This window comes from Daucus carota, chromosome 3 (genome assembly GCF_001625215.2).
Source record: "Daucus carota subsp. sativus chromosome 3, DH1 v3.0, whole genome shotgun sequence".
NCBI classification, from domain to species: domain Eukaryota; kingdom Viridiplantae; phylum Streptophyta; class Magnoliopsida; order Apiales; family Apiaceae; genus Daucus; species Daucus carota.
Window position 1 is genome coordinate 680,634 of NC_030383.2, and position 279,533 is coordinate 960,166.

General features: G+C 34.9%; 24 protein-coding genes, 1 long non-coding RNA gene and 2 pseudogenes across 31 annotated transcripts; 15 read left to right on the forward strand and 12 right to left on the reverse strand.

Annotated features, from left to right (window-relative positions):
* Positions 1–611: 611 nt before the first annotated feature.
* On the reverse strand, positions 612–14,102 carry LOC108194776 (uncharacterized). Its single transcript, XM_064090924.1, has 2 exons — positions 14,075–14,102; positions 612–8,186 (listed from the first exon to the last, which is right to left on the reverse strand). The coding sequence occupies exons 1-2, from the start codon at positions 14,100–14,102 to the stop codon at positions 2,386–2,388; spliced, it is 5,829 nt and encodes a 1,942-aa protein (XP_063946994.1). The 3' UTR covers positions 612–2,385.
* Positions 14,103–18,548: 4,446 nt separating this feature from the next.
* Positions 18,549–21,325, forward strand: LOC108210761 (uncharacterized). Its single transcript, XM_017382161.2, has 5 exons — positions 18,549–18,870; positions 18,956–19,029; positions 20,028–20,157; positions 20,267–20,551; positions 20,756–21,325. The coding sequence occupies exons 1-5, from the start codon at positions 18,745–18,747 to the stop codon at positions 21,017–21,019; spliced, it is 879 nt and encodes a 292-aa protein (XP_017237650.1). The 5' UTR covers positions 18,549–18,744; the 3' UTR covers positions 21,020–21,325.
* Positions 21,326–22,976: 1,651 nt separating this feature from the next.
* On the reverse strand, positions 22,977–27,682 carry LOC108213479 (pumilio homology domain family member 4). The gene is made up of 5 exons (XM_017385278.2): positions 25,961–27,682; positions 25,703–25,865; positions 24,943–25,106; positions 23,835–24,090; positions 22,977–23,423 (listed from the first exon to the last, which is right to left on the reverse strand). Exons 1-5 carry the CDS (start codon positions 27,535–27,537, stop codon positions 23,319–23,321), a joined length of 2,265 nt encoding a protein of 754 aa, XP_017240767.1. The 5' UTR covers positions 27,538–27,682; the 3' UTR covers positions 22,977–23,318.
* A 4,583-nt stretch (positions 27,683–32,265) lies between these two features.
* On the forward strand, positions 32,266–57,235 carry LOC108214203 (transcription initiation factor TFIID subunit 1). Of its 2 annotated transcripts, none has more exons than XM_017386051.2 (22): positions 32,266–32,489; positions 32,606–32,673; positions 33,653–33,759; positions 34,776–34,838; positions 35,040–35,085; positions 39,142–39,393; positions 39,996–40,108; positions 40,844–41,012; positions 41,273–42,365; positions 43,681–43,883; positions 44,055–44,292; positions 44,485–44,821; positions 45,470–45,679; positions 45,898–45,987; positions 48,169–48,375; positions 49,073–49,279; positions 52,522–53,008; positions 54,278–54,468; positions 54,548–54,667; positions 54,796–54,852; positions 54,941–55,960; positions 56,369–57,235. In XM_017386051.2, exons 2-22 carry the CDS (start codon positions 32,622–32,624, stop codon positions 56,723–56,725), a joined length of 5,619 nt encoding a protein of 1,872 aa, XP_017241540.1. In that variant the 5' UTR covers positions 32,266–32,489; positions 32,606–32,621; the 3' UTR covers positions 56,726–57,235. The 2 variants fall into 2 exon arrangements, with proteins under 2 accessions (XP_017241540.1, XP_017241541.1); XM_017386052.2 differs by having other exon boundaries at positions 32,267–32,489; positions 54,551–54,667.
* A 317-nt stretch (positions 57,236–57,552) lies between these two features.
* On the reverse strand, positions 57,553–60,466 carry LOC108215281 (annexin Gh1). The gene is made up of 5 exons (XM_017387707.2): positions 60,273–60,466; positions 59,256–59,401; positions 58,760–58,978; positions 58,335–58,547; positions 57,553–58,086 (listed from the first exon to the last, which is right to left on the reverse strand). Exons 1-5 carry the CDS (start codon positions 60,346–60,348, stop codon positions 57,790–57,792), a joined length of 951 nt encoding a protein of 316 aa, XP_017243196.1. The 5' UTR covers positions 60,349–60,466; the 3' UTR covers positions 57,553–57,789.
* Positions 60,467–63,607: 3,141 nt separating this feature from the next.
* Positions 63,608–66,991, reverse strand: LOC108211103 (MDIS1-interacting receptor like kinase 2). The gene is made up of 2 exons (XM_017382611.2): positions 64,176–66,991; positions 63,608–63,971 (listed from the first exon to the last, which is right to left on the reverse strand). The coding sequence occupies exons 1-2, from the start codon at positions 66,952–66,954 to the stop codon at positions 63,661–63,663; spliced, it is 3,090 nt and encodes a 1,029-aa protein (XP_017238100.1). The 5' UTR covers positions 66,955–66,991; the 3' UTR covers positions 63,608–63,660.
* A 2,474-nt stretch (positions 66,992–69,465) lies between these two features.
* Positions 69,466–73,728, reverse strand: LOC108215345 (MDIS1-interacting receptor like kinase 2). The gene is made up of 2 exons (XM_017387806.2): positions 70,054–73,728; positions 69,466–69,978 (listed from the first exon to the last, which is right to left on the reverse strand). Exons 1-2 carry the CDS (start codon positions 72,833–72,835, stop codon positions 69,641–69,643), a joined length of 3,120 nt encoding a protein of 1,039 aa, XP_017243295.1. The 5' UTR covers positions 72,836–73,728; the 3' UTR covers positions 69,466–69,640.
* A 2,202-nt stretch (positions 73,729–75,930) lies between these two features.
* LOC108215346 (esculetin O-methyltransferase-like) lies at positions 75,931–77,699 on the reverse strand. The gene is made up of 4 exons (XM_017387808.2): positions 77,158–77,699; positions 76,736–77,046; positions 76,551–76,615; positions 75,931–76,433 (listed from the first exon to the last, which is right to left on the reverse strand). Exons 1-4 carry the CDS (start codon positions 77,577–77,579, stop codon positions 76,137–76,139), a joined length of 1,095 nt encoding a protein of 364 aa, XP_017243297.2. The 5' UTR covers positions 77,580–77,699; the 3' UTR covers positions 75,931–76,136.
* Positions 77,700–78,623: 924 nt separating this feature from the next.
* LOC108215347 (esculetin O-methyltransferase-like) lies at positions 78,624–80,967 on the forward strand. Its single transcript, XM_017387809.2, has 4 exons — positions 78,624–79,234; positions 79,409–79,719; positions 79,921–79,985; positions 80,564–80,967. Exons 1-4 carry the CDS (start codon positions 78,813–78,815, stop codon positions 80,855–80,857), a joined length of 1,092 nt encoding a protein of 363 aa, XP_017243298.1. The 5' UTR covers positions 78,624–78,812; the 3' UTR covers positions 80,858–80,967.
* Positions 80,968–81,375: 408 nt separating this feature from the next.
* Positions 81,376–83,324, reverse strand: LOC108213313 (esculetin O-methyltransferase-like; annotated as a pseudogene).
* Positions 83,325–85,124: 1,800 nt separating this feature from the next.
* Positions 85,125–86,326, forward strand: LOC108211987 (G-type lectin S-receptor-like serine/threonine-protein kinase At4g27290). Its single transcript, XM_064090926.1, has 2 exons — positions 85,125–86,200; positions 86,320–86,326. The coding sequence occupies exons 1-2, from the start codon at positions 85,125–85,127 to the stop codon at positions 86,324–86,326; spliced, it is 1,083 nt and encodes a 360-aa protein (XP_063946996.1).
* Positions 86,327–97,683: 11,357 nt separating this feature from the next.
* Positions 97,684–101,684, forward strand: LOC108211835 (G-type lectin S-receptor-like serine/threonine-protein kinase SD1-1). The gene is made up of 7 exons (XM_017383532.2): positions 97,684–99,723; positions 99,828–99,956; positions 100,041–100,171; positions 100,257–100,467; positions 100,574–100,811; positions 100,896–101,046; positions 101,294–101,684. The coding sequence occupies exons 1-7, from the start codon at positions 99,537–99,539 to the stop codon at positions 101,591–101,593; spliced, it is 1,347 nt and encodes a 448-aa protein (XP_017239021.1). The 5' UTR covers positions 97,684–99,536; the 3' UTR covers positions 101,594–101,684.
* Positions 101,685–102,559: 875 nt separating this feature from the next.
* On the forward strand, positions 102,560–105,193 carry LOC108211988 (receptor-like protein 35). The gene has a single exon (XM_017383722.2). The coding sequence runs from the start codon at positions 102,628–102,630 to the stop codon at positions 104,875–104,877; it is 2,250 nt and encodes a 749-aa protein (XP_017239211.2). The 5' UTR covers positions 102,560–102,627; the 3' UTR covers positions 104,878–105,193.
* Positions 105,194–107,041: 1,848 nt separating this feature from the next.
* Positions 107,042–111,812, reverse strand: LOC108214908 (serine/arginine-rich splicing factor SC35). Of its 4 annotated transcripts, XR_010290142.1 has the most exons (11): positions 111,620–111,812; positions 111,448–111,526; positions 111,160–111,239; positions 110,998–111,064; positions 109,790–109,858; positions 108,802–109,002; positions 108,543–108,723; positions 108,292–108,419; positions 107,878–108,044; positions 107,430–107,718; positions 107,042–107,340 (listed from the first exon to the last, which is right to left on the reverse strand). XR_010290142.1 is itself a non-coding variant. In XM_064089635.1 (8 exons), the coding sequence occupies exons 1-8, from the start codon at positions 111,693–111,695 to the stop codon at positions 108,414–108,416; spliced, it is 759 nt and encodes a 252-aa protein (XP_063945705.1). In that variant the 5' UTR covers positions 111,696–111,812; the 3' UTR covers positions 108,172–108,413. The 4 variants fall into 4 exon arrangements, 1 of the variants encoding a protein (XP_063945705.1); XR_010290143.1 differs by having other exon boundaries at positions 107,042–107,702; XR_010290141.1 differs by having other exon boundaries at positions 107,042–107,718.
* A 5,059-nt stretch (positions 111,813–116,871) lies between these two features.
* Positions 116,872–124,280, forward strand: LOC108214646 (disease resistance protein RPV1-like). The gene is made up of 5 exons (XM_017386770.2): positions 116,872–117,511; positions 120,302–121,403; positions 121,702–121,980; positions 122,216–123,616; positions 123,714–124,280. Exons 1-5 carry the CDS (start codon positions 117,000–117,002, stop codon positions 124,173–124,175), a joined length of 3,756 nt encoding a protein of 1,251 aa, XP_017242259.1. The 5' UTR covers positions 116,872–116,999; the 3' UTR covers positions 124,176–124,280.
* Positions 124,281–124,797: 517 nt separating this feature from the next.
* LOC108215120 (disease resistance protein RPV1-like) lies at positions 124,798–131,636 on the forward strand (annotated as a pseudogene).
* Positions 131,637–132,403: 767 nt separating this feature from the next.
* On the forward strand, positions 132,404–141,885 carry LOC108210550 (uncharacterized). Of its 2 annotated transcripts, none has more exons than XM_017381880.2 (8): positions 132,404–132,943; positions 133,283–133,423; positions 135,217–135,444; positions 136,602–136,809; positions 137,474–137,610; positions 139,087–139,167; positions 140,844–140,910; positions 141,197–141,885. In XM_017381880.2, exons 1-8 carry the CDS (start codon positions 132,642–132,644, stop codon positions 141,497–141,499), a joined length of 1,467 nt encoding a protein of 488 aa, XP_017237369.1. In that variant the 5' UTR covers positions 132,404–132,641; the 3' UTR covers positions 141,500–141,885. The 2 variants fall into 2 exon arrangements, with proteins under 2 accessions (XP_017237369.1, XP_063944984.1); XM_064088914.1 differs by having other exon boundaries at positions 132,408–132,943; positions 135,222–135,444.
* A 2,652-nt stretch (positions 141,886–144,537) lies between these two features.
* On the reverse strand, positions 144,538–145,149 carry LOC108213185 (multifunctional methyltransferase subunit TRM112 homolog A). Its single transcript, XM_017384956.2, has one exon. It carries the CDS (start codon positions 145,031–145,033, stop codon positions 144,662–144,664), a length of 372 nt encoding a protein of 123 aa, XP_017240445.1. The 5' UTR covers positions 145,034–145,149; the 3' UTR covers positions 144,538–144,661.
* Positions 145,150–147,238: 2,089 nt separating this feature from the next.
* On the forward strand, positions 147,239–152,101 carry LOC108214390 (cryptochrome-1). 2 transcript variants are annotated; one of them, XM_017386371.1, is made up of 5 exons: positions 147,239–148,046; positions 148,700–148,918; positions 149,501–150,207; positions 150,440–151,197; positions 151,610–152,101. In XM_017386371.1, the coding sequence occupies exons 1-5, from the start codon at positions 147,731–147,733 to the stop codon at positions 151,611–151,613; spliced, it is 2,004 nt and encodes a 667-aa protein (XP_017241860.1). In that variant the 5' UTR covers positions 147,239–147,730; the 3' UTR covers positions 151,614–152,101. The 2 variants fall into 2 exon arrangements, with proteins under 2 accessions (XP_017241860.1, XP_063944983.1); XM_064088913.1 differs by lacking the exon at positions 151,610–152,101 and having other exon boundaries at positions 147,262–148,046; positions 150,440–151,201.
* Positions 151,635–153,687, reverse strand: LOC108211989 (nodulin-26). Its single transcript, XM_017383723.2, has 5 exons — positions 153,490–153,687; positions 153,012–153,230; positions 152,711–152,917; positions 152,557–152,618; positions 151,635–152,469 (listed from the first exon to the last, which is right to left on the reverse strand). Exons 1-5 carry the CDS (start codon positions 153,640–153,642, stop codon positions 152,250–152,252), a joined length of 861 nt encoding a protein of 286 aa, XP_017239212.1. The 5' UTR covers positions 153,643–153,687; the 3' UTR covers positions 151,635–152,249.
* Positions 153,688–155,371: 1,684 nt separating this feature from the next.
* LOC108210435 (probable protein phosphatase 2C 9) lies at positions 155,372–160,250 on the forward strand. The gene is made up of 6 exons (XM_017381717.2): positions 155,372–155,673; positions 155,778–155,925; positions 156,733–156,972; positions 157,060–157,336; positions 159,626–159,780; positions 159,909–160,250. The coding sequence occupies exons 2-6, from the start codon at positions 155,911–155,913 to the stop codon at positions 160,044–160,046; spliced, it is 825 nt and encodes a 274-aa protein (XP_017237206.1). The 5' UTR covers positions 155,372–155,673; positions 155,778–155,910; the 3' UTR covers positions 160,047–160,250.
* A 9,360-nt stretch (positions 160,251–169,610) lies between these two features.
* LOC108211992 (disease resistance protein RPV1-like) lies at positions 169,611–177,676 on the forward strand. Its single transcript, XM_017383725.2, has 7 exons — positions 169,611–171,031; positions 171,157–172,243; positions 172,455–172,739; positions 172,910–174,190; positions 174,266–174,500; positions 175,925–176,519; positions 176,614–177,676. The coding sequence occupies exons 1-7, from the start codon at positions 170,517–170,519 to the stop codon at positions 177,572–177,574; spliced, it is 4,959 nt and encodes a 1,652-aa protein (XP_017239214.2). The 5' UTR covers positions 169,611–170,516; the 3' UTR covers positions 177,575–177,676.
* A 24,633-nt stretch (positions 177,677–202,309) lies between these two features.
* On the forward strand, positions 202,310–203,873 carry LOC108213650 (uncharacterized). Its single transcript, XR_010289777.1, has 2 exons — positions 202,310–203,094; positions 203,476–203,873. It is a non-coding gene; the product is annotated as an uncharacterized LOC108213650 (long non-coding RNA).
* A 16,323-nt stretch (positions 203,874–220,196) lies between these two features.
* LOC108211994 (methyl-CpG-binding domain-containing protein 8-like) lies at positions 220,197–221,036 on the forward strand. The gene has a single exon (XM_017383728.1). It carries the CDS (start codon positions 220,197–220,199, stop codon positions 221,034–221,036), a length of 840 nt encoding a protein of 279 aa, XP_017239217.1.
* A 17,816-nt stretch (positions 221,037–238,852) lies between these two features.
* LOC135151751 (methyl-CpG-binding domain-containing protein 8-like) lies at positions 238,853–239,692 on the forward strand. The gene has a single exon (XM_064090937.1). The coding sequence runs from the start codon at positions 238,853–238,855 to the stop codon at positions 239,690–239,692; it is 840 nt and encodes a 279-aa protein (XP_063947007.1).
* Positions 239,693–249,317: 9,625 nt separating this feature from the next.
* LOC108214275 (uncharacterized) lies at positions 249,318–256,707 on the reverse strand. Its single transcript, XM_017386196.2, has 5 exons — positions 255,407–256,707; positions 253,592–253,715; positions 251,375–253,510; positions 250,128–250,574; positions 249,318–249,673 (listed from the first exon to the last, which is right to left on the reverse strand). Exons 1-4 carry the CDS (start codon positions 256,582–256,584, stop codon positions 250,206–250,208), a joined length of 3,807 nt encoding a protein of 1,268 aa, XP_017241685.1. The 5' UTR covers positions 256,585–256,707; the 3' UTR covers positions 249,318–249,673; positions 250,128–250,205.
* A 17,053-nt stretch (positions 256,708–273,760) lies between these two features.
* Positions 273,761–279,004, reverse strand: LOC108211861 (long chain acyl-CoA synthetase 8). The gene is made up of 12 exons (XM_017383570.2): positions 278,873–279,004; positions 277,974–278,528; positions 277,817–277,897; positions 277,369–277,641; positions 277,088–277,219; positions 276,841–277,014; positions 276,514–276,743; positions 275,996–276,113; positions 275,514–275,645; positions 275,289–275,423; positions 274,790–274,996; positions 273,761–274,181 (listed from the first exon to the last, which is right to left on the reverse strand). The coding sequence occupies exons 2-12, from the start codon at positions 278,517–278,519 to the stop codon at positions 274,017–274,019; spliced, it is 2,193 nt and encodes a 730-aa protein (XP_017239059.1). The 5' UTR covers positions 278,520–278,528; positions 278,873–279,004; the 3' UTR covers positions 273,761–274,016.
* Between the last annotated feature and the right edge of the window lie 529 nt (positions 279,005–279,533).

The window sequence follows — 279,533 nt, forward strand, 5'->3', positions numbered from 1 at the left end:
GAACGGCGAAGTCATCATGCTCAAGGGTCTAGACTTGGCTTTCATGCCCTATATAGAGGCGGATGACAAGAAAGTGAGAACGGATTCTGGAGCGCCCGGAGCTACTGGTGAGTTCCGGGCTCAGTTGGTTGAGTTCTGCAATTGTCTCGGGTTTCAGTTGACCCGGGATACATTTATGCAGCACAACAAGTTGCACGAGGGCGGCTGTGAGTTGCATTTTTTCCTTAGTCTTTTATTTTACTTTTGTAGTCTTGTCCGGGTCTTCTTGTATTATGTCTGCTCCTGTTTTGTCCGGGTCTTCTAGTTGATAGTCTCGTGTTGCTATATCGCCCGGGTTTCCTTGCTTATGATATGTATGTCCCTTAGGAGAATCTTGTTGCGACATTCCTCTGTATTTACCCGGGTTCTCTTGATTGTTGACAGGTCTTCCATATTTTGATCCGGCTCTTTGGGGAGATATGTCTGCCGACGACTCTTTTGCTGCCGCTTTGAGGAACTTGGGGGGAGTTCATACCCTTCCCAAGCCACAGCCGAAGGATAAGTCGGCAAAAAAGAAGAGGGTTGTGAAGAGGGGGGAGTCCGGGTCTTCTCGTCAGGAGACGGAGGGGACCGGTAACTCGAGTGCACCCCCTGATCCAGAACTGCAGGCGAGGGATCCGGAGTTGGGTTCTGAAGCCCTCGAGGTGGAGAGTCCGGTCCTGGAGCCAAAGAGGAAGAAGACGAAGACTGCTTCTTCTCAGAAGCAAGTGATTGATATGACGGACGAAGATCCGGCTAAATCTGCGATGGAGGTTGTGGACGTCGAGGGTGGTTCCCGACCGGCGCACAAGTTTGGGAAATACCCGGTCAAGAAGGTGATCGGGTTGATGGCGGAGCTCCCGTCTGACCAGGATTGGGAGGTGATGGAGGACCAGGGTCTTGAAGAGAATTTCAAAGACATAGGGGACCTGTGGGGTCAGGTGGTTTTCTAACCCGGAATCGATCTTCTTTTGTTTCTTACTTTGTTTTCCTTGCTTTATGATTCTGGTTTTGCTGATCGAGTTTTAATGTTTCTTTGTCAGCTTGGTGGTCGGTTGGCCGGGTTCAACACCCATGCTCTGAACAGCCTGAAGAAGGAAAGGGAATTTTCTGCTGAGACTCTTGCCCGGGTCAGGAAGCTGGACAAGGATCTAGATCGTGAGAGATCGGCTCGGGAGGCTTTGGAGGCTAGCGTTAGTTCCAAGATTAAGGAAGCTGAGATCCGGAAGGAATCCGAGTTAGCTCAGAAGATCAAGGATGTTGAGGCCCGGGCTGATGATGCGGAGAAAAAGGCATCCGGGTTGGAGAAAGAAGTGGCTGACTTGAAGAAGGAATTGGAGACCCGGAAAGCTCCGGAGAAAGTCGTAGCCGAGTTCCAGAAGTCCCGGGCCTATGCAGATGCTCTAGCAAAGGCTGCAGCCGCTGAAGTCATGCGCTGCTGGACTGTGGCCGAGAAGCATATTAAAACCGACCCGGGTGCCAATGCTCAGAGCTTTACTGAACTCTATATTGCTGCCAAGAACAAGATTGCCGCCGGTGGAGGGGAGCCTGAACCTTATGTCGCCCCGGGTCAGGATGTGGACTCGGATTCTTCTTCTGAATCTGAACCCTTGGACGAAGAGATTCCTGTCACTGATCCCCCTGCTGATGATCCTCCTGCTTAATTAGTCTTTGTCTTCTTCGATTCTGATCATGTTCTCTAAAACGATCTTTTGTAATTCTGAATTTGCTTTTGTTGGATTTGGATGTTTATCCGGGGTCAATGTAGGCCCGGGGTTGCGGATGGTTGTTTTTATTGCTTTCTATCGGATATCGTACTTGCTTGTAAATGCTTTTGTCTGCTTTGTATATTTCCATTCTTGTGATTGCTTAGGATAGTTTCTTACTGAAAATTTTCCCAAGTGAATGAAATGGATGGACCCGGGCAACTTCTACCCGGGTTGATTGCTTTAATACGTTTGTACTTAGAAAATATTTCAAAGTAAATGAAATGGATGGACCCGGGCAACGTCTACCCGGGTTGATTGCTTTAATAAGTTTGTACTTAGAAAATTTTCCAAGTGAATGAACAGATGGATCCGGGCAACCTTTGCTCGGGTTGGGTGCTTTTGTTTGCTTTTATACTTAGAAATTTTCCAAGTTAGATGATTGCATGGATGGGCCCGGGTAGATCCTTCCCGGGTTGGTTGTTGATATTGCTTGGTTGCCTTAGAAATTTTCTAAGTAAATAATAACACAGATTCATTGGCAGCAAAAGACTTCATTGATATTTAAAACTATTACACAGCTTTGAGAACGATCAAAAGTACATGATTGTTTTTAGGGATATGTAGCTGTCTTCTAGGATCCTTGTCCTTCTTTCTCATTCTACTGGTAGAATTTCCTTAACCTGAGTCCGTGCCAGGTGTTAGACACTTCAGACCCGTCCATATGCTCTAATTTGTAGGTGCCCGGTCTTAGGACTTCTTTCACCTTGTATGGGCCTTCCCACTTAGGCATCAACTTGCCAGTGTTGGTTGGATCAGAGGCTTCGGTGTCCCGTAGGACCAGGTCTCCTGCTTGAAAATTTCTAACCCGGGACTTTTTGCTGAAATGATCCCGGGTCCTTTCCTTGTATTTTTCCATTCGTGCAATTGCCTGATCTCGTACTTCATCTACCAAGTCCAGGTTGACCCGGAGCCCCTCCTCGTTCGCAATTTCATCAAAGTTGATTGTTCTGTGGGAGGGTGACCCGACCTCGATTGGGAGCATTGCCTCGGTTCCATAAGCTAACTTGAATGGGGTTTCTCCGGTGCTTGTCCGGGGACTGGTTCGGTATGACCAGAGAACATGTGGTAGTTCTTCTGGCCACTTGCTCTTGCTTTCTTCCAACCTCTTCTCAATTCCTCTTAGAAGGATCCGGTTGGTAACCTCGACCTGGCCATTCCCTTGAGGGTAGGCGACTGAAGACTTCTTGTGCTTGATGCCTCTTTCAGCCAGGTAGCTTTCGAAGTCCGAACCTATGAACTGGGGTCCGTTGTCTGAGACCAGGACCCTTGGTAGCCCGAATCTCATCAGAATGTTATCCATGAATCGGATGACATCTTGCTGATTGATTGTCCGCATTGCTTTAGCTTCGACCCACTTGGTCATATAGTCGATGGAGACTAGCAAGTATCTGAGGTCTCCTTTAGCCCGGGGAAAGGGTCCCATGATGTCTATTCCCCATACAGCAAAGGGGATCGGGGATAAAACTGAGTAAGGTAGGACAGGGCTTACCCAGGGCACGTTGCTGAACAACTGACAGTTCTTGCATCTTTTCACAAATTCCATAGCATCTTGGTGTATAGTTGGCCAGTAGTAGCCTTGCCGGATGATTTTATATGCCAGGCCTTTTGCCGACATGTGATCTCCACAGATCCCTTCGTGGACTTCCCTCAAGCAGTACTCAGATTCTTCCGGGCCGATGCATTTTAGGATCGGGGCTGAGTAAGTTCTACGGAATAGGATCCCGTTTTCTACGAAAAACTTGGCCGCCTTAGCTTTCAGTCTTTGGGCTTTTCCTTTGTCTTCGGGTAGCTCTCCCTTCTCTATGTAGTTGATCACGGGAGTCATCCAGGTAGGGTTGTCATTGATTTCAAAAACTTCTTCGTGCTCGATTGTTGGTTTATGCAGCTCTTCAAAATAAACCGAGCTTTCCAAGTCAGCTGAGTTCTGGACAAGTCTGGAGAGGTTATCTGCTTCCGAATTTTCTTCTCTGTTGATTTGTAGAATTTTGTACCCGGGGATCAGGGTAAGGTAACTTTTTACCAGGGCTTGATACTTTGTCAGGATCGGGTCTTTGGCGAGATACTCTCCGTTAGTTTGTCTGACTACAATCTGGGAGTCACTGTAGATGGTGAGGTTCCGGATTGACAGGGTCCGGACCAACCTTAATCCTGCTAACAGGGCTTCATACTCTGCTTGATTGTTGGTTGCTGCAAAGTTGAAAGAGATTGCTGTTTTAATGGTGAATCCATCCGGGCTCTTTAGGATGAGTCCGGCTCCTGACCTTTCGGTTGTTGAGGATCCATCAACGTGGAGTATCCAAGACTCCGGGTTAGGCTTTTCCGGGGCTTCCGGTTCAGTTTCCATAGGAGTTGTCTGGTTTTCTGGGAAGTTGCATTCTACCACGAAATCTGCCAGGACCTGGGCTTTGACTGCTGTCCGGGGTAGGAATGTTAGGCTGAACTGGCTAAGTTCGATTGCCCAGTTCACCAGTCTCCCGGAGATGTCAGGTTTGTGAATGATTTTCCTCAAAGGTTGGTCTGTGACAATCCTGATTTCTCTTCCTTGAAAGTAGTGCCTGAGTTTCCTGGATGCGGTGATTAGTGCAAATGCGAATTTTTCTAAGTTGGGATATCTGGTCTCCGCATCCTTCAAGACTTGGCTAACATAGTAGACGGGCTTCTGTTGCCCGGCTTCCTCCCGGATCAAGGCTGCCCCGACGGCCAAGGGACCGGCAGACAGGTATAGGTAGAGAGGTTCTCCGGGTAAGGCTTTTGTCAGGATTGGGGGTTTGGACAGATAAGCTTTGATTTCATCAAGGGCTCTTTGGCAGTCCGGGTTCCATTCTACTAATTTCTGATTTTTTGCCCCTTTTAGCAATTCAAAGAATGGTAGACATCTTTCAGCAAGTTTGGAGACAAACCTTCGGAGTGCCGCTAAGGACCCTGCTAGCTTTTGGACCTCCCTCTGAGTCCGAGGTGGTTGCATCTCTTGCACAGCTTTGATCTTCTCCGGGTTGGCTTCGATACCCCGGTTGCTTACCATAAAACCCAAAAATTTTCCAGCTTCTACTCCAAAGGTACACTTGTCTGGGTTGAGCTTTAGCTTAGTCCTTCTCATGTTCTCAAAACATTCTTTGAGATCTGAAATGTGCCCCGGGACTGATGTGGATTTGGAGATGATGTCGTCGACGTAGCATTCCAAATTTCTTCCAAGTTGATCTTTGAAAATTTCATTCATTGCTTTCTGGTATGTGGACCCGGCGTTTCTTAACCCGAAAGGCATAAGTTTGTAGGCATAGACTGCCCGATGGGTTATGAAAGCTGTTTTGGCTATGTCTGCTGGGTTCATCTTAACCTGGTTGTACCCGGAGAAGGCGTCCATAAAGCTTAACATCAGGTGTCCTGATGTAGCATCAATCAGCTGATCAATGCTTGGCAGAGGATAAGGGTCCTTGGGGCACGCTGCGTTCAGATCTGTGTAGTCGACGCACATTCTCCATTTGCCGTTTGCTTTCTTAACCATGACTACGTTGGAGAGCCATTCCGGGTATTTGATCTCACATATGATATCCGCCTTCATTAATTTGCCCACTTCCTCATCTATTGCCCTCTGCCTCTCCGGGGCGAAATTTCTTCGTTTTTGTTTAACAGGCTTTTTCTTGGGATCGACGTCAAGGCTGTGTATTGCTAGTGACTCATCCAACCCGGGCATGTCGTCCGGGCTCCAGGCAAAAACATCTGCATAGCTCCGGAGTAGTTGGATGAGTTCCTCCTTAAAAACAGTATCCAGGCCTTTTCCAATTTTAACTTTCCTTGTCGGGCTGTCTTTTTCGATCAGGACCGACTCGGTCTCGACCGCGGCTTCGACCTTGGTTAGTTCTTGCGCCGAGATCATTTGCTGGATCCGGGCGTCAGTGTTCTTTTCCACAAAATCTTGCGCTGAGCTCATGTTTGCTTTCTGGTTGCTTTGTCCAGGACCAGGATTGGCTGCTCCCAGGCTTTGACTGCCCGGGTCTAGGTCGATGACCTGGACTTCACCTTTGGGGTTTGCTTTCTGGTAAGGCCGATGCTTCTTGTTGCTTTTCTGCTTTTGGAAGACCGTTGTCTTTCTTTTGTTGTCCAAGTGTGTTTCCGCCATGACTAAGGCTTGGCTGTAACACACCCCGGCTGTTGCCGAATCTCCTCTGACTTCTCCTACCCCGAACGGGGTTGGGAATTTGAACTTTAGGTGCGGGATGGAAGTAATAGCTTCGATCTTGTTCAAACCTGGGCGGCCGATGATCACGTTGTAAGGGGAGGGTGTATCCGTCACATAGAATTTGATGGTGTGGGTGACTTGGTTCGGGAGAGTTCCGAATCGGACCGGGAGATAAAGTGTGCCAAGGACCGGGACAATGCTGTTCCCGAATCCATATAAAGGATCCTCCCTGTAGTCGTTCATCCGGATGCTTCCTAGTTCCATCCGATCCATGGTGTGTTTGAACAGAATGTTGGCTGAAGAGCCGTTGTCTACCAGGATCCTCCTCACTTCATTTTCGGCCATGTCAAGGGTTACCACTAAGGCTTGATTGTGACCCCGGGTAACACCCTCGAAGTCCTTGCTGCTGAAGGAAATGACTTGTTCAGGGAAGGCCTGGATGGACATGACTTCTTGACAGGAGTCCGGGCTGGGGGGAGGGGAACAGGATCCGCCCAGTACCACGTTGACAATGTTCTTTTGTTTCCCCGATCCCTCTCCCTTGTTTGCTGTGTTCCGGGCTATGTATTGCCCCATGTTGCCTTTGCTGATTTGCTCTTCAATGAAATATTTGAGGGATATGCAGTTTTCTGTTTTGTGACCGTGGGTGCCATGATAGTCACAATGTCTGTTAGCAGGTCTGCTCTCTGGAGGAGTCTGCATAGGTTTTGGTGGGTAGTAGAAGGGTTTGTCTCTGATTTCTTTGAGTATGTCCTCTCGGGATCTGTTTAGGGGGGTCCATTCGGGCTCTGGTTTTGGTTCCCTGGTTGCTTTGTTTGGACCGGGGTCACTCCTGGACCCGGATCCCTGTTGGCTGGTCCTCTTGGAACCTGATTGCTGGATGAAGTTTGTCTGTCTGTCGGGTTTGAATTTTTTGTCCTGGTGATATTCTTTCCGGGGTCTATCTTCGACTTGTTTTCCTTTCGAACTGCCCTGTCGGGTCATCCTCATTGCTTGGAGTACATCGGTCTCCTTAATGAATTTTGCGGCCATGGCATAGGCAGCTGCCAGGCTTTGGGGCTCTTTGTTGATCAATTCGACCACGTATCTCTCATTTTGTTCCGGGTCCAGGTTCCTCCGGAATATGCTCAGAGCCTCACGCTCATCCAGGTTGGAAATTTTGTTGATTGCTTCCTGGAAACGTTTCATGTAGTCCGAGAGTGCCTCATTGTCATATTGGCGAACCGTTTCCAGGTGACACATATGGAGTTCGTGTGTCTTGTTTGCTCGAAACCTTCTGAGGAAGGCTTCCCTGAAATCTCTCCAGGACCCGATGCTCCGGGAGGGGATCCGGCTGAACCATCTCTGTGCCCCTCCCTTGAATGTGGAAGCGAAGAAACGGCACTTGGTCAGATCATTGTAGTAGTAGATCTGGGCTATCTGTTCGAAGTAGTGCAGGTGTTCTTCCGGGTCTCCCAGTCCATTGAAGGATTCAAAGTTGTAGTGTTTCATGCCCTTTTGTCGGGGTATGGATTCCAAGGAGTGGCTGAAGGGAGTTAGGGTTCCCCCAATTTCAAGCCCGGCATCATTTCCGATTTTCCGGTTGAGTTCATTGATCATGTCTCTGAGGTTGGTTTGCCCCGGTCTCTCATCCTCGTCATCAGAGATGAGCTCGGGTGTTGTTTCCTTCCGGTAGCGCTTGGACCGGGATCCTTTTATCAATTTCTCTTCTTCGAGTTGCATCCGGATGGCAATTTTTTGTTCAAGTTTTTCCTCTTCCTCTTTTCGGATCTGTTCTTTTCTTTCAGCTAAGATTCTTAGCCGGGTTTCCTCACTATCCTTCTGTTTCTTTTTCTTGGCTTTGTCTCCGATCCGGTCGAAGACGGAACCCCGGGATTGACGGCTGTTCCCGGAGTCCTCGGATTCGCCGATGTCCTCAAGTCTGCGGTTGCTTTCCCGGCGATCATGGTACTGCCGGATGGCTTCAGCCAACTCTACATTGGTGAGTTGGGACAGGTGGAGGGTGGTGACCGGGACATCGGTGTACTTGTACTGGTTTGCTTCGATCGTGACTCGTGCATCATTGGGGTTGATTGTTTGGTTCTCTTCCGGGTTCACATGTGTGAAAAGAGGTCCTGAGGCATGATCCTGGTTCGGGTTGTCCTGGTCTGTCTGAGGGTTGTCCGGGTTCTGGGGAAGACCCAGGTGGGAGCGTGTTCTTTTAATATGTAATTTTCTATTTTCTATAATAATAAATAAATATTTTTTTAATAGTTGGTCAAAAATTAGTCAATTTGACTTCTCAAAAAGCAAAAGGGACATGTAAATTGAGACGGATGAGTATTTTAACGGAAGGTAACGGAATTCAACGGAGAGGGTGCGTATCGTTCCTGAGATGTAAAAATAGGTGGTGCGATTCGAGTTTTCAAAAATATGGGTATAATATCGTTTTTGAACGTAAGTTAGGGGGTCCGAATTGCAATTATATATATAGTGACTTAACGGAGTGCACTGAGTTAACGGAAGTTAACGGCAGGGGGTGCATCTCGGTTTTGAGAAGTAAAGATAAGGGGTGCGAGTTGAGTTTCTTAAAGTATCGGTACTCTATCGTTTTTGAACGATACTTAGGGGGTGCGATATGCAATTACCTCCTATATATATAATTGCAATTTCTACCCCCTAACTTACGTTCAAAAATGATATTGTACTCGTACTTTTGGAAACCCAAATCGCACCACCTATCTTTACATTTCAAGAACGATACGCACCCCCTCCGTTGAATTCCGTTACCTTCCGTTAAAATACTCCCCGTCTCAATTTACATGTCCCTTTTGTTTTTTGAGAAGTCAGATTGACTAATTTTTGACCAACTATTAAAAAAATATTTATTTATTATTTTAGAAAATAGAAAGTTACATATTAAAATATACTAAATTTTGTTTAAAAAAAATATCATCAAAAAGTAAATCTAGCCTATTTTAATAGAGGTAAATAATAGGGAGTCCGAATTGCAGTTACCTCTATTATTTGCGAAATTCGGACCCTCTATTATTTGCGAAAACAAATAGACTAGATTTACTTTTTTGATGATATTTTTTATAACTTTTTATTTAATTAAGTTATGCCCAAGTCAAAATGATTTTACGTATTGAATGATTTTAAATTTTTAGTGACATATGTATTAGGTACTTAAAATATACACTAATTTAAACGTAAAAAATAAATATTATGTGATATTTATTATAAATAATACATAACTTTATCAATTGATTAAAATATATAAATTTTAATTATTTTGTTTGGAAAAATTGATCAAAGAAATTTTTTAAAAATATCATCAAAAATTAAATCTAATCTATTTTAATAAATACATATTTTCAAATAGTTGGTCAAAAATTAGTCAATTTAACTCCTCAAAAAGCAAAAGGGACATGTAAATTGAGACGGAGGAGTATTTTAACGGAAAGTAACGGAATTCAACGAAGGGGGTGCGTATCGATCCTGAGATGTAAAAATAGGTGGTGCGATTCGAGTTTTCAAAAATATGGGTACAATATCGTTTTTGAACGTAAGTTAGGGGGTCCGAATTGCAATTATATATATAGTGACTTAACGGAGTGCATTAAGTTAACGGGAGTTAACGGCATGGGGTGCATCTCGGTTTTGAGAAGTAAAGATAAGGGGTGCGAGTTGAGTTTCTTAAAGTATAGGTACTCTATCGTTTTTGAACAATACTTAGGGGGTGCGATATGCAATTACTTCTTAATAATTGATTGATCAACAATCTATTCAGAATTTACGAGGAATAGGTCAACAATCAGAATTTATGGGTTCTGCATTTCGTCCCAAAATAAGTGTCAATTTTCTGGACGTAATTTAAGATGCAAGAAAAACATTCTTGTATATATTATTTTCGATATTTTCTTTTTTTAAATAAAAATATATATTTATTAAACTTTTATTCAAGAAAAAAAACTTATTTACGCTAATTTCACGGAACTACGGATTGCTCGTTCTTTCCGGTGCTTTTATCCTCAAAAGTGGTCCGAGTTATCTTGTTTTTGTGGATTTGTTCCTCAGATTTAAGGATTGCGTTGGTTTAGCCAATATTTCATTTACGCATTTGATTGTTAGGTTGTCACGTTTGTTTTTAGTTTTTTTGTTGTCTCACCGTTTGTGTGAGTTTTGTTATTTCTCACCGTTTGTGTGAGTATGGTGCTTGATTTAGTAATTGAAATTGTCAGGGGATTGCATTCTCAGTCGATAGCTCAAACTGGTTGTGGCGGAAGCGAAAGTGGCGAAGTATGTGTATATATCATCTTCAACAAATCACGTGATTTTATCTCCAAGATGAATGGATTAATCAGTGATTGTTTCTGTATTTTGTTTGTTCGACGCGACTGTTTATGTAGATGCCGTATGGCTTTTCATTATTGAATTAACTCATTTATCAAAAAAGAAAAAAAACTTTGAAAAATAATACGTAGAAGCATGACTTTTTTACAGCTCAAATTACGTGAAAAAAACCAAAACGAGACTTATTTTGGGACAGAGTGAGTAATACAGATTTTTTTAGTTAAAATTTTTGGTCAAATCAGAATATGATTAAAAATTTGTAATATATTTCAAAAATTAATCAAAAAATTTAAACAAATTAAACTTAGAACATTTCATGTAAATGCGATTTATATTTACCCAAATTAGGGATTAATTGATTCCATTCATTTTTTTTGAAAAATTGTGTGTTTGGTAAGTGTTTATGTGCATTTATTCCGCTTTATTGGCATATTAAATTTTTAATTTATTAATATTTATAAATATTTATTGGGTGCCATTATTGATGGCTTTTATTAGGTCTTGATAACGTTCAAGGAGTTTGTACCAATTTTGGTGGTCATAATTGGTGGCATATAATTTTGGACCAATATTGGTTGGCATGATTATCGTCCTATTGTCCTAAATGAATATTTTGCGGTTAATTTTGTTCTTGGATTAATAATTTGAATTTATTTACTTTGTGATGTTATGATAACCTTTTATTGACTTATTGGATTATTAAATTATTAATTTACGTTGATTGAGATATAAATATGATTTAATTTTTAATTTCCTTCTTTTCCTAACAAAAAACTTAAGTTTTTGTTTATGTATTTTTGGTCCCACAAGATTATATTAATATGTATTACGATTTCTTTATTTTGCGTGTCTAACCAAAGTTCTTACTTTGGTTAGACATTATCTCTTTTCATAATTGTATCGTATTTTTATTAGTTCTAAAAATTTTATTTTTGAATAAGATGTTATTTTATTATATTTATTTTTGTCAGGATTTATATGTCATTATTGGGTTTATTTTCCCCAAAATACTTTTTTTCCTTAAATTATCATTCTTATGTTTGTTTTTGCTTGGTTTGTTTTTCAGGATCTTGGAGAGAGATCTTACGGGTTTTCTTATCAGACTTTAAAGTCTTATTATCTAAACGTCCGGAGATATCTTTGCGTATCTTTCGGTTAGATGATAAACTTTATTGGATGAAAGTAATCCCTGATGCGGCTATTGTATCTATGATACAAATCATCTGCGAGTATGTAGATCCTGACAAAAAAAAAAAAAATGATATTCTTACCTGGGTCTTGGGAAAACACGTTGTATTAGTGTTCAAAGAGGGTAACCAAATTTTGTATTTTAAAAAAAATCAGGTTTTGTGTGGATTGATTTTTGTGAGGAATCGGAGCATTTATCGATCAAAATTCGAAACTTCAGTTAAATATGGGAAAGAAAGAAATATTTTACAAAAAAATTTAGAAGAAGGGAGGCTTTCACATGGAAAAAAAGAAAGAAATATTTTGCAAATTTAGAAGAGAAACTTTCACTCAACTAGCCATTATTCTTCTCTAGAATTTAGTCACTATCGTTTTGATTATATTTACGAATTTTTACGAAATTAGTGAAATTTCACAACATTTATAAGAAGAACTGTTACTCTCTGTCCCTCTCATTTTTTTACCCTTTTTTGCATTGCTCGGCACACATTTTAAAGCGCATATAAAATATAATTTCATAACTCTTTTTTGAAATTTTTCATTTTCGTTTAAAAGTTTAGATAGTAATTTTTTTTTAATAGAAAAAAATTCAAAATAATTTATCAAACTATATTTTTATGAGAGTATTAAAATGTGTACCGAGCGTCCGTACTTCAATGTAAACAATTGAGAGGTGCGGAGAGAGTATTATTTTATAATAACCTGAACCCATTGTCCTAAAACAAAATTACGTAATTAATGGTTTGTATTATTTGGATCCAGGGGTATGAGGTGGCATTGGCCTTTATATATAATCAATTTATATGATTGATATTCATAATTTGTTGTATTTAATCTCCCAAAACTCATAATTTTGTAGTATTTTATCCTTAAAAATTTTTTAGTAATATTTCATCCCCAGAAAAAAATTTCTAGTTCCGTCGTTGTATAAATTGATCCTGTTTTCAATATTGAAAATCAAACGAATGAAATATTTGATCCACACACAAGTTTTTTTGTTTTTTTTCTTGAGTAATGATCCATACACAAGTTAATCACTTAATCTCATCATAGTTATCGAATTTAGCAATATTTTCCAGGAAGGATTCAATAATGTACGTCACTGATAAATCTTACGTTTCAAATACAACTATTTCCATATAAACATATTTTTTTTTCGCTGCTACAAGCCTACAACGGTAACAAGGCCCAAAATCCATCATTGTAGATTTGTAGTGGCCGAGCGGGAATCTTCGACCAATAAGTACTTGGGCTCCTAAATAGTGAATTTATATAATAAATAAATAATCTTTTTACGGAAGAATTATTAAAATTTAATTCAATATGTTTGCCGAACTTGTTCAAGTTCTTCTGAAATTTTGATATTTTAATTGGTGAAAGAGATTTATTTCAGAAAATATCTTAATTTTTGAGCAAGTCCGGTGAGCAAAGAGAATGGAGCAATGGATCCACACAAATCGTGGGCGATGAGGAATGATAATGATGAATTATTTATTCACAAAGTTACTTTTACACATTTGAACCTTTAGCTGTTTAGCAGTTTAGCTTCAATCCCAAGCGAAGTATATATGTTCCTTAAATAGAAAATTTTTAAATAACGCCAAGTTTAAGGATGTTAAGTAACTACTGTGTTTAAACCTAATACTTGAATTATAACCTTTTTGATTGTTAAACATGCTAATCTTAGAGCATCTCCAGCAGCATCTTAGCCTATTCTTTAAATATAATATAAAATATTGGATCCTAGTGACTTAAGATAATAATAGCTATTCTCACCTCCAACAATATTCCTTATATTCATTCCTTATATACTATTTTATTATTAAAAGTTACCATTATTGCAATAGGTGAAGAGAGAGAAAATGTTTGTTTTCAAAATTTATTATAAAATAAGATTTAGGAGAGGAGAGAGGTTACCTAAAGATAAGGCATGGCTAGTGGATCTTAGTGATTTAGGGAATCATTAAGATACTGTTGGAGTGAATTATTTTCTCATATTCCTCATATTTTGGTTTAAGACTCTAAATAGGGAAGCTACTGGAGTTGCTCTTAGAGCATCTCCAACGGCGTTGGTTATAATCGTTGGCTAAATTGGACCTGTAAGACATTAAGTAAAATTTGCTGAATCTGTAAGACATTTTGCTTCAATGGTATTGGCTATATTGGTTGGCTATAATTTAAAAATAGTATGTTATTAATATTTTAAATTGTTAAAATAGAATATATCAGTTCAATATGGTAATATATGATGTACAATCTTCCTACAGATTTTCTTACAGACCTGTAGAGGTTCGACAAATTTAGCCATCCATAGGAGGTTGGTTAAATTTATAGACAACAGGTGAGCATGGTTGGAGTTGAGTTTTTAGAGCTTTTGGCTAAATTTTTTTATTTTAAGTAAGCCAACTCATCTTTTAGCCAAGAATTTTAAATGGTTGGAGATGCTCTTATACACCAACACAGGGGATTTACCTACTTATCTCTCGCTTTTGAATTTCACCATCATTAGCCTATTTTCACTATTCTTTTTGACCATTCAGCATTATTCCTGCGGACCAATTCCATCATGGGGGCACTGACTTCTAACCTTTTGATCCATTGAAAAGTGCAGTCATTTTGGCAAACAAACTCTTTGTCCCAACTTAGATTTCTTAAATATGAACAATTTAAATTTTAAAAAATAGGGATCCCGTACTGATAGACACTTCAACAATAATCTTTTAAATTCAAATTCTTTCAACAAAAAGATATTAAGAAAAGTATGGGAAAGAGTGTCGAACAAGTGAGAGTTGAATATTCAATGATTAAAAATAAATGAGGAATGAGTTAGGGATTACCTATTTATGAGGAATGAAAAATGGATCCTAAAATATAGGGAATGAGCATGACTCTCCTTGAGTGAGTTTTTGTCCATATTCCTCAAAATTTTAACTTAGGACATGGTATAACTAATCTGCTGGAGATGCTCTTAGTAAATCAATTCCATCAAAAAATTGAGAAATATTGAGTTTGGAGAAGATTTTATAATTAAAAGATATTTGCTTTTAATTTTAACAATAACAAACATATGTGAATCCACTCATTATCATGGACACAAATATTATATCAAGGAATATGTTGATTTGCTAACAATATCCGATTGGTTCATAGTTATCTTTTTGCCAAATAATAAATATTAAACACACGTTTAATATTTATATTTAAAAAATTATAAACACGTATATTTTTTTTAAGAAAAATAAGCTCTTAAGTTTTTTTTAAGAAAGAGCTTGTCCAAACTGCCCTTCCAGGTCGAGAAATTCGAACTTCTATTGTAATCCTGTCCAGAATGTTCCGAGGAGTAAAAAGGAGAGGAGGTTGAGGAATTCAAACGTTATGTTATGTTATCCGTTATAGTAGCCGAAACGCTACCTTCTCCATCCGTTAATCTGTCCCAGATGTTTGACTTTTAAACACGTATATTGAGGTGTAAAAAAATAATATCTACACTCAATAAAAAATTTCAATTCTTATCTCAAATAAAAGTTTAGATTCTAAACTTTTATTTGATATAAATTTTATAAAAAATAATTATGTTTAGCTGTGATTTTTTTAACATCTTAAAATACGTGTAAAAAAGTCAAAAGCAATTAAAATGGGACGGAGGGAATATATTTTTAAAGATAATATTTAACATTTAATCTTTTGTTAAAAAACAAATTAAAAAAACATTATAAATTTATTATTTATAGAATTATCAAAATATATAAACCTACGTAATACGGACCGGGGTATGCGACTATGCGTATAAGTTGGCGTACAACAAAGCAATCCACCCGCATGCTTCTCAATGACGTTAATGGCCCTTTATTGTATGTTTGTTGTACATGGAGATGGAGTACTATATTTTTCAAAGTGAAGTGGAGTGGAATGTACTCAAATTTCAAATTTTATACTCACACCTCATTAAATATGAAAGAGTAATATAAACAAACTCGGTTAAAAATACTTAAAATTGAAATCTATTCTTCCCATTAAAATTGAAACCTTTTATTTTATATCCTTTTCGTGTTTTCTTCATTCTTTCAATAAAACTTTTAACATTAGTTTGTTTTTCCAGATCTAAGGATTCAAAACTTTTTCTGATTTAGCCTTTTTTCTTAGATCTCAATTCTACGGAGCTACAGATTTCTCGTTCTTCCCTGTGTTTTTATCCTCAAAAATCGTCTGAGTTATCTTTGTGGGTTTGTTCCCCAGATCTAAGGATTGCGTTGGTTTAGCTAATTTTTCATTTATGTATTTGGTTGTTAGGTTGTCACTGATTTTGGTCATTTTGTTGTCTCATCGTTTGTGTGAGTTTTGTTATTTTCTCACAATTTGTGTGAGCATGGTGCTTGATTTAGTAATAGAAATTGTCGGGGATTGCATTCTCAGTCGATAGCTCAAACTGTTTGTAGCGGAAGCGAAAGTGGCGAAATATGTGTATATATCATCTTCAACAAATCACGTTATTTTATTTCCAAGAAGAATGGATTGATCAGTGATTGTTTGTGTAATTTGGTTGTTCGACGCGACTGTTTATGTAGATGTCGTATGGTTTTTTATTATTAAATTAACTTATTTATCAAAAAAAAAAGGAAGAAAGAGAACTGTATAAATTGAAATTTTTTAATTTTAGAATAAATAATAAAATATATTTGATTTTTATGGGACGATTTACATTTATACGTGCGATTTCATTATTATTGACATAGGTAAAATAAATTGAACACTGTTATTTAAAATCTGGAATATAATTTTTGAGATACTAAGCATTTTTGAAAAAAAAAATGATATTGCTATCTATACTATACTATTAAAGCCGAAACATTAAAAGTTTGGTCAGTCGGTACTTGGGCCAAAATACGGGCCTATCTATATAACCAATTATTCTGGGCCTATTTATATATAAAATTATTCTTTTTAATTTGGGTCAAAGTACGGGCCTATCTATATAACCAATTAATAATCCTTTTAAAGTTTGGTAGGTCAGTACTTGGGTCAAAATACGTGCCTATCTGTATAACCAATTATTCTGGGTCTATCTATATAAGGGCCATAGTACGGGCCTATCTATATAACCAGATAATCCTTTTAATTGAAATATATTACTTTTTTTATATTTTTGACTAAAAAACTCAATCTTCTAAAATAACATTGAGAAACATGGTAATTACTTTTTAACTAAAATATATTATCTTTTTATAAATTTTCCAACTAAAAAATTAATCTTTTACAATTAATACGGACATGGGCGACATATTTATACGTAAAGATGTGTGCCAAAAGTCTAAAAATCATATAATAAAAAATAGAGGGAGTATTATTATATTGGTTGGGCGGTTGGTACTTGGGCCGAAGTACGGGTCTATCTATATATATAACCAATTATTCTTTTTAACTAAAATAAATTATCTTTTATATATTTTTTAGATAAAAAAACTCAATCTTTTAAAATAATATCGAGCAACATAGTAATTGTCTTTTTAATCAAAACGCTTTATCTTTTTTAGATTTTCTAACTAAAAAACCGAGTTTTTACAATTAACACGGGCACCATATATATAAAAATATAATATCATTAAATATAATTATTAATAAATAACATGTGATATTATTCAACCAAAATACATTAATAACATTATTTTTAAATACTCTAATGATCTCATATTAAAAAAAATATTACAAATCTGTCATATACTATATATTATTACACTATTAAAGCCGAAAATAAAAATTAGCTTGGTTGGTCAGTTAGTTGAGTTTGGTGAATCGTTTGGTATTCGACCACGGAGCTCTTGAATTTATAACATGTTATAGTATATTTTTTATTATCAATTAAACCAAAACGTTAAATTTAGGTTAGTATGATGGGGAGGTATTTGGTTTCATGCGTATGTTTTATATTATATTATTAATTATTAATAACGAAATATCAAAGGTTAATTGGTTAGTTTATATCTGAGTTTATAAGCCACCTTAAATTATAACATGTAAAAGAAAATATTTTAACATTCTCATTAAAATATATATGTTCGACCAAATTTTCAATTAGCCATTTGACGGACTTAACTATGAAGAATTTATCCAACTGTTAAATAAAACATTTATTAAACCACGTTATTCTATCATAATTTTATTTTTACAATAAAATTAGGTAACTTTAAAATATATATAATAAAATAACAAATATGTTAACCGCCCGTGCATTGCACGGGTTATAAGCTAGTGATTTCTTAAATCCGTACAGAATAAAAAAACACCAGTTAAGCAGATAACATCTCAAAAAAATCCAAAATATTAAGGGGTCGTTTGGTTCGCGGGTTTCTGGAATGAGGTATGGGGTTTGTCCATTCCAAACCCATACCTGATGTTTGGTTGAGAAAAACAAAATCTGAAACCCATACCTTAAACCCCCAAGGTATGGGTTTTTGATACCTAAATGGGGAGGTGGGTATGAGATGGAGGTATGAGCTATATTCATTTTTTATTTTTTTCCCCTCTCTTTAAGTAATGAAATATTAATATTTGATACAAAATTAAATCAATGATGTAAAAATATATGACAATAATAATTTTATTAATATTTTTAATTAATACATATTAATAACTTATCATTTATAAAAATTGTACATATTGATTCCAGCACTTAACCAAACACATGATATCAGATATGATACCTCAAACCCATACCAGCTTAATTCGATTCCTCATTCCAACCCGATACCACTCCTTGAACCAAACGACCCTTAAGATAATTTTGAGATCCCTGACATTTTAAAAATATATATAAAATGATATTCATTTCAAATCTATACGTAAATCTTGCAACTAAACTTCTATATCATTTATCTATCTCTAACTTATCATTCCGATTCTCACTCCATCGATAATTATCCGGAAGGGATATAATATATCGAAAAAAATACAGAGGGGCGAAAGAAAGGGGTGGTGAAAGCTCACTGTCACCGACACGTGCCGGACGAATGGGAGGCACATGCTTGCCACAAAAGCACCCTACACTTTACCAATACTCCTCCTCTATATTTTATTTCAAATTCTAGATTTTGCTCTCACACATCACTCTTTTTCTCGCTTTTTTATATCTCTCTCATCTCTATCTTATTCATTTTTCAAATTTCACTTGTCCTGTTTTGTTGTGTTGTGTTGTTTCAGAGAGAGAGAGAGTTTAGAGAGAGAGAGAGAGTGATCTACAGCAGCGAGAGAGATTTGAGAGAGATGGACAGAAACACTACTACTCCGGTTAGAAAGCCACACACTTCCACCGCAGATCTGCTCACCTGGTCGGAGGTTCCTCCCGTCGCCGCTTCTCCCGCCACCGCTCCTCGCTCCACTTCTCATCAGGTCTCTCTCTCTCATCCCTCTCCCTCTCTCTCTCTCTCTCTCTCGTTTTCAGCTGATTTTAACATTATGAATTTATTAATTACAGCCGTCGGATGGGATAAGCAAGGTAGTGTTCGGAGGACAAGTGACTGATGAAGAAGTTGAGAGCTTGATGAAAAGGTTTGAGATCTATGTATAAAATTAATTTATTAAATTTTAAAATGTTTTTTTTATAAAAAAAATGAATGAATTTGAATGTGCTTTGTGATTGAGGTGATCTGTTCAGTATGATTTGATGATTGCTAGCTGATAAAGTGATTTAGTCATTCGTGTTTTTTGTTTGTGATTCTAAAAATTTAAAGTGTTTTTAATCATCATTTTTTTTAAAAATTGATTTGTGATTGGATTGATCTGCTCAATTTGATTTGTTGATTTCGAGTTGGTAAAATCATTCTCACACGTACGGTATGTTTGATTTTTAGTGTCTTGTTATTTGTACGTTTTCGGAACTGATTTGTGATGGGAACGATCTCTACTTAATTTGGTGAGTGGGTTACGGCTTTGATTAGGTAACTTTTGTTATTGGTGTTGGGTGTCTGATTGTTTATAGTGTTATTTAATATCGTTTTGAATTCGATTTGTGATTGATATGATCTTTATGATTTGATCAGTAGCTTACAACTTACAAGTTGGTGAAGTAATTTGCTATATATGTTCAAATTTTCAATTTTGGAATTCTTGAGATAATTATTGCTACTGTTCTAGATTAGGAAAAACCATCTCTTCTGCTTTTTAGTTTTTCCCCTCTTCCTTTAAATGCTTGGTGTAATGTTTATATGCTTTTTGTAGTCCATTTCAATTATATTTTACGGAATTAAGGTTAGGTGGATAGATCTGTAAAGAATATTATAGCTGAGAGGCTTGTGTATATACTTCTTCAACAATTTGGTGTATCGAAGTCAATACATACATTCGTTTCAGTGGGTTGTGCTTAAAAGTTATATACGCCTGTCTGCAGAAATGGCTTTGTGGTATTTTTCTTCTTCATATCTGTTGCCTGTGATCAGATATTTGTTGTAAATGCACAGTTTTAGTGGGTTTGCCAAGTCTGATGCAACACAGCACAGAGAATACTAAAATTTTTGTGTTTGCTGAAACATTTGACCTTATTACTACAGGAAGCCATGTTCTGGTTATAAATTGAAGGAGATTACAGGCAACAACATCTTTGCAGCTGATGCAGAGAATGATACAGCAGAACCAGATAGTGCTGACCCAAATAACAAAACTGGATTACGCATGTACCAGGTAATAATTGAACAATCGCTATAGTAAATTTGTTTGCAGACTGAAAGTTTACTGATGTTTATTGTCCAATTTGAAAATAACATCACAATTCTTTATTTGATCTTATCAGCAAGCAGTTGCTGGAATCAGCCACATTTCATTTGGTGAAGATGGAACTGTTTCTCCTAAGAAGCCTGCTTCTCTTCCTGAGGTGGCAAAGCAACGAGAGCTGAGTGGGACATTAGACAGTGAAGCTGAGGCAAAGCTGAAGAAGCAGCTTTCTGAAGCCAAGTGCAAGGAGCTTAGCGGCCATAACATCTTTGCACCTCCTCCAGAAATTCAACCTCGCCCTTTGGCTGCTCGTGCATTGGCATTGAGGGAAAGCATCACCATTGGTGAACTTGCACCCAACCAAGTAAGCCCTTCTTTCTCTACATAGAGGCATAATATGGTTCTATATAGTACTGGTGTGTATATTCTAGTATTTACTGCAGCAAACCCAAGGTGGCTACAGGTTTCATGTCTTGTGTTTAATATTGTCCGGTTTTTGCGATTGTTCGGTATTATTCCATTTGTTCTGTAAACGAGAACTAATTAGTTTTTTCTTTTAAACATGTAGCCAAATGGAGGTCCCAGCAGTGATAATAATTCAGAACATGTTGTAAAGACCTCCAAGAAGATTCCTGACAAGAAATTTGCGGAGCTGTCTGGAAATGACATTTTCAAAGGGGATACTCCTCCAGCATCTGACAAACCACTAAGTTCAGCTAAGTTGCGAGAAATGAGTGGTAGCAACATCTTCGCAGATGGAAAAGTAGAGTCTCGGGTCTGCCTAGGTGCCCGCAAACCCCCAGGTGGTGATAGCAGCATCGCATTGGTGTAAAGTAGGGCTAACCCAATCATTTCACATGATTATAATTATAATCGCTATTCTTGTGTATTTTCATAATTATGGCTGATGGGGGAGTATGTTCCATCCGATTTGACTCTGTTTGTGGATTTTGTTATGTTTTAGATTTTTAGTAACATGTTGATGGGACCTATGGAATACTATCTAATTGGATTGGTATGCCCATATTGCTTCTCATGGTGTGTAGTATTGAAGTTCTTGGCTGTTCTCTGAACTAATTTGTGTTCGATATCTTTTTTCGCTGAATCAACATTCCGATACATTACTTGGTTCTCTGAACTAATTTGTGTTTTATCCCTTCTCTTTTTTCGCTGAATCAACATTCTGATACATTACTCGGACAGATACTAGAAAATTGTAAGTTCTTTAATATGGGTACCAGATTCCCTAATTTTTTCCATGTGGATATAAGGGTTACATCATTTACCACCTATCAGGCTATCACCCGTTTAGTTACTCACGCTAGTATATTTGTCTTCTAAGAAAAAATGCCTGTTAGAGCCTAGAAGATGGTTGCTCGTATTTTTGTCTAATGTCTCTTCTGATGGCATATGGTTAAGAACGAAAGATTTTGTTAGGAGATGGTTATGATTAAACAATGAAAATGCTAGAAGTTGGTTATAATTTTGAACAACGAAAAGTACGTCTCTCATGAGAAAGATGATTACAAAAAAATACTCCCTCCGTTTCAATTTATATCTCCATTTTTAAGAATTTTTTTGTTTCAAATTATTTGTCCACTTCAACTCTCAATGCAAAATCATATTTCCAAAGTCAATTCTACTTCACATATCTATCATTTATATTTCCTAGATCAATCTCACTCCACATATTTTGATCATTTAATGCAATTAATTTGTGAACATCCACTTTTATTAAACTGTGTGATTTTTTTAAAGTGGATATCTAATTTGAAACGGAGGAAGTAATTATGAACAATGAAAACTGAAAATTACATCTTTTGCGAGAAAGATGATTACGGAAGATTTCTTCTGCTAGAAGATGGTTCCCAACAATTGACAGAAAATGTGCCCTACAATACATGTACACACACAGCTGATCCCAACAGTGGGATGTTGGTGGTCCAGGGATCAAAAGTGTACTGCTCTGCTGCACGCAGCAGCTTCATGGGCAATTTTCAAATTGTCTCTGGCCTGAACAAATACGTTACTATCCTGCCTAATAAATGCAATATTGAATTTCTAGACACCTTCCAAAGGGCATCTATTTTAGGGCTGTACAATATATGTTGCTTTTCTGCATTTCATACCAAAATTCACAAAAGAAATAGACAGTTCTGCACTTCTGCTCTTCTTTTTTCTGGATCAAGTTGACCAATTCTGAACCCTGAAAAATTCACTTAATGTGTGGTGTTGATATGTTTTAGCACTTAAGTCCCATGTGATGATTTTGTAGAGGGTCCTTGCTCCTTCGGGTTCTAATTTTACCTAGGCTGGGGTAAAAGTCCCGTCATGAAAATGACTGTTAGATGTGAAAATTTAAGTTTTTACGGCCTAAGAGGTTGACGGTATAATTGGATATTTAGGTAAAAATTTGTAAAGGAAAGCAACTTCAGTGACCAAAGTATCAACAAGGTTTTCAAGAAACAAGAAAGGCATCTGATCATATCAATTATAAGTCTGCAACTGTTTCCTGAGCTATATGTATTAGCACAACAAAATCTTGGTGCAAAACCGATACAACTAATATTCTTCCGGATTATACGTTCTAGAGCCTGTGGCTGAGTTTAAAATTGTGACTTATGACTTAACTTGACTTAATGTGATAATTTGGTATCTTAATGTTTGGTAATTTTGAATGATTAATGCCTTACGAGTTATTAAAAATATGATGATAAAAATAAAAGTGACTTATGACTTATGGGTAAATTTTATCTCAAAAAAGTCTAAAAAATTAAGTCACCGAAAAATATCTCAAACTAATTTCTAGCTTTGAGTGAGTTTCTAATTATTACAAAAACATACATTTTTCTATCTTAAAGTCATAAACAGCTTTAAGCACCGACATAAAACCCACACAAACGAACTCCTAGACTTATAAGCTACAGCTTATTGGCACAAACAAAACCATACAAATGTTGATGGATAGGTAAGAAGCTCCTAATATAAGTACTGCACCTGTGCACAACAAACTTGTTTGGCCCAAAAAAAAGAGACTGGCAGATCTAAAATTGTCACAGACATCCACAAGGTTAAGTAATTAACATAGTTACGGTCTGAGGAACAACAACACGTCACCATAAACAACTACATCACTTCTTCAGGAGGTTGCGGGAAAATATCTTCTTGCAATATGGACTGGTGCGAAGGAGGGAATGTGCTCCAACAGCTTCGACTAGTGCAGCACGAAGAGGGCCCTGGTTCAAGGCCAAAAAAAAAAAGCCAAACACAGACATCAATAATACAAACTATAGAAGGAATAGGGTACAAGGATAACAGATTTTTCTTCTATGCAGTATCTATTCTGTTTTGACTATAGCATATAAATTTTTTATAGTTACCAAAATTGTGAAATTTTTTGCAGACTAAAATTCTGATTAAGATGACTGGTCGCATACTTGGATGAAGTATATGAAGAATGCTTCATTATTATTTCATGATGGCGGCGTAAAGCAGTACCAAGATAGCGTTCAATATTTTAACATCATTTAAGTAAGCTTCTGAATTCGCAGTAAATAGAACCAGATTATTTTAACCAAACTTGAACCCTTGCACATCAAAAAATTTATATCAGGAACTTAAGAAGGGTGTTATTCATAGTTTCATACCTTGGAAAATTCTAATGCAGATTGAACAACATAATTGGCGAATGGATCTTGAAGCAACTGGTTAAAGTAAGGTACAGACAGAAATTCAGCTATGATCTTTGGACGGCTCTCTTCAGAAAATTTTAGACATTTTTCAACTACATGGCTGCTGAACTTCTGCATTGAGAGGTACACAAAATGCCCTTCTAACTGTGAAAGCATAGTCGCAGCAGCTGCTGGGATCTTAAGCTCTACCACATACTGAACGACATAATTTCTGCAGAGTCGAACAGATCAGAGTGTTTAATGATGTGCAACTTATAAATCAAGTTTAATTAGTTGCATCACTTCAAACAATAGCAGTGGGGCAGGAAAACATATTGCAGGATCAATATTAATGTGGAAATTTTAGAACAAAGTGTTGGTTGAAACCAACAGATACACAAATTCATCAGATGACACCAGTTAGGCAGTTACTGCAACTTCATATCATTTTGATATCCCTGACTGATCCACTAATGCTGCTATTGCACTAGAACTTAGAAGGTTTCTACTGATTTGGTTTCTGAGGCTGCCTGAGGGTCCAATTAGTACAACTATAATTCCCCTTGCGCTTTTATTAACACTGTACATAATGCACTAAGTACTAAAGAAAGGCAAAGTAAAATACATTATATTTCGTGCTTGAACTTCATCAATTTCCCTCCCTCTGTATTATGTTAAGAATGTCCTTCAATTTATTATCTCAATCTTTAAACTAAATAAAAAGGAAGCACATGGGGACTATAATAAATTTGAAGTCTGAGCATTAAATATATGGTACAAGGAACTCTTGAAAAAGAACTGTGAAGCACTAATTCAAATTTTACTAATTTGAGACATTAAAACAAGTACATTTATTTATATCAGGAGCGACTTACAGTGTTTTGTGTAAGTGCAGATCATGAATATATCTTGCTAATGCAATTGTTTGAAGGTAGGTTGCAGAAAACAGAAGCTTCTGAATATTGTTAAGTGTTAATAGTTTGGTTCAGATGTTCATGAACTAAAAAAACAGGACTGACCAGAAAATATTTCTAAGTGTCTACTAGATTACCCAAATCAGTAATGTTAAACAAGTAATAATTACCCGAAGGAATCTTGAGCAAGCATAAGTGCATTTAAACAAACTTCTGCAATTAGCTTTTCTCTATGCTTCCCAGTTGAGTGAGCAATGCACTGATTCAAAACACAGCATCCATGGCGGTGGGTTGCAATCTCAACACAATACTTAGTAGCAGCAACAAAAAGGAACTGTATATCAAATACATCAGCAAAGTCAGGACCAGAGATGGTCTGAAAAGTTAGAGGTTGACAGCATAACATAATAGCTTTATCGACAGAATGGAGAGTAAATCAGTTTGACGTTAAGTAGGGTCAATGAAGGATGTACATGACACATGGTGTTGATCATTCCCATACAAATTCACTTAAACAATAAATTGGTGACCACTAGAAAGAGTGGACGCCGTTGATTATCAGGCTTAATGTAAACTATTTTATTCCTATATCATTGTCATGCTGTGACTTGACAAAATTACAGATGAGATAAACATAGATGTTATATGATATCTGTGGTTATCGCCATCAACATAAAAATTTTGTATCATATATTATTAGGACGGGTCAAAGAAAACTACATAGATAGTCATTAAAACAAGTAACATGTCATTTTGTTTTTAACAGAGACAAATTTTGCTGGCCTGGAGTGCATAAAGGTTGGCAAACACAAATTGCTCTACGAGAACTAAACAAACTTAAGTTATGTACATTGCATTTACCTCCAAAGACATGCAGTGATGAAGTGCAACAAACATATTCTGCAGTTGATCAGTAGAGCACACACTTACCTTATTGTAGTTGTGCCCAAGGCACTTCAAGCAACACTGCAGCACATGATTTCCGTTGACATCTTTTATAAGATCAAGGAAACCTGGTTCAAGTGCCAGTGTAAGTGCCGTAATTTGCTGCTTTGTTTTGAGATTCTTTATCAGTTTCTGCATCGAGCATGTACTGGCACCAGAAAGAGCAGTCAGCAATAAAAAAAATTGGGACAATAAGGTTTTTTATTAAATAGATAGGTGAACAAAGAAATCAAAGGATCATACCCATGTCTGTCCGAACAAATTCTAACAAGCACTCGAGGATCATCAGTTACCATGTGAACAATTTGCATTTTCTGATCTTCACTGCAGACATCTATCAATTTCTGAATGAGGTAATTACCAAACGGATTTATCATAAGTTCAACAACATGATCAATTATTTCATTAAATATCAACTGCACGTCTTGAGGACTGCCCTCTTCTATTTGTTTTTGTAAAAAGCGGCAACCTAACTGATCCTTGGCCATGTGGTATATACCCCCTCTAAGTTCTGAAAGTGAGCCATATGATGGTACTATAGGCATTGGGTTAGAAAACAGCCTCGAATCCTTGTCATGAACTTCTTCAGAATGGTTTTGATTACGTAACTCCTTTCTGCTTTCTTGCTGGTTCTCAAATGAGTTCCCATTGGAGGAACTCTTCTTCAGACCCCTCAAGTAATCACAGTGCTTGTCAGCAACATATTTCATTCCATTTCCTTCTAAAACTAAGCTGTTCTCATAACCAAAACCCCCTATACCACCTGCATTCTGCATCGACAAGATCATTGGATCAACATTACAGCCGGGCACACCTCTAGTAGTTCTTCCATTCACATACATTGGATTTTCACTAAAAACCAACTGAGGATTTTCAACCCCATAAGGACCCTGTGACTTCAAGAAACTTCCTCCTTGTAAATAATACAGAGGATCATTATAGTGAGGTTTATTGAAACACGGGTTTTGCAACTGAATCCCCCCATTACAAATACCTATACCACCTGCATTAGGCATTGACAACACCACAGGATTGCTTGTAAAGCTCGGAACACCTCCAACCTCTTGCCTCCTAACACATGTTGGATTTTCAGCACCAAAAACCACTCTACCATCCTCAAAACCACAAACATCTTGTGGCCTCAAGAATCTCATCCCATCCACATCACACAAAGGATCATTAAAACGAGGCCTGTTCAAAGAAGTGTCCTGCAAACAAATCCCCCCATTAAAAAACCCTCTACCTTGCTCATTTCTTAGCTCCAAACCATAACCCCTTGCCCCATGGCCATGACCCTGACTCCCCATGCTATATCCTTGCGGAAACTCAACCAATGCACCCTTGTTCTGCTCATAAGAACCCTGAGAACACCCACCAACAAAAGACTGAAAACACCCTTCACTTGGGACAGACTGATCAACACTATAAGCACTACCACCAACATTGAAATCACCATTTTTATAAAAATGCTGATTACTCAACCCAAAACCATCTGGCCTAAACCCCAAAATCTTGCTACCACCAATATGCATTTTTGCAAGATTATCAGACAAGCCAGAATCATCATCCAAAACAAGCCCATTTGGGATATTGCCTATAGGGCTTTGAATCCCAAATGGAGCCTCAGTCTCAGATGATGATGATGATGGCGACGATCCAGAAACAAAAAACCCACCAGGAAAACAACCATTAAAACCATTCTGATGAAAGTTTTGATCAAGAACATGATAACTTTCATTCAAAAACATCCCAAAATTTTGCTCACCACCCTCCACATTACCCACAGTCATCTTTTCTTTCTTATCTATAAGCTTAAACATCACACACACACATACAATATAAAGAGACAAAGAAACCAAGAAAGCTTGCCACTTTACAGACCCTGATCAAGAAACTTAACACAAAGATGCAAATGATAAAGATGGTTTGGTCTGGTTTAGTCTGATCACATTTTGTGTGTTGTTTTATAGAGAATAAAATAATAATAATATGGGATTTTACTGCTTTATAAGCTAAAAAAAGAAAAGGGGTATTCTTATTTTGATCTTGATGTTTGATGAAACAGTAGTAGTAGTATTGTACGGGGAGGTTATGCTCAGTCAGTAAAAACGGAAAATACTGAGAAAAAGCAGGAGAGAGAGAGAGAGTAAAGGACAATCAATGTGTGTAGTGATGTTTTTGAGTATCATTGTGTAGCAAAACAACCTTTGATTTCTTGATTTTTTACGTTAGAATGTGTTGTGTAACAACTTCACTGGACTTTCTCTGCGAGATTCATGTGGTGCATATCGTCAGTCACCATTCACCAATTAGGCTCGTGAGCCATGTGAGATCGAATTTGTAGCAGAATTATTTGATTAATAACATGTTTATGAAATTATTTGACTAAATAATCATTTTAAAATTTCAATATAATATGTATATATATAAGACAAATAATTAGTTGAATTTCTATTATATTACTAGGGTCGAGTTTAAAAGAGAACGAACCCTTCAAATAGAATATTAGTGGTTCTGCTGCAGAACCTTAAATTTTAAATAGATTTTCAGGATATGTATCTAAATACATGTTTTTACATCGTTAGTGTTCAGAAATAATTGCAAAATATAATACATAAATACAGCATTTTTTGCATGTGCAATTCTGCTGCAAAACCTAATAAATCCTATAAATAAAGCTAAGGGCTGTAAGAGTTCTTAGGCGAAGGTTTCTAAAAGGAACACGACCCTATATTACTATTATTTCGATGATTACTATAAGAGATTATTAAACGTATTTTAATGAGGCAATGTTAATGAGATTGATGTTGTGCTGTAAGACCACCATCTCCGATAGACTATTTAAACATGCTCTAACATTTAGTTTGAAGAGGATGTGAAAAATTAGAGTTCCGATAAACTCTTGATGACTTTTTGAAATTCCAAGAGTTTCATCACTCTCCAATCTTTTAAGAAGTATTTAGGTGCTCCTAACTTATTATCATTGAATATAATATTCACTTCTATCTCATTCTCTCCCCAATTTTTCTATCATATAATAATTAAATATGAATAAAGAGCAAATATTAAAAGTAGGAAAATGCTAGGTATCCTAAAAATGTGTCCCAATTTTTTTTCCCAAATGATGTGTCGAAATTTGATTGGTTGCATTAACTTCAACACAATTTTCCACCTGGCTACCACATCATTTGGAAAAAAAATTGATAATTTTTTTTGGTGTACGTAGCATTACCCTAAAAGGTATGATTGGAGTTAACACAATATTCAATGTATTAACTTGTTAGGACTCATGTATTATATTATTTTTTAAATAATAATTTAGGAGCAACATTAGAGATGTTCTAGGAGAACTTAAAAGAAAAGACTTACCCCACATATTTAGTAAAATGGCTACATGTATTGTCACATCAATCTTAAATAAAAAAAAACGTCTTGAAAGTGTAAATGTTGCAGACTTCTTGTGTGAGCTTCATGTAACCCATATCATAATTAAATGTACCATCTATGTTCACGCATGATCGAAGTTACGGTAATCTGTTTGGAATTGATATGCATATAACTTTTAATATTTTCATATATTTAAATTAAATAATCATACAATAAACATAATTAGATTGAAAATTAATAATAATTTCATAAAGTAATATCTACAAGTGATATTATTCACTTTTCATGTAAGTTGAAAGATCGTGTGTGTCTTCTTGGCAGGGTTACGTTATAAGTCGTTATACGATTTGGTAGTGTTCATGCTAGTTGTTATTGTTTTTTTTAAGTTTAATAATTTTTTAGATTTGTCCAAAATTTTTAAACTTTTTGAAACTTGAATTATTATTCTTAAATTTTTTAAACATCGTGATTGAATACTTACAAATTTGTTATTTAAAAAAATAATCTTAATTAGCAATTTCAATTTTCAATAACATGTTCAAGATCGAAATTAATAATTGATAATAAGTATTATTTTTTCATCTACTAAATAAGTATATATAAGTAATCATATTAAACGACACATGTCATTGTTTAATCCCATTCTGAACTTATCTCATAAGAGTGATAATAACTTTGGCACATGTTATCATTATTATGGCATACATGAATTGTCATTTCATGACTCTTATACCAATGGTTGATAACCATATTAATACTCAAGACACATGAATATTGATGCTTAAGATTGATCACGAATTTTACGATATTACACACACACACACGCGCGCGTTATTTTTTAATAAGAACTTAATGAGAATTTTTTATTTAACAAGTAATAGACGATGAGTGATTATTGACAAATTATATAAATTTTCCTAACAAGAAATAAAATAGTCAAAGATTTACCGTTACTTAATTAATTATCATGATGAACATTATCCATAATATTATAGTTACAATCTTCAATTGTCGGTAGGATGTATTTAATATTTATAAAACGCATAGTCAATGAATATGGAAAGAAAAAGAAAATCATAGTTTTCGAGTTAAGGTACTAAAATGATTTATATGTTTAAGTATCCAAAGGTTGTTGTGAATTCCCAGTCATAGTAGTGTCAATATTGACAGTTACTGATTTATTATAATTTGTGATATTCATGTAGCTCAAGTTCTTAGTAATATAATTTTATATCAAACAATTTGATAAGAATTATATTGAATAAATTTAATTTGTTCTTTTACTTATAATTGAGTGTAACATATAGTATAAATGATTCTAATTCTACGGTGCTAGTCAATATCGGTCTATGAATCGTATGCTCTTATATATTTTGCATGTTTTTCAAATTCATATAGAGATAATTATGAAAATTTTAGGCGCTTGAACTTTTTTAGCATCTCCGGTGCAAAACTTGTTTACACATAGTCGGGACCACCCACAACATGTAGGAAAATAGATATTGTCTTTTGAAATAAAAAATTTGGTTCTTCAAGTATGAAACTGCAAAATACAACATGTAAGAATGTTATGAATACAAGTGATTACATCTTTAATAAAAAATCTAATATAGCTAAAAAAAGATAACAAGATAAGTAGATAAGTAGTTTTAAGATTGTTTGTAAAATTGTTATTAAAAGTTGTCCGAGTTGAACAACAATTGTCTAGAATTGTTTAGTATTAGAAATTTGGCCCACGTTCATTCTACAACCTTCTTTGCAAACTCATATTAACCAAGATCTGAGTTAAAATTCTCAACCAAACATAAAGTAACAACGTGTAGTTAATATCATGTGGTTAGAGGTGGAGTAGTACCAAAACATAACAATACCATACGATTACACTCAAGGATGTCATGTACATTGTTCTTATTATATTTTAGAGATGCTTAATGAATGGAGTTGATAATAATTATTCTATTTATATTAACAATTTTTAAAATTTTGATTTTTGGTTAGTTCGTTTTGGTATATGGATCGACCGGATGTCAATTTCAACGATATTCAACAAATATAAATATTATCATTATATCATAAAAATTTATAAATATTAAATCAATTTGAATGTTTTTAAATATATACACAATATATTTAACATCCATTATATTTGTTATTGTCATAATATTTATTGATATTATGTCATAATATTTAAAATTATTAAAAATTAATTTTATAATATAAATACACACAACTTATATGTCAAATCTTAATCACATATATAAATATGGATAGGATCAAATAATTTTTTTTAAAGTTATAAACTTACAATTTTTTTTTTGTTTTCCCATCGTGTTAATCCTTAGTTATAGAAAGTATCCATGTTGAAAATTCTTGAAAAAACATCACAATTTTTAAAAATAACACATAAATAAATCACGCGTTCAACACATTTATAACCAGGGTTCAACATTGGGTGTTGAACCCTAATTATTATTATGTTGAATATATCTATAAAGATGCTTAAACCATACCTCTGGGTTTGGGTAGGGTCTGGAAACATAAATATTAGTTATATAATACGTTTAATTTAGTTTTTACATTGAAAAATTAGTTTATGTACTTCTCTAACACAATTTTAATCGATGTTCAATAAAATATGTTAAAAAAATGTTGAATTCAAAATATATATGTGTTGAACGTATAAAGTTTGCAGGTTTGTATTAGAACCCACCCCTATATGAATATTATATTTGTTATGTTCAAATTGACATATATAACATTGAACTGATGAAATTAAAAGATGTGTTTATAATTTTATAACACACACTAGACTGTATTAATATATCAAAATTATTTATTTTTAAATCAAAAATATTTATATTATTTTAAAAAAAATATGATGATATTGAGTTCATATTAATATAATATCTTAACTTTTTAACAATTTCAATAAATATTATTTTTCATAAAATAATTTAACTTAATAGAATCTAAAATTTTCACCTTTTAAATGATATAATCCCAAAAATATAAATCCAACAAAATATCCCAATTTCCCCATTTTCCATTTTAAAGAAATATATATTTATTTAATAATAACAAATAATAAAATAAAACGCCCGTTATTTATTTCTCCACAAAGAAATTGTGATTGCATTGCTCCGACGATCTCTATATATACCGCTACACATATACTCCAGTTTCTTCAATAATCTCTCTCCCCCCTCTCCATCTCTCTCGTGTATAAATCTCTCCCGCTGGCCCCATATCTCTCTGCTCTCCAAGATTTCGCTCCAGTAAGAAATTCCCAGCTTCTTCATTCTCCTCGAGGTTTTCAAAAACCCATCAATTCTTGAATTCTCGTGTTTAAATTAGGGCAATTCATCACAATTCCTGCAATATCCAGGTTTGTGCCCCCAAGATTTGACTTCTTTTGTATGTTGTGTGTGTGTGTATACATATAATTGTATAGAAATTAGCTAGTTAATTCAAAAAATTATTTAATTTTTTCATGAATTGCAGAGTTGATTTGGAAAAGATGGGGCTAGAGCAAGGTAGTTGTAGTACATCTCAGGATGCTCGTGATGAAGGTAATTCACTTTTAATTGACTTAAATTGGGGTCTTTTCCGATGAAAGTATACTTTTTCATATGTTGTGAAGAAGTGTTTGTCGGAGGGTTAGTTATTTTTGGAACAGTTTCGAAATAATTGTGCAATGTGTTGTGGAAAGAACTGGAATTGGTGATTTATGTGACATTGTACGAATGGAATGTATGACTAGATGGAAACTTTTGAAACACTGTAGTTCTTTCCCTCAAGTGGGGTGATAGGTTTGGGATCTTCGGGTTCAATATCAGCAAATTTTGCTAAAAGCATGCTTTTTTCTGTTAACTTCTTTTGTTTTTTGGGTATTGGGGAAGAAAAGGGATGAAATGTGCGTAGCTGGAAATTGGTTAGAGTGGAATCAGGAATTGCAGATGTTTGATAATTAATTACAAGTCGGAGATTTAAGTTGAATGTAGTTAATGTAATTAATATGTGCATAAAGTTGTTAGTTTGGTGGGCTCAGATACTCAGACTGGCTCAGAGGTGGCTCTCTGTTGGTAAGACTTGTTTCTTTGTGTCTGACCACAGTATTGATGCATAACTATAATTTTGGTCTTCAACTAGTATTACTATAACTACATATTCAATTTGACGATTGGACGGACATGCAAGAACATGTTAAATGCTTGTCTGTGTATAGGATTGATCTTCCCTAATATTATCCTGTGAATATTTACTGCTTTTAGGAGGGTGTTGCGATGCTCAATAATATTACATGGTGATGGTCTTGTCTTAGAACTTGGTTATGACAATTGTTTGATCATTAGTAGCATGTTTATGCCGTTTTAGTGGAGTTGTAAATACGAGGAACTGGCTCTTAGTAATTTTTCAATGCATAGAGATTGGTTATATGTTCCCTTGGATTTACCTTATATGATAAAACGTGTGTACCAGTACTACAGTCATAGAATATGCCTACGATTCATACTATCCTATTGAGGCTCCTGAATTTTTATTCTGCAGATGATGAAGATGAATATGAAGAGGCTGAAGGCGGTAACCGTCTTTTAGGATTCATGTTTGGAAATGTTGATGGTGCTGGTGATCTTGATATTGATTACCTTGATGAGGTGAACTTTCTTTAATTGATGTATCCCAACCTCATTTTAGGTCTTCCTACTGCACCAAGTTCCTTAGGCTCAAATTAAACATGCTATATATACATGCATCACGACCATACTTTAATTAAATGTTGATAAAATTAATAAGGCATATCTTCAGCCAAATTTTTTCTTTTCTATGAGCAGTAGAATTTGACTTAGATGCAGGCGTCAGTTTATGTTGATACTTCACTTTAGATGATTTCGAAATCTCGGGTTGACCTAGTGTATGTTTTGTGCTATTATAGAAATCGGGGTGATCCATGGTCTGCTTCGTGTTGTCTGTCATCAGTACCATATTGTAATGGTACTCACATTGTAAACTGCTCCACTTGAAAATAATAGATACGTGATTTGCTGATGCTTTGGAAAAGAATTCCAGAATCAACTTTTGAAGTAATTAACCTCGACTAAGTTTTCACCGGGGATTGAAAATTCAGAACTTTTGAGGGGAAAAAAAAAATTCCTCATGTTATTTTAATAATGCATGGGCATCTAAGAAACTAATCTCCTGGATAATATTGTTGATAAGCATATTAATTTTGTTAGTGTGTCTAGGTAACTAGTCTTAGGATTTATCTACCTTTATGTTAAACTTTTCTGATTGAGTTTAAGCTTTGACAGTTGATGGTTTCCCTCTTTGTTGAGATTAATTTTTAATACATTAGTAGCTGAGAGAACTTAACTCTATTAATCTTTTGTATTTGTATCACCATAGCTTATACTTTTACTGTTCTGGTTGCTACTCCTAGTTCATGGAAATTCAACATTCTATTGTTCTGGTTGCTACTCTTAGTTCATAGCTTATTGTTCTTTACAATTAAGTGCTCTATTATTAGTTTCTTTAATTGAATATTCCTCATTTTCTGAAGTTCCCTGTAGATTATATAGGTATCTTTCGGAAATTATTGTTCATATTCAATTTAATAATTAGCTTGGTGAAGTTGATTAAGTGGACATGCTAATGCTGTGGTACTGCTTATCAGGAGGCAAAGGAGCATCTGGGCGCATTGGCTGACAAGCTTGGTTCATCATTGACGGATATAAATGTATGGTAGTTCAGTTTGAATATCTTCACCTACAGTTTGTTGATAAATTAGCGACGCTGTTTGAGGTGCAACCAGCCCATAGTTCTGTGATTCACTTCATAATTCTCTATCAATATTAGTAGTAATGGTGTTTCAGTTTATGACAGAATGTCTTGTTCCCTCTTTTTAGTTTCTCATACATTTTCTTTTGTTATCTTTTAGTTGTCAGTACGATCTGTACAAACATCTGCAGATGCAATTGAACAAGGTAAATGCTCTTTGAGAGGAACAATCTTAAGTATGTTGCAACTTACTATTGTTTATTTATTGGCATCTTTTTGTGTCTAATATGGTAATCATCAGTCTTCATATGTTTTTTCCTTGTGTTGACACTTTATATTATTAAAACTTGTTGTGCCACAATTTAATGGGATAACTACGATTGATAAAAAAAATTGAATTAGTAGAACTAAAATTGTGCCAAAGAAGCACTTTCATTTTTAGCAGTGATATCAAATTATCAGCAATTAGATAGTAGATTTAATCTACTTGCATTCTTACACTCTATAAGGATTTTCTGTGCATATTTATTATCAAAATGTCCAGTGTGCATTAAATATTCTATAATGCACGAGAAAGATACACTGTTGGTTGGTCCAGTTTTGTGACTACTAGTTCGTGTGTGTAGTTGCTGGAATTATAAGACTGGTAATTGTGCAATTTTAAGGATTCTTTCGTTGAGAATCAAAGATGTTACAAGAAATTAAAATCGAATGCTTGTTGTAATAAACTGGACCTTATGAGGGACAGATCATGTAAGATCATGATGGCACGCCCACCAAATCACACAACTTTATCTCTAAAAAGAAGTATTATTCTATCATAAAGTAGTCTCCCATTGGTATGCAAGTGTATAATCTTTAACTGATGCAGGGCATGATATGCTTTTTTTTTTTTTATAGAATATGAAACCTAACTGACTTAAAATGTGAAACACCAACTATTCATTGGATGGCAAAAATTGCTTCACATCAATACCAATTAAAGTAAAATTATCTATCTTCAATTCACACTATCAATCAATATACTTATATAAAGGAGAAGCGAGGGGCGTGTAGGTGGCGCCTCTCACATCGCTCCGTTCTATTTTTCTAATTTTTTGGAATTTTTGGATGAAAAATATCAAAAATTAGAACTACCTTTTTTAGTTTCGGGTATATTAGAAGTAAGTTTTAGAATCTGATTTTGTTTCAAATTATTTATGGAATATAGTAGTTTGAAAGTTTTAATCTAATTTTGTTTCAGATTATTTAATTATGGAAAAGACAGATTATTTATGGAATATAGTAGCTTGAAAATTTTAATCTGATTTTGTTCTATAGTAGCTTGAAAATTTTAATCTAATTTTGTTCTGATTATTTAATTATGGAAAAGAGTAGCAAACAAGTCTCTCTGCACCTATAAATACCCGTATAGATCGTAGGATTTTGAATCATCTAAACACAATCTCCTCTCTCAATACCACAAACCTACCTCTTTCTGGTGATAGTTTTCTTACTCGATTTTTAAAGGAGAAGCGAGGGGCGTGTAGGTGGCGCCTCTCACATCGCTCCGTTCTATTTTTTAAATTTTCTGAAATTTTTGGATGAAAAATATCAAAAATTAGAACTACCTTTCTCTTGCTCGATTTCTAACTCGGATGTGTCGTTCTTCTGCAACAATAAGTGAAGGCTGTTTATACAGTATTAAAAAAATAAAGGTTGTTGCAAGCAAAGGTAGTTATAGACCGTTATATTGGATTCGACAAATCCAATATGATATTGATGGTTGATATCAATAAATTAATTATTAGTGATGTATGTTTGTTGGTTATTCTTTTATAATATTTGTTTTGTTCATCGGACATGTTTGTTGTTGTTAATTTTTATATGATTTACTTTGTATAGAGGAAAAAATTATTCATGCATTATCCGTTTGCTCCGTTTAAGCAACTTTTAAGAGGGTAGTTACAGACCGCTATCTCATAGATTTAAGTTAGATGTTTTTGTGCACCATCAATCCAAAAAAATTGGAGGAAGGTGTCAATGTAAGAACATGATACTTTTCATAAAAAAAACAAATAAAATTAAGATTCGTCATGCTTTAAATTGTTAATTACGTGTATAAATTTATTTTCATTTTTTCACCATGACTTATAGTCCAATTTTGCAATTTTATATATTAGTATTGGTATTACATCAAGATTTTTATAATATAAATTTATTTTATCCTACAAATATTAACTTTGAAACATTAATATACTTTTTATAAACAGCCACAATATTATTTTATTCTAGAATTATTAATATTAAATCATTAATATAATTTTTATAGGCCGCCGCAACGCGCGGTTTCTGAACTAGTTCTTTAAATAACAGATTACATCAAATCTTTCTACACAAATACGATAAATTCTTTTTATAAACATATAAAATAATGATATATATAGAGAGTCTTATTCTACTACAAACCCTGCAACAATATCACTAATTTCTAAAGCGAATCTCACTAATTTTTCCACCACTCCTTCCACCTCCGCCCCCGCCACCTCCACCTGCATCTTCGCCTCTGGCACGTGAAACCCCGCCCCCGCCCCCACCCACGCCCCACGCCCCACTACACCAGCAGCTAACACCAGCCGCCCGCAACCACCGGCGGTTTCATTGCCGCCGTCCCACAACTCAGCCAACAACACTACCTTCAATCTCTCTCATGTCTTCTTTGTTATCGACCACACAAACAGCCACCGACCCACCGCCCCTCTGCCTTCAACAACCCCAACTATCACCTGCTACCACAACCACAACACACACATCTATACACACACAGATGCATATACGCGTACAACTAAACACATGAATTAAAACTCACCTTCGATTTTGATGATTTTTTAATTCAATCCTCAAAATATTCACTAATTATTACTAATTTTTAAAAGAAATAACTAATTTTTGCAACACAAATCACTACTCCCTCCGTCCCTTTCAATTCTTAACATTGGGGGACGGGGGCGTGGCACGCATTTTAATGCTCCTATAAATTATGGTTCTTTAACTTTGTTAAATTTTTTTTTTTTTCCCAAATAAAAATTTAGTGTTTAAATTTTTATTCATAAAAAGAAAATTTTAGAAAAAAGTTAGAGAGCTATGTTTTATAGGCGCATTAAATTGCGTGTCGTGCAGTGAAAAAAAATGTTAAGAAATGAAAGGGACAGAGGGAGTATTTTCTAAAGTGAATATCACTAAATTGTACAGATTTTTAGTTTTTATTTAAGGGTTGGTTTGTATTTGATTTTGATCACTAGCGTATACACCCACACACACACACATGGAAGTGATTGGTGTTCTTTATCAACAGTGCCAGGTCAATTTGTGTAATGTACTCGTCTTTATATCTGGACTCACGAAGTTTGCATACAAAATTTACAATCGATGTTTAGACTCCTCAACACATCTGGAGTCTAAATTAACTGCTGAGACACAAACATAAATAGTTCCTCCACTATTAATTATTTCATTTAATTACTAAAGAAATGAAAGCATGCATATTGTAAAAACTTGTACAATCCTTCTCAGGAGATTTTCTACATTAATAAGGAAGATATTTCCACGAGATTGGCCAACCCAAGTTGACATAGTAATTGAACTGACAAAATAATGGATAAACACTTTCTCAGCTATATTTACATTTTAATGGGCAGAATAGTTTTCCTCTTAAATGAAACCATTTAGAATTCTAATTCTCCTTCGAGTGAAGGCTCTCTCATTTTGCAGTGAGTAAACAAATAAAATAATATATGCTTTTGTATCAGTTGTGACTGTTCTGAGTCGGTTAGGTGCATGCAATTATTTTGTTATTCTCTAGGAACCTTGGCTCAGTGACTCCATATGACAACTGATATACAAGTTCCATCGTATAATACAGAAGTGGGTACAAGTTTTTTTAAATGTCAGTGACACTTTCAGAAAAAATAACAATTAAGAAAATGGCATTCTATGAGCTTGTTGATTTGGATTGGTTGGTGAAAAAACACATAACTAGTTGCAAGCAGGAATCAATTTCTGGGAGGTTGGACAATAGATTTGTTTGGATACTTGTGATGTTTACTTATTTTCTCCTCTATTTCTTTAATCAGAGGTTCAAAACATTTTATTGCCTCTATTCATTGTGGCTTTGCTCACTGTTCAAATGGTTTCAACTTAATTGCTAGCAGAAATCTTAGAAACTCTATTCTTATATAGCAAGTAATTTGTTAATTTATTGCCTTGTGTTTGCTCTTGACTAGATTACGATGAGAAGGCAGAAGATGCTGTAGATTATGAAGACATTGAGGAACAGTACGAAGGACCTGAGGTCCAAGCTATAACAGAAGAGGACTATTTATTGCCAAAGAAAGATTATATATCTTCCCAAGCATCAGCACCTGTTAAGGGCACAACTTCTCTGTTTGATGATGAGAATTATGATGAGGAGGAATCTGAGAAGGAAACCGAGGCTGATGAAAACAATGCTGAAGTTCAAACTACTAACTTATCAGGTTTTATCATTATGATCTAAAAAGTTTGTTCAATAGTAGATTAGAAGATTCCAAAATGTAAAAAAGTACACTTATTGGAACATATGGGCAAACAATTATCTTTATCGTTATATATGTGGATTGGCTAATTGACTACACATTAATTATGTCATTCCTCTTTGAATTTATCTTCCCTTCCTCCTTATAATTGGTCAGTAATGTAAAACTATTTTACTAATGGTAGATTTGTGAAGTTACTAAGTTACTGCCAGCCGAGTGTCAGGTGCACCGTGCACTAGATTTTATAATGATCCTGATAGCCATTAGATATTTGTAATTTATAATTAAGTGTTATGCATAAGATTAGTCCCCGTATTTTTTTTGTTTTGTTATATGGTCTGCAACATACAGTGATCGGGCTTTTGCATGTTTTGAATATCTCGTTTGTGCCTTAATTTGTTGTATAATTGTGTCGTGAACTTACTGGTTCTATGTGTATGTTTGGGTGCTGGCTTGCCACATTAGCAATCAGTTTTCTGCTTTGACTTGGGATCAATAAGAAGTAATATATGATGTTTTGCTTTTGAAATTCATATTTTAACTTGTAAAATTATCAATATTAGGTGATAGTGATAACCATGCAGTGCTTTCGCAAGTGGAAGATCTCCGGGGTGATATAGTCAATGGTGCTTCTGAAACTGAAGAACCAACTCCGTCCTTGGAAGATTTTCTAAAGGTTGGTAAATAAGTGTAAGCTGTATATTAGGTCTAGTTATTCTACTTTGTCAAGGTCTTTCTTGTTGCTATGTTGAGTTTCTATATTGGCTTCGCATCTGTCTGTTGCATGCCAACTTTCATGTTTGGATATGTTACCACATAGATCTTGTGAATCTACTTGATAAGCCACACATAATAAATATTCAGAGGAGATACTTAGATTTTTATGAGGGAGGCTATATTTAAGTTGGACTATTCACTTTCTATTGTGTAAAGATTGATTAATTGCACATCCTGATCAATTTTATTTTTTCCCCGTGTATTGATATCTGATTTACGTGGTTTCACTTAATTTTTTCTGATTTATGAAGATAGAATACATGAAGTATCCTTGTTAAATTCAGTTTTGTTTGTCAAACGACTAAACACCTAATTTTGCTTTACATGGTTAGACTAACTGTATTTACACTTTCAAGTGTTAATTGGTTTATTCCATGTGGCTACCACCAAGTGTCAACAGAATATAAGGAGAGATTGTAGTCTTTTCCTGAACGTGTTGCAGAATCCTCCTGAAAATTGTGTTCATATATATGGCTCGTTCTGTGATTAACTATGTAGTTTTATTGATCTTGTTATCTAGTTTTATCTCTGGATGTAATTTTTACCCATGCTGATACGGCATTCATTATTTGTCAGTTAAAAATCGTATGCTTTCTCCATCTTTAAAGTGCCATGCTGTTCCGGTTATTTTCAGGAGGAAGATGATATCCTAGAAGAGCTAGTTGATAATCAGAATATGACTCCACTTCCGATCTTATACACAGAGGATGGAGCAGTAATTTTACGTTTTTCTGAAATTTTTGGTATCCACAAGTCTTCGAAGAAATCAGAAAAGAGGGAGTGTAGGTACTCTGTTCCTAAAGGTAATATTTTTCTCCTGTCTGAATTTCAAATGTCTGCATGGCTTTCTTCTGAGGCGCACAGTATGTTTTGGTTGTTTTTTTAATCTTTGCTTGCTGCCTCAATTTGTGCTCAGTAAGAATTTAAATGGTAGAAGAGCCTTTTTTTTTTTTCAATCTGTACTTATTTGATCTTATCACTGTTGGATTAGTCTGAAGAAAGATATCAGTCATGTTTTTATATGATTTCAGTGTGATAATCTGGATTTTTTTCTGTCTTCTAGACAAGTACATGTCCATGGGTACTGCTGATGTCCTTGAAGATGATGATGAGACATTTTTCAAAGGATTATGCCAAGGCTTTACTTGGAAGTGTCGGACTCATGTAAATGATGATATTTTACCCATTAAAGATAATGAATCAGATCTAGAAACATTACAATATGTACAGCATCCTGGAATAGTAGCTTCTGTAGTTGATGAGGACCGGAGGGACACTTGTCTTAGTGATGAACCGATGAAGAAAGATATAGCAATAGATCCATTTTTAGAGAAGATTACACCTCTCTCCCCTGAACTTTACCTTCTTGAACAGCAGGACTGGGAAGATCGAATCATTTGGGACAATTCCCCGGAATTAAGTGACCGTTTTGCAGAGACTTTAGAGATCTCTGGACATGACTCTGGTGCTTCATTTGTTGAAAATTTAGAGTCTAATATAGAGGAGCAACATAATCATCAAGAGCTGCGGATGGAAACTGATGAGACAAGCAATGCAATTTTCCAGCGTAGCTATCCTGTATCTGTGGAGCCCTTTGGCTCTAGAAAAATTTCAGATTTAGTTTCATCAGCAAGACAATTCCATCCCCAACTTCTGAGGTTAGAGTCTCGGCTTGAAAACGGTTTGGATAATGGAAAGGATAGTAGCACTACTGAAGAGGTCGGGCATCGTGATGCAATAAGGTCTTATAACAAGGTGTCTCTGCTTAACAAAGACTTACTGGAAGGGTCTTGGTTAGACAATGTAATTTGGGAACCACATCAATCAATGACAAAGCCAAAACTAATACTTGATCTTCAGGATGAGCAAATGCTTTTTGAGATTTTGAATGACAAGGACGGCAAGCATCTGAAGCGCCACGCAGGAGCTATGATCATAACCCGCTCTGTGAAGTTCAACGGTGATTTGGTAGAGACAAATGGTCACGGTACATTACTGGGGGAGTCATTCAATATAGCTAATGATAAATTTTACTCGAATAGGAAATCTTCGCAGCAGCTAAAATCACATTCTAAGAAGCGAACTGCTCATGGTGTCAAAGTTTTGCATTCAATACCTGGACTTAAGCTGCAAACGATGAAAGCAAAGCTAAGCAAGTAAGATAAAGGACAACATATTCCAGTGCTTTTGCTCAACAGGTTTTAATGGCTATATGACTTGGTAGTAGACTAGTAGTCAATTTGATAGCGGGACTTTATTTTTTCTACTGGCATATTTTCTAAATTATAGTATTCCTACATGCTAGAGTAGCATTGCCAAAACGAAAAAAAGTATTAGACATCTTATAGAGTAGATTTAGTATATTGTGATCTGCTAAGTATCTTCTTCAAGCTAAACGAGTCTACACTGATTTATAGTAACTGTTTAGTTGTTGAATTTCCATTCTTATTTCTTACCTTTTAACTAAATTGTGTCCTAATTTGAACAATTTTCTGATTTTCTTCTTATTATCTTTCCATCCCCGATAGTATGGAATCTACATTCTCTGCATCCACAGTCATTCTTCTTGTCACAACTATAGTTTTAAGATGTGTATTCCTGCAACCCTTTGTTGCCAATTTTTGACAAATTTTCCCTGCTTTTTTCCTCTTAAAGCCACCATTTTAGAGATCTCATTGTTGTTCACTAGAAGTAGCTTTTAGATATATGCGTAGTTTCATTAAGGCTAAAGGTTACAAAATATCTTATGTGGGGCATGCTTTTATTTATTATCCTGGTGGTATCATGATTTTTAGAGCTGGCAATATGTTTATTTTAAGGTTGTGACATATATGTTTGGGGAAAGTCACGATGTTATATGTAGAGTTGGTGGTTTGTTCCTTCTTGCTAGTATAACTCTGGAAGTACTGGAATGTCATCAATACAGACTAAATGCTTATATCTTAATTTATTAAATTTATCAGGCAACTTTGAGATCTTCAGAGTATTACTGTTTTTTTTTTATTCTCTCGTCATACATTATACATTGACACTTGTGAAGTTTCCATTAATTTTTGCAATTAAAGATCAATTTTCTCATAATTTGTATTGTATTTCACCAAAGGAAAATCCCTCGGTTAATTTTAATAAAAGGGGGTTAAGTCACTGGACAACAATGAAAAGACAAAACTTTTATACCGTTGATATTCTGCTTCTCTTCTAAATATACTTGTTATATAGGCTTGAGTCTAGACATAATTCCCTGTTTTCACCAACAAATCGTTATTGGGAGGAATATCAGACCTGATTGTCACAAAACCTTGCTTATTGTAACACATATCAGTTCTGCCCTCGGTGGGTTGCTTTCAATGTTAGCGAAGTTCATTTCTGCACAATAGTAAATAAAACTTGATATGTGCTCTATTATCGGAATATACTTGGTGTGTCCTTGACTTCTCCCTTTATTGACTTGTAGTCTTGCCTGTTTTGCAGTAAGGATATTGCCAATTTTCATCGGCCAAAAGCTTTATGGTATCCGCATGACAATGAGGTTGTACTCAAAGAACAAGGAAAATTACCTACACAAGGATCAATGAAAATTATACTGAAGAGCCTGGGTGGTAAAGGCAGTAAACTTCATGTGGATGCCGAGGAGACCATTGCTTCTGTCAAGGCAAAAGCCTCCAAAAAGCTGGGTTGGTGATCCTTCATGTACTTTATTGTCCACAGCATATATTATTCTGTTGATATAGGCTGCATATGCATTTAGCTTATTCACTTTTGCTTCAAAATTTTGAATTTAAACTTGAACCAAGTACTTTGAACTGCTCAATTTATCAGTCTGCTCTTCATGTTTGTTTCTTCAGATTTTAAGCCATCAGAGGCAGTGAAGATATTTTATTGTGGAGTGGAACTTGATGACGATAAATCTCTTGCCCTGCAAAATGTTAGGCCCAACTCTTTGCTGCATCTTGTTCGTACTAAAATACATATGTTGCCAAGGGCACAAAAGGTTCCTGGTGAGAATAAGTCGTTGCGTCCTCCTGGAGCATTCAAGAGAAAAGCTGATCTTTCAGTAAAAGATGGCCATGTTTTCTTAATGGAGTAAGTACCTAAACCTCTTATGGCGATTCACCAAATATTGACTGCATTTACTATCCGCCATATGTGATTGCAGTTAGTATCTAGTTAATGAACATCTCATGAGAAAATCTAATTTTATTCTTTTAATTCATGAGACTAATTTTTTGGGATGAACATCTCATGAGAAAATCTAATTTTATTCTTTTAATTCAGGTACTGTGAAGAAAGACCTTTACTAATTGGAAATGTTGGAATGGGTGCTAGATTATGCACCTACTACCAGAAATCATCCACGGGTGACCAAACTGGAACTTCCTTGAGGAGTGGAAGTTCTGGTTTAGGAAACCTTCTCACCCTTGATCCATCTGATAAATCTCCTTTTCTTGGTGATATAAGAGCTAGTTGCAGCCAGTCATGCATAGAAACTAATATGTATAGAGCTCCTATTTTTCAACATAAAGTATCGTCAACCGACTTTCTATTGGTTCGCTCTCCAAAGGGGAAGCTTTCCATAAGGCGAATTGACAGAATTGATGTTGTTGGGCAACAGGTTATACTGATACTTCTGAAGTTGCTTTGGTTGTATACAATATACCTATTTTAGAGTGCATATATTTATACTATGAATAGTGGTCTCTGTGACCATGAATGTTTATGAATTTAAGTTGTTCCCTATTGGGACCATTGGTCTTGTTAGATATTTTTGAATTTCTTTTGTTCCTTGAATTTATTGAGAAGTTTATATTGAGTTGGATGATATTCTAAGATTATCTTATTCTTGCTGGGATTAGAATCATATTCGGCATTCCTGAACATCATTTATGCTATCCGGGTAACTGGGATGTTATTTTTAGGGTGGTTTGTCTTCAAAGTTAGCTTGTGTGCAAAAAATTTATACAGCTGATTTCTGTAGTCAACTTGACATGTGTTAAGCATACATGTATGCTGCATAGTCTTCAATGCTTTACACAAGTACATAACTTACATGCAGGTATCCATTAGTCTTTAATTCTAATGTTTTAGCAAGATACACCTCACCTCCTAACAGGGAAAGCCCTGCATCTTTACTTTTACATTATAATGTGATTCTCCACGTATCTTATTAGAGCCTCTGTCAGATATTAAATGTGTAAATTGCCAAACCTGAGTTGCATGTAAACCCTGTAGTTTTAAAATGTTTGAGGATTTTTCTCTGTAGGAACCACATATTGAGGTAATGTCCCCTTCATCCAAGGGTGTTCAGATGTATACAATGAACAGGTTATTGGTTTATCTCTATCGTGAATTTCGTGCTGCTGAAAAACGTGGTTTGCGCCCTTCGATCCGAGTGGATGAGCTCTCTGCCCAATTCCCTAATATGAATGAAGCTTTTCTTCGCAAAAGGTTAAAGCATTGTGCTGACTTTCAGGTAATGATGCGTGCACTTTCCATATTGGATTTCTATCTTGCTCACTCATACTTATATAGTTATTTGGTTATTTAGTTAATCCATGAGAGAACCAGGATATGAGAATGTCAAACTTTTTTACTGTTGGAATGGATTGTTGTATTGCTATTGTTTCATATATTACTATGTTTGTCTTTGAAATTTTCCTGGACGCTCAGTGTGCGTATGAATATTTGCAGAAGCAATCAAATGGTCTGTTTTGGGTGATGAGACGCAATTTTCGCATTCCGCTGGAGGAGCAGCTGAGAAGGATGGTAACACCAGAAGATGTAAGGTTTATTGATCAATGTTACCTTTGTTTCTTCTTGGGGTATAATTTGTCTATTTGAGTGTGCCTCTCCCTCTTACTGCCGAACTAGAACTTAGGTCTCTGTATCGACTATCTTTTGATTTATTAAGTGCCCCACCTGAGGGCAAGTTCAATGGTGTGCTATATTTTGTTCTATCTCTATATTATGAAAAAAATACTAAAAAATTACCACTGCAATGTTGTTCGATATCTTGTGCTAAAATAGAAGAATGCTATAGTTTGTTCTAAATTTAGAACAAAAGATAGATGGAGCTATAATTGCCAACTCACGAAAAAATGAAAATAGTGGGGTCCTTGATATAAAGTTGGGTTAAAATATTAAAATTCATTTAAAGTACTGGGGTACTTGGAGAATGAGTTAAATACGGAACATGTAGAACCAACCATCAGAGACATGTTGTTATTTTAGCACCAAAAATCACTTTTTGGTGCTAAATTATAGCAATAGCTCCATCCATTTTAGCACAACCATTGGACTTGCTCTTATACTGTCAAACCAGAGCTTATGCATCTCCATTGACTGTCTTCTGATTTCGCTTGTAATTTTTAATATTATCTGTGTAATTCAAGAGGTATTATGTGATGGACATTTTACAAGAATTGAAAAGCTCTTAAATTGCACTTGAGATGGAAAAAAGGAAAGAACAAAACCGGAAGTCAGTATGTCATGACTAAATAGGCAGAAAGATAGATGATAAGGCCTAAGAAATCAGAAAAAATTAGAGAATATAGGAAAGAGAGAAGATGTCATCTGAAAAGTGTCTCCATGGGAACAATGATTGCATTTTTTACCATATCAAGTGAAGTAATTGAAATGGCGCTACTAGAAGTGTAGAACACTGTATTAAAAAAAGATTGAAATTTATGTTAGAAACTAATATGGAGATGCTTCTTATAATAGTACTGCAGTTCAAAAAATATCCATGCTCTCTTGGATTACGTAGTTCATTAAGTACACCTTGTAGAGGTCCTCGTCTTCCCAAGCTCCGTGCTTACTTCAATACTTAAAACACAGTTGTTTGTGCATGTAATGCATTATTTAAGGCTGGTTTTCCATAAAGGTTCATAGTGCAGGTATTGTTTGAGCCATCCCTAATTTTCCCTTCAGCCATGTTGTCCCAACTATAATGGATTTAGGTACTCCAAACACTGGTTTTCCTCTCGGGTGTTGCCGTCACTTTAAGCATCATTGTGTTGCATTAATCACTTTGGTCTTTGGTTATGTAAGTTTCTATATACATCAAAAATCACCAGGGCTAGATATTGCTGTTACTGGTAGCTTTGTTGTTTGTATATATTCTTAAAGAAAATTGAAGCTCAGCGCATCACTATTATAGTTAGTGTGATCATCAAGAAGTAAATATACCTGTTGTAATATGTACTGTATGTGACTACAAACTGATTTCTTCCACCCTTGAGCGAGGTTCAAATCCAGTGATCCCTTTGACTTCTTGCTTTCGGAGTATAAGGTAAATGGCGATCAACTGATGACATCTATGACTTTGCTTCCTTGACAATTAGTGGTCTTCCTCTATATAAATCATGTTATAGAACTAAATTCCCAGAAGTTGTAACCTCATTAGCTCAAAAATAGGCTTTGCCTTTTGCCTTGTTATTCCATTATTCCTTGTAATATTGGGGAAGGTGGCCCACCATTAAGTTCCAGACGCTGTGTTAGCTGAAATATTAGGTTTGAACCATGATGTATATAGTAACAGTTAATGATAAAGCTTGGAAAAAAGGTCGGCTGCATAGTGCATAATAAAATGGATTAATGCAAGTCTACTGTTTTTATATTAATGAAAGTTTCTCCTACTTAACGTTTGTATGATAGGCAACATACCTTGATCCATGTAGTTACTAACCACTTGGGCCTCTGGTATGCCTGTTATGCCCCTAACTTATTAATTATTATTGTCCAATTCAGAACATAGTCTCAAGAAAGAGATTATCTGGAAGGTAAACACGTTTTTGTTGATGTTACTGCGGTACTATTTGACCTTCGGTCATCTTGTTCACTATCTACACAACTTAAATTCATTAATGCATCTGAAGTGGAAATGTTGTTTTGTTTTTAACCTTTAAATCTTCATTCCTATCTTTTTACTAATATTATAGTAATCACTTCATTGTGTCTTAGGTATGTTCCTACGAAAGCATGCAAGCTGGCTTGTACAGGCTCAAACGATTAGGAATCACAAGGCTGACATCTCCTACAGGCCTTTCTTCAGCAATGAATCAACTTCCAGATGAAGCTATTGCTTTGGCCGCTGCATCTCATATTGAGAGAGAACTACAGATAACTCCATGGAACTTGAGTAGCAATTTCGTTGCTTGTACGAATCAGGTAAATCTTGACACATAGTGTTGGACATTACTTTCTATCATCAGCTATATTGCTCAAATGCTGATTTTGCAACTAAACAATGTGTTCAAAAATGTGTGATTGGTATTGCATTATTTTGAAGAGCTTTCTTGTCGGGAACCAGGCAGTTCAGTTGCATGTGCTTGGAATTTTTTCACCTCATGTTTATTGTTATATGTTGTAGTACAGTGACACCCGTCTATCTCGCATAGAGGGTAAAACCTTAGTTTATAGGGGCGTAATTGTGTAACCTGAACTATCTTTCTTTAGTAAGAAATTGTTAAAATGAAGACAGTTGTTACATAGTTACCATGGTGATTATCTGAACTGTAGCCTCTAAGTATCTTACATCATTCATATAATGTCATCTATGACAAAGGTTACTGTAGCAAGAGAAGCCACCAAGTCTTCTTTTTCGATATCAGAGGTTTTGCCCATTTGTTGTAATATTAAGCAAGAGAGAGTATTAGTGCAGTTGTAGAGCACTTGCAGGCTGCAGCATACATTTTGCATTGTTGTTACATTGTACTAGCAGTAGAAATATTAATAATACGGAGTATACATTTCAGTTTCTCTGCCTCCTCCTTTCTCTCCTCTGTACTATGATCCCTTCAATATATTCTTAGTATTCATGTTTATCTGTGAGGAATCAATTCTTTTTGTTCTTATTATTCTGCAGGACAGAGAAAATATAGAGCGCCTGGAAATCACTGGTGTTGGTGATCCTTCTGGACGGGGCCTAGGTTTTAGTTATGTTCGTACTGCTCCAAAGGCACCGATTTCAAATGCAGTTGTAAAGAAAAAAGCAGCTGTCAGTAGAGTAAGCTCTACTGTCACAGGAACTGATGCAGATTTACGCAGGTTGAGCATGGAGGCTGCTAGGGAGGTACACAAGCTTTATTGACAATTTATCATCATGAATAACTTGTGATTTAACTTCTTTAGAGTTTACATTTAAATCTCTTACAAATTTATTTCTTGTTAAAATGTTTATTTGTTACATAATTGGGTTACAAAATGCTAGGGTCCCAACCTCTAGAATCTTACATGGTATTATTTCAATGCTTCAAAAGGTTTGTATGCTATAAATATATGATAAAAGGCTAAACAGGTATTTGCTTTAATTATAAAAATTTTGTGCGACAAATCTGTTTTAGTGGGCTGGAAATGTTTCTTAGTTATTTATTATACTGGAAATAGTTTTTTCATGCTACTGAGCTCTGTTAAGTCTAAAACAATTTATTCTCTTTTGTGTTAATTCCCAAATCATTTACAGTAAAATCTCTATATATTAATAACATTGTGACCGTTAGATTTTATTAATTTATCGAGATTATTAATTGATCAAGGATAAATATGTATTATCGCTATTATGTTGGGACCAAAAAAATCTGTAATTCAAATATTAATTTATCACGGGTTATTAATTAGTTGAGGTTTTACTGTATTCTGTGTTTTGCTGTTGCCTATCATTGTTGGACTGTCCTGGATTGATCATGTATCTACTCCATGCAGCTAAATGATGTGTTGCATGTTTCTTATGCCTACTTTATCTCGATAGCACATGATACAAGTACTTTAATATTAGGTAGTACCTATTAACCTATGTTAGTCCGAGTCTTTGTTTCGGTGACACTTGGACAACTGGACACGACACTTATACTATCAGAATCTTTTGACTAGATCCTTTCACTGAAATGTGGACACTTTTTCCAACTTAAAGACCACATATAAGTCAAACTAATGATTTAAAATAAACATATGAGAAGGAAGAAAGAAGCAACAACGAGATATAAGTAGACAAGCACTTAATTTCATAGCACTTCACAAAATAATGTTTAATTTTAGTTCAAATTTTTCTTTTTGTCAAGGTGTCTTACTTACCATACTTATCTATCATTTATTAGTATATTGTATTGTGTCCCCGTACCCATATTCCAAATATATTAAATCCGACATCTAGATGTTTTGTATCAAAGACTCCGTACTGAGTCGGAGTAACATAAGATAACACACGTTAGCGTCACTAAAAAAAGTTATAGTATGATAGGTATGAGCATTTTATCCCCATGGAAGGACTAATATCAGTATAATGTCAAGTTATTATTTCTTACTCTTTAGTAGTGTAAAAAGATAATTTTTCATTTTGACTGTTAACAAAATTAAACTAATAGGCAAATAATATTTCTAATAAGAATTATGAAATTTACGTCTCGTCCTTTGCTGAAAACAATTCTTGTAGTGTTTATACTGTTGTCTCTCGATATATTATGACACAGTGCATAGTACCTATATCTACAAGTGTATCTCCGAGGTTGCTCACATGATCAATCAAAATAAAAAAGCTAATGAGACCCAAGAATTTTTTTTGGGGGGGGGGGGGGGTGTATTCAACTGGGATTTTAATGGATTGTTTATAATCTATAGATTTTAATGGGTTGTATCTGATTTGATTTGTGCGGATTTTTGATAAAATGTCGTAGAGTTGATATAGATTTTTTACGATTTAAGCACAATGCTTCAAAATCCCATGGATTTTGGTGGAATTCCCTAAAACTTAAAATACACCGAACAATCCCACAAAATCCATCATTTTATGAAGTCCAGAAAAATCCATCAGCATCTGAATTTCATCAATATTTGAATGGATTTTAAACAATCCAAATTGCATACCATCGGATTTTAAGCATAATTTAAAATCCTTATTAAATTGCACCCGATTTTGAAGCATTATTTAAAATCCCAATCGAATACCTCAAGAGTCTGATACATTTTTTAAAATCCTGAGTTGAATACCCCCGAATTTCATGAATGATAAAAAATTCATTTAAATCCTAACTGAATACACCCCGCTTAGTTTCATAGTTTTGTGATCCACACAAAACCGAACAATCCCACAAAATCCATCATTTTATGAAGTCCAGAAAAATCCATCAGCATCTGAATTTCATCAATATTTGAATGGATTTTAAACAATCCAAATTGCATACCATCGGATTTTAAGCATAATTTAAAATCCTTATTAAATTGCACCCGATTTTGAAGCATTATTTAAAATCCCAATCGAATACCTCAAGAGTCTGATACATTTTTTAAAATCCTGAGTTGAATACCCCCGAATTTCATGAATGATAAAAAATTCATTTAAATCCTAACTGAATACACCCCGCTTAGTTTCATAGTTTTGTGATCACATATTAATCTTTTATCTCTCAATTAAATAATTGAATTAAATTTTGTCTATTATTAAGCAACTTCTCCTCTCCCAGTTCATATTCCTGTAGATGCAATTAAAGGGGAGTGATTTTGCTAAGCTCTCATTGATAGATTACTGGAAAATCACAACATATTTAAATATAGATAAACAAACGTGATAAATTAATGACTACATACTCCCCAGATTGAGGTGGAAGAAATTAAACATGTATTAATAGTTGAAACCATTATTACAAGAGTATAGAGTTAGAAGAATAGAATTAATGAATCTCTTGAAGCTTGAAGCAAATCTTTGTAATCCTCTCAATATATGTATGTGTGTGTGTGTGTGTATCTTTAAAATATGGCTTTCCTCTATCGAAAGCTAATAATATTGTTTAGGTGTACCTCGGTGTGCTTTTTAGAGTCTTACAAAGGTATATAAGAGAAATTTAAGTAAACAATAAAGTTCTAAGGTTGTATCTTTCGTCAGGTTCAAGGCCTTGAACTTCAACTTCAGGGTCTCGAATGTCAGATTAAGAGCCTTGAATTTCAGGTTCAAACTCTCAATTTTTCACTACTCATACTCTTTCGTCTTAGCTCCAATTGGCCTTTGCTCTTTCCATATCTTCCTACAAACATAGAACCCAAGTTAACTACTAATAAACTATAATAACCTAATGCTGGACTTATACATCACAAAATAAGGATAATTAAGGTAGAATATGATGTGGAGTGTATATATATTAGCATGTATTACGTCACTCTTGCCCTATTTGCTTATTTATAAATTGTGAGAATCTATGCTTGATTTAATGCATCCAAAGACTGATTTGTTTAGCCAAGTACATTAGATTCTCATTTCAGATATTATGTGCATCATCCTTCTATAAGCCATCTTTGTTGATTCGTAATTAGTTTGTTGTTATCTAGGTTCTTCTTAAGTTCAATATCCCCGAGGAACAGATAGCAAAACTGACTAGGTGGCATCGGATTGCTATGATTCGCAAGCTTTCAAGTGAGCAAGCTGCCGCAGGTGTCAAGGTTGACCCAACTACAATCAGTAAATATGCACGCGGGCAGCGAATGTCATTTTTGCAGCTTCAGCAGCAGACGAGGGAGAAGTGTCAGGAAATTTGGGATAGACAAGTTGAAAGTCTTGCTGCTGTTGATGGTGAAGAAAATGAGAGTGATGTTGAAGCAAATAGTGATCTTGATTCTTTCGCTGGGGACCTGGAAAATCTTTTGGATGCAGAAGAATTCGAAGAAGGAGAGGAGCGTAATTACGAGTCCAAGCAAAATAATGCTGATGGTGTTAAGGGGCTAAAAATGAGAAGGCATCCTTCCCAAGCTCAAGCAGAAGAGGAGTTTGAAGATGAGGCTGCTGAAGCAGCAGAATTATGTAGAATGCTTATGGATGGTATGTATCATTAAGTTGTTTGGTTTTTGGCTATTTGATGCATATTTGTTGTCATTATATACTTACCACATATGGATACTGCTTAAATATGAATATGATTATACATATAAAATACACACACACATATATGATATATATTTGTGTGTGTGTGTGTGTGTGTGTTCTGTTAGGTTGTCCCAATAATAGGTGATTTATTTGTTTTACTTTGCAGAATTCTCCCTTAGTTTGACCGATCTTGTAGTCTCTGTGCTTATGTTTTCTACTTATCCGTATGTTGTTTTTGGTCCCCATCTGCCTGTAATTAATGATAGGAATGTGATATAATGATGGTCGATGGATGTGCGGACTTGATTTAAATCACTCAGGTGTCTATAATATTTTGGCACTGATTCTATTCTGGTTTGCTTTCTAATATTTCTTTTACTGATATAGGCTCCAGTTTAGTTCAATATTGTCGTCGGTCTGGTGTTCATCTCTTGATGCAGTATAATAGTTTTCCAGTATTAGTACTGTATCTTATTCCAGAAATTAACTAATAAATTATGAACTATTTAAAATATACTTTGTATATGGAAAGTCATTTAGCGCTTTTGAAGCCATTTGTGGTCCCATTTACTGTACTTTGCCGTCATGTAGGATTATATATCTTCACAACTATTGCATACATCTGTACTTAGTCCTCATGTCTCATCATTGTAATCTATTTTGATTATTTATGTTCATCTGTTATGTTAACATATTTTTGTCTGCTTAGCTGCAAGTCAGTAGCGAGTACACCACTCTGAGAGCCCAGAAACAAAGATCTAAACTGCACTATGAATACTCTAATGACTGTTTTGTGGTATTCTGATGCCTTATAAGTTTTTTTTAGGAACTGAGACTCTGTTTCTTTCTGATGCTCTGTCCTTCTTTATCATATTATTTCATTCCTACTGAGTATATAGTTCTGTATTGGGAAGGCTTCTGACCATGCAAAGAACAGACCTTATGTATCACTCTATAATGAGTTGATTATGAAATAAGTTTCTTTGCAAGTATAAAAGTCAACAATATAATGGAAAAGGGTTAGCTTGGGAGCTGTTACACTATGCCTGTTGCAATCTTCCAGGATCCCAGTAACGGGAACCAAATGGTTGACTGAATTTAAATTCTCGTCTGCTAGTATGTTTATTAAAAACAAATGCTATTCCATGTTAGTTTACTCTTCTTGGAAAATTAAGTTCACTAGAAGTATCAACTCGGGGTATCTTAATCAAAGTTTTTCTGCAGATGAGGAGGCTGAGCGGAAGAAGAAAAAAAAGATACGAATGGTTGGGCAGCAATTGAGACAGGCTCAGGGGTCACACGGTTTTGATAGTGTGGAGAGAGTAAAGAAGACCAATGCAGGTTTTAAACAACATACCCCTGCTATTCAGCCTCGAATCACACCAAAGGATAGTTTTAATATGGATATGAAGCAGGTATACATTTGAGTTCGCTTGTCTGTATACTTGTAAGGAGTTTGAACTTATGAAGAGAAATTAATTACTGTTTTTTTAGCAGGATGAAAGGTTTCCTGATAGAAAGAACTTCTCCACCAAGTTAAAGGCAAAGAAAAAAAATGAAATCGAACACTTAGGGTTTTTAAAGAAGGTGAAAATATTAGGAGAAGGAATCAAGGTATAGTTTTCTTTTTACTTTATGCATACTCTTCAGCTTGTGTGCTTTCTTGTACAAATAAAGACAATATAATGTGATATAGTATTTTATACCTACCTCAACAAAACTTATGTTCTTGTCTTCACCAGACTCTGAAGGAAAAGAAATCAGCAAGAGATAGTTTTGTATGTGGAGCTTGCGGTCAGGTGTTTTTTCTTGCACGGAACTTCAGTATATTTCAGCAAACATTCAGCACAAAATATTGATTTTATTATTAAACTTGTTATCTTCCAGCTTGGTCACATGAGGACCAACAAGAATTGCCCCAAATATGGGGAAGATCCAGAAACTCAGCCTGAAACTAGAGATACAGAAAAGGCGTCAGGAAAACTTAATTCTCTGGATAAGACAGCTGTTTCGCAGCAGAGACCTCTACTGAAAAAGAATACACCCAAAAGCATGGCAAAAATTCTTTTGGCAGAAACTCCTGAAGAAGACAAGTCTAGTTCAAAGGCAAAAATTTTGAAGGTCAAATGTAGCTCCACTGACAAGCTTCTAGATAAAGCAACTCCAGCCACCTCCCAGATTTCTGATATGCCTTTAACATCAGATACAGATACCGCAAGTAGACCTACAGTTAAAGTTAATAAAATAATTTTTGCTAATAAGACCAGACCTGAAGACACCCAGGTCGAACAGCACAAGCCATCAATTGTGATAAAACCACCTGTGGAGACGGATAGAGAGCAGCCCCGTAAGAAGCTTATTATAAAACGACCAAAAGAACACATTGATAATGATCAGATCAGCCAGGAAGAAAGCACTGACCTAGATTCTCGAAAGACCAAAAAAATAATTGAGCTGTCGAGTTTCGAGGATTATAGAGAGCAGGATAGCAGTGTCCATTTTGCTGAAGCATCCAGAAGAAGAAATAGAGATAACAATCGAATGTGGGAAGAGGAGCAGAAGATGAGGGATGCGGAGAGAAAGAGAGAAGAAAGGATAAGAAGGTTTCAAGAGGAGCAGGCAATCAAGCTAGAAGAACAAGAAAGAGTAGCTAATATTAGAAGATATGAGGAAGTCATCAGAATAGAGAGGGAGGAAGAAGAACTACAGAAGGCAAATAAGAAGAAACAGAAGAGTAAAAGAACTGACCTCAGAGATGACTATATGGATGACTTTCCCCCTCGAAGAATTGATAGGAGGATTCCTGGAAGGGAGCGAACTGCAAAGAGGCAGTCTGTGTTTGAGTCAGCAAGATATGGTGCCGAACATGCCCCCCCTACAAAGCGTCGTAGAGGGGGAGGGGGAGAGGTAATTGTTGTTTATCCTTATTTTATTTCTTTTTTCTGTTAAGTATGAGTGTTAGTTGCACCACAGGGACTATTGCAGACTTGCAAGTTAATCCTTCCGAGTGCGTGAAGTTGAGAAAGGATATTGGTTTATTGAAAATGTATTGGTTGGAAAAAATATAGCAAGCTTAAAACCAGAATTCCTAAGCATCGTATAAATTAAAATTCTCATAAGTCTTTGTGTTGCATGCCTTTACTATCCTCTTGTTTTTGTGTGTGGTTTATAGATCACCTGCAACAGCTTATAATATACATATTATGTAAAATAGAGGAATAGTATGCCGTAATTTTATATTTTTTCTGTCTAGATGTATATCAAAGTTACGTGAGAATTCACCAAGTACATAACTCCTTATTGCATTATTTATAGGTTGGCTTGGCAAATATCTTAGAGAATATTGTAGAGATTCTCAAGGAGAAGATAGAAATTTCGTACCTGTTTCTAAAACCAGTACTGAGAAAGGAAGCCCCTGACTACCATAGAATTGTGAAGAGACCTATGGATCTTTCTACAATCAAGGAGAAAGTCAGAAACTTGGAATACAAGAGCCGCAGGGATTTCAGGCATGATATGTGGCAAATCACGTACAACGCTCACCTTTACAATGATAGGCGGAACCCTGGCATTCCACCACTTGCAGATCAGCTTTTGGAGCTTTGTGACTACTTATTGGCTGAAAATGATGCAAGCTTGACCGATGCTGAAGCTGGCATTGAAAGTGGTTAGGGTCATAAACCCTTGGTAGACAAGTTGAAAGAAAGCGGCAAAAAAGTAGATCAAGAAATGGAGGTAAAAGATGCCTTGGTGTGCATTGGTTTGCTAAATCATTTGCAGCCCCCACCATTGCCTACAAAAGTATCTTGAAGTTGGGTTGCTTGACTGCATTCGTTAACAAACCTACCGCAGGTAAATTACCAGATCAGTTGTTTCCTGAACTTGATACCTCCCTAGGCCCAGCTTCTCTGTTTGTATAGATTATGTTTTAGAACTGGGAAACTATGCCTTCGGCTCTGCAGCTGGTATTTTCAGACTCTGTAATTATGTAGGAGTTCGATATTAGATTCTTCAGTACTTTAGTCTTGATATACACCCTCTGATTTCTTATACCATTGTATAAGTGACTATAGCCTTTTATCTTCGTTCAGAGGATATCCTGTAATTTGTCCTGTTGGTACTTTTTTTTTTTTAAAGGTGATTTAGTTGAGACTTGAGAGAGAACAAGAAAGTTTTACATAATGACTTTAGGGTCTTACTACCCCTAAGTGTACTGTCATGCTCAGTAGGTATGTAGTTCTCCGGATTAATCGAAAATGCTCAGTAGGTACACAGTTCTCCTGATTAAAAGCTGGTCCAGATACCGGATTATATAAAAAAAAAAGAGTTAGACATAATGCTTTTAAAGTTTGGAATGAATGAAATCTTTGTTAAACGATTGATATATACGGTTAAAATTTACCCAGATTTATGCATGAATCATTTCTCATTGTCAAATAACACCAGGAAAATAGTGATTATTTTCTTTCTGAAATTGTGGTTGCTTTTGAAATGCAATATCAAAGCGAAAAGCATTTGCTCTCAAGAAGGGCAAATTATTTATTTATAGGATAGCAGAGTTATTATAGTATTCCGCTATGTCATGGATACAGAAGATCACTCAAGGAAAATAGACTTTGCCAAAAACGCACAAAGTTTGTAAATGGCAAGAACACAGAAGAAAAACAAACTCAGCCAAGAGAAAGCACTGGCATTGCTTCGCACAACCAATCCACAGCCGGAAACAAGCGCTTGGTTTAGGAATCTCCATGACCGATCAGAGTTAGGAGCATTTTTTCATAATCTCCGGTTGTATCTTTGACAATGGCACGATCGAGGGGGGTAGTGTTCCTTTTCTCAAAACATTCTTTTATGATCTTCATGTCGACTTCGGCCCTTGTTGCAACAACTCTAGTGAGAGCTCCTTCGTCTGTGCCAGTCTTGTTGATTGCCAGGCGTAGAGACTTCTCAAAGTACTTCTCAGGGAAGTTCAAACACTTGATTGTGGATCTCAGAAGTGCAAGGAATTCGTCCTTTGGGTCCGCCTTGAGATCCTGAATTCAAAAACAGAGTATGATATAAGGTAAAAGAACCAGAAACTAGAGCAATGGGTATATTCTAGGTATAAGACTGAGAGTCTATATGGTGTACAATCATCTTTGACAACAGATAGGCACTGATAAGTGTTATAAAGATGCAGCAAAACCGATTATAAACGATGCTTAAAATGAAAAGGTCAGATTACAGCTTGTGAGAGAACCGACAAAAACATATGCAGGTACAACACATTTAAAATGCATACCTTGTTTATGTCTTTTCCGAATTCATTTTTGTAGTGATTTAAAGTTGCATTAATCTGGGTTTTGCTCCTTGTTGCGAGTATCCTAATCAGGTCGTCATCAGCGTAAGCCTTTCCACTAATTTTCTCATGGAGTATCTTCGCCTCGGCTTTTGCAACAGTCATGTTGACCTCTTCTCCTTCATATCTGTAAGTACTTACCAGCGGCAACAGAAGCTGGAAGCAAAACAAATGAAATGTTTTAGTTAACTAGAAACAACTGACAAAGTTGAACACATTATTTTAATAACTAAATAAAAAAAAAAGTTGGCATATCGATAATATGACTAACAAGAAAGACCCATGTGGTACTGTGTGTCAACCTGTCTATTCAGGATTAAAATAAACTCGATAAAGTATTTTTTTCTTTCTCATGTTTTACGAAGTACCTTGCGGAAGTCTCCAGTGGTGTGATAACCAACATCTTCTTCAAGCGATTTTTTGTAAAGTGCATGATAAGCTTGCTTTGCATGAAGCAAGTCCTGTGTAGACCTTGTACAAGCTATTTCGACAAGAACCTGATTGCTTTTAGTCCACCTTTTTGTAGCTTCATTAGCCAAGTGTGCATCACGCTCAGGGGGATCAAGTGCCCAGAGCTTAACAATTCTCTATTATGTATAAGTAGAAAACGCAAAGGCATTAGTTCATTCTCTACTATCAGTGTGTTTAGTACTTTATCTGAACTAAATGCGACCAAATTGTACAATAGTATAAGCTTTGCAATTTATAATCAATATATCTACTACGGATATAAAGCATTTTAGTCGTACTCTTAACACTAAAAATGATCAATGGTATCTTGGTGTCATATATTTATATAAATTTGGTTAAAATGAGAACCATCTTAGAGTGAGAAAAGTATGTTAGGATATGCGATAAACGAACCTCGAAATCACTTGAGAGTTCCTTATCCAACACTTTGAGAAGATCTTCACCATAAGTTTCAGCATATGTCTTCTGAATTACCTTGCGCTGAGCAGCATTCCTATGACCCAAAATCGAAATGATCAATCCCTCATTCGTTCCCCAGCCTGCAAAAGCAACAACCCAAAATTAGTCAATTCTGCTCATGAATAGCCCCAAATCACAACATTAACAATTTACTATTTAATTAGAAAAAAAATCACAATCACCCCCACTGAAACAAATAAGTAAATAGCAAATCAATACAGTAAATGAGTAAACTATGACCACAAAGTAAACTCTTTATACAGATCTCACATTGAAATTAAATTTCTTACGACAAGGAGTTCTTTTCAATAACAAAGAAAAAACCAAACCCGATGATGTACAAGGCTGGCCAAAAGAAACACACGGGTCACGTTACACTACAAACCATTCTCATGCACAAACTCTACAAAAATAAGGTCAAATCATCGACCATGATTCTATAATTCTATAAATCACCATCACTCACAAATAAATCGCCATTTTATAGCTAAATTAGCTTAAACATAAACACACACATTCAAATAATATAACAAATTAAATAAAGAAATCAGGCAAGACCATACACCTATGACATAACGCACACCATCCAATAATGCCATCACTTCAAAAATTCGTAATCCCATAATTGTGATTCATATAATAAATACAAAATCATATAAATCAACCAACAGCCTCTTCGTTCAATAATAATATAATATCTCTCCCTGTTTTTTCATGGGATGTCAAAGGTTCGAATCTTGTCGGAAATAATCCACTCCATGTACAAGCGAGTGTAAACAGTGATCAAGATCACAAGACTTATGGGATCCTCAGATCTAACCAAACAAAACCCATTTTACATACCAGATTCAAGATCCACCAAATGCATGAATGATCAAAGATCATCACAATCAGAGAGGGGGGGGGGGGGGGGGGGGGCGAGAGAGAGGGAGAGAGAGAGAGAGAGAGGACCTTTGAAGGCCTTGTGGAGCTGCTCACAGTCATCGGAGACAGGAGGAACTTGAGATGGAACGCAGAGTGTTGACATTTTCTTGATCTGTTGGTGAAAAATCGAAAACGAGATGCAGAGAGACAGAGAATTATATTACAGGGAGTGTATGTGTACGTGTGATTGTTCTATTTATAGCCATACGATTATGTAGGAAACCGACAGGCCCTTCATGGCCTATTTTTCGTTTTTGCACATTATAGATTCTTTTTTGTTTAGCTTTTTAATATGATAATGTATTACATAAATTAGTATTTTATAATCTTTTAATTTGATAGTATATTCTTTTAATCTCAATATCTCAATATTATTCAAAGATCATATTAGATATTCGTAATGTGAGAGATAATTTTGTAATTTAATAAATTAGAATTGTTTTTGATTGTACGGATTCAGCGTATTAGAAACAAATATATGTAGAATTGTGTAGATTCGTTAGAATTTAACTACACTTTTCAAAAAAAATATTATGAATTGCAAATAAGTATTATTATGAAATGAGTTCGAAGAATTATCAATCTTAATGTTTATAAGTTTGATTTATATTACCAAAAGTTCAAGAATAATTCAGAAAATCTAAAATTCAAGATTCGGATATACGATCCATACACCATTGATATAGCAATATATTATTAATTTATGAAATTGGGGCGGCATGAATTTGACAAAATGATGGATCTCTGACACGTTCATATGATAGATCATAGATGTATGGATATGCATTGGATCGGCCCCATGCTAGGACCGGCCATTCCAAAGTAATGTCCTGATTTGATTAATAATAGAAAGAGATATTATTTATTTCAAAAAAAAAATCTGATTAATCATTATAAGTTTTTTGAATAATATTTATATAAATAAATTAAATTAATACATATATTATTATTATAATATAATATATCTAATTTTTAATTTGATTAATTCTCGACCATTTAATTATTCATAACTCAACGTCTTCATCGACTAATCACAGTTCTCATTTTTATAACTATGAGTATCCTCAACAACTAATTTGGACTAATTACATAATTTGTGTTGAGATTTTTTAAAATTTTTTTTTTTAACTCTTCTTGATTTTGGATGATTGCACTCGATTGCATGTGCAAATTTTATAATAGAAAACGCGTGGGATATTGGAGGTTTATCCTGAATTTTGAATCCTAATCGCTCATTCTTTGTTATGTTGTGTTTGGTTGGGGTGAATGATTCCGGAAGGAATGGAATGAAAAATTAACTATCTCATGCATAATTTTTAAAAAAATTCATTCTTTCCTCCATTCCATTCCTTACATCATAGGCTAGATACCACACCTCCAATTTGAGATGGAATGCTCAATTCTCTACTATCCTCAATTTCTTCACAAATCTCATCATAGCAATTTTGCACTCTCTCAATTTTTTCTCAAAACTTTCTACCTATCTCTATTAGTTTCAAGTATTTTTACTCATTCTATTACATTCTCCCCAACCAAACACAACATAGTGTTTTTAGTCAAGATACGTTTTGATTGTTGTTAAAGAAAACCTGGTTTCGTATTAAAAAAAAAAGATTTTGTAACCCCTAAGTTTGCTCCAAACGCAGTTTAGTACGTGAACTTTAAAACGTGACAATATGCACAAATTTGCCGTTAAGTTTAGCTGTTTGAGAGGTACAATGTGTATAATAGTTGTATATTAGTTTCTAACAACTACTTTAGCCCTTGTGACTCCTCAAAATTTATGTATTATATTTTGAAATTATTTCAGAACACACACAACGATGTAAAAAAAATTAAAATAAATTTTAAAATATGTACATATTTTAATTTAAAATTAAAATATCAATTAATACAAAAAAATTTAAAATTTACCCGGGGTTCAAATTTTTTTTTTTTATATCATCTTTAGAGAACATCTGGGGCTGACAAAAAAACTTCTTACTGTTTTTTTTTCTGACCGCGGCTCTAGCCCCCCTTCGGCCCCCGTTCCGCCCTTGAATTAAAAAAACAACAACTTATTTTGAGTTTTTGCAAAACCTATTTTAGATTTCCAGTCCATGATTTAGTAAAATCATTATCTTGAAATATGTAAATATTCAAAATATTATCTTTATTAAATTTTTTATGACTAAATTTTTTCACCGACGTGTTCTCCCTAGGCATGTCAACGGGTCGGGTTTGGACCGGATAGCGTAAATCCATATACATATCTATTTATTTTATTGAATTCGGATTCGGATCGGATTAGGACCGGATTTTTTATAGACCAATCCATATCCAGATCCATTCGAAACACGGATCACGGATCGGATATTCGAATCCATTTAACTTTTTTTTTGTTTTTTTATTCACTTAGATTAAAAAGTATTTTTAAAAAATTCATGTAAGTGATTCTTCGAGTTCAAGAAAGACGAGATTAAACGAGATACCATGAGGTAAGTAGCTTGATATGTTTTCATTCTATGAAAAAAATCACAAATTAAGCTAGAAAAAGTACACAAAATAATATAATTTTCGAGATACTAGTACTAGCTGCTTTAACTTTACAAATACATACTAATTAATTAAATTATTGATCAAACACGGTTACAATCGAGGACTCACATAAATGGTGTCTAGTGACTACTACAATTTAAAATATTTATAATATATATGATTTATAATATACACACACATATACACACATATATATTCCATCGGATCAGGTCATTAACAAATCAGATCAACTTAAATCCATATCCGCTCCATTTATTATCGGATTTTTCTTTCGGATCAGATTTTGAATCGGATTTGTTTTTGACGAATCTATATCCGCTAAAAAAGCCACAGATCGGCTCGGATGGGACCGGAGCTCCGGTCTATTGACAAGCCTGGTTCTCCCAATAACACTCAAATATCGAGGACAGTCACAAGCCGACCAAACTTAACGACCTACAATATGAAATGGACCTACTATTCATCATACATGGTCTTATTCATTATTTGGGCATTTCGTAAACCCAATGGACAATTGTAAAGCCGTGAAATAAATCAACAAACTTTATGGAAAGTGCCCCAATTTTTTAATCGAGTTAAAGAGCTCTTAAAGATCCGTCAAAATAAAATAAAATAAAGAGTTAAATCTTTGACGAGGCCTCTGATTTACTCCATTAATCTTGTTTTATCCGGTGATTTTCTAGACCATTTTTCAAGTTTCTCTGGTTAGAATATCCATCGAGCCTAGCTTATATCAATGCAATGTTTGATGCTCGCACAAGATTTGAATAATAGAAAGTCATAGAGATGACAATTTACAAAGGAATGAAGGAGAAGAGAACCAGTAACAACTAACAAGTATATGCATTGAACAGATTGATTTCCTTGAGTCACTGACTCAAGAGTCTTGTTGATGATATTTTTTTTTGGTCTCAAATTGACTAACAGTATACATTGTTGGCCTTGCGTGTGGATTTGAATGCAAACATTCGTTTGCCAATTTTATCGTCTGAAGCAGAACCTCTTCCATATCTTTTGAGGGAGGTGAAATTCTTTCGTCGACATAATCTTTTAGCTCTATGGTCTGTCTTGATGGAGTAAATGGTGATGCAGAAGCACCCGGATGCTTTCCTTTGATCACTTCTAATGTTAATACTCCAAAGCTATAAACGTCGCATTTCTCAGTTACCTTCATCGTGTAAGCGTATTCTGCAACCAATTTAAACAAACAAGATATGTTATATATCCTTACCCTTATAGCCTAGTGGATACTTTCAATGCTTGTTCTTTATGTATGATACTAAGTTTATGAGCTGTCTGTCTACTTTGAAAAACTAAAAGTAAATAATGATGATATTTCAGGGCTGCTTCTCAAAACTCAAAACGGCCACTAAGAATAGAAAGGAATGGTACCTGGTGCAATGTATCCATATGTGCCTGCAACTGCACTCCAATTCGACGAGTCTGTCTTCAACAATTTAGCAGTGCCAAAATCAGAAATACAAGCTTCATACTCTGAGTTGAGAAGAATGTTCTTGCTAGAAATGTCACGATGAACAATTGGAGGTGAACAGTCATGGTGCATGTAAGACAATGCATGAGCCACACCTTTGATAATATTTACCCTCATATGCCAGTTCAATTCTTTAGCTAACACTTCATTACTCAGCGCTGCTTCCAAGCTGCCATTTTCAAGGTACTCATAAACCAAGAATGAATGTGGAGGTTGTGAACAGTATCCCAGAAGCTTAACAATGTTCCGATGCCTTATCTCAGTCAATGCCCTCACCTCGTTAAAGAAACCTGAAGGATCAGCTAGTTCAGATGATGGGTAAAGCTTCTTTACAGCTACAGTATCAGTTGAGTGTAGCGTTGCTTTATAAACACTTCCAAATCCTCCCTTTCCGATGCAATAAAAATCATCAAATTCCTTTGTGGAAGTCAAAATTTCACTATACAGTTCTTTTCCATTTAAACTTGACACCGTAATCAGCTCATGAATTTCCTGATCATTTTGCTGGATTTCTGCAGATCTTTTCTTCCGTATATAGATCACTAGGACCCAAATAGCCATCCACAGAAGTAGAGATGCTCCGAGACAAGGAAGTATTATAAGAAGGATGATTTTGTGATCTTTTTTCGTAGTGTTTCTGTCCACTAATGAAGGATCTGTGCAAGGTTGCAAGCCAGTAATGTTGCCACAAAGACCATCATTTCCTTGTACACTTAGGATGGAAGCATTTATGAAAGCTTTGCTAATGGGGATAGGACCTTGAAGCTTATTGAACGATATGTCAATAATCAAAAGACCAGGCATATTATCAAAAGCTTTTGGGAGGAAACCAGAGAGTTCATTGTGAGAAATATTCAGCAGCTCCAGACTTCCCAAGCTGTTTATTTGTGATGGTATCTTCCCCATAAGCGCGTTATTGCTAAGATCAAGTGAAGATAGATGAGATAACTTTGTTATCCCAGGGGGGATTTCCTGCCTAAAACCATTGTTGCTGAGGTTCAAGTAATGCAATTGCTGAGAGCTCCCTATGGTTCCTGGAATTGAACCGTTAAATCCGTTTCTTGACAGATCAAGATACTCAAGTTTTGGAATTAGTCCGAGTTCTGGAGGTAGATTACCTGAGAGTTGGTTGTTGGATAAACGCAGATCCAGAAGATTACTCAAATTTCCTATATCTTTTGGAATCATCCCAGCAAGATGATTTTTTGAAAGATCAAGCTTTTGTAGATTAGCAATATTACTGATTTCTCGGGGTATGCTTCCAGTTATGCTGTTCCCGGAAATGAGCAATGATTTTAGTTTCTTGCACTTTGACCAATTTTCAGAGATCTCCCCATATAACTTGTTATTGTTAAGATTTATGAAATCCAAGTCAGGATATACACCGAAAGCTTCAGATATATTTCCATTCAGCTGGTTATTATCAAGGCGGAGTCTCACTAAGCTTGAGCAATTTCTTAAGCTTCTCGGGATTGAGCCATTGAGCATGTTGTCATTCACAGTTAAGTTGGTAAGTTTCCCACCAGCACAAATATTTTCTGGTAAAGATCCAGATAGTTGATTTGCGCCCATCTCAAACATAATCAAGTTCAAATTCCCCAACTCTTGTGGAACAGGACCCGAGAGTTGATTATCACGAACATATAAGTATTCCAAGTTGCTTAAATTACCTAATGAAGCCGGAATTGAACCAGTGAGCCTATTCTCACTCAATTCTAGATCTTTCATCGACTGCAAGCTCCCTAATGCATCAGGAATCAGGCCAGAAAGTCTATTATCATAGAGATGCAATCGACGTAATGACTGAAGATTACCTAATGATGATGGGATTGAGCCAGTAAGATTATTTGAGTAAAGGCTTAGACTCTTGAGGAACTTCAAGTTTCCTAGTTCAGAAGGAATAGAACCAGAGAGATAGTTGTCGAAGAGATTCAAGTAAGTTAAGTTTGTGAAGTTTCCAAAAAAGGATGGAACAGGACCCATCAAATAATTGGTGTCCATGAAAAGCTTGACAAGATTGAGAAGAGAACTGAGTTCAGCAGGGATGGAACCAGACAGCTGGTTTTCAAAAAGATAAAGATTATTCAGGTTGGTTAATCTTCCGAAAGAAGCAGGAATGGGACCTTCAAGATTGTTTGTGTATAATGCAAGTTCAACAAGAGAGCTTAAGTTTCCAATCTCTTGAGGAATCGAGCCATTCAACTGATTCTCAACTAGGTGGAGAACTTCAAGATTTTTCAGCATTCCAATTTCCTCAGGAATTTTCCCAGAAAATTGATTGGTCGACAAGTCCAGATAAATCAGCTTGGAAAGGCCACCTATTTGTGGTGGAATGTTGCCATAAAAATCATTCACTGCAAAATCAATGTGTGTGAGATTCGGAAGAGATGAGAAGGGGAAGCTATCGAGAGTTCCCTCAATAGAAGCCGTGAGATTTAAGCGAGTGACACTGCCAAAACTGTTGCATGAAACTCCATACCAGGTGGAGCATGGAGAATTTGCACCGGAAGAAAGTCTCCATGTACTCAATGCTGAATTTTTCGGAGTTCGAAGGGTGGCTTTCCATTCAAGAAGAGAAGTAGCTTCTTGAGAAGCAGCTGCTGCAGCAAAAGCAGAAATTATTGAAAATGCAGTTATGATGTACAAAATGAATGGCTCAAGAGATAGATGCTTTGACATGTTCAAAGTAGTATTGGTGTATTATTTGGTTTGATAGATTATAGAACCACATGTGTGTCCATTAAATGTTTCGACAAATCTAGCTACAGTTTGTTTTCTTTTGTTTTTTCTTCCAACATGTTGAGGTATATTAAATTGATTCTCTTTTGAATCATTTCTTCCTTATCCAGCCCCCAGGACCATTTAACTATACTTCTATCCCAATCTGTTGGCTGAAAGTCAGAAAACAATTCATACAAAATGTAGTAATTTTGTGAAATTGAGGGCATTTCGCACCTAACACAAAATAGTACTCGTAGAGTTAATAGGCATGTAATTCTTCGAGAGATGCAATAGGAACATATATTTTAGTTATTATCTGTTTGTGTATTATCTGTTTGTGTCCGGTGTTTGTTTTGGGTGCAATAAGAACATATATTTTAGTATATAGTATTATCTATTTGTGTTCGTTGCAAAATATCTCCAATTTGATTTTTTGAAAATCAAAAGACACGTAATTTGATACGGGAAATATCTTGTACAGTTAATAGACATGTGTTATGTGTAGCCAATAAAAATTTATCTATTGAAAACACAATCCGAATAGTGCAAGTGAACGAGTAAATAAAAGGTTTACCGATCATTTACAATAAATACTTCATTTCCTCTCTAGCTCTCTTTTTACATCTCAAATTATGTATTCAAAATGAAAATGATTATTATTTCGAAATGAAGAAAATATTTATATATGTTTTAAAATATAAATATAACGTTATATTTAATAATAAAGAAACGGGAGCATGAAAATAAAATTTTTGTCGGATTCAGATTTTACGGGATCTCTAGACACATAACCAAGAGTCCAAGACACTAGTTTAACAAGTTGAGCCGTTGAGGTACACAACCCCACTCCCGTCAGGCCTTCAAAGTTGACTGGTGCCTGTAACATTCAATGTCTTTATAATCCCATCTCGAATTTTTTATTTGGCGATCTGGAAAAACCTTGAGCTAGTGGGGGAGTTCATTACTGGGAAAGTGACATGGGTCGACAATATTAACTCTGCGCCACAAAATATAGAAAATACTAATCGGAACTTTCTTCTGCTTTAGGAAATTTCCTCTTGCTAACATATAGTATCAAAAATCCTTCGACCCCAGTGGCGGACCCAGAAATTAATTTTATTGGGGGCACATTAATCAATAATTCTTTTTAAAAAAATAGGATATAATGAAAACTTTTTTTGAGCAAATGATATAATGAAAAGAATACATTATTTCACCTTGTTATAAACTAATCCAACTTTAATGTTGATGGGTTTTGATAGACTGGGCTTGATAAAATACTTACATAATGAATCTCAGTATTAATATTAGCATGACAGTTGTTTTTCACCGGACACTAACTAATCCATACAGTAGTATATATAAGCATGGGCTGAGAATTGACTGGGGGCCCATGCCCCCATAACCTACACCGTAGGTCCGCCCCTGTTCGACCCCAATCACATCATAAAATACAATTGTTTGTAATATATAATTTATAAGATGAAGTTGAATGCTATACAACATTAAATCGAAGAATATTTGTCTTGCATTTCCAAATTGTTTTGTATTTAACGGTTCATAATCTTTGATTTTGCAGAATAATAATAATAATAATAATAACAACAACAACAACAACAACAACAACAATAATAATAATAATAATAATAATAATATTACACTATATTTTGTAATTATTGAGATATCCACTCCTTTCTCCTATATTTAAAACAGATATTTGTAATCTATGTTTTTATTATGAATTTTTAATTGTGTTGTGCAATTGTCACCGTTCAACGCGAAAAATATATTTTTATGTATATATACAACAAGCACAATAAAAATGTAATACCCCATTATTGCAAAATATATATTATGCTTACGCATGTTTTAGTTTATAGATATTTTTTTTAAATTTGAAAATTATGGTTTGACGTCCCAAAATTTATTGTGAGTGGATTTAGGCCGCAACGGCTCACATGATCATCCATATGTAAGCTGTTCATTGCAAGAACAGTTTCTACTGATAGCAATATATAACATGTAAATTCACTCTTCGTGTAAATCCGAGAAGATTGGAGTTTCTTCATCAATATTATTTTGAGATTTTAATAAAATATAATTTCATAAATTTTTTATAAATTTTTTATTTTTAGAATAAAAGTTTAAATATCAAATTTATGAATAGGTTACTTGTATCAATTGATCACCTAAATTTGTCAACTAGTTGATAGAAAATTTGTAAAAAGCAAATAAACGAAAAAAGGTAGTATAGTGTTCAAACACAAATTTTGAAATTGGTAAAAAGCAAATACGCTGATTGTTGAAACTCGAGTTTCTTCGAGAAAATTTATTAAAGTTTTCTTAGATTAGAAAAATCTACTTTGAAAATTTTAAATTGTCTATTAATACTTTAACTTTCAGTTTGCCCTTTAAATCATTTATATTCAAGTATAAACAAATTTTATAGTAATTAGAAAGAGTTTTAAATTTTCAACCTTGCCCTCTTCAATTTACCATAAATTTTTAGGAATGTGTTTTCTTGCAAGGACTAAAATCACATTGCGCCCTGGTACATTTATGTTTACATATCTCCGGTGCTAACTCACAACTACACAAGGCAATGAAGCAAAAGAGAACAAGTAACAAGTATATACAATCTGAATCAGCTATTTACTTGAGTCTCCGACTTAAAAGGCTTGTTGATGATATTTGTTTTGGCCTCAAATAGCTGACTAACAATATACATTGTTGGCCTTGCTTTTGGATTTGAATGCAAACATGCATTTGCCACTTTTATCATCTGGAGCAGAACCTCTACCATATCTTCTGAGGGAGGTGGAATTCTGTCGTCGACATAATCTTTTAGCTCTATGGTCTGTCTTGATGGAGTAAATGGTGATGCAGAAGCACCCGGATGCTTTCCTTTGATCACTTCTAATGTTAATACTCCAAAGCTATAAACGTCGCATTTTTCAGTTACCTTCATTGTGTAGGCATATTCTGCAACCATTTAAAACAAACAAAATTGAACATTAGAAGATTAAAAAGGCCTATAAGAATGGAATGGATTGGTACCTGGTGCAACATATCCATATGTGCCTGCAACTGCACTCCAATTCGACGAGTCTGTCTTCAACAATTTAGCAGTGCCAAAATCAGAAATACAAGCTTCATACTCTGAGTTGAGAAGAATGTTCTTGCTTGAAATGTCACGATGAACAATTGGAGGTGAGCAATCATGGTGCATATAAGACAATGCATGAGCCACACCTTTGATAATATTTACCCTCATTTGCCAGTTCAATTCTTTAGCTTGCACTTCATTCCTCAGCATTGCTTCCAAGCTGCCATTTTCAAGGTACTCGTAAACCAAGAAAGAATGTGGAGGTTGTGAACAATATCCTAGAAGTTTAACAATGTTCCGATGCCTTATCTCAGTCAATGTCTTCACCTCGTTAATGAAACCTGAATGATCAGCTACTTCAGATGATGGGTGAAGCTTCTTTACTGCAACAGTGTCGGCTGATTGCAGTATTGCTTTATAAACACTTCCAAATCCACCCTTACCAATGCAATAAAAATCATCAAATTCCTTCGTGGAAATTATGATCTCATTATACAGTTCTTTTCCATTGAAACTTGACACTGTGAACAGCTCTTCAATTTGCTGATCATTTAGTTTGATTTCTGCAGATCTTTTCTTCCTTATATAGATCACTAGGAGCCAGAGAGCCGTCCACAGAAGTAGAGATGCTCCAAGACAAGGGAGTATTATAAGAAGGATGGTTCTGAGACCTTTTTTCGATGTGTTTCTGTTCACAAATGAAGGCTTTGTGCAAGGTTGCAAGCCAGTGATGTTGCCACAAAGACCATCATTCCCTTGTACACTTACGATTGAAGCATTCATGAAGGCTTTGCTAATGGGGATCGGACCTTGAAGCTTATTGAAAGATATGTCAATTTCTAAAAGACCGGGCATATTTTCAAAAGCTTTTGGGAGAAAACCAGAGAGTTCATTATGGGAAATGTTCAGCAACTCCAGACTTTCCATACTGTTAATTTGTGATGGTATCTTCCCTGTAAGCGTGTTATAGCTAAGATCAAGAGTAGATAGATGAGATAATTTAACTATCCCAGTGGGGATTCCCTGGCTCAAACTATTGATGCTGAGGTTCAAGTAATGCAATTGCTGAGAGCTCCCTAAGTTTCCTGGAATTGAGCCGTTCAATCTGTTTCTTGACAGATCAAGATACTCAAGTGTTGGAATTAGTCCGAGTTCTGGAGGTAAATTGCCTGAGAGTTGGTTGTTGGATAAACGCAGATCCAGAAGATTACTCAACTTTCCAAAATCACTTGGAATTTTCCCAACAAGGTGATTTGTTGAGAGATCAAGCTTTTGCAGATGAGTAATATCACTAATTTCTGGGGGTATGCTGCCAGTAATACTGTTCCCAGAAATGAGCAATGTTGTTAATTTCTTGCACTTTGACCAGTTTTCGGAGATCTCCCCATATAACTTGTTATTGTTGAGATTTATGAAATCCAAGTCAGGATATACACCGAAAGCTTCAGATATGTTTCCATCCAGCTGGTTATTATCAAGGCGGAGTCTCACTAAGCTTGAGCAATCTTTTAAACTTCTTGGGATTGAGCCATTGAACATGTTGTCATTCACTGTTAAGTTTTTAAGTTTCCCACCATGACAAATCTTTTCTGGCAAAGATCCAGATAATTGATTTGTGTCCATCTCGAAGACAATCAAGTTCAAATTTCCCAACTCTTGTGGTATAGGGCCAGAGAGTTGATTCTCGCGAACATAGAAGTATTCCAAGTTGCTTAGATTACCAAATGAAGCCGGAATTGAACCAATGAGCCTATTCTCACTCAATTCGAGATCAATAATAGACTGCAAGCTTCCTAATTCTTTAGGGATCGGGCCAGAAAGTCTATTATCATAGAGATGTAATAGACTTAGTGAGTGAAGATCACCTAATGACGCGGGGATTGAGCCAGTAAGATTATTTGAGTAAAGGCTTAGACTCTCAAGGAACTTCAAGTTTCCTAGTTCAGCAGGAACAGAACCAGATATCTGATTGTTGAAGAGATGCAAATAAGTTAAGTTTGTGAAGTCTCCGAAAAAGGATGGAATTGGACCAGTCAGGTGGTTGGTGTCCATGTAAAGCTCGACAAGATTGAGAAGAGAACTGAATTCAGGAGGGATTGAACCTGACAGTTGGTTTTCATAGAGATAAAGATTTTTCAAGTTGGTTAATCTTCCCAAAGAAGCTGGAATGGGACCTTCAAGATTGTTTGTGTATAATGCAAGTTCGACAAGAGAGCTTAAGTTTCCCATCTCTTGAGGAATCGAGCCATTCAACTGATTCTCAACTAGGTGGAGAACCTCAAGATTTGTCAATTTTCCAATTTCCTGTGGAATTTTCCCAGAAAATTGATTGATTGACAAATCAAGATAAATTAGCTTGGAAAGGCCACCTATTTGTGATGGAATGTTGCCATAAAATTTATTTACTGCAAAATCCATGTGTGTGAGATTCGGAAGAGAGGAGAAGGGGAAGCGGTAGAGTGTTCCATGCACATTTGAAACAGTGAGATTCAAGCGAGTTACACTTCCAAAACTGTTGCATGAAACTCCATACCAGGCAGAGCATGGAGAAGTTTTAGCGGAAGAAAGAGTCCATGTACTTAATGCTGAATTGTTTCGGGTTTGTAGAGTGGCTTTCCATTCAAGAAGAGAAGTAGCTTCTACAGAAGCTGCTGATGCAGGAAATGCATAGAAGAAGAGAAATGCAACTATAAGCAGCAAAATGGAGGACTCAAGAGATAGATGCTTTGCCATGGTTTTTGTTTGGTTTGATAGAAAGGCCTAATGCAGTGATGATTGTTATTTATAGCCAGGTAAATTGATAGGTACATAAACATTGATGTGCATAAGTTGTTTCACAAAGTCCACTACCGTCTACTTTACGCGGCATGCTTGAGTTTGTTTAGCATCTTGTGATATATTTAAAATTGGGTGCTGGTCCTCAACAAGTGACTGCTCAGATTTTACACGTCTAGCAATTTTTAAGTGATAGATGCTACATGTCTAGCGGTTAAAAAGCATTAGACGGTTAGAGATTTTTTAACCGCCAGACATGTAGCGTCTACTGCTTAAAAACCGCTAGACGTGGCAAATCCAACTTCTAATCCCAGTCATTCTAACACTGAAAAAATTGAATGTTGGATACTAGCTGTCACTTGCCGGGGACCAGAACCCTTTAAAATTAAGGATCCCCAAGTATTTTTCAAAACTGATGTATTATCAAAAAAATATTATTACAGTATTAAGGTAACTGATTGGTATTAATCGAATCTAACATAGCATATGAAAATGATAGGTATCGTGTGACCTTTTTATCAACTAGCCCAAAACAAATAAATAATTCATGAATTTATGATTTTTCATTGATTCAATTGAAAACGGACAATATCATAATAACACTAAATTAAAAATATTAGTGCAAACAACAATTTACTCCATTACCTTGAAGCATATACCCAATACACTATTGATTGCATAGTGGAAGACTTGAGGTACACTTAAACACCACTCCTGTGAAGGACTTTATTGTTCTGTTCGGTGTTTTTTTCCAAATGGCCGATCCAGAAAGACTTGACTCGGGTGGCAACTTAAAATTTCTATGATGATAGCCGTAGACTCATAGCAGTAACTATTGGAGTATTATTGAAAAGCTGAGCTAATGGGGGAAAATTGGCAGGGAAAGTGATATAAAGTCAAGTGGAGGAGGTCCAAACAACATTAGCCCTGCGCTTCATATTTTAGACTTCTAATATTTATGATAATATATTTAGATTTTATCAAGTTTATTTATTATTTATTTTTAATTAAAAATAAGAAATAGTTATATAATAAAATATAAATAATAAATAAACTTGATAAAATTTAAATATATTATTTAAAATACTAGAAATCATAATCTTTTACTTGGTTTTGGAAACATTCAAAAATAATGTGTAAAACTTTATAAATAATATTTTTACTGTTTGAACTCATATTTCAAGTACTTGTTTGATATTTATGGCCACTTCAGTGACCATCTTGATACTGTTTTGGGTTCAGTGATCAACTTGATACATTAAGCCCACTTCAGTGACCAACTTGATAATTAACCCTATTTTAGAAAAAACTAAATAAGGCACTAATTTCTTCTGCTTTGCAAAGTCAGCATTATCTTTTAAAATTTAAACCGCTTTAGGACTCTTTCCTCTGGCTAAGAAGCAGAAAAAATTCTTTCCACCCCACTCACACCCTAGAATACTTATCATTTTTTTTTCTTAATTAAATTGGTTTATGTGTAGATAATGCAAATAATCACTATCAATTAATACATGAAAGCAGAGATTTTTAAAAAGGGTTTGTCGTGTGCCCATGTGCACATGCTAGGTGCTAAAATTTATGGATTTGGAGGTGTTAATTTATGGATTTGGAGGTGTTTGATTAGTGTGGTTGTTGTAAATATAGGGGATCCACCATTATTAGATAGTGTAAGCCAATAAAAAAATTATAAATCCATAGATTTTAGCACTTAATATGTGCCCATGGGCACACCATAGAAAAATCATTTTAAATATTTTTGGGTTCTTAACATTTTTTCCATATCATTATGGGATGAGGTTGAACGCTAACACAAGATATTTTGGAATCGTGGATCCAGAAATTTGACTTATTTTTCGACTTGAATTGAATTTAACGATCTATAATATTTTTTCTGAGTAAATATTAATATAACAAATATAAGATAATTATATAAATTATTTTTCGATTGTGTTGATGGTCCTTTGGTTCACGGATTTGTACGAAGTTAGAATGAGAAATCAGGTTAACTTTCCATGAGTTTAAGGTATCATATCATGTGTTTAGTTGAATTCTAGATTCTATATATTCAATTTAAAAAATATTATTAATTTGTATTATTAAAAATATTAATAAAATTATATATTTTTACATCATTGATTATTCTTTTGTTAAATATTAATTTTTAATTACTTGAATAAAAGACAAAAAATCAAAAATAAAATTAATTCACATGTCTCCGCTTAAACACTTAAACACCACTGCTATTAAGCCTGCAAAGTTGAAGACTGAAGAGTAATTTTCAAAAGTTTTAGGATTTTGTTTGGATTGTTTTCTAATTGGACCGCCGATCTGGAAAGACTCTGTAAAGATAGTCCTACGAAAATTATAGTAACTATTATTGAAAAGCCGAGTTAATGGGAGAAATTTGCCAGGGACGGGGGGCTTGGTTCCACTATGATGTCAAGTCTATGGAGGTCCAACAACATCAACTCAGTGCTAGAAAATTCACAAAATATCGATAGAGGCACTCACTTTCTTCTACTTTGCAAAGTCAGCATCATCTTTCAAACTGCTTTAGGCCTGTTTTCTCCGAGGTGCAATACCTCGAAGATACTTGTTGTGTCACGTTCTCCACAATATCTTTGACAGCTCCGCGATCTTCTCTAAAACCTAAGGTGTGTCTTTGGGGCAGAGCTCTGATACCATGTCGAGAATCAGTCCATCTAAAACCTCAATGTGTTGGATAAATGTCTCAAATGGATCTCATGCTATATTTCAACAGCTTTCCAAAACTCTCCTCCCAGAGAGCAACATCCAATGAATTGACATAGTAAAAAACAGGACCAGCCTGGTCCTCTGCTTTTCTGCAACTAAGGATCTCTACGAGCTCATTGAGGCACCATAGAGAACGAGCATAGTAGTTCTGGGAGATAACTACGACAAACATATTTGACTCATTTATTGCATTGAGAAGTCCGGATTTGCAATAACGAGTTGCAAACTGAATCGTATTATACAAATAAGGCCTTACAAAATGGACTAGAAAGCAACGTCAATCCAAGTACCAAATCGAGGAATCAACAAGTATTTATTGTCTGGAATATAAAAAGGCTTGTTGTCTGTTTCAAAAACAAACAATATTACACTAACACGGTGGAAATGGCACGTTTGAAGGCCCGACAGAATCAATAAAGAGTCTATTACAAGAAGTTTATGCAATTTCTTGCCATAAATTACACAAGAAAACAAAATAAAATCATAAGCGTAATCAATAAAGAGTCTATTTGTATAATTCCATGACCGAGATGTTATAACCACATGAGGCTTTGCTATAACCTGTGAATCCAGCATCTTTGATCAAGGCCGCGAACTCGTTCTCAGTTCTCTCTTTTCCACTAGGAGTTCGTGTCAGCATTGCAACATCGATATCATACACATGTTTTGTTGCAATGTCAGAGTCCGGTACCTCCTGCGAAATTGATTCTACAATTATCACTTTCCCTTTCTTCGTAAGTGCTTGATAGCAATTCTTCAACAACTTCAAGCATCGTTCATCGCTCCAGTTATGACATACGTACTGTAAGAATACAAGCAGATCTAGTTAACAGCTGAATTGAAGATAGTATTGTACTTTGGATAGAAATTTCAGACAATTTCTCAAATTTCGGTATCAGGAAAAATAAATAAATGTCACCTTCATGAAAATAGCATCCCCTCTCGGCACACTAACAAACATGTCACCCCCGACATGCTCCACACCTGCATAATATCTTGCTAGTGTCAGCAGGGGCGAAACCAGGATTTCAAGAAAGTCGGGACTAGCTAAGAATAGTGAAATTAATTTTTGAATGTCAGTCGGGCTTAATATTATATATGTACCTGGATAAGGTGGAGCATCTTTGACAACATTGGGGAGATCAAAGTTAATCCCTTTGATAGCAGGGTAACTAGAGATGATCATACTTAGGGTGGCCCCCGTGCCTCCGCCGACATCCACCAAAGTTGTCAGGCCTTCGAAACCGTTATAGGTTTGCAAGATTTTCTTCATGGTAAGGGTAGAATGGCTAGACATTGCCTGGTTGAAGACTTGGCTAAATCTGGGGTCTTTGCGGTTGTACTCAAATACATTCATTCCGTGAGCTTTCTCAAAAGCTATTCCGCCATCAAGTACCGCGTCTTTCAAATGGTACCTGTATTAATACAAAAATGATAATTATGTTTGGCAATGTACATCTGACGGTCTCATGGTCTAATGATATCAAAAACAAGATGTTTAAATGAGTTGTTATATATTTGATTACCAGGTCTCCATAAAGATTTTGTCATGATTCATGAGCAAATACGGAGCCATGGACACACCATCGGAGCTTTTAACAAAAAACTTGCACACCGGGGCCAAGCCGTAAAGGCGCTCAATATGACCATCCGTCGACTCACGAATTCTACACTCGAGCACAGAGTAACTAGCTAGGAACCGGAGGATACGGTCTAGCATGACTGGTGTGCCTTGTTGGCTGGACGGAAGCTGATCCGCTAGCTCGGAAGGCGATACATAAGCGCCTGGACCAGCCTTAGAAATGGCTTCCAGAAGGTCCAATTCAATTGCTGACATTAGTACCATGGGCAGAAAGGAAGCACCTACTAACTGCATGGCAAACATGTAAGCTCCTTCTTCCTCTCCCTCTGTTTGTACTTTCGGGTTCATTTCAGTCGTTAAAGTCATAATTTCTACAGATAGAAATTGCTGGAAAATTGTATCTGATATTTTCGTATGCTGAAGAATCAGACCAAGAGGATGTGTATCATTGAGTACCCCTGTGCTCGACTTTATATAGAGTCCAATACTAATGTGCGCACAATTTTTTCATCTATCCAGTAAGATTTCAGTTGTGATAGTATGATTTCTACCAACAATAATAGTGTAAAATTTTGCTAATTCAACTATAATTGCAGGGATTCAAAGAATATCAAGTTCCAGGAAAGAAATTAACGCGATCCTTGTCATTCCACATCCACATCCTAGCAAGGATATTACAATTTACAGGAGCATGACTTCATTCGTGACAGCATAATTTCTGCGAAAATGACACTGAGGAATCTGACAGAGTATTTACTATAGAAATCTAATATTTTTCAAGACCGAGTTCTAACATTATGTTATGTTCCCGATTCTTCAGAAACCTTAAGGTATCAGAAAGATTGATTTAACCGGATCATAATATTGGCTTTCGAGAAAGTAAGTGTTAAGATACCATATATAATCATGTTAATGAGTTAATCCCTTCCCCAAAGTATTCCTGGATGGGGGCACATTATACTAATTAATTAGCAAAATTAAAGAACTCGACATCTAGGAACCATTTCGGGTTCCTTGTTCAAATTATTTTGCGTCTTCTGAAATTTTCGATGAAATTCTACCGTCCCAAAATATCGGTTTATTGATATGTGATGTTAACTCCCAGTTGTGTTTAAAAAGATGAACAAATTTCAGCATTTGACCTTTCTTTTTTGGGTAACCCTGCATTTGACCTTTTTTGCTTGTTCACATCTTTGAATAATCCAGTGCAAGCCACTCCACACAAAACTTCAAAGGTTCATTAATGTTGTACATAGTCCTGGAGATTACCGCATCAAGACCACCATTTTTCTAAACTGTGGATCAGACTTTCGGACTTTTCAGCACTATTTCATCGACTTCGTGCCCACTTACATTCAAAATTTTTTAAAATCAAACTTTGCTCCATGAGTCAATTTATACTGCAGGCTTTTTGCGGATCCTAATTGTTTGAACCGGCGGTATGATGTAATGTGAGTGATTAGTACTTGTAATAATTACCCTGTCACGAAGGTAATCATGCGTATGTAATAATCTCAGGCATCGCACTGGCTATATATAGTCCGGCTCACTGGGACTCGATGCTATCAATTCCATCACTGATCTCGATCCGTAAAAATTATGAATTCAACCACCGAGATGAATCTGAAAGTAGAAGCACAAGGAGAGGAAGAAGGAGAATACATGTTTGCCATGCACATCCTAGGTGGTTCTTTTCTTCCCATGGTACTCATGTCAGCAGTACAACTAGACCTTCTGGAAACCATGGCTAGAGCAGGTCCAGGCACTTACGTCTCCCCTTCCGAGCTCGCGAAGCAGCTTCCGTCTAGCCACCAGCACACGCCGGTTATGCTTGACCGCATTCTTCGCTTCCTAGCTACTTATTCTGTGCTCAGCTGTAGAATCTGTGAGTCTGCGCATGGGCAGATCGAGCGGCTTTACGCCTTGAACCCAGTGTGCAAGTTTTTTACTAAAAGCTCCCAAGGGGCGTCACTCGTCCCGTATTTGCTCATGAATTGTGACAAAATCTTTAACGAGCCCTGGTAATATTTCATCCAATTCTTTATATTTCATCAACTACTCTCGCTACTTTTCCCACTGTACCTACTTTATATACTACTAAATATCAACCAATCTCACCACTATCCTCATTTTTCTTCCTTTTTCATTCTTATTACAAATATACAAATACAAATATCAAGTTAGTATTATTGCAGGTACCATTTAAAAGATGCGGTGCTTGATGGCGGAATACCTTTTCAGAAGGCTCACGACATGACATTATATGAGTACAACGGCAAAGACCTCAGATTCAGCCAACTCTTCAACCATGCAATGTCTACTCACTCTACTCTTAACATGAAGAGAATCTTACAAACCTATAATGGTTTTCAAGGCCTGAAAACTTTGGTGGATGTCGGTGGAGGCACCGGGGCCACCCTAAGTATGATCATCTCTAGTTACCCTGCTATCAGAGGGATTAACTTTGATCTCCCCGATGTTGTCAAAGATGCTCCATCTTATCCTGGTAGATTGATTAATCACCAACGCAAACATCTTAATAATTAGAGAACGATATGTGATACAGTGAAAAAAATATTTTAATCCCAACTGACCTTCAAAAATCAATCAACAATTTTTCAGTATTAATACTAAGATATATCAGTGTTGCCACATCTCAGTGTTGATATATCGTTAATTTTGGTTCGACTGAAATTTGGTTATGCAGGTGTGGAGCATGTCGGGGGTGACATGTTTGATAGTGTGCCGAGAGGAGATGCTATTTTCATGAAGGTGACAATTTTTTTGATCTGAAATTGAATTTTTGGGGTAGGGTGAGGCAGATAATAAGATATCTAAATCATGAAGCAAAAAATTATTGTGCCTAACAATTATATTGGAAAAAAAAAAAGAAATGACATTAATAATATTTTATGAAATCAAGATATTAACAGCTATTTTTTTAATTAGATGACATATTTTTATCGGTGGAGATTTTTGTGTTAAGAGGGATCATTTATGAGATTAGGGTCGACCTAACTGAAAAGTAGCTGTTAGTGTGCGCTCGTGAAAACACAATAAAAAATTCGAAATTTTATATGTAAAGTACATTAATAGCACATATACTTCCTCTGTTTTATTATTGACACTTCGACTTTTGACACATATTATACGTGTTTTGACCGGGTAGTTAAAAATATTGTTTTTGATCGATTTTTTTATAAATTTTTGAGTATATATTTTTATAAGAAAATGAAAATTTTAAAAATAATATTTTTACTACTATGCCAAAAGTCAAGTCGTCAATAATAAAAAACAGACGGGGTAATAAATTCAGCTGTTAACTGATCAATCTACTTGTATACTTGCAGTATATATGTCATAACTGGAGTGATGAATATTGCTCGAAGTTGTTGAAGAATTGCTATCAAGCACTTGCAGAAAACGGTAAAGTGATAATTGCAGAATCGATTTTGGAGGCACCAGACTCTAGTATTGAAACCAAGAACGTGTACGATTACGATATAGCAATGCTGACACGAACTACAGGCGGAAAAGTGAGGTCTGAGAACGAGTTTGCTGCCTTGATTAAAGATGCCGGATTCAGAAGTTACAACAGAGCATGTCGTGCTTATAGCATTTGGGTCATGGAATTATATAAATAACTCTCTGTTAAATACCGGGATTGGAAATTTGGTTTATGTTATATTATATAGCTTATAACCGGAATTATGAGGTGGTTTATTATATTTGTTATATATGTTTTAATATTTAATTTTGTTTTGAAGATAAGATTTTATCAGAATAATATGTGCTTTTTAGTTAAAATAAATTTTAAATAAAATCAAACATGATTTTGTTGGATGTGACATTTTATATAAATAAGTTAAACCCGTCAAAAATCTAATTAACTATAATTTTGTTGGGTCGAATTTAAAACCGTCATGAAGGGATATTTTTCCGTTTAAACGATGAATGTTGGATATCAAAATTCAAATGACTAAAATAACAAATTATATCAGATAAAATTGCCCTAGTTCAAATTGATGTTTAATTACAAATTCGACCAAATTTAATCGAGTAATTATATTTGATTAATCTGATTCTATGGATGTGAAGATCGTGGAAATCGAAGAATATACACAAAAAATTAATAAATTTCAATAATTCATATCTTTGGTACTAGTGTAATAAATATAAATATACGATGTTTATCTCAAATTTGATCCCAACTCCTAAAATCGAATATAAGATAAAGCAATCGAACAACAATAGAAACAATCACTTTTACAAGAGGTCAAAAGTTCTTCTCTTGAATTCTCAAAACACAATATGCGTGAAATTTGTAAAAAAAACCTATTAATATGGGAAGGAGGGGATAAAAACAAAATATAATCATATGAATTTCCAATCACAGCCAGCGTAATTAATAAGTTTGTACGCAAATACAATACCATATTTTGATTTATTCAAAATAAAAATTCCATTTCCATAAAGATTATTTGTATAATTCCATGACCCAGATGTTATAACCACAGCAGGCTTTGCTATAACCTGTGAATCCAGCATCCTTAATTAAGGCCGCGAACTCATTCTCAGTCCTCTCTTTTCCACTAGGAGTTCGTGTCAGCATTGCAACATCGACATCGTACACATGTTTTGTTGCAATGTCAGAGTCCGGTACCTCCTGCGAAATTGATTCTACAATGATCACTTTCCCTTTCTTCGTAAGTGCTTGATAGCAATTCTTCAACAACTTCAAGCATCGTTCATCACTCCAGTTATGACATACGTACTGTAAGAATACAAGTAGATTTAGTAATTAACAGCTGAATTGAAGATGGTATTGTGCTTTGGATAGAAATTTCACACAATTTCTTAAATTCCGATATCTGGAAATAAATAAATTTCACCTTCATGAAAATAGCATCCCCTCTCGGCACACTAACAAACATGTCACCCCCGACATGCTCCACACCTGCATAATATCTTGCTAGTGTCAGCAGGCGGGGCGGAACCAGGATTTCAAAATAGTCGGGACTAGCTAAGAATAGTTAAATTAATTTTTGAATGTCAGCCGGGCTTAATATCTATATATGTACCTGGATAAGGTGGAGCATCTTTGACAACATTGGGGAGATCAAAGTTAATCCCTTTGATAGCAGGGTAACTAGAGATGATCATACTAAGGGTGGCCCCCGTGCCTCCTCCGACATCCACCAAAGTTGTCAGGCCTTCGAAACCATTATAGGTTTGCAGGATTTTCTTCATCGTAAGGGTAGAATGACTAGACATTGCCTGGTTGAAGACTTGGCTAAATCTCGGGTCTTTGCGGTTGTACTCAAATACATTCATGCCGTGAGCTTTCTCAAAAGCTATTCCACCATCAAGCACCGCGTCTTTCAAATGGTACCTGTATTAATACAAAAATGATAATTATGTTTGGCAATGTACATCTGACGGTCTCTTGGTCCAATGATATCAAAGACAAGATGTTTGAGCGAGTTATTATATAATAAAGGACAAACAAATATTTGTATAGATTACCAGGTGTCCATAAAGATTTTGTCATGATTCATGAGCAAATACGGAGCCATGGACACACCATCCGAGCCTTTAACAAAAAACTTGCACACAGGGGCCAAGCCATAAAACCGCTCGATATGACCATCCATCGACTCACGAGTTCTGCACTCGAGCACAGAGTAACTAGCTAGGAACCGGAGGATACGGTCGAGCATGACTGGTGCGCCTTGTTGGCTGGACGGAAGCTGATCCGCTAGCTCGGAAGGCGATACATAAGCGCCTGGACCAGCCTTAGATATGGCTTCCAGAAGGTCCAGTTCTATTGCTGACATTAGTACCATGGGCAAAAAGGAAGCACCTACTAACTGCATGGCAAACATGTAAGCTCCTTCTTCCTCTCCCTCTGCTTGTACTTTCGGGTTCATCTCGGAAGTTAAAGTCATAATTTCTACAGATAGAGATTGCTGCAAAATTGTATCTGATATGATCGAATGCTGAAGTATCAGATCAAGAGGATGTGTAGCATTGAGTAACCATGCTCGACTTTATATAGAATTTTGCTAATTCAACTATAATTACAAGAATTCAAAGAATATCAAGTTCCTGAATAGCAATTAACGCGATCCTTGTCATTCCACATCCACATCCACATCCTAACAAGGAGATTACAATTTGCAGGAGCATGACTTCATTCGTGACAGCATAATTTGCACGAAAATGACATTGAGGAATCTGACAGAGTATTTATTATAGAAATCTGATATTTTTCAAGATGAGTTCTAACATTATGTTCTGTTCCTGATTATTTAAAAACCTTAAGATGTTAGAAATAAGGATTTAACCCGATCATAATATTGTCATAACAAATGGCTTTCGAGAAAGTAAGCGTTAAGATAACATATATAATCATGTTAATCCCTTCCCCAAAGTATTCCTAGACGGGGGCACATTACACTAATTAATTAGCAAAATTTGATAGGCTGTGTATGTTAAAATTGAAGAGAGCTGTATAACACGAATTAAATTACGCCACTCGACATCTAGGAACCATTATATAGAAGTAGGAGCCAATCAAAATCTATCAAACTTATAGAATTTGGTGCTTAGTGTGTGCCCATGGGCCATGGACACTAGAAAAACCGTCAAATTATTTTGCGTCTTTTGAAATTTTCGATGAAATTCTACCGTCCCAAAATATCGGTTTCTTGATATGTGATGTTAACTCCCAGTTGTGTTTAAAAAGATGAACAAAATTCAGCATTTGACCTTTCTTTTTTGGGTAACCCAGCATTTGACCTTTTTTGCTTGTTCACATCTTTGAATAATCCAGTGCAAGCCACTCCACACAAAACTTCAAAGGTTCATTAATGTTGTACATAGTCCTGGAGATTACCGTATCAAGACTACCATTTTTCTGAACTATGGATCAGACTTTCGGACTTTTCAGCACTATTTCATCGACTTCGTGCTCACTTACATTCAAATTTTTTTAAAATCAAACTTTGCTCCATGAGTCAATTTATACTGCAGGCTTTTTGTGGATCCTAATTGTTTGAACCGGTGGTATGATGTAATGTGAGTGATTAGTACTTGTAAACATTGACATAAGGAGGATCTCCAGAAGCCTGGTACAGTTAATACAGGCTCTGCAAAAATATGAACTTGTTGATACTAGAATAGTAGAATACTAACATGAATCACTCAACTATGGAATGTAACTATTTGGTACATGCAGATGCCGAAAAAGGCAATTTGACTAACAAACAGCCTAAAATTCACAACCTCATCCGGCCCCAACTAGCCGTCAGAGTTTGAGACTGACAGATTTGGTCTCACAGCCATCCTGTACCGAGGGCAGGGAGGCAATCGACTAGGAGTCTGAACACAGAATTATAAGAAAACTCATAAAATTGGGTATAAAATCTTTCACATAACAAGTGTTAAGTTTTGAGTGGAATGAGTCCCTGTATATACATAAATAGCACCAGTTAAAACATCTTACCTCAATTACCATTAAATTTTTTGCAAAATTTTGTACCCAATTTTATGCATGCTGCGTGCAGCATTACTCAAACTACAAAGGGTCCATTTTTTAGAAATGAAAATACAAATATAAAACTATGTTTGAGTCCAGAAAAGTATGTGCCGTGTTATTTGCAAACATGCACCTTAAACTTCAGGGAATCGTGACATTTTGATTTGCCAAGTATGAAACCAATTTTGAACATGAACGACATGAATCGCGGGCCCGTTGCTGTGAATAAGCATGCAGGGTGGCTCCATACTATTCCTGTTTCTTGATACGATAACCTGGTGTAAAGGTTTATCCTCAGTCGTCCCATCTGCTGGTTCGTTCTCGCCTAAAAATCTTACATATTCAAAAGCTCAACATTTAGCTAGGCATCAATGGAAGGCACTACTATCAATTTGTTCTCCTCTTGTCTATTGTTAATCTTGATGTCATCCTCTGCAGCCGACACCATAACTGCAAACCAGACCATTACTGATGGACAAAAAATTGTTTCAGCTCGCGGAGAGTTTGAAATGGGATTTTTCAGCTACGAACACAGTCCACAGAATCGATATTTTGGTATATGGTACAAGAAAATATCAAGCGGAACAGTTATATGGGTGGCTAATAGAGAGACTGCAATTGCTAATACTTCAGGTGTTATAAGAGTCACTAGTAGGGGAATTGTTGTGAGTTCGAGTCAGAGTACTGACAACATAATTTGGTCATCGAATTATTTAAGATCAGTCGACAATCCAGTAGCTCAGCTACTAGATTCAGGGAATCTGGTTTTCGTGGATGGAAATGATAAAGAAAATTTTGTTTGGCAAAGTTTTGATTATCCTGTGGATAATTTTTTGCCAGGAATGAAGTTTGGATATGATTTAGAAAGTGGCATTGACAGGTACTTTTTGCCTTATAAAAGTGATGATGATCCATCACCTGGAACCTACATTCATCGGATAGATCATAATGGTTATCCACAGCTGATCTTGTGGAAAGATTCGGATGTTTTGTATAGGACTGGACCATGGGTTGGGAATCGGTTCAGTGGCAATACTGTTCTGAAGCCTAATGGAATCTACACGAATCGATTTGTCATAACTCAGACAGAGGCTTACTATATTTCTGATCTTCTCAGTAGTTCTGAATCCGCTATCACAAGGCTGACCTTGACACCAGATGGCGAGGCACGTCGTCTGATATGGAATAGAGAGAAACAGGATTGGACGCTTATTTTAACTCTACAAGTGACTGATTGTGAGCGTTATGGTTTGTGTGGACTGAATGGTGTTTGCAATATCAACACCACTCCTAGGTGTCAATGTATGGAAGGTTTTGATCCGAAAGTTCCAGAAGAATGGGCAGCAGCAGATTGGTCTAATGGCTGTTCGCACAATGTACAGCTTGAATGTGGAAATGGAGACGGTTTTATGAGGTCGTCAGGTGTAAAATTGCCTGACACGCGATGGTCATGGTTTAATGATAGAATATATTTTTATATATATTCTATATGATTTTATTCTCATATTTCATTATATTTTGCACTGATTTGGATTTTTATTAATAGATTTTAATGTTTTATTGTAGGAAATAAAGAATTTCTAAGTTGAGAAGGATTTGAGCAAAAAGATCTATTTTTGGAGCTAAATTCTATGAAAAATCGGATTTGTTGGGCTCTACCCGGTTTCTGCACTGTTCGGGCCATATCTTGAGTTCCGGATGTCGGATTTGGATGATCTTACAGCCCACGCGAAGCTTGGGAGATTTTCTTTAATTCAGAGATAGCCCAAGAAGCAAAATCCAACTGGAAAAGCCCAGAAACAGAGAGGAAAAGACAGCTGCGAATTTTGAAGACTAATCCTACTTTGCTTTGGAGTTCTATTTTAGATATTGGTTCAAAAACATTAAAAACAATTATTATTATTGTAGGAATAGAAAAAGATATTATTTTAGTTTTTATTATTAGTTGGGAGAAAAGGAGATATATAGGACTTACGTTAGTTAGGTTTGGGGCTATCATCTTCCTCCTCCCGTAGACACTGCAACCTTTTTGGGTTTTAGCTTGGATATTAAGTTCTTGATTAATACAAGTTTAAGGTATTCTTATATATTCTCTCTACATGTCTTTGATGATTGTTTATGTTTCTTCTATTCTTAGCATGAGTGAGTAATTCTTTTCTAGGGCGTAAGGAGAATCCATGGTTACACCATAGTATTGGTATGATGTTCACAGTAGTTTGATTGATTACAAGTAATTCTAGTCGATATGTTTTAATGCTTAATTTCTGTAATTGGCCAATATCATTGATTAAGTGTATGCGAATAAGGGTAATAAATCGAGAGATAAAGTACCCATTAGAGGCACACATACGATTAGCCGAATGAATGTGAATGCGAGAGCATCATTGGAATTCTGAGAAAGTTAATACTCGAGAGAGATTAACACATGTTCTAATTACTTGATCAGTTTAATTACTAAGAGTTGTTAATTGTCTTGCATCACACATAATTTCAAATGGGAGACTCCAATCTGGAGGCTGTATGATAGGTGCAGTTATCAAAGCATTCTTGATCCTGTAGAAGGAATCCAAACAAGCATCAGTAAACACAAAAGTGGCATCCTTAAGCAACAATTGAGTGAGGGGTTTTGCAATTTTTGAAAAATCTTTAATAAAACGCCGATAAAACCCTGCATGACCCAAGAAACTTCTGACTCCCTTGACATCAACAGGGGGAGGAAGTTTCTCGATCACCTCAATTTTTGCTTTGTCAACTTGGATGCCACGCTCAGAAATAAGATGACCAAGTACCACTCCTTCATTGACCATGAAGTGACACTTTTCCCAATTTAAAACCAGATTAACCTCTTCACATCGTTTAAGCACTTTAGAAAGATTATGCAAACACTCATCAAAATCAGATCCATAAACACTGAAATCATCCATAAAAACTTCCATAATAGACTCAATGAAATCAGAAAATATGGATGTCATGCAACGTTGAAAAGTAGCAGGCGCATTGCACAGTCCAAAAGGCACTCTACGATAAGCAAAGGTACCGTATGGACATGTGAATGTTGTCTTTTCTTGGTCATCGGGGTGTATTGGGATCTGAAAGAACCCTGAATACCCGTCCAAATAACAAAAGAATTTATGTTTTGCAAGTCTTTCAAGCATTTGATCAATGAATGGGAGAGGATAATGATCTTTTTTAGTGGCGGTGTTCAACCTGCGATAGTCAATACACATTCGCCAATCTGTGACAACTCTAGTGGGAATCAATTCATCTTTATCATTCCTAATTACTGTGGTCCCTCCTTTTTTAGGAACTACTTGAACCGGGCTCACCCATTTAGAATCAGAAATTGGGTAGATGATGCCCGCATCAAGTAGTTTTATCACTTCCTTTTTAACTACTTCTTGCATGTTAGGGTTCAAGCGACGTTGTCCCTGAATGCAAGGCTTATGATCATCATCAAGATTTATCCTATGCATGCAAAAGTTTGGGCTAATCCCTTTAAGATCATCAATACTATACCCAATAGCTTGTTTATGCATACACAACACAGTGAGAAGCTTAAAAATTTGATTATCATCAAGTCTTGAACTAATAATCACAGGATAAGACTCATCATCATCAAGAAACACATACTTAAGATTAGGTGGTAGAGGTTTTAGCTCTCGTTTCTTCACATGAGGTTTATCACAGGAAGTAATAGAGTTTGTTACCTCACAATTCCTCGGATCGACCTTACCATCCAACTCAAGAATTAATGAATCAATTTCGGCATGTCCTTCTCCTTCTGAAGCTTCAAGCATTAGAACTGCTTCTAAGGGATCATTCAATAGAACTTGTGGTAGCTCATCCTCGACGATTTCATCTATGACATCAATCCTGCAACAAGTATTCTCCAACAATGGGGACTTAAGAGCAGAGGTTAGAGTAAAAGAAATTGTATGATCACCAATGCTCAAAGATAAAGTCCCATTTTTAACATCAATTACAGCACCTGCTGTACAAAGGAATGGTCTACCCAAGATAATAGGTATTTGACTATCCTCTTCCATATCCAATACCACAAAGTCCACAGGGATATAAAATTTTCCAACCTTGACAGGCACATCCTCTAAAATACCCAAGGGATATTTTATAGAGCGATCTGCCATTTGTAATGTCATTTGTGTGCATTTTAGCTCTCCCATGTTTAACTTTTGAAAAATAGAGAGAGGCATGACAGAGACGCTAGCGCCTAGGTCACATAAAGCTTTGTCAATAAACAATGCACCTAAATGACATGGGATTGAAAAACTTCCAGGATCTTTAAGTTTAGGTGGAGACTTATTTTGTAAAACAGCACTGCATTCTTCAGTAAAAGCAACTGTCTCCACCTGACCGAAAGATCGCTTCTTTGTAAGAATATCCTTTAAAAACTTTGCGTATGAAGGAACTTGAGAAATCAAGTCAGTAAAAGGAACAGTTACCTCCAGATTTTTGACAAGGGTCATAAACTTACCAAACTGCTGATCTACCTTTGTTTTGTTCATCCTGCTAGGGAATGGTAGCTTAGGCTCGAATGGTGGAGGAGCACTACTAATCTTCTCTTTATCAATTTTCTTGCTTCCTTCAGTTCCACCATTATCTTTCTGATCAACAACTTCATCCACCTTGTCATCTTTAGTGCTTTCCGTTTCTTTCTCAGTAGAAACATCTTGAGTAGGCATTGGGGGACCATCATATGTGCGACCACTTCTAAGAGCAATAGCATTCACGTTCTCTTTGGAATGAGTTGGTTGAGATGGTAAAGAACCAGGTTGCCTTGTATTTGAAGAGCTAGCCAATTGAGCAATCTGAGTCTCCATCATCTTGTTATGGGTCCTCAACTCCTTAATCTCTCTCATGTTCTCCTGCATTTGTCTCATGCTTTCCTCTTGACCTTTTTGCATTTGCATTAGTATCTTCATCATATCATTGGTATGATCAGGCTGTGTAGCTTGAGGGATCTGTTGCTGAGGGGGTTTTTGAAATCCAGGTGGATTTGTAGGTCCCTGAGTAGGCCTGTATTGCTGTTGCGGAGCCTGTTGATATGATTGTTGATATTGCTGCGACTGATTAGAAGGGGGATTCTGAGCATTATTATTCTTGTATGAGAAGTTTGGATGATCTCTCCATCCTGGATTGTAGGTGTTGGAGTAGGGATTGTATTGTTGTCTCTGCTGAAAAGCATTTGCGTGCTCCATCTGAAAATTTTGTGAATTCTGAACATTGTAGGAACATTCGTTACCCATGTGGCCTTGAATTCCGCATACTTCACAAAAAGTATTGTTGATAGGAGCCATGGATGACAATGCATTAATACTCATAGGAGGAGTGGCCGCCGATTGTGAAGTCTTTAATGAATGGATCTCCTGAGTCAATGTAGCGAGTTGAGATGATAAAAGAGAATAAGCATCAACTTCAAGTTTACCCCCTTTCTTAGGTGCTCTCGGGTTATTGAAGTGATTTGCAGCTAGATTTGCAAGAAAAGCATAACCATCATCAACTCCTTTGTCTAGAAAAACACCACCTGCAGCATTATCCACTGTGCTCTTCGTTTCGGAATCAAGACCATAATAGAAGCGCTTGAGAAGAAACCACTTCTCAAGACCATGATGAGGACAAGAGCGTTGAATATCTTTGAATCTGTCCCATGCATCCTTAAGAGTTTCATCATATTCTTGTTTGAAAGTGGTCAACTTGTCAACCAAATCATTAGTTTTGTTGGGAGGGAAATACTCAGTGAGAAAGGCTTGAGCAATTGCATCCCACTCGGTCACATTGATATCATTTAACCACTTCTGAGCTTTATCACGAAGAGAAAACCCGAACAACATAACTTTCACTTGATCTGCAGTGACTCCTTGAAACTTGATGGTAGAGCAGAGCTGTTGAAACCTTTGCAAGTGAAGTGTAGGATCTTCAGTTGGAAGACCAGCAAACTGATTCTGTTGGATCATAGTGAGCAATGCCGGTTTGATCTCAAAGTTTGCTGCTTGAATATTTGGCATAGCAATGCCAGTAGGCACACCACTCGGAGAGGGCTGCGAATAATTCTTCAAAGATTTAACAGGAAGATCACCCATTTTAATCTTTGACTGCTGTTTCCCCTTCTTTTGTCGATCAAGGTATTGTTGTAAAGTAGTGTCAAAATCAGGATCAATAGGAGTTGATTCCGCGTCTCCTGTAGACCTGGGCATGAACAACTAAACAAGGAAAACAGTAAAAACAGTCTCAATTGGAACTAAAGCTCCAACGAGACAATGGAAACAATCTAAATAATCAAACTAAAATCTATAGAAAACTAGCCGTCTCCCCGGCAGCGGCGCCAAAAACTTGATGCGTTTTAAGTTAATATCCGCAAGTGCACGGTGTCTGTTATTAGCAGAGACTAGCAAGTACGGGATCGTATCCACAGGGAGACAGGTTTCAAGAAATTCAATCTAATTATTGCAAATTGCTTCCGGAATAACAAAGATGAGTTTTGAAGATTTTTATATAACTAACAATGCAAATAAATATGTTTTAAAATCAATTAACTAAAAGTCTAGGGCAATCGGATTCACCATGCTTACACCAAACTGGCTTCTAAACTGAGATGATAAAAGTGGTCACGTAGCTAGAGTATGTCAGTCTCTCTCGAGTACTAACACTCTCGAAACATGATGACACAATTAACAACTCTTAGTAATTAAACTGATCAAGTAATTAGAACATGTGTTAATCTCTCTCGAGTATTAACTTTCTCAGAATTCCAATGATGCTCTCGCATTCACATTCATTCGGCTAATCGTATGTGTGCCTCTAATGGGTACTTTATCTCTCGATTTATTACCCTTATTCGCATACACTTAATCAATGATATTGGCCAATTACAGAAATTAAGCATTAAAACATATCGACTAGAATTACTTGTAATCAATCAAACTACTGTGAACATCATACCAATACTATGGTGTAACCATGGATTCTCCTTACGCCCTAGAAAAGAATTACTCACTCATGCTAAGAATAGAAGAAACATAAACAATCATCAAAGACATGTAGAGAGAATATATAAGAATACCTTAAACTTGTATTAATCAAGAACTTAATATCCAAGCTAAAACCCAAAAAGGTTGCAGTGTCTACGGGAGGAGGAAGATGATAGCCCCAAACCTAACTAACGTAAGTCCTATATATCTCCTTTTCTCCCAACTAATAATAAAAACTAAAATAATATCTTTTTCTATTCCTACAATAATAATAATTGTTTTTAATGTTTTTGAACCAATATCTAAAATAGAACTCCAAAGCAAAGTAGGATTAGTCTTCAAAATTCGCAGCTGTCTTTTCCTCTCTGTTTCTGGGCTTTTCCAGTTGGATTTTGCTTCTTGGGCTATCTCTGAATTAAAGAAAATCTCCCAAGCTTCGCGTGGGCTGTAAGATCATCCAAATCCGACATCCGGAACTCAAGATATGGCCCGAACAGTGCAGAAACCGGGTAGAGCCCAACAAATCCGATTTTTCATAGAATTATGCTGTTGGGGCAGTTCTTGGCCAAAGAAAAGATAAGGTGTTACATGCAATCTACTATGCAAGTAAAACCTTGGATGAAGCTCAAGTGAATTATGCTACTACTGAGAAAGAACTTCTAGCTGTGGTCTATGCCTTAGATAAGTTTAGAACTTATCTCATTGGTTCTAAAGTCATTGTTCACACTGATCATTCTGCGCTGAAATATCTTTTGGCTAAGAAAGAAGCAAAACCAAGGCTCATCAGATGGATTCTACTCCTCCAAGAATTTGACTTGGAAATCAAGGACAAGAAGGGTGCTGAGAATGTGGTTGCTGATCACCTTTCACGATTGCACTTCAAATCCAATGTTGCTTCTGACACTCCCATCGATGATTCTTTTCCAGACGATCACTTATTTGCTATCACTGCAGAAACTCCATGGTATGCAGACTTTGCTAATTTTTGTGTGAGTGGCTCTCACCCTCCAGATTTGACCTTTCAACAGCGGAAGAAGTTTTACCATGATGCTAAACAATATTTTTGGGATGACCCTTTCCTGTATCGGAAGTGTGCTGATGGAATCTTTCGTAGATGTATCCCGGAATCTGAGGTTAATGACATTCTTCAACATTGTCATTCTTTGGCATGTGGAGGACATCATGGTCCATCTAAAACTGCTGCTAAGGTACTTCAATCAGGTTTCTTTTGGCCTTCTCTATTTAAAGATGCTCGTGCCTTTTGTGTTGCTTGTGATGCTTGTCAAAGAACAGGGAATATATCTAAACGTCACGAGATGCCACAAACCGGTATTTTGGAGGTTGAGTTATTTGACGTATGGGGCATTGACTTTATGGGACCTTTCCCAACTTCTTGTGGAAACAAATACATCCTAGTTGCAGTTGACTATGTATCTAAATGGGTAGAGGCTATTGCATCACCAACCAATGATTCCAAGGTTGTTATGAAACTTTTCAAAAAGATTATCTTCCCACGTTTTGGAGTACCAAGGGCTGTGATTAGTGATGGTGGTTCTCATTTTCACCAGCGACAATTTCAAACTCTATTGAAGCAATATGGTGTTACTCACAAGGTTGGCCTAGCTTATCATCCTCAGACAAGTGGCCAAGTGGAGGTTTCGAATCGTCAGATAAAAAGTATCTTAGAGAAAGTGGTGGCCAAGTCTCGAAAAGATTGGAGCTTGAAGCTAGATGATGCTTTGTGGGCTTACAGGACAGCTTATAAAACTCCCATTGGAACTACACCGTATCGGTTGGTCTATGGCAAGTCCTGTCACCTTCCAGTTGAACTTGAACATCGTGCTTTTTGGGCTATAAAGGAGCTAAATATGGATCTAAAAGCTGCGGGTGAAGCCAGACTTCTTCAGATGAATGAATTAGATGAGCTTCGTTTTGATGCTTATGACAATTCTCGGCTTTACAAGGAGAAAACAAAGAGAATGCATGATAAGATGATCCATCGCCGAGATATTCAAGTTGGTGATAAGGTGCTTTTATTCAATTCGAGACTTCGACTTTTTCCTGGCAAGCTTAAATCTCGATGGTCTGGACCGTTCACGGTAACTGAAATCAAATTTCATGGTGCTGTTGAAATTATGGGACAAGATGGGACGAAGTTCAAGGTCAATGGTCAAAGGCTGAAACTATATGTTGATGGTGCATTTGTTGGTGGAATAGAGACCTTCTATATCCCCAACCCCTCTACTGACATCTAAATCAAGGTTAGAAGTCAAGCTAATGACTCTAAAAGAGCGCTTCTTGGGAGGCAACCCAAGCCCATAGTAAGTTAGTTATTAAAATAAATTAAAAAAAAAATTAAATAGAGTTTTTATAAAATTTTTGTATTTTGTTTTTATACTCCCAAGGTGCCTTGATAATTTTCGTGTGAAGTGTTTTCAGATATTTTAACATATTACTCATGGGGCTCCGGCTGTAGATAAAGAAGAAAAAAATGTTAAGGCAACGAAGACCTGCAGGTCCGTCTTACATAGCCACGGCTCAAATTCTACTGGTTAAAAGTTATTGAGGAGATAGTCATGAGAGCTGCAGCTCTGCTCTGCCTAGCTACGGCTAAAAACCTACTGCTTTAAAGTAATAAGGAGCTGCTCTGGGGAGCTGCGGTGCGTGGCGGGCTAGCCGCAACTCCTAGCCTTCTGTCACATACATCACGTACAAATTACTACTAACTCTTCCGCTTTTGTTTGTTTTTTTTTTTTTTTTTTTTTTTTTTTTCTTTTTTTTCTTTTTCATTTTTTTTCTTCTTCTTTCTTTTCTTTTTATGTTGTTTTTAGGGTAATTATTATCTATTATATTATAAATTATGTTATTATTAGAAATTTGTACTAACATATAATTATTTTAAATTATCATTATTGATAATTATATAATTATTTGTATATTATATATTATATAAATATTTATATTGTTATTTTACTAAAATTACTTATTTATTTTATAATTTATGTAACTAATTTATTATTTATTATTATTATTATTATTATTATTATTACTATTACTACTACTACTACTACTATTATTACTACTACTATTATTATTATTATTATATTATTTATGTAATATTTATAATTTATTATATTCTATTATATATATGTATTAATTCCCAACATATATTATCATATTATATATATGCCACAACTTGTATTATTTTATATATGTAATACATTCATTATTATTATTATTATTATTATTATTATTATTATTATAATATTAAAACTCTTTTTTTAATCTGAAAAAGAAAACAAAAAGAAATTTTTGTAATAATTGTAAAGTATTCTATTATGTATACGTACGTGATGTTCCAGGTGTGTTTTAACCAAACCCAGAGCAGCTCTGTTTTTCATCGGAATAAGGGTTCTAAACCCTAGTTTTTGAACACCCCGCTCCCTCCTTGACATCTGCTTACAGCAACAACGCAAGCCACCAGTTTTGCAGCCTGACCAGCCAGTTTCTGATCTCTTCTCTTCCGCAGCGATACAGTTTTGTATGCAGGGTGTGCACGTTTTTTTTTTTTTTTGTTTCCTCTGAATCAACACGAAAAAACAGAGCTCTGGTCGATTTCCTTGCAGGCTAATCTTGGTGTATATGCACACGGAGAATTTACAGTTACCTGCATCCAGAATTCTTTTCTGTAACCACCTGCACGGCCACCCTTCAGCAGCAATATTCTGTAGCAGTACTCCATCACAGCAACACAAGTTGGTAGGCTCAAAGGTCGCAAATCTGCCGGCCAGTTTTGCCGCTAGCAGGCTACTGCTTACAGGTCTTGTATGCACGTCCTCTCATCCAATTCTGCAGAAGCTGTTAGCCTAGACATTAAACAGAGTTCTATTGTCGGTTCTCGTGGTGTTCACCATGACTCGTAGCTCTGCACTTGTTTCACCTCCGAAGAAGAAACAAAAACAGAGCTTTGAAACGGAAAAGCCCGCTATTGTCAAGTACCCTGCAGTCAAAACCAGTGGAGACACCCAACGGAATCTCTATGCAACATTATCCAAACGTCCGGTGTTCCCCAACAAGTATGTTGATTCTGATGCCACTTATCGCTTGAATATCACCAAAGAATTGACATATAAGCTTGCTAAAGTTGGATGGCGTGGTTTGTTATTGATGGATGAACCTTCTTATTCTACCCTTACCTATGAATTTCTGAGCTCATTCACGGTGACTACAGAGGGTTTGTTATCTTTTCGGATTGCTAATACAAATCATCAGATCACAAAAGCTCAACTAGCTAACATGTTTGACTGGGAGTTAGTGGAGCCGCAGCAACTTCCGGTGGATTATGCTACCCCTTTTTGGCTTAAAATCACAGGGTTGCCTTCAACCACAAGATATATAGCTCACGATGCTTATGCTTCTGATATTATAAGTCATTGCTATCGCTATTTTGCTCGACTTGTCTCATACACAATCTACGGTCGCCCTGAGAGCAACAACAAAATTCGATCCGGGGAGCTTGCTTTGTTGTATTATTTTGACGCAAAAATTCCAGTGGATTGGACGAGTTTATTGATTGAAAGGCTATTATATCAAGCTAAAAAAACTACAGGTGCTCTTGTGATAGGAGGATTTGTTACTCGAATTGCCGAGAAATTGGGAGTTTTTGATCGTGGCACGACGAGTCTCAAAGTCGTGGAAGGATGGTCTCCTAGGATTGATACTGAGTATGTAGTATGCATGAAGATGTTAAAAACACGACCATATAATCCAATACCTCACAAACGCCTTGCGGTGGCGCCTTTAGAGGAAATCGAGCTTCCAGCCTTAACACTCGAGCAACAGGTTGATGAGCTAAAGAAAAATCAGGTTCAAATGATTCAAACTCAAGAGAGAGTGGAGAAACAATTGTCTTCCATGGAAAAACAATTGTCTGACATTGCTGCTTCTATTGCGAAACACTTTTCACACCATGCATCTTAATCCCAGGGGAGTTTTCTTTCTTTTCTTTATAGCGTAGGTCTGGTAATTTCTATCAGTATGTGAGTCTATTCTATAGTTTAATTGTTCATTGAGGACAATGAACCACTTTAGTGTGGGGATGGGGTCTCAATGTCAAGAAAATCAAAAATCAAAAAAAAATTATATATTAAAAACATCAAAAAAATTAAAAAATTGAAAAAATTATATATTGCCATGTCTCAAATTTAGGAAATTCATGTTAGTTGCATTTAATTTAGAGCATATAGTTAATTAATTTGACATGCTTTTAGGTTGCACTTGCATATTTCATGAAAGTATATAATACCGAGTCAATTTCTCGTGATGAGCTTATTTGCATAATATCTTGGTTAGTAATCTGGACCATATGTGATGTTTTGCATGCTTGGAAGTTGCTTGTGCGGAAATTATAATGACACTATTTGATGCTCTAGAGACAAGACTTAGACTAGCCTACTTCTTGAATCTTAGCCATGAGTCAAGCGTAGAATTCTGACTATTCCCTTTTGAGCTTAGAGTATGTAAATCTTATGTTTGGGAAAGCTGTGGGAAGTATATGCCTTTCTTAGAAAAAAAAAAAGAAAAAAAATATATATAAATATTGCAAATAAAGTATCAAGTACTCCTTTGAGATCAGCGGGTGGCAAATTCTGAAAGGGACGACCCATGTACATGTGCTGGTATTAAGCGCGATTGTACTAGAAATAAATCTTTCTTGGTGACTTTTCACTATCCTTGGTTACTGGAGAATTACTTGACTTAAAAAAAAAAACAATAATTAGCTAGCGAAATCTTATGGTAGTCGTAACTCACTTACCCTGAGAAGCGTCCCAACCTTAGATTGAGCATGCAAGTAGATTCAAAAAAAAAAAGAAAAAAAAAAAGAAAAAAAAAGATGTATAAACATATATAGGAGAGGCATAAAAATTCCCTTGCGACCCTAAGCTATAGTTGACTCTAATGCAATGGAGTGTTTAAGCATTGTTCTGATTAATGACTCATGTTTAAGACTCTGTTGAAATTTGTCAGTCTATGTTTTGTTTCATTAGAGAGCATGTGGAGCACACACGATGCACTCCGTACTTGTAGTGGAAGAGTTGCTTGACTAATGTGTGAGATAGATGAAATTCTTGATTGTTGCTTATTCTAAGGATTATCTGTTGACGAGGTTGATACTTTCATGATTGTATTTCATGTATATTCATTTAGTTTGCATTCATATTAGTTGCATATCTGAGACTTGGCAGAAAAATGGATTTTGTGGGTAAATTCACTATAAACCCTCACGAGACAAAACTCGTCCTACTAGGGCTGCCTAGGGGTTTAACGGCTTGTTGCATACGCTCAATGCAATCGTGTCATCTACGAAAGTGGTGCTAGTTAGTTAGAACTTAGTTTATTTCGCTTATTTGCCCGAGGACGTGCAAAAGCTTAGTGTGGGGATGTTTGATAGAATATATTTTTATATATATTCTATATGATTTTATTCTCATATTTCATTATATTTTGCACTGATTTGGATTTTTATTAATAGATTTTAATGTTTTATTGTAGGAAATAAAGAATTTCTAAGTTGAGAAGGATTTGAGCAAAAAGATCTATTTTTGGAGCTAAATTCTATGAAAAATCGGATTTGTTGGGCTCTACCCGGTTTCTGCACTGTTCGGGCCATATCTTGAGTTCCGGATGTCGGATTTGGATGATCTTACAGCCCACGCGAAGCTTGGGAGATTTTCTTTAATTCAGAGATAGCCCAAGAAGCAAAATCCAACTGGAAAAGCCCAGAAACAGAGAGGAAAAGACAGCTGCGAATTTTGAAGACTAATCCTACTTTGCTTTGGAGTTCTATTTTAGATATTGGTTCAAAAACATTAAAAACAATTATTATTATTGTAGGAATAGAAAAAGATATTATTTTAGTTTTTATTATTAGTTGGGAGAAAAGGAGATATATAGGACTTACGTTAGTTAGGTTTGGGGCTATCATCTTCCTCCTCCCGTAGACACTGCAACCTTTTTGGGTTTTAGCTTGGATATTAAGTTCTTGATTAATACAAGTTTAAGGTATTCTTATATATTCTCTCTACATGTCTTTGATGATTGTTTATGTTTCTTCTATTCTTAGCATGAGTGAGTAATTCTTTTCTAGGGCGTAAGGAGAATCCATGGTTACACCATAGTATTGGTATGATGTTCACAGTAGTTTGATTGATTACAAGTAATTCTAGTCGATATGTTTTAATGCTTAATTTCTGTAATTGGCCAATATCATTGATTAAGTGTATGCGAATAAGGGTAATAAATCGAGAGATAAAGTACCCATTAGAGGCACACATACGATTAGCCGAATGAATGTGAATGCGAGAGCATCATTGGAATTCTGAGAAAGTTAATACTCGAGAGAGATTAACACATGTTCTAATTACTTGATCAGTTTAATTACTAAGAGTTGTTAATTGTGTCATCATGTTTCGAGAGTGTTAGTACTCGAGAGAGACTGACATACTCTAGCTACGTGACCACTTTTATCATCTCAGTTTAGAAGCCAGTTTGGTGTAAGCATGGTGAATCCGATTGCCCTAGACTTTTAGTTAATTGATTTTAAAACATATTTATTTGCATTGTTAGTTATATAAAAATCTTCAAAACTCATCTTTGTTATTCCGGAAGCAATTTGCAATAATTAGATTGAATTTCTTGAAACCTGTCTCCCTGTGGATACGATCCCGTACTTGCTAGTCTCTGCTAATAACAGACACCGTGCACTTGCGGATATTAACTTAAAACGCATCATTTAACATGAGCATGAAACTCTCCGAATGTGAGGCCAAGTGCTTGAACGATTGCAACTGCACAGCGTATTCAAATACAGATATCCGAGATGGTGGAAGTGGATGCTTGTTATGGTTTGGTGACTTGAATGACATCCGAGGCTACTCTGAAGATGGACAGGATCTTTTTGTAAGAATGGCTGCCTCTGAATTAAGTAAGTAATCTTTTCTTCGAGCTAAAATCATTAGGTATAACTTCAATATTTTCTTTTCGGTACAATTAGTTACATTCAACAATGATATACTTTTACTATAACAGGGAAAAGCAAAATTTTCCGAGGAAAGAAACGCCTGAAGATCATACTAATTCCGGTGCTTGTAATGCTAACAGTAATAATAGGCCTTTTCCTGTTGTATGTGTACAAGACAAGATGGCAAAAGAAAACAGGTAATTTCGATTAATTTTTTGGCAATTACAGAACTGGTAATCCGAACTTAATCTGAACTGGTAGTCTGAATTTCGTATTTGCAGTAGAAGTGAAACTGCAAGTGAGGCAAGACTTGGATTTACCTTTATTTGGCTTCACACAAATTGAAAATGCCACTGATAATTTCTCCGACGACAACAAGATTGGCAGTGGTGGATTTGGAACTGTATACAAGGTCATCTATTTCATACTTTTCATGCACAGACTTCAAAATTTAAGTTTCCAGATACATGAAGGTATCAACATCTACTAATTTGCAGGGGATCTTGGAAGAGGGATCAGAAATAGCGGTGAAGAGGCTCTCGAAGGATTCAAATCAGGGAGTTGAGGAATTCATGAATGAAGTTGCCTGCATTGCTAAACTTCAGCATAGGAATCTTGTGAGGCTTCTCGGGTGCTGCATTGAAGAAGGGGAGAGGCTCTTGATATATGAATATCTGCCTAACAAAAGTTTAGATACTTTCATTTTCGGTATGATTCAAATTAAACCTTCTCTGTTATTTTTTTTAAGATTGTTTCTTTATGAATATCAAATTAGAAGTAGCAGACTTGAAATCTTAATTTGGCATATGGACAGACAAAATATCGTGCCAGTCATTAAACTGGCTGAAGCGTTACGATATCATTATTGGTATGGCAAGGGGGCTACTCTATCTCCACCAGGATTCCAGACTCAGAATCATCCATAGAGATTTCAAAGTCAGTAACATTTTACTGGATCATGAGATGAACCCGAAAATTTCAGACTTTGGATTGGCTAGAATTTTCGGAGAGGGTGAAACTCAAGGAAGCACAACTAGACTAGTTGGAACACAGTAAGAATTCCTACAACATTTCAACCAAGTTCTTAGGATTTTATTTGTTGAAACTAATACCGGTAATCAACATTTCCCATGTAGCGGATACATGCCCCCTGAGTACGCCATTGATGGATCATACTCGGTTAAGTCTGATGTCTATAGTTTTGGAGTATCACTTCTAGAGATAATTACAGGGACGAGAAACAGAGGTTTTCATCATTCAGATCATAACCTTAATCTTCTCGGACACGTAAGTAAGCCTTTGGGAAATGTTATATCCAGAGCAAATTTTTATATCCAGAGCTGAAAAAACATGAAAAGATGAAATTTCATTTGTTGTTATTGTGTATGCACAGGTCAGTTTTGTCTTTTCATGCTTGTTTGCTCTGGAAATTGAAAATTTGCTCTGGATATAACATTTTCCAAGCCTTTTTATCAGCCTGATATAAGTCCTTAGTCTTGTGACCTCTATAAATTGGCATAAACTTTTTTTTTAGGTATGGAGAAGCTACAATGAATGCAATCTTTGGGAAGTAGTCGACAGTGTGATCTTCGAGTCGGATAATCAACATGAAGTGTTTCGAGTTATTCAAATCGGATTATTGTGCGTGCAAGAATATCCAGAAGATAGGCCAGACATGTCATCGGCTTTCAGAATGCTGACTAGCAATGATGCATTGCCTGTTCCTAAACAGCCTGGATTTTTCTCGGAGAGAAGAAGCCAGCCTGAAACAGACTCTTCATCAAGAGCTTCTACCTTGAACACGATTAGTGTGTCGTTTCTTTCACCGAGATAGTGAATTCGTTTGAGTTAATTGCAAATCGCATCGCGTGATTCAGGCAAACTGCTGTTCTTGTAATAAGGCATGAAAATGAGAACACATTCCTAACCCAGCTTATTATCTCATGTCTGAGCAATCTCAGATTGGTTTTATTTTTTGTGTAAATCGGAATTTATTTGATAAGGGTTCGAAATTGCACAACAATAAAAATTCCGAAAATCAAAAATATCAAAATATAACTAAATATGTGTTGATAATCAAAATCATATATGAATCAGTAAAACGGTAATATACGTAAAATCAACATAACCTGAGAGTTAGGACATTAAAGCTGAACTCAAGTCAACAAGACAACGATCATTCGAGATTCGAGTGTGAGGAGTGCCGTGTGTGGGCAACTCATTATGCCTTCCAAATATCTGGGTATTGGCCTCCATTATTACAATAGTCATTATTATCTGAATATTAACGATATGAAAAAAATAGTTTCGGCCTCGAATATTATTTATTAACACTAAATCGTATATTTGGATTCTGGCGTCTGTTAGGGTTAAAAGAACAAAACTCTCTACTTGGATTAAAAAACTTTTTGCTAGAGTTAAAACAACAAAACGTTACACCAAATAATGTTTTCATCCAAAATTAAAAATACTAGATTATCAACGTTAATAATTGGTATTTAGGATCATTTCTTCAATTATGTTATTTTGAGCATCATCTATGTGTTTTGTGACATCCGAGACTTTTCTCGGATATCTGTACCAGGCTTTAACGCAACATTATCTTGTACTTACTCACAGATGTTAATTGTTTGCTATTCAACTGGAAATTGTACAAGTGAAGAGTGACTAACGAACATACAACTTGAATATTCCGTTCGCCTTAATATCACCAAGAGATAATTACAATTTTTTGATTTTATTAATTCTGGCACACATTAAACTGGGCCTCCTTGACTAGTTGACTTGGCAGTTTGCACATATGATTATGAATTCAATTCTATAATAATCTTCACTGTACAAAGTGTTTCACTCTTCAGGAAAAAAACTATGGTTTCTTCAACCATGGCAAAGCATCAATCTCCTGAATCCTTCATTTTATTCATGATACTTGCATTTTCAATATCTTCTGCTTCTGCTGCAGCAGCTGCTTCCAAAGAAGCTACCACTCTTCTTGAATGGAAAGCCACCCTTCGTACCCAAAACATTTCAGTGTTAAGTACATGGACTCTTTCATCCAATGAAACTTCTCCATGCTCCACCTGGTATGGAGTTTTCTGCAACAGCTTTGGTAGTGTTACTCGCTTAAATCTCTCGATTTCCGATGTGGTTGGAACACTCTACAGCTTCCCCTTCTCCTCTCTTCCGAGCCTCACACACATTGATTTTGCAGTTAATCAGTTTTATGGTAACATTCCACGACGTATTGGTGAACTTACCAAGCTAGTTTACCTTGATTTGTCTGTCAATCAATTTTCCGGGAAAATTCCTCAGGAAATTGGGAAGCTGAGAAATCTTGAAGTTCTCCACATATTTGTGAATCTGTTGAATGGCTCAATTCCTCAGGAAATAGGAAACTTAAGCTCTCTTGTTGAACTTGCTTTGTATACTAATTATCTTGAAGGTCCCATTCCTGGTTCTTTCGGAAGGTTAAGCAACTTGGCTTATCTTTCTCTCTATGAAAACCAGCTGTCAGATTCCATCCCTGGTGAATTGAGTTCTCTTCTCAATCTTGTCGTGGTTTTCTTGGACACGAATCAACTGAGTGGTCCAATTCCAGCCTTCTTCGGAAACTTCACAAACTTAGAATATTTACATCTCTTTAACAATTCTCTCTCTGGTTCTATTCCTTCAGAATTAGGCAACTTGCAGCTCCTCGAGAGTCTAAGCCTTCACTCAAATCATCTTACTGGCTCAATCCCCGCGTCATTAGGTGATCTTCACTCGCTAAGCCTATTGCATCTCCACCAGAACAGACTTTCTGGAAGCATACCCAGAGAAATCAGTAGGATCACTCATCTACAAGCGCTTGACCTTTCTAGCAACAGTCTGACAGGTGGTCTTGAGCAACTATCGTGGAATTATATGTCGTTTATTTTTCTTGAACACAATATGCTCAACGGATTGTTGCCTAGCTTCATCTGCAATTCAAGCGAACTTGTCATCCTCAACTTGTCTTATAACAACTTTAGTGGTGAACTGCCCGTTTGTTCAAACGACTTGTCTTACAATCTCTCAGTTTTTGATATGCGGATGAATAACATTGAGGGAAACCTTCCAGCAACCTTATCAAATTTCCGTAAGCTGAGAAGTTTATGTTTGCAGGGAAATAAACTCGAAGGAAAAATTCCTCATTCTTTTGCTCAATTTGAGTACTTAGAAACTCTTGATCTCGGAGAAAATCAAATAAATGATACATTCCCGCAGTGTTTGGAAGCCCTTCCGAATCTCCAAGTGCTTGTTCTGAAATCCAATAGATTTCACGGTGTGATTAACCAAAGCTCTGAAACAGAACGCCCTTTCCCTAGCCTGAGAATAATTGATCTCTCGTACAACGAGTTTTCAGGTCCACTACCATCAATATATTTCAAGAACTTCAAAGCTATGATGAATGGCGGAGTAGATATGATAGACCCTAGTTATATGGGGAGCTCATATTACTTTGATTCCACGACTCTGATAATAAAAGGAGTCGAATATATTCTGGTCAGAATTCTAACTGTTCTCACAGCCATTGATCTATCTCGGAACAGCTTTGAGAAAGAGATGCCTGAATATATTGGGAATCTTCAGTCCCTCCGATATCTAAATATATCTCACAATCTTCTCACAGGAAGCATACCTTCAGTGATCGGAAATTTGTCAGTGTTGGAGTCTCTAGACCTGTCATTCAACCAACTCGAAGGAAAAATTCCTCAACAGCTCACTGGTGTGTATACGCTGGCACGTCTAAATTTGTCTCACAATGAACTTAGCGGTCATATTCCACAAGGTGCTCAATTCGATACATTTGATAATGATAGCTATGTTGGTAATTCGGGGTTGTGTGGGCATCCACTGGATAAAAAGTGTGAGCATGATATTGGAGAACAAGAAGAAGAAGATGAGGGGGAGGACGATGATAATGATTTCTTTTTTAGCGGTTTTACTTGGGAAGCTGTGGTGATCGGATACGCCTGTGGAGTTGTGCCAGCATTTATCGTCGGATACTGGATGTTGCTGACAGGAAAGCCAAACTGGTTGCTGAGTTATATTGCCAGAATTCAGGCTCACGCGATGAATCAAAATCTACTAACTTGACCTTCTCATCAAATTTATTCGTTAAATGATGATTGCAAGATGGTTAGCTAGCTTAGTTGAGGTATTTGTTTGCTCTGGAATGGCCTGCAATGGTCTGGTTTCTCATTAACAGACCGTATGACTCTCATGCTACTTCCTTCATTCGCAAAGGCAGCTCACTTGTGGGTAAGGTAAGATCGCGGTCCCAATATCTTAGTAGTCCAGGAATAGTAGAATATTCACAATACTAAGTGTGATATTGAAAAAATGTATGTTAGCTTTAAAATTTGTATATTGTGCTGCTGATGCCAGGCATAAAATTTTGCAGCATTCTGTATCATCTACTACCATTTAGTCATAAAGTTTCTATGATATGATATTAATGTAAAGGGTCATTGTAGTGTGTGTTTATAAAGATTTTTGTGCATGCGTCACCTAACTAAAATGTTGTAAGTGTGTACTGAAAATCTGTAATATTCCCTGGCAATGTTTTCATAGTATATAAAAGTGGAGCATATTTTCATAATGTGATATTCTTCCAGGAATAAACTTGCTTTGTGTATGTGTTATTGGAATAATACTCCGTGTTGTTGTTTAACAGTTGTTCAATTCATAACTTATCACCAGTTAGAAGAGCCGAACACATATCGGTTCGGGACAAGAGAAAGAGAGATCTGCCTCGTCAGATATGGGCTGATCAATTAAGTTTGGACATGAGAGCCTTAAATCTCACGGGTGATATGACATTAGATAAGAATGATTGGAAACGGCGTATTAGAACAGTTGAGACTAGATCTCGTGGCTTACAGAGATTACGAGGTTTATGGTATTATGTTTTAAGGAAAGGGTTAAGCTTAGTTCACGGATGCATTCACGATTGGCTTACAGAGATTATGAGGTTTATAGTATTATGTTTTAAGGGAAGGGTTAAACTCAGTTCACGGATGCATTCGCGATTATCAGAACTATTTAGGTAAGTCTCATGTGAAGAAGGCCATGAGCTAAAGTATTATGGGGCCGTTTGAGTGAGTTTAAAATAAGTGCTTATTGCTTAAAATAAATAAGTGGAGTAGAAGTTAGAAGCAAGATAAGACTTATAAGTGATTAAAGTGTTTGGGAAATAAGTAGAAGCCCTGAAACAAAAGCTAGCATTCCTAACTTTTTTTAAGTGCTTTTTGACTTCTTACACAAACGGTACGAAATAAGTGCTTCTAATTTATAAGTCGAGAAATTCGGCTTAAAACGGGAGCCAAACACCCACTAAATTCTTATTATATCACACACTGTATATTTATTGTGCACTAAGTCGGGGTTTTCACGGAATCAGCCTCTCTACTTCAACCTCTCTACTTCAAGGGTACTTGCAATGTGTTGCAATGATGTGATTGCAGTTTTTCATTCATTTATCTCTTTCTGTAGATATTTATCTACTTCGATCTTTTGAAGAAAATTTATTTGAGTTAGATGGGCCTTAGGTACTTTTAAATCATCATCTAAAATAGGATAATTAGTGATTTCAAATAATTATTTAAATAAAGTTATATTCCAATTCAAAATAAAGATTATTTTTGTAAATGCAAATTTTCGTATATTATTATAAATAGATTATTACGAAAATGTCGATCAAATATAGAATGAATACAATTTATGCGTACAATTTTAGATAACCTTTTTAAAGTCGACTTTAGACTCCCTTTTTTCTAATTGTCCTCGTAATAAATTAATAATAATCTAGTGTCCGCATAACTAAAATGATCAAAGCAAAACTTCAGACCAAGGCAGCCACTTGAAAAAGGTTGTAATGAGGACATTAGACGATGAACTAAAAATATAATACCACTTAATTCTTCAACCGGAGGGCAAATTACAGAATGCACAGAATCAAAGAGCCCCTACTGGTACTAATATTATATATCAGCAAGTAGTGAAAAAAGAAAGTGATACAAAATACGGGCTAATAAATAAAAATAAAATCCTGTATTAAATGAACAAGCAACGAGTCTTACTAAAACAAAATTGTCACAAGTGAATGACAACATTTAGGCATAAGATACTGATTGGTCTACCACAATGCCCAAAAACCCACCATTGAATCATACTAGAAACATGTATTGCTAGGAAATATACTAGCAATTGCAAACACGGTAAACATGCAAGACACAAAAATCTCCGCTGTTTAAGCAAATAGAAGATAAAGTACATACCCCGCCGATTATATAAACTAAAAATATTCTTAAACATGCCAAGAGTTCAATTTTGAAAGAATATTACATATTTGGTCTTAGGTCATCCCATGAGTGTGGTTCAATTTAAGGTTTCCTTACTAAATTTAGGGCTCAAGAAAATGTTGAACTGTTATAACACCAGACCAAATATAAAGTGCCCGCCTCTAGGAAAAATTTAAGTTATCTTGGAATCCATGTGCAACAACTAAACTTTCATGCTCGTACTACTTCACAGTTTAATATATAATTGTACTTTAATCTGCAAGAGGATTCTATGTGAGATACTAGATAGCAGAGGAAGAGTCCTCTCCTGCAACAGCTACTAAACAATGACTCTTTAACAAATACCTAAACAAGAGATGGCTTAAGATGCAGCAACATGAAATCTTGATGATATTGACGACTATCACTCTCGCAGCTACATCAAGCAGCAATTGTTTGTGCAAGCCATCATATATAACCGATCCTTTAAATTGCTACAGCTGAACTTAACAGCAGTGCAATAAAGTCTACCCAACACTGGACCCGAACAACAGCTACGCATCCCTTGCTATGACTAACAGCATATTATCATTGCCGCTCAGCATTACAGGTTCATATAGGTCAGCATTCATATGTTAACTGATGCATCAGATAACTGCAGCAATGTCAAATTCGGTATAATCGCAAATCATCTCAAAACCTCACAGCTACTACCACTCCCTCCCGACCCAATGTAATATGTGAGTAATTATAACAAGACAATATTTTAGAACTCAAGGTGACTTCAGTTGATACAAGGTTTTTTAATTCTTACCAAATCAGACAGCATCAGTCATAAATTGTAAAACTTGTAGTTTGGCAACCAGCAAGAAAATTGTAACATTGTCGTATGGCAACCGGCATAAAAATGATGCCACAAACAGCAAAGAGATTGCATCAGCAACAGCTGCTACATCATCTCACCAGTCAGCCACATTTAATCTTCCCGAACAAAATCAGTACATGGTTCATCATAAGTTCAAAGTTAGCCTTTCAGAAATATAACAAACCACAGGCATGCTCAAGTTAAAATCAAAATGGTTAAAAACTGAACAGAACAAATTAATCATGAGGAAAGAAATTTAAACAATCTTAGATGGACAATCTGAAGACACCACAAACAATACCAAAGTACCAAGACTACCGCAAAAATAGCAAAAGCATCCAGTACAACAACGGAACAGATAACCTTATAAGTCAACTCCGCCATTGGTTTCTACAAATCCTCTTACATAGCATAACATGCAAATTCTGAAAAGCTTGCCAGAGCAATTCGTGCATACAGAGTTAAACAAACAGATCAACCCTCATTTATTCCTGCAGGAAAGAGAAAAGCATATACACAATCAGCCATCCATCATATAACCTCTAGCAAGTATGTTCTACTGTTCTTACTTGCTTTATATTTTTACACAAAATAATGAGCATTTTTCGAATTACCTCAGCATCAGAATTGCGAGGGGATGGGGTTCGAGAATCAGCAGCTCGAGGTCGAGGAGAAACACTTCGCGCAACAGGAGAACGTTCTTTGTGGTCACGGCCATCAGAGCTTCTATCCCTGGTAGGTGTTTTTTTAGGGGATAGGCTCCTTCGAGGACTGAGGCTGCGCCTGGGAGAAGCGCTACAAACCAACCGAAGTAACATTAGTAACTATAGTACAATTGGGAAAAAATCACAAATTAGAGTAGAATATGACTACCTTCCTGGAGACCTGCTCCTACTACGCCTTGCATCATCATATCTGCTTCTTTCACGGTCTTTACGATAATCTGGGCTTATGCTACGATTTCTGCTTCTGTGATGATAATCCCTGTCCCTTCCACGGTATTCACGGGAGGATCTGTCCCTACTTCGACTACGACTTCTCCTCCTGCCCTTGTCTCTATGTTCATCTCTGTATCTGAAAATGTCCTCGAAAGAGTTAAGCAGTGGAATATTAACTATCAAAAACTAATATATCCAATGTCAAAGCACGCTGTGAATTAATTTTACTAGAAGTAATAGTTACACATGCCCTGTCAAATCTTTAAAGGTAAAAAAAAAAAAGGGGGTTACTCAGCACTTGCACATATTCTTATATGTTTACAGAGAATTAGGGTATCTTGGTAGCAAATGCTGCATTATGGAAGTGACTACAAGGTTAATTATAATTTTTGGATTCCAAAAAAAAGGTGAAGGGGAGGGTACATATCTATATCAGCAAATTATACTAACACTTGCTCCATAATTTGAGACCAGAAAACTGACTAAACAGAACGTCAAATGCCAAGAAAGTTCCTGTATACGTTCGGTGAAGGGACTGCTACTCTGCTTCTGAAGTGGGTTACAGGGTTTTCGCTATGGTATGGAGTAAAGTCCTTCCTTCGGCAGATTTCTGGTATAGTAATGAGTTGAATCCCGTTTATACACTCCACTCCAAATATGCAGAAGTCAATGTTGAATAATCCTTTTAAACCATACAAGGCAAATTTTGGCCAATTTCTCAAGCTATAACATACTAAACTCCAATTAGTTCATAAAAAATTATATTCTGCTAGCAATATATAAAATTGATTTGTATTTAAACATGCCAAGCTCTCTACTTAACATATTTGTTTATCCCCTCTTATTGTTCATATGTGAACATTATTATAATGAGAAGAAAAATAGTAATATACATATTATCTTCAGAAAACAACAATCAATACCTTGGCCGAGGACTGCGGCTCCTTGACCTGCCCAGCTTCTCCACTGGTTCAAGAATCCTGCCTTTGGAGCTAAAATCCAAAACCACAGATACAAATTGAACAGATCTAAAAATTACGGAGTACAGTAGGCAAGCTACACACACACAAGTGCACAAGTCACAACTATGATAATAATTACATGGGCAGACACTGCATTGTGACCCTTGTCGTTTTCTATCACAGATGTTCTTTCACAGAATGCAAATTACCCAAGAACCTTAATAGCTTAATGGAAAAGACAAAAGAACATACACAGTCTGATACATATTTATAACTTACTCATACCATTCAATTTAAACTGCCTCAAAATGTGCAACTTTCAATTTATGAACTACATATTGGATGCTTAAATATTAATGCCCACAGCAGCATCTAAAAATATTGACAAAACTACAACTTTTTTAAAGAAATGCACTACCCTTGACTCATGTTTCTTTCGGGTTCATAAAAATGAGTATCCACATGACAGGTTAACACCCGGGTGCTGGCTCTTTCTAGTACAAATCGGGATGAAAATGCCCAAATAAGCACGTAAACTGACCCTTTAGGAAGGGCCCTTTATGGCAATTTAAACGCAATAATATCATGTGCTTTTATACCACACTTTAATATCACCATTGGATAAACCTTTTCCAGTTACTAGGCTGTAGAAACGCACTCAATTTAACATTAAACGACTTTCAAATAAATTGACTTTGTATACACAACAAAAAAAATGTCATCCTCATCTTTTAGTAATATTAAAAAGATTAATGCATCATGGGGAGATCAAATTCCTGCAGTCCAACTCTGTCCAACATTTCACCGCTTGGTCAACTCTTTCATTTGTTTTTTTATAGAAACACTATATAACATTTACTAGTGCTAAAAAGGCCTTCGTTTTAGGGTACCTCAAAAATTGTCCCAAAAAGGCCAATTCTCTTAGTAACTGCCAAACAAATCTAATAGGCATACTTATTATATGAAGAATATTTCTTCTCGAGAGCATGTGATAGCAAAAGATACAGAGCTAATCTAGATAACATAAAAAAATTGTAACTTCAACAGAGCCTTATTACAACATAGACAACATCTATTTCTGTGTGTGAACTTTCGAAAAAATGTACATTTCTCATTATAACCAAATATTGCAACATATCGATACTAAGAATTACAAAAAATAAACTTACATTCTTTCAGCATTAGGTCCATACTTAGCAAACTGGACCATTATTTCCCTCCCATCAACAACTTTTCCTAATATAATCAATAAATCCACATCAGTCATAAAAAACCACATCCAGACGACAATTACATGTAATCACCAAAGCAAAAGAGGCAACAAAACTCACCATCAAGCCTTTCGACAGCCTTCTGAGCCTCATCAGCGTACTTATAACGAACAAACGCAAATCCCCGTGAATCACCAGTCCTAAAGTTCAATTTACATAAATCATACATAACAAGCAATTCACACACACAGATACAGTATTACCAGTCTTATAAGGATTAATTTATATGCAATTACACGCATCAATTAATTTACAATTAAGCCTACATAGATAAACATATAAGGGGGTGGAGAGAGAGAGAGAGGCTAGAGAGAGAAGGAGAGGGGGAGAGAGAGAGAGAGAGATGACCTCCGGTCACGAGGAATGAAAACATCAACAACCTTTCCATACTTGTCAAACAAAGGAAACAAATCATCAGCACTAGTACCTGAAAAACACAAAACCAAAACACAACTAATCAAATTCAATCGCATGAAAACACACAATTGGGCAAACAATTAGGGCTCCTAAAGAGACGTACGGAAAGTGATGTTGAGCACGAGGAGAGAGTAGGTGTCCTTGATATCTGGAGGTCCTGCTCTTCCGAAGTGCGACATTTTCGGGTTTCTGAGAGAGATGAGTGAAGAAGAAGATTGGATAAACAGAGACAGATGTGTGTTTATAATTTTTGGGGCGGAAGCAGCTAGGGTTTGGATAATTATTGAGATACGTGGATTTTGCGTTTTTGTAGACGCGCTTCAATATATCCCCGTTTTTTTTTGTTTTTTTTTTTTTAAAATCTACATACACGTAAATGAATTGTATCGAAATACAATAAACCGCATCAGGGAATTTTTTCTTTCAAGAAAGTTTATCATCTAACCGAAAGTCATGCAAGCATAACTCCGGACGCTTAGACAATAAAGCTTAAATAAATAAGAAAAGAAAACCCATAAGTCCCGTAGCTTCCGGAGTATCCTGAAAAAACAAATCAAACAAAACATAAATCAACATACAAGAAAATCACACACATATAAATTTAATTAAAGTAAAATAGAAAATCTAATAAAAGCAAAACAAATATATATATATATATATTAAAAATAGGTAGAAAATAAAATAATATAGAAATATTAATTAATTTCTAACCAAAGGAAAATCCTTTGGTTAGACACATAAAAATTATTTTATTTTTTTTGGCACAATAAAAATTAAAATTTAAGTGAGGAGTAAAGGATAAAATATAATTAAATATAATGATCATCAAAATGGTCGATAAGCCATTAAAAGTGGCATCCATAATTGGAACAAAAAGCCATAAAAGGCACGATAAAGCCATTAAAGGCACAATAAAGTCATCATTGATGACACCCATAAATGGTTCTTAAATATTGAATTTTTAAAAATTAATAAAAGTAATCAATTTCCAAATTAGGATGGTAATTGATTATAACTTAAGAAAAGTTGACCAATTTTTCATAATATACAGACAACACATATAAGGAGCATTAAAACACATTTAAGTCATATAAATCAAAAACCAATTTCAAATTTAAATTTATCAATTTATCAATTTAAGATAATTCATTTGTATATAAACGGTCAATTAATTATACAAATTAAAGCACAATTTACTCAAATTAAAACACAAAAATTTCAAATTTAAAAAAAGTCAACTAGTCATTCAAAAATAACTAATTTTAAGATCTGCAATTAATACTATTAAAACCAAATAATATCCAAAATTACAAAGCTGAAACTAGAATCACGCAATAAAATTAGTCAGTCAGACTAATCAACACGCACTAATTAAGTCACTAGTGCACCAGCTCCACCGTTACTATCCAAGAACCGCAAACAATCATCATGAACACTAGCAAAAAACTAAAAATCGAACATGAAGATACATAACACCAAACGTAACTGATCCTATATATAATATAAGATCGATAACATCCATCCAATCTTTTCAAATTCGGACAAAAATAGATAAAAAAAAATTAAAATTGGATACGAAAACAACCCATACAATAAAAAATTAAAGCACACAAATATATACAATAAAACAAAAACCAATCACATAATCATAATCATGTAGATTTATGTTTTGAAAAGATCACACCTGTAAAGTATTTCCGCAAATCTCCAAGACAAGTTGTTGATGAAGGAGGTGTTGACACTGTAGATGACGTTGCGACTTGGCTCTTTTTAACTGGATGGAAAAACTTGTTTTCCCGTATATAACAATTCACGATAGAAGCTCCGGTGCGCTGTAACAAGTCTTCACTCACAATTTCACCGATTGACTCGAGAAATTGAAAATGAGACAATCTAGCATTAATATCAATATAATCCAGCATTTTTTATTCACAACGAGAAAATAACTCGCAAAATTGTATGATCAATACACCGTAACATTCATACAAAGATAAAGTGGACAAGTATTTTGAAACGACGAAAAATATTTTAGAGAAAGGACCTGGATAAGCTCCATGAGAAGGTGAACATCTTTAGAATAAAGTTCCTGAGAGAGGTTCGTAACAGCTTGATGCAAATCCTCAGTTAAGGGATTTAGTCTCCCGCCGATAGAAAACTTTGTCTTGCGTATCTCTTCAACGCTCCCAACTCATTCATGATTACATCAAAATTTAACTTCATATTATCACACTGGTGAACACCGCCAAACCGGGATTGTCATATTTTAGAGGTCGTTTGGTTCAAAAAGTGGTATCGGATTGGAATGAGAAATCAGCTTACCCCGTGTTTTATTTCACTGTTTTATGATAAAACTTTTATCGTTTTTTTTTACTAACATGGCTTATAGCCTTAGAGCAACTCTAGCAGCTTCTCTATTTGGAGTCTTAAACCAAAATATGAGGAATATGAGAAAATAATCCATTCCAACAGTGTCTTAGTGATTCCCTAAATCACTAAGAGCATCTCCGGCAGAGTCCTAACATGTTCCATAAATATATAATAAAATATTTATCTTTTAAGGGATTATTACATTTTATTGAATGAGAATTCCAACAACATCCCCTATTCTATTCCCTATTATTATTATAATATTATATTTAACTTGTAAGTAGGAGAGAGAAAGGAGGGCAAGAGGGGGAAAGAGGAGAGAAGTAAATATTTTATTCTTTAAAATAGTATGAGGAATGGTTCCACATTCCTTAAAAATGAGGAATGAAGTGGGCATCCTAACTTTTTAAGGAATGGTTAGGACTCTGCTGGAGTTGTGTTTTATGTCATATTCCTTATATTAATAGCTTAGGACATCATATAGGGAAGCTGCTGGAGATGCTCTAAGATCCACTAGCCATACCTTATCTTTAGGTAACGTCTCTCCTCTCCTAACTCTTATTTTATAATAAATTTTGAATACAAACATGTTCTCTCTCTTCACCTATTGCAATAATGGTAACTTTTAATAATAAAATAGTATATAAGGAATGAATATAAGGAATATTGTTGGAGGTGAGAATAGCTATTATTATCTTAAGTCACTAGAATCCAATATTTTATATTATATTTAAGGAATGAATATAAGGAATATTGTTGGAGTTGAGAATAAGCCCTCAACCACTGGGCTATCCAAGCTCAAACTTTTATCGTTTTAATTAACAGAGAATTCATTTTTCAACTAGAAAGTATTTATTATTTAAAATCACATTTTTTACCTCTGTCCTGCGACGACAGAGGATAAGCCCTCAACCACTGGGCTATCGAAGCTCAAACTTTTATCGTTTTAATTAACAGAGAATTCATTTTTCAACTAGAAAGTATTTATTATTTAAAATCACATTTTTTACCATCTTATTATTTATTTCTGTTCGGAGTATATATCATAATAAAATAAATATTATATAGGAGAATATTGTATGACTTCTTGAATATTTCTTACAACATTAATATAAAATGAGATTTTGACCAGTTAATATATGAAATATTCGTCAATATTTTCTGTTCTTTATTATATTTTTTATCATTTAAAAAATAATCCTTGTGTGCAGAAGAACAGCAGAACCCCAAGAAATATAGCAGCACCCGTAAAAATGCCATGAGTTTGTTAACTATCACTATTTACATGTTTTTTGAGAATTCAATCAGATGTAATTTTATAATGCTATTTAATTTTTTTTTAATAAAAATCTAAACACCAAATTTTTATTTAGCAAAAATAATTAAAAAAAATATCGTGGATGGAGAGGTCTTGTACCAAAAATTAATGTTACTGAGTGAGTAAATGTCCAGAAAAACAGCAGCTTCATGTAAAATTCGAAAGTCCACCACCTATGCATCATGCATGTACACTAACATTGTCAGTGGCAAATGGAAGAGGACTTGCAAAATTTCTCCATCCTCCCCCTTCGCCGAAACTGCTTTTAGAAAAGCTCTTGCCAACATCAACAAATAAAGTAGCATACTGTATCATGTTAATGTCTCCCGCGCCGAGTCTTTCGTCCTGCTTGTAACTTTTTTTTTCCAGGTGAATTTTTCAAATCTGTAATAATGCCTCGATAACATTCCAAATCTTTTTTCCAATCCATCCATTACATGACTACAACTAGGGTTGAGCAAAAAATCGAAAAAAAACCGTAGTCGAACCGAAACCGGTAAAAACCGGTGAAAACCGAGCCGGAAAAAACCGATCCGAAACCGAAACCGAAAAATAAAAAACCGAACCGATGTTATGGATTCGGTTCCGATTATTGATTAAAATCGAACCGAACCGATTATTTTAATAAATAAATATAATAGATATTTATATGAATTTCAAAATAATTCCAAAAAAAGAAATAACTATTTTCATTGTCTTGATTGTTATATTAATGTTAGAATTTAAGAAAAACATGTTCCGGCTGATGCTAATGTGACCTGTTTGATTTACAGATGAACTTAAAGTTGAAACCAAGCAGGATGTTCAAGGCTTTCTGCTAGTTTCAATACACCATTTTTGTTGCCCTTTTTTCCCTTTCAAATACTTGATATACTGAGCTAATCTGTTGCCACCATTTGTTATTAAGTAATTATTATAGACACCTGCTGCTTTCTGAAGTTTTAATTGATTTTAAGCAACTCCTTCCTCTGGAAGGTTAAAGAAGTGGTAAAACGGTTAGCAAAAAAAAGGAATGTCTATTCACCGCTTCGAAAGAGTTCTACTATCAACATGAAATTCACTGCAATATTTTTTTTTGGCCATGTTCAAGCTGTATTAATTCTTATGTCTAGATTACACGCATTAGTTCGTCTCGTTTGTATATTATTTTTTATTTTTTTATTTGTCGGTTTTATAACCGAAACCGAGCCGATTACAACCGAACCGAGGTTTTTTAAACCGAAACCGAATCCGAACCGGTGGTTGCGGTTTTCGATTTTAAAAACCGAAGATATATGGTTGCGGTTCCGGTTTCGCCCGGAAACCGAGCCGAACCGGCCCATGCTCTCCCCTAACTACAACATATACTTGATGGTAGCCCACACTTACTCCCAGAACGGCCAAAAAATCAAGATGTCAGGTTTTAAGCACCACTGACCAATACATTTGAGACACCCGGTGGGGTTGATTAGGAAAAATTAATATGAATTAACCAGGTGAAGCTGTCGTCACTCAAACAAGGTAAACCAGGTCTTGCTGACGAGTGACGAAACCATTATTGTTCTCAAGTAGGCCATACATGGATGAAGTTTCAGAGCAATTTCTCAAGTTAGCATGCTAGCATCTGTACTAGACAATAAGACAACTACTAATAAAAAGTAAACTTTATCATAAAACTAAAACTTTGTAAGTTTCCAAGCAATTTCTTAAAAGTAGACTGCTAGATTTATCATAAAAGCCACTTGCTAGTCACTAGAGTAAAGCATTGCATATACTGTCCACAGTTAATTTTCAGTTAAGAAACACTATTTTCCTCCCCATGGCTACCACAAGTAAACAGTCAGCTGCACCTCATTGTTCTTCCTCTTCCTCATCTTCAACTCATTGGGATGTTTTCTTGAGCTTTTACGGTAAGGACACTCGTGGAAAGTTTACTTCCCATCTTTACTCTGCTTTGGTTCGCGAAGGAATTTCAACTTTCATGGATGACCCTGAACTCGAGAAGGGCGAAGAAATCTCATCAGGACTCCTTAATGCGATCCGTGGCTCAAAGATATTTGTGGTTGTTCTCTCAGAGAACTATGCTCGTTCAAGATGGTGCCTTGATGAGCTTGTAGAGATCCTTACTTGCAAGAGAACCAGCGGACGTTTAGTGATTCCTGTATTCTACTATGCTGATCCATCATATCTGAGGCACCTGAAAGGGAGTTATGGGGATGCTATGGATGTTCACAAGGAGCGTTACTCTGCTGATATTATAGGCAAGTGGAGATCTGCTCTGGCTGAAATCGCAGGTCTCTCTGGATACCATCTCAAAATGGATGCAGATGAGTATGTACCCTTTATTTGTTGTTTTACTAATTTATTATTGTTATGCTTAATGCTCACAGGGTTCAATACTCAACTATAATAGAGCAAGTCCAATAATTTACCTATCTCATTACCTATTACTAATATAAACTAGTGAAAAAAGCCGCGCGGCGTTATAAATTTTGATATGAATAGCATAAAAAAATTTTTGAGTCACCTTCCCGTTAAACATATCACTAATAAAAAAATATTATAATTAGTATAAAAATTTGTATAAGTGGCCATCATGTCAAACATAATACTAATAATAAAATTAGTTCGAACTTCCCTCCCGTCAAAGACAATATTAATTAGACCCGGCAATTTCGTACACGACACGAAAACGACACGAAAAATTCGTGTTTGTGTTTACATTTTAAGTACACGACACGAAAAATACACGAACACGAGAGTACACGACTTAATTTCATGTCGGTTTTGGGTTTACCTATCGGGTACACGACACGACACGAGGTACACGACATAATTAATTAATTATAATAATAAATAATTAATAATAACATGATTTATCATGCATAGTTTAATTGTAATAGTAGTTTTTATAAATAACATAGATATAATATCAAATAATATATAAAACTTAATTAAATATCAATTTTTAAAATATTAAAATGTAATTTAATATTCTATTTTTTCCATTTCGTGTACATTTTGTGTCGTGTACTTTTCGTGTATATTTCATTCGTGTACATTTCGTGTACTTTTCGTGTTCAATTCGTGTCGTGTATTTCCAAAGCACACAAAAAATTCGTGTACTTCGTGTCGTGTCGTGTTATTTCGTTTTTTTTCATGTCGTGTTCGTGTTTGGATTTCAGGTACACGAATTCATTTCGTGTCGTGTTCGTGTACGTGTACCAAGTACACGACACGAAAAGTACACGACACGAATTGCCGGGTCTAATATTAATCCATAATTATTATCTTTAAGATAAAATTAAATATTATAATCTAGATAAAAATTAGTTTGAGCCGCTCTCTTGTCAAACACAATACTAATAACAAAACATTATAATTTAGATATTAGTTTGAGTCGCTTTACTGTCAAACACAATACTAATAAAATTATTCTAATTATGATAAATTAAAGATTATAACCAGATAAAAATTAATTTGAACTGTGGTACCGTTTTAACAAAAAAAATATATTATAACATGGACAAAAAATTATTTTAGCCATTTTCCCATCAAACATAATACTAATAAAAAATTTATTATTGTTTAGATAAAAATTAGTTTGGGCCGCCTCCCGTGCCCGTCAAACACAATACTAATCAAGAATCATTTACATTATTATAAGATCAATATATGATTCCTATTTTATATATCCTATTTTATTTTGTAATTATTTTGAACCGCCATTTTAACAAAAAAAAAAATTATAACATAGATAAAAATTATATTAGCCACTTTCCCGCCAAACATAATACTAATAGAAAAATTATTATTATTTAGATAAAAATTAGTTTGGGCCGCCTCCCGTGCACGTCAAACACAATACTAATCAACAATCATTTACATTATTATAAAATCAATATATGATTCTTATTTTATATATCCTATTATGATAAAATTATAGATTATGATTGGATAAAAATTATTTTTATAACTTTCAAAAATAAGAATTGTATTTTTAAATTATATTTGTTCAATAATTGTTATCTTGAATAAATAAAACACAGGGCCATCTTTGCTTATTTTTTTTTTTGCAAGCAATACAAATTAAGTTGGTGATAATCAGTATCTGACCGTTCAAGATGATGACGATGAGCTAATCAAAAATAAAAATTGTATTAACTTACATTACAAATTTTAAATATAAATTGTATTTTATCAATAATAGCTAGTAATCCTATTGCTTTTAAGATTTGTAAATAAGAAAAAAAATTGTATCATCTTTAGAATTCGATAAGAAAAAAGTTGTATTACTTTTAGAATTCTTGAACCTGATTTTTTGAATTATAATTATATTTTTTTATCCGAAATTTAAGAAAAATTAGAAGACTGAATCGAACAATTCTAGAGACGCCCTGCATCCTCCTTTAAAATAAGAAAAGAATTATATCATCTTTAGAATTCGATAAGAAAAGAATTGTATTACTTTTAGAATTCTTGAACCTTATTTTTTGAATTATAATTATATTTTCTCTCCGAAATTTAAGAAAAATCAGAAGATCGAATCGAGTTATTCTGTAGACGCCCGCATCCTCCTTTATATATATATATTGATGATTAATAAGTCCTAGCTTGAATACTAGTGATTTAGGGAATCTACTTTTATTGGCAACTACAATAGCAATCCCTATTTTTTGTTCTCTATTATAGTTTTTAATAATAAATTTGAGGGGAAGAAGGGTGAAAAGGAGGGAAAAGCTAAAGAAAGGAGGAGGGTGTGAATTTTTTATTCATAAATATTAAATAGGTATGACGAGAGGTTATAGCGTTGGAGTATTTTTTTTATACATTACCTAAATGTGAGTTAGAGTTGATGTAGGTAGCTATTGGACTTGCTTCCAACTGATCTCCCCTCATGAAATCTTGAGAGAAGTGGGTGCTATATCTTTAGAGAATTGGATGTTGCAAACCCAACAAGTGCTTTTTTATCCTTGGTTTTTTCTGTCGATTAGTAAAGTTTTTGTTGTGAGTGCTGGATCATATAACTTATGCATGTGAAACGGATTACAAAACACATACACACACAGTGTCCCAGATATAATTGATAGTATTATAACTATGTGCGATTACTATTAACAGGAACGAAGCATACACTGTTCAGGAAATTGTGTATCACGTGACACCTTTTATATCTACAAAGAAATTGTATTTTGAGGAATATCTGGTTGGCGTTGATTCTTGTGTTGAAGAGATATGCGAAAAACTAAGTCTGGAGTCCAATGATGTTCGTGTTGTTGGGGTATGTGGGATGGGAGGAATCGGGAAAACCACAACAGTCAAAGCTTTTTACAATAAATATTTTAAAAAATTTGATATCAGCTGCTTTGTTGATGATGTAAAACAACATTCACAAGGAGGTAGTTACCTACTTCCTATACTTCAGCAACTCTCAGTTAAGATTTTTGGGAAGATGGATTACAAGGTACGTGATGTTGAAAGTGGAATAAGATTATTGGAGCAATTTCTTTCCGGTAAGAAAGCTCTACTTGTTGTGGATGATTTAGACCAATCTAGCTATTCAGATCTAGTAAGGGTTTGCAAGTTGTTTTTTCCCGGAAGCAGAATTATTTTTACAACAAGAGATGCAAACATATTAAATCAACTGAAAAAAGATATACCAGAAGTAGATATATACATGAGAGTATTGGAACAAGTTGATTCACTGAAGCTCTTCAGCTATCATGCCTTCCGAACGCCATCAGCACCTGAAAGTTTTAAAGAGCTGACAGAAAGCTTTATAAGTTATGCTGGAGGTCTTCCATTAGCTCTCAAGGTGCTGGGTTCATCTTTGCTCAACAGGGATGACATGTCATTCTGGAAAGAGAAACTTGTAAAGGTTCGAAAAATTGGGGAGAATGATATACAAAAAATCATTCAACTGAGCTTTGATGAATTAGGTGAGACAGAGAAGGCAATTTTTCTTGATATTGCATTCTTCTTTGTTGGAAAGGACAAAGATGAGGCTGTTCACATATTCAAATCATGTGATTTCTTTCCAGATGTTGGGATACCAGTTCTTGTAGAAAAATGTCTACTAACAGTAACTAAGAATAATATGTTTCAGATGCATAACATCATCCGTGACATGGGAAAAGAAGTTATTCGTGGAGAATCAAAGCACGGGGGCAGACGCTTGTACTTGCGTCAAGAAAATGCATGGGCGGCTTTGCAAAATCCAGAGGTAATCAAAATTCTATGTTGGAGTTGTAATTGGTCTCGATGTTCACTGTATCATCTTACATAAAATAATGAATCGATAAAATATGTTGCTCTTTGGCTCGAAATCTCAAATCCTTTTTATTAGAAGCAGAGAAGTGGAACATGCCCGATAAGATTCTAGGTATAAAGTTTGCATTTTCTTTACTGAACAATATGCTTTAAGACCTTCATGACGCTCATTGCTGCTTAGATATGACAGTATGCAATTACAATATATGCTGTTCACTTCATCTAATTGTTTTCTCTTAAAATCAAATCAGGGACTACAAAAAGTTGAAGGACTCATCATAGACCAGACCATGTCCACAAAAAGACATTTCAGTGCCAAAATACTAGAAAGAATGCCCAACCTGAGGTTACTTGAAATAATTGGTGCAAATGATATTGAGGGAAAATTCAGAAATTCATTTAACGAGTTAAGATGCATTCGCTGGCGTCATTGTCCTTGGACGCGTTTGCCTTCTAGTTTCCATCCCCCAAAACTCGTCTCTCTTGATATGCCATATAGCGAGTTAAAGACATTGTGGAAAGGCATCACGGTAAAAATTTAACATGTATACTCTCACTCAAGTCCAATATATATACATTATTATATTTGCCTACTAAGTCATTGTTGTATAAATATGAATAATATTTTGATTTGCAACTGTTCTGCCTTTGTATGTTATCTATTTCAGCCTTCAATGACTTTGTAGATTTATAGAATTTTAATAGCATGTTGTGTTGCAAAATCAGTGTAATTGTGCTGACTTTGTCTTTTGTTGTTCAAATCAGCCTTCAGTGAAGCTGAAGACTATAAATCTCAGCTACTCAAAAAACCTGAAAATCATGCCTGACTTGAGTAATTTCACGTTACTTGATAAATTATTGCTTCATGGATGTAAGAGCCTGCTGAAAGTCCCCCAAACAATTGGTCAACTGACTAACTTATTTCATCTGGATTTGGGAGGATGCAGCCATTTGAAAGAAGTAACCGAGCCAATCGGGCAATTAACTAAATTGGGTCATTTGGATTTGGATGGGTGTGTGAATCTGAGACGACTACCTGAGGCTATCATACAATTGACTACTATAGGAAGTTTGAATTTGTCTTATTGCAGCAATCTGACGCGACTGCCTGAGCAATTAGGTGATATGAAATGCTTAAAGATGCTTGATGCAAGTTATACATCAATTGAACAACTGCCAGATTCAACTTCTCAACTGAAAAAATTGGTTAAGTTGAATTTGTCCAGTTGTGAGAAGCTTAGAAAGTTACCTGAGCAGATTGGGAATTTGGAAAGCTTAAAATGGTTTGATGCAAGTTGTACATCAATTGAACAACTGCCAGATTCAACTGCTCAACTGAAGAAATTGGTTGAGTTGAAGTTGTTATTTTGCGAGAAGCTTAGAAAGCTACCTGAGCAAATTGGTAATCTGGAAAGCTTAAAATATTTATATGCAAGTGGTAGTGCAATTGAACACCTACCAGACACGTTTGCAGGCCTGGTCAATTTGGACAGATTGGATTTGTACAAGTGTGCAGAGCTCGAACAATTGCCTGAGCAGTTTGGAAAGATGCAATTGCAGAAATTGGATTTGCGATGCTGCCGGAAGGTTAAAAATATAACATCACTTGCAAAATTGTATCAGCATCAAGAGGGCATGGATACAATTAATTTGCCTGATATGATAAAAGATAAGAAGGTGTTGAAAGACCTAAGTCTGACATGTGATGAAAGTTTATGTTTATGGCTGCCTATGATTCTAAGTTTTTCTTCTTTGGAAAAGTTATCTCTTCATTTTGAGAGCCAGAGTTTCTCTCCAAGTGAACCGTATAGTCTTTCTGCGCTTTCCAGCCTACAAGATCTTACATTGGTTAATCGGAAAAATAGCGAGTGCTGTTTTCCAGAGCTTCCTTTGAATCTAACATGGTTAAAAATATATGGATATGCAACACTGGAAATGCTACCAGATTTATCGAGCTTGATACAGTTGAAGTGGTTGTATATATGGAGAGCCATCAGCCTTCAATCACTCCCATCACTTCCTCCTCATCTTGAATATCTTCATGTTGTTGGATGCACAAGCCTACAAGATCTCCCAGATCTGTCAGTTTATAAGGAATTAAGAAGCTTGAGGGTCAGCATGTACAGCAATCCGAATCCAATAAGTTTGAAGCAGAGTCTTCTTCAGGTATGTTGGTGCTGCTCTCTCTCTCTCTCCAAATTTATCTCATCAAAGATAACAACTCACACTTGTACAAATCTTTCCATATTTTTTAATGTTACAGGTAGGACAACATAAATTACATTCATTTGGAGCTGATACAGCAGACAGGGAGATTGGGGAATGGTTTAGCCACAAAAGCAGAGGGGATAAAATATGTTTCACAATTCCACCAAATACGGGAGACCACTTCTTTGGTGTCGGGCTGTGGGTCGTTTATAAATGCAAATATGCTGATCGCCGTGGTTTATACTTGAAAGTTGTTATTAGTAATGAAACCCAAGATATCCAACAAAATGATTGCTTTTCTTTACCATGTCAAACAGCTGTGGGCGAAGTTCAGTCGAGGATACAATGTGTAAGTTTCAAGAGAATGAGAAGTGGAGATAGAATCAAGGTTTCATTTCAAAGCTTCCCATATAATCCCAATTTTGATATGCCACCTGTTCTTTGGGGTCGCGGAGAAGTGAAAGTGAAAATGTGTGGGGCTCATTTAATACCGAAGACACCCTCCACTCTCAGTTGATACATCCTAGTTTTCTCCTGTTTTCTGTTAACCCAACGCAATACTTTACTTTATAACAGTACTGGCTCATATTACTTTGTTAATTGATTGAATTTGTATGTTTTATTTATTTAGCTACAACCTATAATTTGTTTGTTAAAATTTTGAAACATACAAATTAGAAATACGTTGGATAAGCTTATTTAATAAAATGAAGACTTGTTCTCCAAAAAGATTTATATATATATATATTTGTGTTTAAAAATTAAATAAATGAAACAAGAATAGCGTTGTGTTTTTTTAATTGAATAAATCTTTTAATCCCATTAAAATGCTACACCAGTGTTGTAAAAAGTGAAAATCGGACTTAATCGGTAAAGGCACCGTCCAGAAATTAATCGGAAAATCGGGAATTAATCGGATCATTAATCGTGATTAATTAAATATTATATATAATTATTATATCATATATTTTTATAAAATCAAAATAGGATAAATTTATGTAGCACAAAAATATTTTTATTATATATATAACAAATATCATCAACAAATTTAACTAAAATAAAATAATATATATCACTAACATAATAACAATTAGCCAAATTATAAAAAGTTAGTAAATATAAAATAAATAAAATGAAAGAATGCAACAACAGTCATATACATACAGTCACAGACATATATACACGCGTGCATAGCAGTAGAAGGAAACAACTACTCGACTGCAAAAAGAAACGAAAGCAGGAATTAGATCGAGGCTTCCGAGAAGAAGAAAGAGTCGTCGCTGCCGTAAAGGAGAGTAGACCGGAGCTTCAATTAGGGATGTCGTGTATGCTGTGAAATTACGGATGTCGCCCTTCCCGCACCCCGGCGTATCGGTCAGCGATATCGTCGCTACGCCGCCTGGCGCACCCGTGCCACACCGCTCCGCTCCGCTGCGCACCCCCGCTCGGTGCGCGCACTCCGTCTTGAAGAATTCGACGCCAATGAATGCACAAGCCTAAAGATAATTGGGGTTTTAACTTTTAGAAATTGCAGGTATCTGAAATCATTAAGTTTCAAGCAGAATTTTCTTAACGTATGTTGGTGTTAATATAATGATTTCTCCCTCTCAATATATCTCACTGTAGATAGAAACTTACACTTGTATAAAATCTGTTCACGTTTTTTTTAATGTTACAGGTAATACAACATAAATTATCTATATCTGAAGCTGATCTACTAGACAACAGGGAGGTTGCGGAATGGTTCAGCTACAAAAGCAGCGGGAATACATTAAAGGCCCACCAAATTTGGAGACAAGCTTCTTTGGCATCACACCTGGATTGTTTATAAATGCAAATATGTCGGTTCTCATGATTTTTCCTCAAGAGCTGTTATTACTAATAAAACAGAGGATATCAATGAGATCATGGCATTTATTTACCGTTTGATATGGTGGTGCATGAAACACGGTCAAGGATACAAGGCATACGGAATCACAGGTTTAAAACTGGAGACAGAAATGCCTAATCAGGGTTTCATTTTAAAGTTTACCATGTAGTCAAGAAGTGAAAGTGAAGATGTGTGGAACTCATGTAATACCAAGCTTATTGGTTGAGTTAATTGATTGGTTTTAAACTAGCTCTACGTGTTACACTCGAAGGCTCATTTCAATTGAAGTCACTGGGCCATTGGCAGAGAGCTCTTTCACTTGTATATATTCAACATGATAAATATATCTCTTCCTCACAGATATTATTTACGTGGAGGAGAGTTGTCGAATTGATTTGGGCAGATTCATCGAAATTTCTGAAGGCAATTTTCCACCAGTGGGCCGGACCTCAATGAAGTTTCTTATGAATTGTCCATGGTAGCATTTATAACAGTTGCTACAATGAAACATAAGGTTGCCTAGCAAAACTCTACACATTAATCATTCGTTCAATTTCAGCTTATAAGCACTGTTTTCCATGGCTACTTCAAGTAATCAGTTACCTGTTCCTTATTCTTCTTCATCTCCACCTAGTAGTTGGGATGTGTTCTTGAGCTTTTACGGAAAGGACACTCGTAGAAACTTCACTTCCCATCTTTACTCTGCTTTGGTTCATGCTGGAATTTCCACTTTCATGGATGACTTTGAACTCGAGAAGGGCGAAGAAATCTCATCAGGACTCCTTAATGCGATCCGTGGTTCAAAGATATTTGTGGTTGTTCTGTCCGAGAACTATGCTTATTCAAGATGGTGCCTTGATGAGCTAGTAGAAATCCTCACTTGCAAGAGAACCGGCGGATGTTTGGTAATTCCCGTATTCTACTATGTTGATCCATCAGATCCACGTTATCAGAAACGGAGTTTTGGAGACGCTCTTGATCATCATAAGAAGCATTACAGTGTTGATCTCATAGACAAGTGGAGATCTGCTCTTGCTGAAATCGCAGAGCTATCAGGATACCATCTCAAAACAGAAGCAAATGAGTACGTTCCCTTTAATTATATTTTTATTAATTTATTGTTATGCTTATTGTAGTTCTACACGAGCTTCGACATTGAATGAAATCACCAATTATTTCTCCTCCAAAAATTATTAGAACAGTTGGTGCAGGTTTAAAAAACCTCAAGTTCTCTCCATTTTGAATAATTTAATACAAGTTCTTAACCCACCTTTTTTCCCCTCTTTTTTTCTTGTTATTGTTAATTAAATTTTGGCAGGTATAGAATTCACTTCTCTTTAGTTTCTTTGAGATGTGAATACTGGGTCATATAACTTGTGCATATGTTGAGTACTGTACAACACACATATATAACTAATATAATTAAATTTTTGTATGACTAAAATTAACAGGAATGAATCTTACACCATTCAAGAAATTGTGGAGAATGTGACAAAACTTACATCTACCAAAAATTTACTTCTTGAGAAATATCTGGTTGGCATTGATTCTTCTATTGAAGAGATTTATCAAAAACTAAGCATGAAGTCGAATGATGTTCGTGTGATTGGGATTTGTGGAATGGGAGGAATTGGAAAATCTACGACTGCCAAAGCTTTCTATAATATGTATTTTAACAATTTTGATGTCAGTTGCTTTGTTGATGATGTAAAACAACATTCACAAGAAGGTAGCTATCCACTTCCTTTATTTCAGCAACTCTGGGTTAAGCTTTTCGAAAGAATGGATTATAAGGTAAATAATGTTGAAAGTGGAATAAGAAGATTGAAGCAATTCCTCTCGACAAAGAAAACTCTTATTGTTGTGGATGATTTGGAGCAATCAAGCTATTCAGATTTCCTAGTACGGCTTTGTAACTTGTTATCTGCCGGAAGTAGAATCATTTTTACAACAAGAGATGCAAACCTGGTAATCAATTGAAAAAAGATATATCAAAGGTAGACATATACATGATGAGGGAATTAGGACAAACTGATTCATTGGAGCTCTTCAGCTATCATGCCTTTCGACAACCGAATCCACCTGAAAGTTTTAAAGAGCTCGCCGCAAGTTTTGTAACTTATGCTGGAGGCCTTCCATTAGCTCTCAAAGTGTTGGGTTCATCTTTGCTCGGTAGGACCCATATTTCATTTTGGAAAGCTAAACTTGCGAAGGTTCAAAAAATTGCAGAGAAAGATATCCAGAAAATCCTTCAACTGAGCTATGATGAATTAGATGATGAAACACAGAAGGCAATATTTCTTGATATTGCATTCTTTTTCATCGGAAAGGACAAAAATGAGGTGGTTCATATATTTGAATCTTGCGGTTTCTTTCCAGATGTTGGAATACCAGTCTTAGTGGAGAGATGTCTACTAAAAGTTGATGAGAATAACATGTTTCAGATGCATAATCTGATCCAAGACATGGGAAAAGAAGCAATTCGGGAAGAATTTAAGCATGGGAATGGCAAACGCTTGTACTTGAGTCGAGGAGCACGTTTGGCTTTGCAAAATCTAGAGGTAACTAAAATCTATGTATGAGTTGTACTCGTTGGTAGCAATTTTTACCGGCTCATCTTACAAAAAAGCCACTGAAATAACTTCAGGATTTATTACACAAACATACATTTTTCAGCTTAAAGTCGGAAACTGTTTAATCAGTTCATTTACAAATGATAAGTTGTTGAAGTGCTTAATTTACCTCTATAGGTATAAGCAGAAAACTTTGATACCCTAATTTTTTGTCAGAAAACTCACAGCCTCCCTGCTGTGAGTCCTGCCTGCTGCAATGCTGCTTTGATATGTTGGTGTCTATTTAGATAATACTAAATTTGTCTTATCTCGAAATTTTCTCAAACATCTTGTACTTTTTTCTAATGATTAAATCTAAATAATATTAATTTCGCTTTATCTCAAATTTTCCCATAACTTTTCTTTTAATGATCAAATCAGGGAGTAGAAAAAATTGAAGGACTCATCATAGACCGCATCAAGTCGCCAAAAAGACATTTCAGTGCCAAAATCCTGGAAAGAATGCCCAACTTGAGGTTACTTAAAATAATTGGTGCATATCATGTTGAGGGAAATCTCAAAAATTCATTTCATGAGTTAAGGTGCATTGACTGGAGTTATTGTCCTTGGAAGCGTTTTCCTTCTAGTTTTCATCCAGAAAAACTAGTCTCTCTTGACATGCCGTGCAGTAAAATAAAGTCGTTATGGAAGGGTGTTATGGTATGACTTTAACATGAACACCGATTCAAGTACTAGATGTAGACATTATTTCATTTGTTAGCCCAAGTCCATGACATATATTTACATACATAATATCTTAAGTAATTTCTTAATATCTGTGAAAATATATAGCATGGTTTTGGCAAATATGTATAACAGAAACAGCAAGTTTATTTCAAAAAAAGAAACAGAAACACTAAATATGAGCACATTTTATTTAGCAAATAAAAAAGTATAAGCACATTTTGGATGCATGTTAAACTACAAAGATATAAAAACAAACATGACTTGTATTATGGTAGACAATTATTCTTTCCTTAGATTTATAGAATATATTATATTAATAAGTAGCTAAATACTTTTTTAATCTAAGAGTTTGTTTGGAAGTACTTTTGAAAACTGTTGTGCAGTTAGAAAAGATACTGATAAAGTGTTGTTGTATAAATCATGGTAACTCTGTTTCTATGTTGTTCATTCCAGCCCTCCGTGAACTTGAAGACAATAAATCTCAATTACTCAAGAAACCTAAAAGTCATGCCTGACTTCAGCAATTTTACATCAGTTGATAAGTTATCACTTCGTGGGTGTAATAACCTGCTGAAACTCCACCCATCAATTGGACAGTTGACTAATTTGAGTCATCTGGATATTGGTGAATGTGGCCATTTGAAGGCATTGCCCGAGACAATTGGACAATTAACTAAATTGCATGATTTGGATTTGGGATTGTGTGTGAATCTGAAATGGCTTCCTGAGACTATCAAACACTTGACTAATCTGGGCAGTTTGAAGTTGGGTGGTTGCAGCAACCTGACACGATTGCCTGAGCAATTAGGTGATATCAAGTGCTTGAAAATGCTTGATGCAAGTTCTACAGCAATTGAGCAAGTACCAGATTCAATTGGTCACCTAAAGGATTTGGTTGATTTGAGGTTGGACAAATGCAAGAACCTTCGAAAGTTACCTGAGCAAATTGGAAATATGGAAAGCTTGAAATTCTTTGATGCAAGTTCCAGTGCAATTGAACACCTACCAGACACATTCGCATGCCTGGTTAATTTGGTCACTTTGCACTTGGGATCGTGCGAGAACCTAACAAGTCTGCCAAATAGCTTATGGAAGCTGAAGGTTCTTCGAACACTATATCTGAGTTGTAGTCCAAAGCTCGAGCAGTTGCCTGAGCAGTTGGGAAAAATGCAGTGCTTAGAAAGGCTTTTTGCAACTGGTACTGCAATTGAAGAATTGCCAGATTCTATTGGATTGCTGAGTAGGTTAGAGTGGTTGGATTTGCGATTCTGCAATAACGTTAGAAGTCTTCCCAGAAGCATATGGAATCTTACATCACTTAAAAATTTATGGCTTCATCACCAGAACATGGCAAAAATGATTTTCCCAGATACGGTAAAAGATATGAAGTTGGAAAGCCTAATACTGAGTTGTAATGTATGGCTGCAAGTGTCTCGAAGTCTCTCTTCCAAGCTTTGCAACCTACAATATCTTACGCTGCATGATTGTACAAGTCGTGAGTGCTCCTTTTTAGGATTCCCTGTGAATCTAACAAATTTATCAATAGTCAAAGCAACGGGGGAGATGCTACCAGAATTATCGAGCTTGAAACAGTTGAAGCATTTGTGCATTGAGCAAGGCATCGGTCTTCAGTTAATTCCTCCACTCCCTCCTCATCTTGAAACACTTGAATTGTACCAATGCACAAGCCTAAAAGATCTACCAGATTTGTCGAGCTTGCAACAGATGAAGAGTTTGTACATACAGAGCGGCATCAGTCTTCAATCAATTCCTCCACTCCCTCCTCATCTTGAAAGACTTGATTTATACGAATGCACAAGCCTAAAAGATCTACCAGATTTGTCAATGCTGAAGGAATTGAAGCGTCTGAGTTTTAGCTATTGCAGCAATCTGAAATCAATTAGTTTAAAGCAGAGTTTTCTTCAGGTATGTCGGTGTTAATCTCTCGCAATATTTACTCCCTCCCCATTCATTTATATACAGTTTTCTTTTTGGGACGTCCCATCATTTCTATATATTCCCAAAATAGCAACATTTTATAATTACTTTCTTTCACTATCTTCATTCTATTTTTCAGGGGGGGGGTAATGTCACAGGCGCAAGCTAACACTTGTATAATCTATCTGCCCATATTTTTTTACTATGTTACAGGTAGGGCAACAAAAATTATATTCACTTGAAGCTGATCTACCAAATAGGGAGGTTGCCGATTGGTTTAGCTACAAAAGCAGTGGGAATACAATATCTTTTACAGTCCCACCAAATTCGGGAGAAAACTTGTTTGGTCTTGGGCTGTGGATCGTTTATAAACGCAAACACACTGATGACTGTGCTTTACTCTTGAAGGCTGTTTTTACTAATAAAACAAAGATTCGGCGACACACTTGTGGCTTAAAATTACCCATGGATGCAGGGGTGGGCGAAGTACTGTCTGCAGTCCGATGCATGTATTTTAACGATATGAAAAGTGGAGATAAAGTGAAGATTTCTTTTCTAAGCACCCCAGAAAATGCTTTGATGCATTATGATGGTGTCTGTGGATTAGTGAAAGTAAAGATGTGTGGGGCTCATCTCATACAGAACAATTTTGTGGGAATTTCTGATTTTCCTTCCTATTTTTCTTCCTTTTCAGGAGCATATGGCACCGTGAGGCGGAAGCGAATAAATGTGAAAACAATCGAGTGAAGTATGATTTGACAAATTTCACTCTTTCCTCTCCTCCCTGTCTTCATTTGTAATCTAAAGTTGATTGTCAATACTCATTACTCAGTACAACCAAAGAGGGATAATAAAAGAGTTTTCGTTTAAATTGTTAGTACTGTTACAGGGTGTTCATCAAACCGCCAGGCTGCATAAACTGCCCGCACCGCACCCCTAGTACTGTAGATATTACAGGGGAGCTAATCTGTCAATTCATATATTAGAAGAGTTTTTGATAAATCAATTAAATTTTAAAAGAAAGGTATTTACAATTTTTAATATTCAACGATGAAAAATTAGTGACAAATAGTGTATATAATGACACTATTTATAACTCATAAAAATTATTAAATTTAATTAGGTGAAGTGGTATGATTAATTAATACTATTATTTTTATACTTTCTCTGTCCTATTTATTAATAAATTTTTTTAACTGTTCGTCATGCACTTTAATGCGCACGACTTTTTTCTAAAATTTTCTTTTCCTGAATAAAAATTAAAACACTAAATTTTTATTCAGAAAAAAAATTAAAAAATAATAATAAAATTATAAGTTACAAGAGTATTAAAGTGCGTGTCACGTCCCGTTCCCCAATATTAAGAATTAAGTGGAGGGAGTATAATTTATGAATTTTGAGTATAATCTATGAATTTTATTTATAATATATTTTTCAATTTTTAATCTTTTTTAAATCATACCAGACAAGACAAAATCAAGTTATATTCAATTCAGTCCAAATTTTCAATCAGATTTGATGGAGAAGAAATTGAAATTTCAGTTTTCGATCTATTTAATCGGACCGGGTCGATTTGTAGAAAGGATAACTTCCCTCTGTTAAAAAACGCACCAAAAAATCAATAGCTCGGATTAAAACCAGCACTCCCCAGTCCCCAGTCCCCAGTCCGGCAGTCCCCACTTAAATCCATTTCTCATTCTCTCCCGTCACTTTTACACGCACACATATATCGCTGTTGCTTCCCCGAACTTCCCACCTCCCTCTCTCCCCCTCTCTCTCTCTCTCTCTTTCTGTTTCTCTTTCTTCCCCTCTCTCCTCCCTCCCTCTTTCGCTCACACACATCGTTAGCTCATCGTTCAATGCGCTAAACTCCTCGATGTCTCCGCCGTCCGCTGACTTCCGTTGCGATTGCTCACCACCTGCCGGCGACGACTCAGAATCCATCGATCGGAACTGCTCGCATTGCGGAGGATCGAATAATCCAGTTCTCCGGACATCTTCATCTGCCGCGTCGTTACTCAGCTTCGATTCAGTTCCAGTAAAGTATTACGATAAGCGATTGAGAATCATACATGCTGCTATTAAAGGATTCACTATTGGAGCTGGTATTAAAGGCGGATTGGCTCTCTTCTCCATCCTAGCTCGCTTTCGTCGCAGACAATCTCTCAGTCTCGTCAAGTAATCACTTCTCCAATATCAATTCACTTGTTGTGTGTATATATATTTTAGTGAGATGAATAGATTTGGCTAATATAAATATTTCGTCAAATTGATTAGTTTTGGAGCTCAATCCAGTTATTGTGCATAGTATAACTTCGATAAACAAAGGAAGCTACCGTGTATTTTCGTCTTAGAATTTCTTGGTGTTGTCAAGTAATTAGTTCTCTCATCTGAATTTAGTTATAGTGCATATACTGTATGACTTCAAGGTAGATTAATTAAATTTTTTTTGCTGTATCTATGTAGTGTTTCAAAATTTTATTAAATTAATTAAGTGACATTTTTGTGGTATTATAGGAAGGTTGGAATGGCCACAGGTGGCGAGGATGTGATTTTAGCTGTAAAAGAAACTCTGAGATACGGTCTCTTTCTCGGAACTTATGCCGGTACTTTTGTTTCAGTAGATGAGCTGATTGCTGCAATTGGAGGCCACCACAGGCAACTTCTTCTCTCATAAATAAAATAATTGTTCTATTTTATTTGGTGCTAGTGCTGAGGGTTTGAGTTTGAGTCAATGTTGCTATGATGCCTTCAGATATATTGTGCAGGGTCAGACTTTTAGCATTGTGATATTTATTAATATTGCAGCTATTGTAAAATTAGTTTGTATTAAGTTTATGGTCTCCGTTTAGGTCATAACTGCGGACTTCTACCTTCTTTAAGTTTTATGATATTACCAGCACAAGTACAGTAGGTTTCAAGTACGGATTGTAAGGCTCTTGCTGGGGTCTATCACGACCTTCCTGAAGTTGGAGATAGGATTAGATGTGTTATATTCTTTTCTGATAGTTTAGATGCTCCATATACAAACACTAAACTTATTTCTCTGATGTGATAGTATCTACTATCTAATATAAAGAGCATCTCCAATAGTCTCTTAAATCGCTCTTAAATATAATATATAATATTGACTCTTAGTGATTTAATGTTGGTTCAACTCTAACAACACCTCTTATATTCACTCTTTATTTGTTTTTATATTATTAAAAGCAAGTCATGTGCATAAAAGTACAAAAGAAAGTGGATGGAGAGAGAATGAGTGCTTACAAATTTATTATAAAATATTAGTTAAGAGTGACTAGTAGCTCTTACAATTGAGGAGAGAGAAGAGAAATTTAGGGAATTTAAGAGTGACTAGGAGTCTATTGGAGCAAGCAAAATTACAATGCTCTTCAAATTTCAATTTTAGAGCCACTATAAAGAGGCTATTGGAGATGCTCTAAGCTATTAAAGTGTAAATTTGATCTCAATTATGATATGGACATAATGTCATCTCATTTCATCCTGAAACCAGATGGTTCCAATTCTTATATTCTTTACTACTGATAGTCTTTTCTCTAGCTAGTATCGAATTTGTTAGGCTTGTTCAAAATCTAAGGAGTTAGGAAATAAGATTGTTTACTGTATCCGGGCTTGAACAAAGTTGAGTTTAAGTTGCTGTTTTCTTTGGCAGGCTTGGCTGTAAATTGATCGAGGACAAAAGAGTGACAGATTAGTATTGTGTGAAATAGTTGGATAAGAATATATATATATATATATATATATATATATATATATATATATATATATATATATAATAGAGCTTAAGCTTTATACTTCTCAATCCATAAGCCCTGAGGCGTGGAATAATGATGCAGCTGTTCTGAAATTTGTCGAGTACAATAACAATGTCTAATATTGGAATATAATATGATCTCATCATCTCAGTAGAGCCCTCTTTCTAACACTCTAAAGTTTTAGGAGAACTGGTAAGTTAACATGGTATCACAGCAGAGTTCAGTGTTGGCAGATGTCTCAAGCTCGATTCTCTGCCATTGTTAATATTCCCATAATTTATTATGGACACTAAGGGAAATCATTGCCCCAGAGATGGGTGTCCATGATCCACTCTTTGACCCAAAAATGGGTTTTCAAGTGATTATAATCCTGAAGCTCACTTCCTAACACCTTATGAGGAGAACTGGTAACTTACATCTATTGTAGAAAACAAGATTCTCGTCTACTTTATTGAGACAAACTCTGAATATTGAAATTCAGCCAAAGTACGACTTTAAATTTAAATGAGTACCAATTAAAACTTATACTAAATAAACAGTTAGTCAGTTACTTTTGATATATATAAGTCCTATGAACTTATTTACATCATGTTGTGCAAGTAGTTTTTCCTTTTGAGTAGAATATATGGCTCCCTAAATTAATACTTTATTTGGTAATATTTATTTTTCGTTTAGGACAGCAAGGTGGAGAGCTTTGCTAGCAGGGGCGATAGCTGGGCCTTCAATGCTTTTAACTGGATTAGAAACAGAACATACAAGCTTGGCAATTTACATTTTGATGCGTGCTGCTGTCCTAGCATCACGATGTGGAATTAAGAGCAAGAGATTCGGGAGAGTTTGCAAACCTCTTACTTGGGCTCATGGAGACATTTTGCTCATGTGTTTAGCCTCTTCCCAGATTTTGTGAGTTCACTTCGCATCTAAACTATATACTATTTTATTTATGAAGTTGTTGCAGCTATATGTTGCTATGAATTTAAATGCATGCAATACTAATTACATGAGTATAGGAATACTGACCAAGTGGGAACTTTTTTGATTAACTTGTGGCTAAGCTATAATAAATTTAATGATACATATGCGTATTCTAAAACTTCGATTTTCTTTTGAGGTCATCTCTTTTTTGGAGACGTTGTTCACTTCTAAAATTTCTGTTTATTTTTTATATTCATTATTAGTACTTGTCAGATTGACACTCTCAATTTATCAACAAATATTTATCTCACTTACTCCTTTCCCCTTACATTTTAATAGCATTCATTCTGATTCATTTCTTTATGTCTGCTGCCTGTGCCGATGTCTACTGTTATAGCTTGATACTTTTAATCGCGATAAGACGAGGTCAAATTACTTGACTAAAATCCAACATATGAAGAGGTCTAAGCATTTGATATTGTTAAAAGAACAGACATATTAGTATTTGGTCATCAATAATATGAATATATATATATATATGATTGTACATATATGGCTCATATTTTTTCATTATAAAATATTTTCATTATTTGTCAACTGTCTACTGGTGTAAATAGGTTACTTGTATATTTGTTATAGTCCTCTGGTCACTAGTCATGATGTACAGATTCTCTTTTACTATTATATCATTGTATATTCTGAACATCTGTTTAGTTATGACCATCTATCTTTAGCATCAGTGTGAGATAGGATCTTTACCTTAATGGAAACGGCAGGTTGATTTGGAGAGGGGTAGTGCCCTACCTCCTAGCCCTTGCCAATGCCATATCAGAGCTCGGTTGCGGAAAAGTTTGTCTGACCTATTTTTTAAAATTTTGATTACTTTGAGATATCTGGACTAGACGGACTTGTACTTCCCAAATTGTAATGTTGTTTGATTCTCAATCACGTGTTTTAATTTTTAATATGTTTGAATTTCAATCATTATATGTTTGATTTTTAATAATAAGTATGAACTGTAATCTATTTTTAAATGCCTTTATCATGGGTGTTGTTCTGGCTACCAGAGGCTGACATCAGAATATGGTTGAGGGCAATGTACTGTATAGCACTTCTATTAATGGCCAACTATTTTGTATTTTCAGGTCTGCATACATATTAAAGCAGGACAGTTTACCTCCATCATACAAATCCTTTCTTAATAAACATGGAGGAAAGGCTGCAGTTATTTTGCGAGGAGTTAAAGAACTTGCTTGTGGCATGCCTTGTACAGAGTTGGAAATGGTAGAGAAGCATTACAAGACCATGGGAGTCGACATTAAGCTAGATCCACAAATGAAGGTTCCTTGCTCGGTAGGTTCAGAAATATGCTTTTAAGGGTTTTTGTGCACGACTTTGCAAAATATATATATCACCTTTAAATGATTCATTTGCCTAGCATCTCGCTGTTTCATTACTTCATTGCAATTTCCAATATATTTACAAAAAATATTTTAGACTAGTAATGGTAGCACAGATCTTCACATCACTGAAAGAGAGGTAAGCATATATGTTGATAATTTATAATTCTTTCCTATGTTTCGTGACAGTATAGAACTTTACATGCTGAAACCATGTTTGTGCCCAAAGTTAGTGGCCCTACTAGATTTGATAGTGCATTTACATAGTTGGGTACTTGAGATGCTTAGGAGGATATAGAACAATTTGAACTTCAGAAGTGGCGTTGCTTTTACTAAAATAGTAGCACAAATCAATTATGACACTGGGAGCATTAAGCTTTGTAGGGGGTGATAGCAAGTCTAATTGGAATAGAACCAATCTTAACTTTTCGTTATGAGGTTGTGCGCATCCCTGCTGCTCAACTACAATGCCATATGTGACTCTTAGCTTTTTTCTTCTCTCTCAATTATATAAATGCAACTCTGAGCTTGTTTATTCTCTCTCAACATTATTTAATTGCCTTTTTTATTATTATGAATGATCTTCAAAAACCATACCTAAACAGTAGAACATGCAGATCATACATGGAAATCAGTCATGCGGTGGGCATTTTGTTTCATTTATTATAGAAGCCTACAAAAGGGCGTTGCCAGTTTATCTTCCGGTCTATCTGATTCCTGCACTTATAGTACATCGTCAAGGCCTTGCGGAAAGGTAAACATTTATTGATCAGTGTTATTGTACATATATGTTGAGAGATGTTACTCTGTTTGATGGTAATTAATAGACCTCAATGAAAAGTGTGCTTTGACTCACGAGTCTTTCAAAACAGTGTTCTACGTATTGTGTATATCTTGCAAGTTGTTCTTTATGTCTTGCGGGTTTTGGACTCTTCAAGGAAGCCTTAAAGAGCATGATGCTCTGGTCGCAATATTCTCTGGCCCAGATCTACTTTATACAATTCGTATCTGTTTTTTAGATGTTTATACTTGTATATTTTTGTTTAGTTATAACATATAGAGATATATCAATTGAGATGATACTTATTCTATAAATATAGGATTTTTTTTAATTTTTATGTTTTGCATTTGCCCATGCACGTGTGGGATACAAAAAATATGGTTAACTACTAGGCTATATTGTTTATCTGCTAAGAACATATATGTTTGAAATATATATGGTGTACTGTTAGGAACGGGACTTTGTATTTTAAGTTTTTATGAATGACTTTGTCTTTATGCACATGTTTGAGCTAAGAAGTAAGAACACAGCAGATCAAGGATAGAAATAGAGAATTACGGCTAGATATAGGCTAATAGTAGATAAGAAATGAGAGAATTCAGAGTAAAACAAACAATAGAGATGAAGTTTAGAGAGAAAGTTGTCATAGCACAGAGAGTTCAGAGAGAGAGAAGTGGTAGAAAAGCATTTTCATTTTTCTGAAAATGTTTGAGAAGATGCAGAATTACAGAAGGAACTGGTATATATAGGCCCTGTTTGGAAGTTAGAGGTTGGGAAAAAATTGAAGGCTTGGGCCATATTAGACGTTTGACCATGTGAAGCATCTAATTGGTGTTCGGTAGTTGGCGGATTGAAATAGCGGTCTGGACTCAAAATGCTAATATTGAAAAAGCTACTTGGAGGAGGAGCTGTTTCAATTAAAGGATTGACACATGTCTAATTAAAGTATAAAAAGCTAACCAAACAACTATTTACGAAACACTTTTGTCCAAAACAACTAATTCAAACCGCTACTGAAAATAGCTACTTCAACCGGCTAGTCAAAATAGCTAATTCAATCCGCTAATTGCCAAACAGGCCAATAGCCTATCTGTTATTCTGTAGTAATAGTCTAAGCTACCCTTACTAATATTATTTACTCCATCTTAAAATAATAGTCATATTTGATTTTGAATAGTCAAATTGACCAAAATGTGACTATAAATAAAAAATTGTATTAATGATACAATTTTTAAAATTTTCTTAGTTATATAATGTGTGCTGGTCAAATTTTGTTCAATTTGACTTGGTGAAGTCAAAACAAGATGATTTTCATGAGATGGAGGGAGTACTATTTTTCAGGCTAACCATCACTCTGCATCTTTTGCCAATATATATTAATTAGTGTCTTTCTAACTTGATAATCATAAGAGCTGGTCATTTATTACATTGCTATTTCAACTTATGCAGACCTTACACAATCTTGGGGAAAGGTCTTTTTGGTACTGCAAGATCAAGCTTGTTTCTGTCTGTTTATTGTTCCTCTGCCTGGTAAGTATTTATTGAAGAGGACATAATTTTATCGTCGGAAAAGTTTCTGCTTGCACCTCTTTAAAGGATAGCATTGTTCCTATATTGCATGCTATCCCTCTTTCGTCATATCGACGGGCTTTCTTGGGATAGATTCTAGAAGAAATGAGATTATAAAACATAATTGAAACCTGAAGAACTTTCCAATAGTCAAAATCCCATTTCAAGATCATTGTGACTACTTTTACAACTATATATTATACTTGGGATCTGTTTTTGGTTGCCTTAATATTGTAGGAACATTATATGAAGATTACATTCTTTCATATATTTTTTGAGTTCAGCTGTGAATTGAAAAGTAAAGTGTTGTGATTTGTGAGTTATCTTGTCAGTTTATACCAGGTTTTATTGCCCTTTAATCCATCCCTTTTCCCATTTTATTTCAACCTTTCTAAAACATCTTACTTAAATATCTCTATTCACTATTAAGCAATCATATAATAGAATTTTACCCCGATGATAAGCAACACCTGGATCATATAGGGCGTGTTATATTAACCAATGTTATATTAACCAAACTTCAAAATATTAGTGCTTGTTGCAAAGATGTATATGTTCTAGTCTTCATTGTTTTTTAGAAGTGCTTATTTTTGAAAATTAGCCAAAACCACGATAAACTGTTACACCTCATGACCTTCAGCTTTCTAAAAAGTTGTAACCTTAAGACATTTTTTTTTGTCTCCAATGAATTATAATTGAGTTCCTGGCTCATTTGTTTGGAAGTGCCTAATATCCACAGCTGACATTTTTCCTGGCTCCTAGATCAACATGGCTTACATTTGAAAAAAGATGCCGAGATACTTTAACGTAGAAGAGAAAAACCTTATATAGGATTGGAGCTACAATACCTTTAGAAGTTTAAATTATGTAGTCAATTCCCCTAATCACTCCATAAGACTATGTACCTAATAATACACCCACCATTTTCCGAAGCTTGAAATTCACCTAGTGTGTCGTTGGAACAATATTATATTGTCTTTCAGCTCAAAGTCGATTGTCGTATATCCACAAGTTTTTTTCTCCTGAACGGTTGAATCTGTTCGCAAAATGTTGAATCGCCATCATATTCTAGACTTGAGTAGGTCCCTGAAGCAATCAAGCTTTCCAGTAGGCTAGAATCTCTACTTTACTGCCCGGAGTGGTTGTGTGCATTCTTCCATTCACTTGGACAGCCTCTCAGAAAAAAAATCTAAATAGTAAATATGCTGATTGCAAAATTATAGGACCTTGTAGATAATGATCACAACTTTATTACACGTAGGAGATCCATCTACATCACATTCATAAGTAATGATGACCCTACTGACCCTGCCACCTGGTATATTTTATCAGCTTTTACCTGTACCTAGGGGTTAGGGTCAAGCATGAATGAGTTAGTAATTTCATATATTAGATAAACTTCTCAACTTTTAATCAAAGTAGTACATCCTGTACTAGTGTTTTTTTTATTTACTTGTAATTTTGATCTTCATCGCGAACAATACAATAATAATACTGTATGGTGTAGCAGACGGAAAAATGGGCAATTACTACTTAATACATTGAACAATGCTGTAGATTGATTTCTCGCTTTGACTCTGAAGATCTTTACTTCTTTTTGTTGGTAATGAGTTGCTAATATCACTGTCATGCATTAGGTTATGGACATGCTTCTGCTTCAGGCTCCTTGAAAGATGCAACATTCCCATGGTGGCGATAGCCACGGTAAGCAAGTTTAACATGTTAGCAAGGAAAAAATTTATTATTCCATTCACTCAGAAGGTCCCAAATTGTACAATTTAAATTCGACAATCAAGGATAATATTTTCTAGTCGGAATTGATGGCACGACTTTGAGATCATGATGTCAAACTTTGGGACTTGTTCCTCAGTGACAATATGTAAACTTAAGATAATTATGGTTGACCTTTTTGTTGAACAAATTAAGCATTTTCTGGCTGAATCAAAAGAGCATGTTTTTGTTCTAAAAATTACTTAGTGTTTTGGAACAGTTTCCAACTGGTATGGCCTTGGCAATTGAAAAGAAGAGTAGGCGGATAGAGATATCGCTTTACTGTCTTGCACGAGCCATCGAAAGCTTCTTCACATGCATGGCTGACATTGGATATTTACCAGCACAGTCGAAGAAACTAAAAAGAGCTGATGTGGTGGTTTTTAGCATTTCAACAGCAATCATAATGCATTGCTATGCGATGGAGAGGGATGTCTTTCGATCAAAGTACCTCAATGTTCTTGACTGGGTTTTTGGTGTGCCACTTCCTCTAGATGAAGCAACCCCACGCAAGGGTAGATAAAAGTAGAGGGGACTAAGCTGAGCAGAGAATACTAGGACCTGCAGAAAGTCCTCACGTAAGTTTGATTCACATGGCCAAGAAATGATGGGGTTGAAATGGTGAAGCTAAGAAGGATTAAGATGTCGTTGAATGATTATTGATGCTTGCAAAAAGCACATGGCCGAAATCTTTTGTGCACACGTTCACATTTTAGAGTGCACATAAGAACAGGGAATTTTGAATTTATTTTACCTTCCATTTATATAGGTTTTACAAAGGTTATTTTCACTTCCGACCAATGGCTAGATTGTTGTAATGTCTATTATTTGAGGAGGAACAAGGTAGAGGAAAATTAGGATTAAATGTAATACTTACAATTAATAGACTTAGTGGTTGACTATACTGCAGCAAGTGTGCCATGTAACAATGATCTTCAATTAATTGTTGCTTTAAATGAAGTAGACAAGTAAAATAACTAAATTGTTTGGGGTCTGCTGAAAACGAGTGCGCAGATTAAATCTTGTATGCTTCTTTACTCTTTGGTATGGGGAGCATATCTCTTCCTACCTGACAGTTAGTTTGTTATGTGTTGGTATGTATTTGTTTTACTAGCGTTCATGTAAGTGATTTCATTATGCTATATCTGCATCTTTGAAGCTGTTGGTGATTTACCAGTCAAGAAGTTTATCACTTGATTAAAATGTATATATTTTTCCTTATACCAAAAGTTTGGTATCAACCAGCGGCATCGGTTGCTAATCTTTACTTGGCATTTTTTGGGTGACACCAACCGATTCTATATAGCTTCAGTTCGGACAGACTCGTAGAGGTGCAACTTGCAACTTGTGCAGTGATTAAGCTAGCAAGGCGCTTGGTACTCACCTACATCCACCAGGTAACAATTTAGGGAAAGCGCTCCCTAAATTTTTTAACTCTTTTCATCATATAAATTGACGGTCCCGGAGTCAAAATGTGTTACAGGTCCAGACCCTTACGTACGAATGTCAAGACATACTATCAACGAAAAAACTGCCGGACAGTTTTTAATGCATACGAAGGATGCTACAGTGTCATCAATTGCCTCATTCGGCTTTCTGGAAAAATCGCCTCATTTTAGGATTTTTGTCGTTCTAACACTTTTTTTCCTGCTGGATGTAGCTATCAACATTCGGCTATTCTAGATAAGCTATCTTACAATAATATCAAGGTCAAACTATGTAAAAAGGAATAATATTGACACTGAAATTGCAAAGCTTTATAGATCACTTGATATCAATATATCATCTGAACTCCGAAGCTTTAGGAAAGGATATAGTAATACAAGTCATGTTCTATCTGATTACACCACTAATTGATAAGATCAACTTGATCTGATCAAGTCCATCGACCAAGATCCCTACAGCAATTGATATCCCAAAATTCATTACACCCAGATCCCAACAAAATTCTCAGAGTCCACATCTATCCATTGACTAAAAATTCGATTGGATGGAAGCCTAAACTAGTGCTAGGAAAAATTAGTCACAAGTTATCGAAAACTTGCGATCATTACATTCCTTGTCATCTTTCTATATGCACAAACATATACCATAGGAACAAGAAAGATTTGACTGCCATTATCAATAACTATTAAAAAAAACAAAAAAAGACCTAGCAATTGCATATGTCTATCCACATAAGCTATATGCATCGATCATTAATAAAACTCGACAAATGGATAATCAACCTTCAAAACTAAATGTATATGTAGTGATACAGTTTAAACGTGTCAATAGTCCAATTAACCATGTATCTTTACCTAGTATGCTTTTTTAACTCGTGTCATGAAGCACAAATGCAAGAGCAAATATATTATTGGGACCATTCAAATACTGCCTGATATATGTCCTCGATGGTAAAGTAGTGTTTTTTAACCACATACAAGCTGCATCATATATAATCTAAGCAACAGAGTTATTATGGCTCAATTTGCCTATCGATAATACACATATTTACAATTAAAAATTTCTGTATAATATCTATATATCATCAGCTCACCGCAAAACAAAAACAGTAATAACCTTGGTCGTCGGTTTACAAACCTAAATATGAACATAAATCATGGATTGAAAAATAGTTAATTACAGCACAATTAAGTTGGAACAAGCAGAAACCAATTACAGAGTGCATGAACATATCTATCTGGCTTCAATTATAAAAGTTGGAACACCCACATTATGAAACTAACATAACATAAAAAAATTGGGAAAAAAAAACTAGATTCAGCTTAGGGCTTTATGAGAGATTGATTCCCGAATATAAGCCTAGACGCAAACCTAGAGGAGGTCATGGAAGGAGCTAATCGAGGATCTCCAGTTTATCAATAGGTAATATTCAGAATTTCCACCTCAAGGTTCGGAATAGGTAATCCATTGCTTGAAATCAGCTGCTATAGAGGAAGGAACTTCACTTGTGGGCGGGCTTTAGGGTTTTAAGAAAGGATTGGGCTCAAATGAAACCCTACTGCCAGTACCCATTTCACACATAAAAAAACTAGATATTATACAAATCAGAACTCATCTTGACAAGGTAATCTTGATAACGCATAGTGTTAGAAATACACTTTTAAACCAGAAAGGCAGAAACCGACAAACCATCTTGAACAAACAAGAACACCTAGAAGAATTTCCAATAATGCATACTGGAACATACAAAGAAACTGATTTAAGAACTTAAAAATCAGGAACATTTCCTGTATTGTACAATAACTAGCATTTCTTGGGTGCTCTATTTAGATGTTGAAAGTACACAAAATCACAACATATCACGCATTCTCATGGTACCAGTAAAATCAAACACTGAAAGACATATGTCCTCACTAGTGTCGAAGTAGATTAAGCAAGTCATCCAGCATATCGGGTTTCTGTAGTGTTTATTCTACACAGATCAATTTTGTGTTGTTCTATAACAATTCCAAAGAAATCAAATTTTAACAAACAAGTCTTTACTCAATTGCAGTTAAAGCATCCAACTGGCTTAACTTAACCTATTATATAAACAATAAACTCAGTAAACACAGATTCAAGCATCGAAACCGCAATAACAAAACAATCACATTACCAAACCGAAATCCATCCAATAACATAACATCCCAAATAAATCATAAATTCAAACAAGCATTTTCCAACAAAACTAAACAAATTATTAGACCTCATCTTCATGAAGCATCATATTCGGAATCCCCTTCTGCACCGGAAACTTCCGGCCCGTCTCAGGACACACAAGAGCCCCTTCCTCCAAATGAATCTCCAACAACGCATGATGAAACTTCTGCAAAAACTCGTCAGAATCAAGAACCGACATATCCGGAACATCCTCAGGCAATTCAGAGAAACCCATTGTTCTAGAAGCTTCCACAAGTGGCTTCCACTCAAGCTTTGCAAACATGTTTTTCAAGAAGACGGGGTTGATTTCAACGGGGCGTTCGATGATTTTCTCGGCCTCGATTTTGAGGGGAAAGCCGTTTGTGACGCCCTTGATGTTGGAGGATAACATGTTGTGTGTGAGAAGCTTCATTGTTGTAGGTTTTGATCTGGGTTTTTCTAGGGTTTTAGTTGTGTATGCGTATGCGTATGTTTTTAAGGTTTTGTGACAAGAAGACAATTGAGTTGAGGTTATTTAGTTGTCCGAGTAAGGTCGTGTTTGGTTAGTTTGAGTTAGAAAATTATGTAGGTGTTTGGCGGGGCTTAAAAAAGCCCCGCTTCTGGACTTTTAAGTTATAAGCACTTATTCGTACCGTTTGTGTAAAAAGTCGAGAAGCACTTGACTTCTACTTTTTTCCCAAACACTTTAATCACTTATAAGTCTTAACTAACTTCTAACTTCTACTTCACTTTTTTATTTTAAGCAAGAAGCACTTATTTTAAGCTCGCCCAAACGGCCCCTATATCTTTCCCTTTCTCTCCAACTTTTTTATAATATAATACAAGAAAAATATATCAAGAATATTATTTTAATTTATTAGCAAATTTTTTTATGTATTGAATCGGTATTTAGTATGGACACACTTGTTAGTTAGAGGACGAATATCTATTAATTTTGATCTCGTTAATAATAGTGGATCCTGCATGCAAAAAAAATTCTCTTCCAATGAAATTTTTTCTAAACAAAAATATTTTTTAATATTTACTCGTGAACACACTAGAATTTTTTTCTTCAAAATCCGATATGATACGGAGGTCTTTCGCATTCTTGGCTTTCTTCACTTCGAAATTAAGACAGAGCACAAGTTGCATTCAAAAAACAAAAACAAAAGAGACTAAGTTGGGCTATATTGGTTGAATTGTAACGGGCTTAGAATATGGTCCTGCTTTAAAGAAGAAAGAATAAGGTCCAAAGAATCCTTATCTTTTCTTGTTTGCTAACCATTGATTCTCAAATTACATGTCTACATTCAGGTCTTTCTGTATGATAGAATTCATGAATTACTAATACAATCAGTGAACAGGAGTTTGCTTCGGTAAACTCGACCAATGTCTACTTTTTTACAGTATCACTGGTCTATTTCATCACGCTGGTCTCGAGATTTGTATTTCGCCAGTTATTCGAGTTAGATGACATGTTTAAAAGAGTTGGTTATATAAACAGAGGTAGAAAACTAGAATAAAATAAGTAAATAAAGAGGAAAGAATTTCAGAATTAAAACAAAAAATAAGAGAGTCAGCAATACATATCCTGTGTGTTAGTGATATACACAAAGACACTTGCTTTGTTGTCCCTTTCAGCCTTCAACTTGAATCCTCCTTGTTGATGTATGCCTGGACTGGAATCAGATGCATGAAGCCAAAATTATAATTGACAACGCCCTTAATTAAATTTCCTCTGCTCATCATTTTTATAATATCATAATCATACTTTTAACTTTTGGCTTTAATACGTAGGTCTTAATGAAGATATCATGTCTTGGAATAGAATGTTCATGTCGGTAAGAGTAATAGGATGCATTTCAAATGCTAACGGTTGAATCGGATAGAGTCGAGTCGATTCGAACACCGCGATCGAACACCGCGAAACTTATATTTGATTAAACAATTTGGGTTTAAGGTCGAATTTGTAATATCTATAAAACTTAGATGATAGATTCGAACTTGACTTAAAAACTCCACACAAAAATCCGAACATGATAAGTCCAGCTTGAATTCCAGTTCACTCCCTTTTAAAGTTAAAATTTATTTAAATATTAATATTATGATATATTTATTATGTATAAATAATAACACGCAAAATATGAATTGTTTATGCAGGATTTGTATAGTGTATGCCCATAGGCATATACTAAGCGCGAAATTTTATATGTTTGGAAGATTTTGATTGGTGTGGTAGTTGTATATGTAAGGGGGTCCACCATTATAAAGATATGTGAACCAATAAATATAATCAAATTTATAGAATTTCGCAAATTTAACATGTGCCTCTCGGAACACATTAGAAAAACCGTTTTAAGAATAACTAAAACTATAAAAAAAATTTAACTGAAAAAATTACTTTTGTGAGATGTTAGGAATTTAAAGCATTGAACAAATATAGGAGTGCATATCTGATTGATAAGCTTCTTGGAATCATTTGATCTATGACTTCAATAATTAACCTCATAATAATAGAATATATTATCCACATAGTTAGAATATATAATAAAAAATGTTATCTACAAACTGTAGTTGAAGGAACATACATGAATGATACACTATAAAATTATGAATTTTCCACTCTGTCAAGCAGGCTATAGATAGGTTGGTGGGAGATTTGTTGCATTGTTGCAAGATAAGAAAATAAGAAACTCTGCCAAATAAAAATCCAAGAAAATAGAATTTGTGGTTGTGAATTATCAGGGACTTTCTTACATGTCCCACTTCCCAAGCCAATCTCAACTTTTCTAACTCTCTGTTCATGTGTTTGCAATATTTTTCTCTCACCCACTATATGGGAGAAAATTAAAAGAGAGAATAAGTAAAAAGATTCACCAGAAACTGAAAAAGATTGAATTTTGTGTAATCTTTTTTGTTGATAGAAAGTTAAAGATAAGTCTTGAAACCCATCTCCAAAAATCCCTTTTTTATCTTTCTTTATGGTCCAAAATCACTGAAAACACAAAGAATATCATCAAGATAAGCTGTAAATTAGATAAAGTTTTGATCTTGATGCTACCCTTTTGATGCAATAGTTTAAAGATTGTAACTTTAGATATAGCTTTGTGTTTCTGTGTGTTTTCTTGTGATGATGTCTGGTGGTGGATGTAATATAGTATGGTTTAGAAGGGATCTGAGAGTAGAGGATAATCCAGCTTTAGCAGCTGGTGTTAGAGCTGGAGCTGTGCTTGCACTGTATGTATGGGCACCTGAGGAAGAAGGCCACTATCAGCCTGGTAGAGTTTCTAGGTGGTGGCTTAAGCAAAGTTTGAATCAACTTGATTCATCTTTGAGGAGTCTTGGGACTACCCTTATTACAAAAAGATCAACTGATAGTGTTTCTTCTCTTCTTCAAGTTGTTAAGTCTGTTGGGGCTACTCAGCTCTTCTTCAACCACTTATATGGTCAGTTTCTGTATCTTTTTATACTTAGTTGTGTTGTACTTGATCATGAATAGTTTTGTAGGTGTTTACTGGTTTGGTGAATTTATTATGTTTGGGATTTTTTGGATCTGTTCATATGATTATAATATTCTTGTTTTTGTTTAGAAAATTCATATTTAGTCAGTCACAAGTCAACTATTTAAATGCCAATAGTTTATTGCAAGTCAGTATCCTACTAATCTTTACTTTAGTGATTAACTATGGGTTCATTTCATTTCCAGTTTTTTTATTGATGTATTAATAATTGCCAGGGTAATTATATTAATATTGAATAACAGGGTTCTAGCTAATTAGTTTGATGGTTCTTATTGAAATAAGTCAATAGATGTACCTTGTCTATTCTTTTTAATAATCTGTAATCCTGTATCTCCTGTTAATGGTATCTTGTCAGATGATTATGTTTATTAAATCAAGATAAAGGAATTAGCATGATTACTCATCTAACTTGTGCAGTATTTGTTTCTATATGATAGTGTGATTAAGCTTATAGACTTTAATAACAATTTAAATATATATAATTTTATATTTGTGGGACATCTGAAATTCTTCAGTGTGAAATCAGACCAGTTTGGTTTTTCACGTTGCAACTAATACTTCATTGTTCCATTTTTTAGACCCCTTGTCACTTGTGAGGGATCACCGAGTAAAGGAGGTTCTAACTGCCCATGGAGTAACTGTCCATTCCTTCAACGCAGACTTGCTATATGAACCATGGGAAGTTCTTGATGATGTAGGTCAGCCGTTCACAACATTTGCAGGTTTTTGGAGTAAATGCCTTAGCATGCCTTATGATCCGGATTCGCCACTTCTCCCCCCTAAGAGAATTATCTCAGGTAGTTTCTTTCTGGTTTTGTACTCTGAGTTTCACTACTACTTTGAAATATGTAATAATTTAGATTAATACCTTAGTACGCCTTGCAATTCTAACTCATCATTTTTTCCTCATAAGAGAGAACCTCAGGAAGTATCCAATCAAATATTTTGTAACTAAAATTTTACTACTTCTTTTTTGTGTGTAATTGGTCCCAAAATTCAGCCAAGGTATTTTGTTGTCAGAAATTTCCGCAGAAGTCCAATTCTAAATAAAAGAGATAATTTTTGTTGCATATCTGGGCTCAAAGGGTGCATCTATGATTTTTACCTCTATAGTTACCGGGGTTCGGGCCAAGGAAACACATTTAACTTTATGGTGTAAAGAAGCAAGGAGCTGTCAGAAGTAGAGTGGCAAGTGTAATTTAGTAATTTTGGGGAAAGTATGTACGAAGTATATTTAGTATGTGTAAAGCAGCTGATTTTGTTTATCTGCACACTTTTGTTTTGAATTTTTGACTATTTTGCTAAACATTCGCTGTTTCTCCTTTTTCTCTACAACCTTTCTCATTCAGGATAACTAAAAGCCTGTTTAACTGTGTTAGGTGATGTATCTCTGTGCCCTTCAGACCCATTGGTATTTGAAGATGAATCGGAAAAAGGCAGTAATGCACTCCTTGCTCGGGCATGGTCACCTGGGTGGAAAAGTGCTGATAAGGCACTGACTACATTCATTAATGGACCATTAATTGAGTATGCTAAGAATCGCAGAAAGGCTGATAGTGCTACAACTTCATTTCTGTCTCCTCATTTACATTTTGGTGAAGTGAGTGTGCGGAAAGTCTTTCATCTTGTTCGCCTGAAGCAAGTTTTGTGGAACAATGAAGGGAACCAAGCTGGCGAAGAGAGTGTCAACTTGTTCCTTAAGTCAATAGGTCTTAGAGAGTATTCGAGATACATAAGTTTTAATCACCCATACAGCCATGAGAAGCCTCTTCTTGGGCACCTAAAGTTTTTTCCTTGGGTAATCGACGAGGACTACTTCAAGGCATGGAGGCAAGGTAGAACTGGTTATCCGCTGGTTGATGCTGGCATGAGAGAGTTATGGGCCACAGGTTGGCTACATGATCGAATTCGAGTTGTTGTATCCAGTTTCTTTGTTAAAATTCTGCAGCTTCCATGGAGATGGGGCATGAAGTATTTCTGGGATACCCTGTTAGATGCAGATCTTGAAAGTGATGCTCTTGGTTGGCAGTATATATCTGGAACTCTCCCTGATGGTCGTGAGTTGGATCGTATGGATAATCCTCAGGTAATTCTTTTCTTACTTGCTTCAATGGGTCATGAAAGTTGTCCTAGGCACGACGGTTGAGGGGGACATTCCCAGACCTGCTCTATACTTAGGCTTCAGATATTGTAAAATGGACTTGTACATGATATTGCAGCATTGCAGTTTGGTTTGTCCAATAATCATGTTACTGCTAATAGATATAAATTTTTTGTTGGTTGAATATTATTTACCGTTGTCACTTTTTATATTGTAGTTTGAGGGCTATAAGTTTGACCCTAATGGTGAGTTTGTACGAAGATGGCTTCCTGAACTTGCTAGACTGCCTACTGAATGGATACACCATCCTTGGAATGCACCACCATCTGTACTCCAAGCTGCAGGGGTCGAGCTTGGTTCTAACTATCCTCTTCCAATTGTTGGAATTGATGCTGCTAAAGCCAGGTTGCAAGAAGCCCTTGCACAGATGTGGCAACATGAAGCAGCATCCAGAGCAGTAATTGAGAATGGAACTGAAGAAGGGTTAGGAGACTCATCTGATTCGGCCCCCATTGCGTTTCCACAAGACATGGAAGAGGACCGTACAACATTAAGGAACAATCCAACAACTACAACAATTCGGCGTTATGAGGATCAGATGGTCCCAAGCATGACCACTTCCTTGGTAAGGGTTGAAGAGGAAGAAACTTCTTCTGATCTTCGAGTAGAACGTGGCAGAGCAGAAGTACCAACAACTCTTAATATGGACGAGGAACCAGGAACTGACATACTTAATCAAGTCAATAATCTGCAACATTTTAATATTGCAATGGCGCTGAGGGATGCTGAAGATTCCACAGCAGAATCTTCTAGTAGTACTATAAGGAGAGAAAGGGATGGAGGAGTGGTTCCAGTATGGTCTCCTCCGGCTTCTAGTTACTCAGAACAATATGTTGGTGAAGAAAATTCTTTCTTGCAGAGGCATCCACAATCTCACCAAGTCATGAACTGGACACAACGGCTTTCTCAAACAGGGTAAGCAGGCTTAAATACTCAAAAAAGATAAACTAAAATATAACTCTTGGTGGAAATATTCATAAAAAGTTAATCAACGAACATGTTACATTTGTTCCATAGTGGTAACTGGTAAGTAGCTGTTACTAGTTCCATAAGGTCAGCGATCAGTACGCTTATGGTGCTAAATGGCTAGTTTACAGACTCTGTCTTCCAATAAACTAGCAACAAATGCACTGCAATCTCATTTGGAAGGAAGTTACCGAGTACATGTGAAATCAAGGTATAGTCTTAGAAATTAGAATAGATATAGTCAGGGATTTGTCCCCTTGTTCTGCAACCTTACAACGAGCTTACTTGCCATTTGAAGTAACAAACACATATTCTGAACTTTCAATTTACAAAGCTTATTGAGCTTGTTAATTATTGGCAGGTAAACATTACTCGGGGAAGACAACTAGCCAGGTGGTGATTTTATGCTGGATGGGGGAGTCTACAGCTATTGGAACTACAAAACACACCTCGGTTCATCTTCATTCACCCTTCCTGTTAGCAGTTCAATAGTTGACTGGCAATTCATAAGGAAATGTTTGGAAGAGGCAGAAACCTCATCTAAATTTCTTCTTTGCTCCGTGTTGTACCATTTCTGCTCCTGTGCTGTATAGTAACCACAGGTCTCAGACGAAGTGCTAAAGAGTGTCTTACCTCTTATAGGGCATGTGCATTCTTGTAATAAAATTCGGTTTGTGCTTTTTATTTTTCAACTAGGAAGATATTAATATTCCACACTTATTCGCTACATTGTTCGGTTTCTTAGATGTAAAAGAATCTGTATGTTAAGATGTACCCTTTCATAGGCTTGTTCCATGTACATGTATATGCACAGCTTATATTTGCAAATATTTTGTAGATTTTCTGAGTTAAATGCCTACTTTGTCAATATAATAACAATGAATTAATAGTAAGTATATCAGATGCTTCTGTAAATTGTAAGAACAAGTTGAATGCTTGGACAGAAGTTTAAGAATGCTGTTGCTGCAGCCTACATATAATCTTCTTATGAACTTGTCGGTTCAGGCACCATTTTGCATGTAAAGATCGTTGTATATACTCCTGGTGCTGCTCTCTTCTTCATTCTGGTTTGCTGGTAACCGAAGAAGATTGTATATTAGGGCTGCAGTTGTTGCACCGAGGATTGGTGCCACAACAAATACCCACAAATTTTTAAATTCACTGGCGACGATAGCAGGGCCTATACTCCTTGCTGGATTCATTGAAGCTCCTGTGATTGGCCTGTGAAATGAACAGTTTCAGATACTTCATTAGAACACTTGTGTGCTCATATAAGACAAATTGATGCTTGATTATTGAGATAACTACCCGGCTAAGAGAACGTTAAACAAGAGTGTTCCTCCAATGGCAAATCCAGCAAGCCCCTTGTTCTGGTTTGATCAAGTTAATGAAATTCAGAAACTGAATGTTCAATTAAGATGTAGAAATAATGCATGTTGGCACAAAATAGAAAGAATCTTACAGCTCTATCATCATCTGCTGCCCCGCAGATGACAAACATGAGAAAAAATGTGATTATAAATTCCCAGGCAATGGCTTCAAGATCAGTAGTTGGATCAGAATACTGAGTAGTCATCGGGATCAAATCCTCTTGGTAATTAAACAATACTCTGAGAGTGAGACAAGCAAGTATTGCACTCAATAACTGCGACAGAACATACATAGGCACCTGCAAAAACATAATTTCTAGCGCGATTTAGTAAACAAAACCTGGGAAAGTCCCTAAAATTGAATAGAGAATTCCAAACTCAGACAAGTCTCACAAGCTTAAATGGAAACCTCCGGGCAGCAGCAAGACCAATTGTGACTGCAGGGTTGAAATGGGCGCCAGAGACATGCCCAACTGCATATATTGCTGCCATCAGAGAAAACCCCCATGCCAATGCTATGCCCACAATAGTAAGGTTTAACTTTCTGTCTGTCAGAGCACTTCCACAGCCTACGAATATTAGTATGTACGTTCCGATGAACTCTGCAATGACCTATATACATCAAGGACAAGACAAAATCATCAGATGTACATCTGAGGTCTAAGGCCTAAGGGTATCTCTAATAACACAAAAGCTTAATGTACATATCAGCTTCTCCCTCAATAAGGTGTCAAGAATCAAGAAATCCTGTAATTCGACACAACATTTTTTTTGAGGCCTAATTTGACATAATATAGGCATGTAGGTATGATAAGATATAACACAATCTGGCTGAAGAAGAAAAAATAGAACGCGACTTATAAGTTGTTACCTTCTGGAAGTAACTTGGAGAAACAGAAACAGGAAAAGCAGCTGCAGCAAATTTTTGCGTGCGACTGCGTTTTCCTTGTTCCATTATGGAGAATGAAGTTGGCAGATACTGTTTAGGTGACATGCTAACACTGGTTGAAGGTGTGGTTGCCATAGCTCAACTTCTGCAGGCCAGCTACAAGTCTTCAGTACAGACCTCTCCCTATTACCTCATATATATGTGAGCTTCATTCGGCTTTACATTTGTGGCCTTACTTGGTTCTGAAATCGACATGAGATATTTTACTACAATAAATCAAATTCCTAGTGAGACTTGGCATGCAATCATAGCTTGACAAAAACTTGTTAGTCCTTTAGACCTTTTCAAACAATGCAGAATATGAATATTTCAGAACCTAAATAATTATTACAAGAGTCTCATGCTCATTTAGGTTGTAAGAGATGAAATCAGATTCTAATAAACTAAAATTTCTATCTTAACAGATTTAGGGATAAACATTCATTCCTCTTTACAAATTTAATCGTCCCCTCGTTCTTTCTGATAACTGAGTTCCTCTGATTCTCTGTCAACTTTAATTTTATTCACATTTTTTTTAGCTTTAACATCAATTATTCCAGCTAAAGTACTGCAACAGAAATATATTTCACATCATTATACTGTCAGTCCTGCAAACTAAGCCGGCCAATCTAAGTTTTGGCATCAAACTGAATTGACTAGGATATATTTGTTGCCGCAAGTTGATAACTGAACATTAAGAAATTACAAAAAAGAATGCAGAATTATTGTCAGGGTTAATAAGCAACTCCAGACTAAAAAGCAAATCAGTTCTGAGATGCCCCTGCAGTTCTGGATTCAATATAGGCCAAAAAACAACTCTTACTATAATATACTTGTAGTTTCTGTGCTCAATTGTTCTGAGAGGAAGAAGTTAGAAGAGAATTATCTTTATTCTTTGGAGTTCTTTCCCCGTATTAAATTGTATTAATATTCTTAGTGACATTTTATTTTAAATGTTTGATTTTTGGTTTTTCCTTCCGTAAGTACAGTAAGATGATGCAGAAATGACATGATGATTACATTGCATTAGTTTGAGATTACTTGAATGCTTATATCTTAGATTCCCTTTGGCATAGGTTAAAAGAAATGCTTATAGCTTGCAAAGCAGAAGTCAATTATAAGTGAGTACTAAATTTTATATTATGTGTTTAGATAATTTTTTTGTTGTTTAGAATTTATTGGTAGAAAATTTATTAATATAATGATAAATTATTATAAGTTATCTTTTACTTGTATATTTACAAAATCAAATTTTATAAATAAAAATAATTAACTGAAAAAATAGGATTTTCGACTTATCGTATTCTAATTTTTAAGCCGGACAGAAGGACGTATAAACCCGTTACACAAGCTGTTCTTGACCAGGTTTTTTTTTTTTGAAATTGAGAATAAATCTCACAAATATGAACCAGCAATTCACCGTGATAATTTTTTCATTCAATAAAACTTATTATCTAACCGTCAGACATGCAAGATGATCGGGAAAATTCAGACAATAAAACTTTAATGTCCGAAAGAAAAATCAGTCTTCTTCAAGAATCCTGAAAATAATCTCGGAACTTGACATGCAACTCTGACGACATAAATTTTTAAAAAATATTTAGTTATATAGATTTATAATTATATATTTTTGATTATATAATATTATTGGTATTATTTGTTATAAGCTCGACGAATTTTCGATTAACAAATTCTAACAAAGATTATTCAAAAAAAAAAAAACAAATTCTAACAAAGATTATTAATTAATAAAACAAAATTCGCTAAAAAACATGTCAGCAGGACATTAAATCAATCAAGAAACCACTTTGTAATCCAACACAGAATAATCAAACATTAAAAATAAAGTCAACCAGAATCTCCCAAAGTCAACTCCAACGACTCTTTCATTTTTAACCATCTTGTCCATACATTTTCTGAATCTTCTCTTGTAATTCTCTCTGGTATTTACAGTGTTTATATACACACCACGTATCTCCATCATTCTTGACAGTTGTCAGCTCCTACTATTTTCTTTATTTTTTATTTTTTTTATTTGGTTCTTGATGTATATCTTGTGAGCTAGTGTCAAATCAAGTGAGTTCAGCAATCAGCCGTTTTACAGCGGTTTTTGCGGGCTCTGAGTCGGTAAGGAAATTTCTTGAAAGTTTCTTGAATACCCACTTTTGTTGCCTGCATTAATTTCATCTTTTGTATTTTTGTGCTTTAATTTTATTTTGTTTGTGCTCAAGGGTTTTTTAAGTTGGTGAATTGGGGGATTTCTGGAGGTGGGTTCTTGGTGGAAGGTGATTTGGGGAAGGCCCAAGTGGTTGATGTTGAGGATTAATCGAAAAGGTGCAAGCTTTGAGCTGAAAGATTGTTTTGATGGCTTGTTTTAAGGTAAAGCTTTGATCTTGGTTGTGATCCCTTTGGTTCTTGCTTAGTTTGCTGATATTTGATGAGAATTGTGGTAATTGGAGATGATTTTGTGATTTGTTATAGAGAAGTTTGATGTTTTTAGCCTGTTTGAGTGTTGTATCTGTGGTTATAATTAAGAGCAATAGCCATGCTTCATATTTTTGGTGAATAATTAGTAATTAGGTCTCCTATGCTTCTGTGATCAAAAGAGAGATAGTTTATTGTTCATGGTTTTTATTTGTTTATATGTGTTATTTTCATTCATATGCTGCATAGGTGTTGATGTTAATCTGTGTTGTGCTTAATCATTGATGCTCCATTAGCTTTGTATATTTGTCACAGTACCATGCTTTGATTTGAATAGACTCTCAATATGCAATGATCTTGTGTTGCTACAAGATGTATCGACATGGTACATCTAGGAAATTCATGGAGATTCATTAGCTGCACGATTTTGTACCTTTTTTGTGGAATTTTGCTTCTCTCCCCTCCTGATGGTTTACCTTAATATACAGATAGGGGTATTTCTTTTTAAAGTTTAACGCCGCCCATGTCATTTAATGCCACATTTTTTCCGTCAATCGTTCTACATGGGGAATATGCAAGAGGACGTTTATAGTTTTATTGTATTCTATTTTATTTTCCGCAGTGAATGCCTACTTATGTATATATTTTTTCAATGGTTTCATTTATTTCTTATGCCATCCTTATGACAAGTCAGTACTGGCCTTAGTGATTGCATGTAAGTTTTATTTATTTGTATCACTATTCACTCTTTTTGCTGTTTAGTGTGCTGGAGGCCAGTCAGCCATTGATTCCGGTAAAGGAAAAAGTCGTGCCGGTCAAATTAAATATGGGTACAGCCTAGTAAAAGGGCATGCCGCTCATTCCATGGAGGATTATCATGTTGCTAAGTTTGTGAAGGTAGGCGAGCATGAGCTTGGGATGTTTGCTATTTACGATGGTCATATGGGGGATGGTGTTCCGGCTTATCTACAGAAGCACTTGCTCGGCAATATTATAAAGGAGGTAAGTTGAGGTAAAGAAAGAATGAATGAATAGTTGATGGCTCTTTGGCAATTTGATTTTTTACTCTTATTAATTCATGTGCTTCAGGAAGAATTTTGGACTGACCCTATGAGATCAATAAAAAGTGCCTATGAGAAGACAGACCAAGCAATCCTTGCCAATAGTTCCAACTTGGGCCGTGGTGGTTCTACTGCTGTTACAGCGATTGTGATAGATGGCCGGAGGTTGTGGGTGGCCAACGTAGGAGATTCACGAGCTGTTCTTTCAAAGGGGGGTAAGGCAATACCTATGACTGTTGACCATGAACCTAACACAGAACGTGGCAGCATTGAGAATAAAGGAGGTTTTGTTTCAAACTTGCCAGGTTCTTTACTGAAACCACTTTCTTGTAAAGAAATGGCTTAACCTTTTCTTCTTTTCTATACTCGTCTCTGTGCAAAGTGTGGCTCTTGTAGTTTTCCTAATGTGTACTTTACCGTTGCTATTATAAATTTAAACTATATATTAGCTAGTACTTAGTTGAGGGCGACATAGGCGATCTTTGGACAAGTGTTCATTTTTAGAACATCTTGATTTCTTCTAGGGTTATTTTTTTGTTATACCGGTTGTCTAGTTCAGCTTGAGCTCACCTCAACTAAACCCACTGGGTGCTTGCATAAAATCCCACCGCCATGGCCACCCCCTTAAATCCGTATTGCTTTCCTGGAGTTTATATGATGTTTCTACATGCATTTTGTTTGGTAATAAAAGATACACACTCTACCATAAAATCCAGATTTGTCATGATGGGAGTTGCACATTTGAAGCCAGTTCTGAGCACCTGGCGCGTTCTAATAAATTAAGAGCTCACAGTTGTTTACTTGTATGGTCAGACCCTTAAATCCTGAACATTTACTCATATAGGCATGTCCATAAGTGAGAACAAAATAAGATTGCTCGTACCATTCGTAATACATATCTTGTAATACTCATCATTTTGCTTTCCATTTGTGTGTGCTCTCTGCGTGTCCACCTAAACTGTGGAAGTGCAACCTAAATGTATCAGTTTTGGGTACTTCATCAATAACTTGGCCTTTTTTAATCGTTATTGGTGGTGGTAAGAAAAGCTTCAGTGGTTGGCATCATCAGGACAAATGCAGCACCTTTTAAGAAATAAATTAGAAAATTATTTCTTTAAAGAGTAACAAAGAGAACCATTGTGCTTGCTGCCTTCTTCCACCTCTAGTTTTTCATTGTTGGTTCTTTCACTATTACTGAACCTACCTTCTTGTTCATCTCAATCCACAAGTGTCAACTGTTCTTACTTTTTTAGTACCATATAAGAGAAGCAGAATAATTTGTGCTTCTAACTTGCTCAACAGGGGGAGACCTATAGGCCAGTTTATGATTAAGGCATAATGACAATAAATAGAAGACAAGACAGAGAACTCATCTTTGCAAGGAATATGTGATTTGACCAAATGATGAAGCTTTAGTTCTCAATCCATAGTATTGAACTCTTTAATGACATTTAAGGATTATAAAACTGGTATAAGATCCTAAAACTTGGTAAGGAAGTACAGATTGTTATAAATAGAAAACCGCCAGAGTAATTATTCACCACCAACATTTGATATGCGATAATTACAATAAATAATGAGAAATAAAATTAAAAACCGGGGGTGGGGGTGGGGGAGGGTCTGCAGTAATTTTTACATGGAGTTGTGCGCATTGCATGACCTTTTCTAATATAAATTCATCTTCTGCCCCGTTAGTAGGGGAGGTGTCTGCAGTAACTTTTACATGGAGTCGTGCGCATTGCGTGACCTTTTTTTAATATAAATGCATCTTCTGCAGTTAGTGGGGGAGGTGTCTGTAGTAATTTTTACATTAAGTCGTGCGCATTGCGTGACCTTTTTTTAATATAAATTCATCTTCTGCAGTTAGTGGGGGAGGTGTCTGCAGTAATTTTTACATGGAGTCGTGCGCATTGCGTGACCTTTTTTAATATAAATGAACCGAGCGCATTGCGCAAACTTTTCTATAAATTCATCTTATGCCGTCCTTTGATAAATATGTGAATATGTGATGGAGTGCATTGTGGAAGCTTTTCTATTAATTTATCTTATGCTGTCCTTTGATAAATATGTGAATATGTGGTGGCGTAAAACTAGTACATATACGTCTCTGGTCTTGCAACAAGTAGATTCAAGAGAGGCTACCGACGGTTAAGAGAGGAGATCCTACTTGGGGAAAAATAGACAATTTTCGGGTTTCAATCTTCTGAATTCTGCCCTGTCTCTGTAATACTGTACATCTATGTTACGCACTCTCTCTTGTGTTATCATTTTCTTCAGGTTTTTCAGTATTGTACTAATTAATAAAAAATGTGTGATATATGTGTAAATAGGTTAGTGTGTTTGCATTAGACATGTGTCTAAGAGTATCTTACCATAGATTCCAGATGGGCCGGCTGTGTAACGCTAGATATTGAAGCCCGCAAATTTTAGTCCCCTAATTTTAATATGTCTACTTTTATAGAAAGAAAGAAAAAGATATTTGATTTGCTTCTTAATGTGCTTAAATTGGTCATTAACATGCAAATCTCATCAGCCAATGCGGGTGTTAGTATTAACATATACATCAAGATAAAACTGTTGTTTGTTGCGTGTAGGTGATGTTCCTAGAGTAAATGGGCAGCTTGCAGTTTCTCGGGCTTTTGGTGACAAAAGTCTTAAAACACATCTGCGATCTGATCCTGACATTCAAGATGCTGTTATCGGACGTGATGTTGATGTTCTTATTCTGGCAAGTGACGGTGTGTGGAAGGTATGCATCTTATCCCCAACTTTGGAATATAATCATACCAAATTACCATTTCCCCCCTTTACCTGTAACCTTGCATGCGTATGAATGCAGCAGATCATTGATACAATCAACCGTGTAAAATTGTACAGGTTATGACAAATGAAGAGGCAGTTGACATTGCAACAAAAATGAAAAACCCGCAGAAGGCAGCTAAGCAATTAGCAGAAGAAGCTCTGAAGAGAGAGAGTAAAGATGACATCTCGTGTGTCGTCGTCAGGTTTCATTAAGAAACCATCTTAATATCCATTGCATCTGTTCTGCTGCAGAAACCAGGCGCCTAAGTTTCTCGCTTTAGATATGCATGTTTATAATAGTAGCTAAACTTAAACTGTTCCCAGTTTGGTTCACCTTTTACCGTTACTACAGAGATTTGCTAAATTGTCATGTAAACACAAAAGAGTCGAAGACAGTACCCTCAGTCCGTTTGTTCATTTGTTGATTTCGTTGCACATACATAGAGAATCATAATCGTCGTGTCATTGCATTATCTTCTAAATTTGCTGAAGATTAGGTAGCCATGGTTCATTGATGAATTTGGCTCGGGCTCTAGAATTGCATTTCATGATTCCGGTAAAATGATCTAGACATGTAAGAATATTATAAGAACCAGTCTAGGTAGATAGATACTTCCTGATACCGAAGAGGAGGGACTATCCTAAGCTTAAGCCCGGCTGATTCAGAAAAAATAGTATCAGCTAGGCATATCTATTGAATTTTCAGAACCCGAATATATATCAAGCCCGTCAAGATACTTGCTTTGCTCATTCTAATAAAAGTTTCTGTTTCCGTCATACGTCAGTGAATATTTTTTGAAAAAACTTGCGAAGCCCGTCCTAATTTAGATTTTCAGATTCGTATCTTTAAACATTTCTTGAAAAAACTTGCGAAGCCCATCCTAGTTTAGATTTTCAGATTCGTATCTTTAAACATTTCTTCGTAATACTTGCGAAACCCGTCTTCATTTAGATTTCTAGTTCCGTACCACATATTTATGCATTTACGTGAATCACTTTGTTACATATTTATGCATTTACGTGAATCACTTTGTTTGATGAAGAAGAAAGTACCTTACCTACATAGCTATTTTCCTTTCTTAATATATTAAAGTTATTAAAATCACTTGGGCTACAATTTTTTTTTAGTATTTTCGTCTACCGTACCTGGACTAATTTCGATGGGCTTGCTCTAGAAAGGCATATTGGGCTCTTAAACTGACCAAATAAAATCCAAAAATCCGGCCCAGTTTAAAATAGTAATGGGCTTAAGGAAATAGTTATGGGCTTAAGGCTAGCTAGGGCATCGTTATATTCTTCATACACCTATTATAAATACACGGCTCCTCTCTTTCATCTTCATCATTCTTTCATCTCTCTTCATATCTTTTGCATAACATCTTGATTGTTGCCGCTTATAATAATATTATTTATTAATATACTTATTGATTTCATTTGCATAACATATTTGAAACTGCCACTTCTTTCAGCTACAAGACTGTGGATCTTATGATCTGTTCTTTGTTAGCTTTGTTCTGGTGGCAAATATTAATTCCATTCTTTTGGGGTTTTTATATAGCTCGAATTGTGTTTCCACTATTCGGGTTTCCTCTCCTTGGAACATTTTTTTCGTATTATTATATGAAAATACCGAAGTTGTGAATTTGGTCGATGTTGTTAAGCAATTTCATCGGGACTTATTAAAGCAATCAAAATTTCGGTTCAAATATTTTGGCTCATTGAAGTACAAATATTTGATTGCGTTAAGTAGTCCTGATGATATTGCTAGTTTGCAACATCTGTATTATCGAATTCAGGTTGACATGCGGATGATTGATATTTGCTCACTGATATATGGTTCTTTACTATGCTAGTTTGTGATTTATCCATTTAAAATAATTCAGGCGAAATATTCTATATGATATTATTAAGTGTATATGACACAAAGGGAGAGCACAAAAATTTGAATATCAGATTATTCAAATTCGTGGACCGGTATTCGGGTTAAAAGAATTAGGAAATCTGGATATATGATCGGAAAAATTGGAAAGAATATTTGGTCCGGATGTTTTTCTGAGTTGTGAATCCATCTGATTCACAATATTTTTTAAAATCGGACAATAATCCGACCTGAGTCCTGACTAATAAATTTATTAAAAATAAATAATGAAATACATAACCCTCATGGTTCTGCTTTCGTGGAATGCAATCCCTTCAACTTGACTAAATGTGGATACAAGAAAATTCTGAAACTGATAATACAAAAAATTAGAACATACTGATTTATTTCGCAAAATCTTAAGCTGTCATTCATCTAGAAAACCGATGTTTTCTTAGAGCATACAACAAATTTTGTGGAAAAACTTAAGCCGTAGATGTTTGCCAGAGTCTCGTGATGGATATTCAAATTAGAGATCAAATTGGATCACTTTTTATGTTATTAGTTTGATATATTTCAAAAAAACAAGTGTTGTTTTTGACATTTATCATAACTCAATTTTTTTGGAAATTACTTTGAATTTCATTGATGACACAAGTATAAGATACTTCTTCATAATAAAGTCGTTTTGACTTTTTATACGTAATTTGAATTGTAAAAATATCATACTTATATATTTACTTAATTTTATTTTTTTTAAAATAAAAATTTAACATTTATATTTTCATTCAGATTTTTAAAAAAAGTAATATATAAAACATTTCTACTTTACACTTTAAAGTTTAAATTATGAGTAAAAAGTAAACTGCCATTTGTTATGGGATAGAAGGATTAAAATTAGTCAAAGATTTTCAAATCAGTCCACATGAATATCGGATATTGTGGCATCAAGCTTCAAGTATTTCATATGATTGCATTTCCCTGGAAATTATTTCATATTTCAGCAACGACATAATCGAAAGTACCACAATTCTTCCAATATCTGATAGGCCCTGGAAATTCTCAGAGTATTGATGGATGGACTTTTAGCAACTTCTCCACTATGAAGCAACAACTTCTCCACTATGAAATTCTCATATGAGCGATGTTGAATTTTCAAAGAAAATGAACGATTTATCCATTTAAAATAATTCAGGCGAAATATTCTATATAGTATTAAGTGTATATAACACTAAGGGGGAGCACAAAAATTTGAATATCAGATCATTCAAATTCGTGGACCGGTATTCGGCTTAAAAGAATTAGAAATCAGAACCTATACTCTGATTTATTTTGCAAAATCTTAAGCTGTCATTCATTTAGAAAACCGATGTTTTCTTAGAGAATACAACAAATTTTGTGGAAAAACTTAACTGGTAGATGGTTGCCAGATTCTCGTGAAATACTTGATAAGTTACTCCCTCGTTTTCGAGGTTGTTTCCGTTCGTAGTTTGTCCGTAGTTTGATTTTTCTGGAAAATATGGTTGCATAATATTTTAATTTTTTTTTAAAATAAAAATTTAAACATCAGATTTTTATTTGAGGAAAAATAATTCCTGAAATGTATTATGTATACTTTAAATGAATCTTAAAAAGAGTGTTAAAATTAACTTAAAGAATTAAAGGGAACTGTAGGAGTACTGGTTTGATATATTTCAGACAAATTGATGATTTTGATATTTATTGTAATTCAATTTTTCTGAAAATTATTTTGAATATTATTATAATTTGAGGCGTAAAAAAAATATTTCTACATACTACTTTTTAATTTTTTTTTCCTAAATAAAATTTAACAGTATATTTATTTAGAAAAAAAATCTTGAAAAATAATATATAAAAAAATCTTTTTTACCTTTCAAATTATGAGTAAAAAATCAAAAAATGACTCTTATTAGTATTAAAATTAAGGGTTAATTATCTAGTTGGTCACTGAAGTAGGCTTAATGTATCAAGTTGGTCACTGAACTCAAAACGGTATCAAGATGGTCACTGAAGTGGCCATAAATATCAAACAGCTACCTTGAAATATAAGTTCAAGCAGTAAAAATATCATTTATAAAGTTTTACACATTATTTTTGAATGTTACCAAAACCAACTAAAAGGTTATGACTTCTACTATTTATGATAATATATTTAGATTTTATCAAGTTTATTTATTATTTATTTTTAATTAAAACAAAGAAAATAACTATATAATAAAATATAAATAAATAAACTTGATAAAATATAAATATATTATTTTAAATACTAGAAGTCATAACTTTTTAGTTGGTTGTGGTAACATTTAAAAAAAAATGCGTAAAATTTTAAAAATAATATTTTTACTACTTGAACTCATATTTCAAGGTACTTGTTTGATATTTATGGTGACTTTAGTGACCATTTTGATACCATTTTGAGTTCAGTGACCAACTTGATACATTAAGCTCATTTCAGTGACCAATTTGATAATTAACCCTTAAAATTAGTCATCGAATCTCAAATGAGTCCACTTGAAAATCAGATTTGAGTCCACGTGAAAATTGTATTCGGCGTCAAAGCATTTTCAAGTATTTCATATCATCGCATTTCCCTGGGAATTATTAGTATTTCAGCAATGACACAAATCGAAAGTACCACAATTCTTCCGATATCTGATAGGCCCCGGAAATACTTTCACTATTGATGGATGGACTTTTAGCAACTTCTCCACTATGAAGCAACAACTTCTCAACCAATATGTACATTTGCCGGAAGCTCCTCAGAGACTTTTTTTACTCGTTTCTATGATGTGGTATGCCTGCACGTCAGTTTGTACTGCAGAAGGTGAAGAAGTATACATATTTAACCAATTTTTCTGTACAATTTTTATATCCTTCAATCTGCAAGCAGTAAAGTTTTCAGATTTTCTTTGTAATTCGATCTGTAAATTAAAATTTATAAATAGGAGGGGAAAATGAGCAAGAAAGGCTTCTTAATGGTGGTCCAGAGCATAATGAAGTTTCATATGAATTTCTAGTGTGCATTAGAATTTAGAAAACGAGTAGAAAATTAGAATTTGACAACTACTATATAAGAACATCAATTAGTACAGCTCTGTCCATACTAATATACTATCCTTCATCCATGGACACCACAAGTAATCAGCTAATTGCCCTTTACAGGCCGCCACTAGTTTTCATTTGGGTTCTGCCCCTGCTGCTCATGATGCTCGTTATACTCGTCGTTCGTTCAATTCTTGCTAATGTTGGTTATTTTAGTGTAATTGAATTAACTAGTTGATCAATGTAATCATAATATTATATCGAACAAGTCAGGAGAGTACGGAGTGTATGCTTAGTTTGAGTTTATTATGATTATTAGTGCTTATGAGGCATGTTCATTGGCATTAGACACATCTATTGGAAAAGAAGTGTCTATTGGCATTAGATTTGTCCATTGACATTAGACACATCTATTGGGATAAGATGTGGCTATTGTCATTAGACAAGTCTATTTGGATTAAAGATGTGTCTATTGTCAAAAGACACATCTATTGACATCTATATATAGATGTTGCATTGATCATTTCAAGTACATGGTTCATTTGAAATACACAACAAAACACATTCTCTCTTCTTGCAGAATTTCTGACTTTATCCGATTGAATTATTTGGTGAACCACAAATAACTTCAATCTGAAAGTGTTCACACGACTTCAGAAAAATCCAAGTTACCACCAAATTTCTACAACAAAGATTGAAGTTATTCTATTCTGAAGATGACGAACGGAGAATCTGCAAAAGACATGACAAGTAAGTTTGCAAAACTAGACAAGTTTGAGGGTCAAGATTTTCGAAGATGGCAAAAGAAGATGCATTTTTTGTTGACCACGCTAAAGGTTGTGTATGTTCTAAGTACTCCCATGCCCGAAGAGATTGAGAATGAAACTATTGAACAAACAAGGCAACGCTGCAAATGGGAAAACGATGACTACATCTGCCGCGGTCACATCCTAAACGGTATGTCTGATTCCCTTTTCGATGTATATCAAAATGTTGAGTCGGCGAAAGAATTGTGGGATTCTCTTGAATCCAAGTACATGGCAGAAGATGCTTCTAGTAAGAAGTTTCTGGTCAGTAATTTTATGAATTACAAAATGGTCGATTCTAGACCGGTGATGGAACAATACAATGAATTGTTAAGGATTCTGGGACAGTTTGTTCAACACAATCTGAAGATGGATGAATCTATCTCAGTTTATGGTGTTATAGACAAACTACCGCCATCATGGAAGGATTTTAAACACACCTTGAAACATAATAAAGAAGATATGACATTGGTTGAACTTGGAAGTCACTTCCGAATTGAAGAGGCTTTGAGGACTCAAGAAAATGAGAATAATCCTAAGGGCAAGAACCAAGTCGGTAACTCTTCTGTGAATATGGTTGAAGATGGTGGATGTTATAAGAATCCTAAAAACAACAAGGGTGACAAACGGAAATTCAAAGGAAACAACAACAACTTTTCCAACAAGAGGCCTAAGATTGCATGTTGGAAGTGTGGCAAACCTGGACATTTCAAGAAGGATTGTCGGGTTGGTAAAAGTAAGCAAGAAAGGCTTAATGCTGGTCCAAGTGGATCCAAAGATCCAGAAAAGCAACAAGGTCAGATTTTGATCAAAAATTGTAATTCTGGTCAGAATTATGTATCATTGATATCTGATGCATTTTATGTGCAGGATGATAATGTTGCTTGGTGGATTGATTCTGGAGCAACAAGTCATGTATGTAAAGATCTTCGTTGGTACACAGAATTTCAACCAATTGAAGATGGATCTATCTTAAAGATGGGAAATGTTGCAACTGAACCGATCAAAGGGCTAGGAAATGTTAAGCTAGTGTTTACTTCTGGAAAATGTATATATTTGAATAATGTGTTGTATGTTCCTGGGATTCGAAAGAATCTCTTGTCTGGTGTTGTATTAAATAATTGTGGATATAAGCAAGTTTATGAAAGTGACAAGTATATCTTGTCAAAACATGGCACTTTCGTTGGCTTTGGTTACTTATGTAATGGCATGTTTATGTTGAATGTAAATACTCCATTTAATGATGAATCTTCTTGCATGGCTTCTACTAGTACTAGCATAAATTTGCATAAATCAGAATTATGGCATGCTAGACTAGGACATGTACATTATAAAAGAATAAAGGATATGTCTAAAATGAGCCTTATACCTGCTGTTGATTTAAACAATGAAAAATGTAAAACATGCATGTTAACAAAGATAACTAGAAAGCCCTTTAAAGTTGCTAATAGGGTGTCTGATGTATTAGAATTGATACACAGTGATTTGTGTGATTTTCATTCTACACCATCATTAGGAAGTAAAAAGTATGTAGTTACTTTTATTGATGATGCTTCTAGATATTGTTATGTATATTTGTTGCATGCGAAAGATGAAGCTCTTGACTTCTTTAAAATATATAAAGAAGAAGTAGAGCTACATCATCATGGTACCTTGATTAAAAATCTACGTACTGATAGAGGAGGTGAGTATTATGATCCGGTATATTTTCAATCTACTGGTATAATACATCAAACCACGGCTCCTTATACACCACAACAAAATGGTGTGGCAGAAAGAAAAAATAGGACTTTGAAAGAAATGGTTAATTCCTTGTTGTCCTACTCGGGTTTGAGTGAGGGTTTTTGGGGTGAGGCTATGTTGACAGCCTGTTATTTATTGAATCGAATTCCTAGTAAGAGGAATAAAATTACTCCTTATGAACTCTGGTATAAAGAGTCACCAAAATTGAGTTTTCTGAGAGTTTGGGGATGTAGAGCAGTTGTAAGACTCACTGAACCCAAAAGAAGAAACTTGGGTGAACGAGGTATAGATTGTATCTTTGTTGGTTATGCGGAGCATTCCATAGCATATAGATTCTATGTGTTAGAATCTAATGGCTATGTGCCTGTGAACTCGATTATCGAGTCAAGAGATGCTATCTTTGATGAAAACAGATTTACATCTATACCTAGACCGAGGGACATGCTTCAATATTCTTCTAGTAGGAACTCGGTTTCTACTGAAGATGTTCATCAACCGTCTGAACCAAGGAGAAGCACTAGAGCTAGAAAAGCAAAGTCTTTTGGAGATGATTTTCATCTTTATCTAGTTGAGGGTTCTAGAGATGAAATTAAAGATCAATACCAATATTGTTTTATTATTGAGGAGGATCCAAAAACTTTTACCGAAGCTATGACATCGAGAGATGTTGCATTTTGGAAGGAAGCTATCCAGGATGAAATGGATTCTATCATGAATAATAATACATGGGAATTGAGTGATTTGCCCCCTGGCTGTAAAGCATTGGGGAATAGATGGATCTTCAAAAGGAAAATAAAGGTGGACGGTTCGATAGATAAGTTTAAAGCCAGATTGGTAATCCAAGGCTTTAGACAAAAGGAAGGGATTGATTATTTTGATACTTATGCTCCTGTTGCTAGGACTTCAACTATTAGGTTGTTAATAGCACTTGCTGCTATACACAACCTTGTCATTCATCAAATGGATGTAAAAACTGCATTCTTGAATGGTGAATTAGATGAAGAGATTTATATGAAACAACCCGAAGGGTTTGTTGTGCCTGGTTGTGAGAACAAGGTGTGTAAATTGAAGAAATCAATTTATGGTCTAAAGCAAGCACCTAAGGATTGGCACGATAAATTTGATAAAGTGGTCTTGTCTAATGGTTATGTTATTAACCAAGCAGACAAGTGTGTATATAGCAAATTTGATTCTTCTGGTAAAGGAGTTATAATTTGTTTATATGTGGATGACATGTTGATTTTTGGTACAGACCAAAATCAAGTGGATAAAACCAAGAAGTTCTTGTCATCTAATTTTGATATGAAAGACATGGGGGAGGCTGAAGTGATTCTTGGTATAAGGATCAAGCGTGAGAATAATGGTATTTCAATTTCTCAATCTCATTATATTGAGAAGATTTTGAAAAGATTTAATTTTAAGGATTGTTCTCCAGTTAGCACTCCTCTTGATCCTAGTATTAAACTCCTACCAAATAAAGGTGTTTCAGTATCTCAACTTGAGTACTCAAGGGCTATTGGTAGTCTTATGTATGCCATGATAAGCACTAGGCCAGATATTGCCTATGCTGTTGGAAAGCTTAGTAGGTATACTAGCAAACCAAGTTCACATCATTGGCAAGCCTTAAGCCGAGTATTCAAGTACTTGAAAGGAACCATGGATTATGGTTTGATGTATACTGGATTTCCTTCGGTTATTGAAGGTCATTCAGATGCAAGTTGGATTTCCAATGAGGAAGATCATTCTTCCACAAGTGGATGGGTGTTCCTCCTTGGGGGAGGTGCTATCTCTTGGTCATCAAAGAAACAGAGTTGCATTACCGACTCAACAATGGAATCTGAATTTGTGGCATTATCAGCTGCTGGTAAAGAAGCTGAATGGCTAAGAAATCTGATATATGAAATTCCATTGTGGCCAAAACCTATATCACCCATATCAATAAGGTGTGATAGCCAATCTGCCTTGTCTAATGCTTATAGACAAGTGTTCAAAGGAACATCTAGACACATAGGTGTTAGACATAGTATGATTCGTGAGCTTATCAATCACGGTGTTATATCAGTGGAGTTTATAAGAACTCAACATAATTTAGCCGATCATCTTACCAAAGGATTGAGTAGAGATCTTGTGCACAAGTCGGCTATGGGGATGGGATTAAAGTCCATTTAAAAGTCTCTCATGTTGAGAAACCCAATTCTCACCTAAGATTACATCAGGTGTTGAATTCAATGTGGAAACTTAACATCTAGAGATTGGAACACATTAAATCATCATCCCAAGTTATGTGTTCAGACCTGCAAGATATGGAGGTTGAAGTCTATCTTCTTAATAGTTCTTTTGAAAAATCACATATGCAGGTGCGAGAATAAAAGAACTACCTATTTGAGCATGAAGTTTAGCCGCTTCAAGAAGCTTGGACTTGGCTTTGATATGCTTAAGAAGGATTGGGACACAAGGCTAGTAAAATATAGTGTCAAGTAAGAAAATTTGAGAATGTAAAGTTATGTGTATATTATCTTCATGTATTCATTATGAATAGTAGAGGTTCAATCCATAGTGATACCTTGATATTCGAATATTTGAAATGTGTAATATACTAATGTGAAATTCAATCGTCATGATATTTCATTTATGCATAACTTTGTTATTTGTTGTGATTTTGTTTAGTTGATTATGGATTACACTAAAATGGGGGAGGATTGTTGGTTATTTTAGTGTAATTGAATTAACTAGTTGATCAATGTAATCATAATATTATATCGAACCAGTCAGGAGAGTACGGAGTGTATGCTTAGTTTGAGTTTATTATGATTATTAGTGCTTATGAGGCATGTTCATTGGCATTAGACACATCTATTGGAAAAGAAGTGTCTATTGGCATTAGATTTGTCCATTGACATTAGACACATCTATTGGGATAAGATGTGGCTATTGTCATTAGACAAGTCTATTTGGATTAAAGATGTGTCTATTGTCAAAAGACACATCTATTGACATCTATATATAGATGTTGCATTGATCATTTCAAGTACATGGTTCATTTGAAATACACAACAAAACACATTCTCTCTTCTTGCAGAATTTCTGACTTTATCCGATTGAATTATTTGGTGAACCACAAATAACTTCAATCTGAAAGTGTTCACACGACTTCAGAAAAATCCAAGTTACCACCAAATTTCTACAACAGCTAAAAGGTGCCATCCTCCGTCTATGGACATTGCAGATGATCAGTTTGCTGCAATACCATATTTTTCTGTTCCTACGTGTTCTACACCTTGCTGGAACGTGTTCTTGAGCTTTTATGGTAAGGACAGTCGAAGTAGCTTTACTTCACATCTTTATTCTGCTCTGGATCAAGCTGGAATTCAGACCTTTATGGATGAGCCAGAACTCAGAAAAGGTGAAGAAATTTCACAGGGACTGCTTAATGCAATTCATGGTTCAAAGATATCTGTCATAATTCTGTCAGAGAATTACGCTTATTCAAAATGGTGCCTAAATGAGCTCGTAGAGATCCTCAGTTGCAAGAAAACAAATGGTCATGTGGTAATTCCCATATTTTACTACGTTGATCCATCAGATGTACGACATCACAGAGGAAGTTTCGGGAAAGCTCTTAAAGATCAAAAGAAGCGTCACTCTGAGGTAACACTGGAGAAGTGGAAATCTGCTCTTGCTGAAATCGGGAAGCTAAAAGGATACCATCTCCAAAAAGATGCAGATAAGTAAGTCCTTGTCTTTGCGTAGTGTTTTGTTTTTGTCATGACTGGTCTAGGATACGAGTTTTGTACCAACAAAATCTAGGGAATAAAAACTAACATTATCTGGATTTTTTGTTAAAATTTAACAGGAATGAATCAAACATCATTCAAGAAATTTTGGAGAATGTGGTGCCACAAGCATGTAGAAAAATATTACTCCTTGAGGAGTATCTATTTGGAATCGACTCTGTTGTTGAAGATATATATCAGAAACTGAGCATGGAGTCAAGTGATGTCCGTGCCATTGGGATCTGTGGGATGGGCGGAATTGGAAAGACTACAACTGCCAAAGCTTTCTACAACAAATATTCCAAAGAATTCCACATCACCTGCTTCATTGAAAACGGAAGACAATATTCACAAGAAAGTAGTCCTCTACTCGCGCTACTTAATCAGCTCTTGATTGAGCTTCTCAGAGTGAAGGATTATAAGGTCCTAGATGTTGAAACTGGAATAAAAAAATTAAAACAAATCCTTTGTTCTAAGAAAGCTCTAATTGTTCTGGATGATTTGTACCAACCAATCTATTCAGAATTTCTCACAAGGCTTTGTGACTTGTTTTCTGCTGGAAGTAGAATCGTCGTTACAACAAGAGATGCAAACCTCCTGCATCAATTAAAGGTAGATATATCAGAAGTAGATATATACATGATGAAGGAACTGGGATATCCTGATTCATTGGATCTCTTCAGTTATCATGCTTTTCGGAAACCAACACCACCAGAAAATTTTAGAGAACTCACGGTCAGCTTCGTGACCTATGCTGGAGGTCTTCCATTAGCTCTCAAGGTGTTGGGCTCATCTTTGCGCGGTAGGACTCAGATGTCGTTCTGGAAAGCTAAACTTGAAAAACTTCAGAAAATTCCCAAGAAAGAGATACAGAAAATCCTTCAACTGAGCTACGATGAATTAGATGATGAGACATTAAAGGCAATTTTCCTTTATATCACGTTCTTCTTCATTGGAAAGGACAAAGATGAGGCTATTCAAATTTTCCAATCTTGTGATTTCTTTCCGGATGCTGGAATACCAATTTTAGTGGAAAGGTGCCTACTAACAATCGGTATGAATAATAAGTTTCAGATGCATAATCTTATACAGGACATGGGAACAGAAATTGGGAAGAGCAGAGGCTTGTTCTGGAGAGGAGCACCAAAGGATATGCAAAACGTCGAGGTAACAGCTAAATATAAACAGCTAAATATATAATATGCAAGTGTCAAATCCATTAAGTTATCTAGTCTGTTGCTTAGACAAATTAGTATCAAGATCTTCCTCTATTAGTTTCACCTTATTAAGTTATCTAGTCTGTTGCTTAGACAAATTAGTATCAAGATCTTCCTCTATTAGTTTCACCTAATTATATCTGTTGCTAATAATCAAACAGGGAGCATACAGAACTGAAGGTCTTATATTAGACTTAACCATGTCCGCGGAAAAACATGTTGATGCAAAAATATTTGAACAGTTCTCCAACTTGAGGTTGCTTGAAATAATTGGTGCACATGACATCAAGGGAAATTTAAAAGATTTATTTCATGAGCTAAGGGTCATTCGGTGGCATGGTTGCTCCTGGACTTATTTACCTCCTAGTTTTCGTCCACAAAACCTCGTCTCTCTTGACATGTCAATGAGCAACCTGGAGAAATTTTGGAAGAGTCCCACGGTCACGGTATGAATTATATACTCCCCTCAGCCACTGTTATATATATGCATAAAATTAATTTATACATGATCCTTATGGTTTAGTTAATTTTCTGTGTATGAATTGTAGTTCAGTTCTTTATTGAAAAAGGTTCCCAAAAGTAACACATATTTTACTTTTTTTTTGGTTTAAAACAGCCTCTTAAACAACTTGCTAATTTGACCCATATGAATTTGGCTGGTTGCGTTAATTTGAAACAATTGCCAGAGCAATTGGGTGACATAAAAGGCTTAAAGATGATTGATGCAAGTTTCAGCGCAATTGAGGAACTGCCAGATTCAATTACTCACTTGAAGAAATTGGTTAAGCTGAACTTGAACGGATGCAAGAAGCTTAGAGTATTACCTAAACAATTTGGTAATATTGAAGGCTTAAGGACATTTGATGCAACTGATAGTGCGATTAGGCAACTGCCAGACTCGTTTGTAGACCTGATAAATTTGGTTGATTTGCAATTGTCGTATTGCAAGAAGCTTAAAAAGTTGCCAGAGCAGTTTGGGAACATGGTAGGTTTAAGGACGTTTGATGCAGGTGAAAGCGCAATTGAACAACTGCCTGAATCTTTTGGATGCTTGAAAAATTTGGATTATCTGAGGTTGTTCTATTGCAAAAACCTTACCAGCCTTCCAAATAGCATATGCATGCTGAAGCTTCTCCGAGTACTAGATGTAGACGCCTGTTTAAAGCTGGAGCGATTGCCTGAGCAATTGGGGATGATGCAATGCTTAAAAGAGCTTAGGGCTTCTGATACAGCAATTGAAGAATTACCAGACTCTATTGGACTACTGAGTAAATTACAAGTTCTGTCTGCAGTGAACTATAAGCTTAAATATGTGCGCAATAACATATGGAATCTCACGTCACTTACAGAACTGAGACTTTTTCAAAATGGCATCTACAAAATTGATTTGCCTGAGAGGGTAGAAAATATGAAGCTGGAAGATTTGATTCTGAGATGTAATATAAGCTTATGGATGCCTATGATCCAAAGTTTCTCTTCCCTAAAGTACTTATTCATTGTTGATGATGGCAGAAATGTCTCTCCAACCAGACACTTAAGCCTTTCTAAGCTTCACAACCTCCAATATCTGACACTGGCCAACTGTACAAGTCTCGGCTCCTCCTTCCCGGAACTTCCTCTGAATCTAATGCTCTTGAATATATGTGGCCATACAGCATTGGAACAGCTCCCGGATATGTCCTACTTGAAAGAGCTGATAATTTTAAATATACATGGATGTAACAACCTTCGATCACTTCCACCACTTCCTCCTCATCTGAAACTAATTGAAGTTAGTAAATGCAAAAGGCTGGAAGAGCTTCCAGATCTATCAATGCTGAAGGAACTGGAAAGTTTGAGTTTTAGCAGGTGCAACAATCTGAAAGTTATTGATTTGACAGGGACCTCCCTAATTATGGTATGTCGATTATTTTTTTTCCCTAATGTTTTTCTCTCTCAGCTTATATAAAATCCACATTTATTTATGTTGCAGGTAGAACAACACAACTCCTTTTCATTTACGGCTATTCTACCAAACAGCGAGTTTGCAAAATGGTTATGCTCCAGAGCCAGTAACACTGGGCGTACTCTGTATACTATCTATGATATTTATATACATTTTAATGTCTGGATGTTATATATTATGCTCAAAAGATGGGATTCTAGTCTTTACCACATCTCAAAAACAATTGAAGCCTGGGGAAATTGCCTGATGGGAAGATGCTACGGTTAGAAAGGCTTGTTGTCAGATTCTGGACACCTGAAATTTACAAAAGATGGCTGTGAATAGCTACAATAAGAGCTTAAATCTGCTAAATCCACAAAAGAGGGGATTTTAGTCTTTATTATATCTCAAAAACTATTGAAGTCTGGGGAAATTGCCTGAAGGGAAGATGCTACGGTGAGAAAGGCTTGTTTCCAGATTCTGGACATCTAAAATTTACAAAAGACGGCTGTGAATAGCTACAATAAGACCGTTAAGTCTTTCAAAGTCTGCGACAAGTATTGGCTCCTAGTTAGGTCTTCCGCTAAATCTAATGTTCTTGGTTCCACCATACAATGCTGCAACAGATAGCTTATCCAGCTTTAAACGGTCCGAGGCAATGCGTTTAGAGAAATGCATCAATCTTCAGTTACTTCGATTGCAGCAGCCTTCGAGATGTATCAGAGCTGTCCATGACTAAGGAAGATATGGTGGTGGCCGCACAAGACTGCATACTCTTTTACTGGTTTCTTTATATTTTTTACCAGCATTCTTAATTATGTGAGAGGTGTGTAATAATTTGTTTGAATTCTGCATGTAAGATTTAATTCTCTCAGGGCCAGCCCTGAGAGAAGTTTCAGTTGCATTTCCAGACCAAAAGTAGATAAAGTACTAGTAGAAATTAGTGCTGACTGACTTTGTTTCCACTTTGATTTTGAATTAGCAGGTTCCGCTTACTTTTTGTATGATTGAAATTAACAAGAACGAATCTAAAACCATTCAAGAAATTGTGCAGAATATAGCACGACATACATGTACAAAGGAATAATTTCCAGTGCTCGTCTGATATACATATACAAATAACTCAACTTAATTCACTTCAACTATTAGGGATAAACAAGGAATAACATTTGCAATTTGCAATTTAAACCTTAAATACAATTTGCTGGTTGCACTTAAATCTCAGAATCCTTTTAAAATGTTTTGTTGGCATCCAGATGTTTGTAATTTTTAACTCGATGATACTGCACTTTATCCCAGCATGCTATTTCGTGATCATGCATTACCATAAAAGAGTTGCGAAGAAGGAACCTACAGGACCCTTCACCTGAAACGAACATAGTCCTTTATCTGCTGCTTAAGTTTTATGTCTGGCAAATTTGGTGCCCCTGTCTGGGGAATATTTCTTTTGAATTCCAGACCAGAGTAGATAAAGTAGTAGAAGTTTGGCATTGACTGACTTAAACAGTTTCCATGCAGATTTCACGAGACTTAAAAGCCAGCTTCTGGGCTTATAAGTCAAAAACAACATATTTGCAGATAATATCAAGTAGGAGGGTATCTGGGAACATTCGGTGTAAATACCATGCAGCAATTTAATATTATATTTAACTTTGCAGGCCTTTGAGAATTTCATGATGAATTTCCTAACACTAAATTATTGATTAATCTTTTTGACCGGCTTCATTTCCGGACAAAATAAAAACCACACTAAATCTTTGCACATTCTCACCATCATTCCCGAAATTTCTTACTATCAAATTTACATGGCTAGCACAAGTAATAAATCAGCAGTCACTTGTTCTTCATCTCCTCCTAGCTGGGATGTCTTCTTGAGCTTTTATGGTAAAGATACTCGCAGAAACTTTATTTCCAATCTTTACTTCTCCCTGGATCAAGCTGAAGTTATAACCTTCAAAGATGATCCTGAACTTGAGAAGGGAGAAGAAATTTCACGCGGACTACTTAAGGCAATCCATGGTTCAAAGATGTTTGTCGTCGTTCTGTCAGAGAACTATGCTCGTTCACCATGGTGCCTTGATGAGCTTGTGGAGATCCTTGATTGCAAGAGGAACCAGAATCGGGTTGTTCCTGTATTTTACTACGTTGATCCATCAGATCTTCGGTACCAGAAAGGGAGTTTTGGAGAAGCTCTTAATTATCATATGAAACGGTACTCTGTTGATATTATAGAGAAATGGAAATCTGCTCTTGCTGAAATCGGCCAGCTGTCAGGGTACCATCTCAAAAAGGATTCAGATGGGTATGTCTAATAACTGTTGAACACATCCCATAGATTTCAGTTCTTAATTTTTAGGAGATATTAAGTTTTAATTTTGTATGATTGAAATTAACAGGAACGAATCAAAAACCATTCAAGAAATTGTGGAGAATGTCGCACGACATACATGTAAAAAGGAATCACATCTTGTAGAATATCTAGTCGGGATAAATCCTGCTGTGGAAGAGATATATGGAAAACTAAGTATGGAGTCAAATGATGTCCGTGCCATTGGGATTTGTGGCATTCGCGGAATAGGGAAAACTACAATTGCCAAAGCTTTCTACGACAAATATTCCCAAAAATTTCATATCAGTTGCTTCATTGAAAATCAAAAAGAACAATCGGAAGAAGACATTCCTCTGCTCCCTGTACTTAATCAACTCTTGATTAAGCTTCTCCGGAGAAAGGACTATACAGTCCACAACGTTGAAAGTGGAATGAGAAAATTAGAACAAACCCTTTGTTCTAAGAAAGCTCTCATTGTTCTGGATGGTTTCCACCAATCAGTCTACTCAGGATTGTTTCCAAGGCTTCACAGTTTTTTCTTCGCAGGAAGCAGAGTTATTATTACAACTAGAGATGCAAACCTGCTAAAAAAATCAAAGGTAGATTTAGCAGAAGCTGATATTTACATGGTGAAGCCATTGGACAAAATAACTTCATTGGAGCTCTTTAGCTATCACGCCTTCAGAAATCCGACTCCGCCTGAAAGTTTTAGAGAGCTCACCAAAAGCTTTGCAACTTATGCCCGAGGTGTTCCATTAGCTCTCGAAGTATTGGGTTCATCTTTGCGCAGTAGGACTGATGTGTCATTCTGGAAAGCTAAACATAAAGAACTACAAAATGTCCTTCATCTAAATTACGATGATTCAGATTGTGAAACGGAGAGCCTGGCAATGGTCCTTGATTTTGCATTCTTCTTTATCGGAAAGGTCATGAAGGTGGACTTTCCTACATTTAGTTCTTATGATATTTTCCTGAATTGGGATACAAAGATTAATAGAAAGATGTTTACTAAGTATCGACAGAGATAGTGGGTGTTTGTTTACGAATTATAAGTCCAGCTTCTGGATTATAAATTAGGAGCACTAAGCATTTATAAAAAAGTTAGGAATGCTAGCTTTTGTTTTAGCGCTTCTACTTATTTTTCAAACACTTTAATTATTTATAAATCTTATCTTATTTCTAACTTCTACTCCACTTATTTATTTTTATTTTAAGCAAGAAGCACTTATTTTAAACCCACCCAAACGGCCCCATAATAAACTAGCTTCAGATGCATAAGTTTCTAGGATGTATGTGAGGATTTGCAAAACAGAGAGGTGAGTAATGTTTTTGTTATGGCTTGTGAAAAAGTTAACTACTGCATTACACTTAAAACAGTAATTTTCGTTCAATCAAACCTTGTCTGACAAGTGACAAGGTGGTTGTCTACCTGTGCTTAATTATTATTATTATTTTTTATTAAAAATGGATATCTATCAAAAATATCAATTTTAATGGTTTTTAACTTTTTTCTTATAATCTTATTATATTTTGAAAATTATTGCAAAAATATGATTTGTAATTGTGAAGGCAAACTGTCTGTAGCTTACAACAATATGCAACTTCTTTGTCTAAAAAGGTGATATCTCTTTTGATTTAGATTTCAAAGTCTAGAGTTCACAATTTATGATTTAGATTCCGAATAATAATTAGGATTTAAAATTTTAAATCGAGATATTCAATAAATTATAAATTATACATCAAAATATCGTGATTAATGACATTTTTGAAATCTGAATATTTGGGATAATGATTGAATGGATTCTTTAAAGTTGTTTAGATTTCGAGATTTTAATATATTTTGTTGTATCATCAAGATGAATGAGATTTTGAAGGATGAGGGAGAGATCATCTAAAATCTCGTCCACTTGGATAAATACTCGTACATTATCAAAATTACGTGAAATAGACCCTCTAATCTCTATAATTAAAATATCACATATAAATTTAATAATATTCTCTAAATTGGTAAAAATTTGTGATAACTATAAAATAATAAATTTCACTAACACGAATTAAAGATAAATTATTTTGTAAAAACTGTGTTGGAATTATTAAATATCGATTCCAAGAGTTTATCATTCTTCAAAGAACTATATTAGAGGGGTTGTGACAGTACTCGAAATATTAGAATACTTTAAAATTTTGATATTTAATAGAAACTTTCAATTTATTTTTTGAAAGATACTTAATTAATTTTCAGAAAATCCTATAAAATATGATATTGAAAACTGACAAACAATTTCATGACTCTTATAAATTTAGTAATTTGATGGATCACATTTTTTATTAATTTTTTAATTTTGATAAAATTTATAAGACTTATTACAATTCAGTTTAATACAATAATTCACATATAATTAAGATTTTCCGTAATTATTACGGTCCTTTATGTATATAATTAATCACTTAAAATTATATAAAAAACTTGAATAATAAGATAGACTGATAGAGTAACTTAAATACAATCGATAATACCTATAGTCCGAGACCCAAACACGTGCGTGCGGTGTGCCCTAGCCTGCTAAAGTCTTTATAACCCAACTCAAACACATCAATCTTCTGTCTCTCTCTCGAAATCTCTCTCCATATCTCTTACATCTCTCAAACATACACCCATCTCTCTCTCTCTCTAAATCTCTGTTGGAAGTTTGTCATTTTGAGCACAAATTTGAGTGAGGCTCGGCTACGTGCTCGTGGCGGGTTATGCTTGGATTATGTTCTCCTCCGAGAGAGCTTTCCAATGCATGTTTATTCACTCAAAACGACTAAGGAATGGATGAGTTATGATGATCCAAAGTTGCTTCCTTGGTAGTGGAAAAATTGGAATAGAAAGCTTGAATCCCACATAGATTCAATAAAGAGCCTTTAAAGGCTTTATATAGCAAAACACTTTGGTAGTGTCCAAATGTGTTACTAGTGTTATGCTCCACCACCTACGTGCGCGCGGGGGGGGGGGGGGGTGCAAATTGTGGGATTTCGAGGGGAGTTTCGTGGCTTCGCAAGCCTCGGGCTTTTCCGCGTGTGCGACCTGCGGACACGAATGCAGCAAAATCTGGGCCCGAAGAATTACGGACTAGTTTTGCTGAATTTATTTTTCCACTGGGCTTGGGCTCAATTAAATTGACAGAAATTAATTCCGATTTGATTTCGGATTAATTGTTTGGTTTTTAAATTAATTCGATTTGATTTCGGATTTAATTTATAACCGCGTAAATTAATAGCGTAGCGCACAAGCCTTGCATCGCCTATATATATTCATTATAGCTTAGGGTTTTAGACATACGAAAAACATATAGCCTCTCTCGCACCCAAAACCCTAGCCGCGTCGGTGATAGTTTCAGACCTTGTTCTTGTTCGTCGAAGGTGCTTGCTGCATCGTTCATCCGTTTTATCCTGGGAGGCGATCGTTCATCACACACGGTGAGGGCGAAATACGCTTTAAGGAGACAGTTACGCACTGGACTCGGATTTTCGTTCATATATCCTTCGCTTTGTTCTGTCTCCTTACGTCTACTGTTTTGTCACACACACAAACGCACGTATTAATTTGTTGGTTTTTTCACAGATTGTATAACAATCTCCCCCGCCTATGGCAGCCGCAAACCTCACCGACCGCCCCCTCCCCTCTGAATCAATCCCCATCATCGACCTCCGCCGCCTCCTCTCCCAATCCGAACTCTTCTCTCTCTCCCTCTGCTCCTCCTCGGCCCTAAATCCTCACCAAAACGACGTCGTCATCCCAAAATCAACCCTACTGTTTTCAACGAATCCGCCGCCAGCCGCAAACAGGCCTACTCTCCTGTCCGATTAGCTCCTCGCTTGTCGTCTCGTGGCCGCACTCCGCATCTCCATGCTCCCGACCCTGCGTCCTCGAAACCGAGCGCGCGGAGGATTCGAGGATTGTTGCGGCGCTCAGAGCGTTGTTTTCGAAACAACCTAATCCAAACGGCGTCACTTTACCTAACATTGCACACACTACTCATATACCTAGTTTCTCTATTTTACCGAATTTGGCGAATCGAGATGTTATGGTGGCAAATCCGAAAAATTTGATGAGTGCTAGTAATTCGATGAATGGAAGTCTGAAATGGAAGCGAGGGAGGCCTCAGAAAGAGAAAAGCGTGCATGATGGTAATGGAGGTCTGTAACGGAAGAGAGGGAGGCCTCGTAAAGATAAAGGCGTGCAGAATGGTGCAGCGATTTGAAACAGAAGAGAGGCAGGCCTAGGAAGGACAGGAGTATGCCTGCTTCTACTGCCACGGCTGTGGTGGTAGTTCCAGATGCAAAGAATGAGGAAAACGACAATGATAAGCAAAGGATTTTATATCAGATTGTCCACTAAATTCAGCAAAATATATGGTAACTACCGATCTCCACGACGACTAACTAAACCATACTAAACTACTATAATATATCATTCTGTTACTCTTTCAAAAAAATTTTGATGACAATGATGATGTGATAACATACGTAATTTCATTAATTAAGAATGTGATAAAAAAAATACTGATATTCTAACTCAAATTTCTCTGTCTCAAATGTAACTTCAATTGGGATAGAAAAATAAAATTAAGTTACTTATTCAAGTGAAACTAATCGGTTTATGTATCATGTTGTTGGAATTGTAAAATATGATACATTGTACAAACCAACATCTAATCTTTGAATTTAGAAAAAAAAAGTTAATGGGATAATATACACTAGTATTTTAGTGGTTTAAATGAATCGCTGTGGAGATTGGATAGCTACTTCATATATTTTGCTGAGTCGGGTGGATAATTTGATATAAAACCCAATAAGATGGTAATCCCAGAGGCAAAGACGGAGGAAAATGAGAATGATAAGAGAAATGGTGGTAGCAGAGATTGAGGAGCAGCAATTTCTTCGACATCGGAGACAAGGTGAGTAAAATGCAAAGTGGTGGTCGAATTTTATCCATTTTTGTATGTTAATGGCTGAAATTTCAAATTTGCAAATAGGTAGCCGGATTTTGTTTTTATGTTTCAAAGAAATGGCTAAGAGCCACTTTTTTGTAAAAAAATTATCTTTTTTGCTCAAAAAAAGTGGCATTTAGTCACCTTTTCCATGAATTAAGATAATATATGACCATCATATTTTAAATTTATATTTACAATCATCAAAATGAAAGAATGGATAAAATTCGGCCACTAACGTGTACTTTACTCTTTGTGCAACGGAATGCAACCGAAGAAATTTTGATTAGCAATGTATCGGCGGCGGCCTAGGGCAAGATGAAAAATCAGCCCTACTTTTTATTTCTACAGTAAGGTCAGTTCAGAAGATCATTCTAATGTCATCAACATAGATAGGCAAATAAAAGAGCAATATCTGCCTTGTGATGATTTTTATATTTTTTCAAATAAGATTAGGATAATACAAAATCTTAAATGAATATGTTTTTACGTACAAAAAGAAAATTCAAAGTGAAAATTACAATGCAAGATATCACATAAAAGTTCGATATCATTTTTCAAATTGATATAATTTGGTCATAGATATCAAAATAATAAATACTATTATAAGGAATTAAGGGCAAATTTATTTTATAAACACCGTATCAGAGTTAATAAATATCGATTCAAAGAGCTAATAATCATTTTTGTAAGTATTGTATCAGAGGGGTTAGATTTTAAAAAACTCCAATGAGGTGTATTCAATTAATTTTAATGAATTATTTTTAATTTACGAATTTCAATGGATTGTATCTGATTTTGATTTTGTGCAAATTCTTGATAAAATATCGCAGAGTTGATATAAATTTTTGCAGGATTTAAGCATAATGCTTCAAAATCGCATTAATTTTGTTGGAATTTCAAAAACTTTGAATACACCGAACAATTTCACAAAATCCATCATTATCTCATAGATTTTGCTGGAATTTCAAAAAACTTAAAATACACTGAACAATTTCGCAAAATCAATCATTTTACGAACTCAAAAAAAAAACCCATTAGTAATTGAATACTATTAGATTTTGATTAATTTTAAATAATCTCAATTGAAATACCACCATATATTTAAGTATAATTTAAAATTCTAATTGAATACTACCAGATTTTAGCATAATTTAAAATTTCAATTAAATACCACATCCATTTTGTAAAACTCGAGTTGAATACACTCGGATTTCAAAAATGAAAAAAATACTTTAAAATCCTAGTTAAATACACCCCTAAAATTTTGGTATTTCATAGAAATCTTTGATTTATATTTTTGAAATATATTTAGTTAATTTTTTAAAAAGATCTCTAAAGATGATAATCGAAAAATTAAAAATATCTCATGAATCTTATAAATTTAGTAATTTTGATCAAAATTTTTATTAATTTTTTAGACTATGAGATTTTTTTTCATTTTAATATGATAATTCACATATAATTAATATTAACTATAATTATGATAATCATTTAAATATATTAATAATTATTAAAAACTACAAATAAAACAAGAATAATAAAATACCAAAGTCAGAGACCCAAGCACACGTGCGTGTTGCGTGCGCCCTTATCCTGCTCAAGTCTTTATAACCCGACTCAAACTCCTCACTCTCCCTGTCCCTGTCTCTCCCTCGAAATCTCTCTCTATATCTCTTACATCTCTCAAGCTCTCTCTCACATACACGTCCGTCTCTCTCTCTCTCAATCTCTCCTCAAAAACACATTCTCTCCCAGCCATGGTCGCCTCAGCCGACGTCACCGACCGGCCCCTCACCTCCGAAGCAATCCCCACCATCGACCTCCGCCTCCTCTCCCAATCCGAACTCTACTCTCTCTCCCTCTGCTCCTCCTCCGCCCTAAACCCTCACCAAAACGACGCCGTCATCCCGAAAATAGACCCTACCGTTTTCAACAAATCCGCCGCCAGCCGCAAACAGACCTACTCTCCTGTCCGGCTAGCTCGGCCTAGGAAGGACAGAAGTATGCCTGCTTCTACTACTACCGCTGTGGTGGTAGTTCCAGAATCAAAGAATGAGGGAAATGAGAATGAGAATGAGAATGATAAGGAAATGGTGGTAGTTCCTGAGGCCAATCTTTCTTTCGTCGGAGATGAAGAGAAAACTGCAGAGATAGTTTGTTCAACGGAGGAGGGCAAACTGAAGAAGTTTTGATTTGACAATGTGTCGGCGGCGGCTTAGGGCAAGATGAAAAATAAACCCTAATTTTTATTTCTGTAATAAGGTCAATTCAGAAGACCATTCACAGATTGGCAAATCAAAGAGTAAATTCTTGTGATTTCTGTACTTTTTGAAATAGGATATGGGCGATACGATATTTTAAATGAATATTTTTTTTAGAAAAGGATTCAAAGTGAATATTATAATGTATAAATATTATTTTATTTAGAATTATTAGCACTTTATCCGTTAGTTCTGGTCGGTTTTTTGATTTATTCTCAAATTATATTTGTTGTCAGATTACAACTATATATTTTAAACCCATTTTATTTTGCACCATTTTAACCAAATTCCATTAAAATTGATTGTAGTATAATTTGACATAAAATATTAAAGATTTATATAGTTATAATCTAAACTTAAATAAAACTTTCAATGTTTACCTCTTTTATCCTAAAATTAACGGTCAATTTGAATGGAATTTAAGCGAAAACAAGCAAAATAAAATGAATTTAAAATAAAAAGCGAAAACAAAGCAAAATGAAATGAATTCAAAATAAAAAGGTGCAACACATAAAGAAATATAATTTGACACGAAATCAAAAATATGTCAAAATATAAGGGGTACGTGTACATGCTAATTACTCTTGAGCAAATTATATTCCACTTATCAAAAATAAGATGGTCATATAATTATATAATATATATCAAAATTTCATAAAATTTATTTGAATATTAATAAACTACTTAAATATCAGTAAGTTGAAGAAATACTTTATGCTCCTATCTAGCTACACATATATAATCGATTTAGGGACTTGTCTTAAGAAAATATATACTAAAATTTACATATTTATAAGAATCAATATTTATTTAGAGAAAAATACATATTTATGTGTTTTTTTACAAATATAAAGGTAAGTCAACATCCATGTTTATATTTTTAAAACCTCAAATCTAATATTTGATGAAAGCGACCAACGAAGCCACTAGAAATGATAAAGAAATGATAAAGAGACTTGTTTATAAGCTATCGATTGGTCGCTTTTGCTCAAAAGCGAACACTTGTGTTCACTTTTAATTAAAAGCCATCAATATATTATGGATTGCTTTTGACAATTTTTCCTATAGTGATTCAAAATTTGTCATTCTTAAAGAATTTACATATTAATATTGTGTCCAGAGTCTTTCTTGAACGATGATTTCGATTAAAATCTAACAGTTTATTCTTTCAAAATTTTATGATCCACAAGTTCTTGCAATGCTTGATTGTACAAGAACCAAGTCATTCTTTCATGTGCTTTATGTGTATCTAGTATGTTACATCTATGATAATGGTACACTTAAATAAAGTTGAATCCGTTGATGCATAAGCCTACAAAATAAAGAGATTCATTCGTCTAAAGTCACACCCTCTCGTTCCTCCTCAACTTATTATTTTTGAAGAAATTCATCCGTCTAAAATCACATCCTCCCGTTCCTCCTCATCTTATTATATTTGAAATGCGTGAATGCACAAGCCTACAAAAAAAGCCAACTAATTCTACCAATAACTAAAATAAAGATAAACTTAACACATGTATCGGTCTCATTCTTTTATTTGGACACATGTGACTCCCTCAATTTTTAATATACAAATGATATATCTTCCTTTGATGTTAGTATTTTCGTGTCATTAATTAATTAATTTTCTCTTTCACCAATTTTCTCTCCCTTTTTAAATACTTTCCACTAATGCTATCTCATCATTCTTTTCTTTTCTTTTTTTAAATTCCACCAACTCTCTCTTCTCATCATTTCTTATTTTCTTATCTTATATCATTATATTTCATAAAATACTTATAAATGAATCTGTCTATTGTTATTACTCTTTATCAAGCTATTTTAGCTGTTTATTGATTTTTAAATTTTTAGTGGTGTTGGCGTAGTTGATTTAACTATTTGTTAGCAGTTACATCTTTACAATACTTTTAAAATGGGAACAATTAGAAATTAAATAAATTTATGAATCTTACGAAATCACTGATTTTATTAATTATTGAAATTTGGCTAAAGTTTTAGGAGATTTTAATTATTTACATATAACTAAAACTATTTTAAATTTTAAATTCTATATTATTATAATTTACTTTTGTTCATTTAAATTATGGACTAAACACAAAACTATAAAAAAAATTAAAATACAAAGGTTACGTTACAGATACACTAGCGTGTGGCATGTCCTTATCCCCACACTCTCACATTTCTCTCGCTATCTCTCTCATAATGTCTCAGACATACACATTTCTCTTTCTCTCTCTTTATATCTCTCCTATATAAACACCTCTTTTAAAGTCTCTCACACACCATCTCTTTGGTAATCTCTCAGAATCTCTCTATACAAACAAAAACACATTCTCTCCCAGCCATGGCAGCTTCAGATGACATCACCGACCGCCACCTCACCTCCGAAGCAATCCCCACCATTGACCTCCGCCCCCTCTCCCAACCTGAACTCCTCTCTCTCTCCCACTGCTCCTCCTCCGCCATCCTAACCAAAACGACGTCGTCACCCCAAAAATCAACCGCAGATTTTTCAACAAATCCGCCGCCAGCAGCAAACAAACCTATGTGCGTCGCCGACTCTCGGCCTCGGGGTCTCGCCGCCGCACGACGCATCTCCGTGTTCCCAAGCCTGAGTCTGACGAAACCGAAAGCGCCGAAAATTCGAAGATCGTTTCAGTGCTCAAAGACTTGTTGTCGAAACAAGCTGATGGAAATGAGGGGAAGAAAAGCTGAGATTGAGTAGCAGCGGCGTGGAGTGAAGCTGATTTGGCAATCGGATGTAGTGTTTTAAGAGAAAGAAATGTCGGCGGAAAATTTGAGAATGTATCTAGGGTTGTTCCATTCCATCTGACGGCTGGAAAAAATAATTTAATTCTCAAATTGTTTTCTATATTGTAATGCATGAATATTAATAAAATTGAGATGAGTTATTTTACTTAAGGTTCGGAGAAGCACATCTGTATCCTCTGACCATAAAATTTTGCAAAATTATTATGAATATAAACGGTTTAAATATCAAAGTTGAAGAAACAAATTAAAAAGCAAACTTGTATTTCTAAATATTATTACAGATATAATTATTTATTGTTTATGTATATCATTGACGAATGAAAAAATCTTATTAAAAGTAGTTAACTAATAAAAAAAATAGTGTGATATTATGAATAATAATATATCTATGATGGATGCTATTGATAATATAAAAATTAATTCGAGATCCGGGACAAATTGCTTACTGATTCAAGTATGATAAAATGGCATTTTATCGTATTTGGGTGGAGCCTAACAGCCATATTTATTCTGTAATGAGCAAGCCTTCTTGGATTATTATTCGTCATATCGAGCAGATGGTTCGAGAGAAAGTTCATATAAGTAGTAGATTCCAAAAGCTAGTTGTGAAGAATTTGTCTTTTGTTACTGTTCTTTATTTTTTTTGAGGGGTAACTTCTGAGGTCTATCCATGTAGAGTTCTCTAAGGTTGCTTTGTAACTTTTGCATTATATAATTTTACTTGACAGAGAAATAAAAAGCAGTTATCCTAGGTTGCTTTTACAACTTTATGTAATATAATTTTACTTGGCGAAGAAAAAATAAGAAACTTGTATAATACAAACTTAATATTGATTTCTGATAATTATTTATTGTTTATGTATATCAATGACGTTGGGATGAAAAAGTCTTATTAAAGGTAGTTAACTAATCATATTAACCAAAAAAAATTGTGAGATATTATGAATAATAATACATTTGTAATGGATGCTATCGATATAAAAATTAATTCGAATAAAAGTATGATTGAGGACAAATTGCTTACTCATTCAAGTATGATAAAAAGGAATTTTATCATATTTGGGCCGAGCCTAACAGCCATATTCATTCTAGAATGAGCAAGCCTTCTTGGATTATTATTTGTCATATCGAGCAGATGGTTCGAGAGAAAGTTCATATAAGTGATAGATTCCAAAAGCCAGTTGTGAAGAATTTGTCTTTTGTTATTGTTCTTTATTATTAAGGTACTGTAATATTTTTTTCTTGAGGGGTAACTTCTTAGGTCTATTCATCATGTAGAGTTCTCTAAGGTTGCTTTGTAACTTTTGCATTATATAATTTTACTTGGCAAAGAAATAAAAAGCAGTTATCCTAGGTTGCTTTTACAACTTTATGTAATATAATTTTACTTGGCAAAGAAAAAATAAGAAACTTGTATAATGCAAACTTAATATTGGTTTCTGATCATTATTTACTGTTTATGTATATCAATGACGTTGGGAAAAGTCTTATTAAAAGTAGTTAACTAATCATATTAACCAAAAAAAATTGTGAGATATTATGAATAATAATACATTTATAATGGATGCTATTGATATAAAAATTAATTCGAATAAAAGTATGATCCTGGACAAATTGCTTACTCATTCAAGTATGATAAAATGGTTTTTTTTATCATATTTGGACAGAGCCTAACAACCATATTCATTCTAGAATGAGCAGGCCTTCTTGGATTATTATTCGTCATATCAAGCAGATGGTTCGGGAGAAAGTTCATACAAGCAGTAGATTCCAAAAGCTAGTTGTGAAGTATTCAGCTTTTGGCCCGCATGCATGGGTTGGTTCAGCTGGTTAAAAGAAAGGACTTGCGTCCTCTTGGTCACATGCCTCCTGAACCTGAGCCTGTTGCTTAAGTGCGGCTGCGGGTTCCTACGTTAAAAAAAAAGTATTTAGCTTTTGTTACGGTTCTTTATTAAGGTGCTGTAGTTTCTTTTTTGTTGGTTTTTGGGCATTGGTGTAGTTGATTTGTTTTGAACTTCTATTACTTTTTTTTTTTCGTGGGGGCAACTAGTCTCGCGATGTAGTAGAGAGTTCTCTTGTTGCTTTGTAACTTTTGCATAATATAATTTTTGAGACTATGAGATTCTTTTAACAAAAAGATAACAAAAAATATGTGGTAAAGAGTGTACAAAAGATAAGAGTTGAATATTTAATCATTAAAAATGAAATGAGGAATGGGTTAGAGATTCCCTACTTATGAGGAATGGAAATTGGATCCTAACATTTAGGGAATGAGTAGGGACTCTGCTGGAGTGAATTTTTGTGCATATTCCCTAAAATAACAGCTTAGGATCTCATATAGCAAATCTGCTCGAGATGCTCTTAGTCACTCTTAAATTCCCTAAATTTCTCTTCTCTCTCTTCAATTGTAAGAGCTACTAGCCAATCTTAACTAATATTTTATAATAAATTTGTAAGCACTCATTCTCTCTCCATCCACTTTCTTTCGTACTTTTATGCACATGACTTTGCTTTTAATAATATAAAACAAAATAAGGAGTGAATATAAGAGGTGTTGTCGGAGTTGAACCTACATTAAATCACTCAGAGTCAATATTTTATATTATATTTAAGAGTGATTTAAGAGACTACTGGAGACGCTCTAAGAGTTTTAGATGGTAGGAGATGCTCTTCCGTTACAAATACAGTGGCGTATGGCATGCCCTTGTCCCCACACTCTTTATCACATGTCTCTCGCTATCTCTCTCATAATCTCTCTGACATATACACATTTCTCTTTCTCTCTCTTTTAGAATCTCTCCTATATAAACACCTCTCACACACCATCTCTTTGGTAATCTCTCCCATACACACAATAACACATTCTCTCCCAGCCATGGCAGCTTCAGCCGACATCACCGACCGCCCCCTCACCACCGAAGCAATCCCCACCATCGACCTCCGCCCCCTCTCCCAATCCGAACTCCTCTCTCTCTCCCTCTGCTCCTCCTCTGCCATCGACCCTAAAGAAAACAACATAGTCACCCCGAAAATCAACCGCAGAATTTTCAATAAGTCCGCCGCCAGCAGCAAACAGACCTATGTGCGTCGCCGGCTCTCGGCCTCGGGGTCTCGCCGCCGCATGACGCATCTCCGTGTTCCCAAGCCTGAGTCTGACGAAACCGAAAGCGCCGAAAATTCGAAGATCGTTTCGGTGCTCAAAGACTTGTTGTCGAAACAATCTGATGGAAATGAGGGGAAAAATTGCTGAGATTGAGTAGCAGCGGCATGTACTAAGTTGATTTGGCAATCGGATGTAGTGTTTTAAGATAAAGAAATGTCGGCAGAAAATTTGAGAATGTATCCAGCTAAGGTTGTTCCATTCCATCTTACGGCTGGAAAAAATAATTTAATTCTCAAATTGTTTTCTATATTGTAATGCATGAATATTAATAAAATTGAGATGAGTTATTTACTTATCGTTAGGAGAAGCATATCCGTATCCTCTGACCATAAAATTTTGCAAAATTATTATGAATATAAACGGTTTAAATATCAAAGTTGAAGAAACAAATTAAAAAGCAAACTTGTATTTCTAAATATTGTTACTGATATAATTATTTATTGTTTGTGTATATCAATGACGGATGAAAAAGTTTTATTAAAAGTAGTTAACATTTCAAAAAAAAAAAATTGAGATATTATGAATAATAATATATCTCTCATGGATGCTATATATTGAAAATATAAAAATTAATTCGAATGTAAGTATGATCCGGGACAAATTGCTTACTCATCCAAGTATGATAAAATGGCCTTTTATCATATTTGGGTAGAGCCTAACAACCATATTCATTGTGGAATGAGCAAAGCTTTCTTGGATTATTATTCGTCATATCGAGCGGATGGTTCGAGAGAAAGTTCATACAAGTAGTAGATTCCAAAAGCTAGTTGTGAAGAATTCGGCTTTTGTTACTGTTCTTAATTATTAAGGTACTGTAATTTTTTTTTCATTAATTGTTGGGCATTGGTATAGTTGATTTGTGCCTTTTTTTAGTAGTTTTGTTTTTTTATTACTTATTTTTTTTCCTGAGGGGTCACTTCTCATGTCTATCCATGTACAGTTCTCTAAGGTTGCTTTGTAACCTTTGCATTATATAATTTTACTTGGCAAAGAAATAAAAAGCAGTTATCCTATAGGTTGCTTTTACAATTTTAGGTAATATTATTTTACTTGGTAAAAAAATAGGAAACTTGTATAATGCAAACTTAATACTGATTTCTGATAATTATTCATTTTTCATGTATATCAATGACGTTGGGATGAAAAAGTCTTATTAAAAATAGTTAACTAATCATATTAACCAAAAAAAATTGTGAGATATTATGAATAATAATACATTTATAATGGATGCTATCAATATAAAAATTAATTCGAATAAAAGTATGATCCTGGACAAATTGCTTACTCATTCAAGTATGATAAAATGGCTTCTTTTTTTTTTATCATATTTGGGCAGAGCCTAACAACCATATTCATTCTAGAATGAGCAGGCCTTCTTGGATTATTATTCGTCATATGAAGCAGATGGTTCGGGAGAAAGTTTATACAAGCAGTAGATTCCAAAAGCTAGTTGTGAAGTATTCAGCTTTTGGCCCGCATGCAAGAGTTTGTTCAGCCGGTTAAAAGAAAGGACTTGCGTCCTCTTGGTCACATGCCTCCTGAACCTGAGCCTGTTGCTTAAGTGCGGCTGCGGGTTCCTACGTTAAAAAAAAAAGTATTCAGCTTTTGTTACGGTTCTTTATTAAGGTGCTGTAGTTTCTTTTTTGTTGGTTTTTGGGCATTGGTGTAGTTGATTTGTTTTGACCTTCCATTACTTGTTTTTTTCCGTGGGGGCAACTAGTCTCGGGATTTAGTAGAGAGTTCTCTTGTTGCTTTGTAACTTTTGCATAATATAATTTTACTTGGCAGAGAAATAAGAAGTATTCCCTCTGTCTCAATTTATAGGTCCATTTTGGAATAAACACACATATTAAGAAAAAAGTTGGTTAGATAGAATCTTATCTCATGTATCATAAATTAGTACATTGATAAGTGAGAATATTGTGGAGTTTCAAAAAAATCACAATAAATATAGGGATTTAGTGCATTGAGAAATGAGAATAATGTTGAGTTTCAAAAAAATCACAATTAATATGTAGATAAATTTGTATTGAAAGAAGGGAGGGACAATTATTTTGGGACACATTTTTTTTCCAAACTGGACTTATAAATTGAGACGGAGGGAGTAGTTCTCTAAGGTTGCTTTTATAACTTTACGTAATACTCATAATTTTTGAGACTGAGATTTTTTTCATTTTAATATAATAATTGACATTTAATTAATATTAACTATGATTATGATAATCATTTAAATATATTAATAATTATTAAAAACTACAAATAAAACAAGAATAATAAAATACCAAAGTCAGAGACCCAAGCACACGTGCGTGTTGCGTGCGCCCTTATCCTGCTAAGAGCATCTCCAATGGTGCTCTTAGATTACTCTTTAAAATATAATATAATATTTGGCTCCTAGTGAGTTAAGACATTGAAAAGATTCCAACTCCAATGCTTCTCTTTATACTTGCTCCTTATTCATATTTTATTCATATAAATGAGAGAGAAAAGTAAAAAGAGAGAATTGTTGGAGATAAAGTTGAAGGGAAATCAATATTATATTCATGAAAAAGAAGTTAAGAGCTCTTACATGCTCTTTAAAAGAGAGGAGAGATGATAAGCTCCTAAATTTTTAAAGAGCATCTAGGAGCCCATTGGAGCACTAAATTTTGATTTGCTCTTTAAATTTTGATTTAGGAGCTTGTTTAGAGAGCCCGTTGGAGATGCTCTAATTAAGTCTTTATAACCCGACTCAAACTCCTCACTCTCCCTGTCCCTGTCTCTCTCTCGAAATCTCTCTCTATATCTCTTACATCTCTCAAGCTCTCTCTCACATACACCAATCTCTCTCTCTCTAAATCTCGTGTCAAAAACACAATCTCTCCCCGCCATGGCCGCCTCAGACGACGTCACCGACCGCCCCCCCACCTCCGAAGCAATCCCCACCATCGAACTCCGCCTCCTCTCCCAATCCGAACTCTACTCTCTCTCCCTCTGCTCCTCCTCCGCCCTAAACCAAAACGACGCCATCATCCCCAAAATAGACCCTACGGTTTTCAACAAATCCGCCGCCGGCCGCAAACAGACCTACACTCCTGTCCGACTAGCTCCGCGCTTGTCGTCTAGTCTCACACACCATCTCTTTGGTAATCTCTCCCATACACACAATAACACATTCTCTCCCAGCCATGGCAGCTTCAGCCGACATCACCGACCGCCCCCTCACCACCGAAGCAATCCCCACCATCGACCTCCGCCCCCTCTCCCAATCCGAACTCCTCTCTCTCTCCCTCTGCTCCTCCTCGGCCATTGACCCTAACGAAAACAACATCGTCACCCCGAAAATCAACCGCAGAATTTTCAATAAGTCCGCCGCCAGCAGCAAACAGACCTATGTGCGTCTGAGGTTGAAAAATTGAATCTTTTGAACAACTGCCTGAATCTTTTGGATGCTTGAAAAATTTGGAACATCTGAGGTTGTTTTACTGCAAAAACCTTACCAGCCTTCCAAATAGCATATGCATGCTGAAGCTTCTCCGAGTACTAGATGTAGACGCCTGTTTAAAGCTGGAGCGATTGCCTGAGCAATTGGGGATGATGCATTGCTTAAAAGAGCTCAGGGCTTCTGATACAGCAATTGAAGAATTACCAGCCTCTATTGGACTACTGAGTAAATTACAAGTTCTGTCTGCAGTGAACAGTAAGCTTAAATATGTGCGCAATAACATATGGAATCTCACGTCACTTACAGAACTGAGACTTTTTCAAAATGGCATCTACAAGATTGATTTGCCTGAGAGGGTAGAAAATATGAAGCTGGAAGATTTGATTCTGAGATGTAATATAAGCTTATGGATGCCAATGATTCAAAGTTTCTCTTCCCTAAAGTACTTATTTATTGTTGATGATGGCAGAAATGTCTCTCCAACCAGACACTTAAGCCTTTCTAAGCTTCACAACCTCCAATATAATATCTGACACTGGCCAACTGTACAAGTCTCGGCTCCTCCTTCCCGGAATTTCCTCTGAATCTAATGCTCTTGAATATATGTGGCCATACAGCATTGGAACAGCTCCCGGATATGTCCTACTTGAACGAGCTGATTATTTTAAATATACATAGATGTATCAACCTTCGATCACTTCCACCACTTCCTCCTCATCTGAAACTAAATGAAGTTAGTGCATGCAAAAGGCTGAAAGAGCTTCCAGATATGTCAATGGTGAAGGAACTGGAAAGTTTGAGTTTTAGCAGGTGCAGCAATCTGAAAGTCATTGATTTGAGAGGGACTTCCCTAATTATGGTATGTTGATATTTTTCTTCCCTGATGTTTTTCTCTCTCAGCTTATATAAAATCCACATTTATTTATGTTGCAGGTAGAACAACACAACTCCTTTTCATTTACGGCTATTCTACCAAACAGCGAGTTTGCAGAATGGTTGTGCTCTAGAGCCAGTAACAGTGGGCGAACTCTGTATACTATCTATGATATTTTTACACATTTTAATGTCTGGATGTTTTATATTATGCGCAAAAAAGGGGATTTTAGTCTTTACCATATCTCAAAAACTATTGAAGTCTGGGGAAATTGCCTGAAGGGAAGATGCTACGGTGAGAAAGGCTTGTTGCCAGATTCTGGACATCTGAAATGGACATCTGAAATTTACAAAAGACGGCTGTGAATAGCTACAAGAAGTTTATTCATGTGCATCTGCTATACCATATCGCTTCCAGAATTGAATCTGCTACAAGTGCATACTTGACCATACAATGCTGCAACAGATAGCTTATCCAGCTTTAAACGATCTGAGGCAATGCATTTAGAGAAATGCATCAATCTTCAGTTACTTCGATTGCAGCAGCCTTTGAGATGTATCAGAGCTGTCCATGGTCAAGGAAGATATGGTGGTGGCCGCACAAGACTGCATACTCTTTTACTGGTTTCAATATATTATTTATTAGCATTCTTAATTTTCACTACAAGAGAACGCAGTTTTACCAATGGAAATTGCTAAGGGAAATTAGTCCGTTGGTAGTTCCCAACGGATTTGTAATGATTTAACTTGTCAATATTCTCGCAATCAATTCGTAACAAACTACCAACGCTAATTTACCAACAGTATGTTCCGTTAGGAAGAAAAAACTCGTAACGGAATAATAACACACTACCAAGAAAGTAACAACGGACTAGCCACGAGTTAAGTCTTTTGGTAAATACTAACCATTCCGTTACTAATTGGTTAGTAGTTGTAGTTGACAATTAATATATATCAACTACCATTTCTAATCAATGTATATATCAACCTACCTTTTTCTTGTTGTAATTAATTATTCTTAGCCAGTCAAAAGCTTTGGAACAGATAACATCTCTTTCTCATCCATATTTCAGAAAACACAAATTTTCATTTTGCGTCTCTTACTCACTGGAACTGATCGATCGAAAAAGTGTTCATATTTTTTGAACTCAACTGGAAATGAGTTGATGCCTGCAGTCAACACAACTCTGTATATAAAGATGGGGAAGCTTTTTGGATCATTTTAAAAGTAGACCAGCAATCATCCATGTTTTCGTATACATAAGCTCCGCCAAACACCTTGTTCTTCGTGAGTTTCGATAGCTCTGTTTTCAATATTTGAGGAGCAGTTCGAGCTAGCTTGATGGAGTAGATTGTGCTCTGTTTTCCAACTCTTACTCGTAGTGTTTTTCAACTCACTGCAGTACACTCTCTCTTCCAGCAAATTGGTATAGGCGCGACAAATTGGCTCTGCGACATCTGCTCTGCTTCCGATCTGAGCTGAAGTGGTATGTTAACTCTTTTCCCCTGTCATTTAAAATTAGTTTGTATGGACAGATAGCCCAATGGGCTTGTTTTAATAGTCTTTTTTGACATTCTTAAACTGGAACCATTAACTAGTTATGCACATAAACTCTGCCTGGTGTAATCTGTGGTACACCTGTTAATTCTTTAAAGGCATCTTGCCTCAGGATAATTCATTTCTTGATAGCTTTTACAGCACAAAGAAGTATATGGAAGAATTGGGGCTTCCTTCTGAACAGATTGATTGTTGTGTTAATGGTTGTATGCTATATTGGGGGGAAGACATCAACTTGGAGGAGTGTAAATTTTGTTCACATGGGAGATACAAAATAAGAGCCAACAAATCAAAAAAGGAAAAGAAGAAAGTGGCTGTTAAGAAGATGATCTATTTTCCATTGGCACCGAGATTACAAAGGTTGTATGCTTCTCCGACGACTGCAGCTCATATGAGATGGCATGCCGAACATTATCAGGAAGAAGATGTGATGCGTCATTGTTCGGATTCAGAGGAGTGGAAGCAATTTGATAGAGCACACCCGTCATTTTCCTCAGAGATACGAAATGTAAGACTTGGACTTTCTACTGATGGGTTTCAACCATTTGGTGAAACAGGTAGGCAGTATTCTTTGTGGCCAATTATGGTGACTCCATATAATCTGCCCCCCTGGATGTGTTCGAAAGAACAATACCTGTTTCTATCTGTACTCGTGCCTGGACCAAAAAATCCAAAACAAAAGATAGATGTTTTTCTCCAACCATTAATTGGTGAGTTAAAAATGTTGTGGGAAGTTGGAGTGGAGACATGGGACAATTCTTTGCAACAAAATTTTCGTATGCGGGCTGCGTTGATGTGGACTATCAGTGACTTCCCTGCTTATTCAATGTTGTCTGGATGGAAAACTACTGGTCATTTAGCTTGTCCTCATTGTGCTCATGATCATGATGCTTATAATCTTTCGCATGGTGGAAAGACCACATGGTTTGATAATCATCGAAAGTTTCTACCTGCCAATCATCCATTTCGAAGGAATAAAAATTGGTTTACCAAGGGAAAGACAGTGAATGAATCTGCCCCACCAGTGCGAACAGGAGAGGATGTTATACAAGAAATTGAATCACTTGGTTTGATGAAAATTACTGAGTTGGGAAGTGATGAGCACAATGCTAAAGTCATCAAAACTTACAACTGTGGATGGAAAAAAAGAAGTATCTTTTGGGATTTGCCATATTGGAGAACATTATCTATTAGACATAATCTTGATGTTATGCATGTTGAGAAAAATGTCTTTGAAAATATTTTCAACACTATCATGGCCATTGAAGGGAAAACCAAAGATAATTCTAAGGCAAGGGATGATATTGCAATGATCTGTCGAAGGCCCGAGTTAGCATATGATGAGTTGACAGGGAAGTATCCGAAAGCATGTTATAGCTTAGATAAGAAGGAAAAAGAAAAAGTTTGTGAGTGGTTGAAAGATCTAAAATTTCCAGATGGATATGTGTCAAATATGGGGCGTTGCATTAACATGAAGAAATACAAGTTGTTTGGAATGAAGAGTCATGATTGTCATGTGTTTATGCAACGGCTTCTTCCGATTGCTTTTCGGGAATTTCTCCCGAATAATGTTTGGGAGGCTGTGACAGAATTAAGTCTTTTCTTTAGAGATCTCACTTCAGCTACTTTGAAGATAAGTGATATGCGTAGACTTGAAGAACAGATTCCTGTTATACTTTGCAAGTTAGAGCGTATATTCCCACCTGCATTGTTTGATTCAATGGAACATCTTTTAGTGCATTTGCCATATGAAGCACGCATCGCAGGTCCTGTCCAGTATCGTTGGATGTATCCTTTTGAAAGATATTTGCGCCATTTGAAGAATAATGTGAAAAATAAAGCTCGGGTTGAAGGATCAATATGCAATGCTTTTTTGGTTGAAGAAGCTTCCACTTTTTGCTCACATTACTTTCAACAACATGTTCAGACAAAACATAGAAAAGTTCCTAGAAATGATTTTAGTGGAGATGGAGAGAGCTTTGGTGGAAACATTTCTATATTTTCTCATCCTGGACGTGCACATGGGAGAGTTAGGACTCGACATCTTGATGATCGAGAATATATGGCAGCTCACAATTATATCCTTTTTAATTGTACAGAGATTGCACCATATACTGAGTAAGTCTATTTCTAGTGTTCACATACTTGTTTTTCCGTATTAATGAATGATCCTATTATCTAATTATTACTTTTTATATATAGGATTTTCATAAATCAACTTCGGGAGGCCAATCCACATATAACTAGTGTTGAAGTTGATCGGTGCTTAGAAAGTGATTTTGCCATGTGGTTTAAACATTATGTAAGTTATTTGAAGTTCATTATGTGGGTTCACTACGTATTTTCGTATTCTTATAGTCATTACTAATAATTTCAGGCTCAAGATCCATCACTAGTTCCAAATGAATACATTCGAGATATCTCATTTGGACCTCTTCGTTCGGTAAAGTTGGTACCTATTTATTATGTGAATGGGTACAAATTTCATACCCGGGAATATGGATCTGAGAGGTCAACATTCAACAGTGGTGTATGCATTAAGGGATCAAACTATAGCGAGACATTTGATGATTATTTTGGAATAGTTGAAGAGATTTTGATTGTCGAGTATCCTCGTTTCCCAATCAATCTGGACAAAGCTCTAAAGCTCCATCTGTACAACTTGTTCCTACTATTTCTAGACAGCACATTCGTGCTCATTCTGAACGAGGCAGAGAACAGGATTCTCCGGTTGATCAATCTCAGTCACGACTTCAATCACCAATGCAATCAAGACATGGCCCTTCACAGTCTGGACAGAGCATGCCTACTCCATCACTACAACTAAGTGCTCAATCTCGTCAACGCACACCTGAAGCTCAGTCTCGACAAAACGCAACTGTTGTCCAATCAAATCCAAGCTCGCGTAATATATTGTCAACTACTGATGGTAATGATAAAGTATGTTGGAAGATTGGCTCCACAAGTGGGGATGGAAGAATGCGAGTAGAAGTTATTAATGGAGTGTAAGTTAATTCTTATATAAAAATATCTAATGAATGTTTTTTTATTTTAATAGTTCATGCATTATATTACATTGCATCGTTTTAATTTCATATTTATTTCAGATTGGAGCCTTCATATGATTGCTCAGCAAGGATTCGAAAAATTCTGTACCAAGAACTTGAGCCTACTGGATATAATTGGAAGGCAATTTCGCAATTAACCAAAAAATTTTACTTTGATGAATTCAAGGTAATAATAACTCTTGTAATATCTTGTACTCGTAAATTTTGCTTGTTTATGTACTCACGTATATATTTTTAAGTGTAACCATATAATTAATTATTATAATTCCCAATCAGAGTCCTGGACTACTTTGTGATATGTTTGTTTTGTTTAATTTTAGAAATACTTTGTGTGGAGGCAGTCGGATGCTATTATATATAGTGGTTGGCTAGCAAATGCAAGAAAAAAATATTCTGAACTTGTTTGTGTAGCTCATGGTGATTGGGAAAAGCACAAAAAGCCTGATAATAGAATTGGGATGAATGCTTATTTGAGTTGGGTCGAGTTTTGGAAAACCTCACCTTTTCAAACAAAGTCTAAGATTCAGAAAAGCAATCGTCGTAGCGGGGTTGATGGTCAGTTTTCAACGCATACAAGTGGCTCCGCTTCTCATAGGACAGTTGCTGCTCGAATGGTAAGCTTATCAATGCAATTTCCTTAAAACTATTTCAATTATTTTTTAAAATGGATATTTTTTGTGCTCTAAAATTTGTAATCATATTTTTTAACAGAAAATACAGCTCAAACGGGACCCCACTGCTGATGAGTTGTTTCGTGAGACGCACATTAGACACTTGAAGAAAAACAAAAATCTAATTGGCGGGGATGATGGGAATTGCTTGGAGGATGATAATAATGTGGATGAAGAGGAGGAAATTTTGTGGATTGATAAAAAAAGTCAACAAACCTATGTAAGTGTGTCATATTAAATTGCATTTAGAAGTACCAACACAACTTCATCTATTATGAAGCATGACTTTTTGCTGTGGTTAAATCAAATATAAGCGGTAATTTTGAAAATAGTTGTGCTGCGATGTTTTGGTTTGGGAACTAATTGGGGTTCTGTTACAAGATCCAAACGTGTTCAAGAACAATACAGACTTGGCCTTGGTGTTGGTTTCATTAAAATCAAATTAAATGGTAAATAGCTATAATTATCTGTATGTTTTGGCCCTGAAAAGTGTTTTATGTTGCTAGGATATAACTTGGACTCCAATTATTGACTTCATTTAATTAGAGATGGCCTTTTGTTGCAAAGATAGATTTTTAGACTACCTTTAGTGTCTGGCTATATACTTGATTTATCAGTTCTATCTTTGATATCGTCTTTAAGTTGTTTTGTGAATGCATGTAATTTGCTCTTATTGATTGAATCCTGGTGTATAACGAATTGTGTCATATTGTGTCATATAGGAGGCTTTGGTGCATTTATTTTTTATGAGTAATCTTTCTTCATAATTTTTGTCTAGCAGTTGGCTCTGTTTTTATTTGATCAAAGTTTTTGTTTGACTGGTATTGTAACTATGTCTAGGAAACCTTTGCAAATCTTTGCGAGCAGCAGAAGGAATCTGGCCAACCTGTGGATAAAAATGCATTATTTCTTAATGCAGTTGGAGGTCCAGACAAGCGGAATAGGGTATATGGAGTTGGTTCATCACAAAGCAACTTCTATCGATCTGCAACTATGCCTTGCACTTCAACTGTTGATGAAGAAAATGAGGAGTTGAAGAACAAATTGGCAGAGATGAATGAGCGTATGAAAGCAATGGAGTATCAGATGGCCAAGTTCATTCAGGCTAATTCAGTCCAAGATCCCCAGGACCTTGATTTAGACAGTGAAAATGATGATAATTAGGATCTATATATATTAGTAACTGCTTATGACTTATTTCTTTTGCATATGACACTAACTGGGCATGGCAGGATAGTATTGTTGGTATATATGGATCAGGACTCACCCCAGTAGCACTGGTAGCTATTAGGTTCTAATATTTTTGGTTGGTATGGTTGGTTTAGTAGCAATGTTGATCTGGTTGGTTTAGTAGCAATGTTGATCTGGTTGAATATCGACATTTTGAATATATATTATATAATGAAATGTTGGGATTATTATATATTTCTTTGTTACTATATTTTGTTGTTTGTTGCTGCTGGGATTATTATCGTTTGTATGGTTTATATAATGAATGTTGGCAAAGTGTTGGGAATTTGATACTAAAATGGTTGGCAATGTGTTGGGTTTATATATTGAATGTTGTTGGTAAAGTGTTGGGAATTTGATACTAAAATGGTTGGCAATGTGTTAGTGTTATGCCTGTGTGATGCAATTAAATTCTGTTGGTAAAGTGTTAGTATGTGTGCACTACTAAATGCCAACAGAATTTCGTTAGTACTTCTGTTACCAAATCTGCCAACAGAATTCTGTTACTAAATGTACCAACCACATTTTGTTGAGAAACCGTTGCTAATAATACTAACCAAATATTTGGTTGGCATGCTCGTTGTAACATTGTTGTCGAAAAAATTTAAAATCTGTTATTAATTTGTCAGTAGTCCGTTGGTAAATTTAACAACGAATGTGTTCCGTTAGCATGAACTTCCCGACGGGCTATATGCCAACCCTCTGTTTTCATTATCATTCCGTTGGCAAGGTGATTTACCAACGGATATCCCTATTCTGCCAACGGAATATCCGTCGTTATATATGAATTTTCTTGTAGTGTTTGCGGGAGGTATATAATAATTTGTTCGAATTCTGCATGTAAAAATTAAGTTCAAAGATTTCTTTCTGTTCAAAACAATATTTATGAAAATTTTGGAATTAGAATAGAATGGAGATATGTGTAATCTTAACTTGATGATACTGCAAATTATCCGAGAAGTAGATCGTGATCACGGATTATCAATAGACAAAATGTAAATATAGTTTCCAAATTAGGAGACTTGGAAATAGAACTATGTGATGGGTAAATTTCGTGGAGCTGTCAAAGGCAGTACTATATTCATACGAGGGCCAGCCCTGAGAGAAGTTTCAGTTGCATTTCCAGACCAAAAGTAGATAAAGTAGTAGAAATTAGTGCTGACTGACTTTGTTTCCACTTTGAGTTTGAATTAGCAGGTTCCCCTTTCGCTTTGTTTACACTTTCCTTATATTTACGAATACTGATATAATGACAATTTTGTATGATTGAAATTAACAAGAACGAATCTAAAACGGTAAAACCATTCAAGAAATTGTGGAGAATATCGCAGGCGGCAGGACATACATGTGCAAAGGAATAATTTTCAGTGCTCGACTGATATACATATACAAATAACTCAATTTGATTCACTTCAACTATTAGGGATAAACAAGGAATAACATTTGCAATTTGCTATTTAAGTCTTGTAGGTTGCACTTAAATCTCAGAATCCTTTAAAAATGTTTTGTTGGAGTCGAGATGTTTGTAATTTTAACTTGATGATACTGCACTTATCCAGCATGCTATGTCGTGATCAAGCATTACCATAAAAGAGTTGCGAAGATGGTACCTACAGGACCCTTTAGCTGAAATGAACATAGTCCTTATCCGCTGCTTAAGCTTTATGTGGCTAAATTTGGTTCCCCTGTCTGGGAAAGATTCCACACCAGAGTAGATAAAGTGTAGATGTTTGGCATTGACTGACTTTAACAGTTTCCATTTGGCTGGGCTTAAAAGCCAGCTTCTGGGCTTATAAGTCAAGAACAACATATTTTTGCGGATACCATCAGGTAGGAGGGTAGTATCTGGGAAAATTCGGAGCAGATACCATGCAGCAATTTAATATTATATTTAACTGTGCAGGCCTTTGAGAATTTCATTATGAATTTCCTAACACTAAATTATTGATCAATCTTTTTGACCGGCTTTATTTCCGGACAAAATAAAGACCACACTAAATCTTTGCACATTCTCACCATCATTCCCCAAATTTCTTACAATCATTTTTACATGGCTAGCACAAGTAATAAGTCAACAGCCACTTGTTCTTCATCTCCTCCTAGCTGGGATGTCTTCTTGAGCTTTTATGGTAAAGATACTCGCAGAAACTTTATTTCCAATCTTTACTTCTCCCTGGATCAAGCTGAAGTTATAACCTTCAAAGATGATCCTGAACTTGAGAAGGGAGAAGAAATTTCACGCGGACTACTTAAGGCAATCCATGGTTCAAAGATGTTTGTCGTCGTTCTGTCAGAGAACTATGCTCGTTCACCATGGTGCCTTGATGAGCTTGTCGAGATCCTTAGTTGCAAGAGGAGCCAGAATCGGGTTGTTCCTGTGTTTTACTACGTTGATCCATCAGATCTTAGGCACCAGAAAGGGAGTTTTGGAAAAGCTCTTAATTATCATACGAAGCGGTACTCTCTGTTGATATTATAGAGAAATGGAAATCTGCTCTTGCTGAAATCGGCCAGCTATCAGGGTACCATCTCAAGAAAGATGCAGATGGGTATGTCTAATTACTGTTAAACACGTCGATTTCAGTTCTTACTTTTTACGAGACATGAATGCTGTGTCATATAATTTATGTTACATATTTAGTACGAGAAATATTTACGTATATTGATATAGTTATATCCTGTTTGTTTAGCAGAATCACTTTCTGCTTCTGACTTCTGCTTATTTTGACCCGCTTGTGTAAATAAGCAGAAGCACTTTTAAGAAGCTGAGAATGCTAGCTTTTCTCTCACAGCTTCTGCTTCTTTTCCAAACACTTTATTAACTTATTTACTTCTCACTTCTAAACCACTTCTTTATTTTAAGCAAAGAATCACTTTTTTTAAGTTTGGTCAAACGGCCTCATATAATTTTGTATGATTGAAATTAACAGGAACGAATCAAAAACCATTCAAGAAATTGTGGAGAATATCGCACGACACACATGTAAAAAGGAATTGCATCTTGTAGAATATCTTGTAGCATTTATTTGTATCGTTTGTGTAATAACTAATAAGTCAAGAAGCACTTATAAAAAACTAGGAATGCTAGCTTTTGTTTTAGCGCTTCTAGTTATTTCCCAAACACTTTAATCATTTATAAGTCTTATCTTACTTCTAACTTCTACTCCACTTATGTATTTTAAGTAGGGGTGGCAATCGTTTCGTTTCGTATACTTTCGTTTCGTGTATTTTCGTGTTTCGTGTACTCGAAGGTGAAACCCGTATCCGCCCGTTATTAATTTCGTGTACCTAATTTGAAACCCGTATCCGTTTCGAATCGTTTCGTGTATATTTCGTGTACTTTTCGTGTATATTATATATAAAAATATTAATATATTTTATAATCAAAAAATGGATTTAATATATATTTTCCTTTATAAATTTTTTAAATGTGAATGATATATATTATACTTGTATACAATTCTTTATAAATTTGTTAATGTATCTACAATATATATCCACACATACATATAAATATATACTTCACTCAATTATATATTTAATATATCATTACATATATAATAAATATAATCTACAAATATTTCGTGTACTTTCGTGTATTTCGTGTACCCCAAATGAAAACCCATATCCGACACGAAATCTATCGTGTAATTTCGTGTTCGTGTACTTTCGTGTTTCGTGTATCGAAAATCAAAACCCGTATCCATTTTTTTCGTGTCGTTTCGTTTCGTGTTAACGTGTTACGTGTCAAATTGTCAGGCCTAATTTTAAGCAAGAAGCACTTATTTTAAACCCATCCAAACGGTCCCATAATAAACTAGCTTCAGATGCATAAGTTTCTAGGATGTATGTGAGGATTTGCAAAACAGAGAGGTGAGTGTGAGTCATGTTTTTGTTATGGCTTGTGAAAAAGTTAACTATAGTATTACACTTAGAGGGATGTATTGGATTGGGATTTTAAAGCATTTTTTTGCATTCATGAAATCCGAGGGTATTCGATTGGGATTGTTAGAAATCCATTAAAATCTTGAGGTATTCAATTGAGATTTCAAATTATGCTACAAAATCCGGTGGTATTCAATTGGGATTTTAAATTATGCTTTAAAATCCGGTGGTATTCAATTGGGATTGTTTAAAATCCATTAAAATCTAATGGTATTCAAATGCTGATGGATTTTTTTTCATTTCATAAAATGATGGATTTTGTATCATTCTTCAGTGTATTTTAAGAGGGGTGTATTGGATTGGGATTTTAAAGCATTTTTTTGCATTCATCAAATCCGAGGGTATTCGATTGAGATTGTTTGAAATCCATTAAAATCTTGAGGTATTCAATTGGGATTTTAAATTATGCTACAAAATCTGGTGGTATTCAATTGGGATTTTAAATTATGCTTTAAAATCCAATGATATTCAATTGGGATTGTTTAAAATCCATTAAAATCTGATGGTATTCAAATGCTGATGGATTTTTTTTCATTTCATAAAATGATGGATTTTGTGGCATTTTTCAGTGTATTTTAAGTTTTTTGAAATCCTACCAAATTCAATGGGATTTTGAAGCATTGTACCTAAATCCTATCAACTCTGCGACATTTCATCAAGAATCCGCACATAATCAAAATCTCATACAATTCATTAAAATCCATAGACTAAAAACAATGCATTAAAATCTCAATCGAATACACCCCCGTAAGTTTTTTGAAATTCCACCAAAATCAATGGGATTTTGAAGCATTGTACCTAACGGGGTGTATTCGATTGGGATTTTAATGCATTGTTTTTAGTCTATGGATTTTAATGGCTTGTATGGGATTTTGATTTTATGCGGATTCTTGATGAAATGTCGCAGAGTTGATAGGATTTAGGTACAATGCTTCAAAATCCCATTGAATTTGGTGGGATTTCAAAAAACTAAAATACACTGAAGAATGCCACAAAATCCATCATTTTATGAAATGAAAAAAAATCCATCAGCATTTGAACACCATCAGATTTTAATGGATTTTAAACAATCCCAATTGAATACCATCGGATTTTAAAGCATAATTTAAAATCTCAATTGAATACCACCAGATTTTGTAGCATAATTTAAAATCCCAATTGAATACCTTAAGATTTTAATGGATTTCAAACAATCCCAATCGAATACCCTCGGATTTGATGAATACAAAAAAATGCTTTAAAATCCCAATCCAATACACCCCTCTAAATCCTATCAACTTTGCGCCATTTTATTAAGAATCCGCAAAAAATCAAAATCTCATGCAATCCATTAAAATCCATAAACTAAAAACAATCCATTAAAATCCCAATCGAATACAGCCCCGTAAAACAGTAATTTTCGTTCAATCAAACCTTGTCTGACAAGGTGGTTGTCTACCTGTGCTTAATAATTATTATTTTTTATTAAAAATGGATATCTATCAAAAATATCAATTTTAATGGTTTTTAACTTTTTTCTTATAATCTTATTATATTTTGAAAATTATTGCAAAAATATGATTTGTAACTGTGAAGGCAAACTGTCTGTAGCTTACAACAATATGCAACTTCTTTGTCTAAAAAGGTGATATCAATTTTGATTTAGATTTCAAAGTCTAGAGTTCACAATTTATGATTTAGATTCCGAATAATAATTAGGATTTAAAATTTTAAATCTTGAGTTATTTAATAAATTATAAATTATACATCAAAATATCGTGATAAATGACATTCTTGAAATCTGAATATTTGGGATAATGATTGAATGGATTCTTTAAAGTTGTTTAGATTTCGAGATTTTAATATATTTTGTTGACTTCTTTTTATAGTAGATATTAGCAAGATGAATGAGATTTTGAAGGATGAGGGAGAGATCATCTAAAATTTCGTCCACTTGAATATAATACTCGTACATGTACATTATCAAAATTACGTGAAATAGACCCTCTAATATCTATAATTAAAATATCACATATAAATTTAATAATATTCTCTGAATTGTTAAAAATTTGTGATAACTATAAAATAATAAATTTCACTAACACGAATTAAAGATAAATTATTTTGTAAAAACTGTGTTGTAATTATTAAATATCGATTCCAAGAGTTTATCATTCTTCAAAGAACTATATTAGAGGTGTTGTGAGAGTACTCGAAATATTAGAATACTTTAAAATTTTGATATTTAATAGAAATTTTCAATTTAATTTTTGAAAGATACTTAATTAATTTTCAGAAAATCCTATAAATTATGATATTGAAAATTGACAAACAATTTTATGACTCTTATAAATTTAGTAATTTGATGGATCACATTTTTTATTAATTTTTGAATTTTAATAAAATTTATAAGACTTATTACAATTCAGTTTAATACAATAATTCACATATAATCAGTGTTGTGAAAAGCGTAAATCAGTTCTAAGCGGTGCATGAACATTCGAGCGCTTAAGCGGTAAAGCGGACGCTTAAGCGGAATCTTAAGCGGTCTAATAAGCGGATTAATATAATATAATTAAATATTTAGTTAAAATATTATGTTGTGTTAAGAATTTAAATTTTTAATAAAATATATATTTTTAATTTTTTAATATAATTATAGTTATATTCTAAAAAATAAAATTTTTTAAACTGAAAAATTAGCAAGTCAAAATCATTTTGACCGCTTAAGTACCGCTTAACCCGCTTAACGACCGCTTAATCCGCTTAATAGTCCGCTTAATTTTCAAAAACGCTTAATAACCCGCTTAATACAAAATCGAAGCGTTTTATAGCCGATTCCGCTTAAGAGGCCGCTTAATGCGCTTTTTAGAACACCGCATATAATTAAGATTTTCCGTAATTATTACGGTCCTTTATGTAAAAGTTCAATGGAGTACACAATATATTGGAGTATTGGAGTACAAAGTTGGATAAAATGTAATCTATTCATCTAAATTTCAATTTTTTGGTTCAATAATATTCGTAAACATTTAATAACCTGCACATTATGTTCTACACAACATAAACATTGTAATCAAAAGGTGGAATAATGACTTTTATAAATTACACGACTCTATGTTCTGCAATATAACTAATAAGCAGAACAATAATGTTAATACTTATTAAAGTTGAAGGATATTAAAGATTGATAGACAATTACGTGCAAGACAACTTATAAATGATAGATTGTATATAAATTTGTATAATCAAATATATTATTTATGATTACACTAAAAAATTAAGACTTGTACTCCAATACTCCAATGTTTTTGTGTACTCCATAGAACTTAACTCTATAGTTAATCACTTAAAATTATAAAAAGAACTTGAATAATAAGATAGAGTAACTTAAATACAATCGATAATACCTATAGTCCGAGACACAAACACGTGCGTGCGGTGTGCCCTAGCCTGCCAAAGTCTTTATAATTCAACTCAAACACATCAATCTTCTGTCTCTCTCTCGAAATCTCTCTCCATATCTCTTACATCTCTCAAGATCTCTCCAACATACACCCATCTCTCTATCTCTCTTAATCTCCCCCGCCTATGGCAGCCGCAAACCTCACCGACCGCCCCCTCCCCTCTGTTTCAATCCCCATCATCGACCTCCGCCTCCTCTCCCAATCCGCTCCTCCTCCGCCCTAAACCCTCACCAGAGCCTGCGTCCCCCGAAACCGAGCGCGGCGCTCAGAGCGTTGTTTTCGAAACAAGCTAATATAAATGGCGTCACTTTACCTAACATTCAACACACTACTCATATACCTAGCTTCTCTATTATACCGAATTTGGCGAATGGAGATGTTATGATGGCAAATCCGAATGATTTGATGAGTGCAAGGAGGGTTTTATATCAGATTGTCCACCAAATTCAGCAAAATATATCGTAACTACCTCATCTCCACGACGATTCATTTAAACAACTAAACTACTATTATATATCTATTATATATATATATATCATATTGTTAATTAATTTTTCAAAAAAAATTTGATGACAATGATGATATGGTAACATAATTCCGTTAATTAAGAATGCGATCAAAGAAAATACTGATATTCAAACTCAAACTCAAATATAACTTCAATTGAGATAGAAAAATAAAAATAAAGTTACTTACAAGTGAAACTAATCAGATTATGTATCTCATATTGTTGGAATTGTAGGATATGGTACATTGTACAGATCAACAACGGCTAATCCTTAAATTTGGGAAAAAAGGTTAATGGGATGATATATAGCGAGTATTTTAGTGGTTTAAATGAGTCGCCATGAAAATTGGGTAGCTACTTGATATATTTTGCTGTATCTGGTGGATAATTTAATATAAAATCTGATAAAAAGTGGTGGTCATCCCAAAGGCAAAGATGGAGGAGAATGAGAATGATAAGGAAATGGTGGTAGCAGAGATTGAGTAGCCGCAATTTCTTCGACATGAGAGACAAGGTGAGTAAAATATAAAGTGGTGGTCGAATTTTATTCGTTCTTGCATTTCAGAAGCTGAAATTTACAAATAGTTGGCTAGACTTTGTTTTTGTGTTTCAAAGAAAATGGTTAAGGGCCACTTTTCCGAGAATTTTTTTATCTTTTTTACTCAAAAAAATCGTCATCAGCCACTTGTTAAAGAATTGAAATAATATATGATCATCATATTGTAAATTTGAATTTATTTTACGGTCATCAAAATGAAGAAAATAGATGATGTTCTGCCACCAACGTATACTTTACTCTTTGTACAACGGAATGCAACTGAAGAAATTTTGATTAGCAATGTATCGGCGGCGGCCTCTGGCAAGATGAAAAATTAGCCCTACTTTTTGTTTCTACGGTAAGGTCAATTCTTTTGACGGATACAGTAAGGTCAATTCAGAAGATCATTCTAATGTGTCATCAACATAGATAGGCAAATAAAAGAGCAAATATTTGTCTTGTGATTTTTTATATTTTTTTTTCAAATAAGATTAGGATAATACAAAATCTTAAATGAATATGTTTTTACGAAAAGAAGATTCAAAGTGAATATTACAATGCAAAGATATTAATAAATCAATATAAAAAAAAATTATCTGGTGTAATTACTATTTTGTATCGGTTAATTTTGGACGCTTTTTCAGTTTATTCTCAAATTATGTTTTTTGTAATATTATATCTCTAGATATTAAAATCATTTTATTTATCAGCATATCAAAATTAATTTTGTTAGCACGAGTTGGGATCAAATTAATATTAAAGATTTATATAATTTAAATTTAAATTAAAACAAAATTTTCATATTTTACCTCTTTTTATGTTAAAATAACATTCAATTTGAACAGAATTTATTCAAAAGGTATAAATGAAACGAACTCAAAATATAGAAGTGCAACACAACTCAAAACATAAACCTCAAAACAGAATTTCACAAAAAACATATATAGTCTCATAGAACTCAAAACGGATCGTTAACCCTAATTCTCTCTAGTCTAGCCTCTCTCTTGTCGTAGCCGCCGGGGGCTTCCATCGGTTTTCACCGGTGGAAAGCCCCGAATCACTTGATTGTTTTGTTTTTCTTCCTAGTTTTTGAATAATACATCTTCTCGGGAAATTTTGATCTAAAATCATCGGAGATTTCGCTGTCTCTCTTCCAAGCGGGTGAGTTTTAGCCCGATTTCTCTTGTTTTTGTGGTTCTGCTCCGGATCTGTTCTCGGGAGAATTCTTAGATCTAAAACCATCGGAGATTTCGTTGTCTTTCTTCTCTGTTTCAAGCGGGTGGATTTTCAGTCCGATTTCTCTTGTTTCTGTGGTTTTGCTTCAGATCTAAGGTTGTTTTCTCTCCCTGGTGAGAGTTTTGTTTTTCGCTTCTTAATTGTAAGCGGGGTTTTGATTTGGTGATGAGAGTTTGTATGGAATCGCCGTTTTGGTCGATAGCTCAAACGATAGCTCTGTCAGGGCATGATGAAGAGGGTACCAGTAATTCAACGAGGATGCATGAAGCGGGTACTTGTATTTGTATATACATTTTCTTCAAAATATCGTTTAACTGTCTCTTTACGAGAACAGACGATTGCAAATCACTGTTTGTTCGACTCGATCATTGGTGTAGATGCCGTATGGCTTTTTATTATTAGATTAACACCTTTGTTTCAAAAAAAGAACTCAAAACGGAATTTCACAAAAAACATATATAGTCTCATAGAAATCAAAACGGAATTTCACAAAATCGATTATTGTCTCGTAGATTTTGCAGGAATTCCAAAAAAAATTAAATACACTAAATGATTTCATAAAATTCATCATTTTCTCATTGATTTATCTTTTCGAAGGATATTTAGTTATTTTTTTAAGAAAAAAGTAATTAAAGATGATATATAATATCGAAAAATTAAAAGTATTTCACGAATCTTATTAATTTAGTAATTTTGATGGATCAAACTTTTTATTAATTTTTGATACTATGAGATTTTTTTCATTTTAATATAATAATTCACATATAATTAATATTAACTATAATTATTATAATCATTTAAATATATTAATAATTATTAAAAACTACAGATAAAACAAGAATAATAAAATACCAAAGTCAGAGACCCAAGCACACGTGCGTGTTGCGTGCGCCCTTATCCTGCTAAAGTCTTTATAACCCGACTCAAACTCCTCACTCTCCCCCTCTCTCTCTCTCTCTCGAAATCTCTCTGTATCTCTCTTACATCTCTCAAGCTCTCTCTCACATACACCCATCTCTCTCTCTAAAGCTCTTGTCAAAAATACAATCTCTCCCAGCCATGGCCCCCTCAGACGACGTCACCGACCGCCCCCTCACCTCCGAAGCAATCCCGACCATCGACCTCCGCCTCCTCTCACAATCCGAACTCTTCGCTCTCTCCCTCTGCTCCTCCTCCTCCGCCCTAAACCCTCACCAAAACGACGCCGTCATCCCCAAAATAGACCCTACCGTTTTCAACAAATCCGCCGCCAGCCGCAAACAGACCTACTCTCCTGTCCGGCTAGCTCGGCCTAGGAAGGACAGAAGTATGCCTGCTTCTACTACTACCGCTGTGGTGGTAGTTCCAGAATCAAAGAATGAGGGAAATGAGAATGAGAATGAGAATGATAAGGAAATGGTGGTAGTTCCTGAGGCCAATCTTTCTTTCGTCGGAGATGAAGAGAAAACTGCAGAGATAGTTTGTTCAACGGAGGAGGGCAAACTGAAGAAGTTTTGATTTGACAATGTGTCGGCGGCGGCTTAGGGCAAGATGAAAAATAAACCCTAATTTTTATTTCTGTAATAAGGTCAATTCAGAAGACCATTCACAGATTGGCAAATCAAAGAGTAAATTCTTGTGATTTCTGTACTTTTTGAAATAGGATATGGGCGATACGATATTTTAAATGAATATTTTTTTTAGAAAAGGATTCAAAGTGAATATTATAATGTATAAATATTATTTTATTTAGAATTATTAGCACTTTATCCGTTAGTTCTGGTCGGTTTTTTGATTTATTCTCAAATTATATTTGTTGTCAGATTACAACTATATATTTTAAACCCATTTTATTTTGCACCATTTTAACCAAATTCCATTAAAATTGATTGTAGTATAATTTGACATAAAATATTAAAGATTTATATAGTTATAATCTAAACTTAAATAAAACTTTCAATGTTTACCTCTTTTATCCTAAAATTAACGGTCAATTTGAATGGAATTTAAGCGAAAACAAGCAAAATAAAATGAATTCAAAATAAAAAGCGAAAACAAAGCAAAATGAAATGAATTCAAAATAAAAAGGTGCAACACATAAAGAAATATAATTTGACACGAAATCAAAAATATGTCAAAATATAAGGGGTACGTGTACATGCTAATTACTCTTGAGCAAATTATATTCCACTTATCAAAAATAAGATGGTCATATAATTATATAATATATATCAAAATTTCATAAAATTTATTTGAATATTAATAAACTACTTAAATATCAGTAAGTTGAAGAAATACTTTATGCTCCTATCTAGCTACACATATATAATCGATTTAGGGACTTGTCTTAAGAAAATATATACTAAAATTTACATATTTATAAGAATCAATATTTATTTAGAGAAAAATACATATTTATGTGTTTTTTTACAAATATAAAGGTAAGTCAACATCCATGTTTATATTTTTAAAACCTCAAATCTAATATTTGATGAAAGCGACCAACGAAGCCACTAGAAATGATAAAGAAATGATAAAGAGACTTGTTTATAAGCTATCGATTGGTCGCTTTTGCTCAAAAGCGAACACTTGTGTTCACTTTTAATTAAAAGCCATCAATATATTATGGATTGCTTTTGACAATTTTTCCTATAGTGATTCAAAATTTGTCATTCTTAAAGAATTTACATATTAATATTGTGTCCAGAGTCTTTCTTGAACGATGATTTCGATTAAAATCTAACAGTTTATTCTTTCAAAATTTTATGATCCACAAGTTCTTGCAATGCTTGATTGTACAAGAATCAAGTCATTCTTTCATGTGCTTCATGTGTTTCTAGTATGTTACATCTATGATAATAGTACACTTAAATAAAGTTAAATCCGTTGATGTATAAGCCTACAAAATAAAGAGATTCATCGGTCTAAAATCACACCCTCCCGTTCCTCCTCAACTTATTATTTTTGAAAAGATTCATCCGTCTAAAATCACATCCTCCCGTTCCTCCTCATCTTATTATATTTGAAGTGCGTGAATGCACAAGCCTACAAAATAGGCCAGCTAATTCTACCAATAACTAAAATAAAGATAAACTTACACATGTATCGATCTCATTCTTTTATTTGGACACATGTGACTCCCTCAATTTTTAATATACAAATGATATATCTTCCTTTGATGTTAGTATTTTCGTGTCATTAATTAATTAATTTTCTCTTTAACCAATTTTCTCTCCCTTTTTAAATACTTTCCACTAATGCTATTTCATCATTCTTTTCTTCTTATTTTTTAAATTCCACCAACTCTCTCTTCTCATCATTTCTTATTTTCTTATCTTATATCATTATATTTCATAAAATACTTACAAATGAATTGGTCTACTGTTATTACTCTTTATCAAGCTATTGTAGCTGTTTATTGATTTTTAAGTTTTTAGTGGTGTTGGCGTAGTTGATTTTAACTATTTGTTAGCAGTTACATCTTTACAATACTTTTAAAATGGGAACAATAAGAAATTTAATAATTTTATGAATCTTACGAAATCACTGCTTTTATTAATTATTGAAATTTGGCTAAAGTTTTAGGAGATTTTAATTATTTACATATAACTAAAACTATTTTAAATTTAAAATTCTATATTATTATAATTTACTTTCATTTAAATTATGGACTAAACACAAACTATAAACAAAAATTAAAATACAAAGATTACGTTACATATACACTAGCGTGGGGCATGTCCTTATCCCCACTCTCTCACATTTCTCTCGCTATCACTCTCATAATCTCTCTGACATACACATTTCTCTTTCTCTCTCTTTATCTCTCTCCTATATAAACACCTCTCTTAAAGTCTCTCACACACCATCTCTTTGGTAATCTCTCAGAATCTCTCCCATACACACAAAAACACATTCCCTCCCAGCCATGGCAACTTCAGATGACATCACCGGCCGCCCCCTCACCTCCGAAGCAATCCCCACCATCAACCTCCGCCCCCTCTCCCAATCTGAACTCCTATCTCTCCCTCTGCTCCTCCTCCGCCATCAACCCTAACCAAAACGACGTCGTCACCCCAAAAATCAACCGCAGAATTTTCAACAAATCTGCCGCCAGCAGCAAACAAACCTACGTGCGTCGCCGACTCTCGGCCTCGAGGTCTCGCCGCCGCACGACGCATCTCCGTGTTCCCAAGCCTGAGTCTGACGAAACCGAAAGCGTCAAAAATTCGAAGATCGTTTCAGTGCTCAAAGACTTGTTGTCGAAACAAGCTGATGGAAATGAGGGGAAGAATTGCTGAGATTGAGTAGCAGCGGCGTGGAGTGAAGTTGATTTGGCAATCGGATGTAGTCTTTTAAGAGAAAGAAATGTCGGCGGAAAATTTGAGAATGTATCTAGGGTTGTTCCATTCCATCTGACGGCTGGAAAAAATAATTTAATTCTCAAATTGTTTTCTATATTGTAATGCATGAATATTAATAAAATTGAGATGAGTTATTTTACTTAACGTTAGGAGAAGCATATCTGTATCCTCTGACCATAAAATTTTACAAAATTATTATGAATATAAACGGTTTAAATATCAAAGTTGAAGAAACAAATTAAAAAGCAAACTTGTATTTCTAAATATTATTACAGATATAATTATTTATTGTTTATGTATAACATTGACGAATGAAAAAATCTTATTAAAAGTAGTTAACTAATAAAAAAAATAGTGTGATATTATGAATAATAATATATCTATGATGGATGCTATTGATAATATAAAAATTAATTCGAGATCCGCGACAAATTGCTTACTGATTCAACTATGATAAAATGGAATTTTATCGTATTTGGGTGGAGCCTAACAACCATATTCATTCTGGAATGAGCAAGCCTTCTTGGATTATTGTTCGTCATATCGAGCAGATGTTTCGAAAGAAAATTCATATAAGTAGTAGATTCCAAAAGCTAGTTGTGAAGAATTTGTCTTTTGTTTCTGTTCTTTATTTTTCTTGAGGGGTAACTTCTGAGGTCTATCCATGTAGAGTTCTCTAAGGTTGCTTTGTAACTTTTGTATTATATAATTTTACTTGGCAGAGAAATAAAAAGCAGTTATCCTAGGTTGCTTTTACAACTTTATGTAATATAATTTTACTTGGCAAAGAAAAAATATGAAACTTGTATAATACAAACTTAATATTGATTTCTGATAATTATTATTGTTTATGTATATCAATGACGTTGGGATGAAAAAGTCTTATTAAAGGTAGTTAACTAATCATATTAACCAAAAAAAATTGTGAGATATTATGAATAATAATACATTTATAATGGATGCTATCGATATAAAAATTAATTCGAATAAAAGTATGATCGAGGACAAATTGCTTACTCATTCAAGTATGATAAAATGGCATTTTATCATATTTGGGCAGAGCCTAACAGCCATATTCATTCTAGAATGAGCAAGCCTTCTTGGATTATTATTCGTCATATCGAGCAGATGGTTCGAGAGAAAGTTCATATAAATAATAGATTCCAAAAGCCAGTTGTGAAGAATTTGTCTTTTGTTTCTTTATTATTAAGGTACTGTAATATTTTTTTCTTGAGGGATAACTTCTCAGGTCTATCCATCATGTAGAGTTCTCTAAGGTTCCTTTGTAACTTTTGCATTATATAATTTTACTTGGCAAAGAAATAAAAAGCAGTTATCCTAGGTTGCTTTTACAACTTTATGTAATATAATTTTACTTGGCAAAGAAAAAATAAGAAACTTGTATAATGCAAACTTAATATTGGTTTCTGATCATTATTTACTGTTTATGTATATCAATGACGTTGGGAAAAGTCTTATTAAAAGTAGTTAACTAATCATATTAACCAAAAAAAATTGTGAGATATTATGAATAATAATACATTTATAATGGATGCTATCAATATAAAAATTAATTCGAATAAAAGTATGATCCTGGACAAATTGCTTACTCATTCAAGTATGATAAAATGGCTTTTTTATCATATTTGGGCAGAGCCTAACAACCAAATTCATTCTAGAATGAGCAGACCTTCTTGGATTATTATTCGTCATATAGAGCAGATGGTTCGGGAGAAAGTTCATACGTACAAGCAGTAGATTCCAAAAGCTAGTTGTGAAGTATTCAGCTTTTGGCCCGCATGCAAGGGTTGGTTCAGCTGGTTAAAAGAAAGGACTTGCGTCCTCTTGGTCACATACCTCCTGAACCTGAGCCTATTGCTTAAGTGCGGCTGCGGGTTCCTACGTTAAAAAAAAGTATTCAGCTTTTGTTACGGTTCCTTATTAAGGTGTTGTAGTTTCTTTTTTGTTGGTTTTTGGGCATTGGTGTAGTTGATTTGTTTTGACCTTCTATTACTTGTTTTTTTTCCGTGGGGGCAATTAGTCTCGGGATTTAGTAGAGAGTTCTCTTGTTGCTTTGTAACTTTTGCATAATATAATTTTACTTGGCAAAGAAATAAGAAGTAGTTCTCTAAGCTTGCTTTTATAACTTAACGTAATACTCAGAATTTTTGAGACTATGAGATTCTTTTAACAAAAAGATAACAAAAAATATGTGGTAAAGAGTGTACAAAAGATAAGAGTTGAATATTTAATCATTAAAAATGAAATTAGGAATGGCTTAGAGATTCCCTACTTATGAGGAATGGAAATTGGATCCTAACATTTAGGGAATGAGTAGGGACTCAGCTGGAGTGAATTTTTGTGCATATTCCCTAAAATAACAGCTTAGGATCTCATATAGCAAATCTGCTGGAGATGTTCTTAGTCACTTTTAAATTCCCAAAATTTCTCTTCTCTCGCTTCAATTGTAAGAGCTACTAGCCACCCTTAACTAATATTTTATAATAAATTTGTAAGCACTCATTCTCTCTCCATCCACTTTCTTTTGTACTTTTATGCACATGACTTTGCTTTTAATAATATAAAACAAAATAAAGAGTGAATATAAGAGGTGTTGTTGGAGTTGAACCTACATTAAATCACTAAGAGTCAATATTTTATATTATATTTAAGAGTTATTTAAGAGACTATTGGAGATGCTCTAAGAGTTTTAGATGGTAGGAGATGCTCTTCCGTTACAAATACACTAGCGTATGGCATGCTCTTGTCCCCACACTCTTTATCACATGTCTCTCGCTATCTCTCTCATAATCTCTGTGACATATACACATTTCTCTTTCTCTCTCTTTTAGAATCTCTCCTATATAAACACCTCTCTCAAGATCTCTCACACACCATCTCTTTGGTAATCTCTCCCATACACACAATAACACCTTCTCTCCCAGCCATGGCAGCTTCAGACGACATCAACGACCGCCCCCTCACCACCGAAGCAATCCCCACCATCGACCTCCGCCCCCTCTCCCAATCCGAACTCCTCTCTCTCTCCCTCTGCTCCTCCTCCGCCATTGACCCTAACGAAAACAACATCGTCACCCCGAAAATCAACCGCAGAATTTTCAATAAGTCCGCCGCCAGCAGCAAACAGACCTATGTGCGTCGCCGACTCTCGGCCTCGGGGTCTCGCCGCCGCACGACGCATCTCCGTGTTTCCAAGCCTGAGTCTGACGAAACTGAAAGCGCCGAAAATTTGAAGATCGTTTCGGTGCTCAAAGACTTGTTGTCGAAACAAGCGGATGGAAATGAGGGGAAAAATTGCTGAGATTGAGTAGCAGCGTCATGTACTAAGTTGATTTGGCAATCGGATGTAGTGTTTTAAGATAAAGAAATGTCGGCGGAAAATTTGAGAATGTATCCAGCTAGGGTTGTTCCATTCCATCTTACGGCTGGAAAAAATAATTTAATTCTCAAATTGTTTTCTATATTGTAATGCATGAATATTAATAAAATTGAGATGAGTTATTTTACTTATCGTTAGGAGAAGCATATCCGTATCCTCTGACCATAAAATCTTGCAAAATTATTATGAATATAAACGGTTTAAATATCAAAGTTGAAGAAACAAATTAAAAAGCAAACTTGTATTTCTAAATACGGTCTTTCTAATGTGTGCCCAAGGGCACACAATAAACAGTAAATTCTATAAAAATGGACTATTTTGATTGGTAGAGTTGATGTGAATGCAGGGGACCATTATCATTTATTGTTCATCCACCAATCAAAATGAACTATTTTTATTAGATTTAGGGACTATTGTGTGCCCTTGGGCACACCATAGAAAATCCCTTCTAAATATTGTTACCGATATAATTATTTATTGTTTGTGTATATCAATGACGGATGAAAAAGTTTTATTAAAAGTAGTTAAGATTCCAAAAAAAAAATTGAGATATTATGAATAATAATATATCTCTCATGGATGCTATATATTGATAATATAAAAATTAATTCGAATGTAAGTATGATCCGGGACAAATTGCTTACTCATCCAAGTATGATAAAATGGCATTTTATCATATTTGGGTAGAGCCTAACAACCATATTCATTCTTGAATGAGCAAAGCTTTCTTGGATTATTATTCATCATATCGAGCGGATGGTTCGAGAGAAAGTTCATACAAGTAGTAGATTCCAAAAGCTAGTTGTGAAGAATTCGGCTTTTGTTACTGTTCTTAATTATTAAGGTACTATATTTTTTTTTCATTAATTGTTGGGCATGGGTATAGTTGATTTGTGCCGTTTTTTAGTAGTTTTGTCTTTTTATTACTTATTTTTTTTCTTGAGGGGTCACTTCTCATGTCTATCCATGTACAGTTCTCTGAGGTTGCTTTGTAAATTTTGCATTATATAATTTTACTTGGCAAAGAAATAAAAAGCAGTTATCCTATAGGTTGCTTTTACAATTTTAGGTAATATTATTTTACTTGGTAAAAAAAATAGGAAACTTGTATAATGCAAACTTAATACTGATTTCTGATAATTATTCATTGTTCATGTATATAAATGACGTTGGGATGAAAAAGTCTTATTAAAAATAGTTAACTAATCACATTAACCAAAACAAATTGTGAGATATTATGAATAATAATACATTTATAATGGATGCTATCGATATAAAAATTAATTCGAATAAAAGTATGATCCTGGACAAATTGCTTACTCATTCAAGTATGATAAAATGGCTTTTTTTTATCATATTTGGGCAGAGCCTAACAACCATATAATTCATTCTAGAATGAGCAGGCCTTCTTGGATTATTATTCGTCATATCAAGCTGATGGTTCGGGAGAAAGTTCATACAAGCAGTAGATTCCAAAAGCTAGTTGTGAAGTATTCAGCTTTTGGCACGCATGCAAGAGTTGGTTCAGCCGGTTAAAAGAAAGGATTTGCGTCCTCTTGGTCACATGCCTCCTCTTGGTCGTCACATGCCTCCTGAACCTGAGCCTGTTGCTTAAGTGCGGCTGCGGGTTCCTATGTTAAAAAAAAAAGTATTCAGCTTTTGTTACGGTTATTTATTAAGGTGCTGTAGTTTCTTTTTTGTTGGTTTTTGGGCATTGGTGTAGTTGATTTGTTTTGACCTTCTATTACTTGTTTTTTTCCGTGGGGGCAACTAGTCTCAGGGATTTAGTAGAGAGTTCTCTTGTTACTTTGTAACTTTTGCATAATATAATTTTACTTGGCAAAGAAATAAGTAGTTCACTAAGGTTGCTTTTATAACTTTACGTAATACTCATAATTTTTGAGACTGAGATTTTTTTCATTTTAATATAATAATTGACATTTAATTAATATTAACTATGATTATGATAATTATTTAAATATATTAATAATTATTAAAAACTACAAATAAAACAAGAATAATAAAATACCAAAGTCAGAGACCCAAGCACACGTGCGTGTTGCGTGCGCCCTTATCCTGCTAAAGTCTTTATAACCCGACTCAAACTTCTCACTCTCCCTGTCTCTCTCTCGAAATCTCTCTCTCTATATCTCTTACATGATCTCTCAAGCTCTCTCTCACATACACCCATCTCTCTCTCTAAATCTCTTGTCAAAAACACAATCTCTCTCAGCCATGGCCGCCTCAGACGACGTCACCGACCGCCTCCTCACCTCCAAAGCAATCCCCACCATCGACCTCCGCCTCCTCTCCCAATCCGAACTCTTCGCTCTCTCCCTCTGCTCCTCCTCCGCCCTAAACCCTCACCAAAACGACGCCATCATCCCCAAGATAGACTCTACCGTTTTCAACAAATCCGCCGCCAGCCGCAAACAGACCTACTCTCCTGTCCGACTAGCTCCGCGCTTGTCGTCTCGTCGCCGCACTCCGCATCCCCATGCTCCGGCGCCCGCGTCCCCCGAAACCGAGCGCGCGGAGGATTCGAAAATTATTTCGGCGCTCACAGCGTTGTTTTCGAAACAACCTAATCCAAACGGCGTCACTTTATCAAACATTACACACACCACTCATCTACCTAGTTTCTCTATTATACCGAATTTGGCGAATGGAGATGTTATGGGGGCAAATCCTAATGATTTGATGAGTGCAAGTAATTCGATGAATGGAGGTCTGAAACGGAAGAGAGGTAGGCCTCGTAAAGATAAAAGCGTGCAGGATGGTGCTGCAGCGAGTAATTCAATGACTGTAGGTTTAAAAAGGAAGAGAGGGAGGCCTCGTAAAGACAAAGGCGTGCTGGATGGTGCTGCAGCGAGTAATTCTTCGATGACTGTAGGTTTAAAACGGAAGAGAGGGAGGCCTAGGAAGGACACAATTATGCCTGCTTCTACTGCTACAGCTGTGGTGATAGTTCCAGAATCAAAGAATGAGGGGAATGAGAATGATAAGGTAATGGTGGGAGTTCCGGAGGCGAAATTGTCTTTGACTGGAGATGAAGAGAAAAACTGCAGAGATTGAGTAGCAGCGATTTCTTCGGCGAAGGTGAAAAATTGCAGAGATATATATGATTGGACAATGTGTCGGCGGCGGCCTAGGGCAAGATGAAAAATTAACCCTAATTTTTATTTTTATAATAAGGTCAATGCAGAAAGACCATTCACAGATTGGCAAATAAAAGAGCAAATTCTTTTGATTTCTGAACTTTTTGGAATAGGATATATGGACGATACAATATTTTAAATGAATATTTTTTTTATAGAAAAAAGATTCAAAGTGAATATTATAATGCTAAATATTATTTTATTTAGAGTTATTAGCATTTTATCCGTTAGTTTTGGACGCTTTTTGATTTTTTCTCAAATTATATTTGTTGTCGTACTACAACTATAAGTTTTAAACTCATTTTATTTACCACTATTTTAACCAAATTCTATTAAAATTGACTGTTAGTATGAGTTGGCATAAAATATTAATGATTTATATAATTATAATCTAAATCTAAATTAAACTTTCAATATTCTACCTCTTTTATGCTAAAAGTAACGGTCAGTTTAAATGAAATTTAATCGAAAGCAAGCAAAATGAAGAGAATTCGAAATAAAAAGGTACAGCACATAAAGAAATGTAATTTGACAACAAATAAAAAATATTCCAAAATATAAGGAGTGCATATGCTAATTACTCTTTTATTTATAATTGAGCAAATTATCTTCCACTTATCAAAAAAATAAGATGATCATATTCATATCCTATAATTATATAATATCAAAATTTCACAAAAATAAATTGAATATCCATAAACTACTTAAATATTAGTAAGTTGAAGAAAAATTTTATGCTCCTATTTAGCCACACATATATATAATCGAATTAAGGACTTGTTTTAAGAAAGAAAAATTACAATTTACACATTTATGTACTCTTTTACGGATATAAAGTTCGCAATCAGAAATTAAATAATTGCATGAATCTCTTGAAATTCTGAAATAACTGCCTTTATTAATTTTTAAAATTTGGCTAAAGTTTTACGAGGTTTTAATTATTTACATATAACTAAAATTAGGTAAAACTTGTTGATATGTAAGACATTGTGCTTCAATAGTATTGGCGATATATATTGGTTGGCTAAAATTGAAATATATTATATTATTAATATTTTATATTGTTAAAATAGAATATATAATTAGTTCAATATGATAATAAATAATGTGCAATTTTTCAATACATTTTAACAGACCCGGTGGAGGTTCGACAAATATAATCATAAAAGATACGAGATTGACTAAATTTATAGACGACAATAGATATAGTACGTTGGAGTGTGAGTTTATTGACAAATTGGCTAAAAATTTTATTTTTGATATATCAACCCACATTTTAACTGAGAGCATCTCTAATAGCCTCTTTATAGTGGCTCTTAAATTGAAATTTGAAGAGTATTGTAATTTTGCTTGCTCCAATAGACTCTTAGAGCATCTCCAAGAGGCTGTTCAATTAGACTCCTAACTTGAGATTTGAGGAGGGAGAGGAAAAATGTTGCTCCAAGAGACTCTTAAGTGGCTCTTAAATCACTAAGAGCCTCTTGTTTCTCTCTCCTCTCTCCTCAAAGTTAAGAGCCACTACATTACTCCTAACTTATTTTTTCACAATAAAAAAATCCTTACCTCCAATTCACCTCCATCTTTCCATCTCTTTTGTTATAATGGAGCCCGATACATGAATAAAATATGAAATAGAGAAGAGATCCATCTTTCCATCCATTTTGTTATAATGGAGCCCCATATATGAATAAAATATGAAATAGAGAAGAGATGTGGAGAGTATTGTTGGAGTTTACACTCTTAACTTAGTCCTAAATTGCTAAGAGCCACATTTTTTATATTATATTTAAGAGCCAACAAGGAGGCTCTTGGAGCACGATTGGATAGCCCAAGTGGTGGGCTTATCCTCTGTTGTCCCGGGACACCCGGGTTCGACTCTGGCTCACCCCGAGATTTATTAGAACAGATACTAATTTGTAATTTGTAAGGCGTATAAGCCTGCATTGTCAAAAACAAGGAGGCTCTTGGACATGCTCTTAGTCACTCTTAAATTCCCTAAATTTCTCTTCTCTCTCTCTTCAATGTAAGAGCTACTAGCCACTCTTAACTAATATTTTATAATAAATTTGTAAGCACTCATTCTCTCTCCATCCACTTTCTTTTGTACTTTTATGCACATGACTTTGCTTTTAATAATATAGAACAAAATAAGGAGTAAATATAAGAGGTGTTGTTGGAGTTGAACCTACATTAAATCACTAAGAGTCAATATCTTATATTATATTTAAGAGTAATTTAAGAGACTATTGGAGATGCTCTAAGAGTTTTAAATGATAGGAGATGCTCTTCCGTTACAAATACACTAGTGTATGGCATGCCCTTGTCCCCACACTCTTTATCACATGTCTCTCGCTATCTCTCTCATAATCTCTCTGACATATACACATTTCTCTTTCTCTCTCTTTTAGAATCTCTCCTATATAAACACCTCTCTCAAGATCTCTCACACACCATCTCTTTGGTAATCTCTCTCATACACACAATAACAAATTCTCTCCCAGCCATGGCAGCTTCAGACGACATCACCGACCACCCCCTCACCACCGAAGCAATCCCCACCATCGACCTCCGCCCCCTCTCCCAATCCGAACTCCTCTGATCTCTCTCCCTATGCTCCTCCTCCGCCATTGACCCTAACGAAAACAACATCGTCACCCCGAAAAACAACCGCAGAATTTTCAATAAGTCCGCCGCTAGCAGCAAACAGACCTATGTGCGTCGCCGACTCTCGGCCTCGGGGTCTCGCCGCCGCATGACGCATCTCCGTGTTCCCAAGCCTGAGTCTGATGAAACCGAAAGCGCCGAAAATTCGAAGATCGTTTCGGTGCTCAAAGACTTGTTGTCGAAACAAGCTGATGGAAATGAGGGGAAAAATTGCTGAGATTGAGTAGCAGCGGCATGTACTAAGTTGATTTGGCAATCGGATGTAGTGTTTTAAGATAAAGAAATGTCGGCGGAAAATTTGAGAATGTATCCAGCTAGGGTTGTTCAATTCCATCTTACGGCTGGAAAAAATAATTTAATTCTCAAATTGTTTTCTATATTGTAATGCATGAATATTAATAAAATTGAGATGAGTTATTTTACTTATCATTAGGAGAAGCATATCCGTATCCTCTGACCATAAAATTTTGCAAAATTATTATGAATATAAACGGTTTAAATATCAAAGTTGAAGAAACAAATTAAAAAGCAAACTTGTATTTCTAAATATTGTTACCGATATAATTATTTATTGTTTGTGTATATCAATGACGACGGATGAAAAAGTTTTATTAAAAGTAGTTAACATTCCAAAAAAAAAAATGAGATATTATGAATAATAATATATCTCTCATGGATGCTATATATTGATAATATAAAAATTAATTCGAATGTAAGTATGATCCGGGACAAATTGCTTACTCATCCAAGTATGATAAAATGGCATTTTATCATATTTGGGTAGAGCCTAACAACCATATTCATTCTGGAATGAGCAAAGCTTTCTTGGATTATTATTCGTCATATCGAGCGGATGGTTCGAGAGAAAGTTCATACAAGTAGTAGATTCCAAAAGCTAGTTGTGAAGAATTCGGCTTTTGTTACTGTTCTTAATTATTAAGGTACTGTATTTTTTTTCCATTAATTGTTGGGCATGGGTATAGTTGATTTGTGCCGTTTTTTAGTAGTTTTGTCTTTTTATTACTTATTTTTTTTCTTGAGGGGTCACTTCTCATGTCTATCCATGTACAGTTCTCTGAGGTTGCTTTGTAACTTTTGCATTATATAATTTTACTTGGCAAAGAAATAAAAAGCAGTTATCCTATAGGTTGCTTTTACAATTTTAGGTAATATTATTTTACTTGGTAAAAAAAATAGGAAACTTGTATAATGCAAACTTAATACTGATTTCTAATAATTATTCATTGTTCATGTATATAAATGACGTTGGGATGAAAAAGTCTTATTAAAAATAGTTAACTAATCACATTAACCAAAACAAATTGTGAGATATTATGAATAATAATACATTTATAATGGATGCTATCGATATAAAAATTAATTCGAATAAAAGTATGATCCTGGACAAATTGCTTACTCATTCAAGTATGATAAAATGGCTTTTTATCATATTTGGGTAGAGCCTAACGACCATATTCATTCTAGAATGAGCAAGCCTTCTTGGATTATTATTCGTCATATCAAGCAGATGGTTCGGGAGAAAGTTCATACAATTAGTAGATTCCAAAAGCTAGTTGTGAAGTATTTAGCTTTTGTTAGGCTTTTTTATTGAGGTGTTGTAGTTTTTTTTTTGTTGGTTTTTGAGCATTGGTGTAGTTGATTGGTTTTGTCCTTCTATTACTTGTTTTTTTTAAACTAGTCTCGGGATCTAGTACAGTTCTCTGTTGTTGCTTTGTAACTTTTGCATAACATAATTTTACTTGGCAAAGAAATCAGAAGCAGTTCTCTAAGGTTGCTTTTACAACTTTACGTAATATAATTTTATTTTACAAAGAAAAAATAAGAAATTTATATAATGCAAACTTAATATTGATTTTTGAAAATTGTTTATTGTTTATGTATACCAATGATGTTTGGATGAAAAAGTCTTATTAAAAAAGTTAACAAACCATACTAACCAAAAATTGTGAGATATTTTGAATAATTATATATTCATAATGGATGCTATCGATAATATAAAATTAATTCGAGCATATGTATGGATCCGGGACAAATTGCTTACTCGTTCAAGTATGATAACTTGGCATTTTATCAAATTTTGGAAGAGACTAACGGCCCTATACATTCTGAAATTAGCAATCCTTCTTGGGTTATTATTCGTCATATCAAGCAGATGGTTCGGGAGAAAGTGCATACAAGTAGTAAATTCTAAAAGCGAGTTTTGAAGATTTCGGCTTTTGATATTGTTCTTTATTAAGGTGTTATGGTTTTTTTTTGAGTTTTTTCAATATTGGCGTAGGTGGTTTAAGCCATTTGTTCGCAGTTTTGTCTTTATGTTACTTTTGTTTTGGAGTAACTAGTCTTGGTATCTATCCAAGTACAGTGCTCTCAGGTTGCTTTGCAACTTTGTATAATATAATTTTACTTAGCAAAGAAATAAAAAGCAACTCTCTAAGATTGCTTTTACAATTTTGCTTAATACAATTTTACTTGGCAAAGGAAATAATAAGATATATTATTTATTGTTTATGTATATCAATGATGTTATTTAGGATGAAAAAGTCTTATTAAAAGTAGTTGACAAAACATATTAATTAAAAAAAATTGTGAAATATTTTGAATAATGATATATTTCTAGTGGATGTTATTGATAATATAAAAATAAATTCGAACATATGTGGATTCGAGACAAATTGCTTACTCATTCAAGTATATATGATAAATTAATGTTTTATCACATTTGGGGAGAGCTTAACACCCGTATTCATTCATTGTGGAATTAGCAAGCTAGTTATTATTCATCATATCAAGCATATAGTTCGAGAGAAAATCATACAAGTAGTAAATTCTAAAAGTTAGTTCTGAAGAATTCGGTTATTGTTACTGTTCTTTATTATTAAGGTCGGGGTCTATCCGAGTACAGTTCTCTAAGATTACGTTGCAATATTTTGCAATTTTGCAGTATAATTTTACTGAGCAAAAAAATAAAAAAACAGTTCTCTAAAATTGCTTTTACAACTTTGCGTAATATAATTTTACTTAGCAATAAGAAGAAAACTAATAAAATATGATATCTAATATAAGATTATGACGGCAAGTGATTCGAATTCTCATCTCTAAAGAATTTACATATTGGTTATCTCTTGACGAAATTTTTACTCCAACCAAATGGTAACGTTTAGTTTTATGACCTTCAAGATCATGCAATATTTGATTATACAATATTTCATCTCCTCTTCCCTCGAACTTCCTGTAGATCTAACCTACGCACAAGTTTACAAAATGTCTTATTCGTTGATATTGTTGATGGAACAGAGAAATTAATTCAGTTTTAGTCATCATAGCAATCTGAAAAATAATTAATTTAAAAGAGTTTCTTGTATTGGTCAAAACATTTAATGTGCATGCTAATATACGCACATCCTAACTTATTGTAGGACAGAAATACCCCTAATCTTATTTTTATATAATTTTTAATTAATTAAAGTAATACAATATTGCCGCCATCCTCCTATATTACTCTTTCAAATTATGTCTAAAAAATCTAAGCAAATAGCATTAATAGAGAACAAAGAAGAGCTCATTTGCCTAGATATTACAGAAAAAAGTAAAGAAAGTATTCCAATCTCAAAGTATTGGTAGAGAGTTATTAGGGTTAAATCAAATAATTAATTAAGTTGATCAAATCAAATAGTGCACAGAATCTTTCAAAGTTGTTCATCATGTCGATGAGTTCTGGTTCTGGGGCCTTTCGGAGACTCTGATGACTGGTATAGGAGAATCTGGTGTAATTATTATTTTGTATCGGTTAATTTTGGGCGCTTTTTCGGTTTATTTTCAAATTATGTTTTTTGTAATATTATATCTCTAGATATTAAAATCATTTTATTTATCAGCATTTTGACCAAATTTTATCAAAATTAACTTTGTTAGCACGAGTTGGGATCAAATTAATATTAAAGATTTATATAATTTAAATTTAAATTAAAACAAAATTTTCATATTTTACCTCTTTTATATTAAAATAACATTCAATTTGAACGGAATTTATTCAAAAGGTACAAATGAAACGAACTCAAAATATAGAAGTGCAACAGAGCTCAAAACATAGAACTCAATACGGAATTTCACAAAAAACATAGTCTCATAGAACTCAAAACGGAATTTCACAAAATCGATTATTGTCTCGTAGATTTTGCAGGAATTCAAAAAAAATTTAAATACACTAAACAATTTTATAAAATTCATCATTTTCCGAACTTAAAAAAATCCATTAGCAATTGAATATCATTGGATTTTATTGAATTTTAAACAATCTCAATTGAATAGCACCGGATACCAACAGATTTTGTAACATGATTTAAAATTTCAATTAAAATTCTAATTGAATACTATCAGATTTTGTAGTATAATTTAAATACCTCATCTATTTTTGAAAATTTGAGTTGAATACTCATGCATTTCATGAATGAAAAAAATATTTTAAAATCTTAGTTGAATACACCTTTAAGATTTTGGTATTTCATAGAAATCTTCGATTTATCTTTTCGAAGGATATTTAGTTATATTTTAAAAAAAAATAATTAAAGATGATAATATCGAAAAATTAAAAGTATTTCACGAATCTTATAAATTTAGTAATTTTGATGGATCAAACTTTTTATTAATTTTTGATACTATGAGATTTTTTTCATTTTAATATAATAATTCACATATTATTAATATTAACTATAATTATTGTAATCATTTAAATATATTAATAATTATTAAAAACTACAAATAAAACAAGAATAATAAAATACCAAAGTCAGAGACGCAAGCACACGTGCGTGTTGCGTGCGCCCTTATCCTGCTAAAGTCTTTATAACCCGACTCAAACTCCTCAGTCTCCCTGTCCCTCTCTCGAAATCTCTCTCTATATCTCTTACATCTCTCAAGCTCTCTCTCACTAATGAGACTATATATAGTCTCATTAGCCCCTCCTGAAACTGACATTTCCTTGCATTTCTCCTCTTCTGTAATCACATTCTTTCCTTTATCCATATGCAATTTTTCCTTCCCTTCAATCAATGCTGCTGGTACTGCAAATGTGATTCCTAGCTGAGACACACAACTCCAGTGAGAGACCTTTCCAAGGCCCTTAGTCAACACATCAGCTACATTCTCCTTGGAAGTAATCTGAATTACACGTACAATGCCATGAGCAATCTTTTCTCTAATAAAATGCGCATCAATCTCAATATGCTTTGTGCGTGCATGATAAACCGGATTAGCAGTAAGATCTATAGCTGCTTTACTGTCACACAACAGTGGTGTTGCATCTGGAACTGCTATAGAAAATTCTTGTAATAGATTCTTCAGCCACATTACTTCACAAGATGCGTCTGCTAATGCTCGATATTCAGCTTCAGCTGAACTACGTGAAGTAAGTGATTGTTTCTTTGCTCGCCAAGAGATGGCAACTGGACCAAGCAAGAAACAGTAGCCTCCAACAGAGCGTCTGTCAACCACATCACCTGCCCAGTCACTATCACTGTATCCCTTGAACTCAAGACTGTTATGTGCTGGGAAAAACAAACCATGTGTAGACGTGTGTTTAAGGTAACGTAAAACCCGTTTTGCAGCCTCTAAATGTGCAGTACGAGGTGCATGAAGAAACTACCAATCTCTCTCTCTCTAAATCTCTTGTCAAAAACACAATCTCTCCCAGCCATGGCCGCCTCAGACGACGTCACCGACCGGCCCCTCACCTCTGAAGCAATCCCCACCATCGACCTCCGCCTCCTCTCCCAATCCGAACTCTACTCTCTCTCCCTCTGCTCCTCCTCGGCCCTAAACCCTCACCAAAACGAAGTCGTCATCCCCAAAATAGACCCTACCGTTTTCAACAAATCCGCATTCGATGAATGGAGGTGTGAAAAGGAAGAGAGGGAGGCCTCGGAAAGAGAAAGGCGTTGAGGATGGCGCAGGCAGTAATTCGATGAATGGAGGTCTCATGAAACGAAAGAGAGGGAGGCCACGGAAAGAGAAAGGCGTCCAGGATGTTGCTGCAGCGAGTAATTCTTCGACGAATGGAGGTTTGAAACGGAAGAGAGGGAGGCCTAGGAAGGACAGAAGTATGCCTGCTTCTACTTCTACAGCTGTGGTGGTAGTTCCAGAGGCAAAGAATGAGGGAAATGAGAATGATAAGGAAATGGTGGTAATTCCGGAGGCCAATATTTCTTTCGTCGGAGATGAAGAGAGAACTGCAGAGATAGTATGTTCAACGGAGGAGGGCAAACTGAAGAAGTTTTGATTTGACAATGTGTCGGCGGCGGCCTAAGGCAAGATGATAAAAAAAAGGAAAATGCATAATTGTGTAAAAAAACATGTACATAATGACATGTAGTGTATTTTAATTGGATGACCCCCATGCATTTACATCAACCACCCCAATTAAAATACACCACATCACTTGCCACATTATTATGTATAAATTTTCTGTACACAATTATGTGCACCTAGCACTACTCTAAAAAAAACCTAATTTTTATTTTTATAATAAAGGTCAATGCAGAAAGACCTTTCACAGTAGATTGACAAATAAAACAGCAAATTCTTGTGATTTCTGTACTTTTTAAAATAGGATATATGGACGATACAACATTTTAAATGAATTTTTTTTATAAAAAAATAATTTAAAGTGAAAGTTAAAATCCATAAATATTATTTTATTTCACTACAAGAAAAGCAGGCATTTCCGACCGCCAAAATCGGTCGGAAATAAGGAAAATCGGTCGGTTTTGAGGTCATTTCCGATCGACCACGTCGGTCCCTTTAAACCGAGTCGGAAATGACGTATCGGTCCGAAATGAGTTATAAAACCGATCGATTCTGTCGGTCGGAAATGTGTTTCCATGTCCATATACACGTGGATTGTATCAGATAAATCTGGCCACCGTTGACGTGTCATACACGTGGATTGTCTCAAAACCGATCAATGACGGTCGGAAATGTGTTGGTCGGTAAAGAAGTTCGGGGCTCGGTTGTTCTGATCGGTTTTTTTATTTATTCTCAAATTATATTTGTTGTCAGATTACAACTATATATTTTAAACCCATTTTATATTGCACCATTTTAACCAAATTCCATTAAAATTGATTGTAGTATAATTTGACATAAAATATTAAAGATTTATATAGTTATAATCTAAACTTAAATAAAACTTTCAATGTTTACCTCTTTTATCCTAAAATTAACGGTCAATTTGAATGGAATTTAAGCGAAAACAAGCAAAATAAAATGAATTCAAAATAAAAAGTGAAAACAAAGCAAAATGAAATGAATTCAAAATAAAAAGGTGCAACACATAAAGAAATATAATTTGACACGAAATCAAAAATATGTCAAAATATAAGGGGTACGTGTACATGCTAATTACTCTTGAGGAAATTATATTCCACTTATCAAAAATAAGATGGTCATATAATTATATAATATATATCAAAATTTCATAAAATTTATTTGAATATTAATAAACTACTTAAATATTAGTAAGTTGAAGAAATATTTGTACTCCTATCTAGCTACACATATATAATCGATTTAGGGACTTGTCTTAAGAAAATATGTACTAAAATTTACATATTTATAAGAATCAACATTTATTTAGAGAAAAATACATATTTATGTGCTTTTTTACAAATATAAATGTAAGTCAACATCCATGTTTATATTTTTAAAACTTCAAATCTAATATTTGATGAAAGCGACCAACGAAGTCATGACTTTTATACAAAAGCCACTAGAAATGATAAAGAAATGATAAAGTGACTTGTTTATAAGCTACTGATTCGTCGCTTTTGCTCAAAAGCGAACACTTGTGTTCACTTTTAACTAAAAGCCATCAATATATTGTGGATTGCTTTTGACAGTTTTTCCTATAGTGATTCAAAATTTCTCATTCTTAAAGAATTTACATATTAATTATTGTGTCCAGAGTCTTTCTTGGACGATGATTTCAATTAAAATCTAACAGTTTATTCTTTCAAAATTTTATGATCCACAAGTTCTTGCAATGCTTGATTGTACAAGAATCAAGTCATTCTTTCATGTGCTTTATGTGTATCTAGTATGTTACATCTATAATAATGGTACACTTAAATAAAGTTGAATCCGTTGATGCATAAGCCTATAAAATAAAGAGATTCATTCGTCTAAAGTCACACCCTCCCGTTCCTCCTCAACTTATTATTTTTGAAGAAATTCATCCGTCTAAAATCACTCCTCCCGTTCCGCCTCATCTTATTATATTTGAAGTGCGTGAATGCACAAGCCTACAAGAAATGCCAGCTAATTCTACCAATAACTAAAATAAAGATAAACTTTACACATGTATTGGTCTCATTCTTTTATTTGGACACATGTGACTCCCTCAATTTTTAATATACAAATGATATATCTTCCTTTGATGTTAGTATTTTCGTGTCATTAATTAATTAATTTTCTCCTTCACCAATTTTCTCTCCCTTTTTAAATACTTTCCACTAATGCTATCTCATCATTCTTTTCTTTTCTTTTTTTAAATTCCACCAACTCTCTCTTCTCATCATTTCTTATTTTCTTATCTTATATCATTGTATTTCATAAAATACTTACAAATGAATCTGTCTATTGTTATTACTCTTTATCAAGCTATTTTAGCTGTTTATTGATTTTTAAAATTTTAGTGGTGTTGGCGTAGTTGATTTTAACTATTTGTTAGCAGTTACATCTTTACAATACTTTTAAAATGGGAACAATTAGAAATTAAATAATTTTATGAATCTTATGAAATCACTGATTTTATTAATTATTGAAATTTGGCTAAAGTTTTAGGAGATTTTAATTAATTACATATAACTAAAACTATTTTAAATTCTATATTATATAATTTACTTTTGTTCATTTAAATTATGGACTAAACACAAAACTATAAAAAAAAAATTAAAATACAAAGGTTACGTTACAGATACACTAGCGTGTGGCATGTCCTTATCCCCACACTCTCATATTTCTCTCGCTATCTCTCTCATAATTTCTCAGACATACACATTTCTCTTTCTCTCTCTTTATATATCTCCTATATAAACACCTCTCTTAAAGTCTCTCACACACCATCTCTTTGGTAATCTCTCAGAATCTCTCCCATACACACAAAAACACATTCTCTCCCAGCCATGGCAGCTTCAGATGACATCACCGACCGCCCCCTCACCTCCGAAGCAATCCCCACCATCGACCTCCGCCCCCTCTCCCAACCTGAACTCCTCTCTCTCCCTCTGCTCCTCCTCCGCCATCAACCCTAACCAAAACGACGTCGTCACCCCAAAAATCAACCGCAGAATTTTCAACAAATCCGCCGCCAGCAGCAAACAAACCTACATGCGTCGCCGACTCTAGGCCTCAGGGTCTCGCCGCCGCACGACGCATCTCCGTGTTCCCAAGCCTGAGTCTGACGAAACCGAAAGCGCCGAAAATTCGAAGATCGTTTCAGTGCTCAAAGACTTGTTGTCGAAACAAGCTGATGGAAATGAGGGGAAGAATTGCTGAGATTGAGTAGCAGCGGCGTGGAGTGAAGCTGATTTGGCAATCGGATGTAGTGTTTTAAGAGAAAGAAATGTCGGTGGAAAATTTGAGAATGTATCTAGGGTTGTTCCATTCCATCTGACGGCTGGAAAAAATAATTTAATTCTCAAATTGTTTTCTATTTTGTAATGCATGAATATTAATAAAATTGAGATGAGTTATTTTACTTAACGTTAGGAGAAGCATATCTGTATCCTCTGACCATAAAATTTTGCAAAATTATTATGAATATAAACGGTTTAAATATCAAAGTTGAAGAAACAAATTAAAAAGCAAACTTGTATTTCTAAATATTATTACAGATATAATTATTTATTGTTTATGTATAACATTGACGAATGAAAAAATCTTATTAAAAGTAGTTAACTAATAAAAAAAATAGTGTGATATTATGAATAATAATATATCTATGATGGATGCTATTGATAATATAAAAATTAATTCGAGATCCGGGACAAATTGCTTACTGATTCAACTATGATAAAATGGAATTTTATCGTATTTGGGTTGAGCCTAACAACCATATTCATTCTGGAATGAGCAAGCCTTCTTGGATTATTATTCGTCATATCGAGCAGATGTTTCGAGAGAAAGTTCATATAAGTAGTAGATTCCAAAAGCTAGTTGTGAAGAATTTGTCTTTTGTTACTGTTCTTTATTTTTCTTGAGGGGTAACTTCTGAGGTCTATCCATGTAGAGTTCTCTGAGGTTGCTTTGTAACTTTTGCATTATATAATTTTACTTGGCAGAGAAATAAAAAGCAGTTATCCTAGGTTGCTTTTACAACTTTATGTAATATAATTTTACTTGGCAAAGAAAATATAAGAAACTTGTATAATACAAACTTAATATTGATTTCTGATAATTATTATTGTTTATGTATATCAATGACGTTGGGATGAAAAAGTCTTTAAAAGGTAGTTAACTAATCATATTAACCAAAAAAAATTGTGAGATATTATGAATAATAATACATTTATAATGGATGCTATCGATATAAAAATTAATTCGAATAAAAGTATGATCGAGGACAAATTGCTTACTCATTCAAGTATGATAAAATGGCATTTTATCATATTTGGGCAGAGCCTAACAGCCATATTCATTCTAGAATGAGCAAGCCTTCTTGGATTATTATTCGTCATATCGAGCGGATGGTTCGAGAGAAAGTTCATATAAGTAATAGATTCCAAAAGCCAGTTGTGAAGAATTTGTCTTTTGTTTCTTTATTATTAAGGTACTGTAATATTTTTTTCTTGAGGGGTAACTTCTCAGGTCTATCCATCATGTAGAGTGCTCTAAGGTTGCTTTGTAACTTTTGCATTATATAATTTTACTTGGCAAAGAAATAAAAAGCAGTTATCCTAGGTTGCTTTTACAACTTTATGTAATATAATTTTACTTGGCAAAGAAAAAATAAGAAACTTGTATAATGCAAACTTAATATTGGTTTCTGATCATTATTTACTTTTTATGTATATCAATGACGTTGGGAAAAGTCTTATTAAAAGTAGTTAATTAATCATATTAACCAAAACAAATTGTGAGATATTATGAATAATAATACATTTATAATGGATGCTATCAATATAAAAATTAATTCGAATAAAAGTATGATCCTGGACAAATTGCTTACTCATTCAAGTATGATAAAATGGCTTTTTTATCATATTTGGGCAGAGCCTAACAACCATATTCATTCTAGAATGAGCAGACCTTCTTGGATTATTATTCGTCATATAGAGCAGATGGTTCGGAAGAAAGTTCATACGTACAAGCAGTAGATTCCAAAAGCTAGTTGTGAAGTATTCAGCTTTTGGCCCGCATGCAAGGGTTGGATCAGCTGGTTAAAAGAAAGGACTTGCGTCCTCTTGGTCACATGCCTCCTGAACCTGAGCCTGTTGCTTAAGTGCGGCTGCGGGTTCCTACGTTAAAATAAAAGTATTCAGCTTTTGTTACGGTTCCTTATTAAGATGTTGTAGTTTCTTTTTTGTTGGTTTTTGGGCATTGGTGTAGTTGATTTGTTTTGACCTTCTATTACTTGTTTTTTTTCCGTGGGGGCAACTAGTCTCGGGATTTAGTAGAGAGTTCTCTTGTTGCTTTGTAACTTTTGCATAATATAATTTTACTTGGCAAAGAAATAAGAAGTAGTTTTCTAAGCTTGCTTTTATAACTTTACGTAATACTCATAATTTTTGAGACTATGAGATTCTTTTAACAAAAAGATAACAAAAAATATGTGGTAAAGAGTGTACAAAAGATAAGAGTTGAATATTTAATCATTAAAAATGAAATGAGGAATGGGTTAGAGATTCCCTACTTATGAGGAATGGAAATTGGATCCTAACATTTAGGGAATGAGTAGGGACTCAGCTGGAGTGAATTTTTGTGCATATTCCCTAAAATAACAGCTTAGGATCTCATATAGCAAATCTGCTGGAGATGCTCTTAGTCACTCTTAAATTCCCTAAATTTCTCTTCTCTCGCTTCAATTGTAAGAGCTACTAGCCACTCTTAACTAATATTTTATAATAAATTTGTAAGCACTCATTCTCTCTCCATCCACTTTCTTTTGTACTTTATGCACATGACTTTGCTTTTAATAATATAAAACAAAATAAGGAGTGAATATAAGAGGTGTTGTTGGAGTTGAACCTACATTAAATCACTAAAAGTCAATATTTTATATTATATTTAAGAGTGATTTAAGAGACTATTGGAGATGCTCTAAGAGTTTTAGATGGTAGGAGATGCTCTTCCGTTACAAATACACTAGCGTATGGCATGCTCTTGTCCCCACACTCTTTATCACATGTCTCTCGCTATCTCTCTCATAATCTCTCTGACATATACACATTTCTCTCTCTCTCTCTCTCTTAGAATCTCTCCTATATAAACACCTCTCTCAAGATCTCTCACACACCATCTCTTTGGTAATCTCTCCCATACACACAATAACCCCTTCTCTCCCAGCCATGGCAGCTTCAGACGACATCAACGACCGCCCCCTCACCACCGAAGCAATCCCTACCATCGACCTCCGCCCCCTCTCCCAATCCGAACTCCTCTCTCTCTCCCTCTGCTCCTCCTCCGCCATTGACCCTAACGAAAACAACATCGTCACCCCGAAAATCAACCGCAGAATTTTCAATAAGTCCGCCGCCAGCAGCAAACAGACCTATGTGCGTCGCCGACTCTCGGCCTCGGGGTCTCGCCGCCGCACGACGCATCTCCGTGTTTCCAAGCCTGAGTCTGACGAAACCGAAAGCGCCGAAAATTTGAAGATCGTTTCGGTGCTCAAAGACTTGTTGTCGAAACAAGCGGATGGAAATGAGGGGAAAAATTGCTGAGATTGAGTAGCAGCGTCATGTACTAAGTTGATTTGGCAATCGGATGTAGTGTTTTAAGATAAAGAAATGTCGGCGGAAAATTTGAGAATGTATCCAGCTAGGGTTGTTCCATTCCATCTTACGGCTGGAAAAAATAATTTAATTCTCAAATTGTTTTCTATATTGTAATGCATGAATATTAATAAAATTGAGATGAGTTATTTTACTTATCGTTAGGAGAAGCATATCCGTATCCTCTGACCATAAAATCTTGCAAAATTATTATGAATATAAACGATTTAAATATCAAAGTTGAAGAAACAAATTAAAAAGCAAACTTGTATTTCTAAATATTGTTACCGATATAATTATTTATTATTTGTGTATATCAATGACGGATGAAAAAAGTTTTATTAAAAGTAGTTAACATTTCAAAAAAAAATTTGAGATATTATGAATAATAATATATCTCTCATGGATGCTATATATTGATAATATAAAAATTAATTCGAATGTAAGTATGATCCGGGACAAATTGCTTACTCATCCAAGTATGATAAAATGGCATTTTATCATATTTGGGTAGAGCCTAACAACCATATTCATTCTGGAATGAGCAAAGCTTTCTTGGATTATTATTCGTCATATCGAGCGGATGGTTCGAGAGAAAGTTCATACAAGTAGTAGATTCCAAAAGCTAGTTGTGAAGAATTCGGCTTTTGTTACTGTTCTTAATTATTAAGGTACTGTATTTTTTTCTCATTAATTGTTGGGCATGGGTATAGTTGATTTGTGCCGTTTTTTAGTAGTTTTGTCTTTTTATTACTTATTTTTTTTTCCTGAGGGGTCACTTCTCATGTCTATCCATGTACAGTTCTCTGAGGTTGCTTTGTAAATTTTGCATTATATAATTTTACTTGGCAAAGAAATAAAAAGCAGTTATCCTATAGGTTGCTTTTACAATTTTAGGTAATATTATTTTACTTGGTAAAAAAAATAGGAAACTTGTATAATGCAAACTTAATACTGATTTCTGATAATTATTCATTGTTCATGTATATAAATGACGTTGGGATGAAAAAGTCTTATTAAAAATAGTTAACTAATCACATTAACCAAAACAAATTGTGAGATATTATGAATAATAATACATTTATAATGGATGCTATCGATATAAAAATTAATTCGAATAAAAGTATGATCCTGGACAAATTGCTTACTCATTCAAGTATGATAAAATGGCTTTTTTTTATCATATTTGGGCAGAGCCTAACAACCATATAATTCATTCTAGAATGAGCAGGCCTTCTTGGATTATTATTCGTCATATCAAGCAGATGGTTCGGGAGAAAGTTCATACAAGCAGTAGATTCCAAAAGCTAGTTGTGAAGTATTCAGCTTTTGGCACGCATGCAAGAGTTGGTTCAGCCGGTTAAAAGAAAGGATTTGCGTCCTCTTGGTCACATGCCTCCTCTTGGTCGTCACATGCCTCCTGAACCTGAGCCTGTTGCTTAAGTGCGGCTGCGGGTTCCTATGTTAAAAAAAAAAGTATTCAGCTTTTGTTACGGTTATTTATTAAGGTGCTGTAGTTTCTTTTTTGTTGGTTTTTGGGCATTGGTGTAGTTGATTTGTTTTGACCTTCTATTACTTGTTTTTTTCCGTGGGGGCAACTAGTCTCGGGATTTAGTAGAGAGTTCTCTTGTTACTTTGTAACTTTTGCATAATATAATTTTACTTGGCAAAGAAATAAGTAGTTCACTAAGGTTGCTTTTATAACTTTACGTAATACTCATAATTTTTGAGACTGAGATTTTTTTCATTTTAATATAATAATTGACATTTAATTAATATTAACTATGATTATGATAATTATTTAAATATATTAATAATTATTAAAAACTACAAATAAAACAAGAATAATAAAATACCAAAGTCAGAGACCCAAGCACACGTGCGTGTTGCGTGCGCCCTTATCCTGCTAAAGTCTTTATAACCCGACTCAAACTTCTCACTCTCCCTGTCTCTCTCTCGAAATCTCTCTCTCTATATCTCTTACATGATCTCTCAAGCTCTCTCTCACATACACCCATCTCTCTCTCTAAATCTCTTGTCAAAAACACAATCTCTCTCAGCCATGGCCGCCTCAGACGACGTCACCGACCGCCTCCTCACCTCCAAAGCAATCCCCACCATCGACCTCCGCCTCCTCTCCCAATCCGAACTCTTCGCTCTCTCCCTCTGCTCCTCCTCCGCCCTAAACCCTCACCAAAACGACGCCATCATCCCCAAGATAGACTCTACCGTTTTCAACAAATCCGCCGCCAGCCGCAAACAGACCTACTCTCCTGTCCGACTAGCTCCGCGCTTGTCGTCTCGTCGCCGCACTCCGCATCCCCATGCTCCGGCGCCCGCGTCCCCCGAAACCGAGCGCGCGGAGGATTCGAAAATTATTTCGGCGCTCACAGCGTTGTTTTCGAAACAACCTAATCCAAACGGCGTCACTTTATCAAACATTACACACACCACTCATCTACCTAGTTTCTCTATTATACCGAATTTGGCGAATGGAGATGTTATGGGGGCAAATCCTAATGATTTGATGAGTGCAAGTAATTCGATGAATGGAGGTCTGAAACGGAAGAGAGGTAGGCCTCGTAAAGATAAAAGCGTGCAGGATGGTGCTGCAGCGAGTAATTCAATGACTGTAGGTTTAAAAAGGAAGAGAGGGAGGCCTCGTAAAGACAAAGGCGTGCTGGATGGTGCTGCAGCGAGTAATTCTTCGATGACTGTAGGTTTAAAACGGAAGAGAGGGAGGCCTAGGAAGGACACAATTATGCCTGCTTCTACTGCTACAGCTGTGGTGATAGTTCCAGAATCAAAGAATGAGGGGAATGAGAATGATAAGGTAATGGTGGGAGTTCCGGAGGCGAAATTGTCTTTGACTGGAGATGAAGAGAAAAACTGCAGAGATTGAGTAGCAGCGATTTCTTCGGCGAAGGTGAAAAATTGCAGAGATATATATGATTGGACAATGTGTCGGCGGCGGCCTAGGGCAAGATGAAAAATTAACCCTAATTTTTATTTTTATAATAAGGTCAATGCAGAAAGACCATTCACAGATTGGCAAATAAAAGAGCAAATTCTTTTGATTTCTGAACTTTTTGGAATAGGATATATGGACGATACAATATTTTAAATGAATATTTTTTTTATAGAAAAAAGATTCAAAGTGAATATTATAATGCTAAATATTATTTTATTTAGAGTTATTAGCATTTTATCCGTTAGTTTTGGACGCTTTTTGATTTTTTCTCAAATTATATTTGTTGTCGTACTACAACTATAAGTTTTAAACTCATTTTATTTACCACTATTTTAACCAAATTCTATTAAAATTGACTGTTAGTATGAGTTGGCATAAAATATTAATGATTTATATAATTATAATCTAAATCTAAATTAAACTTTCAATATTCTACCTCTTTTATGCTAAAAGTAACGGTCAGTTTAAATGAAATTTAATCGAAAGCAAGCAAAATGAAGAGAATTCGAAATAAAAAGGTACAGCACATAAAGAAATGTAATTTGACAACAAATAAAAAATATTCCAAAATATAAGGAGTGCATATGCTAATTACTCTTTTATTTATAATTGAGCAAATTATCTTCCACTTATCAAAAAAATAAGATGATCATATTCATATCCTATAATTATATAATATCAAAATTTCACAAAAATAAATTGAATATCCATAAACTACTTAAATATTAGTAAGTTGAAGAAAAATTTTATGCTCCTATTTAGCCACACATATATATAATCGAATTAAGGACTTGTTTTAAGAAAGAAAAATTACAATTTACACATTTATGTACTCTTTTACGGATATAAAGTTCGCAATCAGAAATTAAATAATTGCATGAATCTCTTGAAATTCTGAAATAACTGCCTTTATTAATTTTTAAAATTTGGCTAAAGTTTTACGAGGTTTTAATTATTTACATATAACTAAAATTAGGTAAAACTTGTTGATATGTAAGACATTGTGCTTCAATAGTATTGGCGATATATATTGGTTGGCTAAAATTGAAATATATTATATTATTAATATTTTATATTGTTAAAATAGAATATATAATTAGTTCAATATGATAATAAATAATGTGCAATTTTTCAATACATTTTAACAGACCCGGTGGAGGTTCGACAAATATAATCATAAAAGATACGAGATTGACTAAATTTATAGACGACAATAGATATAGTACGTTGGAGTGTGAGTTTATTGACAAATTGGCTAAAAATTTTATTTTTGATATATCAACCCACATTTTAACTGAGAGCATCTCTAATAGCCTCTTTATAGTGGCTCTTAAATTGAAATTTGAAAAGTATTGTAATTTTGCTTGCTCCAATAGACTCTTAGAGCATCTCCAAGAGGCTGTTCAATTAGACTCCTAACTTGAGATTTGAGGAGGGAGAGGAAAAATGTTGCTCCAAGAGACTCTTAAGTGGCTCTTAAATCACTAAGAGCCTCTTGTTTCTCTCTCCTCTCTCCTCAAAGTTAAGAGCCACTACATTACTCCTAACTTATTTTTTCACAATAAAAAAATCCTTACCTCCAATTCACCTCCATCTTTCCATCTCTTTTGTTATAATGGAGCCCGATACATGAATAAAATATGAAATAGAGAAGAGATCCATCTTTCCATCCATTTTGTTATAATGGAGCCCCATATATGAATAAAATATGAAATAGAGAAGAGATGTGGAGAGTATTGTTGGAGTTTACACTCTTAACTTAGTCCTAAATTGCTAAGAGCCACATTTTTTATATTATATTTAAGAGCCAACAAGGAGGCTCTTGGAGCACGATTGGATAGCCCAAGTGGTGGGCTTATCCTCTGTTGTCCCGGGACACCCGGGTTCGACTCTGGCTCACCCCGAGATTTATTAGAACAGATACTAATTTGTAATTTGTAAGGCGTATAAGCCTGCATTGTCAAAAACAAGGAGGCTCTTGGACATGCTCTTAGTCACTCTTAAATTCCCTAAATTTCTCTTCTCTCTCTCTTCAATTGTAAGAGCTACTAGCCACTCTTAACTAATATTTTATAATAAATTTGTAAGCACTCATTCTCTCTCCATCCACTTTCTTTTGTACTTTTATGCACATGACTTTGCTTTTAATAATATAGAACAAAATAAGGAGTAAATATAAGAGGTGTTGTTGGAGTTGAACCTACATTAAATCACTAAGAGTCAATATCTTATATTATATTTAAGAGTAATTTAAGAGACTATTGGAGATGCTCTAAGAGTTTTAAATGATAGGAGATGCTCTTCCGTTACAAATACACTAGTGTATGGCATGCCCTTGTCCCCACACTCTTTATCACATGTCTCTCGCTATCTCTCTCATAATCTCTCTGACATATACACATTTCTCTTTCTCTCTCTTTTAGAATCTCTCCTATATAAACACCTCTCTCAAGATCTCTCACACACCATCTCTTTGGTAATCTCTCTCATACACACAATAACAAATTCTCTCCCAGCCATGGCAGCTTCAGACGACATCACCGACCACCCCCTCACCACCGAAGCAATCCCCACCATCGACCTCCGCCCCCTCTCCCAATCCGAACTCCTCTGATCTCTCTCCCTATGCTCCTCCTCCGCCATTGACCCTAACGAAAACAACATCGTCACCCCGAAAATCAACCGCAGAATTTTCAATAAGTCCGCCGCTAGCAGCAAACAGACCTATGTGCGTCACCGACTCTCGGCCTCGGGGTCTCGCCGCCGCATGACGCATCTCCGTGTTCCCAAGCCTGAGTCTGATGAAACCGAAAGCGCCGAAAATTCGAAGATCGTTTCGGTGCTCAAAGACTTGTTGTCGAAACAAGCTGATGGAAATGAGGGGAAAAATTGCTGAGATTGAGTAGCAGCGGCATGTACTAAGTTGATTTGGCAATCGGATGTAGTGTTTTAAGATAAAGAAATGTCGGCGGAAAATTTGAGAATGTATCCAGCTAGGGTTGTTCAATTCCATCTTACGGCTGGAAAAAATAATTTAATTCTCAAATTGTTTTCTATATTGTAATGCATGAATATTAATAAAATTGAGATGAGTTATTTTACTTATCATTAGGAGAAGCATATCCGTATCCTCTGACCATAAAATTTTGCAAAATTATTATGAATATAAACGGTTTAAATATCAAAGTTGAAGAAACAAATTAAAAAGCAAACTTGTATTTCTAAATATTGTTACCGATATAATTATTTATTGTTTGTGTATATCAATGACGACGGATGAAAAAGTTTTATTAAAAGTAGTTAACATTCCAAAAAAAAAAATGAGATATTATGAATAATAATATATCTCTCATGGATGCTATATATTGATAATATAAAAATTAATTCGAATGTAAGTATGATCCGGGACAAATTGCTTACTCATCCAAGTATGATAAAATGGCATTTTATCATATTTGGGTAGAGCCTAACAACCATATTCATTCTGGAATGAGCAAAGCTTTCTTGGATTATTATTCGTCATATCGAGCGGATGGTTCGAGAGAAAGTTCATACAAGTAGTAGATTCCAAAAGCTAGTTGTGAAGAATTCGGCTTTTGTTACTGTTCTTAATTATTAAGGTACTGTATTTTTTTTCCATTAATTGTTGGGCATGGGTATAGTTGATTTGTGCCGTTTTTTAGTAGTTTTGTCTTTTTATTACTTATTTTTTTTCTTGAGGGGTCACTTCTCATGTCTATCCATGTACAGTTCTCTGAGGTTGCTTTGTAACTTTTGCATTATATAATTTTACTTGGCAAAGAAATAAAAAGCAGTTATCCTATAGGTTGCTTTTACAATTTTAGGTAATATTATTTTACTTGGTAAAAAAAATAGGAAACTTGTATAATGCAAACTTAATACTGATTTCTAATAATTATTCATTGTTCATGTATATAAATGACGTTGGGATGAAAAAGTCTTATTAAAAATAGTTAACTAATCACATTAACCAAAACAAATTGTGAGATATTATGAATAATAATACATTTATAATGGATGCTATCGATATAAAAATTAATTCGAATAAAAGTATGATCCTGGACAAATTGCTTACTCATTCAAGTATGATAAAATGGCTTTTTATCATATTTGGGTAGAGCCTAACGATCATATTCATTCTAGAATGAGCAAGCCTTCTTGGATTATTATTCGTCATATCAAGCAGATGGTTCGGGAGAAAGTTCATACAATTAGTAGATTCCAAAAGCTAGTTGTGAAGTATTTAGCTTTTGTTAGGCTTTTTTATTGAGGTGTTGTAGTTTTTTTTTTGTTGGTTTTTGAGCATTGGTGTAGTTGATTGGTTTTGTCCTTCTATTACTTGTTTTTTTTAAACTAGTCTCGGGATCTAGTACAGTTCTCTGTTGTTGCTTTGTAACTTTTGCATAACATAATTTTACTTGGCAAAGAAATCAGAAGCAGTTCTCTAAGGTTGCTTTTACAACTTTACGTAATATAATTTTATTTTACAAAGAAAAAATAAGAAATTTATATAATGCAAACTTAATATTGATTTTTGAAAATTGTTTATTGTTTATGTATACCAATGATGTTTGGATGAAAAAGTCTTATTAAAAAAGTTAACAAACCATACTAACCAAAAAATTGTGAGATATTTTGAATAATTATATATTCATAATGGATGCTATCGATAATATAAAATTAATTCGAGCATATGTATGGATCCGGGACAAATTGCTTACTCGTTCAAGTATGATAACTTGGCATTTTATCAAATTTTGGAAGAGACTAACGGCCCTATACATTCTGAAATTAGCAATCCTTCTTGGGTTATTATTCGTCATATCAAGCAGATGGTTCGGGAGAAAGTGCATACAAGTAGTAAATTCTAAAAGCGAGTTTTGAAGATTTCGGCTTTTGATATTGTTCTTTATTAAGGTGTTATGGTTTTTTTTTGAGTTTTTTCAATATTGGCGTAGGTGGTTTAAGCCATTTGTTCGCAGTTTTGTCTTTATGTTACTTTTGTTTTGGAGTAACTAGTCTTGGTATCTATCCAAGTACAGTGCTCTCAGGTTGCTTTGCAACTTTGTATAATATAATTTTACTTAGCAAAGAAATAAAAAGCAACTCTCTAAGATTGCTTTTACAATTTTGCTTAATACAATTTTACTTGGCAAAGGAAATAATAAGATATATTATTTATTGTTTATGTATATCAATGATGTTATTTAGGATGAAAAAGTCTTATTAAAAGTAGTTGACAAAACATATTAATTAAAAAAAATTGTGAAATATTTTGAATAATGATATATTTCTAGTGGATGTTATTGATAATATAAAAATAAATTCGAACATATGTGGATTCGAGACAAATTGCTTACTCATTCAAGTATATATGATAAATTAATGTTTTATCACATTTGGGGAGAGCTTAACACCCGTATTCATTCATTGTGGAATTAGCAAGCTAGTTATTATTCATCATATCAAGCATATAGTTCGAGAGAAAATCATACAAGTAGTAAATTCTAAAAGTTAGTTCTGAAGAATTCGGTTATTGTTACTGTTCTTTATTATTAAGGTCGGGGTCTATCCGAGTACAGTTCTCTAAGATTACGTTGCAATATTTTGCAATTTTGCAGTATAATTTTACTGAGCAAAAAAATAAAAAAACAGTTCTCTAAAATTGCTTTTACAACTTTGCGTAATATAATTTTACTTAGCAATAAGAAGAAAACTAATAAAATATGATATCTAATATAAGATTATGACGGCAAGTGATTCGAATTCTCATCTCTAAAGAATTTACATATTGGTTATCTCTTGACGAAATTTTTACTCCAACCAAATGGTAACGTTTAGTTTTATGACCTTCAAGATCATGCAATATTTGATTATACAATATTTCATCTCCTCTTCCCTCGAACTTCCTGTAGATCTAACCTAAGCACAAGTTTACAAAATGTCTTATTCGTTGATATTGTTGATGGAACTGATGAGAAGTTAATTCAGTTTTAGTCATCATAGCAATCTGAAAAATAATTAATTTAAAAGAGTTTCTTGTATTGGTCAAAACATTTAATGTGCATGCTAATATACGCACATCCTAACTTATTGTAGGACAAAAATACCCCTAATCTTATTTTTATATAATTTTTAATTAATAAAAGTAATACAATATTGCCGCCATCCTCCTATATTCCTCTTTCAAATTATGTCCAAAAAATCTAAGCAAATAGCATTAATAGAGAACAAAGAAGAGCTCATTTGCCTAGATATTACAGAAAAAAGTAAAGAAAGTATTCCAATCTCAAAGTATTGGTAGAGAGTTATTAGGGTTAAATCAAATAATTAATTAAGTTGATCAAATCAAATAGTGCACAGAATCTTTCAAAATCGTTCATCATGTCGATGAGTTCTGGTTCTGGGGCCTTTCGGAGACGCTGATGACTGGTACTATAGAAGAAAGTGTTCTTCCTTTTTTTATGTCATAATTCACATCACTTAAATATTTAACTTTTTTATAAAACTTTTAGGAGTGGTTAGAGCATCTCCAACCATCTAAAACCCTTAACCCTTGGCTAAAAGGTGAGTTGACATACTTAAAATAAAAAAATTTAGCCAACAACTCCAAAAACTCAACTCCAACCATGCTCAGCTGTTGTCTATAAATTTAGTCAACCTCCTATGGATGGCTAAATTTGTCGAACCTCTACAGGTCTGTAAGAAAATCTGTAGGAAGATTGTAAATCATTTATTACCATATTAAACTGATATATTCTATTTTAACAATTGAAAATATTAATAACATACTATTTTTAAATTATAGCCAACCAATATAGCCAATACCACTGAAGCAAAATGTCTTACAGGTTCAGCAAATTTTACATAATGTCTTACAGGTCCAATTTAGCCGACGATTATAGCCAACGCCGTTGGAGATGCTCTTAGTGTGTTAGGAAAATGTTCAGTTGTTAGAGATTTAGAAAAAGTCTAGTTACCAAAATTCGTTGTGCTATTATATATATGGTCTACATATCTAATTTTAGATTTGAGTAATGAAATGAACCTCATATGATCACTGCTTGCGGTGTCTCTTTGTCGAATTTTCTTCCAAATCTCTTGAATACTTAAACTTCTTGCTCGGTTATTTTTCTTATTGGTGATTTATCATGCTACCTCCTCCACTTCGGTCTTGTCTTATAAAACTTAAAGTTCGTAGATGCAGAAGCCTACAAAATGTACGGGATCTGTTCATATTGTTCAAGAATTTAAGCTCACTTCGAGTTTTAGTTAGTGTAGTAATCTGAAAATAATTAATATGAAAGAATTTCCTAAAAATATGTTGGTTAATTAATTCTTTTTTCTCTCTCTAGCTCTATCTTCAAGACACAATATAGGCATAGCAAACTTCATTTTAATGTATCCACGTTTTTGTTTATACTACAGGAAGCAAAATCTTCTTCAGTTATCGCTAAAATACCAAATAAGTAGCTGCAAAGTGGTTCAGCTATAACGGCAGTGAAAATAGAGTATCTTCGGTTCAGCTATAGCTGTAGGTAATGTGTTTCTATAACAATACAGTTAAGTCTTTCGAGCATCCAGAGATAATGTGTTTTAACGGAGTTACGGTGCATGACGGGCGTTAATTACTTTATTAAAAGAAAGAAATAAATTTCAGCCACTATTTTGTTATTTTTAAAATCCAGCCAACTTTTTACAAATTTTGAAAGACTCTGATCACTCTTTTTGTCATTTAATTTTAATTGATCGATTACATATTTATTTCTAATTGATTTTGTTATTTTCAATAAGTATAAATGATTTTTGATCATATTTGTTAAAATATAAGAAGAAATAATAAAATTAAGAAAAAGAGTGTGTAAAGTACTTCTCTCTTATATAAAGCGTAAAATATATATTACATATATAAATATATCAAAATAATCAGTCTCAGATTTTAAGTGAAATTTATTCAGGTCAATGGATTTCTTGAAAATTTGGGCTAAGAATGTGGGTGTATCAGTCTGGACCGGACCAACATATAAGGTCCACTGAGGGTCTTCAACTTGGACCAAGACTGGGTGGGCCTTTTTCGGACCCGACGCTTTGCAAATCAGTCCAAAGCAGATTTTCGGTCCCATATCTTATGTTCATTTCTAGATTCTAGATGAACCCACTCGAAATTTCTGAATTACAGGGTCGGTAGAATTTATGAAAACTTACGCGACTTGAATTTAATTATTATCAAAATGTTACAGATTTACGTCAGACTTTATAAAATCTAATATGTTATAAATCCAACACTACCCACTAATTTAATGATATTGAACAAAGTTAATTAAAATTTTAATACCACTATTTTCGGAATTCATATTGAGTATAGATTTTTAAAACTAAAATCTCAATCAAGTACTATGAAAAATTAAATATTTTTGCTGAATAAGTAAATGTTAATATATTATTCAATTTCTTTATATATAATACGTCCCCAATTTAGCTATAATCCGATATCTTTTTATGTACCCTTTGGTGTAAAATTATTTGGTAGTAAAGATTTATTAAGGATTTCTTAGAAAATTGATTTACTCAAGAGCAGAACTATACATAGCAGCAGGATCTAATACAATTTACCAAATTTATCAATTTCCTCCGATATATACATCTGAGATAGATTGACCTCTTGAGTAGCAAAAAAAAATGTTACTCCTCCCGTCTCTAATTAAATGTCCCTTTCGTTTTTCTAAAAGTAACCCATCTTTGACTATATATAAAAAAATGAATATTTATTATTTTAAAAAATAAAAAGTTACATCTTAAAATAAATTAGATGTATTTTCTAATGATATAATTCATATAAATTACAATCAACTTATAGTCAGTTTGAATACTTAAAGGTCAAAAGAGACATGTATTTTGATACAGAAAGAGTATTTGAATTTTTAGATGAAGTTTGGTAAGATGCTAAAGAAGAAAAACTCCAGCATTTTTCCTCTTGGATAAATCTCAAAACAAATGAGAATCGAACAACACAATGTAAATGATCTTTATAAATATATGCACCGTGTTTCAGAGGTCAGAGTGGATGTGGTCGTCTAGTCGAGCCATTATTGGGATGTTTGTCCAGTCTTAGTTATGAAAAATAGAAACGTTGATATAATATGTTTTGATATAGTGTTAATATATGTTTAATAATCAGTAAATAGCTTATTTCCAGAAAAAAAACACATTTACGTATTTTTTTTTCTAAAAATAAATGTCTGATTTATGAAAAGAATATGATATGCCAATTGGACAATTATCTTCCTCCTAATTCAGGTGCTGCTACACACGTCAGATTCAAAGAACAAAAAGAATATATGAAAGTTTACAAAAAGAGACCTGTGTATCAAACTTATTTTCAAAATATACAGGTTAAATTTGCATATGTGATTTGTAACGCTAATTTTCAAGTTGCATAAGTTGCAACTTGCAATTGAGGTTACATGTATAATTGCACCGCATTTTCAAAAAAAAATCCAGACTTCGGTACTTTTGAAGAAAGACCAAAAATATATACAAATGAAAAGCAGCAAAAAAACTACAAGTACATTGTTGTAATCCATACACTATAATGTCCTCATCACATAAACTGCAAGCAACAGAGAAATCCTGGTTCTGTCTTGGAGGCAGAATGGACAAACATAAGATATGTACCACAAACATCACTACTCTGCCAAAACTGCATCAAATATTACAGCATTTCATCCACTACAGAATTTTTTGAATGAAGAAAATATAATTGCGAGAATGAAGAATAACCTAAGTTAATGTAAAAAAGACTTTTCCAGGACTAAAGAACTTGTTGAGTGAGCCAAGTATTCAAGAACAAGCTGAAGAATCCCTCTCCACTCCTCGCAGTATCTCCGTTGCCTGGATCAACCACAAAACATGCCATGAACAACCATATTGAATTTTAAGTCACACTCTGTCACAGTACTTTATCATTTAAATATTGTCTCTGAATCTCACCTCATTAAAACAACACCAATAAAATGAAATACTCTGGAACAAATACACATTCCAAGAGAAGAAATTTGATCAAGCAGTTAGTATCGATATAGTTAAAAAGCTAATGTTTTCCTTATTTCAGAGTTTACTTGCCCCGTATCATTTTTAAAACTCACATGAACTACTTTACAAGGAAGCTAATCCTGTATAGAATGGTGTTTAGAATAGATTACAGAGTGGTGTCTAAAAATAGCAAACATCATCAATCAAAAATTTGAATTTCTAAAAAAAGGAGACAAATCAGGCAATCTACGAAGCATCATTCAAATTCCTCTTAACATAGAAAGAGAGTTGAGAGATTAGTTAACTTTATTACCTTCTATATGAGATCCTAGCTTGGGTTCAGTTTTCTACTGCAGAAAGCATTATCCTTCTAAGTAAATGTCATCTCATACTACAACGCATTGACCTGCTCCGAAATCCTCGACCTGCAAGTTGGACACATAGATCCTATTGCAGCTTGTGTTCCAGGGTGGACAGGCTCGTGATGGAACTCATTTCTGCACCAGACACATAATGTCGTAACTTGACTCCTGGAAGGAATATTTTGCACCAGGTCATGCTTTCCAATCCAATAGGAGGAACCATAAGGTTGTTCCATTCCCGTGCCATATGGATTTTTGTCTGGAACACCTTGAAAAGAAGTCGAATTTGGCGCAGTTAGGAAACTAAATTCTACAGGTTCAGTTCTGCCAGATCCTAATTCTTCAAAACATGATCCTCTATTATACTTGTCACCAAGTCTATACAAACCATCTTCAGCCTAAACAAGAAAAAATTGTTAAATTATTGAAGCAAAAAGATATGACATAAAAATTATGCTCCATAATTCTCTCTGCTAAAGAGTTAGGGAAAACAAAAAAAACAAATTAGCAGTGCAAATGTCAATTGAACCAATACCAAGGTAAAAACAGAGTAGCCACAGCTTACACGTAAATATAACATTGCTCATGCCTGGTGGCTGGTAGGTAATCCAATCCCGTACATCCTCTTTACAGATTTTACGAGAAATAAATTTGGTTCACAAAAACCAAATTCATAGATGTGAACTGGTAACCATGCAGAACAGAACACATATAGAAACAGGGGCGTAGCCACGTGTTGAACAGGGGGTCACTTGCACCCACTCACTGTTTAATATCCTCTTATATATATTATATAAAACTTAAGTTTTTCTATTTTTGACCCCCAAAATAAAATTTTGATCCCAAAAATACATAAATTTATTAAAAAATGAAATCATCTTTTTATATTTAACAAAATTGGTTGAAATAGAGTATATTGTGAATAGTAAGTACAATTTTAAAATTTTGATAGTTGTATTTTCATAATTTAGGTTCAGTATATCATATTTTTTTTTATGAGATTGTTTTTCGACCCCCATGACCATGTATTCTGGCTACGCCCCTGTATAGAAACTAGACCATATAGATATTTACCACTCAATCAACACCTCTTAAACAAGCCATCAATGACTTTTTATCATGAGGGCTTATTTTTAATCAAGTACAACACAATTATCAAATTAGAGCAGGCTATATCTCTAAATTTTGAAGCATATACCTTATCCGAGAGTATATCAAAGGTGCAAAAGGGGGTAGTTGATTGCGCTGGAGGGTTTGAGAGATCAGCCATACTACTCTGAAAGGCATCTTCACCAGCTCTCCAAATACCACCCCCAGGCATGACGTTCTCAGCAGGCTGTGCATTAGCAGCACTAAAATCAACCATGTATTTTTTGTTTTTTGAAGTTCCAACCTCATTCACATCAGGCACTTCCCATCTTCTGTTGTAAGCTTGATTAAAGTTGGGTTCAGTACCCCAGAGTTTCCCATTGCATGATAAACTAAATAAATCGCTAAAGGAACTTATTCCCTGCTCCTCAACAAAATTATCATTGACCCTGTTTACATTTATTTGGGCGCCAATGTTTTGTTCAATCCTTGTTGGGATAGCAGAACAATTTGTAGCATACTTCTCATTCTCAAGATCAGTGGTATCAGCAAACAATCCTGCATGAGGGTCACCGAAATCAAGAGCTAGATCATTATTACCTGAGTTCAGCCCATTATCAAATTTAAGCTCATTTACAGGTCTATTATAAATTTGGTCGACTGTATATACGTTACTAGGATGTTGCGCAAAACAAGACCCAACCAGTAGACCATTTCCAGAGAACTGTCTGCACTCTTCTACTGATCTATTATCAACTCCACTAACATTGTCTTCAGAACCAAATGTTGCACCTTTCCCAGATGAAAGCAGTGAGCTTAGTTCAAGACTTCTTTCCTTGTTGCTTGACATACTTGCACCGACACCATTGTAAGTTCTACCAGAAGAAAGTATTACTCCAGCATTCCTAGAAGTTTCAACTTCATTAAATTCGGCAGTATCTGAATGTCTTGTAGGAAGTAAATCTACGAGATTTTCAGCACTGCTAGCTTTCTCCTGCCCAGAAAGAGAAAGTAGACTGTTAAAAGTAACTCCTTGCCTAGGTTCAACTTCCACGGCAGCTTGGTTTCTCCGACTCAAAGACGGTATAGAAAAGTTTCCATATTTGCTTTCATCCTGAAGGACATCCACAACATCTGTCCGGGGACAAGCATAACTACTACGCTCATTGCTTTCACAGTTCAGTACCATATTATCAGGAGTTGCTGAGAAAGTGGAAATATTTTTTACATTGTTGTCGATGCAAATTTCCTCATCACCAGATGGAGCAAGTACACTGCTATCAGAACATATCTTCTGCTCAGACCTGGACAGGTCAAAATTCAAACTTCCGTATTTTACATTATCAATACCGCCAAAGTGTTCATTTCCAGATTGAAAAACAGCAGTGCCTTCAACTATAAAATCCGGCTTGACTGCAGTAACACAATGCTTATTCGCTTCATCATGATTGTCATCAGATCCAAATATCGATTCCACTGTTGCAAACTTCCCTGAATCAAGTTTTAGATCATTAGCTGTGCTAGCAGAAGACATATTCTCAGTGTAGAAAGGATTTCCAGCAACTCCTTTCCTAACAGACTCATCTGCAGCTGCAGAGTCTCCAAGAACATCACTTGGAAGGTGAACACTAGTTTGGCCATCTATCCGTGGAGGAGCACAGATTTGCAAACCATTTTCTTGCTCAACAGAACATGTGTTGGTCACATCTGGAACACACAGCACTGCACTTCTATCCGAGGATTCTGGAATGCCATGATTGCTATTAATAGCCAAGGTTGCTTCAGAACCCAAACATGAATTTGATCCCAAAGATCGTTTTTCAGCATCAGCTACATTATCTACTTTATAACTACTTGAAGGACAATCCTTAACCTGCTGATCACTGGTTTCTACTCTATCTAATACAATTGTTCCTGCTTGCATGTCTGGATTGCCAAAGGCTTCATGCTGCTGATCATAACCGATTTTATCAGAAGATATTTCAACCCTCAAACTTCCCTCAAGCTTACTGTTATCGATACCAGAATCTAGTTTTTTATTACCATTGGTATCAAATATTTCTGGATTGATATCCTTGTCAGCATAATGATCCTCGTTAGGGAGTTCACCCACCGATGAAGAGCCAACATTATCTTGCACATGTTCAAGAGTAGGTTCTGTTGCACCTGCCACTTCACTGATCGAGTGGTTCCTGGATTGGCTGTCATCTTTTGTGTTGTCCCCTAGAACAGCAAGACCTGCAGGCTGTAGTATTCCTTATGAACAAATACTGTACATATCCAAATGTAAAACTAAATGGCTATATATAATATAACCTAAACGTACATTCTGAGAGTCCACTTTGCATTCTCCATGAGAAGAATCTAACTGTTTACCGTCTTGCAACCCAGAGATTGACAACAAGTACGAAGAAATTTCTTTGCATGATATAAACTGCCGTCCACTGGGACTGCATACAAACCATTGTGGAAAAAACTATTAGTTAACAAATCATGCAACAATATTGTAGATATGAAATATGAAACAAGGGGAAGGGGTAATCGAAGAAAACAAAGAACTTTTACTGCATGAAAGAAATAGAGTTAGACAAGTAGCGGAATGAGGAGCAATTCAAACTTAAGACTTGTGTACAGGGAGTCAGACAGTGGACATTACAGATATCTGAGTGGCAGACTACTTTTTCTTTAATATTACTGATACAGGAACTCTGTCATTATTCTGAACTGTCCTCGTTTTAAAATACAGGTACTAGGGCACACCAAATTTTTTTTTACAGATCTTTTGAATATAACATATGTAATACAAAGTAGGCATAAAAGATTCTGATAATCTAATAGATTTTTATCATCAATATTCAATATCAATTCACGTCTAGATATTAATACTGAGGTTGCTTTTCTATTTAGGCTTTAGATTTGTCTTTATTAACTCTCTATATATATGGTGCTTGTAAGGGGATTCATTGGTATGATTCCAAATCATATTAGTCAAGATCTTAGGTTATGCTCATTCAGGTAGACAATTGGTCAAGATCTCAGAATGTGCTCATTTGAATGGATTGTAATTAAGAGAGAATGGAATAAGATTTGTACTCTCTACCTTATATCTTTTGTGGTAAATGTTTATTCATTTTCATTCCATTTCCCGTTCCTTCTCTAATAGTTTAAATTAGGTCTCTGACCCACAATACCACCAAACTAAGAAGACCAATCCACCAATTTACTGTTTCCATAAAATTTGCTTACAATTTCCATCCCTTCATCATTCACTTCTCTCCAAGTGAACGTGAACTTAAATTTCCTTGTAATGAGTTTTGAATTCTTGCAAACCTCCTAATCTCAATGACACCAAAGTTGCCACCACCAGCATGCAAGAAACCAAGAATACCACTCCATTGAAACCATTATATCATAAATATGAATCTATTTACAGCACCTTATTAACAAACTTACACATACCAAATTCTGGAACCCTACAAGGAAAAACATCTAGAAAAAAAAAATACTATAATTTACCAAATAAGGAAAATCCTAAAAGAGCAGAAAGTCCTACAGGGTAATTTCATCCAAGGAAAAATTTACTTGAACAAAAAGTTGTAAAAGAACTCTTTGATTCTGTATTAGATTCATTTCTATGTTATATAGCTCCTGATGCCAGTGTATACTATATTAATTCTTATCACAGTTCTACATAAATGATGTCCTTGTATCATAATCTTAATTATTTTCAGACTTCACAAAATAAAATAGAGTTTAAAACCCTAAGTGCAATGTAACACAATTTCCTTGCCATTTTTCAGAGCCATCACTAACAACATATTATGCATATTCCTTTAGGCATATGATGATATGAATTAATTAAAACACAGAACTTTTCACTGTTATGAGTATCCAATCATTAAAAATCACTGACATGTGCAAATTAAAGGCTACATCACCTATGTGTACAACCTCTACTCCAGTAACCTGATTTACTCTTTGTTATCCTAAGAACAATTCATTAAGAAAAGCTATAACCTAGCCGCATAAACAGAGTACAGCATATTAACAACTAGATAAGCATATCTAAGCACCTTCAATTCAAAAAAAAATCAAGAGAACAATGGCATTATAAGAAATGTTACAAATGTATGGTAGTAACCTTATATAGCGCCGACAAAACAACCAAACATGTTTTTCTTTCCTCTTCAGAGATATAGAAAGACTCCACCCTTTTGGCAAATAATCCCCGAACAAACTAGCATCGACCACTTTTCTCTTCCTCCTCCGACTCCCCCATCGTCCACCTAACCCCTCCAAAAACCCTAGCAGCTCGGCATCTGTCAACATCCCCTCTGTCCTACGCCTAATTTCAGGTCCAAAAGGATCCTCCAACTCAGCCAACCGTACCACATCAACTACCACGCCTTTCGAATTTAAAACCTCCTTATCACTCTCAACACTATTCACATGAACAACATCATCCTTATCATCCTCATTTTCCTCATTCTTAGCCTCCGGAACTACCACCATAGCCATAGAAGTAGAAGTAGGCATCACCATTGACATAGACATAGGGACACTCTCGTCCTTCCTCGGCCTACCTCTTCCTCTCTTCCGTTTAATCATATTCATACCATCCACCATATAACTCCCAACACCATCCTCCCTCTTCTCATACTTGAATATCTCTCGTATCACCGGCACCACACCTTTATCTTTCCGCGGCCTACCTCTCTTCCGTTTCAAACCTCCACTCATCAAATTACTCATACTCATTGAATTACTCGTATTCACCCCACCACCACCCATATTCATCGAATTACTCGTAGTAACCGCATCAACACTCATCAAATCACCTGAATTCGCCACCGTAACAGCTTGATTAGGCAAATTAGGCAAACTCGGCAAACTTGGTAAATTAGGTATATGAGTAGTGTGTTCAATGCTAGCTAAACTGACGCCGTTTGGATTAGCTTGTTTCGTAAACAAGGCTTTGAGCATCGAAACAATCTTCGCATTCTCCGCGCGTTCGGGATCGGTCTCGATGGACGTAGGCTTCGGAACACGGAGATGCGGAGTGCGGCGACAAATCGAGGCGTAAGAGGAAGAGGCCGGAGCTAATCGGAGACGAGAGTAGGTCTGTTTTCGACTGCCGGCGGATTCATTGAAAACGCTGCGATCGATTTTGGGGATAACGACGTCGTTTTGCGGGTGATGGTTGAAAGCAGAGGAGGAGCAGAGGGAGAGAGCGAGGAGTTCGGATTGGGAGAGGAGGCGGAGATCGACGGTGGGGATTGATTCTGGGGGGAGGGGGCGGTCGCTGACGGCGGAGGCCATGGCTGGGAGCGATTGTGTTTGTATGTGGGAGAGATTTCGAGAGAGAGAGGGAGAGAGAGATATGGAGCGGGTTTTGTTCCGAGTCGGGTTATAAAATGAGAGAGAGTGCACAGGTTATGGACTTATCGCGGATCTCTAAGAGCTTGGGAGGATATTGGATAAGACTCCTGTGTTCGGGTCGTGGACTTGGGTAAATCTCGAGCGGGGTTACGTATCCTAGATTGTGTTGTTAAATGATGTGATAAACAAATGATAAATTAAATTCAGATTGATGTGTATGTATAAGGTTTATGCTCTGTTTAGGAATGTGCCGCTAGTGGTTAGCTGTAGCGGATTGAATCAGATGTTTTGATTAGCGGATTAAATCAGCTATTTCTTGTAAAATTGTTTGGTAAATCGCTGATTGATTAGTTTTTTCTGACCCAAACTAAAACCGTTAATCCAAAAACCTCCTCAAAGTAGCTTTTCCAAAATTATTTTTTTATCCAAAACTCTGTTTCAATCCGCTAACTACCAAACGTACATATTAGCTTATTTTAGCGGTCAAACCTTTAAAACACCTCAAACCTTTAATTTTGCCTCGAATTTCTAATTTCCAAACAGGGCCCTAATCTAATTATTAATAGTGTGGGTTATACTAATCATATATTATTGCTGCGTGGATTTTGAGGTGTGTATTTCATTGGGATTTTAAAGTATCTTTTTAATTTCTTAAATATGAGAATATTTAATTGGGATTATTTAAAATCCATTAAAATCATGCGGTATTCAATTGAGATTTTAAATTATGCTACAAAATCTGGTGATATTCAATCATGATTTTAAATTATGCTTTAAAATCCAATGACATTCAATTTGGATTGTTTAAAATCCATTTGAATATGATTGTATTCAAATACTGATAGATTTTTTTAGATTTTATAAAATGATGGATTTTGTGGGATCCCACGGTTTATTTTAAGTTTTTTAAAATTCCACTAGAATCCATGATATTTTGAAGTATTGTGCTTAAATCGTGAAAAAAATTTATCAACTCTACGACATTTTATCAAGAATCCGGACAAAATCAAAACCACATTCAATCCACTAAAATCTATAGATAAAAACAATCCATTAAAATATCAACCGAATACACCCCTCTTAGAAAAAAAGTTAGAAAGACTTTTCAATTAACTAACATTTTATTTATAAATAATCAAAATACATGTCTATAAAATACATGATGTATAAGTAAGATTTAGTTGCCGGGGCAAATGGGTATTGGCCAAATTCTCGGATTATCATGGCATACGCAAATATTGTGCTCACAAGCTGGTCGACGATTTGGACATACACTCTGGCAATCACAGAGTGAAAAACACCTTTTCGGTGTCAAAACTGTTGGTAATGGTGTTGCTGCTACTTGTGTTGTGGATTGGACACAAGCGCATTTCCCATCAAGGCAAGCTGGAAAACCGTTCGGGCACATACTTTTGCAATCACCCCAATTAGTGCATGCTTGTACATAAACAGTAGACATGAGAGTGAGGGACAAAATTGTAAGGGCAAGTGTGATCTGCTTCATGTTTAGTTGTAAGATGATATGATTTTTGGCTTATTATAGAATTAAAAATATACATGTCTAGTTCACTTATAAATATACACCATGTATGGAGGTTTTAAATTCAGAAACCGATAAATAATAGATTATAAATTTTAATGGATTACGATAAATTTTGGTTAGACATTATAACATAATCTAAAATGTTAAGGTTTGTGAAGTGATAAAATCTTAACGGTTGTGTAGAGATTATTGTCAGGTATTTAATCAAAACAGCCTATCTATTATTCAATCAAACTAAATACTCTCGTAGTTTTCTTTTACATGTTCATTTTAATGTTTGACCAGTCAAATTGACTATATTTTTTACTGAAATTTACATGTATTATATAACTCAAAACAATGATAATAATATCTTTAAAAAATACATTTAGTCTATTTTAATATACAATTTTCGGATTCTAAAAATAATGAATAGATATTTTGTAATATTTAATTAAAAATTGGTTAATTTGAATTCTTGAAAACTAAAATGAACATATAAAAGGAAACGGAGAGATTAATATTTAACTTTCTTCCAAACTTATTCTTTATTAATAATTGATGAATGGATTTGTACCTAATAATATTTATCTGTTATTGTTAGAGCAAGTCCAATGGTGATGCTAAAATGTGTATAGCTATTGCTATAATTTGAAACCAAAAAGTGATTTTTGGAGTTAAAATAGAATTCATAGTCCAATGGGTAGATTTAAAATAGAACCAATTAGATGTATATTTAACTAACCTTCAACTTGGATGCTATATTATAACAATAGCATCCCATTGGAGTTGCATTTTTTCCTTGGGTGCTATATTATAGCAATAGCAACATCTATACTTGGTTCTATATTTAGCACCAAGTATAGCATTTTGCTATTTTGCATCAAAATATAGCATCCCATTGGAGTTGTATTTTTTACTTGGGTTCTATATTATGGCAATAGCACCCACTTTAGCTCCCCCATTGGACTTGCTCTAGAGCTCATCAATTTGACATAATTACGAGATGTGAATGCTAGACAAGTAAAGTGAAAATGAGGAAGGTAGAAACGGGACGGGGAGTAATACACTAACAATTATTTTTAATCTTAAAAAATAGATGAAAATGACTTTTTCGATCGTAAATGATTGAAAATATATTTTCAACCGTTTTAAAACTGATTGACATTAAGCAAGCCAGAAATTTATGAACAGTCGAACTTAATTAATTTTGATTATAATGTTATTGATGATTAGTGTTATTTACAATTTCTTTTAATCGTTGCTATTATTTTCAACCGTATATTTTCAACCACTTTTATTTTAGACCGTTCTAGATCGAAAAAAGTGGGTGCTCCCGATTTCCGGTCGAAAATGGTTAGGTGATACTTGTAATCCATTATTCTAAATTGTTAAAGCAATTTATATTAATATATTAAAAACTCAATACAATTCATATTTTATAAATACATGGATATTCAATTTAAATTTAAAATTCATTAAAATCAGGTGATCTTAAATTAATATATTAAAAAGTACTTAAATTTATATAATTTATTCATTTAAGATTTATACATTGTCAATAATTCATTGCGATATTATATAATCTAGAACACAATTGATTTTTCGAAATCCGGCAACATATCAAAAACTCAACAGAAACACAAATGTGATTTATAGATAATCAAAATACATTTTTATAAGATACATGATGTAACCAGAACAAATGAATATCCCGCCGTATTAGATTTTCTTGCCAGGGCAAGTGGGTATTGGATAAAATTTCGGATGATCAAGACATTCGCATCTATGGTGGTGACAAACTGGTATACGATGATGACATAGAGTCTGGCAATCACAGACGTCATAACAAAAATCTTTTGGTGGCAACGGTGGTGCTGCTACTTCTGCTTGTACAGATATAGTAGACATGAGAATGAGGGACAAAATTGTAAGAGAGAGAGTGATCTGCTTCATGTTAGTTTGACTGATATGAGTGCAAAATGGTATGATTTTTTGCTTATTGCAGGATGAAAATAAATATAGCTAGTTCACCTGTATATATACACACACAGTATGTGGGTTTGAATTCAGAAAGCGATAAATAATAGATTATAGATTTTATGATGGATTATGACTAATTTTGGCTGGAATTAAAACACAATCTTATAAAATCTTGAAGATTGTGAAAAGATAAAATCTTAAAGATTGTGTAAGATTATTGTCATGTAATTAAGAGAAATCATTTGCCTATTATTCAAACAAATTAAGTTGGTGTATTAAATTGAGATTTTGAAGGAGTTTTGGCTATTTATGAAATTCGAGAGATTTCAAATTAGATATTAAAATATGTATCAGAATCTTGGGTATTGAATTGAAATTTAAATTATGCGACAAATTTTGGTGTTATTTATTTAGGATTTTAAATTATATTTAAAAATCCGATTATATTCAACTGAGATTGTTTAAAATTCATTAAAATATGATGATATTCAACTGAGATTGTTTAAAATTCATTAAAATATGATGATATTCAAATGCTGATGGATTTTTTTGAGCTTCATAAAATAATAGAGACTGTGGATTGTACAGTGTATTTTAAAATTTTGAACCTCCCCAAAATCCATCAAATTTTGAAGCATTTTACTTAAATCCTGAAGAATCGATATCAACTCTGTGACATTTTATCAAGAAATCGCACAAAATCAAAATTAAATATAATTTACTAAAATTCATAAATTGACATAATATTTTGTCAAATAATATTATTTAAACATAAACCCACTTTTCTACTGCCGAGAAGTTCATTTCACAAACAAGACTTCACTTGAACGAGGTACAGGCACCACAGAGGGTTGTACTCTTGTGTTCAAGTTTGAAGTCCGATAAGTTTGCTATAATCGTTGCCTAAACTGGATCTGTGAAATATTATATAAAATATGCTGAACCCTTGGGACATTATGTTTCAATGGTATTAACTATATTGGTTGTCTATAATTTGAAAATAGTATGTTATTAATATATATATATATATATATATATATATATATATATATATAATTTCATATTTATATATAAAATTGATTAAAATATATTGTCATCACAAAAATATTTTGAAGACGGATTGGTTGTTTCGGTTTTATCATCTATATTTCTGAAGTCATCTGATATTTTTCTATCAGATCTACATTCCTTTTGTCAGATGATAGGTTTTCCGAATGAATGAAAAACATTTTCTCCAATTCGATATTGTATTTCAGCACAACTCATCTAAGTGACTAAGTAAATGTAATTATAAAAAAATAAAAATAAATAAAAGACTCGGAATTAAGCTTCTCAAACAATCTCTGTTAGAAAATGGAAAGTTTAAAGCATATTTTTTTAATATGTTCTTGATGTAATTTCCGGGACATTTTCTTAGTGAAATCCATAGAGAAATAGAGTTGAATACAGTGGCTTGAAAGAGCTTGAAATGAGAATGTGATTCATTTAATCTGGACAAATGAATCTGATCAGTATATCTGACAGATACAGATTCATTGAATCTGGACAAATGAATCTGGTCAGTATATCTGACAGATACAGATTCATTGAACCTGGACAAATGAATCTGGTCAGAATGTCTGACAGATACAGATTCATTGAACCTGGACAAATGAATCTGGTCAGAATGTCTGACAGATACAGATTCATTGAACCTGGACAAATGAATCTGGTCAGAATGTCTGACAGATACAGATTCATTGAACGTGGACAGATGAATCTGGACAGTGTGTTGGTGGCTTGGCCTCACTATAAATAGTGAGCCTCGACACTTGAGTTGGAGCACGGGAAAAACACAAACACCATTCTCATTCTTCTCTATTACACTCTCACCCTCTGCTCCGATATATACACATATACATACTGTTCTCGGGCGAACTGAGGTGTTGATCGCTGTTGATCGTACTCGTGTCTGTGAGCGGTTCGGTCTGTGCTGTTTTATCCTGGGAGCGATATTGCGACTACCCATCACAGCGTAGTGGGGCAATAATCACTTCAAGAACAGTCTAGTCTTCATCGAAGGGCTAGGCGACTCAGCTGTTCTGTATACTAATTCTAGCGACGGTGTAAGGTGCGCCTTTCTCTTCTTTTCTCGTAATTTATCAGTCACTGATTATTGTGTATACGATCTTCGTGCATGCTATATTGTTGTGGTTTCGTTGGCCTACTCTTGTTTATATAATATAACTGCTCTATACATTGTTGCTGTGATTTTCACTGTGACTCCCATCAATCTTGAAGTGATTATCTGTTATATTGTGTAGTAAGCAAGATGGTTAATGAGATTGCGGATTCTGTTGTTGGTGGTGGTGCTGGTTCTGGGTCTGGTGTTACTAGTAACATCGATTGGACTACGTATCGTTTTCCACAGCCCATCGATTTATCAGGTATTCCTGATAAATTCGGTGGGGGAGTTTCTTTTTCTCGCTGGCAGAAAAAGATGAAACTGTGGCTTACGGTTAAGGGTCTGTGGCCGGTGTTACAGTACGAGAAACCAGTTGTGGTACAGGAAAAGGCTGAAACCCTTAAGGCCTATGCTATGTGGGAGGAAAAGGATGGGGTGGCTAGGGCTGCTATACTAACAACCTTAACGAACACTCTGTTCGATGTTTATTCATCTGACTCCTACACTGCTAAGACCTTGTGGGAGAAACTTGATCAGACACACAATACTGACTCGCAAGGGTTGGAAAAGTATTCTGTGGCTAAGTTCCTGGACTTCAAACTGGTGGATACAAAATCCATGACTGAGCAGGTGCATGAGTTTGAGACGTTGGTGCATGCTTTGAAGGAGTCCGGAATGGACCTTCCTGAAAAGTTTTTGGTTATGTCTGTGATTGAAAAACTCCCTAAGTCTTGGGAAGAGTTTGCACTCTCCCTGAAAAGACAGAAGGGAGAGATCACTTGGACTAACCTGATGCTGGACATCTCTGTGCAAGAGCAGCACAAGTCCAAACAGGGACATGTGATGCCAACTGAATCTGGTAGCTCGAAGGTCAATGTAGTGACTGTGGGACAGAAAAGAAAGTCTGTCGCTAAGAAGGTGAACACTAAGCCCAAAACTGACAAGGGCAAGGCTAAGAAATCAAAGGCCAACAAACCATGTTGGTCTTGTGGACAGGTTGGTCATTGGAGTAAGGACTGTCCTGTAAAGAAAGCAAAGAAAGTAGAGGTGGTAGCACAAGCAAATACTGTGCTTGGAACCACTGATGGGCCTGTGCTTAACATGGTTGTTGGTGAGGCTGTTGCTTCTGAAACCAATGACGGGAATGTTAAGTACAACCCTGAACTATTTTCCACTTATCTGTCTAATGAGTGGTTGATTGATACGGGAGCTAATGTGCACATTTGTGCTGATATTACTCTGTTTGTATCTTATCAACAGGCTCATGGGATGACAGTGACGATGGGGAATGCTAGTGCGGCTCAAGTTCGTGGAATAGGAAACGTGGACCTGAAGTTTGCTTCAGGGTGTGTTCTATCCCTTACTAGAGTGCATCATGTTCCCGAGATTCGTAGAAATATTATTAGTGGAAGTTGTTTAGTTAAAAATGGCTTTGAACTTTCTTTAAAGTGTAATAAAGTAGTTATTACTCAGACTGGTGTGTTTTTTGGCAAGGGCTACTTGTCAGACGGCTTGTTTTTAATAAATGTGGAGCCTTTTTTAGGCGGTTTTATTAATGATATTGCTTCTCCTTCTGTTAATAATATTGAATCATCCGATTTGTGGCACTCTAGGCTTGGTCATTTAAATTTTGGTGCTCTAAAGAATATGATGAACTTAGAGTTGATTCCAAAGCATGCCATTGATAAGAAAACTAAATGTCAAGTATGTGTGACAGCTAAACTAACAAGGAAACCTTTTCATAGTGTGGTTAGGGATTCTGACTTGTTAGATTTAGTGCACTCGGACATATGTGAATTTGGTGGTGTGTTGACTAAGGAACACTGTAGATATTTCATTACCTTTATAGATGATTGTAGTAGATATTGTTATGTTTATTTGCTTAAACATAAAGATGAAGCACTTGAAAAATTCATTAGATTTAAAACCGAAGTTGAAACACAAACTGGTAAAGTACTTAAACGTTTGAGATCTGATAGAGGTGGTGAATATACGGGAAACACCTTTAATGAATTTTGCAAGAGCAATGGTATAATTCATGAGGTGACTCCACCATATACACCTGAGTCTAATGGGGTGGCAGAACGAAAGAACAGAACTTTTAAAGATATGATTAACAGTATGTTGATTAATTCGGGGTTGCCTAAGTACATGTGGGGGGAGGCTCTGAATACGGCTTGCCATATTCTGAATAGAGTCCCTCTGAAACATATGGACAAGACACCTTACGAATTATGGAAAGGCAGGAAAACTAGTCTAAAGTATCTTCGTGTGTGGGGGTGCCTTGCTAAGGTACTTGTCCCTGAACAGAAGAGAAAGAAACTAGGGCCGAAAACTGTTGATTGTATCTTTCTGGGCTATCTCGAAACCACTACAGCTATGAGATTTTTAGTATTAAAATCTGACATAGATGGTATAGTGGCAAACACGATAGTTGAGTTTCGTGATGCTACATTCTTTGAGGATGTGTTCCCTATGAAGACTGGTATACCTCAAAGTTCTTCTAGTGATGATCCTACTCACACATCTAGTTCTATTCCCGATTATGTGGAAAAGATGACAAATGTGGGGGCAAATCCTGCTAGTAGCTCTACTCCTAATGAAGTTGAGGAACCTAGAAGGAGCAAGCGTGCAAAGGTAGTTAAGGACTTTGGAAGTGATTTTATCACTTACAATGTCGAAGACGAACCTTTGACTTTCCGACAAGCCATGGATTCTTCGGAATCTAGGCACTGGAAAGGCGCTGTGAAGAGTGAGATTGACTCTATTGTTTCTAACGGAACATGGGAGTTGGTTGACCTCCCTCCTGGGTGTTCTACTATAGGATGTAAGTGGATCTTCAAAAGGAAGATGAAACCAGATGGCTCAATAGATAAGTATAAAGCCAGATTGGTTGCTAAGGGTTTTAGGCAAAGAGAAGGCATTGACTACTTTGATACATACTCTCCTGTTGCAAGATTGACAACGATCCGAATGCTTGTAGCATTGGCTTCCGTACATGGTCTTATCATCCATCAAATGGATGTAAAGACAGCTTTTCTTCATGGTGATCTTGAAGAAGAGATTTATATGGATCAGCCTGAGGGATTTGTTGCATCTGGCAATGAGAGGAAAGTATGTAAGTTAGTCAAATCCATCTACGGCTTGAAACAAGCTCCTAGAGACTGGCACAAAAAGTTTGATGACACTGTTTTGACTTTTGATTTTATAGTTAATGATAATGACAAGTGTGTCTACTATAAGGTTAAAGGAAATGAACATATTGTGTTGTGCTTGTATGTGGATGATATACTACTGTTTGGAACCAATATTGAGATTATTAACGAGACAAAGAATTTCTTGAAAAGACACTTTGAAATGAAGGACATGGGTGAGGCGAATGTGATTCTTGGACTCAAGTTGACTCAGTCAACTGAGGGAATAACCTTGTCACAATCTCATTATATAGAGAAATCTATACTTGAGAAGTATGGTTATTCAAATTGTAGAATTGCTAGTACACCATATGATCCTAAAGTTGCTATTATCAAGAATGCTTCAGGTGTACCTGTGTCTCAGTTAAGATATTCTCAGATTATTGGTAGTTTACAATATCTTGCTAATGGTACTAGACCAGATATATCATATTCTGTGTCTAAGTTAGCAAGATATACAAGCTGTCCAAACAGAACTCATTGGGATGCTCTAGATAGAGTACTTAGATATCTGAAAGGCACCATATATCTTGGGTTGCACTACAGGAGATATCCTAGTGTGCTTGAGGGATATAGTGATGCGAGTTGGATAGCTAAGAAGTCTGGTTCCAATGGAGTGACTGGATATCTGTTTACCCTTGCGGGTGGAGCAGTATCCTGGAAGTCGACTAGACAGACTATAGTAACTCGGTCTACATTTGAGGCCGAGTTGTGTGCATTGGATGCCACGGGTACGGAGGCTGAATGGTTACATGGACTCATGTCTATGTTACCTGTAGTAAGTCGTCCGCTACCGGCAATTTCTGTTCATTGTGATAGCCGTACAACTATCGACAAGATCAGAAGTGTCAAGTATAATGCTAAAACAAAGAGACACATCCAAGTTAGACTTAAGTCTATAAGGGGTTTGGTGTCTGATCGGACTATTGCTATTGAGTTCATTGGAACTCAAGATAACATAGCTGATCCACTGACTAAAGGGCTTGAGCATGCTGTTGTCCTTAAGTCAAGGTTGGGGATGGGACTGATAACCCATCATGATTCATCTACAGCGGGAACCCAATACATCTGAGAGGAGATCCCTCAAAGTGTATTCAATGTGGTAAACAAGCTGTAAGGGTGGATCGGTAGTACCTTTAACTACAATGTAGATACTCATGCATCTGAGTCTATCCCCTGCAAACCTAAAAGGTACTGACACTGCAAGTATAGCAAGAGTTTTTAGAACTCTGAATGGGGTCAAGTCATTTGACGAGATGGTTGTAGTACATCTCTGGAGATGCCCAGCTAAGCGAATGTAATTGTGAGGTCGCAATTAGAGGAAAGGGTTATTCCTTGAAACATTCGACGAACAGGATCGAGACACGACCATTAATGTCTCAAAGCCGTAGATCGGCACCATAGCCTTTGACTTGTCGTCGTCTATGGAGTGTGGTTACACCCAACGGATAGAGATTCAAGGTGAAACAATCCATCTATATCCGGTAGCCATCGAAGTAGGGGACTTAGGAGGGTTCAAACCCGGAAGGGTACCTACTCTGAAAAACAAGTCATGATGAGGACTAATAGGCATATCTATATGGATTTGTGGGGGATTGTTAGAAAATGGAAAGTTTAAAGCATATTTCTTTAATATGTTCTTGATGTAATTTCCGGGACATTTTCTTAGTGAAATCCATAGAGAAATAGAGTTGAATACAGTGGCTTGAAAGAGCTTGAAATGAGAATGTGATTCATTTAATCTGGACAAATGAATCTGATCAGTATATCTGACAGATACAGATTCATTGAATCTGGACAAATGAATCTGGTCAGTATATCTGACAGATACAGATTCATTGAACCTGGACAAATGAATCTGGTCAGAATGTCTGACAGATACAGATTCATTGAACCTGGACAAATGAATCTGGTCAGAATGTCTGACAGATACAGATTCATTGAACCTGGACAAATGAATCTGGTCAGAATGTCTGACAGATACAGATTCATTGAACGTGGACAGATGAATCTGGACAGTGTGTTGGTGGCTTGGCCTCACTATAAATAGTGAGCCTCGACACTTGAGTTGGAGCACGGGAAAAACACAAACACCATTCTCATTCTTCTCTATTACACTCTCACCCTCTGCTCCGATATATACACATATACATACTGTTCTCGGGCGAACTGAGGTGTTGATCGCTGTTGATCGTACTCGTGTCTGTGAGCGGTTCGGTCTGTGCTGTTTTATCCTGGGAGCGATATTGCGACTACCCATCACAGCGTAGTGGGGCAATAATCACTTCAAGAACAGTCTAGTCTTCATCGAAGGGCTAGGCGACTCAGCTGTTCTGTATACTAATTCTAGCGACGGTGTAAGGTGCGCCTTTCTCTTCTTTTCTCGTAATTTATCAGTCACTGATTATTGTGTATACGATCTTCGTGCATGCTATATTGTTGTGGTTTCGTTGGCCTACTCTTGTGTATATAATATAACTGCTCTATACATTGTTGCTGTGATTTTCACTGTGACTCCCATCAATCTCATCCTAAAAATATTATCATCAAGAACTTTTCCAGATATGATTGTAACATGGTGAATCTTAGACCACCTAAAATTCAAGAGATTCAAGGCGCTGGCATAATGGTCGGACTGTCCCAAACTCTGTGTCTAAGTTCTGACAATGGTGCTGTTTCTAGTGCTACATTGACGCACCAGCATTTGTGAGCAACGCACATACCCACATCTCCGTAAGAGAAATGGCTTTAGAGGGGTGTATTGGATTGATATTTTAAAGCATTTTTTTCATTCATGAAATTCGAGGATATTCGATTGAGATTATTTGAAATCTATTAAAATTTTAAGGTATTCAATTGAGATTTTAAATTATGCTACAAAATATGATGATATTCAATTGAGATTTTAAATTATACCTTAAAATCCGTTAGTATTCAATTGAGATTGTTTAAAATCCATTAAAATCTGATGGTATTCAAATGCTGATGGATTTTTTTGGATTTCATAAAATGATGGATTTTGTATTATTATTTGGTGTATTTTAAGTTTTTTAAAATCCCACCAAAATCAATGGGATTTTGAAGTATTGTGATTAAATCCTACAACTCTGCAACATTTTATTAAGAAAACACATAAAATCAAAATCACATACAATACATTAAAATTCATGGACTAAAAACAATCCATTAAATACCCGATCGAATACACCCTGTTAATGTCACTTGTGAGTGAGATAATCATTAACATAAACGTTCTGAGACTCATTTTCATGCGTGCACTCGGTGCTCATTACTCACACACCAAGTTAAGAAGCTCGCAAATCAAATATCTCATACCGATTCTGTAGAAAAAAAAAAAAAAAAATCTCATACCGATGATTATACTAGCAAGTCCTTACGAAAAAATTATCTTGAATTAGCTGACCCGAATTCAAAAATCTAGGATTTTGTTTACATAAACAGAAATATTTTTTCTAAAATCCGGTTGAATAGACACTCTTAAATCTTACTCCCTCTGTTCCATTTAATTGTATACGTTTCTTTTTAACTGTTCGACACGCATTTCAATGCTCTTATAAAATATAGTTCCGTAACTTATTTTTGAGATTTTCTTTTTTTGAATAAAAATATAACATCCAAACTTTAATTCAGAAAAAGAAAATTTCAAAAATAAATTACACAACTACATTTTACAGGAGCATTAAAGTCCGTGCCGTGTCCCCGCCCCCAATGTATACAACTCAGGGGGACGGAGGGAGTAACAAATAATGTGCATACAATTTTCTAATGATTCTGTTCTTCTTCTTTTTTGAGCAATAATGATTCTATTCTTATTCATTTCGATGCATTTGATAAATAAAACCTATATAGAATTTTTCATATATTATAAATACATGGATATTCAATTTGAATATAAATTCATTAAAATAAGGTGATCTTAAATTGATATATTAAAAAATACTTTAATATATTAATTTATTCATTTAAGATTTTATACGTCGTCAATAATTCATTGCGATATTATATAATCTAGAACACAGTTGATTTTTCAAAATCAGGCAACATATCCAAAACTCAATGGAAACACAAATGTGATTTATAAATAATCAAAATACATTTCTATAAGATACATGATGTAACCAGAACATATGAATATCCCGCCGCATTAGATTTTCTTGCCAGGGCAAGTGGGTATTGGATAATATTTCGGATGCTCATGGCATTCGCATCTATGGTGGTGACAAACTGGTATACGGTGATAACATAGAGTCTGGCAATCACAGACGTCGTAACAAAAATTTTTTGGTGGAAATGGTGGTGCTGCTACTTCTGCTTGTACAGAAATAGTGGATATGAGAATGAGGGACAAAATTGTAAGTGTGAATGTGATCTGCTTCATGTTTGATCTGACTTGTATGAGTGTAAAATGATATGATTTTTTACTTGTGTTGTAGAGAATGAAATTCAACATAGCTAGTTCACCTGTATATATACACGGTATGGGGAGTTTGAAATCAGAAACCGATAAATAATAAATTATATATTTTATAACGGATTCCGACTGATTTTGGTTGGCATTAAAAGACAATCATATAAAATCTGAAAGATACAGGGGGTTTGAATTCAGAAACCGATAAATAATAAATTATAGATTTTATAACGGATTCTGAATGATTTTGGTTGGCATTAAAAGACAATCATATAAAATCTTAAAGATTGTGTAGAGATTATTATCATGTAATCAATAGAAACTGTTTACCTATTATTCAAGCAAATTAAGTTGGTGTATTGAATTGAGATTTTGAAGGATTTTTGGCTATTTATGAAATCCGAGGGATTTCAAATCGGATTTTAAAAAATATATCAGAATCTTGGGTATTGAATTGGAATTTAAATTATGCTACAAATTTTGGTGATATTTACTTAGGATTTTAAATTATGTTTCAAAATCCGATTATATTCAACTGAGATTATTTAAAAATTCATTAAAATATGATGATAAATGCTCATGGACTTTATTGAGTTTCATAAAATAATAGATTTTATGGATTGTGTAGTGTATTTTAAAATTTTGAAATCTCCCCAAAATCCATTAGATTTTGAAGCATTTTACTTAAATCCTGAAAAATCTATATCAACTCTGTGACATTTTATCAAAAAATCACACAAAATCAAAATTAGATATAATTTAGTGAAATCCATATATTGACATAACATTTTGTCACAATATTATCTAAACATAAACCCACATTTCTACTACCGAGAAGTCCATTTCTCAAACAACACTTCACTTGAACGAGGTACAGGCATCACAGAGGGTTGTACTCTTGTGTTCACTCCTCCGATGGATTGGCTATAATCGTTGGCTAAAGTACTCGATCTGTAAAATATTATATAAAATCTGTTGAACCCATGAGACATTATGTGTCAATGATATTAACTATATTGGTTGGTTATAATTTAAAAATAGTATATTATTAATATGCGTATATATATAATTTCATATTTATATATAAAATTGATTAAAATATATCGTCATCACAAAAATATTTTGAAGACGGATTGGTTGTTTGGGTGGTTCTTTATCATCTTTATCTCTCAAGTCTGATAATTTTTTTTTATCAGATCCACATTCTTTTCATATTTATATATAAAATTGATTAAAATATATTGTCATCACAAAAATATTTTGAAGACGGATTGGTTGTTTGGGTGGTTCTTTATCATCTTTATCTCTGAAATCTGATATTTTTCTTATCAGATCTACATTCCTTTTGTCAGATGATAGGTTTTCCGAATAAATGAAAAATATTTTCTCCAATTCGATATTATATTTCAGCACAACTCATCTAAGTAAACATAATTATAAAAAAATAAAAATAAATAAAAGACTCGGAATTAAGCTTCTCAAACAATCTCATCCTAAAAATATTATTATCAAGAACTTTTCCAAATATAATTGTAACATAGTGAATTTCAGACCACCTAAAATTCAAGAGATTCAAGGCGCTGGCATAATGTTCGGACTGTCCCAAACTCTGTGTCTAAGTTCTGACAATGGTGCTCCTTCTAGTGCTACATTGACGCACCAGCATTTGTGAGCAACGCACAAGCCATTATCTCCGTAAGTGCAACATGCGTCACACGGTTCATCAGCATAGCACGGTGGGCAGTTCGATTCTACTGATGTAGTAGTCGACATGAGAATGAGAGACAGAATTGTTATTGTGATTGTAAACTGCTTCATTGCTGCAAATCTTTTGGTTTTGATTTGTGTGTGTTGTGTTACTATGGAGTTTTGCTAGGTGCAAGATGAAACTAAAGGTTATCGGTTTTGGTATATATAGCCTTTGAGGTCTCGTGTTCGAGTTAAATTTTTTTCCCAAACAACGTGGCTATAGTTAGGTAGTTTATATATCTAAAGGAGCTCTCGTTATTATTAGTCAATCATACGTTGTCAGCATTTTGAAAATTTGTTCTGGACTCATCCGTTACGAAATCTAAACTTACTAATATTGAAGGAAAATGACAAATGTGGTTTGTTACGAATCTGGTTGTATTAAATGACACTATCTGGATTGAACTGAATAGCATGTACCTAGACTACATCATTTCGGTTGCAAATTTGTGTATGGTGTTTTTATACGTTTTCATGGGTTTCTTTTTGAAACCTCCGATACTGGGCCGTTTGGGTTAACTTCATTTCGGTTGCAAATTTGTGTATGGTGTTTTTATACGTTTTCATGGGTTTCTTTTTGAAACCTCTGATACTGGGGCTGTTTGGGTTAACTTAAAAAAAGTGATTTCTTAAGTAAATATATTAATAAAGTGTTTTGAAAATAAGTAAAAGCTGTGAGAGAACATTCTCAGCTTCTTAAAAGTGCTTCTACTTATTTATACAAACGGGTTAAGAGAAGCAGAAGCCGGAAGCAGCTTCTGCTTCTGCTTCTGTAAAACAAACAGCACCGTTAACTCAAAATCTTGTTATTTACTACCTCCGTTTCAAAATATAGGTCGCTTGACTTTTTGGCACACATTTCTAAGTTCTTTGACCGCATAGCTACAATCATTATTTTTCAAAATTTTCTTTTTTTTTGAATTATAATATTTATCATATATTTTTATACAAAAAAAGAAAATTTCAAAAAGAATAATTCTAATTATGCGGTCAAAAGACTTAAAAGTGCGTGTCAAAAAGGCAAACGACTTATATTTCAAAACAGAGAGAGTACTATTTATTTAAACGGTCTGATCCCTCACTCTAAACTATTGAAAAATGTAATTTGATCTAATTATAATTTTTCCGACTATTAAAAGGATATAAGAACTTATGTTATGAATGGTGTCGATTTCAAGTTCAAGGATAAAAATACTTCTAATAGTCGAAATTATATATTATTGTGGTCCAAAATTAGGATGAGATTTTCACATAATAATTAAAAATCCAATAAAAATGATGATCCAATTTTTGACACAAATAATAAGTTTTCAAGTAATTAAATATCTGAATAAGAACAAATCATTTCGTGATGAAATATTTGACTCGAGCATGCTTGCAGATAGAATCAAAACAAATCGATTGACGTACCGATTTAGAATTTATCATGAATTTGTAGCCAAATGAAAGAATAATCGATAATCAATGAATTTTTTTTTAAAAAAAAATCAATGAGGAATTGTTTTTAATAAATCAGAGATTGAATGTTAAGAATCCATACCCATCTTCATAAATTGAAATAGCATATCACAATAAGACCACAAATAAGAGGTAATTTTTGCACAATAAATAAAAATTGGACAAAATACTAAGCCTAACAATAATAATCCACCTAAAATCTAATATTTGATTCAAAAATAATAAATTTTCGAGCGAGAAAATGTTAAAAAATATGTATAATCCTATTACCTAACCTCTCTTATAAACTTACGGGAAGGTACCTTGTTAGAGATAGGTTTGCTCAAGAAAAGGTTGTAAGTTATCATACCATATAAACTCTAATAGAATGTTTGCTCAAGAAAAGGTTGTAAGTTATCATACCATATAAACTCTAATAGAATGTTTGTTTAGACTTCAATTTTAAGCTGAAAATGTCTATTTGTATGTCATATTTAGAGTTAAAAAAAAGTCTGCCTTAAATCCGGGAGCTCAAGCTTATTATACATGCAATGTATGCAGTGGTCCCTTTGTTCTCAAATCTTCAATTGGTATGCCATGAAAAGAGCATGCGAGTGCTGCTATTGCCCATAAAAACATTTAAAAGCAAAATGAAAAACTCTTTAAATTTCTAGATAGAAGCCATGATTAGATCTCAAACACACATAACATTCTTCTCAAAGCCGTAGAAACGAATCACACAAACCTACAACTCCTCTAACAATAAAGCTTAGGAAAATTTGTTCCAGTCTGAGAATCAATGTGATCCTAACTCAATTGCTAGAAAGTCACAAGTATTTCCCATGAAAAGATAATAAATGTATCGAATCAGTCACTTTAATCAAGGGAGCAGTTTCACTTATACAACTCTTCAAGCTCGTTCTTGAACTTGGCCTTTAATTGCTCCCTCTTCAACTTCAGAGCTGCAGTAACTAAACCAGATTCTGGAGTCCATGGTTCTGGCATCAACTTAATCTTTGCAGGAAGTTCAAACTTGTCCAACTTTGCCGATTTTGCTTCCTGCAGAGGACACTAGAACTTATTAACTAGATGTTTTTTCTAAATCATAAAAATCTGATAATAAGCAGTGTTGTCATACAATTCCAGAAACAGCAAAGTCCTATAATTAGCCCAACCCAAGTTTATTTTTTTGGCTGAATTGCAACCCATGTTTTCGTATACTCCTCAGTATCATGTCTACTAAAATATCAAAGCATCGCCTTGCCAACTTACTGAGGTGTTTTTGACAGTTTTTCTGGTACTTAATGTTTAGAAAGATAATCATGCAGAGAAGTAAGGCAAGGAATAACAAGTGGCCCGTTTAGCCCCTTCTGGAAGGCAAAACCAATCCTCTTACAACATTCGTTATGTTACAGACTTCTCTTCTTTTTATCATTACTTATCGCTAAATTAAATTCTTTGATTAAATTTATGAATGAAGTGGTGCACGGAGATTGATCACTCTTGGAACAGTGAACTTTTTCTTAACATACGACAACATATAAAGAAGTCTAAACAGGCAAGATCTAGCATTATTAATTTTAAAATTACATTTTCACTAAACTGTGTTAAATTGCAGCTGCTATTTAGTATGAAATCAATCCTTAGACGATATATAATAGACAAACCTTGGCAAGAGATTTTTGGACCTCGTCTACAGCTTCCTTTTTGTTGCACAACTCGGGATAGTCCTTGAACTCAGCACCAACATCTTTGGCCCACTTCTCAAGGACATGACGTGAGGGGACAACTAGAGCTACACAATATTTCTGCGAAGGATCTGCATATGTCATTATATTTTCAACATAATTGCTAGACATCAAGGCTGCCTCAACCTGCAATTCGACATCATTTCAACCTGAGAACGAATTTAAAGCATATGTATATAACATCAAATGAACTTGCTGGAATTTCTACACACTCAAACATTTTCAAAACTGAGTAGCATGCATATATATCGAATTTGTCTTTTATTTGTCAAGTATATTAACACCATTATCTCCATGTGAAATGCATATTTTTAAGGACTCCACTGCAAAATTATTCATCAGCTAAAATAAATAACAAAATGTACAATCCTGTAAAGATCAAGATATAGACAAGTAAAAAGGATTGTTCAATGCACACCTTGCCAAGGGAGATATACTCCCCATGTTGAAGTTTAACAATGTCCTTCTTTCTATCAATAATTTCAAGGCATCCATCAGGGTGAAACCTTCCAACGTCACCTGTGTAAAACCAGCGCATGCCCCTCTCATCAACCTGTACCATAATTAAAGATTTAGCACATAATTCACAAGTTGTATATAACAAAAGCTACCATATGCATCTGTGCGTCTGAGTATATATTACCTTATAGACCTCATTTGTTTTTGCATCATTGTTAAAGTAACCAGCAGTTACACAGCCACCACCAATTACAGCCTCTCCTCGTGGCATTGGTTTGTCAGATGTCAAATAACCACCTTCGTCCCAAGAAACAAGCTGTAATTCAAATTAATTGGAGATATTATAAGAAAATGAAAACTCATAATACAAATTGAAACATAATAAAAATATGTTACCTAGTGATATAATGACCTTATCTATACATAGGTACTTATTCTCGTAGGCATCCGAATGAAAAAATCCATGTTCGCAATTTTTGTCAATAGGAAAACATCATGAACTTAAAGTGAATTTACATAGTTGCAAACAATAATTGAGTAAAATCTTCTGCAGTTCTCACAAGATTTTGTAAAGAATGTCGAACTTTTGCCTGGGGTGTACTAGAGACCTTCCAAATGGTTATACTAGTTCCCCAGTTTTAAGATTTATAAAATATGGGACTTTACCTTAACAAAGCAGCAAGGGAGAGGTGGCCCAACTCGACCAACTGAAGTGTCATCAAACTCAGAAAAGGCACCTCCGCAACATGTTTCTGTCAGACCATAACCTTGAACAATAGGAGCCCTGATGACCATCATGCACACAGGACATGGTGTTAACTGATGAGTATTGTACACAAGAGCGATCGAGGAGTTCAGGTAGCATATGAAGTCGGAAGTTCAACTACCAGAGTTCTCATAGGTGGCAACTTACAACTTTATGTAAATAATGTGAAGAATTTTCCGTTTGATATTATCAATTATCTTAGGTAATTAAAGGATATAGTATTCTCAAGCTAGCTATTAAAAACTAATGAAAAAGATTTCTATTGATAGTTGAAGTTTAGTTCACAGCAATTTCCACAGAGCAAGATATCAGTATTTAGACAGAAGGGCCATGTTGACTAAATAATAATAAACAAGTAAAATATTTAATAGTAAAGCTTTCATAAATTTTTCATGTGTGTAAAGTGTTAAGTTCATACCCCATACAGATGTTAACGAATCGTTGTGTATCTCCTGATAATGGAGCTCCTCCACATAGCATGGCACGGATATCTCCACCAAGTACAGATCTTATCTTTTTGAATACAAGCAAATCCCACAATAACTTTTCTAGTCCCCAGGCTCCAAACCAGCTACCTTCTATGGCTGCAACTCGGCGCTTGTAGGCAAAATTGAAAAGTACTTTTGTAATACCTCCAGTATCCCCAACCTAGAGTAAATTCAGAATGAAAACAAACAGTTTATATCTATCTTATAGTAATATAACGCGAAACAAGAGACAATAAACTTTACAAATCTTGATCGACCTTCTTCAAAACTCCATCTCGCACACGATCCAAAATTGCTGGAACTGATGGAAGTAAAGTGGGTTTTAGCGCAGAAGCATCTCCCTCGGTCCCTTTCTTAATTTTGTTAGATACGTCTGTTATCGTCAGTGGTGAGCCATAACCAATTGACATGCCTGCACTGAACATCACAATCTGGACAACTCTCTAGAATTAGTAAAAAGTTATCTTAGTAACTAATTGACAAAAACATTATATCGGATGCTACCTCAGCTACCAACTCTAGAACATGAGCTAGTGGTAAGTATGCCAAAAACACGTCACTGCTGGCTATCTTAGGGATCACAGTCAGGACCGCAGCAGCACTCGCCACAAGATTACTATGGGTCATCATAACTCCCTAAAGTTAAAAAAATACTGTGTTAAGCATCCTGAAAGTATGCAGCGAAAAATTGGTGCTAGGTAAGTTTAAGTAGCTGAATCTTAGTGCCATGCCATCAAACCCATAAACAGTTTAAAAATTTTATTAGTTGGACCGAGGAAACAAACCTTTGGCAGACCTGTACTGCCACTTGTATACATGATGACCGCAATATCACTCTTGTTTGGTTTTTGGTAAGGCGGTGTATTATTCTTCCCCAGATTTTCAACCTCGGAAAAAGAAGACATAGTCCAATTACTCATATCCTTGTAAGTTTTTGGATCATCTGTGCTATCACTGTCTTCAAAATAAATCACATTCTTTATGGTTTTCAGCCTCGAACTTACAGCAGGCAACTTCTTCAATTGTTTAGAATCACATATCAATGTTGATACTTCAGTCTGTTGAAAAACAAGTACATAATCAAGATCTATATTATGAGAATATAGTTATACGAATTTCTCTAGTCAAATTAATTAAAAACAACCACACATAACCACAATTCTGGCAATATCAGTTTCAAAATGATACAAATTTTAGGTCAGGAAGTGATTAGCATCAGGAGTGTGTCCGAACCTCATTGAGGGAGTGAACTAGAGCATCTTCACCTAAAGAAGCATAGATGGTAACAACAGTTATGTTCTGTCGCAAGCAACCCTGCAGTTCCATGAAATCCGAAAAAATATGTCAGTTACTCATAACAATATCAATGACTATTAAATTAGTATGTTACCTGCAATGCTATAAACCACTCAGGCCGACTCTCTGAAAATATGGCAGCACGAGTACCCACTGTATGACCTAACATAATAATTCCAGACTCAAAGTTGCAAGCACGGTCAAATATCTCGCCATAAGTCTCCCATTTGTACTCCCCTAAATGAAGCTTCTCATGCTTCCTTCCACTACCATCTGTTATATACTCCTTGCTTAGCTGCTCCCTCGTTCCTAGGCACCGTAACTTAGAATGCTTCAAACACGACTGCTCGAACAGAGCTGTCATAGTATCTGCACCTTCCCAGGGAACTTCAAGCAATTGGGCTTGGCGTGCATTGCGCACTGCATAGCCTGACTCTCCAGCAACTGCAGCCTCGACTCCGCGCTGCTTCCGCTTCTTTTTCCCCAAAATTAGAGTGGTAATCAGAGGAACAATTATGGATACAGCAAGGGCAAGAATCCCATATGTTCTGTTCTGTTTAAAAACTGCCAGGAAATCAGTAATCTCTCGTCTTTGCCAGAAAGGCACTTTCTGAGGCCTTCTCTTGAAAAATTTGTCCATTTCCAATTCCTATATGTTAACAAAAAACATTATTTATTCCTCACTCAACAAAACCAAACTTCTGCACTAAAGAATGATTCAAGATCCAGAACATAACAAACTCTATACAAATCACCAATCACTAACAGTACAAATCACCCATTTGCATTTTGTAAACAAAGAATCAATCATAATATTACGGAGGAATAAAGATCACTTAAAAAAAATAAACACATCATGTAAAGATTATAGATCAAGAAAAGGTGACAGAATTTGGGATACGTAAAATTAATCGAGAACGGAGACATGCAATGCATGCAGAACCTTAAACATAAGAGGAAGAAATGCAAATGTGGAAAGCATACTCATCGTACCTGGTAAAAGTAGATCAGCTGTTGTTTGTGTTCGCGTTCGTCTTGCTTTATTTTCGGTGTTATTAGTTACTCCTGCTTGTGCAAACACATGTACACAATACACTTCTGTGATGTGGCTAGTGCAAAGTAAGCTTTATATAGCAAGCTAGGGCAGCTAGCCCGTTCGGACCCTTAGGAAATCTAAAAATTATATCATTAATTGTTATTTTAAATTTTATTTTTAAAATAAGGATAAACTATCAGAACATATTATAAACAACATACTATATAGTCCAGAATTTCACTTAAAAATAATGTTCTTTTTGCTTATAAAGTTACTAACTCGTGTGGTTTTGTTTTTTTGCAATGTATACAACAATTTAAAATTTAGTTTATTAACTTATAATTTAAAAATCATACTTTATTATAATTATTTTATATTATATTATAATTATTTTAAATATTTCCTTTTGTTTTTTTCTTAAATTTCGTGTATAACAATAATGTCACGATAAATTAAATACTTGACCTATAAATCTTCCAGAGCACGTGAATATGTCTTTTTAACGCATTCGTATCGCAGTGTGGTCACTATTTATTGTCACTTGTATCATAATTTGTGCCATTCGATTACTCTACTGATTATTGAACAAAATGATTTCCAAAGAAGCGATAATATTTA

What these genes read in the sequence shown, in the direction of transcription:
- LOC108194776 (XM_064090924.1), bottom strand. Translation starts at nt 14,102, where the DNA reads ATGACTGCACTTTTCAATGGATCAAAAG. An exon ending in ACTTTTCAATGGATCAAAAG is followed by an intron (nt 8,187 to 14,074) that starts GTTAGAAGTCAG and finishes TTATTATTATAG; the next exon opens with AAAATAGAAAATTACATATT.
- LOC108210761 (XM_017382161.2), top strand. Translation starts at nt 18,745, where the DNA reads ATGGACAGAAACACTACTACTCCGGTTAGAAAGCCACACACTTCCACC. An exon ending in CTCGCTCCACTTCTCATCAG is followed by an intron (nt 18,871 to 18,955) that starts GTCTCTCTCTCT and finishes TATTAATTACAG; the next exon opens with CCGTCGGATGGGATAAGCAA. An exon ending in GTTGAGAGCTTGATGAAAAG is followed by an intron (nt 19,030 to 20,027) that starts GTTTGAGATCTA and finishes TTATTACTACAG; the next exon opens with GAAGCCATGTTCTGGTTATA.
- LOC108213479 (XM_017385278.2), bottom strand. Translation starts at nt 27,537, where the DNA reads ATGTTTAAGCTTATAGATAAGAAAGAAAAGATGACTGTGGGTAATGTG. An exon ending in ATTTGTTCGGACAGACATGG is followed by an intron (nt 25,866 to 25,960) that starts GTATGATCCTTT and finishes TTCTGGTGCCAG; the next exon opens with TACATGCTCGATGCAGAAAC. An exon ending in TTGGGCACAACTACAATAAG is followed by an intron (nt 25,107 to 25,702) that starts GTAAGTGTGTGC and finishes TTTGATATACAG; the next exon opens with TTCCTTTTTGTTGCTGCTAC.
- LOC108214203 (XM_017386051.2), top strand. Translation starts at nt 32,622, where the DNA reads ATGGGGCTAGAGCAAGGTAGTTGTAGTACATCTCAGGATGCTCGTGAT. An exon ending in ATGAAAGCAAAGCTAAGCAA is followed by an intron (nt 42,366 to 43,680) that starts GTAAGATAAAGG and finishes CCTGTTTTGCAG; the next exon opens with TAAGGATATTGCCAATTTTC. An exon ending in TTAATATGGATATGAAGCAG is followed by an intron (nt 54,469 to 54,547) that starts GTATACATTTGA and finishes CTGTTTTTTTAG; the next exon opens with CAGGATGAAAGGTTTCCTGA.
- LOC108215281 (XM_017387707.2), bottom strand. Translation starts at nt 60,348, where the DNA reads ATGTCAACACTCTGCGTTCCATCTCAAGTTCCTCCTGTCTCCGATGAC. An exon ending in AACTCTCAAGTGATTTCGAG is followed by an intron (nt 58,979 to 59,255) that starts GTTCGTTTATCG and finishes TATACATAATAG; the next exon opens with AGAATTGTTAAGCTCTGGGC. An exon ending in TCGGAAAAGACATAAACAAG is followed by an intron (nt 58,087 to 58,334) that starts GTATGCATTTTA and finishes TTTTGAATTCAG; the next exon opens with GATCTCAAGGCGGACCCAAA.
- LOC108211103 (XM_017382611.2), bottom strand. Translation starts at nt 66,954, where the DNA reads ATGTCAAAGCATCTATCTCTTGAGCCATTCATTTTGTACATCATAACT. An exon ending in ATATGGATACATTGCACCAG is followed by an intron (nt 63,972 to 64,175) that starts GTACCATTCCTT and finishes AATTGGTTGCAG; the next exon opens with AATACGCTTACACGATGAAG.
- LOC108215345 (XM_017387806.2), bottom strand. Translation starts at nt 72,835, where the DNA reads ATGGCAAAGCATCTATCTCTTGAGTCCTCCATTTTGCTGCTTATAGTT. An exon ending in ATATGGATATGTTGCACCAG is followed by an intron (nt 69,979 to 70,053) that starts GTACCAATCCAT and finishes AAATGGTTGCAG; the next exon opens with AATATGCCTACACAATGAAG.
- LOC108215346 (XM_017387808.2), bottom strand. Translation starts at nt 77,579, where the DNA reads ATGACTTTAACGACTGAAATGAACCCGAAAGTACAAACAGAGGGAGAG. An exon ending in AAAATCTTTATGGAGACCTG is followed by an intron (nt 77,047 to 77,157) that starts GTAATCAAATAT and finishes GTATTAATACAG; the next exon opens with GTACCATTTGAAAGACGCGG. An exon ending in GGGATGCTATTTTCATGAAG is followed by an intron (nt 76,434 to 76,550) that starts GTGACATTTATT and finishes GTATTCTTACAG; the next exon opens with TACGTATGTCATAACTGGAG.
- LOC108215347 (XM_017387809.2), top strand. Translation starts at nt 78,813, where the DNA reads ATGAATTCAACCACCGAGATGAATCTGAAAGTAGAAGCACAAGGAGAG. An exon ending in AGATGCTCCATCTTATCCTG is followed by an intron (nt 79,720 to 79,920) that starts GTAGATTGATTA and finishes TTGGTTATGCAG; the next exon opens with GTGTGGAGCATGTCGGGGGT. An exon ending in GAGATGCTATTTTCATGAAG is followed by an intron (nt 79,986 to 80,563) that starts GTGACAATTTTT and finishes GTATACTTGCAG; the next exon opens with TATATATGTCATAACTGGAG.
- LOC108211987 (XM_064090926.1), top strand. Translation starts at nt 85,125, where the DNA reads ATGGAAGGCACTACTATCAATTTGTTCTCCTCTTGTCTATTGTTAATC.
- LOC108211835 (XM_017383532.2), top strand. Translation starts at nt 99,537, where the DNA reads ATGAGCATGAAACTCTCCGAATGTGAGGCCAAGTGCTTGAACGATTGC. An exon ending in AATGGCTGCCTCTGAATTAA is followed by an intron (nt 99,724 to 99,827) that starts GTAAGTAATCTT and finishes TTACTATAACAG; the next exon opens with GGAAAAGCAAAATTTTCCGA. An exon ending in TTTAGATACTTTCATTTTCG is followed by an intron (nt 100,468 to 100,573) that starts GTATGATTCAAA and finishes GCATATGGACAG; the next exon opens with ACAAAATATCGTGCCAGTCA.
- LOC108211988 (XM_017383722.2), top strand. Translation starts at nt 102,628, where the DNA reads ATGGTTTCTTCAACCATGGCAAAGCATCAATCTCCTGAATCCTTCATT.
- LOC108214908 (XM_064089635.1), bottom strand. Translation starts at nt 111,695, where the DNA reads ATGTCGCACTTCGGAAGAGCAGGACCTCCAGATATCAAGGACACCTAC. An exon ending in TTCATTCCTCGTGACCGGAG is followed by an intron (nt 111,240 to 111,447) that starts GTCATCTCTCTC and finishes ATTGAACTTTAG; the next exon opens with GACTGGTGATTCACGGGGAT. An exon ending in AGGAGCAGGTCTCCAGGAAG is followed by an intron (nt 108,724 to 108,801) that starts GTAGTCATATTC and finishes GTTGGTTTGTAG; the next exon opens with CGCTTCTCCCAGGCGCAGCC.
- LOC108214646 (XM_017386770.2), top strand. Translation starts at nt 117,000, where the DNA reads ATGGCTACCACAAGTAAACAGTCAGCTGCACCTCATTGTTCTTCCTCT. An exon ending in CTCAAAATGGATGCAGATGA is followed by an intron (nt 117,512 to 120,301) that starts GTATGTACCCTT and finishes TACTATTAACAG; the next exon opens with GAACGAAGCATACACTGTTC. An exon ending in CATTGTGGAAAGGCATCACG is followed by an intron (nt 121,981 to 122,215) that starts GTAAAAATTTAA and finishes TGTTCAAATCAG; the next exon opens with CCTTCAGTGAAGCTGAAGAC.
- LOC108210550 (XM_017381880.2), top strand. Translation starts at nt 132,642, where the DNA reads ATGTCTCCGCCGTCCGCTGACTTCCGTTGCGATTGCTCACCACCTGCC. An exon ending in TTAGCCTCTTCCCAGATTTT is followed by an intron (nt 135,445 to 136,601) that starts GTGAGTTCACTT and finishes TTGTATTTTCAG; the next exon opens with GTCTGCATACATATTAAAGC. An exon ending in GTTTATTGTTCCTCTGCCTG is followed by an intron (nt 139,168 to 140,843) that starts GTAAGTATTTAT and finishes GTCATGCATTAG; the next exon opens with GTTATGGACATGCTTCTGCT.
- LOC108213185 (XM_017384956.2), bottom strand. Translation starts at nt 145,033, where the DNA reads ATGAAGCTTCTCACACACAACATGTTATCCTCCAACATCAAGGGCGTC.
- LOC108214390 (XM_017386371.1), top strand. Translation starts at nt 147,731, where the DNA reads ATGATGTCTGGTGGTGGATGTAATATAGTATGGTTTAGAAGGGATCTG. An exon ending in CTTCTTCAACCACTTATATG is followed by an intron (nt 148,047 to 148,699) that starts GTCAGTTTCTGT and finishes TCCATTTTTTAG; the next exon opens with ACCCCTTGTCACTTGTGAGG. An exon ending in ATCGTATGGATAATCCTCAG is followed by an intron (nt 150,208 to 150,439) that starts GTAATTCTTTTC and finishes TTTATATTGTAG; the next exon opens with TTTGAGGGCTATAAGTTTGA.
- LOC108211989 (XM_017383723.2), bottom strand. Translation starts at nt 153,642, where the DNA reads ATGGCAACCACACCTTCAACCAGTGTTAGCATGTCACCTAAACAGTAT. An exon ending in CAGCAGATGATGATAGAGCT is followed by an intron (nt 152,619 to 152,710) that starts GTAAGATTCTTT and finishes TGATCAAACCAG; the next exon opens with AACAAGGGGCTTGCTGGATT. An exon ending in TTTAACGTTCTCTTAGCCGG is followed by an intron (nt 152,470 to 152,556) that starts GTAGTTATCTCA and finishes TTCATTTCACAG; the next exon opens with GCCAATCACAGGAGCTTCAA.
- LOC108210435 (XM_017381717.2), top strand. An exon ending in TTTTGTTTCAAACTTGCCAG is followed by an intron (nt 157,337 to 159,625) that starts GTTCTTTACTGA and finishes TGTTGCGTGTAG; the next exon opens with GTGATGTTCCTAGAGTAAAT. An exon ending in CAAGTGACGGTGTGTGGAAG is followed by an intron (nt 159,781 to 159,908) that starts GTATGCATCTTA and finishes AAAATTGTACAG; the next exon opens with GTTATGACAAATGAAGAGGC.
- LOC108211992 (XM_017383725.2), top strand. Translation starts at nt 170,517, where the DNA reads ATGGACATTGCAGATGATCAGTTTGCTGCAATACCATATTTTTCTGTT. An exon ending in CCTGATGGGAAGATGCTACG is followed by an intron (nt 174,501 to 175,924) that starts GTTAGAAAGGCT and finishes ATTATTGATTAA; the next exon opens with TCTTTTTGACCGGCTTCATT. An exon ending in CTCAAAAAGGATTCAGATGG is followed by an intron (nt 176,520 to 176,613) that starts GTATGTCTAATA and finishes TGAAATTAACAG; the next exon opens with GAACGAATCAAAAACCATTC.
- LOC108211994 (XM_017383728.1), top strand. Translation starts at nt 220,197, where the DNA reads ATGGCCGCCTCAGACGACGTCACCGACCGCCTCCTCACCTCCAAAGCA.
- LOC135151751 (XM_064090937.1), top strand. Translation starts at nt 238,853, where the DNA reads ATGGCCGCCTCAGACGACGTCACCGACCGCCTCCTCACCTCCAAAGCA.
- LOC108214275 (XM_017386196.2), bottom strand. Translation starts at nt 256,584, where the DNA reads ATGGCCTCCGCCGTCAGCGACCGCCCCCTCCCCCCAGAATCAATCCCC. An exon ending in TTTTGTCGGCGCTATATAAG is followed by an intron (nt 253,716 to 255,406) that starts GTTACTACCATA and finishes GTTTGTATGCAG; the next exon opens with TCCCAGTGGACGGCAGTTTA. An exon ending in TTGATATACTCTCGGATAAG is followed by an intron (nt 250,575 to 251,374) that starts GTATATGCTTCA and finishes TTTCTTGTTTAG; the next exon opens with GCTGAAGATGGTTTGTATAG.
- LOC108211861 (XM_017383570.2), bottom strand. Translation starts at nt 278,519, where the DNA reads ATGGACAAATTTTTCAAGAGAAGGCCTCAGAAAGTGCCTTTCTGGCAA. An exon ending in GAGATGGAGTTTTGAAGAAG is followed by an intron (nt 276,744 to 276,840) that starts GTCGATCAAGAT and finishes AATTTACTCTAG; the next exon opens with GTTGGGGATACTGGAGGTAT. An exon ending in TCCAAAAATCTCTTGCCAAG is followed by an intron (nt 274,182 to 274,789) that starts GTTTGTCTATTA and finishes TGTCCTCTGCAG; the next exon opens with GAAGCAAAATCGGCAAAGTT.